The sequence below is a fragment of the Corythoichthys intestinalis genome, chromosome 3 (genome assembly GCF_030265065.1).
Source record: "Corythoichthys intestinalis isolate RoL2023-P3 chromosome 3, ASM3026506v1, whole genome shotgun sequence".
NCBI lineage: Eukaryota > Metazoa > Chordata > Actinopteri > Syngnathiformes > Syngnathidae > Corythoichthys > Corythoichthys intestinalis.
In genome coordinates, this window is record NC_080397.1 from 59,187,447 (window position 1) to 59,409,080 (window position 221,634).

General features: G+C 39.6%; 3 protein-coding genes across 4 annotated transcripts; 1 reads left to right on the forward strand and 2 right to left on the reverse strand.

Moving 5' to 3' along the window:
- Positions 1-445: 445 nt before the first annotated feature.
- pik3ip1 (phosphoinositide-3-kinase interacting protein 1) lies at positions 446-30,302 on the reverse strand. The gene is made up of 6 exons (XM_057832416.1): positions 29,950-30,302; positions 29,693-29,803; positions 23,074-23,190; positions 13,666-13,845; positions 13,515-13,593; positions 446-3,337 (listed from the first exon to the last, which is right to left on the reverse strand). The coding sequence occupies exons 1-6, from the start codon at positions 30,053-30,055 to the stop codon at positions 3,121-3,123; spliced, it is 810 nt and encodes a 269-aa protein (XP_057688399.1). The 5' UTR covers positions 30,056-30,302; the 3' UTR covers positions 446-3,120.
- A 14,260-nt stretch (positions 30,303-44,562) lies between these two features.
- Positions 44,563-134,495, reverse strand: si:ch211-225b11.4 (thyroid adenoma-associated protein homolog). Its single transcript, XM_057831137.1, has 31 exons — positions 134,281-134,495; positions 134,027-134,198; positions 123,434-123,520; positions 123,324-123,351; positions 113,808-113,956; positions 113,610-113,732; positions 107,829-107,949; positions 105,903-106,048; positions 105,742-105,826; positions 105,526-105,665; positions 102,268-102,465; positions 101,487-102,201; positions 95,668-95,820; positions 95,434-95,543; positions 95,205-95,365; positions 91,481-91,647; positions 87,706-87,861; positions 87,476-87,627; positions 87,263-87,400; positions 78,713-78,817; positions 78,394-78,594; positions 78,155-78,305; positions 77,824-78,070; positions 70,896-71,132; positions 70,623-70,827; positions 63,649-63,837; positions 60,231-60,463; positions 59,993-60,157; positions 58,032-58,295; positions 57,755-57,957; positions 44,563-48,399 (listed from the first exon to the last, which is right to left on the reverse strand). The coding sequence occupies exons 1-31, from the start codon at positions 134,400-134,402 to the stop codon at positions 48,140-48,142; spliced, it is 5,583 nt and encodes a 1,860-aa protein (XP_057687120.1). The 5' UTR covers positions 134,403-134,495; the 3' UTR covers positions 44,563-48,139.
- A 7,430-nt stretch (positions 134,496-141,925) lies between these two features.
- LOC130912953 (mitochondrial import receptor subunit TOM70-like) lies at positions 141,926-212,050 on the forward strand. Of its 2 annotated transcripts, XM_057831138.1 has the most exons (13): positions 141,926-142,132; positions 144,537-144,710; positions 150,417-150,543; positions 158,888-158,994; positions 159,069-159,217; positions 164,801-165,020; positions 175,178-175,312; positions 179,905-180,012; positions 180,083-180,205; positions 180,271-180,368; positions 185,772-185,912; positions 206,133-206,270; positions 211,885-212,050. In XM_057831138.1, the coding sequence occupies exons 1-13, from the start codon at positions 142,010-142,012 to the stop codon at positions 211,907-211,909; spliced, it is 1,668 nt and encodes a 555-aa protein (XP_057687121.1). In that variant the 5' UTR covers positions 141,926-142,009; the 3' UTR covers positions 211,910-212,050. The 2 variants fall into 2 exon arrangements, with proteins under 2 accessions (XP_057687121.1, XP_057687122.1); XM_057831139.1 differs by lacking the exons at positions 206,133-206,270; positions 211,885-212,050 and adding an exon at positions 186,976-187,200 and having other exon boundaries at positions 141,931-142,132.
- The last annotated feature ends 9,584 nt before the right edge of the window (positions 212,051-221,634 follow it).

Genomic DNA, 221,634 nt, shown 5'->3' on the forward strand with positions numbered 1-221,634 from the left:
ACTTTCACAAATACAAGCACTTCATTCCAAATGTGACTGCATTTAGAATGTTTTTCGTGAAAACGAAGAGCACACAAAAAGATTCCAGTGACGTACATCCCAAAAATAAAAACTGGAGTGATAAAGCAGGCTGGGTCTGATGATGACTAGTACTTAACACTGTTGATTCATGCAGTCTTGTTTGTGAGGGAACATTAGCAGACGGTGTTTGTGTCACAAATAGTATGCAAGCAAAATGCCAAGCTCTTCCAAAGGCAGGACTTCCTGTTCCGCCTGCAGTGTGTGATGCGGGGGCAGTGTTATGTCATCCAGAAGACCAATTTAAAGGCCTCTCATGCTTCCTGAGAGAAACATTTCCTGTCACTCCTTAACCTGTGGAACTAAAACCCATTCCCAAGTACCATTCTAAGAAGGCATTTGTGGATGAGGGAGTCATTTTTTTCCCCATTTGTCATTTCTCCCTTTATATAAATCTATAAACATATCTATATACACGGTTCTCCCTCGGCACAGCCAGCGGGTCAATGCACATAACATTTTCATCATCCACATCTTATGTACAAAAGGCGTTAATCTTCAGGTCAAAATGCTTCCTGACTTCAAAACGGGCACCAGGGTCATTTTAGACCCGGAGAGGAACATACACTTACCGGCCACTTTATTAGGTACGCCATGCTAGTAACGGGTTGGACCCCCTTTTGCCTTCAGAACTGCTTCTATTCTTGGTGGCATAGATTCAACAAGGTGCTGGAAACATTCCTCAGAGAGTTTGGTCCATATTGCCATGATGGCATCACACAGTCCATGATGCGAATCTCCCGTTCCACCACATCCCAAAGATGCTCTATTGGATTGAGATCTGGTGACTGTGGAGGCCATTTGAGTACAGTGAACTCAATCTCATGTTCAAGAAACCAGTCTGAGATGATTCCATTGTGCATTATCCTGCTGAAAGTAGCCATCAGAAGTTGGGTACATTGTGGTCAAAAAGGGATGGACATGGTCAGCAACAATACTCAGGTAGGCTGTGGCGTTCCAATGATGCTCAATTGGTACCAAGCGGCCCAAAGAGTGCCAAGAAAATATTCCCCACACCATTACACCACCACCACCAGCCTGAACCGTTGATACAAGGCAGGATGGATCCATGCTTTCATGTTGTTGACACCAAATTCTGACCCTACCATCCGAATGTCGCAGCAGAAATCGAGACTCATCAGCAGGGCCGGCCCAGCCTATACGCAGACTATGCAGCTGCTTAGGGCCCCTGACCACTAGGGGGCCCCCAATCTGGCAATTGTTTAATTAAGATACTATTTTGTTTACTACAGTTTGCTTTATTTGACTTTTGTGAGTTTTGATACTTGATTACAAGCTTAAAAAATAAAAGTCCTTCCTTAACTTTCTTTCTTTCCTCTTTTACAAAACGGTTTGGCGCTATCTACTTATGTTCTGACAATCATTTGGAGTGAGAAGTTTGAAGTATGCAGTGCAAAAAAATCTGATTAATATTAGTCAAAATTATCGCGTTAACGGGCGGTAATTAATTTTTTAAATTAATCACGTTAAAATATTTGACGCAATTAACGCACATGTCCCGCTCAGACAGTATTCTCTGCCTTTTGGTAAGTTTTACAGCAAGGCTTTTTGTGCTGTCTAACAGCGAACTCTTGTGGTCGCTTTGCAACATGGTTTATTGTTTTCTTGCCAGTTCAATATGGCTGCACGATGTCTCGGGCTGACGCCTACATTGTAATGTTGTGCTTATATGATCCTTGGACAAGATTTGTCCGTAAGTATGGTTGTTGTAAAGAATGTACATATTATGTTAGTAAGCGAAATGTTATATTTTTGTATGAGACGCTTTTTGTTTATGTTTAGTGAACCTGTATAGTGTGCTAAGCTAACGTTGTTGCTAATGCAATGCTTGTGTACATTGTTTTGTAGTTTTACGACGGTCTAAAGAGGACAATGCTTTGAGGCCATTTTATTAATAAATCAGATGAAAAAGGAAGAAGTCTGATTATTAAGGCGTCGTTCACTAGCTGTCTAGCTTTGGAAAAAGTACACGCTTCGGAGTGAGGACAGCATAGACAGATTTAAATGACAGTAGAGTGAAATGCCCACTACAGTACTTATGTACCGTATGTTGAATGTATATATCCATCTTGTGTCTTATCTTTCCATTCCAACAATTTATTTTACAGAATATATAATATAATTTACAGAAAAATATGGCATATTTTATAGATGGTTTGAATTGCGATTAATTACGATTAATTAATTTTTAAGCTGTAATTAACTTGATTAAAAATTTTAATCGTTTGACAGCCCTAATTACTATACAAAATATGGACGTATGGGTTGGATTGCATGTATGGGTTTCACAGTACACTGTGACGAAATGGTGGGCCAAAAATATGGGCCCCTTTGCATTTTTTTGCTTAGGGCCCCCAAATGGCCTGCTCATCAGACCAGGCAACATTTTTCTAATCTTTTATTGTCCAATTTCGATGAGCTTGTGCAAATTGTAGCCTCAGTTTCCTGTTCTTAGCTGAAAGGAGTGGCACCCGGCGTGGTCTTCTGCTGCTGTAGCCCATCTGCCTCAAAGTTCGACGTACTGTGCGTTCACAGATGCTCTTCTGCCTACCTTGGTTGTAACGGGTGGTTATTTGAGTCACTGTTGCCTTTCTATCAGCTCGAACCAGTCCGGCCATTCTCCTCTGAACTCTGGCATCAACAAGGCATTTCGGCCCACAGAACTGCCGCTCACTGGACATTTTTTCTTTTTCGGACCATTCTCTGTAAACCCTAGAGATGGTTGTGCGTGAAAATCCCAGTAAATCAGCAGTTTCTGGAATAATCAGACCAGCCTTTCTGGCACCAACAACCATGCCACGTTCAAAGTCACTCAAATCACCTTTCTTCCCCGTACTGATGCTCGGTTTGAACTGCAGGAGATTGTCTTAAACCATGTCTACATGCCTAAATGCACTGAGTTGCCGCCATGTGATTGGCTGATTAGAAATTAAGTGTTAACGAGCAGTTGGACAGGTGTACCCTAATAAAGCGGCCAGTGAGTGTATACAGAAGTCCTGACTGAGGCAGAGGGGAAGTCCCTCATGCTCCAGGTGTGCCCGCTTGCTGATCGATGAGTGGGTCCGCGCCCTCCGCCGCCTCCTGGACCGGGGTGGTCTCATGCCGGGCCGTGACAACGATAGTGTTCTCGTCGACCAGCTCGCACGTGGGGTTGGAGAAGGCCGACAGTGGCAGGGTGATCCTCTGCATCTCCCGCTCGTACACCCGCTGCTCATGCTGCTTCTTTAGGTCTCTGCCCCTGAAAACACACACAAAAAGGAATTACAGTGGTGTCTCTACGTAGACTTTTCAGGTTAAGATATGCCTCAAAAGAAAAGTTACTGCCTCTTGTTACGAAAGAACTTTAACTAGGGGTTCAAAATATCCTTTTTTTTTTAAACTGATACCGATATCAATAACTTCCTGCTCCTCTAGCATATAGATAATACGCCCCCCAAATGTCCTCAAATCACCTGATATGACTAGGAGACGTCCCCAAATGACCTGATATGACTAGGACACGCCCCCAAAAGTCCCCAAATGACCTGATATGACCAGGGCATGCCCCCCAAATGTCCCCAAATGACCTGATATGACCAGGGCACGCCCCCCAAATGACCTGGTATTACCAGGACACGCCCCCCAAATGTCCCCAAATGACCTGGTATGACCAGGAAATGTCTCCCAATGTTCCCAAATCAACAGGAAGTGACCTGATATTGTCCCAGAAATGTCCCCACACCAACCTGGATCTGTATATCCACAGAGCAAAGCCCCAGAGTAATTTCTCCAGAAATTGCAGTTTCTAGTTGATATACAGTGGGGCAAATAAGTATTTAGTCAACCACCAATTGTGCAAGTTCTCCTACTTGAAAAGAAAAAAAATTGTCAACATGGGTAAACCTCAACCATGACAGACAGAATGTGGAAAAAAAACAGAAAATCACAATGCTTGATTTTTAAAGAATTTATTTCCAAATTAGAGTGGAAAATAAGTATTTGGTCACCTAAAAACAGGCAAGATTTCTGGCTGTCAAAGAGGTCTAACGAGGTCTAACGAGGCTCCACCTGTATTAATGGCACCTGTTTTAACTCATTATCGGTATAAAAGACACCTGTCCACAAACTCAGTCAGTCACACTCCAAACTCCACTATGGCCAAGACAAAAGAGCTGTCGTAGGACACCAGAGACAAAATTGTAGACCTGCACCAGGCTGGGAAGACTGAATCTGCAATAGGTAAAACGCTTGGTGTAAAGAAATCAACTGTGGGAGCAATTATTAAAAAATGGAAGACATACAAGACCACTGATAATCTCCATCTATCTGGGGCTCCATGCAAGATCTCACCCTGTGGCGTCAAAATGATAACAAGAACGGTGAGCAAAAATCCAGAACCACACGGGGGGACCTTGTGAATGACCTACAGAGAGCTGGGACCACAGTAACAAAGGCTACTAGCAGTAGGGGTGCACGATATCCATTTTTTGAAACCGATAGATAACTTCCTGCTCTTCAAGGCCGATACCGATACGATAACCGATAATATATACATATAACTTTTCAATGTATATTCACCTGAGTTTTTGAACGCCTGTAGGTCAGAAATACTAGTGGTTGATTCAGCTTAGATTTGCCTTTGACCGAACCAGAATTTTCATGATGACATGAACATTATTATAATGAACAAAACAAAGACCGTAACAAAACTTTGCATACTGGAAAAACGGGAGTGGAAACAAACGCACAAATCCCAATCCGACACCGTGCCAAAAATATTATTAATAGGGCCGATAATATATTATGGTATCGGATTTATTGGGATGACGTCATAATTCGTATTATCGGACCGATAATTATCGTGCACCTCTAACTATCAGTAACACAATGCGCCGCCAGGGACTCAAATCCTGCACTGCCAGGCGTGTCCCACTGCTGAAGAAAGTACAAGTCCATGCCCGTCTGTGGTTCGCTAGAGAGCATTTGGATGATCCAGAAGAGGACTGGGAGAATGTGTTATGGTCAGATGAAACCAAAATAGAACTTTTTGGTAGAAATACAGATTCTCGTGTTTGGAGGAGAAAGAATACTGAATTGCATCTGAAGAACACCATACCCACTGTGAAGCATGGAGGTGAAAACATCATGCTTTGGGGCTGTTTTTCTGCAAAGGGACTAGGACGACTGATCTGTGTAAAGGAAAGAACGAATGGGGCCATGGATCGAGAGATTTTGAGTGAAAATCTCCTTCTGTCAGCAAGGGCATTGAAGATGAGACGTGGCTGGGTCTTTCAGCATGACAATTATCCCAAACACGCAGCCAGGGCAACAAAGGAGTGGCTTTGTAAGAAGCATTTCAAGGTCCTGGAGTGGCCTAGCCAGTCTCCAGATCTCAACCCCATAGAAAATCTGTGGCGGCGAGTTGAAAGTCCGTGTTGCCCAACGACAGCCCCAAAACATCACTGCTCTAGAGGAGATCTGCATGGAGGAATGGGCCAAAATACCAGCAACACTGTGTGAAAAGCTTGTGAAGAGTTACAGAAAACGTTTGGCCTCCGTTATTGCCATAAAAGGGTACATAAAAAAGTATTGAGATGAACTTTTGGTATTGACCAAATACTTATTTTCCACCATGACTTGCAAATAAATTCTTTAAAAATCAAACAATGTGATTTTCTGGGTTTTTTCCTCACATTTTGTCTCTCATGGTTGAGGTTTACCAAATTACAGGCCTCTCTAATATTTTCAAGTGGGAGAATTTGCACAATTAGTGGTTGACTAAATACTTATTTGCCCCACTGTACGTAGATATTGCATTAAAACCAGACGTTTCCAACTAGAATAGCCATTTACCACATTAATAATGTGTAGAGTGTTTTTCTGATTAGTTTAATGTTATTTCCATTGGAAAAAAACTGAAATTTCAAAGTGACCCCAAACTTTGAGAACTCTGCATTGTTCCTTCACAGTACATTTTGCCTGACACATAAATCCATGTTTTTGTTTTTAATTGCAAAATCCCCGCAGAAATCCTACGATGCTCACGGCCAACTTGTTACGCACATAAGCCAAAATCTGTGTTGAGTTTTTAAACTGCTTCATTTAAATTATGTACAGCTCGAGGCGGAATCCTGTTTTTATTTGGGAGCCACGGATTAACTGCTGTGACACGCCTTCGGTGGAAACAAGGAGCAGATGGTGAACAGCAGGAGTCTGCATGACTCGTTTATATTGAGGTTGAGCCATATTTGTAAGCCAAACGAGGCAAAAAGAGTAGTTAGACTCAACTCGACTCATTTTCAAACACTCACTTTATGTTTTGAAGAGAAACTTCTATCCCATCTGTCTTTATCTGCATGTTTTTTTTCCCCCAGTCTGTATTATTAAACGGACAAGGAGCCTGCTGTTCTTACGCGTGAAACCCGTGACATAACAAACTCCTCTTCCTAAGTAAGCATTAGCTTAAAATAGAAATTCACAGCTCATCTAGTAACAAAAAAGCAATTGCAGTCTGTTGTATGATTGAGATGTACAGTGATCCCTCGTTAATTCGCGCCCTCTATGCATTGCAGATTTTTTTTTCTCAATTAAAAAATGGATAAATAAATTAGGGCTATCAAAATTATCGCGTTAACGGGCGGTAATTAATTTCTTTAATTAATCACGTTAAAATATTTGACGCAATTAACACACATGCCCCGCTCAGACTGATTTAAATGACAGTACAGTGAAATCCCCACTTGTTAATTGTGTTTTGTGGTGTTTTGCTGCCCTCTGCTGGCGCTTGGGTGCGACTGATTTTATAGCCTTCAGCACCCATGAGCATTATGTAAGTAATTAATGACATCAACAATGGTTTATTAATAACTAGTTTATTTTTTGATTGAACATTTTACAAATTTTATTAAAAAGAAAACATTAAGAGGGGTTTCAAAATAAAATTTCTATAACTTGTACTAACATTTATCTTTTAAAGAGTATGTAGCGGTAAAGGGGGAGTGAGACATCAATAGAACCGTTATGTGCCAAGATAACAAATATTGATAAAGTTAACAAAAAAATCAATCACATTAATGAGCAATTATCGAAAATAGATCGAAAATGACGAACATTTCCGAAAGTGTTCCGGAAACAGCCGAATGGGGCGGAGACGTCACAACAAGTGATTGACAGTCGAGGCGGAGCCAGGTGCCATTGTTTTTTAATGACGAGAGAGTAGCGTTGGGGTTTGTTTACCAAAACATCACAAAAATGGTTCAAAACTGCTGTGCTATGTGGTGGTCAAATAGTTATTTATCGGAATATAGTATCCATGAGTTCCTGAACGCGAAAAAAAAAGCTGGACTACACAGACAATGGGTAAAGTTCGTCCGTGCAAAGAGGGCTAATTTTCTAGACCCAGCCTCCGGCACGGTTTTCTGTTATTTTCCACCTGAAAGCTTCTCGAACTATGGACGAGTGAAATCGGGTTTTGCTGCAAGATTGCTGCTCAAAGCAGATGCGGTGCCCACCATACACCAGCCACCTAAATGTCCCGAGATATCAGGAAAGAGGACGATGACTGGTAAAGGAGGCTAAAGCTAAGCAAAGGAGGGGAGCAGCCAAGCTCGAAATGGCCAGAGTGAGTACTCTTTTATAATAAAAAAATGTCACGCATTGGATACAGGACTGGACACATGTATGAATTATCGTTCGTAAAATATATAGAACAAATCCTCTGATCCCATTCATATTTGTGTCTGTTGGCAGAGCGAAAAGCTATGATAGCGCAATAAATGATAATTATTCTATGCATTCCTTTATTTTGCAGTCACGGTGTATCAGCTTCACGAAAAGAAATGCAAAACAAATCACTGGTGTTTCCCACACGATCTGCTGCCGATGTTTCATCAGTGTCATTGCTCCCCTCAATGACCGTTTCATTACGCTGCATTGGCGTTGGTTTGGGCTCAAATTGGTAACCTAAAACACCGATTAAAGCTTCGTAACTCTCCTCGTCACCATTAGATGAACATTCGTTACGTCCTTCTACGTCGGATTCGTCGCTGAAACTAGAAACGAAATTGTCTGCCATCATCGCCGCCATTCAGTATTAAATTACTGAGCCTTTTTCGTGTTGAAGAAACACCCCTCACTGTCAATTCTGAATTCTCTTTTATTGACAACGAGGGGTGTTTCTTCATGAGGGAACCTGGAATATGTGCAGGACGAACACAATGCATCAGCATAAACAGCTCAAAACACCCCTAATTCTCCCCTCACTAAAAGGAATTATATTGATGCAGACAGTCGCTGCCCCCCTAGTGGCCGGTGGCACTCTCTTCACTTGTCGTGACGTCACGCACACAATCTGCCAGATCTTGGGCGCCGGTCGTTTTAGCTTGACAATCGAGCCAAATTTCTCTCATTTTCTTGTGTGTAATTACACGAAGTGGCATGATATGAATACAAAAGGCATGCGTTTATGGATAAATGATGGAATATTACAATTTTCCCAGGCCACTACATACCCTTTAAGAACTACAAGTCCTTCTATCCATGGATCGCTTTAACAGAATGTTAATAAAGTTAATGCCATCTTGTTGGTTTACTTTTATAATAAACAAATACAGTCCTTATGTACCGCATGTTGAATATATATATCCATCTTGTGTCTTATCTTTCCATTCCAACAATAATTTACAGAAAAATATGGCATATTTTATAGATGGTTTGAATTGCGATTAATTGCGATTAATTACGATTAATTAATTTTTAAGCTGTAATTAACTCGATTAAAATTTTTCATCGTTTGACAGCCCTAAAATAAATATGGATGAGCTGTCCCGATCCAATCACGTAGTCTCACTCTCCCTCCTAGTACCTTTCTTGGTCAGGTAGTGCACTGGAGTTGCTTATTAAAGTTAACTATGATTGACAGATGTTAAGGTTTGCTCTTGCCAGAGATGTCCTGAAGCCGAAACTTCAAAGCGCCGTATGCGTCAATCATCGTTTAGCTAGTTAAACAGTTGCTGTGGCAACTCCTTGTCTGTAAGTGAGCAACTTGAGCGGATTTGAGTGGATTCACTCAACAAAGCATTTAATAAAGACAAGCATTTTTCTACTTTATTCTTGTTTAAAAATGATTAGGTGGGACAGTAATATGTTTAAAACTTATCATAATTAGCTTAGAGCTTAAAGGGCAGCTTAAGACTTTAGTTCATAAGCGTTATACTCTGTTAAATTGGATTGAATGCATCATTCGCTGTCTCAAAACTCGCATTACCCCAAATTTTTTTGAACTGATTGCGTAATTTTTGAGTTACTGCCATAGCAACACCTTAGTAACAAGGGACGCGCCTCGCTACGGGCCGATACCTGATGACATCAATTCCTCAAGACCCCGCCAGCACTTTAATACGAAAGTATAGCACAATGCTATCCTTGCAATACAGTCCCTGACAAAAGTCTTGTCGCTTATCCATTTTGCAGAAACAATTGCTAGTAACCTGACTTTTAATTATTCAATTGGTTTCAGAAATGGCTCATATGAAAGCTAAGACCCTCCCAAATGATGTTGAATGTACAAAAATAAAAAATATTTATCATTTCATGAAGACATCAAGGTCAAATTTTGGCAAGACAAAAGTTTTGGCGCCTACAGAAAGTAGTGTGAAAATCAAACAAAAAATGTACTGTACTTCAAATACAAAAATATGTTACATAACACAAGCGAATTAAGTAGTGGTGCTGTGAGATCCAAATTTAATATTTTGTATGACTTCCATGGGCTTCGGCAAGGACTCATAAAATTTATTGATGAAGTCATCAGGAACATCAAAGAAAGCAGTCTTGCATGCCTCCCAGAGTTCATCAACATTCTTGGGTTTCGTCTTCCATGCTTCCTCTTTCATTCTGTTCAAGTCTGGTGAATCGGCTGGCCAGTCCTGGAGGATTTTGATCTTCTTTGCCTTGAGGAACTTTGAGTTCGAAATTGAAGTATGTGATATGTAATTTGTCCCTTTTTATGGTTAGGAACAGTGTTGTTAATAACGGCGTTACTAACGGCGTTATTTTTTTCAGTAATGAGTAATCTAATTAATTACTTTTCTCATCTTGGCAACGCCGTTACCGTTACTGAGGCGGGAAAGGCGTGCGTTACTAAGTTGGTTAAATAAAAAAAAGTCTGAGAGAAACGGACTCACGGGGACGAGAGCAGAGCAGGAGTGGGGAAGACCCCGTTGCAACCGCGATGCTAGATGGCTCCAATAATACCTGACTGCAGCCATAGCCGACAAACTACGCCCACATGACACGGTAGATATCATATTATAGAACTAGATGCAGATGACAGACACTGCTGCATTGCCAACATGTTTTAAGGACTACGTGCGTTTGTAAACAGCCGCCATCTTAAAGCAGTAGACCTCTCAGGAAGGCCCTGATGTAGAGATCCTTCCTAGCGAACCTAAGTAATTTTTTTTAATCTAAAATGCTCCTAAATCGGCAAAATCTTAACTTAAATCTATCTTTAAATGATGAAACAGTTTTAAAACTTACACATGTTTAAAGTAGACAGAAGGGAACTAATGCAATAACGGGAGAAATTTTAACAACTTTAACGATTGATTCACAACTTTAAATGACTTCCACACATAGCAAAGGTTACTAGCTAGTTATCGCAATACCCTTGTGTCTAGTTAAGTGGAGGGTAAAGAATTGGGCTTGGGCCAATTGTCCCCCAAACCCTTTAAGCTTCACATTGTGTGACCTGTTTTTTTTTTTTTTTTGAGAAAAAAAAAATATCACTAGTTACTTTGCCAAGTAACTAATTACTCTTACATTCAGGTAACTGAGTTACTAACGCAATTACTTTTTGGGAGAAGTAATTTGTAACTGTAATTAATTACTTTTTTAAAGTAAAATTAACAACACTGGTTAGGAATGTAAGAGGCAGCTAAGATTTGTTGATATTTCAGACTATTTATGTTGCCTTCACCCTGCAGATCTCTCGCACACCCCCATACTGGATGTAACCCCAGACCATGATTTTGCCACCACCAAACTTCACTGTTTTCGGAGTGCATCTCGGATCCATGCGGGCTCCAGTAGGTCTCCTGCAATATTTGCGGCGACTGTGGTGTAATTCAATGGAAGATTGATCTGAAAAATCCACCTTTTGCCACAAAACAGTGAAGCCTGATGGTGGCAAAATTATGGTCTGGCGTTACATCCAGTATAGGGCTATGCAAGAGATCTGCAGGGTGGAAGGCAACATAAGTAGTCTGAAATATCAACACATATTAGCTGCCCCTTAAAGTCCTAACCATAAAAAGGGACAAATTCTGCAGCAGGATGGTGCTCCATCGCATACTTCAATCAAGATCCTCCAGGTCTGGCCAGCCCAGTCACCAGACATCAACATCATTGAGCATGTCTGGGGTAGGATGAAAGAGGAAGCAAGGAAGACGAAACCCAAGAATGTTGAGGAACTCTGGGAGGCACGCAAGACTGCTTTCTTTGATGTTCCTGATGACTTCATCAATAAATTGTATAAATCTTTGCCGAAGCCCGTGGAAGTCATACAATATATCAAATTTGGATCTCACAGCACCACTAGTGAAACAAATATATTTTTGTACATTCAACATCATTTGGGAGGGTCTTAGCTTTCATTTGAGCCATTTCTGAAACCAATTGAATATTTAAAAGTCAGGTTATTAGCAATTGTTTCTACAAAATGGATAAGCGACAAGACTATTGTCAGGTACTATATATATATATATATATATATATATATATATATATATATATATATATATCAGTGCTGCAATAATTAATCAATTAACTCGAGTGTTCGATTAGAAAGAAATATTCGAATTAAATTTTGCTGCTTCAAATATTCGTTTAATTAAAGTGGTGTTGTAATGGTTTGTCTTGAAAGTGTTTTCATTAAGCTTTATTGATTCGGGTGGATACACTGCCCTCTAGTCTGCCCCATTTCACATGGCCGAATCCAGCTGTTCCATGTTAAGACCAACATAAGCCAAGCTAATGTTTTTTTAATGCCTTCGTAATTTAGTTTCTAGGTATATTTAGCCTATTTTGTGGGAATATGTGTCTGAACCATGTGTTAAGAGCATTGTGAAAAAAAACGTGAACGTTTTATAGCATTTAAGCTAGTGGACTTTTGCTATTTAAGTTAGCCAATTGTTCCTTTGTTGTACATAGATCCTCAATTATTATTATTTTTTTTTTATACCGTTTGAGGCTCAGCTCAGGTATTTTAATTTTTTATGTTCCTTATCCGATTACTTGATTATTCGAACTAACTTGTTCATCGATTAATCGACTACTAAAATAATCGATAGCTGCAGCCATAGGGCTGTCAAACGTTTAAATTTTTAATCAAGTTAATTACAGCTTAAAAATTAATTAATCATAATTAACCGTAATTAATTGCAATTCAAACCATCCATGAAATATGCCATATTTTTCTGTAAATTATTGTTGGAATGGAAAGATAAGACAAGATGGATATGTATATTCAACATGCGGTACATAAGGACTGTATTTGTTTATTATAACAATAAATCAACAGATGGCATTAACATTATTAACATTCCGTTAAAGCGATCCATGGATAGAAAGACTTGTAGTTCTTAAAAGATCAATGTTAGTACAAGTTATATAAATTTTATATTAAAACCCCTCTTAATGTTTTCGTTTTAATAAAATTTGTAAAATTTTCACTCAAAAAATGAACTAGTAGCCCGCCATTGTTGATATCAATAATTACTTACACAATGCTTATGGGTTGCTGAAGCCTATAAAATCAGTCGCACCCAAGCGCCAGCAGAGGGCGGCAAAACTAGTGAGTGTCTCACTGTACTGTCATTTAAATCTGATATATATACACATATACATATATATACACACACACATATATATATACTGGACTGTCTCAGAAAATTAGAATACACAATATTCTAAATTTTTGAGACAGTCCTGTGTATATATACAGGACTGTCTCAGGAAATTAGAATACACAATATTCTAATTTCCTGAGACAGTCAGGAAATTAGAATATTGTGTATTCTAATTTCCTGAGACAGTCAGGAAATTAGAATATTGTGTATTCTAATTTCCTGAGACAGTCCTGTATATATACACAGGACTGTCTCAAAAAATTAGAATATTGTGTATTCTAATTTTCTGAGACAGTCCAGTATATATGGGGGGGCACTACTTTGCCGTTTTTCACTTATCGCAGCAGGTTCTGGTCCCCATTAACCACGAAAAACGAGGGATCACTCTAATGTCAAATGTCTCCTTCACGTCATCCTCCTTTCCAAGAATCGAAAATGAAAACCCTTCAAAAAACTTTCCTGTCGTCCCCCCATGGCGTGTTATTGTGGCATCGCGCATAACTGTGCAGAGCTTGTTCGGAATCTGACCTTTTGTAGAAGTAGCCAAACGTGATGCCCGCGCCGAGAACGATTATAACGGCCATCATGACGATGCCCAGGGCATAGCCTAAAAAATGACATTCGGCCAACAGTGAGTTACAGTCTATAAATGTCATCAAGTATTTTCAGAAGAACATACCGAGCGTGCCCAGATCTTTTTTCTTTTTGGGTCCGGTTCGCACCCTCTGGCTAATTCCCATCACTGGCTGCCCGGCAACGGCCGCTGCGTCTCCTTGCGTCTTTGGTGGGATATCAGTGTCTGGGGAGGGAGTGGCTGCCGTCGGCTCGGCCGTCTTTGGATCCTCACTGGAAGTGAGCACTGGGAAAACGGAGAGGCAGCGTCAATTTGACAGCTTGGAGCCATTCCAGAGTATCATTACTTCTGCTACAGCAAATACAACCCCAAACAAAAAGTATGGAATCACCAGTCTCAGATGAGCATTCACTCAGACATTTTATTATGTAGAACAAACTTGGATCAAAAGCTTGAAAAAATAATGAATTAGTTCAAAAGTGCAACGCTTTAGCATTCAGAAACACTAAAAGAAATGAATAAAAAACATTGTGCTGGTCAGTAAATGTTACTTTTATAGAGCAAGTGCCGGGAAATAAATATAGAACCACTCCATTCTGAGGTAAAATATATGGAATCATGAGCAACAAAGAAATAACAATCAAAACACATCTTTAGTATTTAGTTGCACCTGCTCTGGCTTTTAAGACAGCCTACAGTCTCTGAGGCATGGACTTGATGAGTATTCTTCATCAATTTGGTGCCAAGTTTCTTTAATTGCAGTTGCCAGATCATCCTTGCAGGTTGGAGCCTTGCTGTGGACCATTTTTTTTCAATTTCCACCACAGGTTTCATTAGGGTTGAGATCTGGGCTATTTTCAGGCCATGACATTGACTGGATGAGCCAATTGTTCTTTTGTTGTACATACAGTGCCTTGCAAAAGTATTCGGCCCCCTTGAACCTTGCAACCTTTCGCCACATTTCAGGCTTTAAACATAAAGATATAAATTTTTAATTTTTTGTCAAGAATCAACAACAAGTGGGACACAATCGTGAAGTGGAACAAAATTTATTGGATAATTTAAACTTTTTTAACAAATAAAAAACTGAAAAGTGGGGCGTGCAATATTATTCGGCCCCCTTGCGTTAATACTTTGTAGCGCCACCTTTTGCTCCTATTACAGCTGCAAGTCGCTTGGGGTATGTTTCTATCAGTTTTGCACATCGAGAGACTGACATTCTTGCCCATTCTTCCTTGCAAAACAGCTCGAGCTCAGTGAGGTTGGATGGAGAGTGTTTGTGAACAGCAGTCTTCAGCTCTTTCCACAGATTCTCCATTGGATTCAGGTCTGGACTTTGACTTGGCCATTCTAACACCTGGATAAGTTTATTTTTGAACCATTCCATTGTAGATTTGGCTTTATGTTTTGGATCATTGTCCTGTTGGAAGATAAATCTCCGTCCCAGTCTCAGGTCTTGTGCAGATACCAACAGGTTTTCTTCCAGAATGTTCCTGTATTTGGCTGCCTCCATCTTCCCGTCAATTTTAACCATCTTCCCTGTCCCTGCTGAAGAAAAGCAGGCCCAAACCATGATGCTGCCACCACCATGTTTGACAGTGGGGATGGTGTGTTCAGGGTGATGAGCTGTGTTGCTTTTACGCCAAACATATCGTTTTGCATTGTGGCCAAAAAGTTCAATTTTGGTTTCATCTGACCAGAGCACCTTCTTCAACATGTTTGGTGTGGCTTGTGGCAAACTTTAAACGAGACTTTTTATGGATATCTTTGAGAAATTGCTTTCTTCTTGCCACTCTTCCATAAAAGCCAGATTTGTGCAGTGTACGACTGATTGTTGTCCTATGGACAGACTCTCCCACCTCAGCTGTAGATCTCTGCAGTTCATCCAGAGTGATCATGGGCCTCTTGGCTGCATCTCTGATCAGTTTTCTCCTTGTTTGAGAAGAAAGTTTGGAAGGACGGCCGGGTCTTGGTAGATTTGCAGTGGTCTGATGCTCCTTCCATTTCAATATGATGGCTTGCACAGTGCTCCTTGAGATGTTTAAAGCTTGGGAAATCTTTTTGTAACCAAATCCGGCTTTAAACTTCTCCACAACCGTATCTCGGACCTGCCTGGTGTGTTCCTTGGTTTTCATAATGCTCTCTGCACTTTAAACAGAACCCTGAGACTATCACAGAGCAGGTGCATTTATACGGAGATTTGATTACACACAGGTGGATTCTATTTATCATCATCGGTCATTTAGGACAACATTGGATCATTCAGAGATCCTCACTGAACTTCTGGAGTGAGTTTGCTGCACTGAAAGTAAAGGGCCGAATAATATTGCACGCCCCACTTTTCAGTTTTTTATTTGTTAAAAAAGTTCAAATTATCCAATAAATGTTGTTCCACTTCACGATTGTGTCCCACTTGTTGTTGATTCTTGACAAAAAAATTAAATTTCATATCTTTATATTTGAAGCCTGAAATGTGGCGAAAGGTTGCAAGATTCAAGGGGGCCGAATACTTTTGCAAGGCACTGTATATCCCTCATTTATTTATTTTTTATATCGTTTAAGGCTCAGGTCAGGTATTTAAATTTTTGTTCCTTATCCGATTACTCGATTATGTGAACTAACAAGTTCATCGATTAATCGACTACTAAAATAATCGATAGCTGCAGCCCTACTTAAAAGGAGCTAGTCATTTTTCCTTTTCAGGTAGAGATGTCCCGATCCGATTTTTGGATCAGATCGGACGCCAATAAGGGCAAAAAAAATGTGCATCGGTATCAGATCGGCCGACACAGAAAATTTCCAATCCAGACTTCCGATCCAGTTTTTTTGAAAATCCTGTCCGGGTTTTCCAGCACACCAATTTACATAATCCATTCCAGTTTTTGCTTCATTTTCCCTAAAATCCGGTCCGCATTTTACGCGCACCTTCAACACACTGCATTACTGTCTCCCAATTTACCGAGAGATTTATCGGTAAAAACGTCAGCTGTATGGGATCATTTCACCTTAAAGGACGACAAAGACGAAGAGGCAGAGTGCAACATATGCCACAATAAAGTCAAGCGTGGTGGTAAAGCTGTAAGAACTTTTAATACAACCAACCTAATCAAGCATTTAGCGAAATACCACCACAAACAATATGAGGAGTATCTTAAGAAAACCGAAGACAAAAAGAAAGGTCCTACGCAACTAACACTGGCAGAAACTTTTGCTATGCATGACAAACTGGCACTCGACAGTCCCAAAGCCCAGGGAATAATAAAAGTCATTGCCGAAGAATTCATTCTGGATGACGAGCCATTATCTCTCGTGAGTAAAGACGCACAGTCCAACACGCAATTCGGCTGTGGAAGATTCGAGAACGATTCACAAACATCCAAATTCCGATTATTGAAATATGTCAAGTAAAGCGGAACTAATACACAGAGCAGTCTTCGGGACGCAATGAGAAACGGACCGCATTGCGTCCCGAGAGTAAACATCATGCTTGTCCCCCGGGTAATGCCAATGCTCGACTCACGGCTTTAGCTCAACTCATGCCGCTGGATAAAAAACACATGAATACCTGACTGCTGCTGACAGCCGCTACAAACTACGTCAACATCGTTGTACTGTAGATAATAGATATCATACGTATAGAGAACTAGATGCAAAACGACAGACTCGACTGCGTTAGCAACATTGAAGTATGGAAAACTAGATGCGTTAGTAAACAGCCGCCATCTTAAAGCAGGAGACTTCCCTAGTAGGCTGTGGTGAACCTTCCAAGCGAACCTAAAATAACTTTTTATCTAAAATACTCCTAAATCGGCAAAATCTTGACTTGAATCCATCTTCAAAACAGTTTTAAAACTTTCACATGTCGAAAGTAGACAGAAGGGAAATTATGGAATAACGGGAGCAATTTTAACAACTTTAACAGTTGATTCGCAAAATTAAATGAATTGAATGTAGTTTAAAGCTGCTGATACAGAATGGGGACTTGAGTATTTTATTTACTGTTTTAAAATGTTAACTTTTCGTTTATTTAAACCTGAGAGGCTTTTTATACAATTATTGTAACTAATGCACGAAACATTAAAAGCATCTAATAGCTTGGGGGGTTTGTGGGATTTTCCGCTAAGGTTGTTTGTTTTGCTTTTTAAGACAGTTTACAATATTATTTGCACGTTTTACTGACTGACTATGCCATTTCTGTTTGTTATTTATAATGTTTTGTGTTTGTCACTGAATAAACAGGTCAGTTTCTTGTTACCAACCGTTGTGTGTTATTCAAACTCACCTAATTCAGCTGGCTAGTTGTTATCAAGAGTACTAAAACCCTTTTCAACATGAGTCTGACAACTAAGTAAGGAGGCTAAATAACTTTAACACATGCTCAGATAGGCCGGTATCGGTAACGGCCAGTATCGGTATCGGATCGGAAGTGCAAAACAATATCGGATCGGATCGGAAGTGCAAAAACCTGGATCGGGGCATCCCTAATTTCAAGAAATCTGAGTAAAATTGACTTTTTAATTGACTTACTTGCTTTAATACATTTAAGTACATAAAGCATAAAACTGCAAATTAAACAAATAATTCATTATTATGGTCTTTCTTATCTCTTATCTTCATATCTGGTCAGTGAGCTTGGAATCTAATCCTCAAAGATAAATGGGGTTGCACTGTATAAATTGACATATGGATTTTGTTGTAAAATGTGTGGGGAGAAGCGATGCACTTTGCGCCAAATTAGATGCGATGGTTATATCATAATGTGTGGTTTCTGGTTACTGTTGCTCCAATAACAAGACCACTGAGGAGGGAGGCCAACCAGCTCCTCCTGTTGAGTTGCACGACTACAAAACATTTTGAAAAGACACGTCTGGAAGGAAGCGGCTGGTCGTAAAAATTCTCCAACAAGCGACAGGAGGGTTGGCCTTCACATCTGCACTTTAAATTTTCCCACATGGCCCATTTCCAAGCACAAGCCGGATGTTTACAAACTCGACTAGAAAGTCTGTGACGTCATTATGAGAAGCAGCCAATAAGGTACTGTTTCTGAGGTGTGAAGGCCAATGAGTGGAGGTGTGAGGCGTGGCAACAAGGGCGGGTGGGGACTGAACTGTGGACACATAACTGTGGTACTTGTCTTATTGTTTGTTGGAATCAGGACGGAAACGAAGGGAACATTAGACTGTAGTATTATCAGGGATTTAACCAAATGACCTACTACTGAGGACGGGCTGTAATCTTGTTTTACTTGCACCTGGATTATTCAGGATGAGAACTACTGATCTATCCAAACTTTAAACCAAGTTGACGATTTTTCCCAACACAAAACGGTCATTGTTTATCCAAGCAGAACCACATTTTAAGCAAAACAACCACTGTACAGTGCTGGCTAAAAGTATTGGCACCCCTGCAATTCTGTCAGATAATGCTCAATTTCTCCCGGAAAATGATTGTTATTACAAATGCTTTGGTAGTAACATCTTCATTTATTTTGCTTGCAATGAAAAAACACAAAAGAGATTTTTTTTTTTTTTTTTTTTAAATCATTATCATTTTACACAAAACTCCAAAAGTATTGGCACCCTCAGCCTAATACTTGGTAGTACAACCTTTAGTAGTGCTGCAACGATTAATCGATTAACTCGAGTATTCGATTAGAAAAAAAAGATTCGAATTAAATGTTGCTGCTTCGAGTATTTGTTCAATTAAAGTGGCGGTAATGGTTTATTTTGAAAGTGTTTGCATTTACTTTTATTGATTTGGGTGGATACACTGCCCTCTACTCTGCCTTATTTGACATGGTTGAATCCAGCTGCTCCCTGTTAAGACCAACATAAGCCAAGTTTTTGTTTGAGCTAATGTTTTTTTTTCATGCATTCATAATTTAGTTTATAGTTATATTCAGCTGTTTTTTGTGGGAAAATGTGTCTGAACTATTTGTTAAGAGCATTGTTTAAAAAAAAAAAAAAAAAAATTTATAGCATTTAAGCTAGCGGAATTTTCATATGCAAGATAGCCAATTTTTCTTTTGTTGATATGTCCTCATTGTTTTATACAGTTTGAGGCTCAGCTCAGGTATTTTAATTTTTCATGTTCCTTATCCGATTACTCGATTATCCGAACTAACTAGTTCATCGAATAATCGACTACTAAAATAATCGAAAGCTGCAGTCCTAAACTTTAGGCAAATTTAACGCGAACAACCGCTTCCGGTATCCATCTCTGAGTCTCCTATAATACCCTGCTGGGTATTATAGGAAATTAATTTTAACTATTTTTAACTAGGGTTGTTCCGATCATGTTTTTTTTTGCTCCCAATCCGATCCCGATCGTTTTAGTTTAGTAGTGCTGCAACGATTAATCGATTAACTCGAGTATTCGATTAGAGAAAAAGATTCTAATTATATGTTGTTGCTTCGTGTATTCGTTTAATTAAAGTGGCGTTGTAATGGTTTATTTTGAAAGTGTATTTACTTTTATTAATTTGGGTGGATACACTGCCCTCTACTCTGCCTCATTTGACATGGTTGAATCCAGCTGCTCTCTGTTAAGGCAAACATAAGCTAAGTTTTTGTTTGAGCTAACATTTTTTTTTAAAGCATATGTAATTTAGTTTATATGTATATTCAGCTGTCTGAACTATTTGTTAAGAGCATTGTAGAAAAAAAAAAGTTAGCATTTTATAGCATTTAAGCTAGCGGATTTTTGCTATGTAAGTTAGCCAATTGTTCTTTTGTTGTTCATAGGTCCTCATTTTTTTTATACCGTTTGAGGCTCAGTTCAGGTATTTTAATTTTTCATGTTCCTTATCCGATTACTCGAACTAACTAGTTCATCGATTAATCGAATACTAAAATAATCGATAGCAGCAGCCCTAACCTTTAGACAAAATAAACGCGAACAACCGCTTCCGGTATCCATCAATGAGTTTCCTATAATGCCTTGCTGGAATTTTAGACCATTCTTCTTGATTCTTCTTGATTTGAAGGGTGCCTTCTCCAAACTGCCATTTTAAGATCTGTCCACAGGTGTTCTATGGGATTCAGGTCTGGACTCATTGCTGGCCGCTTTAGAAGTATCCAGTGCTTTCTCTCAAACCATTTTCTAGTGTGCTTTGGGTCCTGCTGGAAGCCCCATGACCTCTGAGGGAGACCCAGCTTTCTCACACTGGGCCCTACATTTTTCTGCAAAATGTGTTGGTAGTCTTCAGACTTCATAATGCTATGCACACAGTCAAGCAGTCCAGTGCCAGATGCAACAAAGCAACCCCAAAACATCAGGCAAGGGTTAGGTTTTTTCCCCCCTGTAAACTCTATGTTGATAGATTTTACCAAAAAGCTCTACTTTTGTCTTCCAAAACGTTTTTGGCTTTCTCAGGTAAGTTTTGGCAAACTCCAACCTGGATTTTTTTTAGGTCTCTGGATCAGAATTGGGGTCTTCCTGGGAGTCCCTTTTTATTGAGATGCCCAACGGATAGTACGAGTTGACACTGTTGTACTCGGACTGCAGGACAGCTTGAACTTGTTTGGATGTTAGTCGAGGTTCTTTATCCACCATCCACAAAATCTTTCGTTAAAATCTCTTGTCAGTGTTTCTTTTCCGTCCACATCTAGGGAGGTTAGCCACAGTGCCATGGGCTTTACACTTATTGATGACACTGATTAGGTAATTATTAAATGGTTATTAGATATTTCTAGTGCTGCAACGATTAATCGATTAACTCGAGTATTCGATTAGGAAAAAAAGATTTGAATTAAATTTGGTGCCTCGAGTATTCGTTTAATTAAACTGAGGTTGTAATGGTTTAATTTGAAAGTGTTTGCATTGAGTTTTATTGATTTGGGTGGCTACACTGCCCTCTAGTCTGCCTCATTTCACATGGCTGAATCCAGCTGGTCCATGTTAAGACCAACATAAGCTAAGTTTTTGTTTGAGCTAATGTTTTCTAGTGCATTCGTAATTTAGTTTACAGGTATATTTAGTATTATTTAGGTATATTTTATATTTATTTTCTATGGGAATGTTTCCAAATCTTTTGTTAAGAGCATTGTTAAAAAAAAAAAAAAAAAGTTAGCATTTTATAGCATTTAAGCTAGCAGATTTTTGCTGTGTAAATTAGCCAGTTGTTCTTTTGTTGTACATAAATTCTTATTTTACTTTTTTTTATAACGTTTGAGGCTCAGCTCGGGTATTTTAATTTTTTATGATCCTTATCCGATTACTCGATTATTCGAATAACTAGTTCATCAATTAATCGACAACTAAAATAATCAAAAGCTGCAGCCCTAGATATTTGCTTTTACCAAGGAAGGCTCATAATTAAGTACTGCTTGCTATAATAGGATGTTCCATGATTGATTGCAGAAAGTGACATTTTTGTGATTGATAACTATAGACATGTTTAGCTCTTGATATAACTGCCTTGTCATTCCGACCGGTTTCAACCGGCCCAGGTTCCACAGGCCAACTTCAAGGACAAGCCACAGACATTGAGGAACTAAACTGTCTGTGACATTTAAGAAATCATATAGTTGCATTTTATTACTTGCCAAATGATAATGCTTCATAAAATGTATTTGATGAGATAGTTATTAGGATGTTACATAATTGCTCTAATCAACTGAAATGTGCTGACACATGTATATAATTCTACCTACATGCACACACATACAGTAGCCAAACAAAGAGATGGGGTTGCGGCAGCTTGCTTCCCTTTTTCCCTTTTAGGGCAAGACACTCGTCTGTTGCTAGGCCCATCCCAAATAAAAAGCGAGGTGAAAGAGTGGCTTGTTAAAACGATTGCGGAAGCTGAATAGCTTTCCTCCTTCTCCTTGCAAGCTTTTCAACTGAATTGAGTGCCTTCTCTCCTTATTTTGGGTAATATTATAAATGTCTACCTAAGGATTCATATTTGAACTTGACAGACACTGCGCACGGTAGACACAGGAACATTCAGGTCTTTGGAGATGGACATGTAGCCTTGAGATTGCCCATGCCTCCTCACAATTTTGCTTCTCAAGTCCTCAGACAGTTCTTTGGTCTTCTTTCTTTTCTACATGCGCAATGTGGTACACACAAGGACACAGGACAGAGGTTGAGTCAACTATAATCCATTTTAACTGGCTGCAAGTGTGATTTAGTTTTTGCCACCAACCGTTATGTACCACAGGTAAGTAATTGGTGCTGCTAATTACACAAATTAGAGAAGCATCACATGATTTTTCAAAGGGTGCCAATGCTTTTGTCTGGCCCATTTTTGGAGTTTTGTGTAAAATGATAATTTTTTTCCCATTCTCTTCTGTGTTTTTTCATTGCAAACAAAATAAATAAAGATATTACTACCAAAGCATTTGTAATTGCAATCATTTTCTGGGAGAAATTGAGCATTATCTGACACAATTGCAGGGGTGCTAATACATTTGGCCTGCACTGTACTCAAAACTTTGCAGCAAAATATATTTTTTTAAAAAGAACATTTTCCATGAGTTCCATTTTTAGAGGAAGTTCAAAAGTCACCTCGGCATTTCTCGATGGAACAAAACTGCTTCTGGACCATCCCATCGGGGCCTGTAATGTAGCACCAAGGCCTCTCGGAGGAGTCCGGGTTTCGGCAGTAATTGTGATCTCCCACACCTACATCAGGAAGAAGCAAAACAGCATATGTCTCTTACTGATGCCTGGATTCAAACACACAGACACGCACTTGTCCTGCTGCGGCTCCCCAGCAATAGGCTCATTAATCATTCACACAACAATGAGCAAGCCGCCATGGGGACAAAGACACGAAAAAGCAGCTGCTGGCACTGCTGCTGTGCAAAGAAGGCCATTTAAACACAAGCAAGGCTTTGCGTAGGCTGTTTGAGCCTTCAATGGATAACCTAGGATTTAATGTCTTGAAGGCTCTAATAAGCCACAATTGTTCTCACGTACTTACACTACCGTTCAAAAGTTTGGGGGTCAGAGAGACCGCAAACTTATGTACCGTTGTGTTGGTTCCCCAAACTTTTGAACGGTAGTGTAAATATTTTATTATAAACACGTACAGTGGTAGCTGTACATACGAAGTTAATTCGTTCCAGGACCTTGTTTGTAAATCGGAATGGTCGTATGTCGAGCAGGATTTTCCCATAAGAATACATTATAATTCCATTGATTCGTTCCACAGCCCAAGACAACCTACACAAAATCCTTAATAAATACAGTCCCTGACAAAAGTCTTGTCGCTTATCCATTTTTTAGAAACACTTGCTAATAACCGGACTTTTAATTATTCAATTGGTTTCAGAAATGGCTCATATGAAAGCTAAGACCCTCCCAAATGATGTTGAATGTACAAAAATAAATTTGTTTCAATGAAAAAAGATGTATCATTTAATGAAGACATAAAGGTCAAATTTTGGCAAGACAAAAATTTGTCGCCTACAGAAAGTAGAGTGAAAATTGAACAAAAAATGTACTTCAAATTAGGGCTGTCAAAATTATCACGTTAACGGGCGTTAATTCATTTTTTAAATTAATCACGTTAAAATATTTGACGCAATTAACGCATGCACTGAATGAGCCGCTCTCGTATTGCCTCAAACAGATTTCAATGACGCCGTTTATGGACATTAAGAGTGAAGAGAATGCCACCGGCCGCTTGGGGGCAGCGCAGCGCCATTCCATACTAATGGTATTCCTTCTAATAGTGGGAGAATTAGTAGTTGTGAGACGTTTATGCTGTTGCTTTGTGCTCCACACATATTTCGGTAAGTTTGCTTTCTTTTAGTGGCAATTATGTGTCTCTAGTTGTATTTTGGGTAAGATATGCACAGAGATATATCTGTTATAAAGGCGACTGGACACAGGCGTTCTTTGGGCTGTGCCATTTATTGGCATAAGCTTCTGCAACTCCTTCACAACAAACAGAAGTATCATTTAGTGAAAGCACAACAAAAATAATATTGCTATCTCTCAAAAAAAATAATGTTCACCAAAAGAAAAGCACTTCAGTCTGTAGTAATGAGGCCCTATTCTCACACAGCTAAACAACAATGCAAAGTGAACTGGCATTACTCAGAGTTTGGTCACTCAATTCTTATTGTTATTTTTATTCTTATTATTATATTAACTCTACTTTTGATTGAAAATTGTACAAATTTTATTAAAACAAAAATATGAAGAGGGGTTTTAATTTAAAATTAATATAACTTGTAACTATAACATTCATCTTTTATGAACTACAAGTCTTGCTATCCATGGATCACTTAAACAGAAAGAATGTTAATAATGCCAGTTGTGGATTTATTGTTATAATAAACAAATACAGCACTTAAGGACAGTATGTTGTATGTATATATCCGTCTTGTGTCTTATCTTTCCATTGCAACAATAATTTATAGAAAAATATGGCATACTTTAATAATAACTAATTAGTTTTTAAGCTGTGACTAACTCTATTAAAAATTTTAATCGTTTGACAGCCCTACTTCAAATATAAACATATGTTACATAACATAAGCGAATTAAGTAGTGGTGCTGTGATATCCAAAATTGATATTTTGTATGACTTCCATGGGCTTGAAGGACTGCATCCATGCGGTCCGGCAAGGATTCGTACAATTTATTGATGAAGTCATCAGGAACATCAAAGAAAACAGTCTTGCATGCCTCCCAGAGTTCATCAACATTCTTGGGTTTCGTCTTCCATGCTTCCTCTTTCATCCTGTTCATGTCTGGTGACTGGGCTGGCCAGTCCTGGAGGATCTTGATCTTCTTTGCCTTGAGGAACTTTGAGGTAGAGATTGAAGTATGCGATGGAGAACCATCCTGCTGCAGAATTTGTCCCATTTTATGATTAGGAATGTAAGAGGCAGCTAAGATTTGTTGATATTTCAAACTATTTATGTTGCTTTCCACCCTGCAGATCTCTAGCACACCCCCGTACTGGATGTAACCCCAGACCATGATTTTGCCACCACCAAACTTCACTGTTTTCTGAGTGAATCTCGGTTCCATGCAGACTCCAGTAGGTCTCTTGCAATATTTTTGGCGACTGTGGTGTAATTCAGTGGAAGATTAATCTGAAAAATCCACCTTTTGCCACAAAACAGTGAAGTTTGGTGGTGGCAAAATCATGGTCTGGGGGGTGTGCGAGAAATCTGCAGGGTGGAAGGCAACATAAATAGTCTGAATTATCAACAAATCTTAGCTGCCTCTTATATTCCTAATCTTAAAAAGGGACAACGTCTGCAGCAGGATGGTGCTCCATCGCATACTTCAATCTCTACCTCATAGTTCCTCAAGCCAAAGAAGATCAAGATGCCAAAGACGCCACTCGTCTGTGTGGCTGTCGCGTACGTGGTGGGGCTCGCGTGTGGCCGGATGTGATTGGGAGCGCTCGGGTGGGGGGGTCCCAGTGCCGGGAGTGGCGATGGGGCAGCATAGGGTCGGTTGCCAACGGGCTTACACTCACAAGGGATTCACACGATTACTGGGTTCTAGATCACAGAGCTGATTTGTGTACACTCTACCCCTTTCAACCACTTAGCTTACAGACTCCCCTACCCTTTCCTCTTCTTTCCCTGGTCACCCCACATGGTGTCAACCGGAAATACATCTAGCTGACTATAGCACCAACATATTAATCGTCAGTGTAGGCGTTCAATGTATTTCTTGTTGTTGTTTGTGTTTCTTTTCTTTCTTCTCTTGTGTTTCTTTTCTTCACTTTCCCTATAACCCCTTTCGCTGATATTGTCATTATAAACGAGGTATGTTGAACGATCACAATGGGAGTATGTCATACTCTCAATGTGAACCATTAAAACGGTTCAGACCAACCAGACACTTTGACAAGGAGAATGGAAGTCTAACAGCTGAACAGGACAGGTTAATATTAAAAAAAAAAAAAAAAAAAAAAAAAAAAGAAAGAAAGAAAAAAATGTTCTGCTGTCGATCTTATACCGTCGAATCAACATCACTTTTGCACCCTCAATTAATGTTTTTTCAACGATACCAAACATTATATGATTATTAATAATACTGGAAAAACGCTGAATCAATGCAATGTTTTCGACCAAAACGCCCGCTCATTCATAATTCAATGACTATTCAATCGTATTTCCCGGTCAATCATAAATCAACTATTTGTCAACATTAGTTCACCAACTATAAAACAATGTTAACCCAACCATCGCCTGATATACCATAGAACAACGTTGTTTCAACGTCACTTGACGTCGAAAATTTCTATGTCACCCATACTGATGATTTAATGGAAAATAAATGTTTATTCAATGTCTGTCTGCTATCTGGGTTTGATTTTGAAAATATTTGAAGTTTTTGAAAACAGACCCCCGACGAATCGGCCCAGTTTCCCGTGTCATGTCAATAGGTTATGAAGTCTATGGATCCAGTGGCGCCACCGGGGGTGGCCAGGGGTGGCCATGGCCACCCCTATAAATTGGTTGGCCACCCCGCTTGCCAGTATATCGTTAGATTGTTGTAACATCAGTTATGCATTTCATCCCAAATGAATGCATTTATGAATGCATTGTTTTTTGTTAAATGTAGGGCTGTCAAATGTATCGCGTTAACGGGCAGTAATTATTATTTTTTAATTAATCACGTGAAAATATTTATCGCAATTAACGCATTCGCGTTATGACTCATTCACGCATTGCCGCAAACAGCCTACAATGGCACCGTTTTCCTTATATACAGAGATAAGAGGCAGTGTTAAGTGAGTGGAGTAGACAAGCATTCATTGGGGCTGTGCTTTTAATTGGCAAAAGCTTTGTCATCTCCCACAGCAACTATAAATATTGTGGGAAACGACGTGGGGAAGAATGACAGGAGTTGATCTTTTTCTTAACACCCTGTAGTGTACCCAACGCAGAGAAGATATAGCATTTGCAGCCACCACACACAGTCATGGTTGCACAGCTTCCCATCATGCATTTGGGAAGAACAGTTAAGTCGCTACAGTATCATTGACTGAAAGCTCAACAAATACACTAGATGGCAATATTTGGTCACATTATACAAACTCACATTTATCCTTTAAGAATTACAAGTCTTTCTTTCCGTTGATCCCTTTCACAGAAAGAATGTTAATAATGTTAATGCTATCTTGTGGATTTATTGTTATAATAAACAAATACCGTACTTATGTACAGTATGTTGAATGTATATATGTCTTGTCTTATCTTTCCATTCCAACAATCATTTACAGAAAAATATGGCATATTTTAGAGATGGTTAGAATTGCGATTAATTACGATTAATTAATTTTTAAGCTGCGATTGACTCGATTAAAAAATTTGAATCGTTTGACAGCCGTAGTTAAATCTACACCTTATGCCTAATATATACGTAACACAATAAAACCGAATTGTTGTGGAACTCAAAATGTTGACTGGAGAGTTACGGACTATGCACATCAAATCATTAATAACATCAAATATTACACAATACACCAAAGTGTGTCAGTAGCCGTGTCCAGTGCATGTGACACGAAAAAGCATGTTTATTTCATAATACGCGGTATTTTATGCTCCTGAATGATAAGGACCGCTTGGATGTGTGTGGAAGCGATCGCTATATTTATTTAGTTTTTTTTAATCCCGCGCCATGATAATGAGTGACTTCCGGCTTCGGTCTTGCATTGAGGAGGCGGGCGCTGTGACGTGTACGGTAGAAGACGTCCTCTTCACCATACAGTGAGTGTACTGTTGTGTATGAGGACGAAGGATTCAGCTGATTTAGCGGATTAATACATTTATTTTTTGCATCGCGCCAGGCAAACGGCTGCAGAAAAATCATTCTGTATGAGGGAGAGGCGTATGTGCCTTTTTGGAGTTTCAAAAGGTTCCCATTCACCGTGGATATTTACTGTGGGACCATTGGACTTACGAGGAAGTGAGTAAACATCTTGTTTTGTATTATGTCAAATACGAATACAGCGATTACAAAGTAAACACTACAAACTTTCTTTAAATAAAGGACTACTTACGTTTGATCATTGATAGGCATGTAAAAAGCTCTCCTCGTGCACATTAGCTGCACAACAACTGCAGCCACCCTCCTCTGGGGAACGAACTGTAAATTGCTCTCCGCCGGGCGGTTTGCCGATCCACGAAGACAATCGACAACCCAGTCATCATGTCAAATAATCCAGGCTATTTATTTGTGATTTTTCGAAGACTTTGAAACATCACTCGGTTCGGGTTAGCATGTCGGCTAGCTGTCACGCCTTTTGGTTTGTTTACATTCTCCTAAGCCGGGGAAGGGAAATGACATATGTCCGATTTAGGTGTCATAAAATATCGTTCGGGAGGTGCGACAGTAAAGGTGAAGTCGACAGTTTTGACCATTATGGAGTAATTTTGCCATGTCGTCCTGAATAAATGCATTTTTATGATTTCATATTCCATTTAGCACAAGACTGTTATTTGTCATGACCATCCCATTTATTTAGCAATTGGGGGAAATACTTGGATAAAAAGAATATCCTGTAAAAATATTGAAGTAAAGAGACAGAAACAATGACATTTTGCAGCTCTCTTCGTCGCGTTTTCCTCGTTGTGAATAGTTCCCCCTCGACGGACTGACTGGTCCTTCTCAAGCCATTTATATAGCTATTGGGGAAAATACTTGGATAAAAAGAATATCCTGTAAAAATATTGGAGTAGAGAGACTGAAAAAATGACATTTTGCGGCTCTCTTCGTCGCGTTTTCCTCGTTCTGAATAATTCCCCCTCAATGGGCTGAATAGTAAAACCAATGAGCCCAGTCTACCGCTGACGTCATCCACCTGTATAATGGTAGGCGTGGCTAACCGGCAGATTAAAAGACTAATTTCTCGTCATCTGCGCTTTGCTAAATTGTTGTATATCGTCGAATCGTCTCAAAATATGATTCTAATTCACATAATAATGCCATTTAAGACTTTTTTTCTCATGTCGTATTCTCTTTAAGTCTTTGTGATAGTTTTCCCCTGACCTTTTTACTGCAATAATATAATGAAAACCTGAAATTATGACTTTTAGTTTTGGTGTGCCACCCCAAGATTTTAAGTGGGCCCATCTGGCCACCCCTATGAAAAATTTCTGGAGGCGCCACTGTATGGATCAACATAACAAGTAGATGTGTTCACCTGTCAGTGGGTCATATTGAGTGGATGCGTTGGTCCACTTTAGACAAGTGAGGCCTGAAGAGGAACTCTGCTGGACTCCTCTGTATCCCACTCCGTTGGACTCAATGCAGTCTGCAGGAAAAACAACAACGTGTGAAGAGACTGCGGTCAAAGCAGGATAAGAAACGAGCATTGGAATGAAATATTAATATATAAAACGAACAGGCGACAAATACTGAATACGATTTCCACACTCACAAAGTGCGTTGACTATTTACCTTTTTGGTCTGCATTTAACACGCTGCCGTCCACCAAGGCTGCGCTCAGGAAAACGACGTGCAAAGAGAGCAACATCCTACATGGATGACGACGGAGCGACTTCATTCTCTAAATGGCTTTTAGAAAAGAAAAGGGAAAGAGCCTGTGCTGAAGGCATCAGACACACTGCTCCCCTCCTCCTCGATTCAAGTCTCAGCTCTTGTTTTTGTCAAGAAGAGCTCCTCTCCTTGTAAACAGCCTTCGGCTGGAGGAGGAGCTGTGGAACGAAAGGCAATGGTAGCCAATAACAGTTGAAGGAAAACACACCTCCAGGTCCTAAAGCCTAGCCCACCACCACCAACCTCGCATGTGACTTCCTTGTTCTCGTTGGATTGATTTATATTCTTTGCCTAGAAAGCTTTTCACTGCGGCATTTACTGTAATTATAACATTTTGAGAGCTACAAATCATCAAGGCCAGTGGTTCTTAACCTTGCTAAAGGTTAAAGGAACCATAGGCGGAGTTTGACTTTTGGAGCAGGGGGGCACAACATGTTGATGACCCCAAAACGCAGTGTCAGCAATAAAATTAACTTACAAGAATATTTATAATAATAAGTTAAGAATGAGCATTTTTTGGTCTCCCATCATTCTTGAGGGGAATTCTAAATCAGGCTGCTTGGGCAATACTTTTCGCCAAGATCGTCTTCCAATGAATTTGGTACGCCCGCCGGTGTCGTGCCAATGTAGTTACCCCAGTCACAAATTGTATCCCGTGGGCGGAGCCATATGGAGGTAGATTTGAGTCTTTATTATTCAATCAAAAAAAGTTGCTTTAATCAAAAAAAAATGTTGCTTCAATCAAAATGTAGGTTTTCAACCCAAAAAAGTAGCTTCAATAAAAAAAATGTTTTTGAATGCAAAATAAATTTGAAACTAAAACAGATATTTTTCTTTTATTAATTTTTATTTTAATTATTATTGTTTTTTTGTTTTTTTTTAATTCACGTCCAGTTTTTTTTGTTTTTTTTGTTTTTTGTTTTTGATTGAAGCAACTTTCTGATGAAAGTAATGTTGATTTGTGTTTAGGCCACATTTTAGCTAGGAAATTTTTCTCTTTATTATTCAATAAAAAATAAGTTGCTTCAAAAAATATAGATTTTCAAAAAGAAAAATCAGTCAAAAAAAAAAGTTTTTGAAAACAAAAATAAATCTGAAACTCAAAAAACTAAAAAAAATGCATGTGAAAGCTATTTTTCCTTGATTCATTTTTATTAATTTTTTTATTAAAGTCAAGTTTTTTTTTTAATCGAAGCAACTTTTTGATTAAAGTAATGTTGATTTGTGTTTGGGCCACATTTTGGCTGGGACATTTTTCCATTATTCAATCAAACATAAGTTGCTTCAAAAAATATATTTTCAAAAAGAAAAATCACTTCAATAAAAAAAAAAAAAAAGAAAGAAAAATTAGAAATAGAAAAAATAGAAAAATGTTTTTGAATGCAAAAAATATTTGAGATTGAAAAATGTGCATTTGAACACTTAATTTTTTCATTGAAAAAGTTTTCTGTGACTGAAGCAATCCTTTTTGTGTTTGGGCCATATTATTGTACAGTGGGGAGAACAAGTATTTGATACACTAACAATGGGAAAACCCATTGGCAGTGTATCAAATACTTGTTCTCCCCACTGTATACACACACACACACACACACACACATATATATATATATTATATATTTTGGGGTTTTACATAAGTACTGTATTTGTTTATTATAACAATAAATCAACAAGATGGCATTAACATTATTAATATTCTCTTAAAGCGATCCATGGATCTTGAAACTTGTAGTTCTTAAAAGATAAATGTTAGTACAAGTTATAGAAATTTTATATTAAAACCCCTCTTAATGTTTTCATCTTATTAAAATTTGTAAAAATGTTCAACAAATAAACTAGTAGCTCGCCATTGTTGATGTCATTACACCATGCTCACTCCCCAAACCCATAAAATCATTTGGACCCAAGCACCAGCAGAGGGCGCCAAACAACAAAAAAGTAACGAGTAACAAGCGGACATTACACTGCTGTCATTTTAATCTGTTTGAGCGGGGCATGTGCGTTAATTGCGTCAAAGATTTTAACGTGATTAATTAAAAAAAATAATTGCCGCACTTTAACGCGATAATTTTGACAGCCCTAATATATATATATATATATATATATATATGAAAGTGAATTACATGCAATGACACTTTTCGGCCACCGGGGGGGGGATGCCCCCCCCTTAAAATCCGCTTATCTACCAAACCCCACAAGTTTTACATGTGGATTCACTGAACCTTTCAGAATGAGATAATAAAGCTTTTTTTTTTTTTCCCTTAAAATTCAAAACCGATATATTTTAGACCATGCGGCCCACTGGTGTGTTGTATTCCCTCATATCAGGTGCGAATCAACCTTCCACTGAGCAAACCAGTTCCTCCTCCCATCAGATCTGGGACTAGCAGTTAAAAGAAATCCAAACCCAAAACTCACCTGTTCACTCACCTGTTCATAATAATCTCTAATTTGTGTTTTAGTTTTCTGCTACTTATTTTTTATCTACTGGTATTTTTTATTGTTTTTACATCTCTTTAGTATTTTAAGTTTGCCAAAAACGTTCTATACTTCATTATTTTATCTTTAATTTGTTTAAAATGTTTTTTAAAATGATTGCACGGCATCCTTGAGTGCCAGAAAGGCGCCTTCAAATAAAAAGGTTTGTTATTATTATTATTGCAAGATAATTGCACAAGGTTTTCTAATCATCTATTATCCTTCTAAGGCAACTAGTAAGCACAATGTACCATTAGAACACGGGAGTGATGTTTGCTGTAAATGGGCCTCTTTACAAAACTAGGTAGATATTAGAGGTGTGCATCTGTACTGCCCTCACGATTCGATTACGATTCGGAGGGCCACGATTCGATTCAATTCAGAGGGTCACGATTCGATTCGGTTCGATTCGGCAATGCATCGTGATGCCTTAAAGCCTGGGATGCATTAAAATTCTAAAGCAAAGCATATTTTTCGTGAATCATGAGGCAACACGAGCGGTCAGACATTAAACTACTTTTTATTGGCTCTTGTGTCACTCCTGGTTGAAGTCAAATGAAAATACTTTTAGATATATATTAAAAAAAAAAAAAACACCACAGCATTTAATTGGTGCTTTGAATGAGACCAGGGCTTTCTCTTTTTTTACACATAGTAGCAGCCTTTCACACAGTGCAACATCTGAACTCCTGTGCAAAATCAGTAATAACAGTCACTGTATTTTAGTCACAACAACCCATTGAAAAAAATATTCAAGTAAATATTAAAGAAAGCGACAAAGAAAATATTGTAGTGCAGCAGCATCTTTATCGCAATATCAATCCAGCGATCAGTTCAGTTGCAAACAAAACATCCAACTAAATTGCAATGTACAACGAAAGTAAAATGTAGGCCTAGCCCACTATATATGTGCAATCAACTTAGAAATGCAATCAGTAACTACCACATCACAATAAAAAATAATGAATTAAAATGAAGTGCAGCAGCATTTTAGCAGCCATAACAATCTGTTTCAACATGAGGAAATATCATTTTTTTGCAACTGAGAGAGCAGAGAGATAGAAGAAGTTAGATGGGGCCTAAAAAAATCCAGCCCGACCCGACCCGGCCCGCTGGTATTGAAGCCCGACCCGGCTTGGAGTGACGCGGAAAAAAACCCGCAGCAGCAGCAATTTATTTTCATTTCTTCGAGGTGGCAGAAAAAAACGCATGTTTCTTAATGTTTAAATAGTCTACATATTTTTGTGATCATTATAGAAGCATTTACACAACGAAATAACGCTGGGAAAGTTTAATATAAAAAAAAAAAAAAAAACGAGTTTGCAGACACACAGAGGAGAGGATTCAAAAGGATCACATTTGTGTTGCCTTTGTGTGCATAAATAAAAGTGTCTTTCGTAACGAATCACAAGCTCCACAGCGGAGGAGAAGAAGAAAAAGCGGGCGGCGCCACTGCTTCATGTGAGTGCACAAGCAAATGCACAATACAGAGAGCCTGCTCTCGGTTTTATACCATTTTTTAAAAAATAATTTATTAGTCCGGCGCGGGGCGGGGCGGCCCGGCCCGGCCCGGCCCGGCCCGACCCGACCCGACCCGAACGTGAATGCTTAACATTTTGGGCCCGACCCGTTCGGGTTCGGGCACAAGATCTAACCTCTAAGAGATAGGACAAAACATAACAATGGCTGAAGCGGAGAAAGAGGGAGCAAGAAAGATTCTTGATGCACCTAAGACATTGAAAGCTGACATCTGGAGACATTTTGGCTTGTATGAGGTTGGTGGGAAACTTGACCAGAGTTATGCAGTGTGTAAAAAATGAAACATGACAATAATAATACAAATGGGGAAACCAAATCCATTGCATCACCGGAATTGCGCAGGGCAGATTTTTGAACGTACTTGTTTGGTTTTGTGTTGGTTTTTTCCTAGTGTGACTTGTCTCTGTGATTACCCATTGATTTCACCTGTCGTGCCTGCACATAGTGAGTCCTCCTGTATTACCCAGCTGTTCCTCGTTGTCTCGTTACCCCTTGTCTGCATGTGTGTGTATATAAGCACCCAGTTTCTTTTCAGTCCTTGTTGCGTCATTGTCAATGTAAGTGTCTATGTCAACGTCAAAGTCCATGTCAATGTCCATGTCAACTTCTCATCAGCAGTATTCACGCCTATCCAAGCCCTTGTGTTCCAAGAGAGTTTTTGAAAAGCAGTCTTTTGTTAATGACAGTTTTTGTTTGCCTCAGTGTCTTCTTTGGATTATCACAGCCTTTGTTTAGTACTTTGTTTTTCGTTGGCTTTAATTAAATCATTTTTGCACTGTTCATCTGCCTCGCCTACATTTCCCTGCATTTGGGTCCTCACACAACCTGCCTGCCCAGCATTTCGTGACAGTACTTACATATTTTAAAATGCGCTGAATCGATTCGGCTTGTTGCCCGCATCGAATCGAATCGTCCATGCATGCCCCGCATCGGGATGCATCGCCGCATCGATTATTGTTGACACCACTAGTAGATATTGCATTAAAACCAGACATTTCCAGCTAGAATAGTCATTTACCACATTAATAATCTATAGAGTTTTTCTGATTAGTTTATTTCCATTAGAAAAAAAATGCTTTTCTTTCAAAAAGGAGGACATTTCTAAGTGACCCCAAACTTTTGAATGGTAGTGTATATAGAAATTCTTCCGTAGGAACCAATCTGTCGTGAACTGAGGCCTTCCTATACTTGCACACATGCAAAAATGCTACAAACACGCATACAGTGGCACAAAGCATATAGTAAAGAAACATGCCCAGCTCATTCAAACGTGTATGTTTACAATTACAATATAGCTGTTGAATTACTGCTTCCATCTATATATAGATTCTCATCTGATCCACACTGACTCATTGCTTTCCATTTATAATCCAAGTACTCGCGTCTCTGTCCATGTGTTCTTCCTCTCCAACTCACGAGGCCCGTTTTTCCACTCAGCCAGAAACAAGACTCCGCAGAGGCCGATAAATGGCAGCTCCCGTGCTTATTTCCATAGTTTTGTTTTTCCTTTTTCTCCAATGCATTGTTGGCAGTGCGCATAAAGAGAACAGCCAACTCGTCACACGCTCAGCATTCATTGGGTCATACTTTAACACAAGCCAAGCTTGCGCAAACACAGCAGCATCTGTCTGCAGTGCATTTAGCGGGGCAAGGGACCCTTCAACCAGCATGCCGTGAGAAAAACCAACAACAAACCACAACACAAATCCAACTTATCAAGTACTATATCAAATCTGCACCGTTAAACTGAATGATTAGGATTTCTTTCTTTTATGATGCTACCAAAAAAGTGTAAGTGACGACAACAACAGAGGGGCAAATAAGTAATTAGTCAACCACTAATTGTGCAAATTCTCCCACTTGTAAATATTAGAAAGGCCTGTAATTGTCAACATGGGTAAACCTTAACCACAAGATAGAATGTGGGGGGAAAAAAAAAACAAAACAATCATATTGTTTGATTTTTAAAAAATGTATTTGCAAATCATGGTGGAAAATAAGTATTTGGTAAATACCAAAAGTTCATCTCAATACTTTGTTATGTACCCTTTGTTGGTAATAACGGAGGCCAAACGTTTTCTGTAACTCTTCACAAGCTTTTCACATAGTTGTTGGTATTTTGGCCCATTCCTCCATGCAGATCTCCTGTAGAGCAGTGATGTTTTGGGGCTGTCGTTGGGCAACACGGACTTTCAACTCCCTCCACAGATTTTCTATGGGGTTGAGATCTGGAGACTGGCTAGGCCACTCTAGGACCTTGAAATGCTTCTTACGAAGCCACTCCTTTCCTTTGTTGCACTGGCTGTGTGTTTGGGGTCACTGTCATGCTGAAAGACCCAGCCACGTCTCATCTTCAATGCCCTTGCTGATGGAAGGAGATTTTCACTCAAAATCTCTTGATACATGGCCCAATTCATTCTTTCCTTTACACAGATCAGTCGTCCTGGTCCCTTTGGTGAAAAACAGCCCCAAAGCATGATGTTTCCACCCCCATGCTTCACAGTGGGTATGGTGTTCTTCGGATGCAATTCAGTATTCTTTCTCCTCCAAACACGAGAACCTGTGTTTCTACCAAAAAGTTCTATTTTGGTTTCATCTGACCCAGAGGTTGCGCTAGACTTTTTCGTTGTCTGTCATTTTGACTGACAGGGTCATAAAAATCCGGTCATAATCTATTTTTACCCGTCACTTAAATTTTTTAAATGATAATAATGACATATTCAATAGCAGTGTTGGTCAAAAGTGGTGCGTTACTTACTCAACTCTGAATAAATTGAAGAAACTACCAGCCATGTTGTGTCTACTCTCTGCTCTGTTGATTTGTCATCCAAGACTCGGGGTGCGTTCAGGTTTGAGAATAGCGCACGTACTTCTGACTCCAAGCTGTTTGTCCCTGCTCATTCAATTAGGCTACGTTCATGCTATAGGTCTTAATGCACAAATCCGATTTTTTTGTCATATCCGTTTTTTTGGCGTGCCCGTTCAGACTGCCTTTGTCCATTGAGACCATTCAAGTATTACGCATGCGCTCTAATTCGCAGTCCGACACGCGCCGGTGCGCAGAAGCATCAAAACAAATGACAAGTCATCCGTCATTCCAGGGCTATCATATTTTGCTTTTCAAAAGGAGGACACAAATATGAGACATAAATAATCCCTGTTTAGGCTTATATTCACCGTGTATATGGATCGATAACATGCACGTACTGTCCGTGCATGTCACACACACATACGGGCAGTTTGCCCTGACTCTCCAAGACGGGCTGCAGCCAGACCCCTCTCCCGACTCTCGGCCGTGTAGGAAATGTTGAAATATAGCTCACATAGAGCAGAGAGAAAACCGATCATTCTCATGCTTATCCTCAACCCATTTTTATTTTTTTATGACTGTTGTCAAGCCCGGCCCTTCCCCAAAAGCCATGTTCACTGCAAGCTAGGCGCTAATAACGCACAACTGAAATCGGATTTGGGACACTGGACGGTACAGACCACCGCGACAATCTGGAAAAATGTGGCCCAGATCGGATTTGAACCACATAAAAAAATGACCCAGATCGGATTTGAAATGGTCCACTTCTATGCGACTTGTCCCGTTCAGACCGTCAAGTTAATGCCTGACTCGAGTCGGAAAAACACGAAAAAATTTGATTCGTGCATTAAGACCTGTAGAATGAACGTAGCCTTAGACAATGCTCTCCAAAACTTCCTAACGTTTCCGTGTTTGCTACACCTGAATGCTAGTTCGGACATTTTTCCGAGTAAGGCCAGCGACGTCATGCATCAAGAGAGAAAATAGCTTATAATATGCTCACTCGCCATCCTGTGGTCTGGGGTGTGAATTGCAACCTGTCAAAATGACGGATGGACTTGTTTTTTCCGTCACCGTTTTAAAAAAACGGTCAACGACGGAAAATATTCAGTTAACGCGACCCCTGATCTGACCATAACACATTCTCCCAGTCCTCTTCCGGATCATCCAAATGCTTTCTAGCAAACCGCAGACGAGCCTGGACGTGTACTTTCTTCAGCAAGGGGACACGTTTGGCAGTGCAGGATTTGAGTCCCTGGGGGCGCATTGTGTTACTGATAGTAGCCTTTGCTACTGTGGTCCCAGCTCTCTGTAGGTCAATCACTAGGTCCCACCATGTGGTTCTGGGATTTTTGCTCACCATTCTTATCATTTTGAAGCCACGGGGTGAGATCTTGGGGACATTTGGGGGGCGTGCCCTGGTCATATCAGGCCATTTGGGGACATTTGAGGGCGTGTCCTAGTCATATCAGATCATTTGGGCGGCGTGTCCTGGTCATATCAGGTCATTTTGGGGACATTTGGAGGCGTGTCCTGGTCATATCAGGTCATTTGGGCACATTTTGGGGAGGCGTGTCCTAGTCATATCAGCTCATTTGGGAGGGCTTGTCCTGGTGATATCTGGTCATTTCCTTTTGTTTTGGGACATTTGTTTTTTTGCCATTGAAAATGAAAGTGAAATTTGGACATCCATGGCCTTCGATGGCATCGACTTACATTTATGTCAATGGAATCAAAGTACATTGGCATCAATGGAATCTACAAACATGGCTGAAAATGCATGAAAATGAATAGGAAATTTGGATGTCCATGCCCGTATGCGTCAATGGAATCAGGGACATTAGGGGGACACGTCCTATTGATATATGTTCATTTCCTGAACATATATTCTATATACTCTATATATATATTATCTGTTCATTTCCTGAACATTTTTTTAGCCAATGAAAATGAATGGGAAATGTGAACGTCCATGGCTGTCAATGGCATTGACTTACATATGCGTCGTATAGCACTTTATACACTTTAAGCCAGAGGTGATGCTACTAAATAGAGATGTCCCGATCGGGTCCGATCACGTCATTTTCAAAGTATCGGAATCGACAAAAAAATATCGGCCATGCCTTTTTAAAAAAAAAATATATATATATATATACAGTGCCTTGCAAAAGTATTGGGCCCCCTTGAACCTTGCAACCTTTCGCCACATTTCAGACTTCAAACATAAAGATATAACATTTTAATTTTTTGTCAAGAATCAACAACAAGTGGGACACAATCGTGAAGTGGAACAAAATTTATTGGATAATTTAAACTTTTTTAACAAATAAAAAACTGAAAAGTGGGGCGTGCAATATTATTCAGCCCCCTTGCGTTAATACTATGTAGCGCCACCTTTTGCTCCAATTACAGCTGCAAGTCGCTTGGGGTATGTTTCTATCAGTTTTGCACATCGAGAGACTGACATTCTTGCCCATTCTTCCTTGCAAAACACCTCGAGCTCAGTGAGGTTGGATGGAGAGTGTTTGTGAACAGCAGTCTTCAGCTCTTTCCACAGATTCTCGATTGGATTCAGGTCTGGACTTTGACTTTGCCATTCTAACACCTGCATACGTTTATTTTTGAAGCATTCCATTGTAGATTTGGCTTTATGTTTTGGATCATTGTCCTGTTGGAAGATAAATCTCCGTCCCAGTCTCAGGTCTTGTGCAGATACCAACAGGTTTTCTTCCAGAATGTTCCTGTATTTGGCTGCATCCATCTTCCCGTCAATTTTAACCATCTTCCCTGTCCCTGCTGAAGAAAAGCAGGCCCAAACCATGATGCTGCCACCACCATGTTTGACAGTGGGGATGGTGTGTTCAGTGTGATGAGCTGTGTTGCTTTTACGCCAAACATATCATTTTGTATTGTGGCCAAAAAGTTCAATTTTGGTTTCATCTGACCAGAGCACCTTCTTCCACGTTTGGTGTGTCTCCCAGGTGGCTTGTGGCAAACTTTAAACGAGACTTTTTATGGATATCTTTGAGAAATGGCTTTCTTCTTGCCACTCTTCCATAAAGGCCAGATTTGTGCAGTGTACGACTGATTGTTGTCTTATGGACAGACTCTCTCACCTCAGCTGTAGATCTCTGCAGTTCATCCAGAGTGATCATGGGCCTCTTGGCTGCATCTCCGATCAGTTTTCTCCTTGTTTGAGAAGAAAGTTTGGAAGGACGGCCGGGTCTTGGTAGATTTGCAGTGGTCTGATGCTCCTTCCATTTCAATATGATGGCTTGCACAGTGCTCCTTGAGATGTTTAAAGCTTGGGAAATCTTTTTGTATCCAAATCCGGCTTTAAACTTCTCCACAACCGTATCTCGGACCTGCCTGGTGTGTTCCTTGGTTTTCATAATGCTCTCTGCACTTTAAACAGAACCCTGAGACTATCACAGAGCAGGTGCATTTATACGGAGACTTGATTACACACAGGTGGATTCTATTTATCATCATCGGTCATTTAGGACAACATTGGATCATTCAGAGATCCTCACTGAACTTCTGGAGTGAGTTTGCTGCACTGAAAGTAAAGGGCCGAATAATATTGCACGCCCCACTTTTCAGTTTTTTATTTGTTAAAAAAGTTTAAATTATCCAATAAATGTTGTTCCACTTCACGACTGTGTCCCACTTGTTGTCGATTCTTGACAAAAAAATTAAATTTCATATCTTTATGTTTGAAGCCTGAAATGTGGCGAAAGGTTGCAAGATTCAAGGGGGCCGAATACTTTTGCAAGGCACTGTATATATATATGAAAGACATGTCCGATATTTTTTTGCCGATTCCGATACTTTGAAAATGACGTGATGGGACCAGATCGATCGGGATGCCAATCAATCGTGACATCTCTAATATATACCATTTGAGGCTCAGCTCAGGTATTTTTTCATGTTCCTTATCCGATTACTCGACTATTCGAACTAACTAGTCTATCGATTAATTGACTACTAAAATATTCGATAGCTGCAGCCCTTATTGATATATTCATTTCTTTTAATGTTTCTGAATGCGAAAGAGTGGCACTTTTGAACTATTATTTATTCAAGCTTTTTATCCGAGTTGGTTCTACATGATAAAATGTCTGAGTGAGTGCTCGTCCGAGACTGGTGATTCCATACTTTTTTGCTAGAAGTTGTAATTCCTTATGGACTCTTTTGAGAGAAAAGATACACTGATGACACAATGGAAAAACACCCACTCGTGTTCCCACTAGTCCAGATGGTAAACATGCGTTGTGCACACAAACTCGATATAAGCACCTACTTGACTTTGTTCCCCGTGGCCATAGTTGGTCTTAATTAAACAGGAAGTAGACAATTCTGCAGAAAGGTCAGACGTGTGCATTTACCAAAGGCATTGTGTTAGAACACTTTCAGGTTTCACCATATTCCACTGCCATAACTGCATAAAAACAACACACTTGCTAAATAATTAAACAAGTACTGGTTAGCTGTTTTCCTGTCTTTGAAGAACTCTCAACAAATGATCACTTGTTACATTCTCTTAACATAGCTTACTTGTGAAGTTAAAGCAATTCTTTGTTTTTGTTGTTTGAGGAAAAACTGTTTAAAGAGAAAATATCCTACAAATAATGAGGCACTTTGTTTCACTTTCACAAAACATTTATGATTCATCACTGTACGTCATTGTCAAAAATACCATTTTGTTTGGAAAAAAAGAACAGCACATCCTACCCGTGTCTCTGAAGTGAGTCATTTTTCACACCCACCGCAAGAAGAAGCAGAAGGCAACGTGATGATGTAAGACCATTCTAATGTGTGGGTTGTCAACAAGCGGGCGCCCACCCTCTGTCAACTCCGAGCCAGTCCATCATCTTGAGCTCTCATGTGGTTGGGAAAATGGACACTTATGCGGGGAGATGGCCTCTAATGGAGCAAATAACCACCACAGTATTCCCCAGCTTCTCCTGATGCACTGCAGATACCGAGGATGCTCAGACACCACAAACAAAAACTTTACATTTATACACAACTACAATGGCAAATACAGTCATATTAATATACATCAGAACTAGGGTTGTTCCGATCATGTTTTTTTGCTCCCAAACCGATCCCGATCGTTTTAGTTCGAGTATCTGCCGATCCCGATATTTCCCGATCCGATTGCTTTTTTTTGCTCCCGATTCAATTCCAATCATTCCCGATTAATTTTTCTCGATCATATACAAGAAAAAAAAGAATAAAACTCGGACGAATATATACATTAAACATACAGTACTGTATTTGCTTACTATGACAATAAATCCTCAAGATGGCATTTACATAATTAACTCATTCACTCCCAGCCATTTTCACCAGAGCAAGGCCCTTCGCTCCCGGCCGTTTTTTCCGGATTTTGACTGATTTTGCAAGGCCCACAGAAAATTCTGTTCCATTGCTATATAAACATGGCACCCACCAAAAGAAAGATTAGATTCTCTTCTTTCAGCAGAAAAAAAATTCGGTTCATATCTTTTTCCATTCTTTAGAAATCAGCATTAGAAAATAGCTTAATTTGAGCAATTTTCCAATTTCTGATGAAAAAACGGAGAAAATGAGCTTTTTGTAAACGCATACATTTCAAACATAAGTTTGACTTTAACACGGCAATTTTTTGCTTCAGTGACATCCCAAACAACTGAATAATAGAGCAAAGTAGCAATTTATTCACACATGACTACTGAGAGATGACTGTTTGTCGCCGAGATGACGCCGTTGTCACCACGTCAGGCGTGTAAACTTTTCCCTCATCGTTGTCTGTCTCACAAAGATGGATTATTTTTGCGTTTCTGTGGGGTCTGCTTGGCGAGCTGATTTACTAAGGGTCTCACTCGTTTTGCGTAGTCGTCCAACGCCTGGCCTTCCAGGCGTCCTCTCGTTGTTTTGTTTGGTCGGAGTGCCGCCTGGCATCGTGCCGCCAGCGCTCCAACCATGCTGCCCGGCCGTTCACTGCTGGTGAATCGCGTTGCCTGGCCTTGCAAAATGCACTACTGCCCTCCAGTGGCCAGTTTTATTGCTTTAAAATAGGGTTGGAGTGTTTTTCTTTGTTTCTCGGATACAGTGGAAGGTATACAGTGCCTTGCAAAAGTATTCGGCCCCCTTGAATCTTGCAACCTTTCGCCACATTTCAGGCTTCAAACATAAAGATATGAAATTTAATTTTTTTGTCAAGAATCAACAACAAGTGGGACACAATCGTGAAGTGGAACAACATTTATTGGATAATTTAAACTTTTTTAACAAATAAAAAACTGAAAAGTGGGGCGTGCAATATTATTCGGCCCCTTTACTTTCAGTGCAGCAAACTCACTCCAGAAGTTCAGTGAGGATCTATGAATGATCCAATGTTGTCCTAAATGACCGATGATGATAAATAGAATCCACCTGTGTGTAATCAAGTCTCCGTATAAATGCACCTGCTCTGTGATAGTCTCAGGGTTCTGTTTAAAGTGCAGAGAGCATTATGAAAACCAAGGAACACACCAGGCAGGTCCGAGATACTGTTGTGGAGAAGTTTAAAGCCGGATTTGGATACAAAAAGATTTCCCAAGCTTTAAACATCTCAAGGAACACTGTGCAAGCCATCATATTGAAATGTGAGGAGCATCAGACCACTGCAAATCTACCAAGACCCGGCCGTCCTTCCAAACTTTCTTCTCAAACAAGGAGAAAACTGATCAGAGATGCAGCCAAGAGGCCCATGATCACTCTGGATGAACTGCAGAGATCTACAGCTGAGGTGGGAGAGTCTGTCCATAGGACAACAATCAGTCGTACACTGCACAAATCTGGCCTTTATGGAAGAGTGGCAAGAAGAAAGCCATTTCTCAGAGATATCCATAAAAAGTCTCGTTTAAAATTTGCCACAAGCCACCTGGGAGACACACCAAACATGTGGAAGAAGGTGCTCTGGTCAGATGAAACCAAAATTGAACTTTTTGGCCACAATGCAAAACAATATGTTAGGCGTAAAAGCAACACAGCTCATCACCCTGAACACACCATCCCCACTGTCAAACATGGTGGTGGCAGCATCATGCTTTGGGCCTGCTTTTCTTCAGCAGGGACAGGGAAGATGGTTAAAATTGACGGGAAGATGGATGCAGCCAAATACAGGAACATTCTGGAAGAAAACCTGTTGGTATCTGCGCAAGACCTGAGATTGGGACGGAGATTTATCTTCCAACAGGACAATGATCCAAAACATAAAGCCAAATCTACAATGGAATGGTTCAAAAATAAACGTATCCAGGTGTTAGAATGGCCAAGTCAAAGTCCAGACCTGAATCCAATGGAGAATCTGTGGAAAGAGCTGAAGACTGCTGTTCACAAACACTCTCCATCCAACCTCACTGAGCTCGAGCTGTTTTGCAAGGAAGAATGGGCAAGAATGTCAGTCTCTCGATGTGTAAAACTGATAGAAACATACCCCAAGCGACTTGCAGCTGTAATTGGAGCAAAAGGTGGCGCTACAAAGTATTAACGCAAGGGGGCCAAATAATATTGCACGCCCCACTTTTCAGTTTTTTATTTGTTAAAAAAGTTTAAATTATCCAATAAATTTTGTTCCACTTCACGATTGTGTCCCACTTGTTGTTGATTCTTGACAAAAAATTAAAATGTTATATCTTTATGTTTGAAGCCTGAAATGTGGGGAAAGCTTGCAAGATTAAGGGGGCCGAATACTTTTGCAAGGCACTGTATATGCTTTTTATTAAAAAAAACCCCGCAAAAGACGTATAAATACGTTTTTGGGACAGTGAAGCATTTAAAAATAGAACGTATTTATACGTTTCCGGGAGCAAATGAGTTAACATTCTTTCTGTGAGAGGGATCCACGGATAGAAAGACTTGTGACTTTGTATATTGTGACTAAATATTGCAATCTAGTGTATTTGTTGAGCTTTCAGTAAATGATACTGCAGCCATGCCCCAATGCATGATGGGAAGTGGAACCATGACTGTGCATCATGCTATCAATGGATATATCTTCTCTGCTTTGGGAAATAATTTAAGGTGTTAAGACAAAGAACAATTGCCACCTTCCTTCTCCAAATTGCTTCCCATTATATTTCTAATCATAGGGAGAGGGATTGCAAGGCTTTAGCCAATTGAAAAAAAGGCTCCAAAGCCTGTCAAACATCACTCTACTCATTTTGTGCTGCCTTTTATCTCTCTATATAGGTAAAACAGCGTCACTACACTTTGAGCGCGACAATGAGTGAGAGGGTCGTGCAGCGCATACATTAATTGCGTTAAATATTTAACCATGACACATTTTTTCAATAAATTAAATGCCGCCGTGATTGGGATATTTTGATAACCTCATCTTAAGCTTAAAGACTCTGCATGAGTGTAACATATTATGTCTGTAACTTTAAATACAATTAGAAAACGTATTAAAAAAAGGCATGGCCGATATTTTTTTGCCGATTCAGATACTTTGAAAATAACGTGATCGGACCCGATCGATCGGCATCATCTCTAATCAGAAACTTTTGGAATTTCTCACATTTCTTAACAAAATGATCAAATGTGATCTGATCTTTGTCAAAACCACACAAATGAAAAAAACTGTCTGCGTTAACTAAAACCACCCAAACATTTATAGGTTGTCATATTTTAATGAGGATAGCATGCAAACAATGACAGAAGGGGAGAAAATAAGTAATCGAACCCTATTCCTAAATGGACTTAAAGAGCATTTGAAACCATTTTTTACCAAACAATGTAAGTCAGGTGTGTGCCTAATCAATGATGAGTGTTTTAAAGCTGCCCTGCCCACTATAAAACACACACCTGGTAAGAATTGTCTTGATGAGACGCATTGTCTGATGTGCATCATGGTTCAGTCAAAAGAGCTGGATGAAGACCTGCGATCAAGGATTGTTGATTTGTATAAAGCTGGAAAGGATACAATACCATCTCTAAAAGTTTGGATGTTCATCAATTGACAGTCAGAGAAGTTTACAATGGAGAGTTTAGCACTGTTGCTTCTATCCCAAGGAGTGGGCGTCCACCAAAGATTAGGCAAAGAGTTCAGCGCAGAATACACAGACAGGTAAAAAAAAAAAAAAGAACCCTAGAGTGACTGCTGAAGACTCACAGAAATCACTGGCACAGTCCAATATCTATGTGCACACATCAACTTTATGTAAAACTATGGCCAAGAAGGTGTTCATGGGATGACACCACAGAGGAAGCCATTGCTGTCTAAACAAAAAAACAAAAACCCACTGTTGCTCATTCAACGTTTTTGGCAAAATATTTTTGTGGACTAATTAGACCAAAGTCGAACTGTCTGGCAGTAACAAACAACATCATTGGTGGAGGAAAAATGGAACATCTCAGCAACATCAACACATCATCCCCACTGTGAAGTATGGTGGAGAGAGCATCATGATTTGGAGCTGTTTTGCTACCTCAGGGCCTGGACAACTTGCAATCAATAATGGAAAAATGAATTCAAAGGCTTTGCAGGATGTTTTGCAGGAAAACCTAAGGCTGTCTGTCAGGCAGTTGAAGCTAAAATGAGGATGGATACTGCAACAAGACAATGATCCAAAACACAGAAGTAAATCAACTTCAGAATGTTTTCAGAAAAACAAAATACATGTTCTGGAGTGGGCAAGCCAAAGTCCAAACTTGAACACCATTGAGATTCTGTGGCATGACCTAAAGACTGTGATTCATGCCAGACATCCCAGGAATCTGACTGAACTCCAGCAGTTTTGTAGAGAAGAATGGATGTTTTCATCGATTTACCAAACGGATCTGCATCTACAAAGTTATTGCTGCCCCAGGGGGGGGCACAAAATATTAAATGTGATGGTTCACTTAACTATTTCCCCCCCTTCTGTCATTGTTTGCATGCTATCCTCATTAAAATTTGAAAACCTATCAATGTTTGGGTGGTTTTAGTTAAAGCACTGTTTTTTCATCTGTGTGATTTTTGCAAAGATCAGATCAGATTTGATGGTGATTTTATGCAGAAATGTGAGAAATTCCAAATGGTTCAGATACTTTTTCATACGACTGTATGCTGTATAAATTCTAAGTTTTGCATGTTTATGAAAACAACACAATTCTTTGTAGTTCATTGCACTGAAGAATTCAAGAAACGGGGTCGACGTCACTGTAAAGTACCTTTGGTGCCTTCATCAGAATCTCATCATCAAAATTAGCAAATTGATGAAACAATGTCTTATCATATTGGGCCAAACATACCTTTAAAGGGAACCTCAGACTTCAAGACTTGCTCTATTTTCAGAGCACCGCCACGCAGACCTCAACAAAGCATCCAATAGCAGAGGGGCAGGCGTACTTATATCTGTACTATTAGGCTGTTTCGGCAGACGGATACACGCAAATCACGGCCAATGAAACCTTTACAAATGTGCTTTTTTAAAGTTTAGCGAAAAATGACTCTCATACCCCTCTTTGCTAAGCTAAATGGTACTTCGATATGTGTTTGAGTGGAAATGTAGTTCACGAATAACAGCAAAAACTATTCACTTTCTCACCGAAACTATTACAACTCTTTACATGGCTATTATAATGCCTCCTACTCCTTAAAGTAGGAAAAGTTGCCGTTTACTTGTGCAACAACGAAAAATATACACATTGGTGCTTGGGACTATAGCAAAGTGTGTAGTATAGAAAATTAGTGTTATCATTCAACCCATTATATAATTTCAAACTACATATTAATTGAAAATATTTACTTTTATTTGGGGAAATTGGCAATTAGTAAAAGCACATAAAAGTGTACGGACATCCTTGTTTTCTTCATCTGGTGCTCCACTAAGATTTGTGCGAGCTAGCTAAATTTAGCTTACCACCGCATAGACCAAAAGACCCAAAAGACAATACAGTATGTCCAATGTCACTAATAGCCATGGTTTTCCTCAGTAATTAACATTCTGACATATCTTTCTGTGTAAACAGCTTTAAAACGGCACTTATGTTTTTTTTGTGTGTTCTTTGCGACACAATTGTTCGCTAAGGCCTAGCCAAAATAGCCAGGAAATTGGTGCCAAGTAAAGTTTGTTAAAACGTCATGTCTGAGAGGGAAGAAGAACAATTGTTGAGTTAAACATCAGTGGTTTCCTCTGCTTCCATCTTCATATACTGTAGTCCATTCATTGTAAACATGGACGACAGTAGCATTAGTGGGTTCACTGTTCATTCATTTAGGCCAAGGTCAAACATCCAGATGTAATTTCATCAGCTATCTTTGCTTATTATTAAGAGTCCATGTGTAATGTCTCCAGACAAATAAGATGTGAGAGCAGAGTTCACACGGACACCTTGTTGACTTAGATGACTAAAAACATCCTTTAAAGTCACCTGTAGGGCTGAAGGATCACAAAGGTGTTGCACATGCTCACAAGTTTTGCACAAGTGGAGAAGGAAAGTAGCTCTTGTTAGCAGGCCGCAAATGGTGCTGTGAAACTGGGGATCTGTGAGGAGCGTCAGCTTCTTAGCTAGGAAGACAAGATTGAAACACAAAGCTCATTATGGATAACTCTGCTGTACAATATAATATTTAAAGAGCATACGACATGGGAAAAAAAGTCTTAAATGGCATTATTATGTGAATTAGAATTATATTTTGAGACGATTCGACTATATACAACAATTAAGCAAAGCACAGATGACGAGAAAATAGTCTTTTAATCTGCTGGTTAGCCACGCCTACCATTATAGGGCTTTAGCGTCCCCAACAGGTAGATGACGTCAGCGGTAGACTAGGCTCATCGGTTTTACTATTCAGCCCATTAAGGGGGAATTATTCAGAACGAGGAAAACGCGACGAAGAGAGCCGCAAAACGTCATTGTTTCAGTCTCTCTACTCCAATATTTTTACCGGATATTCTTTTTATCCAAGTATTTTTCCCCAATAGCTATATAAATGGCTTGAGAAGGACCAGTCAGATCCGTCGAGGGGGAACTATTCACAACGAGGAAAACGCGACGAAGAGAGCGGCAAAATGTCATTGTTTCTATCTCTTTACTTCAATATTTTTACAAGATATTCTTTTTATCCAAGTATTTTCCCCAATTGCTAAATAAACGGCATGGTCATGACAAATAACAGTCTTATGCTAAATGGAATATGAAATAATAAAAATGCATTTATTCCGGACGACATGGCAAAATTACTCCATAATGGTCAAAACTGTCGACTTCACCTTTACTGTCGACCTCCCGAACGAAATTTTATGACACCTAAATCAGACATGTCATTTCCCTTCCCCGGCTTCGGAGAATGTAAACAAACCAAATGGCGTGACGGCTAGCCGACATGCTAACCCGAACCGAGTGATGTTTCAAAGTCTTCGAAGCGGAAAATCACACATAACTCGCCTGGATTATTAGACATGATGACCGAGTTGTCGATTCTCTTTGCGGATCGGCAAACCGCCCGGCGGAGAGCAATTCACAGTTCGTTCCCCGGAGGAGGGTGGCTGCAGTTGTTGTGCAGCTAACGTGCTGCTAATGTGCATGAGGAGAGCTTTTTACATGCCTATCAATAATCAAACGTAAGTAGTTCTTTATTTAAAGAAAGTTTGTAGTGTTTACTTTGTAATAGCTGTATTAATATTTGACATAATATTAAACAAGATGTTTACTCACTTCCTCCTAAGTCCAATGGTCCCACTGTAGTCAGGTTTGTTTTGGCCAATATCCACGGTGAATGTGAACCTTTTGAAACTCCAAAAAGGGGCATACGCCTCTCCCTCATACAGAATGATTTTTCTGCAGCCGTTTGGCTGGCATGATGCGAAAAAAAAACGTATTAATCCGCAAAATCAGCTGAATCCTTCGTCCTCATACACAACAGTACGCTGAATTGTGAAGAGGACGTCTTCTACCGTACACGTCACAGCGCCCTCCTCCTCAATGCAAGACCGAAGCCGGAAGTCACTCATTTTTATGGCGCGGGATTAAAAAAACCAAATAAATATAGCGATCGCTCCCACACACATCCAAGCGGTCCATATCATTCAGGAGCATAAAATACCACGTGTATTATGAAATAAACATGCTTTTTCGTGTCACATACACTTTAAAGGGAACAATGTACTGAAAAATATGTAGGCTCTAATAAGCCACAATTGTTCTTTTATGATAAAATATGTTATTAGAAACACGTAAAATATTGCCATCGATTTAAAAATCTATAATATTTAGTAGAGGCGTGCGAAATTTCCGATTCTTAGATTATTCGCGATTCGGCCGCGGAAGATTTGAGAACGATTCAAACATCCAAATTCCGATGATTGAATTATACCAGGTAAAGCGGAACTAAAACACAGTCAGCGCGGTCTTCAGGACGCAATGAGGAACGGACCGAAAGTAAAGATCATGTTCAACTCATGCCGCTCGATAAGAAAAGCAGTAATACCTGACTGCGGCTGACAGCCGCAACAAACAACGGCCAGTTACTAGTTGCTACAAACATACGGCCACAATAATGCTATGGTAGATATCACATATAAGTAGAACTAGAAGCGAAATGACAGACGACGGCGGGGTTAGAACATGTATAGAGAACTAGATGCAAAATGACAGACTTTAGCCCACGTTAGTAAAAAGCCGCCATGTTAAAGCAGTGGACTTCTCTGGAAGGCTCTGTTGTAGTAAACCTAATCAACTATCTAAAATACTCCTAAATCGACAAAATCTTGACTTGAATCTATCTTTAAATGATGAGTTGTAAAACTTTCACATGTCAACAGTAGACAGAAGGCAAATTATGCGTGTCAGTAATCGATTTAAAATCTAATCGTAGCCTCTGAATCATAATCGAATCGTTTGGTGCCCAAAGATTTCCACCTCTAATATTTAGTACATGTTTTGACCTCCAGAGTGCGCCATGTTTTACGTGCTTAATGCACGCTGGGGTGATGATGCAGTTGGGCTGTACTGGGAGAATAGCTGGGCTAACTAGCTAGCAAATGAAGCTAGTATGACGACTGGCATGATTTTGTCACATTCTGCTGCTGTTTCAAACTGTTTTGTTACAGAGCTGTGGGATGAGTTCCTGACGTCGTACCTGCATCAAATTCCACCTCATCAGCAGTGTCTTTAAACCGATCCTAGGCGGCTTGCCGAGTTATTGACTTTCTGCCATTTAAGAGTTTGTGGTTGCGTCCTCGCCTTGTTTTTTCGCTCGCCTACCTCTCACCGCGGTTTTACCTCATTTTTCTGTTTTTGGTTTCCCTTTGTGCGATCACTTGTTTTTTTTTTGTGTGTTCAATAAACCCACTCAATGCAATCCCTCTGTTATTGTTGTCTTGGTGCTTCTGCCTTTGCAGACCATAACAGATGTGTTGGTTTTCATCTGAAGACTTGGCACTGATTACAGCTATTAGATCGATAAACAATACACATACTATCGATGTAGAAAAAAATAACATGGTCATTGTAGTGTTAGTTAATAATACTAAATAATAATACTGAATAGTGTGGTCTTGACCGCTACCTGCATGCAGTGACAGTGCGGAGTTTGCAGCTGTCACTGTCAGATCTACCGATACACATGAATGCAGCATATTTCCCGAAAGTGCTTCCTGGAAGTATCCACTCATATGCCTATCACAGCCTAAGATATGAGCATAAATTACCATATTAAGGAGCCATGTGTAGATTGTGTAATGGAGTGAATAGCCTAATATGTAGGGCTGCAGCTACTGATTATTTAAGTAGTCTATCAATCGATGAACTAGTAAGTTTTAAATAATTGAGTAATTGGATAAGGAAAATGAAAAATGCCTGAGCTGTGGATCTAAGGACAACAAAAGAACAACTGGCTAACTTACATGGCAAAAATCCACTTATATAAATGCTATGAAATGCTAACTTTTTTTTTTACAATGCTCTTAACACATGGTTCAATCATATTCCTACAAAAAAAAACAGCTAATTAAACCTATAAACCAAATTACGAATGCATTAAAAAACATTAGCTCAAACAAAAACTTAGTTTATGTTGTTCTTAACAGGGAGCATCTGGCTTCAACCAGGGGATAAAGTTTATTGAATTGAACTGAAATTGAATTGAGTTATGTCATATTTACTGTCGCCACTAGAGGGCAGTATATCCACCCAAATCAATACAACAAAATGAAACCACTTTCAAAACAAACCATTGCAACGCCACTTTAATTAAACGAATACTCCAAGCAGCAAAATTCAATTCAAAATCTTTTTTGTAATGGAATTACTCGAGTTATTCGATTAATCGTTGCAGGCACATTCTGTAGATTGCTATGTAGACTTAAAGTGCATATGACACGAAAAAGCATGTTTATTTCATAATACACGCGGTATTTTATGCTCCTGAATGATATGGACCGCTTGGATGTGTGTGGAAGCGATCGCTATATTTATTCAGTTTTTTGAATCCCGCACCATGAAAATGAGTGACTTCCGCCTTCGGTCTTGCATTGAGGAGGAGGGTGCTGTGACGTGTACGATAGAAGGCGTCCTCTTCACTATACAGCGTACTGTTGTGTATGAGGACGAAGGATTCAGCTGATTTTGCGGATTAATACATTTATTTTTCGCATCACACCAGCCAATCGGCTGCAGAAAACTCATTCTGTATGAGGGAGAGGCGTATAGGCCTTTTTGGAGTTTCAAAAGGTTCTTATTCACCGTGGATATTGGCCAAAACAAGCCCGACGACTACTGTGGGACCATTAGACTTACGAGGAAGTGAGTAAACATCTTGTTTAGTATTATGTCAAATATTAATACAGCTATTACAAATTAAACATTACAAACTTTCTTTAAATAAAGGACTACTTGCGTTTGATCATTGATAGGCATGTAAAAAGCTCTCCTCATGCACATTAGCAGCACGTTAGCTGCACAACAACTGCAGCCACCCTCCTCCGGGGAACGAACTGTAAATTGCTCTCCGCCGGGCGGTTTGCCGATCCGCAAGGACAATCGACAACCCAGTCGTCATGTCATGATTTTCCGCTTCGAAGACTTTGAAAACTCACTCGGTTCGGCTAGCTGTCACGCGTCTTGGTTTGTTTACATTCTCCGAAGCCGGGGAAGGGAAATGACATATGTCCGATTTAGGTGTCATAAAATATCGTTCGGGAGGTGCGACAGTAAAGGTGAACTGGACAGTTTTGACCATTATGGAGTCATTTTGCCATGTCGTCCTGAATAAATGCATTTTTATTATTTCATATTCCATTTAGCACAAGACTGTTATTTGTCATAACCATGCCATTTATTTAGCAATTGGGGAAAATAGTTGGATAAAAAGAATATGCTGTAAAAATATTGAAGTAAAGAGACAGAAACAATGACATTTTGCAGCTCTCTTCCTTGCGTTTTCCTTGTTGTGAATAGTTCCCCCTCGACGGGCTGACTGATCCTTCTCAAGCCATTTATATAGTTATTGGGGAAAAATACTTCGATAAAAAGAATCTCCTGTAAAAATATTGGAGTAGAGAGACTGAAACAATGACATTTTGCGGCTCTCTTCGTCGAGTTTTCCTCGTTCTGAATAATTCCCCCTCAATGGGCTGAATAGTAAAACCGATGAGCCCAGTCTACCGCTGACGTCATCCACCTGTTGGGGAGGCTAAAGCCCTATAATGGTAGGCGTGGCTAACCGGCAGATTAAAAGACTAGTTTCTCGTCATCTGCGCTTTGCTAAATTGTTGTATATAGTCGAATCGTCTCAAAATATGATTCTAATTCACAAAATAATGCCATTTAAGACTTTTTCTCCTGTCGTATGCTCTTTAAAACCAAACTAAATCGAAAGTATTAAAACATTTTTTTTAACCAATGAAATTTATACTGTGGCACTGTAGATCAATATGTCTGCCGACGCCCGTGGTATATTCCAAACTGGTCGCTAACGAATCACAGGGCTAATATAGATCATTCAGTTTAGAAAAGGGTAAGATCAAACTGACTAGCTCTGTTGTTTAATATGGTAAACCAAGCTATTATAGAAAAAGCCCCAAAGATATATCAATTCTTGCCAAGAGCATATCGATAACCTTTTGGAAACAAGTATCACGATTAGGCATGTGCCGGTATAAGATTTTCACGGTACGATAACCGTGAGCAAAAATACCGCGGTTTCACGGTATTGCAATTATAGCTCCAAAATTTTGAGATGTATGGGTTTAAAAAAATAATAAAATTTCCATCGAACAAAATTTTTTTTCAAAACATATTTGCAAATTGGAACATGAATATAATGTGAAAATAAATAAATTAACAAAAAAATAAATATTTTATATAAAATTAAAATAAATAGAACCTAGACTATACCCACAGCCACAGCTCAAGTTGCTCAATATTAGAGTAAGAACAAAATAATTCCTATAAAAAGTAAAACACCTCTAAATAAAATTAAAAATATATACTGTATGACTTTTTTTGAGGGGGGAAGCTCAAGTGAAGTTTCGCCATTTTCAGCCACTGTGTCAACTCTAGTCTACATGATGCCATGCCTTTGTGTTAAAAAGAAGAAGTCATAAGTTAGTACGTTAGTTAAAAATGTATAAGTTAGTTTTATAAATTAGTTAAAATGTAAATATTGTTGAGGAAAGGTTTCATCTAAAAAAAAAAAAATAATAAAGAAAAGTCAGGAGTGAGGCCTCCTCTCTCAATTAGCGATCTTTGACGCGATTCTTTTTCTTTTCCCCCTACATCAGTGCTTCTCAATTATTTTCTGTCACGCCCCCCCAAGGAAGACGTAAATGTTTCGCGCCCCCCCAAACTCTCTGCCGCCACTGTAAATAGTATCATTTGTCTATAAAATTACTATTATAAATACGCATCTGCCTAACATTGTGTCCTTTTTTTCTAATAAAGAAAAAAAGTAACATAGATCAACTTATAATAAAGTATAACTTTATTATAAACATTGTTTTGTTTGTAACAGAGAAGACTTGATGTGCATCAATTTGCCTGAATAAAAAAAAAAAATTCACATCCAAACTAAAAAATACACTCAAAGTACATTTTTGACCAATAAAATGTAATAAAATCAGTAAATAATACCAAATTAAAATTGATTAGAAACATTCACTCATGAGGACAATGTGCCAAAAAATTTGACCGAAAAAACAAATCTGAATAAGGGGGGGGGGGGGGGGTTAGTGTCCTTGGACAGGACAGTTTTTATTTTTGCTGCTCACAGTATTTACCTCCTTTGCAATGATGTGGAGTTATTTTTCAATTAACATGCTAACAATGCTCACTGGCTTACTGATATAACACTGACAAAGCAGGACGATTGTTGGCAATATTCGGCACATTTTCACTGAAAAAATCAAGCGGCTTAACAATGAGATTGGGGTCTAATGTCTTTAAGTGGCGTCTTAATTGATTTGGCTTCTTGCTGTCTGCTATAATTATTTTTAGACACAGTAAACAGTGGTCTTTCATCATCACCCACTGTATTAAAAGTCAAAGCTAAAAGGCAAACGGCACGAAAAAAGCGCATTCACGGCGGCCGAGGTAGAACCGTAGGTGAGGGCAGTCGTCGTGACGATCCCAAGCCGAAAATGGCACTTCTCGGGCGGCGACGTGAGAACCGGACAAGACAGTGGGTCGCTGCGTGAGTGAGTCCGGTCGGAAAACGGCTTTCGAAAACGGCGGTGGCACACTGCTCTTCATATCTGTTGTCTGTGTGTGCTGAGTGCTCTTCCTTAGTTCAAAAATACTGCGCGCATTCTGAAAATGAGAGCGCCACTGCAACCTACTGAGTGGATGTGCAAGTACACTTTATTCCAGTACGGCAAAAAAAAACAAAAAAAACACATAAAACATGTTCCCCGAGGTCACATGCGCCCCCCCAGGGGGGCGCGCCCCACTATTTGAGAAGTACTGCCCTACATTCAAGCTTTTCTCTCACTCAGCGGTTGTGAGACATAAAACGAAGCTGCTCTCCCAGTTTAGCCTAGGCTAACATTCGTCTTTGTAAGTTTTAGTTAGTTTGTATATTGAATTTGAAAGGAAAATGTGTGTTTTGTTTTTGGCGAACTTTTTATTGGTGCTACTGCTATCCTGTTGAACCTAATCACACGTGGAAAAATACAATTGTACAACGTTTTAAATGTATTTATTTGTATATTTGACCACGATTTGAGAGCTCAATAAATTGAAGAAAAGTACGCCTTGTGTTTGGAGGATTTGTTTTTGGGTTTGCTGGCTGTTTAGCAAAATAGCGTCAATGACACTCACGGCAACAAACGGGAAGGGGTGAGCAGTGCCGCTTCGGCTGCATTTTGGCACATGAAAAATAGCGAATACCGTACTAAGGTATGACGGAAAATTTTAGTGGTTTTGAAACCGCGACGTTTTCACACCACGGTAAACCGTGAAACCGGTAACCGGCACATGTCTAATCACGATATAGACCCTACTCACATGACGTCACAACCACGCCTCCGTGCCATATTGTCCATCTACTCGTCGTTTTGACGCATTACCGCTACGTAAATTCCTCCTATTATGGTGTGTTTTTCTGCTCGTTAACATTAATAATCAAAATGGTGAAGGCGTGTGTGGCGGTTGGTTGCAATAACAGAGAAGATAGACAAAGAGACTAAGTTTTACCATATTCCGAGAGACCCGGAGAGGAGAGCGAGATGGACTGCTGCAATTCGACGAGAAAACTGGGCTCCGAACGATTACCACGGATTATGTAGTAGTCATTTTATATCTGGTAAGATGCATTTAATATATATTAAGAGGGTTTTGGGCTGACAACCACAATTAAGATCATTGCGAGGCTAATCGCCGACAACATACAGTTTCAAATTCAAGATGCTTATTTCTTAAACCATCATTACATTTTGAATAATATTTAGCTGGTACCAAGTGAAAGAAGCTGGCCTCGTCTACGGATCATCAGTTAAAGAGGTGTGTCCAAACCTTTTGCAAAGGGGGCCAGATTTGGTGTGGTAAAAATGCAGGGGGCTACCTTGGATGATTTACATAGAACAATATATTTAAACAAATGTTAGCAAGCCCTGCTGTGTGTCACATTTGCTTTATTATTTTTTTTAAATTCATAATTTCAACAGTCTCGTCTTTGAGGCGTTCTCTTGCGAAATACTACTGCTGTAGCTTCAAGTTGCTATAATTTCTCGCTGCGTATCTTCCCTGTAATGTTGTCGCACATGTCAGCGTGTCTTGTTATTATCGCGTCACATCGAACTCTTTGAAAACAGCGAGTGTCTCTTTGCAAATGAGGCAAAGTTGTTGCGTGTTTTATTGAAGAAATAGTCCAATATCCACCTATCCTTGAAGCGTCGGCCATCGCAGTCAACTTTTTTTGTTTTTTGATTGTCGCCATTTTAGAAATCACACAGGGTAATCTTGCTTAGCGTGCTGCTCTTAATGTTTTTCAAAGTTTCGTGAGAATAGGCCGAGTTTCTGTGGAAAAGATAGTTGTAGATATCAAGGTAGCAGATGTCAGGCAGAGAGGGCGAAGGCAGCGGGTCGAAAAATATCGATTTAGGCATCAAATATGGATCTGGCGAATGGATAGACTGAAGCTTTTCCACATAATGCCTTTTATGCAACGCGTCCAATGAGTTTACCGCGTCTGAAAGCACTGGGGCTTCCACGAATTGCTCTATAAACAGAACGACTAATTGAAACGATTGAGAATAGAGCTAAACAGAGACGGATAATATGGCGGCCGGATACAGCGACACGTCATTCTGTGACGTCGGTGAGTAGGGTCTATAGCACCATTTCGATATTTTGTCACACCCCCTTATTAACCAATAAAACTCATTCCAGAAGCAACACTTTCTATACATACAAGTGGACTACCTGGTTGAAGGTCTTTACAGAGTGTAAGGTTGTCCAGCAACAGAGTTACATTCTCTTCCGCCCACGTACTGAGGCTCTGTGCCATCACTGAAGATTCCGCGGACTTTTCAGCCATGAGCAGCAGGTAAGGCAAAACATGTAAACACATCACGGATGGCTCAGCAAACACATTCGCATCGTCTTGCTCATAGAGGCTTCCGCACCTGAAAAAGACACCGTGTAAAGTTTAGCACCCGTGACTCAAGCCCATCCTGAAGATGAATCAGCAGTCACCCACCCGCTGTCCATGACTTCTCTCAGCACAGATCTGAGGTCAGAGTGGGGCACATGACACAGGAGGACTTCCAAAGTTTTCGGTGTGTCCCAACACTCCTCCAGTAACAAATCCAGCAAGAGCGGTACAGCCAGGTTGACCTGCGTGAGGTAGACACTCCTCTGTGCTCTTCCTCTGGCGTGATGAAGCATCGAGATAAAGCTGGCTGCTTTGGTCCTCACCAATTGGCTTTGGTCCTGCAGCAAGTCCAAGCATGTCCTCAGCAACCTGCACAAGACACACTTGCTTTAATAAATCATTAAAGTACGGTGCCTTGCAAAAGTATTCGGCCCCCTTGAACCTTGCAACCTTTCGCCACATTTCAGGCTTCAAACATAAAGATATAACATTTAAATTTTTTGTCAAGAATCAACAACAAGTGGGACACAATCGTGAAGCGGAACAAAATTTATTGGATAATTTAAACTTTTTTAACAAATAAAAAACTGAAAAGTGGGGCGTGCAATATTATTCGGCCCCCTTGCGTTAATACTTTGTAGCGCCACCTTTTGCTCCAATTACAGCTGCAAGTCGCTTGGGGTATGTTTCTATCAGTGTTGCACATCGAGAGACTGACATTCTTGCCCATTCTTCCTTGCAAAACAGCTCGAGCTCAGTGAGGTTGGATGGAGAGTGTTTGTGAACAGCAGTCTTCAGCTCTTTCCACAGATTCTCGATTGGATTCAGGTCTGGACTTTGACTTGGCCATTCTAACACCTGGATACGTTTATTTTTGAACCATTCCATTGTAGATTTGGCTTTATGTTTTGGATCATTGTCCTGTTGGAAGATAAATCTCCGTCCCAGTCTCAGGTCTTGTGCAGATACCAACAGGTTTTCTTCCAGAATGTTCCTGTATTTGGCTGCATCCATCTTCCCGTCAATTTTAACCATCTTCCCTGTCCCTGCTGAAGAAAAGCAGGCCCAAACCATGATGCTGCCACCACCATGTTTGACAGTGGGGATGGTGTGTTCAGGGTGATGAGCTGTGTTGGTTTTACGCCAAACATATCGTTTTGCATTGTGGCCAAAAAGTTCAATTTTGGTTTCATCTGACCAGCGCACCTTCTTCCACATGTTTGGTGTGTCTCCCAGGTGGCTTGTGGCAAACTTTAAACGAGACTTTTTATGGATATCTTTGAGAAATGGCTTTCTTCCTGCCACTCTTCCATAAAGGCCAGATTTGTGCAGTGTACGACTGATTGTTGTCCTATGGCCCACCTCTGCTGTAGATCTCTGCAGTTCATCCAGAGTGATCATGGGCCTCTTGGCTGCATCTCTGATCAGTTTTCTCCTTGTTTGAGAAGAACGTTTGGAAGGACGGCCGGGTCTTGGTAGATTTGCAGTGGTCTGATGCTCCTTCCATTTCAATATGATGGCTTGCACAGTGCTCCTTGAGATGTTTAAAGCTTGGGAAATCTTTTTGTATCCAAATCTGGCTTTAAACTTCTCCACAACAGTATCTCGGACCTGCCTGGTGTGTTCCTTGGTTTTCATACTGCTCTCTGCACTTTAAACAGAACCCTGAGACTATCACAGAGCAGGTGCATTTATACGGAGACTTGATTACACACAGGTGGATTCTATTTATCATCATCGATCATTTAGGACAACATTGGATCATTCAGAGATCCTCACTGAACTTCTGGAGTGAGTTTGCGCCACTGAAAGTAAAGGGGCCGAATAATATTGCACGCCCCACTTTTCAGTTTTTTATTTGTTCAAAAAGTTTAAATTATCCAATAAATGTTGTTCCACTTCACGATTGTGTGCCACTTGTTGTTGATTCTTTACAAAAAAATTAAATTTCATATCTTTATGTTTGAAGCCTGAAATGTGGCGAAAGGTTGCAAGATTCAAGGGGGCCGAATACTTTTGCAAGGCACTGTATTAGTGAAAGAGTGTGTGTACACATCTAACCGTACTTTATCATGACAGCTGGGGGAATAAGGCCATGGCTCATTAGCGGAAGACCAGCCACGCACAGAGCTTCAGCACAAGCTATTCTCACAACTTCAGCAGCATCAGGGGATCGGAAATATTCCAAGACATCACACCAGCGTTGGATTACAGAATTCTGAAGACTTTTGCTTTCAAAGATGAGAAGATAAGAGTTAGACCTAAGTATTAAGTCAATGAAACATGTAAAAAAAGGAGACCAACCATTGGGGAAGCAGGAGGCTTGCACCATGAAGAGCCTGGGACAAGAACTCTGACCCGCCCCTTTTATTTTCTAGGTCCTTCAATAATAAATCCAGACAATCTCGCAGAGCAGACTCCTCAAGTGGGAAGGGTGCAGCAAGAGAATCTCCTCTGGCCATCACTTCTATCAAGGCTGCAAGGTGGGCCCTACGGTACTCCTTAATGGGGCTCAACAGAGCCTTCCTCAGACTACACTGCAAATAAAGAACATCGAAATACACTCTCGATGTTGTTGTCCATGCTGTATTTGAGGCTCAAACTGTACAAAAACAAGCTGTATATGCGTATAAATTAGGGATGTCACGATCACATATTTTTGCACCAGAGTCCGAGTTATCTGATTTTAAGAATCTGCCAATACAGAGTCCCGATCTGATACCGAAAAGCTATAGCTATTGAGAGAGTTGGTACGCTCCATTAGCAGCGGGAGCTAAACTGAGGAAAAGCTACGAGTGACGTCACCACTCGAAATTAATATCTCTATAAAAGCATAATACTGTATCAACAAAACCGTTGCAGCACAAACGATTGACATCATTTTTATATAAATTTGCATCTGATGGGGGGGAGGGGGCAACTTCATGGAGGTCCGTATAGAGCCTACCCACGTGACGTCACAACTCTTGTGGTACCGCCCACTTGTCCGTCAAAACATAGTGTTAACCTGTTACGGCTACGTACATTTCTCCTATTTACGGCGTGTTTTTCTGCTCCCTAACATTAATAATCAAAATGGTGAAGGCGTGTGTGGCAGTTGGTTGCACTAACAGAGAAGATGGAAGGAGAGACTTGAAGTTTTACCGTATTCCGAGGGATCCAAAGAGCAGAGCGAAATGGACGGCTGCAATTCGACGTGAAAACTGGACACCAAAAAAATCACCACAGACTATGTAGTAGTCATTTTATATCCGGTAAGATGCATTTAATATATATTTAGAGAGTTTTGGCCTGACAACCACAATTAAGATCATTGCTAGGCTAATCGCCGACAACATACGACGTAGTACGACATAGTTTCAAATTCAAGATGTTTGTGACTTCCCTTTCTTCCACCATCGTTATTTTTTGAATAATATTTAGCTGGTACCAAGTGAAAGAAACTGGCCTCGTCTACGGGGCTGACAAATAACCACAATTAAGATCATTGCTAGGCTAATCGCCGACAACATACATGTATGTATGTAGTGAGAGTTCTATCGCTAAACCATATAAACATTAAAAGCCTTAACTCCATTGACAAACGACATGAAATACATTAGACTTGACACTGGATGTTAGCAAGAACAAAAGATTTTGAATTGAAAATTTCGTAACTCACCTTCCGAGCACAAGATTCCTGCCGAATTTTCGTGTACGAGGACCTGTTTCACCCAACCAGCAACGTAGCATTTATAAGCCTCCAAGCTCTTAAAGTTTTTCAAACTTTCGTGAGAATAGGCTGATTTTGTGTGGACAAGATAGTTGTAAATATCAGGGTCAGGCAGAGACGGCGAAGGCAGCCGGTCAAAAATCATCGATTTAGGCATCAAATATGGATCTGGCGACTGTATAGAACGAAGCTTTTCCTCATAACGCCTTTTATGCAACAGATCCAGTGAGTTTGCGGCATCAGAAAGCACCGGGTCTTCCATGAAATGCATTTTAAATTGCGCCATCAATTGAAAACAATGCTAATACAGAGTCGTTTTGACGGACAAGTGGGCGGAACCCTACAGCGAACACGTGGTACGTGGGTAGGCTCTATAGACCCTACTCACATGACGTCACAACAACGCCTCCGCGCCATATTGTCCGTCTACTCGTCGTTTTGACGCTTTACCGCTACGTAAATTCCTCCTATTATGGCGTGTTTTTCTGCTCGTTCACATTAATAATCAAAATGGTGAAGGCGTGTGTGGCGGTTAGTTGCAACAACAGAGAAGATAGACGGAGAGACTTGAAGTTCTACCGTATTCCGAGAGACCCGGAGAGGAGAGCGAGATGGACTGCTGCAATTCCACGAGAAAACTGGGCTCCAAACGATTACCACGGATTATGTAGTAGTCATTTTATATCTGGTAAGATGCATTTAGTATATATTTAGAGGGTTTTGGGCTGACAACCACAATTAAGATCATTGCGAGGCTAATCGCCGACAACATACAGTTTCAAATTCAAAATGCTTATTTCTTCCACCATCATTACATTTTGAATAATATCTAGCTGGTACCAAGTGAAAGAAGCTGGCCTCATCTACGGATCATCGGTTAAACAGGTGTGTCCAAACCTTTTGCAAAGGGGGCCAGATTTGGTGAGGTAAAAATGCGGGGGGCTACCTTGGCTGATTTACATAGAACAATATATTTAAACAAATGTTAGCAAGCCCTCCTGTGTGTCAAATTTGCTTTATTATTATTTTTAATTCATAATTTCAACAGTGATTGGCTGGCAACCAGTTCAGGGTGTCCCCTGCCTACTGCCCGTTGTCAGCTGGGATAGGCTCCAGCACCTCCGCGACCCTCGTGAGGAAAAAGCGGCATGGAAAATGAATGAATGAATGAATGAATGAATGAATTTCAACAGTCTCGTCTTTGTGGCGTTCTCTTTCGACACTCGGGCTCTTTCGAAATACTGCTACTGTGAAATTAAACTAGCTTCAAGTTGCTATAATTTCTCGGTGCATATCTTCCCTGTAATGTTGTCGTACATGTCAGCGTGTCTTGTTCGGTAATATCATTATCGTGTCACATCGAACTCTTTGAAAACAGCGACCGTCTCTTTGCAAATGAGACAGACACAGTTGTTGCGTATTCTATTGAAGAAATAGTCCAATATCCACCTATCCTTGAAGCGTCGGCCATCGCAGTCAACTTTTTTTTTTTTGATTGTCGCCATTTTAGAAATCACACAGGGTAATGTTGCTTAGAGTGCTGCTCTTAATGTTTTTCAAAGTTTCGCGAGAATAGGCCGAGTTTCTGTGGAAAAGATAGTTGTAGATATCAGGGTAGCAGATGTCAGGCAGAGAGGGCGAAGACCGTGGGTCGAAAAATATCGATTTAGGCATCAAATATGGATCTGGCGAATGGATAGACTGAAGCTTTTCCACATAACGCCTTTTATGCAATGCATCCAATGAGTTTACAGCATCTGAAAGCACTGGGGCTTCCATGAATTGCTCTATAAACTGAACGACTAATTGAAACCATTGAGAATAGGGCTAAACAGAGACGGACAACATGGCGGCCGGATACAGCGACACGTCATTCTGTGACGTCGGTGAGTAGGGTCTATTGATGGTCACAAAGCACATATAAAGTGTATAAAGGGTCTTTTTTTTTTTTTTTTTTTTTTTAAACTTCCGTGTTGTCCTCTTGCGGTTGTATTGCGTGATTTAACTCACCTGTAGCATACCCTGGATTAATTCTTCCAGGTGTTTGTTCAGTGAAGCATGGTTCTCCACCACCCATGTGACCAATGTCAGCCTCAGATCATAGCTGGCAGCGTTAAAAGTTTCCAAGATGTCAGACGCCCACTTGTGCTCGCCACAGACAAACTGGATGGCTTGTTGATGGAAGGAAGACAAGCCAACCTGAAATGAAGAAAATTTACGTAAATAAATATGCCGCTTTTCTGAAAATAGAAAAAAATTAATGTAATACTATAATTTACAAAGACTCCAAAAGCTGTTATTCTTTCTGTCTCAAAGAGTTTTTAAGCATTTTGGTGGTATTCAGTAGCTGATTATGCAATATGACATATTAGTGTTATCTGTATATAATGATCAGCTCTAGATGAGTAGTACAAAAACACTACAAACACAGCATTATATAGTTTATACTTATACAGCCCCTAGCAAAAAGTATGGAATCACCAGTTTCGGACGAGCACTCACTCCAGGGCCGGCCCAGGCCATTTGGGGGCCCTAAGCAAAATAACGCAAAGGGGCACATATTTTTGGCCCACCATTTGGTCACAGTGTACTGTGAAACCCATACATGCAATCCAACCCATACGTGCATATTTTGTATATTAATCAGATATTGCTGCACTGCATACTTCAAACTTCTCACCCCAAATGATTGTAAGTAGTTACAGTAGATAGCGCCAAACCTTTTTCTAAAAGTGGAAAGAAGTTAAGGAAGAATTTTTATTTTTTTAAGCTTGTAATCAAGTATCAAAACTCACAAAAGTGAAATAAAGCAAACTGTAGTAAACGAAATAGAATAAAAATAAAACAATTGCCAGATTGGGGGCCCCCTAGTGGTCAGGGGCCCTAAGCAGCTGCATAGTCTGTGTATAGGCTGGGCCGGCCCTGACTCACTCAAACATTTTATTATGTAATACAAACTCACATAAAAAGCTTGAAAAAATAATGAATTCGTTCAGAAACACTAAAAGAAATGAATAAAAAACATTGTGGTGGTCAGTGAATGTTACTTCTATATAGCAAGTGCAGGGAAATAAATGTAGAATCCCTCCCTTCTGAGGAAAAATATATGGAATCATGAGAAACAAAGAAATAACAATCAAAACACATCTCTAGTATTTAGTAGCGCCACCTCTGGCTTTTATGACAGCTTGCAGACTTGCAGTCTCGGAGACATGGACTTGATGAGTATTCTTCAACAATTTGGTGCCAACTCTCCAGAGGTTGCGCTAGACATTTTCGTGGTCTGTCATTTTGACTGACAGGGTCATAAAAATCCGGTCATAATCTATTTTTACCCGTCACTTAAATTTTTAAAATGATAATGATGACATATTCAATAGTATTTAGTTTTCATTCATTTTTAATTAATATTGTAAGGCTTGCTTGGCGGCGAAAAATTAGACACGGAAGTCGTGGTATTTTTCTCCCTCTTTTTACTCTGCTTACCGCCAACAACTCCGCCCCCAAAGAAAAAGAGGCAACGATATAGACCCCAATCACCAACGTCACACAATAATCTTAATTGCGGTTGTCAGCCCAAAATCTTCTAAATATATATTAAATGCATCTTACCAGATATAAAATGACTACTACATAGTCTGTGGTGATCGTTTGGTGCCCAGATTTCTTGTCGAATTACAGCAGTCCATCTCGCTCTCATCTTCGGGTCTCTCAGAATACGGTAGAACTTCAAGTCTCTCCGTCTATCTTCTCTGTTACTGCAACCAACCGCCACACACGCCTTCACCATTTTGATTATTAATGTTAACGAGCAGAAAAACACGCTGTAATAGGAGGAATGTACGTAGCGGTAATGTGTAAAGATGACAAGCTGACACACAATATGGCGGCTCCAGTCAGGGGGGGCGGAGTTGTGACGTCATGTGATTGGGGTCTCTACACAGGCGGCAATCTAGTCCACCAATTGGATGACGCGCTGGCACACCGGGTGCACCAATAAGAACCTCGCGTTGATGTGTCAATCACGGCGCCGCCGCCAGACCCCGGTGACGCTACAATATCCTGACAGAAGAGCCAACGACGTCATGCATTAAGAGAGACTATAGCTAATTAATATGCCCAATCGCCACCCTTGTGGTCTGGGGTGTGAATTGCAACCTGTCAAAATGACGGACGGACTTCAGTTTTTTCCGTCACCGTTTTAAAAAAAACGGTCAACGACGGAAAATATCCGGTTAACTCTCTTTGATTGCAGTTGCCAGATCATCCTTGTAGGTGATCACCTTGCTGTGGAGCATTGTTTTCAATTTCCACCACAGGTTTTCAATAAGGGTTGAGATCTGGGCAGGCCATGACATTGCCTGGATGAGTCTTTCTCCAAGGAATGGTTTAACAGTTTTATCTCTGTGTCATGATGCACTGTCATCTTGGAAAATGACAAACATATTTTCAATGAAGGGATAAGAAAGCTGTCTTAAATTTCAATGTAAACTTTTATTGAAGATTTAACCATAGCCATCTCCCCAGTGCCGTTGCCTGACATGCAGCCCCATATCATCAAGAACTGAGGGAATTTGGATGTTTTCTTCAGGTAGTAATCTTTTTAAATCTCACTGGAACGGCACCAAACAAAAGTTCCAGCATCATCACCTTGTCCAATGCAGATTCTTGACTCATCACTGAAAATAACCTTCATCCAGTCATTCACAGTCCATGATTGCCTCTCCTTAGCCCATTGCAGTCTTGCTCTTTTCTGTTTAAGTGTCAATGATGGTTTCCTTTTAGCTTTCCTATATGAAAATCCCATTTCCTTTAGGCAATTTTGCACAGTTCTGTTACATACTTCAACTCCAGCTTCCTCCCATTTTTTCTTCATTTGTCTTGTACATCTTCTGTTGTCAAGATATATGGCCTTTAGTTGTTTGTCATGACGTTTGTATGTCTACCAGTACGCTTACCTTTAACAACCTTGCCATGCTGTTTGTACTTCGTCCAGATTTTTGATACAGCTGGCTGTGAACAGCCGACATCTTTGGCAAACATTCGTGTAGCGTTACCTTCTTCAAGAAGTTTGATAATCCTCTCCTTGGTCTCAAGAGACATCTCTCTTGTTTGGAGCCAGAATACACTTGGTCCAGCAACCCTCCAAGATGTTATAATTGCACTGTTTCTAACTGCTGACTAACGAGCAGATTTAATCTGAGTCAGGGGTCCAATCAAGGAAAGGAAATTGACTGGGTGTGTCTGTATTTTGTACTCAAAATGGAGTGATTCCACATTTTTTCTTCAGAATGGAGTGATTCTATATTTTCCTGCACTAGCTCTACAAAAGTAACATTTACTGCCCATCACAATAATTTTTATTCATTTTTTTTAGTGTTTTCTGAATGCTAAAGAGTTGCATTTTTTAACATTTTTTTTTTTCAAGCTTTTTATCCAAGTTTGTTCTACACAGGGGTCGCGTTAACGGAATATTTCCCGTCGTTGACCTGTTTTTTAAAACGGTGACGGAAAAAACTGAAGTCCATCCGTCATTTTGACAGGTTGCAATTCACAGCCCAGACCACAGGATGGCGAGTGAGCATATTAATTAGCTATTGTCTCTCTTGATGCATGACGTCGTTGGCCTTACTCGGAAAAATGTCCGAACTAGCATTCAGGTGTAGCAAACACTGAACCGTTAGGAAGCTTTGGAGAGCATTGTCTAAGGCTACGTTCATTCTACAGGTCTTAATGCACGAATCCAATTTTTTTGTGTTTTTCCGACTCGAGTCAGGCATTAACTTGACAGTCTGAACGGGGCGAGTCGCATAGAAGTAGACCATTTCAAATCCGATCTGGGTCATTTTTGTATGTGGCTTAAATCCGATCTGGGCCATATTTTTCCAGACTGTCGCGGCGGTCTGTACCGTCCAGTGTCCCAAATCCGATTTCAGCTGTGCGTTATTAGCGCCTAGCTTGCAGTGAACACGGCTTTTGGGGAAGGGCCGGGCTTGACAACAGTCATAAAAAAATAAAAATGGGTTGAGGATAAGCATGAGAATGATCAGTTTTCTCTCTGCTCTATCTGAGCTATATTTCAACATTTCCTACACGGCCGAGAGTCGGGAGAGGGGTCTGGCTGCAGCCCGTCTTGGAGAGTCGGGGCAAACTGCCCGTATGTGTGTGTGACATGCATGGACAGTGCGTGCATGCTGTCATTCCATATAAACTGTGAATATAAGCCTAAACGGGGATTATTTATGTTTGTTATTTGTCTCCTCCTTTTGAAAAGCAAAGATGATATCCCTGGAATGACGGATGACTTGTCATTTGTTTTGATGCTTCTGCGCACCGGCGCGTGTCGGACTGCGAATTAGAGCGCATGCGTAATACTTGAATGGTTTCAATTGACAAAAGCAGTCTGAACGGGCACGCCAAAAAAACGGATATGACAAAAAAATCGGATTTGTGCATTAAGACCTGTAGTATGAACGTAGCCTAATTGAATGAGCAGGGATAAATAGCTTGGAGTCAGAAGTACGTGCGCTATTCTCAAACCTGAACGCACCCAGAGTCTTGGATGACAAATCAACAGAGCAGAGAGTAGACACAACATGGCTGGTAGTTTCTTCAATTTATTCAGAGTTGAGTAAGTAACGCACCGTTTTTGACCAACACTGCTATTGAATATGTCATTATTATCATTTTAAAAATTTAAGTGACGGGTATAAATAGATTATGACCGGATATTTATGATCCTGTCAGTCAAAATGACAGACAACGAAAAAGTCTAGCGCAACCTCTGGTTCTACATAATAAAATGTCTGAGTGAGTGCTCGTCCGAGATGGTGATTCCATACTTTTTTGCTAGTGGTTATTAGGGTTGTTCCGATCATGTTTTTTTGCTCCCGATCCGATCCCGACCGTTTTAGTTTGAGTATCTGCCGATCCCGATATTTCCCGATCCGATTGCTTTTTTTGGCTCCCGATTCAATTCCGATCATTCCCGATAATTTTTCCCGATCATATACATTTTGGCAATGCATTAAGAAAAGAATGAATAAAACTCGGACGAATATACAGTATAGATTCAACATACAGTACATAAGTACTGTATTTGTTTATTATGACAATAAATCCTCAAGATGGCATTTACATTATTAACATTCTTTCTGTGAGAGAGATCCACGGATAGAAAGACTTGGGACTTTGTGTGTTGTGACTAAATACTGCCATCTAGTGTATTTGTTGAGCTTTCAGTTCAGATGCTGCAGCATGCCCAAAGGCATGATGGGAAAGTGGAACCATGATGGGAAGTAAAACCATGACTGTAAGTCATGCTAAGAATGGATATACCATCTCTGCTTTGGAAAATAAGATATGGAGTAATGACAATGATTTTAGCCACCTTGCTTCTCCACATTGTCTCCCATGACATCACTAATCATAGGGAGATCATTTGCGAGGTCTTAATTAAATGAGAGAAATTAATAAGACTATCAAAAATCACTCTACTCAACTATTACTGACTTTTATCTCTGCATGTAGCTAAAATAGCGGTACAACAGATTGAGTGTGGTATTGAGTGAAAGAGCCATACAGTGCAAGTATTAATAACATAAATACTCCAACGTGACTCATTTATCAACCAAGTAGATGCTGCCATATTCGGGATATTTATAATAACCCTATGTTAAGCCTAAACTAAAGACTGGATGAGTATAACATATTGTGTCTGTAACGTTAAAAACAATTAGAAAACGATTTATTAAAATATATATATGGCAGAAAACACTGAGGGGACTTGAAGTTCCGCTCTGAGACCCCCAATTTGGCCAGATTTCAGAATTGTCCGATATGAATCTGTGATACATCATTGGAAAGCTAAAAATCTCAATTTTCTGGGGGAAGAAAAATTTTGAGCAGGAGGGCATTTTTGAAAAAAAAACATTTTTTAAACAGCAAAACCATAACTGGAGGCGAGAGCAGAATTAAAGACGCCACGATTTTAACGACATATTATCGCGAACTTACCTTGTTTCGATCCAAAAACTCCATGTAGCATGTATCACTGAGTGTCAAGACAGAGTTTTGAATGGCCACAGCCAGATTTTTGGGGGATTTTATGGGTGAAACATGGTGATATAACAACGGTAACGATGCAGAAATCGCAGACAACAAGGAGTGGTTGAGATTTTCTTTTTCATATAGTTACCCATTCAAATGTTATTTTTCAAATTTTCTTTGTTTGGATCGATAATTTATCATCTAATATATCGGGGAAAATGCAACAGTAACAAAAAAACATACAATCAAGCGATAGTTATGAGGTAGATATCCGCGACTTTTTTACAGACGCCAAATTTTTAATTGTGACGTAATTCATTTAAAAGTTTAAAATATGCAAGTGAATAATTTTTTAAAGTCGTTTTCTTTTTTTAACTAAATATTAGACATCAATTAATGATTCTAAGCTAAAAATGACAGACATTTTGAATAATAAATATAATTATTTACCTTCTTTTCATGGCTAGGTTGAAACAAAAACGGCTGCGCGACGTCTGTAAACGGGGTTTTCCAGGGTAAAACGGGCAAATTAAAAATAGTTCGGGGGCTTAATGAGCCATGAATCTGCTATGGCAGCATATAAACATATTGTTCTATCAAACACAACAGTTGTTTTGACTTAAAATACAACAGTTTCTCTACAAGAGGAGTGCAAGAGCAGAAACTGCTTTTTCAGTCTTGTCTGTGTTTTCCGCCATATATTAAAAAAAGGCATGGCCGATAAATTTTTGCCGATTCCGATACTTTGAAAAGGACGTGATCGGACCCGATCCGATCGATCGGGACATCTCTAGTGGTTATATATTCTGAATGTGTAGTCCATGACTCTCTGTTCTACAACAGCAAGTTAGCATTAAAGCGTAATCATAACATGTTTTCAGTTCAAATGTGATCCATCAAAGTATGCATAAACAGATCACCACCGTATCACATACCTGAAGCCCATGTTGGGGCTTGTGAAGCTCACATTTAAGAATGTCAAAGAGCTTTGACAGAAAAGTCTCGCAACAAAATCCCCTTAGTGAATCCACCACAGCAACATATGCCGCCCTCACCAGCGGGCAGCGTTGAGCATCTGTGGAAAGCCAAACTGATGCCTCCACAGCACACACTATGGAATCAAGCTCTACTGGAGGCCCACTGTAAAGAAAGTGAAGCCAGAAAGTCAAAGCTGGATGGAATGAATGTGACATAGTATATTGTCTCACCAGTCTTTGCCGAGAGCTCTGTCCAGGAGAGCGTTTATGTGCAGCAGTTGCCCGTGGAGCCCGTTGTGGCAGCAGCTCTGAGGTGTGCGGGGCAACCCGGCCGTCAAATTGATAAGGATGTTCATGTACTCTGAAGGGGGAGTCATGGCGACTAAAGCCTTGGAGGACATCACTCTCACGCAGTAAATAGGACTGGCAGAGAGCTGGAGTAAAGGAGACAGGAAATCTGCCAAAGTGCTGGTGGGGTAAACAGAGAGAAAAACAAAAATGTTGCCTGAAAAAAATGTTTAAGATGAATGATTACCTAATGAATTCAAACACAACTAAGGAGTCAAGCCTAATGTAACCTTAATAACCGACACTTCTGATATCAGTGTTGTTTTTGGCAGCCCTTTTAATTCTTGTCTTAGCCTTTTGGACGATGATACTTATGAGTAGTACTCATATTTTAGTCTAATGCTGCAACGATTAACTCGAGAAATTCGATTGGTAAAAAGCTTTGGTCTTCTTTGGTTCTCTCACCTCCAGATAGGGTTTTGCTGCTTAAATTTTTTTTTTAAACGCCCTCCTGTTCAAAATTTTTCTTCCCCCATAAAATTGAGATTTTAAGCTTTCCAATGATGTATCACACATGCATATCGGACAATTTTGAAAGTTGGCTAAATTGGGGGTCGCAGAGCGGAACTTCAAGTCACCTGAGTGTTTTCCGCCATATATACAGTATATATATATATATATATATATATATATATATATATATGTGTATTAGGGGTGTCAAACGATTAAAAATTTTAATCAAGTTAATTACAGCTTAAAAATTAATTCCTCGTAATTAATCGCAATTAATCGCAATTCAAACAATCTATATAATATGCCATATTTTTCTGTAAATTATTGTTGGAATGGAAAGATAAGACAAGATGGATATATATATTCAACATGCAGTACATAAGGACTGTATTTGTTTATTATAACAATAAATCAACAAGATGGCATTAACATTATTAACATTCTGTTAAAGCGATCCATGGATAGAAAGACGTGCAGTTCTTAAAAGAAAAATGTTAGTACAAGTTATAGAAATTTTATATTAAAACCCCTCTTAATGTTTTCGTTTGAATAAAATTTGTAAAATTTTCAATCAAAAAATAACTTAGTAGCCCGCCATTGTTGATGTCAATAATTACACAATGCTCATGGTGCTGATACCCATAAAATCAGTCGCACCCAAGCGCCAGCAGAGGGCAGCAAAACTCCGCAACACACAATTAACAAGTGGGCCTTTCACTCTACTGTCATTTAAATCTGTCTGAGCTGGGCAAGTGCGTTAATTGCGTCAAATATTTTAACGTGATTAATTTTAAAAAATAATTAACGCCCGTTAACGCGATAATTTTGACAGCCCTAATATATATACAGTACTGTGTAAAGGTTTTAAGCAGAACACCTGCCTAAAACCTTTGCACAGTACTGTATATTTTTATTATGTATATACAGGATATACTGTATGTATATATTTTCCCCAAGTGGAAGCTTCCATGATCATAATAAATTTAATAATTAAAAAAATATATATACAGTACTGTGCAAAGGTTTTAGGCAGGTGTCCTGCCTAAAACCTTTGCACAGTGCTGTATATACAGTATATGACAGAATTATAGATGCCATGACTTTAAAGAGATATCGCATACTTACTTTATGTCAAGACACAGCTGTGAATGGCCACAGCTGGATTTTTGGGGGATTTTATGGGTGAAACATGGTAACATAACAAGGGTTGCGATGCAGAAATTGCAGACATCAAGGAGTGGTCCAGATTTTGTTTTTCACATATTTATCCTATTTAACGTTCATCAACTTTTTTTTCTTTGGATCGATTATTTATCATCTAACATATTGGAGAAAATGCGACAGTAACAAAAATAAATAAATAAATCAAGCCATAGTTATGAGGTAGATATCCGCGACGCCATTTTTTCCATTGTGACATAAATTGTTTCAAAAGTTTAAAATATGTGAGTGAATAATTTTTTTAAGTGTTTGTTTAAACGAAATATGAGACATCAGTTAATGATTCCAAGCTAAAAATGACAGACATTTTGAATAACAAATATTATTATAATAGTTATTATAGTTTTATTGTTGGGTTGAAACAAAAGCTGTTGCGCAACGTCTGCAAACGGGGGTTTTCAGGGTAAAACGGACAAATCAAAAAAAAAAATTCAAAATAAAAAAAAGCTGACACTGCTTTTTTCAGTCTTGCCTGTGTTTTCTGCCATATATAAATGTAAATAAGCTCCGCTTCTACTTCTAAAAGCGAAAAACCAGGGATCACTGTATTTCTAATAACATAGACTTCATAATATATTGACGGGACACAGGGTGGGGGCCAATAAATAGGGGGCCTTCATTGTTGGCATGGCTCTCAAAGCTGACCGAGTAGAATCACAGACAGAGCTTTTTTCATTGAAAATTCTTCTGAATAAATACTTAAATCCTTGAATTCTTTATACGTATGGATGTAAAGCCCTCGATTCTTGGTTAAAAGCAAAAAAACTGCAGTTAGCATTTATTTTACATAAATATGTCAAAGTACGATGCTAGCCTCTTAGTAAATGTAGCGGCCGCCTTATGTAAACAGAGCTTTTCCGGGGAAAATTCTTGTGAACAAATGCTTAAATCCCTGAATTCTTTACAGATATGGATGTTAAACAGTCTCAATTTTTGGTTAGAAGAAAAAAACGGGGAGTGAGCATTTATTTTACGTAAATATGTCGAAGTACGATGCTAGTCTGTTACTAAATGTAGCGACCGCCTTATGTAAACAAAGCTTTTCCAGTGAAAATTCTTGTGAATAAATGCTTAAAGCCCCGCATCCTTTATAGATCTGAATGTAAAACAGTCTCGATTCTTTGTTCAAAGAGCAAAAAAACGGGGAGTTAGCATTTATTTTACAGAAATATGTCAAAGAATGATGCTAGTCTGTTAGACAATGTGGCGGCAGCCTTACAACAGGTACAGCTTTCGTACTTCTTCAACCTAAATCCGGCGTTGGATTGTTGCATGCGTCGCTGCGATCGACTGCGAAAAACTGAAGCGGAGTGTCGGATGGCCCCCTACTTGAAGGTGTAGCGCGGTGAAGGTGGAATCTGACCCGGCAATATTTTTATGACGTTTATGCTATTAGAAACACCTCATTATATAATGCAGTGCACTTGAACAACTAAAAATTACAAACTCAATACTTAAAGTTACGTTTTCTGAAATAATGCCAATCAAAAATTGGGCATTATTACTAGGGTTGTTCAGGTTTTTTTGCTCCCGATTCAATTCCAATCATTCCCGATAATTTTTCCCGATCATATACATTTTGGCCATGCATTAAGAAAAAAATGAATAAAACTCGGACGAATGCATACATTCAACATACAGTACATAAGTACTGTATTTGTTTATTATGACAATAAATCCTCAAGATGGCATTTACATTATTAACATTCTTTCTGTGAGAGGGATCCACGGATAGAAAGACTTGTAATTCTTAAAGGATAAATGTGACTTTGTATATTGTGACTAAATATTGCCATCTAGTGTATTTGTTGAGCTTTCAGCAAATGATACAGCATCCATTTAACTTCTGCCCAAATGCATGACGCGAAGTGCAACCATGACTGTGCGTAGGGGCACCAATCGATATATCTTCTCTGCGTTGGGAAAGAACATAGGGTGTTAAGAAAATGATCAACGACTACCTTTCTTCCCCACATTGCCTCCCACGTTATGATTAATTGCTGAGAGGAATTGAAAGGCTTTAGCCACATAAAAAATGGCTCCAAAGACTGTCAAAATTCTCTCATTATACACTGCCTTTTAGCGCCATCTATAGGTAAAACGGCGCCTTTATAGATTGAACGCGACAATGCGTGAGTGGGTCGTGCAGGGCATGCGTTAATAAAAAATTAATTACCGCCGTTAACACAAAAAATTTGATAGCCCTACTATGAGTCAAAACTACTCTGGATAAGTGTAAGACATTTTGTCTGTAACGCAGGGGTCGCGTTAACCGAATATTTTCCGTCGTTGACCGGTTTTTTTAAAACGGTGACGGAAAAAAAAAGTCCATCCGTCATTTTGACAGGTGGCAATTCACACCCCAGACCACAGGGTGGCGAGCGAGCATATTATTTAGCTATTGTCTCTCTTGATGCATGACGTCGTTGGCCTTACTCGGAAAAATGTCAAGGCAACTGAGTGTCCGAAGTTTATTCAAAAAGACCCAAAACGACGATGGTGTTGATAAAAGAGGTGAAAAAAGGGGGACTGATGCAATGGAGAATGAAGGATGACAACGAATCAAGTGAATCACCGGTTCACTCCTCACTGCGGCGAGCAGTTGAAAACACCGCCAATTACCAAGAAGGGCAAAATTGAAAACACGGTGAAAGCGGCATAAAGCCAAAAAAGCGGACCAGACGAACCAGAGCCTGAAATTATTTCAAGGAAAATATCGAGGGTCCCACCACTGAGTGTACTCTTTTTGCTAAGCTGAGCTCGCAACCATGGTAGCACGTCGGCTATGAACGAACACTTGACGCGCCATCACCCAGGTTTCTTTCGGAAGACAACAGGAAACAACAAGCTAGCGGATTGTAAGTCTATACAACTTTCTAACGACTTTTTTAAAAATTGAAGTTGCTTTTATGTGCTTCGTATCAACGTGCATTTTTATTTAATAATAATAAAAAATATATATATATATATATAATGGAATCATATAATATTTTATTATTAAATGTATTAGGATCATGGAAGGTCCCACTTGGGGGGAAAAAAATATATATATATATATCCTGTATATACATAATAAAAATATATATGGAAACACAGCACTGGCCTGCTTACTGTAATCCATGACTTCACTAACGTTAGTTACTTTATATTATAAAGTATTATTGTGTATATACAGTGCCTTGCAAAAGTATTCGGCCCCCTTGAACCTTGCAACCTTTCGCCACATTTCAGGCTTCAAACAAAGATATAAAATTTTAATTTTTTGTCAAGAATCAACAACAAGTGGGACACAATCGTGGAGTGGAACAAAATTTATTGGATAATTTAAACTTTTTTAACAAATAAAAAACTGAAAAGTGGGGCGTGCAATATTATTCGGCCCCCTTGCGTTAATACTTTGTAGTGCCACCTTTTGCTCCAATTACAGCTGCAAGTCGCTTGGGGTATGTTTCTATCAGTGTTGCACATCGAGAGACTAACATTCTTGCCCATTCTTCCTTGCAAAACAGCTCGAGCTCAGTGAGGTTGGATGGAGAGTGTTTGTGAACAGCAGTCTTCAACTCTTTCCACAGATTCTCGATTGGATTCAGGTCTGGACTTTGACTTGGCCATTCTAACACCTGGATACGTTTATTTTTGAACCATTCCATTGTAGATTTGGCTTTATGTTTTGGATCATTGTCCTGTTGGAAGATAAATCTCCGTTCCAGTCTTAGGTCTTGTGCAGATACCAACAGGCTTTCTTCCAGAATGTTCCTGTATTTGGCTGCATCCATCTTCCCGTCAATTTTAACCATCTCCCCTGTCCCTGCTGAAGAAAAGCAGGCCCAAACCATGATGCTGCCACCACCATGTTTGACAGTGGGGATGGTGTGTTCAGGGTGATGAGCTGTGTTGCTTTTACGCCAAACATTATCGTTTTGCATTGTGGCCAAAAAGTTCAATTTTGGTTTCATCTGACCAGAGTACTTTCTTCCACATGTTTGGTGTGTCTCCCAGGTGGCTTGTGGCAAACTTTAAACGAGACTTTTTATGGATATCTTTGAGAAATGGCTTTCTTCTTGCCACTCTTCCATAAAGGCCAGATTTGTGCAGTGTACGACTGATTGTTGTCCTATGGACAGACTCTCCCACCTCATCTGTAGATCTCTGCAGTTCATCCAGAGTGATCATGGGCCTCTTGGCTGCATCTCTGATCAGTTTTCTCCTTGTTTGAGAAGAAAGTTTGGAAGGACGGCCGGGTCTTGGTAGATTTGCAGTGGTCTGTTGCTCCTTCCATTTCAATATGATGGCTTGCACAGTGCTCCTTGAGATGTTTAAAGCTTGGGACATCTTTTTGTATCCAAATCCGGCTTTAAACTTCTCCACAACAGTATCTCGGACCTGCCTGGTGTGTTCCTTAGTCTTCATAATGCTCTCTGCACTTTAAACAGAACCCTGAGACTTATCACAGAGCAGGTGCATTTATACGGAGACTTGATTACACACAGGTGGATTCTATTTATCATCATCGGTCATTTAGGACAACATTGGATCATTCAGAGATCCTCACTGAATTTCTGGAGTGAGTTTGCTGCACTGGAAGTGAAGGGGCCGAATAACATTGCACGCCCCACTTTTCAGTTTTTTATTTGTTAAAAAAGTTTAAATTATCCAATAAATTTTGTTCCACTTCACGATTGTGTCCCACTTGTTGTTGATTCTTGACATAAAAATTAAATTTCATATCTTTATGTTTGAAGCCTGAAATGTGGCGAAAGGTTGCAAGATTCAAGGGGGCCGAATACTTTTGCAAGGCACTGTACATATAGTGACTGCATCATGATATAGTCATTTTAAAAATTTAAGTGACGGGTAAAAATAGATTATGACCGGATTTTTATGACCCTGTCAGTCAAAATGACAGACAACGAAAAAGTCTAGCTCAACCTCTGCTGTAACGTTAAATACAATTAGAAAACGATTTAAATGAAATATATATCTATATTAAAAAAGGAATGTCCGATATTTTTTTTGCTGATTCCGATACTTTGAAAATGACGTGATCGGGACATCTTTAATTATTACAGTTATTGCAAAGGTTTCTTTTTTTTTTTTTTTTTTGGTAATCTTTATGCCTTTTAAAATATGACCTTACTCTGTTGAGTCCTGGATGCCGGGCTGCAGTTGTGATAAAAGAGTAAGAATGGGGTATAGTGAGGGGTGAAGGGGGAGTCTGGCTTCATGAGGTGGACACTGGAGGTCACAAGCTGCCTCTCGGAGCTCCGTAAGTAGGAAAGGTTGGAGCTTGGAGTAGTGGTGGAAGAAAGCAATGGGGGACATGCCATGTTTAGTCCCACCCACACTGCTAGGCCTCTGACCGAGCATCCGTGAGCAAAGAGAACCTGGTTTAAAAAAGTTTGCACATGCAAAAATAGTCTCACACCAAAGAGGAGTACCATAATATTAAGAATGTGTTTAGATCCTACTATAAAGCTGCAAGGCTGCATTCCTCATCGCCCAGCAGGGAGAACTGAGCAGAGTGAGTGCCAAAATGGTGACAGTGGGTGCAAACTTAAGGATGGCAACACCTAGGCCGGATCCACGCACTAGAGCCTGCAGAGTGTGAACTGCACACACCTGTGATGGGCAAACGGAGCATTATACACATCTGAATACATGGTGTTCTTACAACTGGTTTGTCTTGAACTAAGAAAACTTCCTATACCTGAGGGAGGTCCCGGGTCTGGTCCCAGTTCTCAGCTAGAGGGATTCTCGCAGTGTCCAGTAAAATTTGCATGCTATGTGCTAAGAGTGGCCGTGCTTTACTGGCCTCCTCTGCAGACAAGACACACAGGATGAGCATAGGCAATCCCGCAGCCCGCCGTGTTACTGAGGTACAACTAGGAGAAGTCACAACTAGTAGAGCCTGAGGAAATTACAAATGGAGATTGAAATGGTTAGAAAGACATCCCTTGTTTAAGTTAGTATCGTTTACAGTACATTTATTCAGCCATCTCACATATGAGAATGAAAAAGCAATTTACCTGCTGGAGCATGCGAAATGGAATGTTCCTAATTCCGGGATCATGGTTGCTGAGTAGAGCTGAACAGAACTTGGTGAAGCCCATACAACATCCTTCTACTGCTCCCTGGTGGAAAAAGAATAGATTTTCTACTGTATTTCCATTCATCCAAATCCAGTGAGGGTTTCCCCTAGGATTTTTTGAAGCTGCGGTGGTGGGCTGCATCGAAGTCGGACCGCCTCACCATGTCGTGCCACGGCAAAATTGCGTCATATCATGACGATTTCCCCCCCCCCACATTTTGTTTCCCAAGAAGAACCATAACAAAGATTTATTTGAAATATTTAATTTGCCAGGTACATGTACATAAAATGTGTAGCTGATTACAGCTACATTACCCTACATAATAATACGACTTTTTTTTTTCCCTCGTAGCAATAGTACAACCAGGGGTCATGTTAACCGAATATTTTCGTCGTTGACCGGTTTTTTCAAACGCTGACGGAAAAAACTGAAGTCCGTCATTTTCACAGGTTGCAATTCACACCCCAGACTACAGGGCGGCGAGTGAGCATATTAATTAGCTATTGTCTCTCTTGATGCATGATGTCGTTGGCCTTACTCTGAAAAATTTCAAGGCAACTGAGTGTCCGAAGTTTCTTCAAAAAGCCCCAAAACGACGATGGTGTTGATAAAAGAGGTGAAAAAAGAGGGACTGATGCAGTGGAGGATGAAGGACAGCCTCTGCAGCAATCCCACTTGAGACATTTGATTATGCACAAGCGGGCACGCAATGGCATACCGCACGCAGGCTATTTTTAGACAGTGACGTCGCATCGTAAAGCGAAAGTAAAGCCGAAGTGGGACATTATAGACCCATCCTCGCATACACCCAATGTAAAAAGTTCTACTTTTCTCCGGTAATCTTTCAAAAACGATCATGCCGATCATGCATTGCTTTTTTGGAACTTGTAGAAACGACTCTAGACATTACGACACATGAAGGATGTTTTCTTCATACGTTTACGGAAACCAAAAACTCGGGAGGAAAAAATGTGAAGACCGAATCAACTCGCGTGGACTTTAACACCAACTCGGCGAATCCATTCACGTTTCATATGCAGTAAACATTATGTTGGGTTGGCATGGTCTTTCAGCAGACAAAGAGGTAAGCCATTTTTATATTTTTAACTTCTTTTTTTAGCGTAACGTTGTGGCGTACTGCTTCTGTCTGACAATGAATGACCTGAAAAGAATTACAATGTTATTTGACTGCCACTGTTAACCGTTTCTGTTATATATATAAAAAAAACAACTTTAGTTAGTGGGAAGTGTAAATAAACTATAGGATTAAGATATGTTATCAATGAAAAAATTACAAGTGTTCGTTGGCTGTCACTGAGTAGCACTTGCAATCGCTACACAAAGCTAACTAAATTACCCCCAAGAACGGTAAGAGACATAGGACAACCAGAGGATATATAAGAAAGACAGGGCTGATGGTAAAGGATAGCTTGTTGAAACAGGAGAATGTCATTGTCAGTCGCGTCGATAAAAAAGCTAAAGCTTTGCTTAGGTCGGCTCGTTTTTTTTCGTCTTTTTCAACCTTCGACACTAAAGCCATCTCTTTAACTGAACATTTTTATGTTCTTCCACATCTTTGCCAGTCAATTTGGCACCAGGCACATCATTTTCGGAGAGAATTGGTAGGTTTAGCGCTGTAAACATCTCCTTCGTACACGATTTCCATTCATTTCCTATTAGGGACAAATGGTGGCTTTTCCCTACTTAGCAACAGTAGCTAATGTTATGAATATTAATGAGCGGAAGTGACGTGTTGCTTGCGGTACACCATTCAAGTCCATGCGCACCAGGAGGAAGGTGTGGAGACTGCGTTCAGGCCACAGCAGGTGAACTGTTAATTTCCTTGTTCCATATGTAGCCTACCTACTGGGGCCACAGTCAGCTGTTTTTGTCACTGCGGGGAAAAAGTTAAATTCATCTGCTTGATGTGTGATGGCACGGTGTGGATTCTCTGTTAAGCTTGTTCGGACAGAATATTAATTAAAAATGAATGAAAACTAAATACTAGTGAATATGTCATTATTATCATTTAAAAAATTTAAGTGACGTGTAAAAATAGATTATGACCGGATTTTTATGACCCTGTCAGTCAAAATGACAGACAACAAAAAAGTGTAGCGCAACCTCTGAGTACAACTTACATCTCGTAGTCCTTTTATTTGGCCCTAATGTGTACTACATTAACACAACAGTAATAGTCCTTCTGATTATGGAAGTGTAGGTTTGCATAGGGATGTTAGGGACATAACACTAGGAACTTTTCAGGATGCTCAAATTTTTCCCACCAACTTTTAAGCAACCTTATTTGCATTATACAGTATAAGGAGTTCAGTTATATAGGTCTTTTAGACTGTCTTCACATATTTTGTATGGATAGAATTGACCCTACCATTATTTAGTGAATTACTTTCATTACGTTGAGACTGACACCATTTTCCCCCCCCTCAAACACACGTTTGATTGGCTAATGACTCGTTAAATTCCTATGTTTTCAGTGTAAATCGGTTCCGGACCCCCAAGCCGTCTGGACCGGATCTCATGCTTTCTGGACTAATACACGTTGCAACAACAAAAATCATTTTTTTTCTGCGGGTTTGCAGAGTGGAGGCGGGCAATAAACAAAAACCTTAGTGGTGACGCGCGTGAGCCAGCCAATGGGAGTGAAGCATTTGAAAGTTATTTTTAGAACAGCATGTCTCACACTCGCTTTCCAGACTCCACGGGGTGACAGCCAAAAACTGAGCCGAATGAAGTTGGACGAAGAGGCGAAAAGGTACGGCAAATGGCATGCTCAAAACTACGCAAGATTGATGCAGAAAAGTGTTTAAGGAGGAGTAGACCAACACATTTTTGTTCATTTTACCTGGCGGCAGCACAAAACTGCTAAGCCTCATCTGTTCAGAGACGGTGTTCTGGCAAAATCTGCTACATTGGCGAAACGTCCTACATTAGTCGAAATTGACACCAAAAGTACTACCGTGCAGGAGTCGCGTTAACCGAATATTTTCCGTCGTTGACCGGTTTTTTAAAACGGTGACGGAAAAAACTGAAGTCCGTCCGTCATTTTGACAGGTTGAAATTCACACCCCAAACCACAGGGTGGCGAGTGAGCATATTACCGTAATTAGCTATTGTCTCTCTTAATGCATGACGTCGTTGGCTTTTCTGTCAGAATATTGTAGCGTCACCGGGGTCTGGCGGCGGCACCGTGATTGACACATCAACGCGAGGTTCTTATTGGTGCACCCAGTGTGCCAACGTGTCATCCAATTGGTGGACTAGATTGCCGCCTGTGTATAGACCCCAATCGCATGACAACTCCGCCCCCCTGACTGGAGCCGCCATATTGTGTGTCAGCTCATCGTGTTTACGCATTACCGCTAAATACATGCCTCCTATTACGGCGTATTTTTCTGCTTGTTAACATTAATAATCAAAATGGTGAAGGCGTGTGTGGTGGTTGGTTGCAGTAACAGAGAAGATAGACGGAGAGACTTGAAGTTCTACCGTATTCTGAGAGACCCGAAGAGGAGAGCGAGATGGACTGCTGTAATTCGACAAGAAATCTGGGCACCAAACGATCACCACAGACTATGTAGTAGTCATTTTATATCTGTAAGATGCATTTCATTTATATTTAGAAGATTTTGGGCTGACAACCACAATTAAGATCATTGTGTGACGTTGGTGATTGTTGTTTTGTTGGTGTTGTTGGCGGTAAGCAGAGTAAAAAGAGGGAGAAAAATACCACGACTTCCGTGTCTAATTTTTCGCCGCCAAGCAAGCGTTACAATATTAATTAAAAATGAATGAAAACTAAATACTATTGAATACGTCATCATTATCATTTTAAAAATTTAAGTGACGGGTAAAAATAGATTATGACCGGATTTTTATGACCCTGTCAGTCAAAATGACAGATAACGAAAATGTCTAGCGCAACCTCTGCTACCGTGCGTGCTAAACTTGTTTTTTTTTGGATGCATACAGGCAGAATGTACTAAAAATGCCTTAAAGGGGATGTAGCGCCCTGGGAAAATTTTGATATTCCATCATTTATCCATAAACGCATGCCTTTTGTATTCATATCATGCCACTTCGTGTAATTACACACAAGAAAATGAGAGAAATTTGGCTCGATTGTCAAGCTAAAACGACCCGCGCCCGAGATCTGGCAGATTGTGTGCGTGACGTCACGACAAGTGAAGAGAGTGCCACCGGCCACTAGGGGGGCAGGGCCTGTCTGCATAAATAGAATTCTTTCTAGTGTGGGGAGAATTAGGGGTGTTTTGAGCTGTTTATGCTGATGCATTGTGTTCGTCCTGCACATATTCCAGGTTCCCTCATGAAGAAACACCGCTCGTTGTCAATAAAAGAGAATTCAGAATTGACAGTGAGGGCTGTTTCTTCAACAAGAAAAAGGCTCAGTGCTTTAATACTGAATGGTGGCGATGATGGCAGACAATTTCGTTTCTAGTTTCAGCAATGAATCCGACGTAGAAGGACGTAACGAATGTTCATCTAATGGTGACGAGGAGAGTTACAAAGCTTTAATCGGTGTTTTAGGTTCCCAATTTGAGCCCAAACGAACGCCAATGCAGCGTAATTAAACGGTCATTGAGGGGAGCAATGACACTGATGAAACATCGGCAGCAGATCATGTGGGAAACACCAATGATTTGTTTTGCATTTCTTTTTGTGAAGCTGATACACCGTGACTGCAAAATAAAGGAATGCATAGAATAATTATCATTTATTGCGCTATCATAGCTTTTCGCTCTGCCAACAGACACAAATATGAACGGGATCAGAGGATTTGTTCTATATATTTTACGAACGATAATTTATACATGTGTCGAGTCCTGTATCCAATGCGTGACATTTTTTTTTTATTATAAAAGAGTACTCACTCTGGCCATTTCGAGCTTGGCTGCTCCCTCCTTTGCTTAGCTTTAGCCTCCTTTACCAGTCATGTTCTCTCTCTTGATATCTCGGGACATTTAGGTGGCTGTGCCTGTATGGTCGGCACCGCATCTCCTTTGAGCAGCAATCTTTTAGCAAAACCCGATTTCTCTTGTCCATAGTTCGAGAAGCTTTCAGTTGGAAAATGCGCACCACAGAAAAGCGTGCCGGAGGCTGTGTCTAGAAAATTAGCCCTCTTTGCACGGACGAACTTTACCCATTTTCTGTGTAGTCCAGCTTTTTTTTTCGCGTTCAGGAACTCATGGATACTATATTCCGATAAATAACTATTTGTACACCACATAGCACAGCAGTTTTGAACCATTGTTGTGATGTTTTGGTCAAACAAACCCCAACGCTACTCTCTCTTCGTTAAAAAACAATGGCACCTAGCTCCGCCTCGACTTTCAATCACTTGTCGTGACGTCGCCGCCCCATTCGGCTGTTTCCGGAACACTTTCGGTAATGTTCGTCATTTTCGATCTATTTTCGATAATTGCTCATTAATGTGATTGATTTTTTTGTTAACTTTATCAATATTTGTTATCTTGGCGCATAACGGTTCTATTGATGTCTCACACCCCCTTTGCCGCAACATCCCCTTTAAGCAAATACTTAAATGCAGTTTTACCAAATATGGACGGTTTGAATACACTACGTGATTAATGTGGTCAACTGCTTCAAAGCTAACACAAAAAACAACAATGGTTAAAAGTATGAGAGGGTAATACATGCAAAAAAGTATTTTTGAGGCAATGAAAAAAGGTTCTAAAAAACTAAATAAAAACAAAAATAGTGAGTACTCGCCGCTTCTGACCGATGTGCGCATGCGTGCCGATGCTTGCACAAGCGCGATGAGCGTTGTGTAGACGTTTTGCCGCGTAGTAAGGAATGGCCGAACTGTAGCGCTTATAAAAAACAGCAATTTGAAAAGGCACCATGAGATGAAGCACGCAGCTTTTTCGCAAAGTTTCCCTATGAACTCTGCCATCCGTTCTCTAAAAATAGCGGAAATAAAGGCTCAATATGATCGCTTGATTATCTATTACTACCGTATTTTTCGGACTATAAGTCGCAATTTTTTTCATAGTTTGGCTGGGGGTGCGACTTATACTCAGGAGCGACTTATGTGTGAAATTATTAACACATTATGATATCATTTCACATGTTATTTTAATGTTTTGGAGTGACACTAATGGTTTGGTAAACTTGTTAGCATGTTCTCAATGCTATAGTTATCTGAATAACTCTTAATAGCTATGGCCACGTTCGCGTTCTGCCTTCGGCAATGTGTGTTGAATTGTATTATTGACGTTTTTATATTGAAATGGATGCTTTTAGTTTGTGGCGCTTTTCACGCACAAGTGGGGGCGCACTCGCTCACACGCCAGCTTTGAGTGAGTGGGCGAGTTAGCGAGAGAGAAACACGGTTGCGAACCTACGTTCATTGTTTATGTTTTTTAAAATATCTCTACAGAGGCAACGCCTGTGTGTATCAACTTTTCTGTTGTTGTTGTGTGTTTTCCACCCGCGACCGGACACTTACAGCCAGTTGTGTGGTTGTTTGAACGATGTGCTAATGCTAGCGAACGCATGCTAACCGTGTGTGTCATTGCTGTAAAAGCACATAATTATCATTTATTTACGTTGATGCGATCTGTTTGGTATCGAGGAGGAAATTGATTCAGCAAATTATACGGATGTCTAGCATCGTCATTTGGGAGTTTAGCCCGCTGAATAGCCAGGACCGAGCCGTAGCGTCCTGGTGAGGACAGTGTATTGGCATTTCGTTGTTCATGCACTGTACACTTATTCAGCATGTTGTTCTGTATTGTATTTTTATATTAAATAAATTGCCTTTTAAGATGACATATCTTTCTATGTGTTGGATTTTATCAAATAAATTTCTCCCAAAAATGCGACCTACTGGACTGTCTCAGGAAATTAGAATATTGTGTATTCTAATTTTATGAGACAGTCCTGTATGTTGGTGCTATCGTCAACTGGATGTACAGTATATATATATACTATATATACAGTATATATATATATATATATATATATATATATATACAGGACTGTCTCATAAAATTAGAATACACAATATTCTAATTTTCTGAGACAGTCCAGTATACTCCGGTGCGACTTGTATATGGCAGAAAACACAGACAAGACTGAAAAAGCAGTTTCTGCTCTTGCACCCCTCTTGCAGAGAAACAGTTGTATTTTAAGCCAAAAAAACTTTTGTGTTTGATAGAACAATATGTCTATATGCTGCCATAGCAGATTCATGGCTTACTAAGCCCCCGAATTATTTTTAATTTGCCCGTTTTACCCTGAAAACCCCCGTTTACAGACGTCGCGCAACCGTTTTTGTTTCAACCTAGCCATAAAAAGAAGGTAAGTAATTCTATTTATTATTCAAAATGTCTGTCATTTTTAGCTTAGAATTATTAATTGATGTCTAATATTTAGTTAAAAAAAAAGAAAACGACTTCAAAAAATTATTCACTTGCATGTTTTAAACTTTTAAACAAATTACGTCACAATGAAAAATTTGGCGTCTGTAAAAAAGTCACGGATATCTACCTCATAACTATCGCTTAATTGTATTTTTGTTGTTACTGTTGCATTTTCTTCGATATATTAGATGATAAATAATCGATCCAAACAAAGAAAATTTGAAAAATAACATTTAAATGGGTAACTATATGAAAAAGAAAATCTCAACCACTCCTTGTTGTCTGCGATTTCTGCATCGCGACCCTTGCTATATCAACATGTTTCACCCATAGAATCCCCCAAAAATCTGGCTGTGGCCATTCACAGCTGTGTCTTGACACTCAGTGATACATGCTCAATGGAGTTTTTGGATCGAAACAAGGTAAGTTTGCAATAATATGTTGTTAAAATCATGGCGTCTTTAATTCTGCTGTCGCGTGCTCTCGCCTCCAGATAGGGTTTTGCTGTTTAAAAAAAAAAAATTTTTTCAAAAATGCCCTCCAGTTCAAAATTTTTCTTCCCCCAGAAAATTGAGTTTTTTAAGCATTCCAATGATGTATCACACATGCATATCGGACAATTTTGAAATCTGGCCAAATTGGGGGTCTCAGAGCGGAACTTCAAGTCACTTGAGTGTTTTCCGCCATATGTTTTTTTTCTCTTCGTTGGGCATTTTATGGCTGGTGCGACTTATACTCAGGTGCGACTTGTAGTCCGAAAAATATGGTAATTAATTATTACTAAATATTATTTATTACTTACTATGAATTTATTTTTTTTAATATTTTATTTACATTTTTTAATGTTGTAATTATCATCATGGCCAAGTAAAGATACGTTTGTATTTTTTGGAAAAAAAGAAGCATTAAAAATATTTCCGGACCCGAGATTGTTGTAATTTTTTAATTTTGGACCCAGAGGATTTTTAATTCATGACCCCTGGTATATACAGTACATTGGGTCAAGGTGTAGCCCTGAGAATAACGTGGCATAATGAGTAGTGCACTTAACACTTGAACCTACCCAGTGACGGCATTTCAGAAGAATATTTCGAAAAATATCTGCCGCCATTTCTAGATGTTGTTTCATCAGAAAGCACATGTCAGGCTTGGATTCAGCTAGAATTCGCTCCACAAGAGAACCTAAAAGGATCCCGGTTTCCTTATAAGAAAAAGACAAATACACATGAGAAAAGTAGTAGTAAAATGTCAAATTACCACAAAGATGTGTTGGTACCTTGAGTGACACCCAGCAGCAAGTGAGAACAAGGCTGTGCTCTTGAGACAACAAGACACACTCGTCTTCTCCATCTTCTAGATTTCCTTCAGATGAGTGCGCTATCAGAGAGCTGATGGCATTCCCCATATCACAAAAAGAAGGGGGAGCATCTAAGACAGCAATATTTATAGGGGATTGTAATTTATTCCTAAAATTAAACCCAAACCAACATTTTTAGTGTGAATTACCACTTTCTGTATCCTGGTGTCCGTGCAAAACACCAAGCAGCAACAGTGAGATGTTCTTCAGAAGGCTCAGTAAGTCAATGGTCAGTGCAGGAGCAAGTGAATCAAAGATGTTCCATGTGTCTTCTAGCAAACATTTCTGTAAGGCACTCAGAACACCTGAAACCAAAGTCATGACATACAAAAAAGACACAGAAAAACTGTCGGTCAACTAGTGTAGCAACGATTTACTCGAGTAATTAGATTGAAAAATGGTTTGTTTTGAAAGTTTGCATTTAGTTTGGATTTGAGTGAATACACTGTCCTCTAGTGGTGACAGTGGGTATGACAACTCATTTCACATGGTTGAATCCAGCTGCTCCCTGTTAAGACCAGCATAAGCTAAGTTCTTGTTTGAGCTCATGTTTTTTTAATGCATTTGTAATTTAGTTTATTGGTATATTTAGCCGTTTTTTTTGTTGGAATATGTGTTTGAAGCATTTATTATTATCATTGTTAAAAAAAAAGTTCACATTTTTTTAGCCTTAAAGCTAGCGGACTTTTGCAAAGCAAGTTAGCCAATTGTTCTTTTGTTGTACTTGGATCCTCATTTATTTATTTTTTATACCGTTTAAAGCTCAGCGCAGGTATTATAACTATGATCCTTATCCGATTCCTCGATTAGTGCTGCAACGATTAATCGATTAACTCAAGTAATTCGAGTAGAAAAAAAAGATTCGAATTAAATTTTACTGCTTCGAGTATTCGTTTAAAGTGACATTGTCATGGTTTGTTTTGAAAGTGTATGAATCGAGTTTTATTGATTTGGGTGGATACACTGCCCTCTAGTGGCAAGAGTGAATATGACGTAATTCATTTCACATGGTTGAATCCAGCTGCTCCCTGTTAAGAACAATATAAGCTAAGTTTTTATTTGAGCTAATGTTTTTTTATACATTCATAATTTAGTTGAGAAATATATTTAGCAGTTTTTTTGTGGGAATATGTGTTTGAACAATTTGTTAAGAGCATTGTTTAAAAAAAACAAACTCCCTCTAACTATTTGATTGATTAATCGATTATTTAAATAACGGATAGCTTAAGGCGGAAATGTCCAAAGTCCGGCCCGGGGGCCAAATGCGGCCCGTGGTCAAATTTCATCCGGCCCCCAGCCTCTGTCATAAAATGAGTAACGTCTGACCCGCCTACAGACTTAATAAATTGGTCAGCATATGAAGTAGCTTAATGCTGCTCCTCATTTACCCTCTAAAAGGCAGCAGCACTCTAAGCAACATTACCCTGTGTTACCCTTTGTTCCCAATTTCTAAAATGGCGACAATCAACAAAAAAAAGAAAGTTGAATGTGACGGCTGACGCTTCAAGAATAGGTGGAAATTGAACTATTTCTTCTCTAAAATACGCAACAACTGTGTCTGCGTCATTTGCAAAGAGACAGTCGCTGTTTTCAAAAAGTTCAATGTGAGCCGATATTACCAAACAAGACACGCTGACATGTACGACAAGATTACAGGGAAGATACGTAGCGAGAAATTTAAGAAACTTGAAGTTAGTTTAATTTTACAGCAGCAGTATTTCGCAAGAGTCCGAGGGTCGAAAGCTCACGCCACAAAGGCTAGTTGCAAGATTGTTGAAATAATTAATTTAGGGCTGTCAAACGATTAAAAATTTTAATCGAGTTAATCATAGCTTAAAAATTAATTAATCCTATTTAATCGCAATTCAAATCATCTATAAAATATGCCATATTTTTCTGTAAATTATTGTTGGAATGGAAAGATAAGACCAAAGACGGATATATACATTCAACATACTGTACATAAGTACTGTATTTGTTTATTAGAACAATACATCAACAAGATGGCATTAACATTAACATTCTATTAAAGCGATCCATGGATAGAAAGACTTGTAGTTCTTAAAAGATAAATGTTAGTACAAGTTATAGAAATGTTATATTAAAACCCCTATTAATGTTTTCGTTTTCAATAGAATTAGTAACATTTTCGATCAAAAAATAAACTAGTAGCTTGCCATTGTTGATGTCAATAATTACACAATGCTACTGGTGCTGAAACCCATAAAATCAGTCGCACCCAAGCGCCAGCAGAGGGCGACAAAACACCCCAAAACACAAATAACAAGTGGACATGACACTGTGCTGTCATTTTACGTAATCTGTTTGAGCAGGGCAACTGCGTTAATTGCGTCAAATATTCTGACGTGATAGATTTTTAAAAAAAATTACCGCCCGTTAACGCGATAATTTTGACAGCCCTAAATTAATTAAAAAAAAATAATAATAATAAAGCAAATGTGACACACAGAATGGCTTGCTAAAATTTGCTTAAATATATTGTTCTACGTGAAGGACGTCAGCCAAGGTCGGCCCTCCACATTTTTACCACACCAAATCTGGCCCCCTTTGCAAAAAGTTTGGACACCCCTGGCTTAAGGTGATCGTAACGTCAAAATATCTTACCGATGCACGCCTAGTTAAGAGCATTGCTTAAAGAACAAAAAACAAAACAAAACATCCTTAGCATTTTATAGCATTTAAGCTAGCGGGCTTTTGCTATGCAAGTTAGTCACTTGTTTGGTTGTACTTCGATCCACATTTATGTATTTTTTTATACTCTTTGAGGCGAAGCCCAGGTATTTTAATTTAAATGTAAATACATTTATTGCTCTTGTGAAATGAAAATGTTTGAAAAAACACTCGGGAATTTTATTTTGTATTCGCATTTAATGCTCTTTTGAAGGTTCTTAGCCAGCCTTTGTTTTACATCTCTTTTAAAATGTATTCTGCAACGCATTAAAATTTTTCTAATCCGATTACTCGATTATTCAAACTAACTACAGTGGTACCTCTACATACGATCACTTCGACACACGATCTTTACGACATCCGACGTAAAATTTGAGCCGCCATTTGTTTCTACATCTGACGAGTTGCTCGAAATACGACGACATGACAGCACTGCAAACGAACGCACGGTGGATTTTCTTGTGTGAGAAATCAACACAGTTTTCAAAAAAAGTTGATACAGTTGGAGAAACAAGGAAAAAAGTGATGCTTACCTTTGAAATGAAGATGCAAGTTATAGAAAAATATGAGCTTGGGGTGCGCGTCCCTGAACTGGCTCAACAATACAGCTCCATGGTCCTCTTCCGACCACCGTTCGCCACTATTTATAAGTTAAGGTGACAATTATTATTGTGGTAACATTGCCAAGGAAATCGCCAGCTTCGTCACGTTTTTATCAATTATTTAAGAACTTATCCAACACAAAACGCCCATTGTCTTAAGCAGTTGACTGCTCTCAAGAAAACGAAAGTATTATCTCTACCGCACCGACCTATCTCACTGAGACGTCAGCTTCGCGGTGCGTTCAGGGACAGTAAAAAGTGTCCGCCATATTAGAATCCGATTCGTTACATTATTTACTGGAATAATTATTAATTATTCTTCTTATTATTATATTATTCTGAATTATTTATTTATAACTTATTTGTTTTTCTATGTTTAATTGCCATTTGTAACAGTGCCAGCAGTATTTATTAAGAATTTAGTGTATGTTTTTAGGCTTTGGAACGAATTAATGGAATTATAATGTATTCCTATGGGAAAATCCTGCTCGACATACGACCGTTTCGACTTACAAACAAGGTCCTGGAACGAATTAAATTCGTATGTAGAGGTACCACTGTATTTGATTAATCGATTATTTAAATAATAAATAGCTGCAGCCCTACTATTAACTATGACATCAAGACTCACCATGCATTGGCTTAGTTCTGGCAGCGAGCATCACATCGGTCTTGGCTGTGAGGTAGTGACACTCAAGCTCCTTCACAAGGAAATTTATAAAGCTGGAAGCCTTTTTATCATGAACGCCACTGACACTGATGTCACTATTTGCTCTGCTATCAGGAAGGCCTTGCAGTCTGAAAAACAAACAACTGGTCAGAGGTGGGTAGTAACAAGTTACATTTGCAGTGGTATGAAAGAGTATCTGAACCGCTTGGAATTTCTCACATTTCTGCATAAAATCACCATCAAATGTGATATGATCTTTGTCAAAATCACACAGAAGAAAAAAAAAACAGTGCTTCAACTAAAACCACCCAAACATTTATAGGTTTTCATATTTTAATAAGGTATGCAAACAATGACAGAAGGGGAAATAATAAGTAAATGAACCATCACATTTAATATTTTTTGCCCCCAAGTCCCAAGATCAAGTCTGGACTTTGACTTGGCCACTCCAGAATGTATATTTTGTTCTTCTGAAACCATTCTTAGGTCGATTTACTTCTGTATTTTGGATCATTGTCTTGTTGCAGCATCCATCCTCTTTTTAGCTTCAACCGTCTGACAAACAGCCTAAGGTTTTCCTGCAAAACATCCTGATAAACGTTTGAATTCATTCTTCCATTGATGATTGCAAGTTGTCCAGGCCCTGAGGTAGCATAGCAGCCCCAAATCATGATTCTCCCTCCACCATGCTTCACGGTGGGGATGAGGTGTTGATGTTGGTGAGCTGATCCATTTTTCCTCCACACATGACGTTGTGTGTTACTCCCAAGCAATTCAACTTTGGTTTCATCAGTCCACAAAATATTTTGCCAAAACTTCTGTGGAGTGCCAAGTGCCTTTTTGCGAACATTAACCGAGCAAGGTTTTTTTTTCGAGGGTTAGTTGATGTGCGCACAGAGATATTGGACTGTTCCAGTGATTTCTTTAAGTCTTTAGCAGACACTCTAGGGTCCCTTTTTACCTCTCTGAGCATTCTGCGCCAAACTCTTGGCATCTTTTTGGTGGACGTACATTCATTCCTTGGGAGAGAAGCAACAGTGCCAAACTCTCTCCATTTGTAGACAACTTCTCTGACTGTCTATTGATGAACATCCAGACTTTTAGAGATGGTTTGGTATCCTTTCGCAGCTTTATACAAATTCAACAAGCCTTATTGCAGGTCTTCAGACAGCTCTTTTGACAGAGCCAAGACGCAAATCAGACAGTGCTTCTCATCAAGACATTTCTTACCAGGTGTGTGTTTTATAGTGGGCAGGGCACTTTAAACCACTTACCAGTGATTGGGTACACACCTGACTTAAAATGTTTGGTAAAAATTGGTTTCAATTAGGCCTGAACGATATTGGAAAAAACTATTGCTGCGATTTTTTGGGGGGGTTGCAATATATTGCGATATTATATTGCGATATTAAAAAAAAAAAAATATATATATATATATATATATTTTTTTTTTTTTGCATTGGAAAAAGATACATATTATACATATATTAGACGTTTTTTTTCAAAATTCTCCCCCTAAAATATGCTTTAAAAAATGTATATGGCTAACTTAAAAAAAATGATTCACTCGCATATTTTAAATTTTTAAACAAATTACGTCACAATGAAAAATATGGTGTCTGTAAAAAAGTCACGGATATCTACCTCATAACTTTCGCTAAATTGTATTTTTTTGTCACTGTCGCATTTTCCCTATGTTAGATGATAAATAACTTATCCGAAAAAAGAAGAATTGGTGAAAAAAAAACGTTTAAAAGGGTAAATATATGAAAAAGAAAATCTCAACCACTCCTTGATGTCTGCGATTTCTGCATTGCGACCCCTGTTATAGTACCATGTTTCACCCATAAAATAAAATGAAATAATCCAGCTGCGGCCAGTCACAGCTGTGTCTTGACACTCAGTGATACATGCGACATGGAGTTTTTGGATCTAAAGAAGATAAGTACGCGATAATATCTCGTCAAAGTCATGGTGTCTGTAATTCTGCTCTTGCATGCTCTCACCTCCAGCTAGGGTTTTGCTGTTTAAAAAACATTTCTTTTTTTAAAAAAATGCCCTCCTGTTAAAAATGTTTCTTCGCCCAGAAAGTTGAGATTTTAAGCTTTCCAATCATGTACCACACGTGCAGATCATCGAATCATTTTTAAACAGGAATAATGTACTGTGGTAGAAAAATGCTTTGCTTTATTTAATGCTTCTGTTTATCTACTGTGAGATGTGCTTTAATGCTTTTGCACAATAACAGTATTAACAATATTCACAATAACAGTATTCAATTATGTGTGTTTAAAACTAGGTGTTATGATTATGTTTTCTCATGCAACAGTCTATTCGCTTGTGCTTTAGTGCTTACACAATGAAAAGAGTCATAATGTTACTGTTTTCAGTAGACGTCACCATAATGTTTCCTTTTCCAGTAGACGTCACCATAATGTTACTGTTTTCAGTAGACGTCACCATAATGTTTCTGTTCTCAATAAAAGACTGAGGCTCCTCAGGGGTGAGTTTAGATAAGCTTGTTGCGTCCCCCACGGCACGCATCAATCTCTCTCCTGACGGCCGTCAGTGTTAAAAGCTTTATTTTCGTCTCAAGTCTGATTCTCTCTCCGTCCTCCTCTAGGTCTTTATTATTTTGCTAGATACAAGTAAGTTTAGACCCAACATCTACCTTGGCTGCAGAATCACTTCTAGTGTTAATTTCCAGGACACAACACAACAAGTGTACAAAGCATACCCATTCGTCAGAACACCGGCTGTCACCAATGTTTCCACGCACACACATTCATTCCAGCGCACGCTTCCTTCATGCAACACGTGCTTAACAAGTTAAACGACGACTGAAAGATGCGGTGTGATTGAAGTCCGCCTCTGTGGCAAGATCAAACACAACCAACGTTAACTTTAATAAGCAAGTGCGCAGAGGAACAAAGACCTAGGAGAGGGGGGGAGTGAGGGGGAAAGGGAGAGGGAGGTTGTGTGAGTGTCACTAAAGCATCAGCTCAGGACAGAGAAAGCATGGAGCAACATACATTTGTGGATTAAAAAAAATAAATGTTTTTTAACGATTTATCGTTCAGGTCTAGTTTCAATTGCTCTTGAAATCTCATTAGGCAGATATTTCACTTATTTTCCCCCTTCTGTCATTGCTTGCATGTTATCCTCATTCAAATATAAAAACATATAAATGTTTGGGTGGTTTTAGTTAAAGCAGACACTGTATTCAAGTTTTCATCCGTGTGATTTTGACAAAGATCAGATTATATTTGATGGTGATTTCATGCAGAAATGTGAGAAATTCCAAAAAGTTGAGATACTTTTTCACACTACTGTACGCAGTTACATTTACTTGAGAAACTTTTTGAGAAAAATGTACTTCTCAGTAATTTTGCTAAGACATAATTTTTACTTTTACTAGAATGGATTTGTGAAGAAGAAACGTTACTCTTACTCCGCTACTTTGGGCTACACTAGTTGTTACATTTTACACTCTAAGAAACACTGATAATTTAATACTTTTGGAGAGTCAGAAAGAAAACATAGGCAGGATTTGTTTTACATAGCCGCAAATAAGCGAATAAAAATTAACGGCTGGATTTAAGTTGAATTTTCATACAGGTCCTGTGTCAGGTGTGGTTATACAGAGTAAGTTAACAAAAAAAATGCGGTTAGTGGTTTGACGTACTTGTGATGAAGAACCTTCATCATTAGAGCTGCCATCTGGGCCTGCTGGACCCGAGGACTGCGCAGTAGCTGCTTCGTCCGAATAAGCAGAGCCTCAGCAACATCGACAGGTAGCATGGGAGGGAAAAATCTCACCAACAGTCCTGCTGAAAGTTCCCGAATCTGAAAAAGTGAGCATTTATTTTCATCAGGAGGGGAACACAAAGCAAATCAGGCTTTGGCATATCTACCTCGTTTGTTGAATCTTCTAAACAGCAGATGAGAACCAGCAATTTTTCTTTGGAGAAGAAGTCCCACTGTCCTCTCACCCTGGCATAGTTAACAAGAGATCCCATGTTCACTAGAGAGAAAAAAAAGGATGACACTATCAACTGGTCAATAAAAAGCTGGGTAATGTTTGAAACAATGACTATCATTTAACATTTTGAACCAATTATTTACAAATAAAAGTGGCCCATACTTACCAGGTGGTTGTCCTTTTCTCTTGTCAGGGCTCCACGTGTCTGTGCAAGTCTCTAGCAATGCAGAGAGCAACAATAAAACAGTCTTCTTCCTCTGGTAACTGTGATCTGGAGTCAGATTGCAGCAAACCATCTGACTCAACCAGTCTACAAAATCTATGATAAATACACAAAAAAAAAAGAATGAACACCACTTAAAGACAGGTCAGCAGATGTCGTAAATAAGCCTGTCGCAATATGCAATAATTCCATTAATCGCACGGTAAATAAAAATGAAGGCGATCATTTTTCCGCTGCGATTTATCGCCTCGCGTGCACCTGCGTGCGCGCGTGCGGCTGACGTGCTGTTAAAAGTTCAGCTTCCTTGTTACCAACTACACAAAATGCATTTTAGTTGTTTTTAGTTTAGTGCAGGTGGAGAAAAAAAAAAGAAACGGTGACGCTTACCATTGAAATGAAGATGTGAATGATAGCAAAATATAAGCATGGTGTGTGCATCCATGAATTGGGTCTTAGAATGCCGATCTCGGCCGGCGGTCCGCCTCCGTTCGCCAGTCTTTATAAGTTAGGGTGATAGTCAGGGGCGGACTGGTAATCTGTAGCTTCTGGAGGATCACAGAACGACCGGTGCTCTGGACGGCCGGCGGCCATCATACATACATCACTGTTTTTATCCCCTCTATACTCTGTGATTATCTACAGTTCGCATCCAATCCGACAGGTAGCAGCAATGCGCCTGGCTGAAAGACTTGTTGTGGCCCACGATGGGGCAGGATAGAGCGATAAGAGCTTTGGCGGACTTTCTAGTTGCCACCGGGCTGAGATGGAACAAAGAGGGTTACTTGCTAGGTATATTGGCAATTGTTATCCACTAAGTAGCTACAATTTAAATGAAATAAATGGCAATTAAAGGGCTAGTGCCACCAAAAAACATTTTAGCTGTAAAACAACGTATGCACACGCAGCAGCAATATTAATTCAGAAGAAATATAACAAAATATTAATAAAATGAATGGTTTTACTTTAATGTTTCGGTAGTTAAATTGATATGTTTTTAATCATTTATATATCGTTTTGTTTTCTGGTTAATACTTTCCAATGAAGGTAATGTACAGTGCCTTACAAAAGTATTCGGCCCCCTTGAATCTTGCAACCTTTCGCCACATTTCAGGCTTCAAACAAAGATATGAAATTTAATTTTTTTGTCAAGAATCAACAACAAGTGGGACACAATCGTGAAGTGGAACAACATTTATTGGATGATTAAACTTTTTTAACAAATAAAAAACTGAAAAGTGGGGCGTGCAATATTATTCGGCCCCTTTACTTTCAGTGCAGCAAACTCACTCCAGAAGTTGAGTGAGGATCTCTGAATGATCCAACGTTGTCCTAAATGACCGATGATGATAAACAGAATCCACCTGTGTGTAATCAAGTCTCCGTATAAATGCACCTGCTCTGAGATAGTCTCAGGGTTCTGTTTAAAGTGCAGAGAACATTATGAAAACCAAGGAACACACCAGGCAGGTCCGAGATACTGTTGTGGAGAGGTTTAAAGCCGGATTTGGATACAAAAAGATTTCCCCAGCTTTAAACATCTCAAGGAGCACTGTGCAAGCCATCATATTGAAATGGAAGGAGCATCAGACCACTGCAAATCTACCAAGACCCGGCCGTCCTTCCAAACTTTCTTCTCAAACAAGGAGAAAACTGATCAGAGATGCAGCCAAGAGGCCCATGATCACTCTGGATGAACTGCAGAGATCTACAGCTGAGGTGGGAGAGTGTCCATAGGACAACAATCAGTCGTACACTGCACAAATCTGGCCTTTATGGAAGAGTGGCAAGAAGAAAGCCATTTCTCAAAGATATCCATAAAAAGTCTCGTTTAAAGTTTGCCACAAGCCACCTGGGAGACACACCAAACATGTGGAAGAAGGTGCTCTGGTCAGATGAAACCAAAATTGAACTTTTTGGCCACAATGCAAAACGATGTTTGGCGTAAGCCACACAGCTCATCACCCTGAACACACCATCCCCACTGTCAAACGGTGGTGGCAGCATCATGGTTTGGGCCTGCTTTTCTTCAGCAGGGACAGGGAAGATGGTTAAAATTGACGGGAAGATGGATGCAGCCAAATACAGGAACATTCTGGAAAAAAAACCTGTTGGTATCTGCACAAGACCTGAGACTGGGACGGAGATTTATCTTCCAACAGGACAATGATCTAAAACATAAAGCCAAATCTACAATGGAATGGTTCAAAAATAAACGTATCCAGGTGTTAGAATGGCCAAGTCAAAGTCCAGACCTGAATCCAATGGAGAATCTGTGGAAAGAGCTGAAGACTGCTGTTCACAAACACTCTCCATCCAACCTCACTGAGCTCGAGCTGTTTTGCAAGGAAGAATGGGCAAGAATGTCAGTCTCTCGATGTGCAAAACTGATAGAAACATACCCCAAGCGACTTGCAGCTGTAATTGGAGCAAAAGGTGGCGCTACAAAGTATTAACGCAAGGGGGCCGAATAATATTGCACGCCCCACTTTTCAGTTTTTTTTGTTAAAAAAGTTTAAATCATCCAATAAATTTTGTTCCACTTCACGATTGTGTCCCACTTGTTGTTAATTCTTGACAAAAAATTAAAATTTTATATCTTTATGTTTGAAGCCTGAAATGTGGTGAAAGGTTGCAAGGTTCAAGGGGGCCGAATACTTTTGCAAGGCACTGTATATTGGCAATTGTTATCCACCAGGTAGCTACAATTTAAATGAAATAAATGGCAATTAAAGGGCTAGTGCCAGCAAAAAACATTTTAGCTGTAAAACAACGTATGCACTCGCAGCAGCAGTATTAATTCAGAAGAAATATAACAAAATATTAATAAAATGAATGGTTTTACTTTAATGTTTCGGTAGGTAAATTGATATGTTTTTAATCATTTATATATCGTTTTGTTTTCTGGTTAATACTTTCCAATGAAAGTTATGTATACAGGATTTGTCTTGAAATGTTTATTTTCATTTAAATGTATTATTTGTGTGGCAAGATTAATTATGGCATAAACAATGAAGTCATTTTATAGACACGGGATAGGTGTTGTTATAATCAATTGAATACATAAAACTTGCTTTCAAAAATAAATTCTTTTGTTTGTTTGTTCAGGTTGATTATAGAGCTAGAGCAGAAAGATGAATCGAACTTAAGTTCAGCCTTGCAGTACGTTGAGCGCCCCAAGTCAGACGGTCACAGTCTAGACACATTTTCTTCATTTTTCTCTCAAAGTGAACGAAATTGATGCATTTTACAATAAAATATTTTTTAAATTCTACCCATAGGGTCTGTGTACAGCGATTCTTGTGGGCTGGGTTGAGTCAAAGTCCAGGGCTGTTATTTAGTCCCAGTCCGCCCCTGGTGACAGTTCTTATTGTGGTAACATCGCCTAAGAAATCGCCGGCTTCGTCAGGTTTCAAATCATATCATTTATTCCATCAACTCGCCGAGTGTCCACTGCTGTTGACGCCAGGATCGAAACAGAAAGTAAAATAGTGCTCTCCTGCTCACCGTCAGCCCCGCGGTGCGTTCGGGTACAGCAAAAAAAGTCCGCCACATTAGAAGCAGATTCGTTACATTATTACAGGTACTGTACTGTATTATTGTTAATATTGCTATTATTATATTACTGTTATTCCTGATTTTTATTCATATTTTATTTGTTTTGCTCTTTGTAATTGCTATTTGCAATAGTAAGAGCAGTATTTATTTCGGATGTAGTGTGGGTTTTTGGGCTGTGGAACGAATTATTGGAATTATAATGTATTCTTATGGGAAAATCCTGCTCGACATACGACCATTTCGACTTACAAACAAGCTCCTGGAACGAATTAACTCCGTATGTAGAGGTACCACTGTATTACTCATGGAACGCCATAGCAGAAGCTATGAGGGGAAACGTTTTCATTTGCCTAGATGCTTAAATTATTAAAGAGCATATGACACGAGAAAAAAAGTCTTAAATGGCATTATTATGTGAATTAGAATCATATTTTGAGACGATTCGACTATATACAACAATTTAGCAAAGCACAGATGACGAGAAATTAGTCTTTTAATCTGCCGGTTAGCCACGCCTACCATTATAGGGCTTTAGCGTCCCCAACAGGTGGATGACGTCAGCGGTAGACTATGCTCATCGGTTTTATTATTCAGCCCATTGAGGGGGAATTATTAAGAACGAGGAAAACGTGACGAAGAGAGCCGCAAAATGTCATTGTTTCAGTCTCTCTACTACAATATTTTTCCAGGATATTCTTTTTATCCAAGTATTTTTCCCCAATAGATATATAAATGGCTTGAGAAGGACCAGTCAGCCCGTCGAGGGGGAACTATTCACAACGAGGAAAACGCGACGAAGAGAGCTGCAAAATGTCATTGTTTATGTCTCTTTACTTCAATATTTTTACAGGATATTCTTTTTATCCAAGTATTTTCCCCAATTGCTAAATAAATGGCATGGTCATGACAAATAACAGTCTAGTGCTAAATGGAATATGAAATAATAAAAATGCATTTATTCAGGACGACATGGCAAAATTACTCCATAATGGTCAAAACTGTCGACTTCACCTTTACTGTCGCACCTGCCGAACGATATTTTATGACACCTAAATCGGACATATGTCATTTCCCTTCCCTGGCTTCGGAGAATGTAAACAAACCAAAAGGCGTGACAGCTAGCCGACATGCTAACCCGAACAGAGTGATGTTTCAAAGTCTTCGAAGCGGAAAATCACACATAACGAGCCTGGATTTATTGACATGACGACTGGGTTGTCGATTGTCTTTGCCGGATCGGCAAACTGCCCGGCAGAGAGCAATTTACAGTTCGTTCCCCGGAGGGTGGCTGCAGTTGTTGTGCAGCTAACGTGCTGCTAATGTGCGTGAGTAGAGCTTTTTACATGCCTATCAATGATCAAACGTAAGTAGTCCTTTATTTAAAGAAAGTTTGTAGTGTTTACTTTGTACTTCGCTGTATTCGTATTTGACATAATACAAAACAAGATGTTTACTCACTTCCTCGTAAGTCCAATGGTCCCACAGTAAATATCCACGGTGAATGGGAACCTTTTGAAACTCCAGAAAGGCGCATACGCCTCTCCCTCGTACAAAATGATTTTTCTGCAGCCGTTTGGCTGGCGTGATGCAAAAAATAAACTTATTTATCCGCAAAATCAGCTGAATCCTTCGTCCTCATACACAACAGTACGCTGTATAGTGAAGAGGACGTCTTCTACCGTACACGTCGCAGCGCCCTCCTCCTCAATGCAAGACCGAAGCCGGAAGTCACTCATTTTCCTGGCGCGGGATTCAAAAAACTAAATAAATATAGCGATCGCTTCCACACACATCCAAGCGGTCCATATCATTCAGGAGCATAAAATACCACGTGTACTATGAAATACACATGCTTTTTCGTGTCACAGACACTTTAAATGGAATTTCCTTTTTCTTAACACATTTTATTTATTCTGTGTTCCTGTGCAGTATTAATATTGTTGTCTTTTACTTAAAAGAAGCATGGTCTATTGTTTTCAGTTGTGATTTCCTAAAAAGTATTTTTGAATTTAAGAGTAAACATTTATTTCGTTTAAATGGGTGTACATGATCTATTAATATACACTGTATTCTCACAGTGTTATTGTAATTTTTTTTTTTTAATTGGGGGGGTACAATAATATTGCATATCGCAATAATTTATGAAATTATCGCACACTAAAATTTGTTATCGCGACAGGCCGAGTCGTAAAGCATCAAAATCTTACCTATACCAAGGTCCAGCATTTTCTCAGCGCTTTGCATCTGGCTGGCGTCCCCCTTATCCTTTTGTCTGATGCGTGCCAAGCAGCCATCTCTGATCCGAACCAAAAATCTTCTCACTGCTGTTTGAAAATGTTGTCGAAAAAGTGAAGACTCGGAGTTTAAGTTCTGAGTAATGAAGGTCTTCATTATTCCCAGTTCTTCTGGTGTCGGGGTGTCTTTGGTCTTGGGACTGCAACACAGCAGGTTTACAGAGGCAAGCCGGACTCTGTCATCCGCAGAGCCCAGGGCTAAATGAAGAATTTTCATGGTGGAGCTCCCCTGAAGAGCCCATGGAGAGCCCCCAGTCACAGCCCGGTAGCTGCTCATGATGCACGCCCAGGCGCAGAGGTGGCCTGATGAATAGGGGTCCAGGGAGGCCAGCAATGGCTCCACAGCAAAAGGGAAGACTTGGAAAGTGCTGGGGAGTAAGTGTGTTGAGCTGTTACGTTGAAGAATAACTTCATGTGAGGTTAGCGCCTCAAGAAGGACAGAAAGCCACCATTCTGCCCATCGATTGCTCAGCTCCGACTCTGAAACCGACTTTAGTGTGTCACCACAAAGCTCCCTTCTCTGCTGCTGGATTAGACACTTGTATAGCTCTGAACCACATGGAGCCAGATGATCCTTTGACATGCACTTCAAGAGATGATTTTGTAGTTCAGCATACTGATCCAGTACCTGCTTAATAAAAGGTTTTTGCAATAAACCGTGCAAAATTATCAGCGTAATTACGTTCGTGCTTACCGTGTCTGTTCCCAAATACGGAAGTAGAGCACAAAGGCGATGACATTTGGCTTTGGATTCCCACGGGAGTTTGCGGATTCGTTGCAGTAGAATCAAATAAAGAGACTTCTTAGTATCACCAAACTGCTCACAGTCCATGTCGTAGAGGTCCAACAGCAAGCAAAAGCTAATGCGAGCGCAGTCGGACACACCTTCCACCTGACATTGCGCATTAAAACAAAAAACAACAAAAAATAAATTACATTCCACTAAAGGTAGGTTACAAACGAGTTCCGTTCGTACGCTGGCGACGTAACCAGACGTTCCGAGTACTGTATATTTTTATCATATTATGTATATACAGGATATACTGTATGTATATATTTTCCCCAAGTGGAAGCTTCCATGATCCTAATAAATTCAATAATTAAAAAAAATATATATACAGTACTGTGCAAAGGTTTTAGGCAGGTATCCTGCCTAAAACATTTGCACAGTACTGTACATATCCATCTTGTGTCTTATCTTTCCTTCCAACAATAATTTACAGAAAAATATGGCATATTATATAGATGCTTTGAATTGCGATTAATTGCGATTAATTACGATTAATTAATTTTTAAGCTGTAATTAACCCGATAAAAATTTTTAATCGTTTGGCAGTCCTAATTAAATACCATTAGTGCAGTCAATGATTACAATAAGCAGGCCAGTGCTGTTTCCATATATAATTTTATTATATTATGTATATACAGAATAGAGGTGTGCAAAATTTCCGATTCTTAGATTATTCGCGATTCGGCCGTTAAAGATTCGAGAACGATTCACAAACATCCAAATTCCGATTATTAAAATATACGAAGTAAAGCGGAAGTACACAACACTCAGCGCGGCGCGCGCCGCGCGGTCTTCGGGACGGAACGGAGCGAGAGTAGCTAAACATCATGCTTCCCATTACCCGGCCCCTCGGTTAATGCCAATGCTCAACTCACGGCTCTAGCTCACCTCATGCAACGAGATAAAAAAAACACACCAACATACCTGACTGCTGCCGAAAAGCTGCTTCAAACTACATCCATATAATGTCACGGTGGATATCATTTATATAGGACTAGATGCAATATAGCTTTGGAAGTGTTAGCAGCACATCTAAAAAAAGCTAGATACGGGCGTTATAAACGGCCGCCATCTTAAAGCAGTACACTTCCCTGCAAGGCTGTTGTAGCGAACCTTCCAAGCAAACCTAATTAACTTTTTATCTAAAATACCCCTATATCGGTAAAATATTGACTTGAATCTATCTTTAAAATAGTTTTAAAACTTTCACATGTCGAAAGTAGACAAAAGGGAAATTATGGAATAACGGGAGCAATTTTAACAAATTTAACGGTTGATTCACAACATTAAATTAATTGAATGTAGTTGAAAGCTGCTGATACAGAATGGGGACTGGAGTTTTTTATTTAATGTTATTTTTGTATATTTGTTTACTGCTATATGTCAACTTGATACTGAAATAGTAGTGTGGTTTAGCCTGAGAGTATTTTTGAACAATTTTGGAACTAACGTACAAAACATAAAAAAAAATATAAAAAAAAAAAGAAAAAAAAGGAGGGGGGTGCATCAACAATCGTTTTATAATCGAATCGGAGCCTCTGAATCGTAATCGTAATCGAATCGTTAGGTGCCCAAAGATTCCCAGCTCTAATACAGAATATATGTATATATTTTCCCCAAGTGGGAGCTTCCATGATCCTAATAAATTCAATAATAATTTAAAAATATATATATTTATATTATTTTATTAAATAAAAATGCACGTTGATACGACACACGTAAAGGTACCTTCCATTTAAAAAATCGTTAGAAAGTTGTATGGACTTACAATCCGCTAGCTTGTTGTTTCTTGTTGTCTTCCAAAATTACACTTGGGTGACGGCGCTTCGAGTGTTCGTTCATAGCCGACGTGCAACCGTGGTATGCGAGCTCATCTTAGCAAAGAGTACACAAAGTGGCACCCTCCATATTTTCCTTGAAATAATTCCAGGCTCTGGCTATTCTGGTCCGCTTTTTTGACTTTATGCCGCTTTCACGTGTTACCAACTCTGCCCTTTTTGGAAATCGGCAGTGTTTTCAACTCCTCAACGACGATTCACTTGGCTCGTTGTCATTAATTTGTCTGGGTTCGTCCGATTTCCTCCTCAGGAAGGCGTCGGCGTGCATCAAAACACCGAGAGGTGTCGGATGGCCCTTTGTGGATACTTTTATTGACCAAAACAAAAACGTGGGGGACGAAGCCACACAACTCAGCGCTACCCGCGCACTTTTCCAACTCACCGATCTCGCTCCCTCTTTCTCTCTTGCTCGCTCGCCCACTTTCTTCCTCTTTGCTCAATCTGACAACGCCGGTCACATTGAAATAACAGCGGCCCCCTTGGGGGTGCCAGTAACAACCGCTTGCATCGCGAGCGCCCGCCATTCTAAACTTTATCCGCATGTAATTTTTTTTAACCCGTCATTACCCGTCAACGGTATGTTTTGCCCGTCGACGCATTTACTTCATCGATGACGTCGACTAGTCGGGACAGCTCTAGTGTTGAGTAACTATGTCACAGCAGCCATTAACAATAAGTTGTCTGAACTGTACTGTTCAAGCTGCAAGTCATTTGTGTTACAATGACATGTTTGCACAGTCGTCATATTGATTTATATATTGTTGTACATTGTTCAAGTCATATAAGCTGTTAAAAATGTCCATACTAGAATTCTTATTGTTTGACAAGATATTTTATATACTTAATGTTTAGACTGCATGTACAATTGTTAAATATGTTAAATTAAAAGCAGGTAAATAAATCATCGAGAAACGGTCAATTTGTATTTTTTGCACAGATTTTCAAATTATATAACAGTCTGCTTGGGCGAATTTATCGTCATTTACCGTTATCGAAGTAAATATGCTCAATTTACCGTGATACGTACGTAAGGCCATATCGCCCAGCCCTGGATCGACCCGTTTTGGGAGAATGAGACATTTTAAGACCCTAAATTCAAATTATTAAGACATTTTTTACACTTTTTAAGACCCCACAGATACCCTGCTATAATTCAATCAGTGTCAATACTGAGCATTGAAGCAGTTGATACAATTCATGCATTGCTTGTGATCAATAACAAGATTTTATGTGAATGTGTATCAAATAATTATAAGCAAACTCAAAATGACAATATGAATACAACAAATATTTGGAAATTGTATTACTAAAGCAGGTGACTCACTGGGCTTTCAGCACTGGTCCATATGATAGAAATTAGCTGTTGCTGCAGGGTGCTGCAACTCTCAGGTAAAAGGCGGCCACCCATCATCTTCCAGATATCAGACACACATTCTTTGACTTTCTTCAGCCATAGTGTGAACACTGCGACCAAGTGCCATATTTGAACAGGTGACATTCGCATCGAAGCGCCTGAATAAAATGTCTCGATATGACTCACCCTCAAAGGCAAGGTAGTGACAATTCAACTTCTCCTCACACAAATCACGAAGCATAGGAAACATAACATCAAAAAGCAAGCTGCCCTGCAAAAACAAGACCAGCGAGTGATTTGGTCAATAAAGTGGATATGTATCAAATTATGCTTCTTTATATGTTTACCTTTGCACCCTCCACATGTGAACTGAGCAATATATGAGGACCACAGCATGTGAGGAGGCCTCTAATCATTGCTAGCCAACCCAATTCGCACACCGTTGTGGAGCAGAACTGCACGTGGAGGGCACCCACAGTCAGCAGGCACGACTCTGGCAGAGCGGTACCATGCACATGTAGAATTTCAAGCTGAGATTCATACTAAAAATGAACTTTATACAACCCATAGCAAAAAGTATGGAATCAGCAGTCTCAGACGAGCACTCACTCAGACATATTATCATGTAGAACAAACTCGGATAAAAATCTTGGGGAAAAAATGAATTAATTCAAAAGTACAACTCTTTAGCATTCAGAAACACTGAAAGAAATCAATTAAAAGCATTGTGGTGGTCAGTAAATGTTACTTGCAAGTGCAGGGAAATATATATGGAATCACTCCATTCTGAGGAAAAAAGTATGGAATCATGAGAAACAAACAAAGAAATAACAATCAAAACATCTCTAGTATTTAGTAGCACCACATCTGGCTTTTATGACAGCTTGCAGTCTCTGAGGCATGGACTCGATGAGTATTCTTCATCAATTTGGTGCCAACTCTCTTTGATTGCAGTTGCCAGTGGAGCCTTTCTGTGGACCATCATTTTTTTCAATTTCCACCACAGGTTTTCAATAGGGTTGAGATCTGGGCTATTTGCAGGCCCAGACATTGACTGGATGAGTCTTTCTCCAAGGAACACTTTAACAGTAGCTCTGTGGCATGATGCATTGTCATCTTGGAAAATGACATGGTAAATGGTGTTATACTTATATAGCGCTTTTCCACCTTTCAAGGCGCTCAAGTCGCTTTACACTATCTCGCCATCCACCTACTATTGACATATTGACATAATGACAATTTTTATGTTTTCTTCAAGCAGTCATCTTTTTAAAGCTCACTGGAACAGCACCAAACAATGCAGATTCCAATGCGGATTCTTGATAAGGTGATGATGCTGGAACTTTTTGTTTGGTGCTGTTCCAGTGAGATTTACAAAGATCCATATCATCAGTTCTTGATGATATGGGGCACTGGGGAGATGGCTATGGTTAAATTTTCAATAAATGCACAACTTTACATTGAAATTTTAGACAGCTTACTTATTTATTATTTATTTATTATTTATTATTTTTTAAGAAGTTGTATTTTTTTAATTCACGTGATGACATTTTTCTGTTGTCATTCTTATGTTGAGGCGGCAAAGGGAGAAAAACGGGTAAAAAGTAACTGATTACTTTTAAAGTAACTTAGTTACTTTGATAATGAAGTAATCAGTAAAGTAACTAGATAACTTTTTTTAGGTGTAATCAGTAATCAGTAATTAAATTACTTTTTTCAAGTAATCTGTGACAACACTGGTCATTCCAGCAAATAGCCCAGATCTCAACCCTATTGAAAACCTGTGAAGGAAATTGAAAAAAAAAATGGTCCGACCTGCAAAGATGATCTGACAACCAATCAAAGAGAGTTGGCACCAAATCTATGAAGAATACTCATCAAGTCCATGCCTCAGAGACTGCGGTCATAAAATCCAGAAGTGGTGCTACTGACTACTGGAGATGTGTTTTGATTGTTATTTCTTTGTTTCTCATGATTCCATATTTTTTTGCTCAGAATGGAGTGAGTCCATATATATTTTCTCCTGCCCTTGCTCTATAATAGTAACATTTACTGACCACCACAATGTTTTTATCCATTTCTTTTAGTGTTTCTGAATGCTAAAGAGTTGCACTTTTGAACTCATTAATCATTTTTTAAAGCTTTTTATCAGAGTTTGTTCTACATGATAAAATGTCTGAGTGAGTGCTCGTCCGAGACTGGTGATTCCATACTTTTTGCTCGAGGTTGCAGCAAATCTTTATCATTCCACAGCAGATCCAAGTAGTGTTTACCTGAATGCGAGCTCTGTAAAAGATTCCAGGCTGCGGCTGCTCCTGCGCTGCTCTCGGATGCCGTGTTGATGAGCATGGCCACAGCGGTCCCCGCCAAAAGACAAGTGTCTCTGTTGTTGCTCTGAAGGACAAAAATGACAAGTATGGAACAAACGCATTACATCAACTGGACACTTTTTTCATTTTTAGCTGCATTATGCAGCAACAAGGACAACAAGTGCTATATCAAATCAATTGTTGCTCTTGGAACAATACATTTATTACTGTGGTGAAAGTTTGAATATGTGCAATAATGCATTGCATCTGAGGCTGCAACAACTTATCGATTAAACCTCATCGAAATTGTAATTTAATAAATTAGCTGCCAACTAATTTGATTAGGGCTGCAGCTATTGAATATTTTAGTAGTTGATTAATCGATAGACTAGTTAGTTCGAATAATCGAGTAATCGGATAAGGAACATGAAAAGTTAAAATACCTGAGCTGAGCCTCAAACGGTATATATATATATTTTTTAATGAGGATCTATGTACAACAAAACAATTGCCTAACTTACATAGGAAAAAGTGCTAGCTTAAATGCTATAAAATTTTTAAGTTTTTTTACAATGCTCTTAAATGATTCAGACACATATTCACACTAAATATACCTATAAACTAAATAATGAATGCATTAAAAAACATTAACTCAAACAAAAACTTAGCTTACATTGGTCTTAACAGGGAGCAGTTGGATTCAGCCATGTGAAAAGATGCAGTCCAGAGAGCAGTGTATCCACCCTAATCAATAAAACTAAATGCAAACGCTTTCAAAATTAACCATTACAACACCACTTTAATTGAACGAATACTCGAGGCAACAAAATTTAATTCGAATTTTTTTTTCTAATCGAATACTCTAATCGAATACTCGAGTTAAACGATTAATCGTTGCAGCACTAAATTTGATAATCGATTTTAAATGTTTGGGTCCTTGTTTGTATGTAATGTGAGAATGAGCACGTGCCAGTGATTAAAGCAAGAGAGAGAGAGTTCACTGCTGCAGCACCTGCAGCTGTTGGGTTGCTGAATCAATTATATGTCAAGAGTTAGATTGTCTTTTGTAGTTTTAGATCCAGTGTGCCTCCGTCAGAGAAGAGTATATGAAACCAATTGTATTGTTTATAATTAGGGTTGTTCCGATCATGTTTTTTTTGCTCCCGATCCGATCGTTTTAGTTTGAGTATCTGCCGATCCCGATATTTCCCGATCTGATTGCTTTTTTTTGCTCCCGATTCAATTCCAATCATTCCCGATAATTTTTACCGATCAAATACATTTTGGCAATGCATTAAGAAAAAAATGAATAAAACACGGACGAATATATACATTCAACATATAGTACATAAGTACTGTTTTTGTTTATTATGAAAATAAATCCTCAAGATAGCATTTACATTATTAACATTCTTTCTGTGAGAGGGATCCACGGATACAAAGACTTGTGACTTTGTGTATTGTAACTAAATATTGCCATCTAGTGTATTTGTTGAGCTTTCAGTAAATGATACTGCAAGCATGCCCCAATGCATGATGGGAAGTGAAACCATTATGGATAGAAAACTTATGACTTTGTGTATTGTAACGACATATTGCCATCTAGTGTATTCGTTGAGCTTTCAGTAAATGATACTGCAAGCATGCCCCAATGCATGATGGGAAGTGAAACCATTATGGATAGAAAACTTATGACTTTGTGTATTTAACTAAATATTGCCATCTAGTGTATTCGTTGAGCTTTCAGTAAATGATACTGCAGGCATGCCCCAATGCATGATGGGAGTGGAACCATGATGGGAAGTAAAACCATGACTGTGCTTCGTGCCACCAATGGATATATCTTCTCTGCTTTGGGAAATAAGGTGTTAAGACAAAGATCTATTGCCACCTTGCTTCCCCACATTGCTTTCCATGATATTTCTAATCAGAGGGAGAGGGATTGCAAGGTAATAAGCAATTGAAGAAACGCCTCAAGGCTGCCAAAGTTCTCTCTACTCATGTAGCGCTGTATTTTATCTCTATATAAAGGTAAAACAGAGTCCTTACAGATTGAGCGCGACAATGAGTGAAAGGATCGTGCAGCGGAGATTATAATAGCATTAATTATTTAACGTGACACATTTTTTAATAAATTAATTGCCACCATTAATGGTATATTTTTGATAACCCTACTTTAAGGCTAAACTAAAGACTCTGGATGAGTAATATATTATGTCTGTAACGTTAAATACAATAAGAAAACTATTTAATTAATATATACATATATATATTTAAAAAAGGCATGGCCGATATTGTTTGCCGATTCCGATATTTTGAAAATGACGTGATCGGACCCAATCGATCGGCATCCCGATCGATCTGGACATCTGTATTTATAATCTTTGTTGATGAAACTTTAGTGAGAATGAGCGCATGCCAGTGATTAAAGCAAGAGAGAGAGTTCACTGCTGCAGCACCTGCAGCTGTTGGGTTGCTGAATCAATAATTAAATGTCAAGAGTTAGATTATCTTTTGTAGTTTTAGATCCAGTGTGCCTCCGTCAGAGAAGAGTATATGAAGCCAATTGTAGTCTTTATCATCTTTGTTGATGAAACTTTACTACTTAGCACAAAGCGCTAAGCCAGTTAGCGATTATGCTCAGCAGTGTCTTTAGTGTCCGTTTGTATTGTGTTTTGGAGTAGAATATTAGCACTTGAGTTATTGTTAGCTAGTAAAGTTGTCTCATTGCATTTTATAAAGAAACCACATTCACATAATAGCTTAGAGCAGGGGTCTGCAACCCTGGTCCCCGGGGGCCAATATCCAGCTTGTTTTCCATGTCTCCCTCCTTTAACACAACTGAATCAAATAATCAGGATTGTTATCAGGCTCCTGCAGAGCTTGCTGATGAGCTGATCATTTGCTTGCTGGCGAAGGCTAGGTTCATACTACAGGTCTTAATGCACAAATCTGATTTTTTGTCATATCTGTTTTTTTGGTGTGTCCGTTCAGACTGCCTTTGTCCATTTAGCCCATTCAAGTATCACGCATGCGCAATAATTCGCAGTCCGAGATGCGCTCGGGTATGTGGTCCCGGGCCTCAGGACCATAGGGGCCCCCTGAATGAGCCTTAATTTATTTTACATTCATAGATTTCAATTTAAATCATTGTCTGATTAAATATTATGTTCCACTCGATATATACTTAAAAACTTTAACATATTAAATATTTCCAATATTTTTTTTTCCCCTTTTTTTTTTTGCACAACGCCCCCCACCCCCGTCTTAGCAGAGAATGGTTTGACCCCGCTCTGGTGCACTCAAGTGCTACACATTTACTTGTCTTTGCCCGTGACTGTAGCTCCAGGAGAGCGAGCCTTCAGTAAAATGAAAATAATAAAAAACTACCTTCGCTCTACCATATCAAAAGGCAGGCTTAACAACCTAGCGATTGTTACTAAATGGCACTTTATGGTAAGTTGCGGTGCTCTCAACTCCGCACCGTAGTGTGGCGTGGACGGGTGGACGGCTCGTTTGTCGTCAATTCGTCCGAGTCTTCCTTCAGGAAGGTGGCGATGTGCATAAAAACGCAGACACTTCGGATGGCTTTTCGCTGGACTTTTATTAACAATGGGGGACTCACAGCCACTCAACTCCACGCTACCGCGCACCAACTCTCAACAACTCTTATCTCACCCCCTTACGCTCGCCCACCTCTTCGTCTGCGCCAAATTGGTAAATCTGGTCATATTGTAGGGGACAGCGGCCCCTTGGGGATGCCGGTAACACCATGCTCTCTATTGAGCGTGAGCTTGCTCAAAAACTGGATTTCACTGATGTTATAAATGACTTTGCGGTCAAAAAATCTAGGCGCATCACTGTTTGAGGACTTGGTAACCCCAGGGATGTGAAGGGGGCAGGCACAGGATGTTTAGTTATGCAGGGATAGCACTCTCACTTGTATTGTATTGTATTGTAGCCTACATGGGACAATAAATGGAAATTGGTTTTTTATATTGTCACATCACATTACAGTCTGTTAAATTTAACTGTCCATCTGAAATTCAATGTTTTGAAAATTTACATTGTCGTAGCTTGCAAAGTGGTAAACGTTGTCCTGACAAGCTGGTGGCAGGGGCAGGGAGGGGGGTCCCTATAATGTTGTCTTGTCACCGGACCCCTGCAAGTCTGTTGATAGCCCTGTATTTTAGGGCTGCAGCTATCAATTATTTTAGTAGTCGATTAATCGATAAACTAGTTAGTTCGAATAATCGAGTAATCGGTTAAGGGACAAATAAAAATTAAAATACCTGCGCTGAGCCTCAAACGGTATTTAAAAAAAAAAAAAAAAAAAAAAAAAAAATCGATAAATGAGGATCTAAGTACACCAAAAGAACATTTATCCAAATTTACATAGCAAAAGTCCGCTAGCTTAAATGCTATAAAATGCTAACTTTTTTTTTTTTTTTACAATGCTCTCAACAAATGGTTCAGACATACATTCCCACAAAAAACAGCTAAATATATCTATAAACTAAATTATGCATCCATTAAAAAACATTAGCTCAAACAAAAACTTATGTTGGTCTTAACAGGGAGCAGTTGGATTCAGCCATGTGAAATGTGGCAGACCAGAGGGCAGTGTATCCCTTAGCAATAAAACTAAATGCAAACACTTTCAAAATAAACCATTACAATGCCACTTTAATTAAACGATTACTTGAAGCAATAAATTTTAATTCGAATATTTTTTTCTAATCGAATACTCGAGTTAATCGATTAATCGTTGCAGCACTAATGTATTTATGAACAACTGTTTGATAAAGAAAACTGATTCATTACAGTCTGCCTCCTCCTTATTTGATTTTGTTTAGTTTGTTTAAACCAGGGGTGGCCATTACGTCGATCGCAACGCTAGTGTGGGTAGCTCGCAGCATCCCCCCCCAAAAAAAAAAACAAAAAAAAAAAAAAAAAAAAAAAAATTTTTATTTTTTTTTAAATGTACATAGTTAATTATGTTATGTGAGCAAACATAATTTACCGTCCATTTTTTAATTTATATTTTTTTAAACGTACACAGTTATTTGTGTTTTGTGAGCAACATAACATCATATGTTGCTCTTAAGGTAGATCGCGGGAAGTTGTCTCATTTAAAAGTAGATCTTGGAGCAAAAAACTTTGAGCACCCCTGGTTTAAATAAATGAGTCTTTGACACAATTTAAATCAGAGCTCTGCCCACAAGAAAAAAATGTCATTCAGCAGGACTTTTTTTTGTATTATTTGAATGAACAGGACTTTTGTCTGATTTGTGTACTGAAAATTCATTTTGTTTTATACTCAGAAACTTCATGAACAACTTTAACAAGTATTATGTACAGTTGTAGACTACAGTAAAGTCAGGAAGCTGTAATAAAATATTTTTTAAGGAAATAGTCATCATTTTGTCCTCATTGTTAGTTGAATTATGCCTAAAACAACTTCAAGTTAAATTGTGAAGGTAATTGAAAAAAATGGAAATTTATCCGATTAATCGTTTAATCATCTGATTAATCGATTGTAGAAAAATAAGCGTTAGTTGCAGCCCTAAATCACAAATAGATTGTTTCTAAGTCATTTAAGCCCTCTCATTTTGTTAAACAGCATTGCGCACTTCCACGCCACTGCACAATATTTAGAACTACCCCCCAAAAAATAATAACAGAGTTTCTTCTCATTTTTTTATAGGCTTTAAATATACAAATGAAAAATAATTCATGACAAACCTGTCCAAACATTACTCCTGTGAGAGTTTGCAAGATTATCTGCATAGCTGGGCTCCCCTCCTTCTCATCCCACACTGTAGAAGACACTACTCTTGATAACAGCTGAAATATCTGGAGAGAAACCTGCAAATATTGTGGACAAAATGACAAGATGTAAGGGACAACATAGATTCCGCACATTTCCTAAAGCGCACTTACCTTCACAGCAAGATAACACAACTGCCCATCTCGCAGGTCCTCTTGTTGCAGTATAAAAGGGAAGTACTTGGCTAATTTGTTCAGAAACGAAGGACAGAGTTCCTGCCAAGCATCGCGACCCACAGCATTATCCTCCAGGAACATAGAGGCTAAACAGGTAAAAAAAAAAAAAAAAAGAAAGAAAAAAAACACGCAATATTTTGACCACTTGTTCAACTCGATAAGATGCTAAAATAATTGTATCATATTTCATTTCATTTCATTTATTTCAGGCCGTAATTTTCCTTGTCAAGACGGCAAACATATACAGCTCTTATAAACATATAACAAAAAAGAGCAGCAAAACTAACATAGCGACATCAACTAAATGCCTGAAAAGGAGTGGGAAGAAGAAAACTTATTTAATCCCACCCCTATTCTCATCTAATTAGGAACAAAAAAAATCTTGCTACTTCCTTCCAAAAATGTAGGCAACCAAAAAATCAGTTCAAACAATTATGTACAATTTCATTTTTGTAAAAAATGTTGTCCCTTGACATGAAGTTACCACAGGTAACACCCAAACCAAAAACAATTTCATACCAACATGGTAATGAAAGTAAAACCATACCAACTATGGTAAAGGCCACACACACAGGGCAATCAAATTATAAATGGCAACAATAACTATACCAACAATGGTAAGAAACAACCAGCACTCATACCAAGACAACTTATTGATGTAATTAAGACCTTATATCAGTAAACTGTGACCAGACCATAAGTTTGTATAACCGTTTAAATCTGTAGATAGTTTGGCATTGCTTGTGTTGCATTCCCAGATTATTCCAAAGTCTTACTCCACACACAGACACACAAAAACTTTTACGAGTTGTTCGAAATTTTGGTATTTTAAAGTCTCCATATCCTCTCAAGTTATGTGTTCTCTCTTTCATTGTAAAAAGGTTTTGCAATTTAATTGGTAATAATTTATTGAATGCTTTATAGAGGATTATTGAGGTATTATACTTTACAAGATCGTTAAATTTTAGCAGCTTTGAGTAAATAAACAAATTATGTGTGTGCTCCAGAAACCCGACCTTATGGATGATTCGCACAGCCCGTTTCTGTAAGGTGACTAAAGGATTTATCGTGCTGTGATAGGTGTTTCCCCAGACTTCAACACAATAAGAGAAGTATGGAAGAACCAAGGAGCAGTATAAAGTGCGGAGTGCGTTCTCGTCAAGAAATTGTTTAGCTTTATTTATAATTGAGAGACTCTTGGAAATTTTTGTTTTTATATGTCTGATGTGGGGTTTCCATGTCAGTTTACTATCAATTTTGACACCTAAAAATGTATTCACATCTACGTTTTCAATTTGGAAACCATCAATAATTATATGCAAATCAGAATTAGTTTTAACGGTACCAAACATCATAGCTTTGGTTTTACTCAAATTTAACGACAATTTATTTATATCCATCCATTTTTTTATTGTAATTAGCTCCTTGTTCACGACCTTTATCAACTCATTATAATTATTACTACTACAGAATACATTGGTGTCATCTGCAAAAAGAATGAATTTTAGAGATTGAGATGCATCAAAAATATCATTTATGTATAGATTGAACAGTTTTGGGCCCAACACAGACCCCTGAGGAACACCACAAGCAATACCAAGTTGTTTTGATGTATACTGTCCCATTTTGACATACTGTACCCTTTCGCTTAAATAACTTTTTAACCAATCCCCTGCGACCCCACGGATTCCATATTTATCCAGTTTATGAATTAGAATTTGGTGATTGATTGTATCAAATGCCTTTTTAAGATCACAGAAAATAGCAATTGCATATTTTTTATGATCCAGGGCATTTGTGATTTCTTCAATAGCTTCAATCATAGCCATAGAAGTTGTTCTTCCAATTCTAAAGCCATACTGGCATTCATTTATTATGTTATGTTTCTCAATAAATTTATCTAGACGAGAATTGAAAAAAATATATTCTGCTTTAAAAGATAATCCTCAATTTAAATTCGAGAAAAAGTACAAGTAACACATCAGTATGATGGAATGCAATTTTCAGAAGGGGGACGTGATCAGTGTTGTTAATCTTACTTTAAAAAAATTAATTACAGTTACAAATACGGTTGTTCCGATCATGTTTTTTTGCTCCCGATCCGATCCTGATCGTTTTAGTTTGAGTATCTGCCAATCCCGATATTTCTCATTCCGATTACTTTTTTTTGCTCCGAATTCAATTCCAATCATTCCCGATCATATACATTTTGGCAATGCATTAAGAAAAAAATGAAAAAACTCGGACAAATATATACATTCAACATAAGTACTGTATTTGTTTATTATGACAATAAATCCTCAAGATGGCACTTACATTATTAACATTCTTTCTGTGAGAGGGATCCATGGATAGAAAGACTTGTGACTTTGTATATTGTGACTAAATATTGCCATCTAGAGTATTTGTTGAGCTTTCAGTGAATGATACTGCAGCCATGCCCCAATGCATGATGGAAAGTGGAACCATGATGGGAAGTAAAACCATGACTCTGTGTCATGCTACCAATGGATATATCTTCTCTGCTTTGGGAAATAACTTAAGACAGGGGTCCCCAACCTTTTTTGCGCCACGGACCGGTGTTATTTAGGTCTTTTTTTCACAGACCGGTGTTCTGACAAATTTTGCAACCCATCAAAAATTTCAATGATGCGGTTCTGCGCATGCGCGGAACGTTAAACATAGCCGCAAAATGCGCAAATGCAGCGATTGCAAAGTAAACACTACAAACTTTCTTGAAAGAAAGGAATATTAACTTACGTTTGATCATGGAAGGACTTTTAGAAAATTTCTCCTCACATTCATCCTGCCATGTAAGCTGCACACAACAGCTTCACACCGCGCTCACCATTAACGACTTCGCCTTGTCGTTAAACATTAATTAAAAAGCCCGCTTCACAAAGATATGATGTTGGAAATTGTAGCAGGGTTTTCAATGCTCTTGTCGCGATGTCAGGATATTCCAGAATTACTTTAATCCAGAACCTCGGTAGAGTTGTTGTCTCAAATGTACGTTTACTAAGGTCGCCGTCATTTGCGATCTCTACAAGTTGATTTTCCTGTTGGTGAGACATGCTCGAATCACTCGGTTTATTCACAAACGGGTCACGAATCCACTCCTTCGCAGTTCATGGGTCTTCGAGGTTGTAGGCTCGTCAGGAGCCCTCCACAGGCGTCTGTTTTCCAGTCATCTTCGCTCGTGTGGGGGCTAATTATTTCCGGGAACAAATGTGCTGCGCCCGCGGGCTAGCTGTATGTTATTATCGAGGACAAGCGCACATAGATATATTATATACACAAACAAGATGTACTGCTAGCAGTCCAATCAATGGATTTCTATCACGACATTTGAATCTATCCTGTAGTATTATATCTAGAGTAGACAGGGATATTGGTGTGTTAAGCAGGGGCACAGGGTTAATTCAGCCAGACCAGAATGCGATCGTTATTAAATTATTATTTCTGTGCGGCCCGGTAGCAAATGCGCCACGGACCGGTACCGGTTCGCGGCCCGGCAGATGGGGACCCCTTACTTAAGGTGTTAAGACAATGATCAATTGCCACCTTGCTTCCCATGATATTTCTAATCATAGGGAGAGGGATTGCAAGGTTTTAGCCATTTGAAGAAATGCTCCAAAGGCTGCCAAAATTCACTCTACTCATTTTGCGCTGCCTTTTATCTCTCTATGTAGGTAAGACTGCGTCACTACAGATTGAGCGCGACAATGAGTGAGAGGGTCGCGCAGCGCATATATTAATAGCGTTAAATATTTTAACGTGACACATTTTTTAATAAATTAATTGCCGCCGTTATCGGGATATTTTTGACAACCCTACCTTAAGCATAAACTAAAGACTCTGGATGAGTGTAACATATTATGTCTGTAACGTTAAATACAATTAGAAAACGATTTAATTAAAATATATACTGTATGAAGATTAAAAAAAGGCATGGTTGATATTTTTTTGCCGATTCGTATACTTTGAAAATGACGTGATCGGTCCCGATCGATCGGCATCTCTAGTTACAAATTACTTCTTCCAAAAAGTAATTGCATTAGTAACTCAGTTACCTGAATGTAAAAGTAATTAGTTACTTGGCAAAGTAACTGGTGATAATTTTCTTCTTTTTTTTTTTCCCCCTCAAAAAACCCCCCCCAAAAAAACAGGACACACTGCGAAGTTTAAAAGATTTTTGGGGACAATTGGCCCTAGCCCAATTCTTTACCCTAAACATAACTACACACTGGAGTATTGCAGATATTGCGATAACAAGATAGTAACTTTTGCTATGTGTGGAAGTCATTTAATGTTCTGAATCAACCGTTAAAGTTGTTAAAATTGCTCCTGTTATTGCATTAGTTCCCTTCTATTTTCGACATGTGTAAGTTTTAAAACTTTTTCATCATTTATAGATAGATTTAAGTCAAGATTTTGCCAATTTAGGAGCATTTTAGATAAATTGTAACTTAGGTTCGCTAGGAAGGTTCTCTACAACAGAGCTTTCCTAAGAGGTCTACTGCTTTAAGGTGGCGACTGTTTTAGGGCTGCAGCTATCGAATATTTTAGTAATCGAGTAATCGACTGAAAATTCTATCGATTAATCGGATAAAATAACTAATTTTTTAGGTAAAGAGCAATTATAAATATACAGTGCCTTGCAAAAGTATTCGGCCCCCTTGAACCTTGCAACCTTTCGCCACATTTCAGGCTTCAAACATAAAGCTATAACATTTTAATTTTTTGTCAAGAATCAACAACAAGTGGGAAACAATCGTGAAGTGGAACAAATTTATTGGATAATTTAAACTTTTTTAACAAATAAAAAACTGAAAAGTGGGGCGTGCAATATTATTCGGCCCCCTTGCGTTAATACTTTGTAGCGCCACCTTTTGCTCCAATTACAGCTGCAAGTCGCTTGGGGTATGTTTCTATCAGTTTTGCACATCGAGAGACTGACATTCTTGCCCATTCTTCCTTGCAAAACAACTCGAGCTCAGTGAGGTTGGATGGAGAGTCTTTGTGAACAGCAGTCTTCAGCTCTTTCCACAGATTCTCGATTGGATTCAGGTCTGGACTTTGACTTGGCCATTCTAACACCTAGATACGTTTATTTTTGAACCATTCCATTGTAGATTTGGCTTTATGTTTTGGATCATTATCCTGTTGGAAGATAAATCTCCGTCCCAGTCTCAGGTCTTGTGCAGATACCAACAGGTTTTCTTCCAGAATGTTCCTGTATTTGGCTGCATCCATCTACCCGTCAATTTTAACCATCTTCCCTGTCCCTGCTGAAGAAAAGCAGGCCCAAACCATGATGCTTCCACCACCATGTTTGACAGTGCGGATGGTGTGTTCAGGGTGATGAGCTGTGTTGCTTTTACGCCAAACATATCGTTTTGCATTGTGGCCAAAAAGTTCAATTTTGGTTTCATCTGACCAGAGCACCTTCTTCCACATGTTTGGTGTGTCTCCCAGGTGGCTTATGGCAAACTTTAAACGAGACTTTTTATGGATATCTTTGAGAAATGGCTTTCTTCTTGCCACTCTTCCATAAAGGCCAGATTTGTGCAGTGTACGACTGATTGTTGTCCTATGGACAGACTCTCCCACCTCAGCTGTAGATCTCTGCAGTTCATCCAGAGTGATCATGGGCCTCTTGGCTGCATCTCTGATCAGTTTTCTCCTTGTTTAAGAAGAAAGTTTGGAAGGACGGCCGGGTCTTGGTAGATTTGCAGTGGTCTGATGCTCCTTCCATTTCAATATGATGGCTTGCACAGCGCTCCTTGAGATGTTTAAAGCTTGGGAAATCTTTTTGTATCCAAATCCGGCTTTAAACTTCTCCACAACAGTATCTCGGACCTGCCTGGTGTGTTCCTTGGTTTTCATAATGCTCTCTGCACTTTAAACAGAACCCTGAGACTATCACAGAGCAGGTGCATTTATACCGAGACTTGATTACACACAGGTGGATTCTATTTATCATTATCGGTCATTTAGGACAACTTTGGATCATTCAGAGATCCTCACTGAACTTCTGGAGTGAGTTTGCTGCACTGAAAGTAAAGGGGCCGAATAATATTGCACGCCCCACTTTTCAGTTTTTTATTTGTTAAAAAAGTTTAAATGATCCAATAAATGTTGTTCCACTTCACGATTGTGTCCCACTTGTTGTTGATTCTTGACAAAAAAATTAAATTTCATATCTTCATGTTTGAAGCCTAAAATGTGGCGAAAGGTTGCAAGATTCAAGGGGGCCGAATACTTTTGCAAGGCACTGTACATCAGAAAACAAGACATTTCATCTATTATTGAACCATTTTCAGGCAATCAATGTCCTTATTTTCGATGTACATTGTTGAAAACAGCCAACAATTGCATTTCAGATGTGACTAGAATAAATAAAAAAAGACATTCACTGCTTTCACTCAAAAAAAACTTTTAGATTCATTCATTCATTCATTTTCCATGCCGCTTTTCCTCACGAGGGTCGCGGAGGTGCTGGAGCCTATCCCAGCTAACTACGGGCAGTAGGCAGGGGACACCCTGAACTGGTTGCCAGCCAATCGCAGGGCACAAGGAGACATACAACCATTCACGCACACACTCACACCTACGGACAATTTAGAGTGTTCAATCAGCCTACCATGCATGTTTTTTGGGATGTGGGAGGAAACCGGAGTTCCCGGAGGAAACCCACGCAGGCACGGGGAGAACATGCAAACTCCACACAGGAAGGCCGAAGCCCGGGATTGAACCCTTGATCTCAGAACTGTGAGGCAGACGTGCTAACCACTCAGCCACCGTGCCGCCTAACTTTTAGATCTTATAAAAAATATATTCTTGCCTAAAAATGCCATTATGCTTGATAACACATATCACTTAAAAGTTAGGTGTTTTCCCACGTGTTTCAATTCAATTTCTATTTGTGTCAAGCTATTTTTAAGGTGTAGTTAAGTTTTAAGTTAGTCTAAACTGTAAGTCCTAATAGGATTTTGAGTTTTTGCGGTGTTCAAAATAGATGTATTGTAACATATCAAGTTATAATATGGCCAGGATATTTGCATGCGTTCCGCCACACACGCCTTCACCATTTTGATTATTAATGTTAACGAGCAGAAAAACACGCCATAATAGGAGGAATTTACGTAGCAGTAATGCGTCAACACGACGAGTTGACGGACAATATGGCGCGGAGGCGTGGCTGTGACGTCATGCGAGTAGGGTCTATAGGTAAAACGGCGTCGAAACAGATTGAGTGCGATAATGAGTGAGAGGGTCGTACAGCGAATACATTAATAGCGATAAATATTTTAGCATGACACATTTTTTAATAAATTTATTGCCGCCGATATTGGGATATTTTTGATAATCCTACATTAAGCCTAAACTAAAGACTCTGGATGAGTGTAACACATTATGTCTGTAACATTAAATACAAATAGAAAACAATTTAATTAAAATATATATACATTAATATAAGGGATGGCCGATATTTTTTTGCCGATCCCGATACTTTGAAAATGACGTGATCGGACCCGATCGATCGTCTCTTAACTGTTTTACATACATATCTACCAAGAATTCAGGGATTTTAGCATTTATTCACAAGAACTTTCAACGGAAAAAGCGCTTTGTTTTCATGTGGCGGCCGCTACATTTGCTTACTGACTAGCATCATAATTCCCAATATTTACGTAAAATAAATGCTAACGGCACGTTTTTTTTTTATTTAACCAAGAATCGAGACTGTTTTACGTCCATATCTACAAAGAATTCAGGAGTTTAAGCATTTATTCACAAGAATTTTCAACAGAAAAAGCTCTCTTTCATATGGCGGTCACTACATCTGCTAACTGACTGGCATCATAGTTCATAATATTTACGTAAAACAAATGCTAACTGCACGTTTTTGTTTTTGTTTTTTTTTAACCAAGAATTAAGACTGTTTTACATCTACTGTATACCTACAAAGAATTCAAGGATTTAAGCATTTATTCACAAGAACTTTCAACGGAAAAAGCGCTTTGTTTTCATGTGGCGGCCGCTACATTTGCTTACTGACTAGCATCATAATTCCCAATATTTACGTAAAATAAATGCTAAAGGCACGTTTTTTTTGTTTGTTTTTTTTTTTTATTTAACCAAGAATCGAGACTGTTTTACGTCCATATCTACAAAGAATTCAGGAGTTTAAGCATTTATTCACAAGAATTTTCAACAGAAAAAGCTCTCTTTCATATGGCGGTCACTACATCTGCTAACTGACTGGCATCATAGTTCATAATATTTACGTAAAACGAATGCTAACTGCACGTTTTTTTTTTGTTTTTTTTTAACCAAGAATCAAGACTGTTTTACATCTATACCTACAAAGAATTCAAGGATTTAAGCATTTATTCACAAGAATTTTCAACGGAAAAAGCTCTTTTTTATATGGCTGTCACTACATTTGCCAAATGACTAGCATCATAGTTCACAATATTTATGTAAAACAAATGCTAAATACACGTTTTTTTGGTGTTTTTTTTTTTTTATTTAACAAAGAATCGAGACTGTTTTACATCCATATCTACAAAGAATTCAAGGATTTAAGCATTTATTCATAAGAATTTTCAACGGAAAAAGCTGTTTTTCTTATGGCAGTCACTACATTTGCGAACTGACTAGCATCATAGTTCACAATATTCACGTAAAACAAATGCTAACTGCACGTTTTTTTTTTTTTTTTAATTTAACCAAGAATCGAGACCGTTTTACATCCATATCTACAAAGAGTTCAGGGATTTAAGCATTTATTCACAAGAATTTTCAACGGAAAAAGCTCTTTGTTTTCATATGGCGGCCGCTACATTTGCTTACTAACGTCATAGTTTGCAATATTTATGAAAAATAAATGCTAACTGCACGTCTTTTTTTTTTTTTTTGCTTTTAACCAAGAATCAAGACTGTTTTACGTCCATATCTACAAAGAATTCAGGGATTTTAGCATTTATTCACAAGAACTTTCAACAGAAAAAGCGCTTTGTTTTCATATGGCGGCCGCTACATTTGCTTACTGACTAGCATCATAGTTCGCAATATTTACGAGAATTAATGCCAACTGCACTTTTTTTTTAACTAAGAATCAAGTTTTTTACGTCAATATCTACAAAGAATTCAGGGATTTAAGCATTTATTCACAAGAATTTTCAACAGAAAAAGCTCTTTGTGTTTCCACTCGGTCGGCTTTGACGGCCACGCCAACAATGCTGGCCCCCTTTGAATCGGCAACGCACCCCGTCAATATATTATAAAGTCTATGGGCAATTTTTACACTTTTACTGCAAATGAATTTAGGTGACAAAAATGTGTTTTCCGCGCATCTAACTACTAATAATCGGTATTGTTCCTGAAAAACCTATATCAGTCGATCTCCACTAAAAAGTCAAGAAGACAGGGACAAAGACAAACCTCTCTGAAGGTCTTCTTGAGTAAATATCTGGGGAAAAATATTCAGCACAACATAAATGCAACTTCATTAATTGTAAGCTAGGTTTTGAAATGAGACTGTGTTTACGTACCTGCTCAGCATTAACTATCGAGCTCAAACAGAAGTGGGTCTCTGCAAACACCAGCCGATGGTCCAACTTCGCTAGATGCTGCAACATCTGGAAAGAATCGGGTAGCATTCGTGAAATGACACTTGAACCAAGGGCGTAGGTTTGCATAGGGACGGTAGGGACATAACACTACCAACTTTTCAGGATGCTCAAATTGTCCCCATCCATCTTTACGCAACCTTATTGGCATTATTATAATGACTTCAATTCTATACAGTGCCCTCCATCATTATTGGCACCCCTGGAAAAAATGTGTTTTTTCGCTTCTAATATTTTAAATTCAAATAATATGGGACCTTAATGGAAAAAAAAGAGAAAAATCCAACCTTCAATACAAGTACATTCATTCAGTGGGGGAAAAAATCCCACATAAAAAATTATTTGACATCAAATAATGTGTGTCACAATTATTACCACCCCTGGTGTTAATACTTTGTACAACCCCCTTTTGCCAACAAAACAAGGTCCGGGGACTGAGATTGCCATGGGAGCAGCTTGATTTTGTGTCTGGTGAACCATTCCTGTTTAGATTTGGCCATATGTTTAGGGTCATTGTCTTGCTGAAAGACCAAGTGACGAGCAATCTTCAGCTTTCAGGCAGAGGGCAACAGATTTTGATTTAAAATGTCCTGGTATTTCAAAGCATTCATGATGCCATGCACCCTAACAAGGTTCGTAGGGCCTTTTGGAAGCGAAACAGCCCCAAAGCATCACTGACCCACCCCCATACTTCACAGTGGGTATGAGGTGCTTTTCAGTATGCACATCTTTCTAGCACGCCAGACCCACTTAGAGTGTTTGTTGCCAAAATGCTCAATTTTGGTCTCATCTGACCAAAGCATATGATCGTGTGTATTTTTGTGTGAGCTCAATCTTGGTCTCACACAAAAATACACACAGTCCCAGGGGGGTGGGTCAGTGATGCTGTTTCACTTCCAAAGGCCCTGGGAACCTTGTTAGGGGGCATAGCATCATGAATGCTTTGAAATATCAGGACATTTGAAATCAAAATCTGTTGCCCTCTGCCCGAAACTTGAAGATGGGTCGTCACTGGGTCTTTCAGTGAGACAATGACCCTAAACATATGGCCAAATTTACACAGAAATGGTTCACCAGACACAAAATCAAGCTCCTCCCACGGCCATCTCAGTCCCCAGACCTTGTTTTGTTGGCAAAAGGGGGTTGTACAAAGTATTAACACCAGGGGTGCTAATAATTGTGACACACATTATTTGATGTCAAATAATTTTTTTCATTATGTGGGATTTTTTCCCCACTGAATGAATGCACTTGTATTGAAGGTTGGGTTTTTCTCTTTTTTTCCATTAAGGTCCCATATTATTTGAATTAAAAAATATATATATATTAGAAGATAAAAAACATCTTTTTCAGGGGTGCCAATAATGATGGAGGGCACTTTAGGTAATTTAGATCGTCTTCCCGTGTTGTAAGGATAGTATTAACCCTTCCATTATTAAGTGAATTACAGTAGTTTCAATATGTTCAGACTTACATTGACCCCATTTCACTTCCTGAATGTGCTAGTCCATCACCCCCAAAAGCAATTTTGATTGGCTGATGACTTGACCCCTCCCTTCCCTACACACACAGATGCGTTCACAGCCGGTGTTCTGTCAAATTTTTCACCCTGATAATATTTTGCTCCCGAGGCTTTTTGTGGTGGTGAATAAGCCCTCTTTTACATTCAGTTGGACTCTCAATGTGATCCAAAGGTGCTAAATAAACAAGTTACATCATAAACATGCACGTGCAGCATGGATAAGGCACAAACAAATGCTTAAAGACACTGCGAAGACGTTAACAGTGAGAAAGCGGCGTGCATTTGAGTTGTTTCGATTGTCTTTGTTTTTACGTTCTACTGATTTAATGTGATTTTTATGATCTTCATGTGATGTAAAGCACTTTGAATTGCATTGTGTGGCTTTGTGATATATAAATAAATTTGCCTTGCGTTGCCTTGTGTGTGCGTGTGTGTGTGCGGCAACATGGCAGGATGTATCTGAGGAGAACTTTTCTACATGTCCGTCCATGTTTAAACGTGAGTAAATATTCCTTTCTTTATTGAAAGCTTCTAGTGTTTACTTTGGAACCACTGCATTCACGGCCATTTTTCAATATTACGCGCATGTGCAGAACTGTATATTTTTTGCATTCCTGGGTAGTTAAGAGATGATTACCAAGTTTGTATTTATTGTGTATGTTAATATACTTTGTGTTCAAATTAGGGCTGTCGAAATTATCGCGTTAACGGGCGGCAATTTTTTTTTTTAATGAATCACGTTCAAATATTTGACGCATTTAACGCACATGCCCCGCTCAAACAGATTCAAATTAAGGGTGTAACGGTGCATGTAATAGTATTGAACCGTTTCAGTACGTAGTAGTCGGTTCGGAACGGACGTGTACCGAACGAGTTTCTAACGTAATATAACCCTTACTTTTCGAGGCTGAGAGTCGATCAGGTAACAGTTTCTTTGTGTAGATTATATTTACTCCGTCTTCTCCACTATAATGAGCACCAACACGGTAGGACAGTCCAGAAACGTCAATGGCGCGACAACGTGGCCGCCGCGAGAACGCAGTGAAAGAGTCAATCAGCCAATGCACACCAGTCGCAGTACGGCCGCGTGTTGGATGCTTCCCTGAAGCGGCTCAATGCGATGCACGCGAAAAGAACGGCAGCGTTTATTATTTGACGAGAGATGCGGCCCTCCTGCATCAATACTACTAGCTAGGATCAGGGCGAAAGTCACTCGTGTAATAATATGGTGGAGCCGGTCGATTTTCAAACTAATATGCAATCGTAACCTACTTTTTGAGTCCAGCAGATCTCTTGAGTTGTAGATCAGGGCACAGGTGACTTGTCTTTGTTGATTTACTGCCGTCTTCTCTGCTAATAATAACCAACAAAACCCTCCTACCACAACAAAACAAGTAGGAACTAATATTCACATAGGAACTGAAGTTATACAACGTAAAATATACAATATAAACAGGGGTGCACATAATTTTTTTGCCCAGGTTCTCAGAGGAGGACCTGGAGATGTGACTTGGTCCTCATTGAGCTTGAGAGCCGACCCGCCTGATGCGATAAATTTATGACAAGCTTTACTTAGAGCCAATTAACTTTAATTAATTATATTAACAATTAATGCTTGATTAACATCAACTGGCACAACAAAATTGCCATTACTTTGAAGTGAAATGTAAAGAAATAAACATAAAAGCACCAATTCAAAATAAAGGGCATTATGCAGCTCCCACATTAAATCCAAGCCTTTTTAAAAGTGGGATGTCCTCCTCATAAGACCTCATTGAACGTGCATGTTTAGCTTTGTAAAATGCGAGCAAAAACACGTTTGTCAGTGCATGTCGCTGTTCATTACCTTTATTCCGCCACATGTCCATAGGGCGAGTGGGATCCTGTTTGACATCGATAGTTTGCTTAATTGCCACATGCTCTCTGTTTTTTTCGTGCTTTTCAAAGTTTGGATGGCTGAAATCAGGCCCGGATCTAGGTTGAACCACCAGAGTGGGCACTAAGAAAACTTGAGGGGGCACCCACAATGCAGGCTTTTTTTTTTTTTTTTACCCTCTGCATTTCTCTGGGTTTGGGACCGGCGCAAGTAGGACACTGGCTTGTGTCCCGTTGAGGCTGCATTTTTTTTTTTCCCTTCATCTATCTACTTATCTTCGCAGTCGGCATGATGTTGTGATGACATCATCTCGCATGGCAACGTGTCGCCATTTTGAGATGGGGGAACGCACAGGTAAACAGCCGTAGACAAACGCTGTCTGAAATTTATAATTTTCAGCTGTGTTTTGGGTCTTTTTTCATAAAAACGTCTTTAACATGACTTATTGTTATCACGAGTCACTGCCGACAGACGCGAGGAGGCAATACTACTTAAAATTACCATGTATTGGCCTGCAAATCTGCCCATACAAAGTCGCAGCTGATAGCTGGATAAACAATCCAAAGGAATTGTCTGCAGTGGAGTTCGGAAACATCTACAACTACCTCATAAGGAATTGTGGGATTGCCTGTGAAGATAGCAATGAGAGAGGATGTATCCGCATGTCAGTGGAAATTAAACAAGCCAAGTTTTGGCTAAAAGACAACTTATTCTCCGTCAATTCTTCCTACGAATGCAACGTTGAGCTGCAACCACCTCAACACAAAATATGCCCAATATATGAAATCGCATATGTACTGCACTATCTGTAGCAAAGTGCATATGAAAATATGAATAAACAATTAGCAGAGCGCCCGAGACGCCGTTTTCCCGACCCTCTAACTCGTGGGTAATTACTAGCATATCACAAGTTTCATGCTAAGTGAATCCGTCTCCCTTTTCTTGCACTGAAGTACACACAGTTCACATATTTACGTTTTTAAACACATTTAGACAATAAATACTGGCGATGCAACTTCAAATTCAAGGCAAAGTGGTCACAGAGACGGTGCGAACTGATTGCGGCCTTCGTCGTCTGATTCTCTACTGAAAAATGTCCCTTCCGTGTTGCAGTTTCATTCAAATGAAGTGCGCATGAGATGCAGTAAATTAAGGTGTCCACTAGGTGATGCTAATAAGACGTGAAAGAAACTCAGGTATTCAATCACAAAACCCATCAATCTTTTATGCATAACAGAACACCGTCATTTTGATTGGGTGGGCACGACTCACGTCTGGGTGGGCCGTGCCACCCTGGCCCCCCCATACATCCGGCCCCGAACAAAACCCTCCTACCACAACAGAACAAGTAGGAACTAATATTCACATAGGAACTGAAGTTATACAACACAAAATATACAATATAAATGAATGCTACATCCCATTTGTAAAATATAAACACATAATAAAATAAATAATAGCCCATTTAAATAAATTGAAATGAGCTAAAACACCTGTAATTAAATAATAAGAATAATACACAATGCTCACACAATTAAATTTATTAATTCCTGTGTGGCGCTTTAACTTGAGAAAATCCACCAATAAAGCTTTTGAAAACTGTTCATAAGAATTTTTATAGCAGAGAAGACAGCAGTAAATCAACAAAGACAAGTCAACTGTGACCCGATCTACCACTCAAGAGATCTGATGGACTCAAAAAGTAGGTTACGATTGCACATTAGTTTGAAAATCGACCGGATCCACCATATTAATACACGAGTGACTTCCGCCCTGATACTAGCTAGTAGTATTGATGCAGGAGGGCCGCGTCTTGCGTCAAATAATAAACTCTGGCGTTCTTTTCGCGTGCGTCGCGTTGAGCCGCTTCTGGGACGCATCTAACACGCTGCCGCACTGCGACTGGTGTGCATTGTCTGGTTGACTCTAACGCCCACGTTGCACTGCGTTCTCGCGGCGGCCACGCTGTCGCGCCGTTGACGTTTCTGGGGTATACTGTATGGGGTTATATTGCTGACACTATTCTGAGCGAGCAATAATGGAAATTGAGCAAAACTAATCTAGATTTCGAGCACAAAAAACTATATTGAGCGAGCACTTAAAGATTTTAAGCGAGCAATCGTAGATTTTGAGCACAGAAAATAATATTGAGCAAAAAAAATCTACTCTGTGCCGCTCAATTCCCCTCTCCAGCTCTCGTTACGTATCTCGACTCCGCTCAATTCCCCCCTCCTGCTCTCGCTCCGTATTTCAACTCGTCTGCTCGCCGGTTTCTTTTTTCTGCGCGCTGAGTTGAGCACATGCGTCACCAACGTGTCACGAAGCCAGCCAATCAGAGAGCTGGCGGTATTTCCGCCAACCAATCAGAGAGCTGGCAGTATTTCCGCCAGCTCTGTGATTGGTTGACTTCGAGCAGAGGAGTCGAGATTAGAGATGGGCGATACCAGTGATTTTGGATTCGATCCGATACCAAGTAATACCAAGGCCAAATATTGCGATCCCAACCCGATATTGAAACCGGAAGTTCGTATATTATATATAAAGGCTATTCTCAGCCATTCTGATGATATCTAATGTACAACTACATCAAGCACTGAAAAACTATTTTGTCTCTTTGTGTCAAATATGCTTTGCAAAGGAAAACTGCTGCTTTTAATAACGAGCAAAGCAGTTTCCCTCAAACTCACAAACCAATCCATCAACAACAAACTGATTAGTCAGTCTCACTCTTTAACCATGACCCTTAAATTCATATGCACAGAACATTTCCCTGCTACACGTTGTATTTGATCAAATTTTAATCCACCTAAATTAAATATTTTTGATCTAATTAAATAACAAATTAATAGTAGCATGTTACCGCCCTCAAATGGTAGATCACTAAAAACAAATCCAATAATCAATAGTCACTTTCCGATTTTGAATTTTATTTTACTAACACAATTTTCAAACAGATTTTGAAAGAAAAAAAAAATATAAAAATAAATTTAAAAAATACAGATCTTGAAATAATTGAAACAGACCTTTAACAAAATAAAAATAAGTAGCAACAAAACATAAGAAATCAAGCATTTAATTGTTTGTAACATAAAAAAATAAGGACAAACATTTCATGAAAAAATAAAATTATGAAACATAATTTCACAAGAAATAATAATAAATGAATAAGAAATAATAAAAAGGTTAAGAAAGAAATTAGGCATGAGGGGGCGGAGGAAAAGCATGCCGTTGGACACAGGATAGGGACGTGAATGGGGGCGGGAGCTCACGCCGGTGCACTGCTTATGTGTGTGCACTGATTACGTGCGTGTACAATGCGAAAGGGAAAATTAGTACAAAAAGTGCACAAAAATACACTCAAAAATTGACAAAGAAAATAAAATATATTAATTCCAGATATCGATATTTTTGCTTAGGGATCGATACCTAAAATTTAATACACTGGATCGAAATATCGATATTTTGGTATCGATCCGTCCATCCCTACAACTCAGCGCGGCGAGCGCGCAGAAAAAAGAAACCGGCGAGCAGACGAGTTGAAATACGGAGCGAGAGCAGGAGGGGGGAATTGAGCGGAGTCGAGATACGTAACGAGAGCAGGAGAGAGGAATTGAGCGGCACAGAGTAGATTTTTTTTGCTCAATATTATTTTCTGTGCTCAAAATCTACGATTGCTCGCTTAAAATCTTTAACTGCTCGCTCAATATAGTTTTTTTGTGCTTGAAATCTAGGTTATTTTTGCTCAATTTCCATTATTGGTCGCTCAGAATAGTGTCAGCAATATAACCCCATAATACTGTCCTACCGTGTTGGTCCTCATTATAGTAGAGAAGAATAAATATAATCTACACAAAGAAACTGTAACCCAATCGACTCACAGCCTCGAAAAGTAAGGGTTATATTAAGTCAGAAACTCATTCGGTACGCATCCGTTCCGAACCGAGCACCACGTACCAAAACGGCTCAATACAAATATATGTCCCGTTACACCCTTGCAGTATATATTTTTTCAAAATAATACTTTTTGAAAAAAGTGAAAAAACATGTCTTATATGTACCTCTTTCCAATGCTAAATCTGAATAAATTGTACACACACACACACACACACAAAAAAATTTCAGAAAAAAAATATTTTTTTGGGGGGTTGCACTACTTTGCGGTTTTTCACTTATCGCAGCGGGTTCTGGTGCTCATTAATGTATAGTCGAATCGTCTCAAAATATTCTAATTCACATAATAATGCTATCAAAGACTTTTTTTTATCCTGTTGTACGCAATTTAAAATAAGTGGAAGAATCCGACAAATTAATCTGTTAGCCAGTTGCGCCTCCAGAAATTTTTCATAGGGGTGGCCAGATGGGGCCACTTAAAATCTTGGGGTGGCCAAAACTAAAAGCCATAATTTCAGGTTTTCATTATATTATTGCAGTAAAAAGGTCAGGGGAAAACTATCAGAAAGACTTAAAGACACGGCTACTGATATACTTTGGTGTATTGTGTAATCTTTGATGTTACTAATGATTTAATGTGCATAGTCCATAACTGTTAAGTCAACATTTTCACTTGTCCGTCATTTTGTGTCTGTATTAGCATTGGTTTCAATTGATCGAGGAATTTAAAATGCATTTCATGGAAGACCCGGTGCTTTCTGATGCCGTAAACTCACTGGATGTGTTGCATAAAAGGCGTTATGTGGAAAAGCTTCGTTCTATACAGTCGCCAGATCCATATTTGATGCCTAAATCGATGATTTTTGACCGGCTGCCTTCACCGTCTCTGCCTGACCCTGATATTTACAACTATCTTGTCCACACAAAATCAGCCTATTCTCACAAAAGTTTGAAAAACTTTAAGAGCTTGGAGGCTTATAAATACTTCGTTGCTGGTTGGGTGAAACAGGTCCTCGTACACGAAAATTCGGCAGGAATCTTGTGCTCGGAAGGTGAGTTACGAAATTTTCAATTCAAAATCTTTTGTTCTTGCTAACATCCACTGTCAAGTCTAATGTATTTCATGTCATTTGTCAATGGAGCTAGGGCTTTTAATGTTTATATGGTTTAGCGATAGCACTCACTACATATATACGTGTATGTTGTCGGCGATTAGCCTAGCAATGATCTTAATTGTGGTTGTCAGCCCAAAACCCTCTAAATATATATTAAATGCATCTTACCAGATATAAAATGACTACTACATAATCTGTGGTAATCGTTTGGAGCCCAGTTTTCTCGTCGAATTGCAGCAGCCCATCTCGCTCTCTCCTCTCCGTGTCTCTCGGAATCCGGTAGAACTTCAAGTCTCTCCGTCTATCTTCTCTGTTATTGCAACCGACCGCCACACACGCCTTCACCATTTTGATTATTAATGTTAACGAGCAGAAAAACACGTCGTAAATAGGAGGAATGTACGCAGCCGTAACAGGTCAACACGATGTGTTGCCGGACAAGTGGGCGGCACCAGTCAGGAGAGCGGAGTTGTGACGTCACGTGGGTAGGGTCTATAGTTGCTGTGGGAGAGATGACAAAGCTTTTGCCAATTAAAAGCACGGCCCCAATGAATGCTTGTATCTACTCCACTCTGCCTCTTATCTCTGTATATAAGTAAAACGGCGCCATTGTTGGCTGTTTGCAGCAATGCGTGAATGAGTCGTACCGCGAATGCGTTAATTCCGATAAATATTTTCACGTGATTAGTTTTAAAAATGTAATTACCGCCCGTTAACGTGATAAATTTGACAGCCCTACATTTAACAAAACAAAATTAAGGCATTAATTTGGGATGAAATGCATAACTGATGCTACAACAATCTAACGATATACTGGCAAGCAGTGTTGTTAATAACGGCGTTACAATATAACGGCGTTACTAACGGCATTATTTTTTTCAGTAGTGGGTAATCTAATTAATTACTTTTCTCATCTTGGCAACGCCGTTACCGTTACTGAGGACGGAAAGGCATGCGTTACTATGCGTTACTATATTGGTCGAAAAGTCTGAGGGAGACGGACTCACCGAGACGAAAGAGCAGAGCAGGAGCGGGGAGGAGGCAAGAAAGTTGTGACGCCGAGCAAACGCGATGCTAGGTAGCTCCAATAATACATGTTGTAGCCGATAGCCGACAGACTACGCCCGCATGTTATGGTAGATATGGTAGACATGGTAGATATCACATGTACTGTATATAGATATAACTAGATGCAAAATGACAGTCGCCATCTTAAAGCAGTAGGCTTTTTAGGACAGCTCTGTTGTAGAGAACCTTCCTCGCGAACCTAAGTAACTTTTTATCTAAAATACTTCTAAATCGGCAAAATCTTGATTTGAATCTATCTTTAAATGATGAAACAGTTTTAAAACTTTCATATGTCGAAAGTAGAGAGAAGGGAACTAATGCAATAATGGGAGCAATTTTAACAACTTTTAACAGTTGATTCAGGGTAAAGGGTAAATTAGGGTAAAGAATTGGGCTCGGGCCAATTGTACTAAAAACCTCCACAAAAAACTTCATATAGTATGGCCAATGTTTTTTTGTTTTGAGGAAAAAATTAAAAAAAGTAATTATCACCAATTACTTTGCCAAGTAACTAATTACTCTTACATTCAGGTAATTGAGTTAGTAACGCAATTACTTTTTGGGAGAAGTAATTTGTAACTATAATTAATTACTTTTTTTCAGTAAGATTAACAACACTGCTGGCAAGCGGGGTGGCCAGTGGGGTGGCCAACCAATTTATAGGGGTGGCCGTGGCCACCCCCTGGTGGCGCCACTGCTGTTAACCTTTAACACTCAAAACAAGATGAAGAAAATTAGATTTAGACTAGATTTGAGAAAAATGATCAGATAAAAACGTTATAAATTCGCAGTGTGAAAGTTAGTATTAGTCAATAGAGATCTATTTTGCATTAATTATTTATCCTGTCAATTAATTAGGTTCACATTGCTGAAAAATGTAGCCCTAAGCCCCGTTCACCCAATCTGTTTGGTCTTATTAATGTCCCGTCGCCAGCACAAAGTGTACATGCTGGTTATGCTGTTACATCGTCCCTACCAATATTGAGACCAAAGCTACGCCCTTGACTTGAACAGCAAGCCGACGGCATGTTACGAGAACCAACCTTATCCACTTTTTTGCAGGCTGTGGAGATATGGGCCATCTGCAACTGCAACGAGAGAAGAAGTCTGACGAGAAGCTGGCGGTGATCACGTTCCAGGCTCTGTAGCGTGACCATCCTCAGCAGATGGACCGCCTCTTCCAAACTGCGTTCCTTGCTCCTTTTAACATCACTCCTGATCATAGTTAAGAATGATTCTTTTAAAGGTAATGCCATCTCCAAGATGACGACGAGTGTCTTTACAGAAAAACACAAACCTGGTGCATTCCGATAGTTTATCCAAAAATCTCTCGAGCATTTGGGTTCCATTAACACACGGTTGCTCCTCGGTAACGGTACAGTTTTGCAAACTTGTCAGGAGTTCGTCAAAGGACAACATTTTTGTTTCTCCTGTCGCACTCACGTGTGACACACGCTGTCATTACCCGATCCTGACGGCGACCTCATCGCGACAGATTGCTACTGCGCACGCTCAAATCGACGCCATTTTCTCCCAAGGAACGATGGGAAATGGGAGGGGTAAAAAAAAACAACAACATTTGTTTTTTATTAAATAACCACACAAACATTACAACATAAGTGGCATGGTACATTGTCAGATAACTTTAAACATGACAGACAAGCCTAATGAATTATCCTGAATCCAACATTAGAAATCACAAATAACAGTAAAAAAATAAAGAAAAACAAATTTAAAGAAATGAATTACCGTAATTTTCGGACTATAAGCCGCTACTTTTTTTCCTTCATTTTCATACCTGTGGCTTATAGTCCAGTGCGGCTTATTTGTTAATATTTTTTTAGGTAACACTTTATTTGACAGCGGTGTCATAAGACTTTCATAAGATCATCAAAATTATGACATGACACGATCATGGACATAACTGAATGCTTATGTCATTAAGTGTCATTTGGCAAATTATGTCACCAACTCAATTTTTGTCCAGCTTGGATGTTTTGCATCCATTCACCCGGTGTCCCCTTCCTCCCCCCTTGCCCCCCTCCCCTCTGGGGAGGGGCAATTTTTCAGCTGCAGCCTCCTGACTGTCTGGACCCCTGGCTGGATAGACATCCTCGCTGCTTCCCCCGTCTCATCTGGCTAGATGGACCTCTTCTTGCTCCTTTACTCCACTGCATTTTTTACGGACTGTAACTTCGCTTGCTAACTCCCACTAGCAGTTCTGGGGTTCCTGTCTATCCGTCCTGGGAGTGGATCTCTCCTGACTGTGGTACTCCCCGAGGTTTCTCATTTTTCTCCCAATTGACTATGGAGTTTTTGGAGTTTTCCCTTGCCGGCATGGAGGGTCTTAAGGATAGGGGATACCCAGGACTTGAACTGTATCTATTCATTTTTGTTGCCTCATTTCTGTAAAGCCCTTTGATACATTGTTGTTGTGATTTAGGGCTATACAAATAAAATTGAATTGAATTCAAAAGTGAGATCATTTGCCGGATAACACTTAATGACATCTGTGATAAGCACTCATGAATACTCAGGACAGAGACATGTCATAATTATGATTGTGTAATGACAGTCTTATGGCACCACTGTCAAATAAAGTGTTAGCAAATACCATAACTAGCAATTGATGAAACAACTGGAACAGTAACTGAAGAAATATTTAGCACAGAACATGATTTTTGATAGTTATTTACATCTGTAGCGCTGCAATGCATGCTAAGAGGCATGATGGATGACAACAGTCAACAGCAGGTGGCAGCAGAGGTTGACTGTCTCCCCCAAGGGAGCAGTGATGGCTAAATGAAGCTTCTTGAAGCAATAAAGCTGTGCACTAATTGGTTCAAAGTTTAATGATGGTTCATATGGTCTTATGACAGTCGGTCGTATGATGCCGCTGTCAAATAAGGTTGTACCGGTGAATAACTTTTGGTGTAAATATCCCATGATACAGTGAGGACAGCTGCTGAAAGTAGCCATATAAGTTGGGTACATTGTGGTCATAAAGGGATGGACATGGTCAGCAATAATACTCAGGTAGGCTGTGCCGTTCCAACAATGCTCAATTGGTACCAAGTGGCCCAACGAGTGCCAAGAAAATATTCCCCACACCATTACACCACCACCACCAGCCTGAACCGATGATACAAGGCAGGATGGATCCATGCTTTCATGTTGTTGACGCCAAATTCTGACCCCACCATCCGAGTGTCGCAGCAGACATCGAGACTCATCAGACCGGGCAACGTTTTTCCAATCTTCTTTGTAGGGCTGTCCCAAACGACTAATTTTCTCCTGATTAGTCAGCCAACTATTTTTACGATTAGTCGACTAATCTTATAAAAAAAATTTTTTTTATTATTTTTTACTACTTTAGCAATGACATTTTTTTTTACACTTGTCAATTCACAAAAAAACATTTTGGAACACTTAAATTCTTGATTAAAGTACAAATAAACAGATAAATAACAATAATAAATCACAAATAAACAATGAGTTCAAATGCCGTTAGAATTAACTTGTGGAAAAGAATGGAATGTAAAGAGATTCAGAACACTGACTTCACCTTTCCAAAATGATTCAAAACAATTCTTAAAAAAATACCTAGCATTAATATTATAGTATACTGTTGTACTATATATAATAGTATTATAATAATTATTCATTGCCAATCAGAATTTTCATAAAGGGTGTCATTTTAAAGGTATTCTTAATGTAGAATCTGAAGTATGTGGGATTAACTCCAGAAATCGTTATTTATATGGCGAACATGACATGCTTTTATTTTGAAATGTTCACCGGACGTACCTCGCTAAACCGCTAAAGCTTCACACTCCGCAAAAAAGCAGTTTTTGTCATTGCATGTGTTGTCAGTAATATATTTTTTTTCCTTTTGCAAATGCTGTTAACCAGCGATTTTTCAATTTAACTGCGTGCATTAGTTACAAAAATTGTATAAAAAGCCTCTCAGGTTTAAATAAACGACTATTTCAGTATCAAGTTAACATTTTAAAATAGTAAATAAAATACTCAGGTCCCTATTCTGTATCAGCAGCTTTAAAATACATTCATTTAATTTTGCGAATCAACTGTTAAAGTTGTTCAAATTGCTCCCGTTATTCCATAATTTCCCTTCTGTCTACTTTCGACATGTGAAAGTTTTAAAACTGTTTTGAAGATAGATTCAAGTCAAGGTTTTGCCGATTTAGGAGTATTTTAGATAAAAAGTTAATTAGGTTCGTTTGGAAGGCTCACAACAGCCTAGTAGGGAAGTCTTCTGCTTCAAGATGGCGGCTGTTTACTAACACATTTGGTTTTCAATAGACCCTACTCACCAACGTCACAGAATGACACGTCGCTGTATCCAGCCGCCATATAGTCGGTCTTTGTTTATCCGTATTCTCAATGGTTTCAATTTGTCGTGCAATTTATAGTGCAATTCATGGAAGCCCCGGTGCTTTCAGATGCTGTAAACTCATTGGATGCGTTGCATTAAAGGCGTTATGTGGAAAGCTTCAGTCTATCCATTCGCCAGATCCATATTTGATGCCTAAATCGATATTTTTCGACCCGCTGTCTTCGCCCTCTTTGCCTGACATCTGCTACCCTGATATCTACAACTATCTTGTCCACACAAAATCAGCCTATTCTCACGAAAGTTTGAAAAACTTTTAGAGCAGCACTCTAAGCAACATTACCCCGTGTGACCCTTTACTTCCAATTTTCTAAAATGGAGACAATCAATAAAAAAAAAGTTGACTGCGATGGCCGACGCTTCAAGGATAGGTGGATATTGGACTATTTCTTCAATAAAACACGCAACAACGGTGTCTGCCTCATTTGCAAAGAGACAGTCGCTGTTTTCAAAGAGTTCGGTGTGACGCCATATTACCAAACAAGACACGCTGACATGTACGACAACATTACAGGGAAGATACGCAGCGAGAAATTATAGCAACTTGAAGCTAGTTTAATTTCACAGCAGCAGTATTTCGCAAGAGCCCGACTGTCGAATGAGAACGCCACAAAGACGAGACTTGAAATTATAAATAAAAAAAAATAATAAAGCAAATGTGACACATTGAAGGGCTTGCTAAAATGTGTTTAAATATATTGTTCTATGTAAATCAGCCAAGGTAGCCCCCCGCATTTTTACCACACCAAATCTGGCCCCCTTTGCAAAAGGTTTAGACCAGAGGTGTCCAAACTTTTTGCAAAGGGGGCCAGATTTGGTGTGGTAAAAATGTGGAGGGCCGACCTTGGCCTTTACGTAGAACAATATATTTAAGCAAATTTTAGCAAGCCATTCTGTGTGTCACATTTGCTTCATTATTATTATTATTTTTTTAATTAATTTAGGGCTGTCAAAATTATCGCGTTAACGGATGGTAATTTTTAAAAATTAATCACGTTAAAATATTTACGCAATTAACGCACATGCCCCGCTCAAACAGATTAAAATGACAGCACAGTGTCATGTCCACTTGTTGTGTTTTTGGGTGTTTTGTCGCCCTCTGTTGGCGCTTGGGTGCGCCTGATTTTATGGGTTTCAGCACCATGAGCATTGTGTAATTATTGACATCAACAATGGCGAGCTACTAGTATATTTTTTGATTGAAAATTTTACAAATTTTATTAAAACGAAAACATTGAGGGGATTTAATATAACATTTCTATAACTTGTACTAACATTTATGTTTTAAGAACTACAAGTCTTTCTATCCATGGATCACTTTAACAGATTGTTCATGTTAATGCCATCTTGTTGATTTATTGTTATAATTAACAAATACAGTAGTTATATACATTATATTGAATGTATATATCCGTCTTGTGTCTTATCTTTCCATTCCAACAATAATTTACAGAAAAATATGGCATATTTTATAGATGGTTTGAATTGTGACTAATTACGATGAATTAATTTTTAAGCTGTGATTAACTCGATTACAATTTTTAATCGTTTGACAGCCCCAAATTATTTCAACAATCTCGCAACTAGCCTTTGTGGCGTTCTCTTTTGAGATTTCCAATTAAGTCTGTGTGCGGGCCAGACAGTATTGATTTAATGACAGAGGTTGGGGGCCGGATGAAATTTGACCATGGGCCGCATTTGGCCCCCGGGCCGGACTTTGGACATGTCTGGTTTAGACACACCTGTTTAACTGATGATCCGTAGACGAGGCCAGCTTCTTTCACTTGGTACCAGCTAAATATTATTCAAAATGTAATGATGGTGGACGTAATAAGCATCTTGAATTTGAAACTGTATGTTGTCGGCGATTAGCCCCGCAATAATCTTAATTGTAGTTGTCAGCCCAAAACACTCTAAATGTATATTAAATGCATCTTACCAGATATAAAATGACTACTACATAATCCGTGGTAATCGTTTGGAGCCCAGTTTTCTCATCGAATTGCAGCAGTCCATCTCGCTCTCCTCTCCGGGTCTCTCGGAATACGGTAGAACTTCAAGTCTCTCCGTCTAGCTTCTCTGTTATTGCAACCAACAGCCACAAACGCTTTCACCATTTTGGTTTTTAATGTTAACGAGCAGAAAAACACGCCATATTAGGAGGAATTTACATAGCGGTAATTCAATTCAAGTCAATTCAATTTTATTTGTATAGCCCTAAATCACAACAACAATGTATCAAAGGGCTTTACAGAAATGAAGCAACAAAAATGAATAGATACAGTTCAAGTCCTGGGTATCCCCTATCCTTAAGACCCTCCATGCCGGCAAGGAAAAACTCCAAAAACTCCATAGTCAATTGGGAGAAAAATGAGAAACCTCGGGGAGTACCACAGTCAGGAGAGATCCACTCCCAGGACGGATAGACAGGAACCCCAGAACTGCTAGTGGGAGTTAGCAAGCGAAGTTACAGTCCGTAAAAATGCAGTGGAGTAAAGGAGCAAGAAGAGGTCCATCTAGCCAGATGAGACGGGGGAAGCAGCGAGGACGTCTATCCAGCCAGGGGTCCGGACAGTCAGGAGGCTGCAGCTGAAAAATTGCCCCTCCCCAGAGGGGAGGGGGGAAAGGGGACACCGGGTGACTAGTGATGAAGAGACTAGACAACTAGATATTAACATTGGAAAATAGAAATAAAGTAAGACAAGTGGTAGGTAGAATAAGAAAAGGAAATAGAACTCAGCGGCTGTACTTCCCTCAGCATTATAGCTTCTAGTGCAGCTTAGACTAAACTGTGAGTCTACTCCGACTTCAACTAGCCTCACCATAAGCTTTGTCGAATAGGAACGTTTTAAATCTAATCTTAAATGTGCAGACTGTCTCGGCTTCGTCTCAGTAATGCGTCAACACGACGAATAGATGGACAATATGGCGCGGAGGCATGGTTGTGACGTCATGTGAGTAGGGTCTATACTTCAATGTTGCTAACGCAGTCGAGTCTGTCGTGTAGCATCTGGTTCTATATACATATGCTATCTATTATCTCCAGTAAAACGACGTTGACGTAGTTTGTAGCGGCTATCAGCAGCAGTCAGGTATTCTTGTGTTTTTTATCCAGCGGCATGAGTTGAGCTAAAGCCGTGAGTTGAGCATTGGTATTACCCGGGTCTAAGACAAGTTATGTTTACTTTCGGGACGCAATGCGGTCCGTTTCTCATTGCGTCCCGAAGACCGCGCTGTGTATTAGTCCGGCTTTACTTGACATATTTCAATAATTGGAATTTGGATGTTTGTGAATCGTTCTCCAATCTTCCACGGCCGAATCGCGTGTTGGATGGTGCGTCTTTCCTCACGCGCAATAATGGCTCGTCATCCAGAATGAATTCTTCGGCAATGACTCCTGTTATTCCCTGGGCTTTGGGACTGTCCATAGCAAAAGTTTCTGCCAGTGTTAGTTGTGTAGGACCTTTCTTTTTGTCTTCGGTTTTCTTAACATGCTCCTCATATTGTTTGTGGTGGTATTTTGCTAAATGCTTGGTTAGGTTGGTTGTATTAAAACTTCTTACAGCTTTACCACCACGCTTGAATTTATGGTGGCATATGTTGCACTCTGCCTCTTCGTTTTTGTCGTCCTTTAAGGTGAAATGATCCCACACAGCTGACATTTTTAACGATAACAGTAAATTGGGAGATGGTAATGTAAATGTAGTGTGTTGAAGGTGTGCCGTAAAATACGGACCGGAGTTTAGGGAAACCGAAGCAAAAACTGGAATGGATTATGTAAACCGGTGCGCTGGAAAACCCGACCAGACTTTAAAAAAAAAAAAGACTGGATCGGAAGTCTGGATGGGAATTTTTCCCGTGTTCCGATTCGTTACCGATGCGCATTTTTTTGCCCATATCGGCGTCCGATCCCATCCAAATATCGGATCAGGACATCTCTAATATTGACACTTGATGAGTGATCGAATGATGTACAGTAGACGTGCTGGGGTCCACACTGTCGCTGACGGCTACAAATCCGAGCAGTTCTTGAAAGCGACGTGCAATACCACTACCTACTCCTTTCCTACAATAACCCCGCCTGACAAAGTAAAAACAAAACCAAAAAAATGCGATATTGGATATTTTCTTACGGCACACTTGTGTGCCACGGCTCGCCGGTTGAAAAACACTGCCCTATACAAACATGGCAAACAAGTAGGAATTTATTTATTAAAATATAATGTAGTGTTATTTGTGATTTCCTTAAATGTGTAAGCCCGCTTTTGTTTGTAAAATTGTATGTGTTATTAAAAAAAACAACAACAATATTCGTAGTCGTCGAAAAGAGAGTTGTATTTACATACCCACAAAAGATCTGACGTCAGAATTTTGTGTTTACAGATACAAAGGCCTAATTATGAACACGAATCACGTAAATATGAGTATGAATATTTATATAAGAACACAAATATTTTATATACGAACACGAATGTGTAAATATGACACCAAATCTTTTTGTCCCATATCTACCTCCATCATCTCATATCCCAGAGTTCCTCATGGTGCATGCGATAAAGAAGACGACTGGCCCAGTGTTGCTGACTAGCTAGCCACACCAGGGTTTCTCATCATGGCTGCCTCCAAGCTAATCGAGCCGCTATCAGGCACTGCCGTCCCCCGTTGGCAGCTCGCTCTGCTGGTCGGCGTGCCCATCGTGTTCGGGGTGGGAGCCTTGTATCTATTGGAACGCATGGTAGGACTAATGCTACATGTTTTGTCTGATTTTGCATGCCTTTGATGTTGCCTTTATATTTCAAAAAAAGAGTTGTTCGCAGTGGCATGGTTTGGTTCCTTTTTTCAGGACACCTTGAACTTTGTCCAAACTGTTGTTTTCTTCACTGACCAATTATAAATCAACATTTTGGGACCATAAAGACAAAGAGAAAAAAAAATTCCAAAATTTTTTTGTCAAAATTTGTAATATTTATGTCCTATTGACAACCAAACATGCTCACCGAACCGTTTTGAACCTATTTATTCAACATGTTAGGATGAACATTCAACGCAAAAAAAAAAAAATAGAGAATAGTATAGTATAGAATAGTAATGAGAATAATGCCTTTATTGTCATTACACAAGTGTTATGAAATTCAAAGCTGCCCTATAGAGTGCACAAATACTTACACATAGAATGGAATAATAGTATATACAGTCTCCAATATGCAAAATTTTAAAAAAGTATGTCTATATATCAATATTAGGGCTGTCAAACTATTAAAATTTTTAATCGAGTTAATTACAGCTTAAAAATTAATTAATCGCAATTAATCGCAATTCAAACCATCTCTAAAATATGCCATATTTTAATGTAAATTATTGTTGGAATGGAAAGATAAGACACGACGGATATATACATACAACATACTGTACATCAGTACTGTATTTGTTTATTGTACCAATAAATCCATAAATGGCATTATTAACATTCTTTCGGTTAAAGTGATTCACGGATAGAAAGACTTGTAGTTCTTAAACGATAAATGTTATTGTTACAAGTTATAGGAATTTTATTTTGAAACCCCTCTTCATGTGTTCGTTTTAATAAAATTTGCAAAATTTTCAATCAAAAGTAGAGTTAATATAATAATAAGAATAAAAATAACAATAATGAAAATAGAGTGACCAAAGTCTAAGTTTTACGTGTATTTTGCATAGCTAATTTGATATGGAATGCCAGTTCATTTTGCATTGTTGTTTAACTGTGTGTCAGAATAGGGCCTCATTACTATAGACCAGGGGTGTCCAAACTTTTTGCGAAGGGGGCCAGATTTGGTGTGGTAAAAATGTGGGGGGCCGACCTTGGCTGACGTCTTTTACGTAGAACAATATATTTAAGCAAATTTTAGCAAGCCATTCTGTGTGTTACCTTTGCTTTATTATTTTTTTAAATGAATAATTTCAATAATCTCGCAACTAGCCTTTTTGGCGTTCTCATTTGACTCACGGGCTCTATCGAAATACTGCTGCTGTGAAATTAAATTAGCTTCAAGTTGCTTCAATTTCTGGCTGCGTATCTTCCCTGTAATATTGCCGTACATTTCAGCGTATCTTGTTTGGTAATATCGCCTCACATTGAACTCTTTAACCCTTAAAGACCTGCAACATGAAGCAATTATCAGAGAATCCCAAAATTTGAAAAATAAGGTCCTAATGAAACCTTTTTTTCAAATTTGTAAAAAGAAATGTCAAATGAATATGTGTAATAAGCACTCTAATATCTACGTATAACCGTAGCTAAATCCTGTTTTTTTTTTCTCATGGAATCTGCAGATGCTCGTGTTGCATCCATCTTTTTTTTTTTTTTTTTTCCCAAAAATTAATGTCAAAATTCTGAATTACTCTCAAAATCATGAAATTTTAGGTGTATCAAATGTATTACATTTGGCAATCAAGGGTTAAAAACAGCAAATGAGGCAGATAAAATAGTCCAATTTCCACCTACCCTTGAAGCCAACTTTCTTTTTTTTGTTGTTGATTATCGCCATTTTAGAAAATTAGAAGTAAAGGGTCACACGGGTAATATTTCTTAGAGTGCTGCTGCCTTTAGTGGGTAAATGAGGAGCAGCATTTAGTGTGTAAGCTACTTCATATGCTGGTAGCAGTACTACTGACCAATTTATTAAGTCTGTGTGCGGGCCAGACGTTATATATTTTATGACAGAGGCTGGGGGCCGGATGAAATTTGACCACGGGCCGCATTTGGCCCCCGGGCCTGACTTTGGACATGTCTGCTATAGACCCTACTCACGTGACGTCACAGCCACGCCCCCGCGCCATGTTGTCCGTCTACTCGTCATGTTAACGCATTACCGCTTCATAAATTCCTCCTATTATGGCGTGTTTTTCTGCTCGTTAACATTAATAATCAAAATGGTGAAGGCGTGTGTGGCGGTCGGTTGCAAAAATAGAGAAGATAGACGGAGAGACCTGCCGATACTAGTATCGGTATCGGTGCATCTTTAGTTGCAAGCGTTACGTCACCTGACAAAGACCAATTGGATAATTTCTCACGGCACACCTGGCGATCTCTCACGGCACTGCCGTGGCACACTGGTTGAAAAACACTGGCCTAATAGACATCTTTCTCCCCTTTTTAGAGTCTTGTGGATCATGCCCGAGAGGCACATCAAAAAGGCATCAAATACTTTAATGCCGCCAAGTACCAGAACGCCATCCACTGTTTCACAGAGGCCATTGAAATCTGCCCCACTGAAAAGAAGAGAGACCTGTCGGAGTTCTATCACAACCGGGCGTGGGCGCATGAGCAGCAGGTTGGCACTTACTCTACTAAATTAGCAAAGAGCACTTTAGTGCAGGGGTCCCCAACCTTTTTTGCAACACGGACGGGTGTGATTTGGGTCTTTTTTTCACGGACCGGTGTTCTGTCAAATTTTGCACCCTTATAAAATTTAGCTCCCATCGCTTTTGTGGCGGTGAAAAAAGCCCTCTTTTATATTCAGTTGGACTCTCAATGTTATCCAATGGTGTTAAAAATTCTATTTACATCATAAACATACATGCGCAACACGGAAATGGCGTAAATTATTGCTTAACGACACGGCGAAGTCGTTAAGTGAGAGAGCTGCGTGCAGTTGTTGTGTGAACCTAACATGGCAAACGTAAGTTAATATTGCTTTCTTTACAGAAAGTTTGTAGTATGTACTTTGGAATCGCTGCATTCGCGGTCATTTTTAACGTTACGTGCATGCCAAATTTGTCACAACACCGGCAATGTGCAGCAAAAAAATACAGCAAATATAAAATAACTAGGGCTGTCAAACGATTAAAATTTTTAATCGAGTTGATCACAGCTTAAAAATTAATTGTAATTAATCGCAATTCAAACCATCTCTAAAATATGCCATATTTTTCTGTAAAGTTTTGTTGGAATGGAAAGATAAGAAAAGACAAGAAGGATATATACATTCAACATACTTTACATAAGTACTGTATTTGTTTATTATAACAATAAATGCACAAGACGGCATTAACATTCTTTCTGTGAATGGGGTCCACGGATAGAAAGACTTGTAATTCTTAAAAGATAAATGTGAATACAAGTTATAGTAATTTTAAAAGTTTGTATATTGTGACTAAATATTGCCATCTAGTGTATTTGTTGAGCTAAACTTAATGTTTGAATAGAGTATTATTTTGAATAGCAATTTTGATTGGGAATGCCAGATCTCTTTGCATTGAGCGCTTTTCTTTTTATTTTGTTCTTATTATTTTTTATTTTATTTTACATTTTATTTTTGAGCGACAGGAATATTATTTTTGTTGTGCTTTCACTAAATGATACTGTAGTGACTTAAATATTCTTAACTGCCCAAATGCATGATGGGAATTTGAGCAACCATGAGTCAAAGTGGTGGCTGCAAATGGTATATCTTCTCTGCGTTGAGTACAATACATGGTGTAAAGTAAAAGATCATCTCCAGTCATTCTTCCCAATGTCGGTAGCCACAATAGTTCTAATAGTTCTAGTTCTAATAGTTGTAATTATTGTGATAGACATGCCACAGCTTATACCAATAAATGCCTGCGTTACCAATTCCCCCTTCTTGGTGATTGGCGGCGCTTTCAACTCCTTACCATAATGAGGAGTGGACCGGCGATTCATGTTGGCTCGTTGTGAAGACGAAGATGGCGGCATACATAAGCCTGTTGCTATATGCAATAATTCCATTTATCGCACGATAAATAAAAATGAAGACGGTAATTTTCCCGCTGCGATTTATTGCCTCACGTGCATGTGCGTGCACGCGTGCGGCAGACGTGCTGTTAAAAGTTCGGGTTCCTTGTTACCAACTGCGCAAGCAAAATGCATCTTCGTTCCAGGTCCGGCAAAAAATAGCGCCGGAGCCGATCATTCCCATTCTATCCTATTGTTCAACGTATACCGGTCGCATCAGTGCTCCGGATTGACTGCGGACCATCTCCGGTGTGCCGGTGTTGTCAACGTGTGGGCGCTCCCGTCAGGGGTGACATTTCACGCGGGGTGGCTATTTTTCGGCACAACGCCGGATATTTACAACGAAGTCCGCCAAAACATTGTTACCGACTAGGCTGCTACGAACAACCTCGCTTTGACAACGGACAGCTGAATGGAAATGATGAACATTGAGTGGCAAATTAGGAGCGCTGTGCTTTAAACTCGTCCCGTTTATGAAAATCGATTGTCATGTCCTGGTGTTGTGCAGTAATTTGCAGACGTGACTACAGCGGCGTTTGCTAACTTTTTTAATGCGCACACACACTGGATGTCATGAAATGGCACACTAGATGTGCTACTTCCCGTGCCATTGGCTACGCGAGCCCAAAGTGATTATGGGACACGAAGTCCATATACTACATCGATGAATTATAAACCGCCACGACTAAATGGAAGTTAAGAAGGCCAAATCAATCCATACCAGCAGGGGCGCTGCCAGGGATTTTGGGCCCCATGAAAAGATATCACTTTGGGCCCCACCACCAGTGCCGGGACACACACACACACACACACATATAGAGTATCAACTACGTAATTTCCTGCGTGAAGTTCGCCGTGCTGAATCACATTAAGCAACAAGGCACCGTACTCCGTTGAAATGCTGATGTCACACCCCCGGTACGACCAATTTTCTCTCAGCAGCAGGTGATGGCTTGCGTTTTCTTCCTGATCGTGGCAGTGACAAAACAGTGCCATGCACTTTATACTTACAAACAATTGTTTGCACTGTTGCTCTTGGGACCTGCAGCTGCTTTGAAATGGCTCCAAGTGACTTTCCTGACTTGTTCAAGTCAATGATTCGCTTTTTCAGATCCATGTATGGATATTTTTGACCCAGCAGATTTGATCACTTTTTTCTGTTCACCCATAATAAAGTCATCAAAGAACCAAACTTCATGAATGTTTTTTGTGACAAAGAAGTATCTGTTCCAATCACTATATTGTAGAAAAATCAGAGTTGTAGAAATAACTGGAAACTCAAGAGAGCCATGACATTATGTTCTTCACAAGTGTATGTAAACTTTTGACCACAAATGTATATGTATATGTATATATATGTTAGGGCTGTACAACGATTAAAATTTTTAATCGAGTTAATTACAGCTTAGAAATTAATTAATCGTAATTAATCGCAATTCAAACCATCTGTAAAATATGCCATATTTTTCTGTAAATTATGTATATATTCTGTGAAATAAATTGTTGGAATGGAAAGATAAGACACAAGATTGATATATACATTCAACATACGGTACATAAGGACTGTAGTGGGCATTCCACTACTGTCATTTAAATCTGTCTATGCTGTCCTCACTCCGAAGCGTCTACTTTTTCCAAAGCTAGACAGCTAGTGAACGACGCCTTAATAATCAGACTTCTTCATTTGTCATCTGATTTATTAATTATTTGAGGCCATACATAAAATGGCCTCAAACCATTGTCCTCTTTAGACCGTCGTAAAACTACCCCAAAAAAAAGTACACAAGCATTGCATTAGCAACAACGTTAGCTTAGCACGCTATACAGGTTCACGAAACATAAACAAAAAGCGTCTCATACAAAAAATATAACATTTCGCTTACTAACATAATATGTACATTCTTTACAACAACCATACTTACGGACAAATCTTGTCCAAGGATCATATAAGCACAACATTACAATGTAGGCATCAGCCCGAGACGTCGTGCAGCCATATTGAACTGGCAAGAAAACAATAAACCATGTCGCAAAGCGACCACAAGAGTTCGCTGTTGGACAGCACAAAAAGCCTTGCTGTAAAACTTACCAAAAGGCAGAATACTGTCTGAGCGGGACATGTGCGTTAATTGCATCAAATATTTTAACGTGATTAATTAAAAAAATTAATTACCGCGCGTTAACGCGATAATTTTGACAGCCCTAATATATATACAGTGCCTTGCAAAAGTATTCGGCCCCCTTGAATCTTGCAACCTTTCGCCACATTTCAGGCTTCAAACATAAAAATATGAAATTTAATTTTTTTGTCAAGAATCAACAACAAGTGGGACACAATCGTGAAGTGGAACAACATTTATTGGATAATTTAAACTTTTTTAACAAATAAAAAACTGAAAAGTGGAGCGTGCAATATTATTCGGCCCCTTTACTTGCAGTGCAGCAAACTCACTCCAGAAGTTCAGTGAGGATCTCTGAATGATCCAATGTTGTCCTAAATGACCGATGATGATAAATAGAATCCACCTGTGTGTAATCAAGTCTCCGTATAAATGCACCTGCTCTGTGATAGTCTCAGGGTTCTATTTAAAGTGCATACAGCATTATGAAAACCAAGGAACACACCAGGCAGGTCCGAGATACTGTTGTGGAGAAGTTTAAAGCCGGATTTGGATACAAAAAGATTTCCCAAGCTTTAAACATCTCAAGGAGCACTGTGCAAGCCATCATATTGAAATGGAAGGAGCATCAGACCACTGCAAATCTACCAAGACCCGGCCGTCCTTCCAAACTTTCTTCTCAAACAAGGAGAAAACTGATCAGAGATGCAGCCAGGAGGCCCATGATCACTCTGGATAAACTGCAGAGATCTACAGCTGAGGTGGGAGAGTCTGTCCATAGGACAACAATCAGTCGTACACTGCACAAATCTGGCCTTTATGGAGGAGTGGCAAGAAGAAAGCCATTTCTCAAAGATATCCATAAAAGGTCTCGTTTAAAGTTTGCCACAAGCCACCTGGGAGACACACCAAACATGTGGAAGAAGGTGCTCTGGTCAGATGAAACCAAAATTGAACTTTTTGGCCACAATGCAAAACAATGTTTGGCGTAAAAGCAACACAGCTCATCACCCTGAACACACCATCCCCACTGTCAAACATGGTGGTGGCAGCATCATGGTTTGGGCCAGCTTTTCTTCAGCAGGGACAGGGAAGATGGTTCAAATTGACGGGAAGATGGATGCAGCCAAATATAGGAACATTCTGGAAGAAAACCTGTTGGTATCTGCACAAGACCTGAGACTGGGACGGAACTTTATCTTCCAACAGGACAATGATCCAAAACATAAAAACAAATCTACAATGGAATGGTTCAAAAATAAACGTATCCAGGTGTTAGAATGGCCAAGTCAAAGTCCAGACCTGAATCCAATGGAGAATCTGTGGAAAGAGCTGAAGACTGCTGTTCACAAACACTCTCCATCCAACCTCACTGAGCTCGAGCTGTTTTGCAAGGAAGAATGGGCAAGAATGTCAGTCTCTCAATGTGCAAAACTGAACGAAACATACCCCAAGCGACTTGCAGCTGTAATTGGAGCAAAAGGTGGCGCTACAAAGTATTAACGCAAGGGGGCCGAATAATACTGCACGCCCCACTTTTCAGCTTTTTATTTGTTAAAAAAGTTTAAATTATCCAATAAATTTTGTTCCACTTGTTGTTGATTCTTGACAAAAAATTAAAATTTTATATCTTAATGTTTGAAGCCTGAAATGTGGCGAAAGGTTGCAAGGTTCAAGGGGGCCGAATACTTTTGCAAGGCACTGTATGTGTATTTTTTTTTTACATAGGGTTTTGACAGTTGCCGTCACATTTTTCGGAATCAAAGCACTGTGTACCAGAACAGCATTCCGGCCCTGAATCATATACCGGAACTGCGTTCTGGCCCTGAATCTTATACCGGAACTGCGTTCCTGACCGTTCTGGCCCACTTTCACCTTTGGCTAACAGCCCAATCAATGCATTTCTATGACAACCTCCTATCCTGTAGTTGTACTATATCTAGAGTAAACAGGGATATTGGTGTGTTAAGCGGCACAGGCCAAAGTCAATCGGCCACAATGCAGTCGTTAATAAATTATTTATTATTTCTGCGCGGCCCGGTACAAAATGCGCCACGGACCTGTACTGGTCCGCGGCCCGGTCGCTGGGGACCCCTGCTTTAGTTTTGTCTCTGCTGTATATGGGAGACTTTTCTGTTACCAACGGTTGCCTTTTACCATAGATGAAATGGACTGAGGTGGTGAGAGACTGCACAGAGGCAGTAACGCGCAACCCACATTGCATAAAAGCTTTCCTAAAGAGGGCCAAAGCTCATGAGAAACTGGACAATAAGAAAGAATGCCTGGAGGGTGAGTAAAACTAGTCAAACCTTGATCGGGCCTGACACTAAATTATTGACTTCAAAATGTCTCACCTTTTGGCGAAATTCGCCGTTTTGAAGTAAAAAATGGGTGACCTACGTGAATTGTGTAGATCCGAGGAGAACTTTTTTCGTGTGTGTGTGTGGGGGGGTGTAAATTATTTTTATTATCATGTGATCAACTTAGTGCGTAAACTGACCACTTCAGAAATCATAGGTCCATACCTGTCAAGTTGTAGGGTTTTGGCGTAATTTGTACAAGTGAGCACTGATTTTTAAATGTGTATGCGTACGTTCAAAATCTGGAGGTTTTTCGTGCATTATGTTTTTTTTCTCCGTTCGGATTTTGTCACCGTTTCGGCAACGAGACAATGTGCCTTACTATGCGTTACTACGTTGGTTGGACTACGTGAGAAATGTCAGAGACACGGAGAGAGAAGAGTGTTTGTTGTGACGCTGTAGCAAATGCGATGCTAGGCTAGATGACTCCAATATTTCCTGACTGTAGCCGACAGCCTACAATCTACGCCTACAGTGGGGCAAATAAGTATTTAGTCAACCACTGTCAAGTTCAAAAATAGACCCTTAGGTAGACATTTGTAAAATTACCCAAAAATAAGGAGACACTCAGTTTTCTTGGCCAAGGAGAGCAAAGAGGGACTAGACAGAGGAATGCTAGATTACGCTGTATAGTCACCAAAAATGATCTAAGGAAAAAACCCTCTTTGCTCTTTTTATTAGGGGTTTGTCCTCACACAGAAGGGTGCCGCCCTGAAGGGAGGGGGAAAGCAAGCTGGAGACACCCATGTGATTTTGGTTGGCTATGTGTGAGCATGTAGGTGGAACTAACTAAATACACGTGTGTAAGCAAAGGCACAGGTAAAAAATGGTCAGAATGACCCAGACACTTCAGTTATGCAACGCTGCGGCAACGAGACAATGTGCCTTACTATGCGTTCCTATGTTGGTTGGACTACGTGAGAAATGTCAGAGACACGGAGAGAGAAGAGTGTTTGTTGTGACGCTGTAGCAAATGCGATGGTAGGCTAGATGACTCCAATATTTCCTGACTGTAGCCGACAGCCTACAATCTACGCCTACAGTGGGGCAAATAAGTATTTAGTCAACCACTGTCAAGTTAAAAAATAGACCCAGAGGTAGACATTTGTAAAATTACCCAAAAATAAGGAGAGAAGACACTCAGTTTTCTTGGCCAAGGAGAGCAAAGAGGGACTAGACAGAGGAATGCTAGATTACGATCAAAAATGATCTGAGGAAAAAACCCTCTTTGCTTTTTTTATTAGGGGTTTGTCCTCACACAGAAGGGTGCCGTCCTGAAGGGAGGGGGAAAGCAAGCTGGAGACACCCATGTGATTTTGGTTGGCTATGTGGGAGCATGTAGGTGGAACTAACTGAATACACGTGTGTAAGCAAAGGCACAGGTAAAAAATGGTCAGAATGACCCAGACACTTCAGTTATGCAACGCTGCGGCCATGGAAGATGTCCTCGAATGGAAAATTGTCCTCGAAGGTCTAGACGAAAGTCCAGACGCCAGGTGCTGAAGATGGACCGGAAGGTCTAGTTACGCAATGATGCGGCCATGAAGCAAGGCAGTTGTCATTCCGACCCTCTTTACTCTTTGTAACACTTAAACATTATACTACAACCTAGTATAGCAAGCAATAATCATTTACTGGTTATATCAATAAGGAAAAAATATGGCAATATGTCTTATGTATGGTAAATATGAGCACAAGCAAATATTCAATCAATCAAGCAAATAATCAATCAACCCTCGATAATTACCTCAACAACCACTAACTGTGCAAGTTCTCCCACTTGAAAATATGTCAACATGGGTCAACCTCAACCATGAGAGAGAAAATGTGGAAAAAATAAACAGAAAATCACATTGTTTGATTTTTAAAGAATTTATTTGCAAATCATGGTGGAAAATAAGTATTTGGTCAATACCAAAAGTTCATCTCAATACTTTGTTATGTACCCTTTGTTGGCAATAACAGAGGCCAAATGTTTTCTGTAACTCTTCACTCTTTGCTTGGTGTAAAGATATCAACTGTGGGAGCAATTAGAAAATGGAAGACATACAAGACCACTGATGATCTCCCTCGATCTGGGGCTCCATGCAAGATCTCACCCCGTGGCGTCAAAATCATATCAAGAACGGTGAGCAAAATTTCCAGAACAACACGGGCTGACCTAGTGAATGACCTACAGAGTGCTTGGACCACAGTAACAAAGGCTACTATCAGTAAAACAATTCGCCGCCAGGGACTCAAATCCTGCACTGCCAGGCGTGTCCCCCTGCTGAAGAAAATACACGTCCAGGACCGTCTGCGGTTCGCTAGAGAGCATTTGGATGATCCAGAAGAGGACTGGGAGAATGTGTTATGGCCTAGCCTTTACTAATGTTGACAATATTTTCAAGTGGAAGAACTTGCACATTTAGTGATTGACTACTTATTTGCCCCACTGTATGCCCTTACAAATTGGTGACTAATCCAACAACGTTGTAAATAGCGTGCAATATGAAACTAAAATGAAAATGTTTAAAATAATATGAATTTATTGCTAATATTGTAACATATAACCTGGTACAATCAAAGGACAGTCAATATCTTCAGCTACATCATCATTACTAGTGATGCACGATAATACATTTTTCAACCGATACCGATAACCGATAATTTCCTCCTCATTCCAACCGATAATGTCAAGCCGATAATTCTGTTAAAAGATTTATGTAAAATTTTAAAGTATACACAAAAGAAAATGTTACCGTGCAAAAATATAATTTATTGCTCTTTTTTTTTTTTCAACATAAAATATGAACAAGTCGTCAATTCAAACATCTAAATAATGACAGATTGTCTGACATTGTGTAATGGTAAACCTTTGGCAACACTTACTTACAGAGTAAATACCTAAGTTGCACAAAAATGCCTTTAAAAGTAAGCCATTCCTAACATATATAACATTAATACACTGCAAAACACACCTCCTTAAAGCTAGTCAGTTTTAAGTGTAAATCTATTGGCAATAAGTTAAATTATCTGCCATCGCTTCAAGTGCATTTCTCTCAGATTTCTTGGAAGAAAAATAGCTAGCTGAAAATAATCTTAACAGCCTTGTTTTAAGCAATACATTATTATACTTAACCCTAAAAAAAAAAAAAAAACTTGGAAGAAGGAAAGATTTTGAAAAATATTTGTGGCTACAGATGATTGATTTAAGAATTTGATTATATACTGTGACTGTAATTGAGCAGAGAAATAAGTTAAATAATTTGAAAAGTGATTGCTAATGTTATATGCTTTGTTGCACACTGTGAAAATGAGCGAGATGTCATGTACCCATTCTGCAGCGCTTTGTTTACATTTGCGGCACTCACGACATTCGCTTTATGGCAGCTAAACTGATACACGGCAGTGCTATTTGGATGGAGTTGGAGCTCGCATCTCCGTGCGTGTTGTTTTGTGCCTGAGTTTTGTTAAGCCGAAAATAAAGGCAGCGTAACAAAGTCATCTGACCGCTCGTCATTTTACATACTGAATGCATTTTTGACTGGCTGACTTCGTTTTCTCCATGTTTAAATTATCATCTAACCACTGTGCCGTCACGATAAGCTTGCTTACGGGACATCACTTTTTCATGAAGAATGGTGGTCGTATAAACTGCATTATTTTTTTATCCAGGGCTTTGGTTCTCGGGTCATTTAGGTAAAAAAAAAACATGTCTCGTCTTGGCGGCGGCAGCTACGTTCGTACCGGATAATCCGCCCGCCCCGGCCGGTTCGCCACGGCGTATTCGGGTCCTGGCTCTGCTCGCACGCCGTGGGGGAACGCTCGAGAAACCGGGGTGTTCGCCAGAGGTCCCGAGGCCAGGGAACCGGGCTCGGCCCGCCCCGCCAATGGTGAGGTGGCCTGCCGGACCGGCCAGAGCGGCGGGCTCCGTCGGAAGACGGCTACTTGCCGACTATCGGTCTCCAGTCGTGCCGGTGTTTAGCCTTAGATGCGAATTTACCACCCGCCTTGGGCTGCATTCCCAAACAGCTCGACTCTGTATCGTCACAAGCCCTGTAGTTTAACTTAGCTAGTGTTTACAATAGCTTTAGCATTCCCGCTAGCAGCAGCCTCGTATTCGTTCCAAAAATCTTTGTGATGCAGTTTTAAACGGCTGCTGGGTTAGTGGTTTTCAATGAGGACGCTTTGTTTCTGCCTCGTGGAACTTCTACGGTACATGTTTTGCAGATGGCGAGAGCGTCGTATTTTTAGTAACAGCCGCCATAATATTCAACTACTTCTTGTCGTGTAACTCCGCCTCCTCAACCCCTCCTCCCTCAGGGGCTTCAGAGAGGGGAGGGGTTTAGGAGGCGGCGTGCTGAAATCTTTGGTTGCGCACATTTGGAGGCTAATCAAGTATATAATTATCGGATTGCATTATCGGTTGAATTTTTTTATTATCTGGATTATCTGTGTGACGTCATAATTGCCATTATCGGCCTCATTCTGAAGGCTGAGCTCAAGCTGTGCAGTCGCACACAAGTCAGCTCCTTGAAGGACACGCTCCTATCTTGACTGATAAGCACAGGCCGGGAGAGCAGCCTGGAATACGGCTCGGCTATGGCTCCCAAAGGCGCTCAGGCTCTTGATGAAGTTAAAGCCTCCAACCAGAAAATAGAGGCCTCCCTGACCGCCTTGACCAACCATGTTGAAAAGGAGGTTATGAAAGAACTCCAGCTGCTGCGGGCTGAAAGCCGCGCTGAAATCCAGAAGCTCAAGCAAGAGATTGAGGATAAGGATGCGCGCATTAAAAGGCTGGAAAATTTGGCTGATGAACTCGACCAAGGAAGGCGCGCAAACGATCTCATCGTTTCTGGATTACAACTGGCTCCCCGATCATATGCCGAGGCGGCTAGCCCATCTGTGGCTCAACAAGCAATTGACAAGCTGAAAGAAGCCGGATTAAATGTGGACGAGGAACACATCACCCATTGCTTTCTGCTCCCGGCTGGGGGCAAGGGTCCGGCGGCGGTGGTCGTGAAGTTAACTGACCACAAGAGTAAGGTTGCCCTGCTTGCGCAGCGTCGCCGCCTGAAGGGTACGAAGATCTTTCTGAATGATAACCTGACTCGCCGGAATGCTCAAATAGCGAAAAAAGCGCGTCAGCTCAAAAAAGAGGGGAAAATAACCAGCACCTGGGTCTCTGATTGCAAAATCCTTGTCAAGACACAAGACATGAAGATAAGAGTTGTGCGAAGCTTGGAGGAGCTGACACCATTCGAATAAATAATGATGATGTCAATCACCAATCTTCTGGATGTCCAGACTGATGAAACCCATGATGACCCAATTGACAGTCTAGATCAAATTGCACGGATACAACGTAGCCCAAGTAAATCGGACAGCTAAGGGAGGTGGGGGTGTCGCAATTTTTATCAGAAATGTGATTAAATTTGATGTCCAGCATGACAGGTCAACTGCTATCGAAGAAATTGATGGAATGTGTAACAATTGAGCTAAGTATACCTAACTGTAAAAGCATTACCATTTGTTGTGTCTATCGTGCACCTGACTCTAACGTTCAACTTTTTACTCAACACATGGAAAATATACTGTCTAGAACGAACAACAAGCATGTGATTTGCTGTGGCGACATGAATCTGGACATTCTGAATCCCCCAAAAAATCCTCATATAGATAACTTTGTTGCATCCATGTTACAAACATTTTAGAGCAGACTCATAGTGGCCTGCTAATCTGTGATATTACAGACCATCTGCCTATCTTTACTGAATTCCCTCTGAGCTATTCCTGCGAAAACAAAACCAAGGTTGTATATAGAAGAGTAAGAAGTGAAAAAAATATTGAAAACATGAAAAAAGAACTGCGGAATCATAACTGGGAGGATGTGTACAATGCAACTGATGTGAATGCTGCTTATCGGTACCTTCTGAATACAATCCAACACCTCTATGATAAGCACTGCCCGGAGAAGCAGTTTCCCACGAAAATAATTATAAACAAGCCTTGGATAACGAAGGTCAAAAAAAAGTCAAGCTGTACAGAGAGTTCATCTCAAATCGGACAACTGAAAATGAAAACAAATTCAAAAAGTACCGAAATAAACTCAACTCCATCCGGCGTTCCTGTAAAAAACAATACTATTGCAATCTACTGGAAGACAACAAAAACTATACTTCACCCCTCACCTACTGGGACATGAACTGATCCAATATACTTAAATTACTATATGTGAAATCCCCATGGAAATTAATGACTTTTGAACTAAAGGTGTTAGACTGTCATTGGACTGATCCAGAGCATGCTGCTTGTGCGACCTTGGTGGCAGGGGGACGGGTCCCGATAAGCTTTGGCTTTTTCCGTTCCCTTTGTCATGTCTGTTCTCATCTTCTTTGGATAAACAAATATTCGACGTTGATTTAATGTTGATGATGATGACAATGACAATAAATTCAATTCAATAATTATCGGTGACCGATATTATCGCGTATCTTTACATACAGTGCCTTGCAAAAGTATTCGGCCCCCTTGAATCATGCAACCTTTCGCCACATTTCAGGCTTCAAACATAAATATAAGAAATTTAATTTTTATGTCAAGAATCAACAACAAGTGGGACACAATCGTGAAGTGGAACAACATTTATTGGATAATTTAAACTTTTTTGAACAAATAAAAAACTGAAAAGTGGGGCGTGCAATATTATTCGGCCCCTTTACTTTCAGTGCAGCAAACTCACTCCAGAAGTTCAGTGAGGATCTCTGAATGATCCAATGTTGTCCTAAATGACCGATGATGATAAATAGAATCCACCTGTGTGTAATCAAGTCTCCGTATAAATGCACCTGCTCTGTGATAGTCTCAGGGTTCTGTTTAAAGTGCAGAGAGCATTATGAAAACCAAGGAACACACCAGGCAGGTCCGAGATACTGTTGTGGAGAAGTTTAAAGCCGGATTTGGATACAAAAAGATTTCCCAAGCTTTAAACATCTCAAAGAGCACTGTGCAAGCCATCATATTGAAATGGAAGGAGCATCAGACCACTGCAAGTCTACCAAGACCCGGCCGTCCTTCCAAACTTTCTTCTCAAACAAGGAGAAAACTGATCAGAGATGCAGCCAAGAGGCCCATGATCACTCTGGATGAACTGCAGAGATCTACAGCTGAGGTGGGAGAGTCTGTCCATAGGACAACAATCAGTCGTACACTGCACAAATCTGGCCTTTATGGAAGAGTGGCAAGAAGAAAGCCATTTCTCAAAGATATCCATAAAAAGTCTCGTTTAAAGTTTGAACTTTTTGGCCACAATGCAAAACGATATGTTTGGCGTAAAAGCAACACAGCTCATCACCCTGAACACACCATCCCCACTGTCAAACATGGTGGTGGCATCATCATGGTTTGGGCCTGCTTTTCTTCAGCAGGGACAGGGAAGATGGTTAAAATTGACGGGAAGATGGATGCAGCCAAATACAGGAACATTCTGGAAGAAAACCTGTTGGTATCTGCACAAGACCTGAGACTGGGACGGAGATTTATCTTCCAACAGCACAATGATCCAAAACATAAAGCCAAATCTACAATGGAATGGTTCAAAAATAAACTTATCCAGGTGTTAGAATGGCCAAGTCAAAGTCCAGACCTGAATCCAATCGAAAATCTGTGGAAAGAGCTGAAGACTGCTGTTCACAAACACTCTCCGTCCAACCTCACTGAGCTCGAGCTGTTTTGCAAGGAAGAATGGGCAAGAATGTCAGTCTCTCGATGTGCAAAACTGATAGAAACATATCCCAAGCGACTTGCAGCTGTAATTGGAGCAAAAGGTGGCGCTACAAAGTATTAATGCAAGGGGGCCGAATAATATTGCACGCCCCACTTTTCAGTTTTCTATTTGTTAAAAAAGTTGAAATTATCCAATAAATTTTGTTCCACTTCACGATTGTGTCCCACTTGTTGTTGATTCTTGACAAAAAATTAAAATTTTATATCTTTATGTTTGAAGCCTGAAATGTGGCGAAAGGTTGCAAGGTTCAAGGGGGCCGAATACTTTTGCAAGGCACTGTACATCATTAATATGTATTCATTTTAATAATTTCTCGCGTCGTTCAACCAAGGCGTAACGCATAGTAACCAACATTGTCTCGGCAACGAGACAACGTAATGCAAGAAAAACACAGATTTTGAACGTACGGTGTACACATTTAAAAATAAGTGCTTACTTGTAAAAATTACGCCTAAACCGTACAACTTGACAAGTATGTTAATGGTTGTTGCGTTACTTCTGTCAGATAGCATCGCTGTGTCTATCATGGAGGACTACCGGAACATGGAGATTAGGGATCCATTAAGAAAAATAATCAGACGGATGGGAAATGAGGCCCTAGACGAATATGAGGTGTGTACTTTTGATATTAACGTCCACGTTGTTCTACAAAAAAAAAAAAAGTAAAATCTTTCTTTGGGTTCTAGAACCGAGAGTGGACGATGCCTTCTCCTCAGTACATCAAATCCTACTTTGGTTGTTTCACCGATGACATCATCTCGCAGCCGCTGCAGAAGGGCGAGAAGAAAGATGAAGACGAGGACAATGAGGGCGAGGCCTCCGAGGTCACAGCTAGGTACGAGAAAACATTTTGCCGCCATGGTTAATAGAGGTGGGAATCTTGGGGCACCCAACGATTCGATTACGATTCAGAGGTTTATAAATCGATTATTGATGCCCCCGTCAACAGCCCCCCCACCCCTCAGCTATTACAGGGTACCCGCGGGATATTACAAAAAAGCATTGAATTCAGTTTTCCATTATTAAAGGTATTAAAAGTATTAAATTAGCTGTTTTAAGTCTGGAATTTTTTCACTGTGGTCTTAATTTTCAAGAACAACTCAGTGCAACCTAAATTATATTCATGACAAAGTGTTTTTTTTGTTTTGTTTTGTTGCATTTTGTTCCTGAGGGAGCGTTCCCGATGTCGTAACTGTCTTTTGTAACGAATTCTCAGTTGGCAGAAAAAAAACCCCAAACTTTCTTAATGTTTAAATAGTCTACATACTTTTATGATCATTATAAATGGATTTACATAATGAAATAATGCTGGAAAAGTTTGTTAATGTTGGTCAAATCGTGTTTTTTCCCCTGAAGGAGCATTTTCGACGTCGTATCTGCAGCCAATTTAAGCTCATCAAGACTATAAGATAGAGGTAAAATCAGGCCTAAATATGCATGTGATATGTAGGCGTAGCTTGTAGGCTGTCGGCTACAGTCAGGAAATATTGGAGCCATCTACATGGTACCCGCGGGTTATTAAAAGTATTAAAAAAGCTGTTTTAAGTCTTGAATTTTTTCACTGTGGTCTTAATTTTCAACAACATCTCAGTGCAACCTAAATTATATCCGTGACAAAGTATTTTTTTGTTTTGTTTTGTTGTATTTTGTTCCTGAGGGAGCGTTCCCGATGTCGTAACTGTCTTTTGTAACGAATTCTCAGTTGGCAGAAAAAAGCAAATTTTCTTAATGTTTAAATAGTCTACATCCTTTTATGATCATTATAAATGCATTTACACAATGAAATAACGCTGGAAAAGTTTGTTAATGTTGGTCAAATCTTGTTTTTTTCCCAGAAGGGAGCATTCCCAACGTCGTATCTGCAGCCAATTTAAGCTCATCAAGATTAAGACAGAGGTAAAATCGGGCCTAAATAGGCATGTGATATGTAGGCGTAGATTGTAAGCTGTCGGCTACAGTCAGGAAATATTGGAGCCATCTACATGGTACCCGCGGGTTATTAAAAGTATTTAAAAAAAGCATTGAATTTAGTTTCCATTATAAAAGGTATTAAAAGTATTAAATTTTCTCTTGCAAGTCTGGAATTTTTTCACCGTGGTCTTAATTTTCAAGAACATCTCAGTGCAACCTAAATTATATCCGTGACAAAGTTGTTGTTTTTTTTAAATCCATAACGAAGATGACGCATAGAATTTTTACGATGCACTGCACTACAAATCGAAATGCAACTCGTGCGTGCCAAACCACCACAACCGGTAAAACGGAGAATCCATCCACCTCTGCATTGGGAATGCGTCCGTTTGTCGGTGGAACGAAAACCTTGCAGGCAGAAGTATTGTGGATTCTGAATACCAAAACAGACCACCATTCCTATACTTCAAATGAGTCCATTGGTGATCTGTTTCAGATATCACGTCATTTTCGGTCGGCATCGGCTTTCACAATGTTGGTCATATTGTGTTTTGTTCCAGCGGGAGCGTTCCCGAAGTCGTAACTGTCTTTTGTAACGAATTTTAAGTTGGCTGAAAAAAAACCCCGCACATTTTCTTTATGTTTAAATAGTCTGAATAGTTTTTATGATCATTATAAATGCATTTACACAATGAAATAACGCTGGAAGAGTTTGTTAAACATAATGTTGGTCAAATCGTGTTTTTTTTCTGGAGGGAGCATTCCCGACTTCGTAACTGCAACCAATTTAAGCTCGTCAAGACTCTTAAGATAGAGGTAAAATCGGGCCTAAAAAATCCAGCCCGACTCGAACTGGTCTGCAGGTATTAAAGCCCGACCCGCGTTTTGTGTGATAACAATTGTGAAGGTGTCTGCAAAAAAAGCCTGTCTTTTATAACGAATTCTCAGTTGGCAGAAAAAAAACGCACATTTTCTTAATGTTTAAATAGACTGCATATTTTTATGATCATTATAAATTAGGGCTGTCAAACGATTAAAATTTTTAATCGAGTAAATTCCAGCTTAAAAATTGATTAATCGTAATTAATCGCAATTAATCGCAATTCAAAGCATCTATAAAATATGCCATATTTTTCTGTAAATTATTGTTGGAATGAAAAGATAAGACACAAGTCTGATATATACATTCAACATACGATACATAAGTAACACAGGCTGATTGCCTCCATGCCACGCCGCATTTAAGCAGTCATTTCTTCAAAAGGATTCTTGACCAAGAATTGAGACTGTACTTTTATCCAAACATGCTCAAAAACAACGATAATGGGTCGTGCCAACAGCCAGACGGGTTCACGCTCGTCAAGCTGCCTCAACATGCCCCATTGCGTGCCATTAAAACCCAAAATTAAGTTTCTCCAGAATCAAGTCAACAGGATGATATCATGATACTCTTTCCCAGAGGCAGAGCTGGCGGCATTGGAGAATGAGAGACTGTTGCGGGATATCGAATTTCAAACTACGGAATGCTAAAAGGGCCACAATTTATCGCGCAAAGCGGGGTTGCGTGATGCCGTTAGTAAATAGTTTAACTGAAACCTTCATTAAAAATGTGTATTACGACCGGCCCAAACGTCAGGCCGGCTCACCGGGAACTGTCCCGGTTCTCCCGATTGGCCACTCCGGGCCTGGGTCCAACTGTTTGGACTTGGTTGTCTTGTTGAGGCTTTCGTCGAACATAACAACTAAGGCATCTGAGCAATTCCTTGTGTTAGCACACAGTACTGTGCGATTGCCAGCTGTTGTGATGTTGATGCTAATGATGCTAACGGCGCGCACGCACGAGGCGTAGTGCAGTGCATCGTAAAAATTCTACGCGTCATCTTCGTTATGGATTCCTGCCACTTTTTCCTTCCCACAGACTTCCCACTGAGGTGTCTTGTTAGAGCACTCTGCGAACGGCCTATTCGCTCAGAAATTTCTTTCTGTGTCCTAGCCTCTTGCTTGAGGGGGTCAATGATGGCCTTCTGGACTGCAGTATACCATCGTCACAAGTAGTGTTTGACTCTGGTCTCCGCCCCTTTTATGTGAATGCGAAGTAACTCTGACTGGGTTGACACAGGTTCAACTAATCAACCTCATAATTGGCGTCGTAGCACTGATTGACCACAAACTAGATAACCAGGTTTTGTCAACTCTGGTTACCAGCTGGTAAGCAGGATTACTTCTGGGGAGGTTGAACTCCGTTCGCAGTATAGGCCACAGACTTTTTTATTGTTTTGGAGACCTGTTTAGTGTGTATGTGCTCGACTACATCCAAGAACTGGTGAGTCTGAATTTTTTCCCTCCGTTTTTAGCGGATTAGCCACCATGCTAACTTACACTACCTTATGGGTACATGTAATTTTTCTGTCTGTTGGTGCTTTATTATTGTATTTTGTTACGTTAGCATACGAATGCTAACATGCTAATGCTAACAAGTGAATACTAGGGGTGTCAAACGATTAAAATTTTTAATCGAGTTAATTACAGCTCAAAAATTAATTAATCGTATTAATCGCAATTCACACCATCTATAAAATATGCCATATTTTTCTGTGAATTATTGTTGGAATGGAAAGATAAGACCGAGATGGATATATACATTCAACATACAGTACAAGTACTGTATTTCTTTATTATAACAATAAATCAACAAGATGGCATTACCATTATTAACATTCTGTTAAAGCGATCCATGGATAGAAAGACTTGTAGGTCTTAAAAGATAAATAAAAATAATAAATAAAATATATAAATATATAAATAAATAAGATATATAAATATTTATAAAAAATTATAGAAAATAAATTGTCAAGTTCAAAAATAGATCCTTAGGTAGACATTTGTAAAATTACCCAAAAATAAGGAGAGAAGACACTCAGTTTTCTTGGCCAAGGAGGGACTAGACAGTGAAATGCTAAATTATGCCGCTTAGTCACCAAAATTGATCTAAACCTAAACTACTTGCTCTTTCTTTTATTAGGGGCTTGTCCTAACACAGAAAGGTGCCGCCCTAAAGGGAGGGGGGAAAGCAAGCTGGACACACCCATGTGATTTTGAGTGGCTATGTGTGAGCATGTAGGCGAAACTAACTAAATACACGTGTGTAAGCAAGGGTATTTAGATAAAGCGGTCAGAATGACCCAGACACTTCAGTTATGCAACGCTGCGGCAATGGAAGATGTCCTCAAAAGTCTAGACGTAAGATGCTGAAGATGTCCCAGAAGGTCTAGTTATGCAATGCTGCGGCCATGAAGCAAGGCAGTTGTCACCCCGACCCTCTTTAACACTTTAAACATTATACTACAACCTATTATAGCAAGCAATAATCATTTACTGGTTATATCAATAAGAAAAAATATGTATTAGGTATATATGAGCACAAGTAAATATTCAATCAACCCTCGATAATTAACTCAACATAAAAGATAATAACTAGTACAAGTTATAGAAATTTTATATTAAAACCCCTCTTCATGTTTTCGTTTTGATAAAATTTGTAAAATTTTCAGTCAAAAAATAAACTAGTAGCCCGCCATTGTTGATGTCAATAATTATTTACACAATGCTCATGGATGCTGAAGCCTATAAAATCAGTCGCACCCAAGCGCCAGCAGAGGGCGGCAAAACTCCGAAAAACACAACAAGTACACCTTTCACTTTGCTGTCCTTTTAATATGTTTGAGCGAGGCATTTTTGCGTTAATTGTGTCAAATATTTTAACGGATTAATTAAAAAAATAATAATTACGGCTCGTTAACGCGTTAATTTTGACAGCCCTAGTGAATACTATTGCATTTTCATGTCTTGGTGCTTTGTTATTGTGTATTTATGCTAATATGCTAATGCTAACATGCTAATGCTAACATGTGAATAGTATTGCTTTTTTGTAACTGGGTTGGTTGGTTCAGGCCAGGTGGTCCTGCCCTGCCTTGGGACCACTCCAACATACGGATGGCAAGCTAGAACTTGAGCCAGGAACCTGTCGATCCTTTTTCCTTGTCTTCAACACAAGTCAGGGTCTGGTAGGAGGCTCTGCAGCCTGTTTTTCTCTCCCCACGTCTCAAGTCAAGCACTTCAAATACCCATTCAACTTGTGATGATTCAAGCAGCGCTAATGGACACTCACCATGAATCTCCATAAAACTGAAGGCATTTATTCATGCTCTTGACTGTTACTTACGAATGTCGGGGTGGGGAAAGCAAACTGTTTTTTTTTCCCCCCTCTCCCGGTTGATCAACTTTAAATTGTGTACACAGTCAGCTTTTGTAAATATTCACAATTATTGTCTCTGTATCAGATTTCTTGAATACACTTTTCATTCAATCAAACAAATTTGTCATTATTCATTGCCCCTGCCCTCCAGTAGCCGAACACGATCTTCCTGATATGCCCACTATTTTGTCACCTCAGGGGTGCCCTTAACAACACGGCTCATACTTGTTACAAAAACATTTCTCCCAACAGTCACCACCTGAGTTCGGGCTACCTGAAAGCCAAGCACTACATGGAAGAGGAGGAATACGACAAAATCATCAGCGAATGCACTAAGGAGGTGGACTCGGAGGGCCGCTACTTGGCTGAGGCGCTGCTCCTACGCGGCACTTTTCACCTGTTGACTGCCAACTTCGTGGCCGCTGAGGCCGACTTGGACCGCATCATCAATATGCAGGAAGCCAACGTCAAGGTACATTTTCTAATAGCACCGGATCGCATACTGGACTGTCTCAGAAAATTAGAATATTGTGTATTCTAATTTTATGAGACAGTCCTGTATGTTGGTGCTATCGTCAACTGGATGTACAGTATATATATATATATATATATATATATATATATATATATATATATATATATATATATATATATATATATACGTATATATATACGTATATACGTATATATATATACGTATATATATACGTATATACGTATATATATACGTATATACGTATATATACATATATACGTATATATACGTATATATACGTATACACGTATATATACGTATACATATATATGTATATACGTATACATATATATGTATATACGTATATATGTATACATATATATATATATATACGTATATATGTATACATATATATATACGTATATATATATGTATACATATATATGTATACACATATATGTATACGTATATATATATGTATACACATATATATGTATACACATATATATGTATACACATATATATGTATACATATATATATGTATACACATATATGTATACATATATATATATGTATACACATATATATATGTATACACATATATATGTATACATATATGTATACACATATATATATGTATACACATATATATGTATACATATATATGTATACATATACATATATACATATATATGTATACATATACATATATACATATATATGTATACATATATATGTATACATATACATATATACATATACATATATACATATACATGTATACATATACATATATACATGTATACATATATATATGTATACATATACATATATATGTATACATATACTTATGTATACATATGTATACGTATATATATGTATACATATACATATGTATACATATACATATGTATACATATACATATGTATACATATATATATACATATATATGTATACATATTCATATATATACATATATATATATATATATATATACAGGACTGTCTCATAAAATTAGAATACACAATATTCTAATTTTCTGAGACAGTCCAGTAGATGGATGAATGGTTGTAATTAGGGCTGTCAAAATTATCGCGTTAACAGGCGGTAATTAATTTTTTAAATTAATCACGTTAAAATATTTGACGCAATTAACGCACAAATGCCCCGCTCAAACAGATTAAAATGACAGCACAGTGAAATGTGTTCTTGCTGTGTTTTTCGGAGTTTTGTCGCCCTCTGCTGGCGCTTGGGTGCGACTGATTTTATAGGCTTCAGCACCCATGAGCATTGTGTAAGTAATTATTGACATCAACAATGGCGGGCTACTAGTTCATTTTTTTAATTGAAAATTTTACAAATTTGATTAAAATGAAAACATTAAGAGGGGTTTTAATATAAAATTTCTGTAACTTGTACAAACATTTATCTTTAAAGAACTACAAGTCTTTCTATCCATGGATCGCTTTAACAGAATGTTAATATTGGTAAAGCCATCTTGTTGATTTATTGTTATAATAAACAAATACAGTACTTATGTACCGTATGTCGAATGTATTTATCTATCTTGTGTCTTATCTTTCCATTCCAACAATAATTTACAGAAAAATATGGCATATTTTATAGATGGTTTGAATTGCGATTATTTACGATTAATTAATTTTTAGATTAAAAAAAATAATCGTTTGACACCCCTAGTTGTAATATCAGGATGGCATGTACAGGGTTGGGAATGAGCTGGGTCGCCGTAAGCTTTCGCTATCGATGCCCTGATTACCGTAAATTCGGCACTACAGAGCACACCTAGAGCTTAAATATTCAAAATTTGAGACCGACCGACCGATCAGAAATAGCAACTTTGTGTTAAAAATAGCTGCGAATACAGTGGTTACAAAGTAAACACCACAAACTTTCTTTAAATAAAGGACTACTTACGTTTGATCATTGATAGGCATGTAAAAAGCTCTCCTCATGCACATTAGCTGCACGTTAGCTGCACAACAACTGCAGCCACCGTCCTCCGGGGAACGGAGCTGTAAATTGCTCTCCGCCGGGCGGTTGGCCGATCAGCATTGACAATCGGCAAGCCAGTCGTCATGTCAAATGTTCTGGGCTAGTTATGTGTGATTTTCCATTTCGAAGACTCTGAAACATCACTCGGTTCGGGTTAGCATGTCGGCTAGCTGTCACGCCTCCCATTGTTTACATTCTCCGAAGCTGGGGAAAGGAAAAGACAGAAGCCCGATTTAGGTGTCAAAAATTATCGTTCGGGAGGTGCGACAGTAAAGGTGAAGTCGACAGTTTCGACCATTATGGAGTAATTTTGCCATGTCGTCCTGAATAAGTGCATTTTTATTATTTCATATTCATTTAGTACAAGACTGTTATTTGTCATGGCCATGCCATTTATTTAGCAATTGGGGAAAATACTTGGATAAAAAGAATATCCTGTAAAATATTGAAGTAAAGAGACAGAAACACTGACATTTTGCCGCTCTCTTCGTCGCGTTTTCCTCGTTGTGAATTAGAGCTGGGCAATATATCGAAAAATTATCGTTACCGAAATTCTTCACGATAACCGACGTAATTTTGACCATATCGGTAAATTTGATAATGTTAATAAAACAAGAAAATATAGTCTTTTTAATCCCGCTTTGACTCTGTTTTTCGGTTATGTTCATTCCCCTTTAAGAAAGCAGTCAGCGTGCTTACGTATGAAGTCACATGGTTATCAGGAATTCAAACAAACAGAAGCCCGGTAGGTCAACGCTAGCGGCTACTACTGCAAGCAAACGTGATGGAGTCGGGCTTAAGGGAGCTTCGACAAACTTTCACCCGACATTAAGTAGACTCTTGGCGGCCTCCAAACGGGCTTTCGCCCTCTTTCTCTAGATTTCAGGAGAGGGTGCTTTCACTGCTTTCTACTGGAAGCCAGGCCACAGGCTAACGCTAGCTACAAATGAACGTGATGGAGTCATATAGTGGCTCTAACCTTGTCAAAACGGCTAAACTTAATGAGTGGATTGATTGGACAGGGACTGCATCTAGCAATCAGTGTTACGCATTATTTTGTATGTGTGTGCGTGTGTGTGTGATTTCTTTGATGTCCCTTTTATGATAGTAAAGCATTTATCATAAATTATGATCCAAAACTGAATCTTTTGTATGTGCTTGCTTTATTCTGTGCAAAATCCTAAATGTTTCATTGGCAAAATAGCTTTAATGTGTGTATGTGTCTGTGTGGGAGACACAGACAATACATGCACGTGCATATGCATGTGCATGTATTAAAAAATACCCTGGAATACACTGTTTGCATTTTTTAAAAATATATTTAATGTTTAAAGTGCGTGTACAATTGCTAAATATGTTAAATTGAAAGCTGGTAAATAAATCAACGAGAAACAGTTTACAATTTATCGTCATTTATCGTTATCGAGGTAAATCTGCTCAATTTACTGTGATACGTACTTAAGGCCATATCGCCCAGCTCTATTGTGAATAATTCCCCCTCAATGGGCTGACTGGTTCTTCTCAAGCTATTTATTTAGCTATTGGGGAAAATACTTGGATAAAAAGACTAACCTGTAAAAATATTGAAGTAGAGAGATTGAAACAATGACATTTTGCGGCTCTCTTCGTCGCGTTTTCCTCGTTCTGAATAATTCCCCCTCAATGGGCTGAATAGTAAAACCGATGAGCCCATTCTCCCGATGACGTCATCCACCTGTTGGGGACGCTAGAGCAATATCATGGTAGGCGTGGCTAACCGGCAGATTAAAAGACTAATTTCTCGTCATCTTGTTGTATATAGTCGAATCGTCTCAAAATATGATTCTAATTAACTTAATAATCCTAAGACTTTTGTTCTCGTGTCGTATGCACTTTAAATCAATAGAACGTTAAAAACAAAGACAATCAAAATAGGAAATAAAATTATACATAAAAATCGCATTTAATCACGAATACAATAGAAATAAAACAAAAACTACTACCGTATTTTACATGTTTACATGTCGCACCTGAGTTTAAGTCGCACCAGCCATGAAATGCCCAACGAAGAGGAAAAAAAACATATATAAGTCGCACCGGAGTATAAGTCGCATTTTTGTGGGAAATTTACTTGATAAAATACAACACATAGAACAGATATGTCATCTTGAAAGGCAATTTAATATAAAAATTAGGGCTGTCAAAATTGTCACGTTAACGGGCGGTAATTAATTTTTTAAATCAATCACGTTAAAATATTTGACGCAATTAACGCACATGCCCCGCTCATATTAAAATGACAGCAGTGTAATGTCCGCTTGTTACTTGTTTTTTTGTGTTTGGCGCCCTCTGCTGGTGCTTGGGTCCAACTGCTTTTATAGCTTTCAGCACCATGAGTAAGAGGTGTAACTATTGACATCAACAATGGTGAGCTATTAGTTTACTTTTTCATTAAAAATTTTTCAAATTTTAATAAAACGAAAACATTAAGAGGGGTTTTAATATAAGATTTCTACAACATGTACTAACATTTATCTTTTAAGAACTACAAGTCTTTCTAACCATGGATCGCTTTAAGAGAATGTTAATAATGTTAATGCCATCTTGTTGATTTATTGTTATAATATACTATTACAGTACTTATGTACCGTATGTTGAATGTATATTCCGTCTTGTGTCTTATCTTTCCATTCCAACAATAATTTACAGAAAAATATGGCATATTTTAGAGATGGTTTGAATTGTGATTAATTACGATAATTAATTTTTAAGCTGTAATTAACTCGAATAAAAATTTTAATCATTTGACAGCCCTAATAAAAATACAATAGAGAACAACATGCTGAATAAATGTACAGTGTACAGTGCATGAACAACGAAATGCGAATATACTGTCCTCACCAGGACGCTACGGCTCGGTCCTGACTATATAGCGAACTCCTAAATGACGATGCTGGACGTCCGTATAATTTGCTGAATCAATGTGGTGCTCGATACCAACCAGGTTCGTGTCAACGTAAATAAATGATAATTAGGTGCTCTTACAGCAGTACTTCTCAAATAGTGGGGCGCGCCCCCCTGGGGGGGCGCAGAGCGATGCCAGGGGGGGCGCATGTGTCCTCGGGGAACATGCTTTTTTCTTTTTTTTTGCCGGACTGGAATAAAGTGTACTTGCACATCCACTCAGTGGGTGGCAGTGGCGCTTTCATTTTCAGAGAGCGTGCAGTATTTTTGAACTAAGGAAGAGCACTCAGCACACAGAAAACAGACATGAAGAGCAGTACGCCGCCGCCGTTTTCGAAAGCCGTTTTCCGACCGGACTCACTCACACAGAGACCCACTGTCTTGTCCGGTTCTCACGTCGCCGCCCGAGAAGTGCCATTTTCGGCTTGGGATCGTCACGACGACCGCCCTCACCTACGGTTCTACCTCGGCCGCCGAGAATGCGCTTTTTTCGGGCCGTTTGCCTTTTAGCTTTGACTTTTAATACAGTGGGGTGATGAGGAAAGACTACTGTTTACTGTGTCTGAAAATAATTATAGCGGACTGCCAGAAGCCAAATCATTTAAGACGCCACTTAAAGACATTCGACCCCAATCTCATAGATAAGCCGCTTGATTGTTTTTCAGCGAAAACGTGCCGAATATTGCCAACAATAGTCCTGCTTTGTCAGTGTTATATCAGTAAACCAGTGAGCGTTGTTAGCATGCTCATTGCATAATGACTCCACACCATTGCAAAGGAGGTAATACTGAGTGTGAGCAGCAAAAATAAAAACTGTCCTTCTGTCCAAGGACACTCTTTTTTTTCCTTTATTCATTTTTGTTTTTTCGGTCAAATTTTTTGGCATATTGTCCTCATGAGTAAATGTTTCTAATCAATTTGAATTTGTTATTATTTACGGATTTTATTACATTTTATTTTTCTGTATCAAATGGTCAAAAATACCTTGAGTGTATTTTTACAGTTTGAATGTGACTTTTTTTTTTTTTTTTTTTTTTTTAATTCAGGCAAATTGATGCACGTCAAGTCTTCTCTGTTACAAACAAAACAATGTTAATAAAGTTATACTTTATTATAAGTTGATCTGTTACTTTTTTTCTTTATTAGAAAAAAAGGACACAATGTTAGGCAGATGCGTATTTATAATAGTAATTTTATAGACGAATAATACTATTTACAGTGGCGGCGGAGAGTTTGGGGGGGCGCGAAACATTTACGTCTTGCTTGGGGGGGCGTAACAGAAAATAATTGAGAAGCACTGTCTTACAGCAACGGTTAGCATGCGTTTGCTAGCATTAGCACATCGTTCAAACAACCACACAACTGGCTATAATAGGGTGACCAAACGTCCTCTTTTGGCCGGACAAGTCCTACTTTCACGTAGTGTCCTCGTGGTCCGGGCGGGTTTTATAAAATCATAAAAATGTCCGGTATTTATGATTTTTCACGGGACCAATTTGAAGAGAATCCCTCCGGCCGCTGGATGGCAGCAGTTGACATGGCTCCTACTAGAATGGAGGGAAGTAGTAGTTCTTGTTTTTGTTGGCAGTTTACCCCTATCATGAGGCATTACCGCCATCTACTGGGTTGACGATTTGGCCACAATGCCTGAAGTTTTTTTTATTTTTATGATAAATACGTATATAATGGCAACTGTTGACTTCTGTCGGAGCTTTGACTGTAAAATCCCGTTTGGTTTCGCATCGGCGCGCTGCCGATGATTGTAAACTTTTATAGCAAAGTTTGATTTTTGCCTCTGCTAGCTATCAGTAAGCTAAACCGCGCTAGGCATTATGGGAAACGTAGTTTTGAACTGCTACGTTTGGAAACATGCTGATTGAATAGTTTGTCAGTTTATTTCGGTTTTTGTTTGTGTGCAATCTAGAACATTGAGAACATCAATTGAATGGGAATAACAATTTGTCAAGGACAATTGTCGTGATAGTAATTTATAAAAATGTTTAGTTGGCACATAGCCTACTGTGTGTATGTGTATTGACTGGACTACATTTCTATGGGTCTGCATTTTATATATATGGCGGAAAACACAGAGAAGACTGAAAAAACAGTTTCTGCTCTTGCACCCCTCTGCAAAAGAAACCGCTGTATTTTAAGCCAAAACAACTGTTGCGTTTGATAGAAAAATGTCTTTATGCTGCCATAGCAGATTCATGGCGCATGAAGCCCCCGAACTATTTTAAATTTTTCCATTTTACCCAGAAAACCCCCGTTTACAGACGTCGCGCAACTGCTTTTGTTTAAATCTAGCCACAAAAAGAATGTAAGTAATTATATTATTCAAAATGTCATTTTTAGCTTAGAATCATTAATTGATGTCTAAATTTTAGTTAAAAAAAAAAAAAAAAAAACGACCTTAAAAAATTATTCACTTGCATATTTTAAACTTTAAACGAATTACGTCACAATGAAAAATTTGGCGTCTGTAAAAAAGTCACGGATATCTACCTCATTACTTTTGTTTAATTGTATTTTTTTGTTACTGTTGCATTTCCCAGATATGTTAGATGATAAATAATTGATGCAAGAAAAAAAAAAAAATTGAAAAATAACGTTTAAAAGGGTAACTATATGAAAAAGAAAATCTAAACCACTCCTTGTTGTCTGCGATTTCTGCATCGCGACCCTTGTTATATCACCATGTTTCACCCATTAAATAAAAAAAAAAATCCGGCTTTGGCCATTCTCAGCTGTGTCTTGACACTCAGTGATACATGCTACATGGAGTTTTTGGATCGAAACAAGGTAAGTACGCGATAATATCTCGTTAAAATTGTGGCGTCTTTAATTCTGCTCTCGGGTGTTCTCGCCTCCAATTAGGGTTTTGCTGTTTAAAAAAAATTTTTTTTTTAAATGCCTTCCTGTTCAAAATTTTTGTTCCCCCAGAAAATTGAGATTTTAAGCTTTCCAATGATGTATCACACATGCATTTCGGACAATTTTGAAAGGTGGCCAAATTGAGGGTCTCAGAGCGGAACTTAAAGTCACCTAAGTGTTTTCCGCCATATACATTTTTTTAAAGTCATTATTTTTTTTCAAACTGCATTTTTATATATATACAGTGCCTTGCAAAAGTATTCGGCCCCCTTGAACCTTGCAACCTTTCGCCACATTTCAGGCTTCAAACATAAAGATATAAAATTTTAATTTTTTGTCAAGAATCAACAACATGTGGGACGCAATCGTGAAGTGGAACAAAATTTATTGGATAATTTAAACTTTTTTAACAAATAAAAAACTGAAAAGTGGGGCGTGCAATATTATTCGGCCCCCTTGCGTTAATACTTTGTAGCGCCACCTTTTGCTCCAATTACAGCTGCAAGTCGCTTGGGGTATGTTTCTATCAGTTTTGCACATCGAGAGACTGACATTCTTGCCCATTCTTCCTTGCAAAACAGCTCGAGCTCAGTGAGGTTGGATGGAGAGTGTTTGTGAACAGCAGTCTTCAGCTCTATCCACAGATTCTCGATTGGATTCAGGTCTGGACTTTGATTTGGCCATTCTAACACCTGGATACGTTTATTTTTGAACCATTCCATTGTAGATTTGGCTTTATGTTTTGGATCATTGTCCTGTTGGAAGATAAATCTCCGTCCCAGTCTCAGGTCTTGTGCAGATACCAACAGGTTTTCTTCCAGAATGTTCCTGTATTTGGCTGCATCTATCTTCCCGTCAATTTTAACCATCTTCCCTGTCCCTGCTGAAGAAAAGCAGGCCCAAACCATGATGCTGCCACCACCATGTTTGACAGTGGGGATGGTGTGTTCAGGGTGATGAGCTGTGTTGCTTTTACGCCAAACATATCGTTTTGCATTGTGGCCAAAAACTTCAATTTTGGTTTCATCTGACCAGAGCACCTTCTTCCACATGTTTGGTGTGTCTCCCAGGTGGCTTGTGGCAAACTTTAAACGAGACTTTTTATGGATATCTTTGAGAAATGGCTTTCTTCTTGCCACTCTTCCATAAAGGCCAGATTTGTGCAGTGTACGACTGATTGTTGTCCTATGGACAGACTCTCCCACCTCAGCTGTAGATCTCTGCAGTTCATCCAGAGTGATCATGGGCCTCTTGGCTGCATCTCTGATCAGTTTTCTCCTTGTTTGAGAAGAAAGTTTGGAAGGACGGCCGGGTCTTGGTAGATTTGCAGTGGTCTGATGCTCCTTCCATTTCAATATGATGGCTTGCACAGTGCTCCTTTAGATGTTCAAAGCTTGGGAAATCTTTTTGTATCCAAATCCGGCTTTAAACTTCTCCACAACAGTATCTCGGACCTGCCTGATGTGTTCCTTGGTTTTCATAATGCTCTCTGCACTTTAAACAGAACCCTGAGACTATCACAGAGCAGGTGCATTTATACGGAGACTTGATTACACACAGGTGGATTCTATTTATCATCATCGGTCATTTAGGACAACATTGGATCATTCAGACATCCCCACTGAACTTCTGGAGTGAGTTTGCTGCACTGAAAGTAAAGGGGCCGAATAATATTGCACGCCCCACTTTTCAGTTTTTTATTTGTTAAAAAAGTTTCAATTATCCAATAAATGTTGTTCCACTTCCTGATTGTGTCCCACTTGTTGTTGATTCTTGACAAAAAAATTAAATTTCATATCTTTATGTTTGAAGCCTGAAATGTGGCGAAAGGTTGCAAGATTCAAGGGGGCCGAATACTTTTGCAAGGCACTGTAGGTATCTTTCAGTGAACTTCGAGTAAAATTCAAGTGTCTTGAGTGAGTGAGTGAGTGTCCTCTTTTTTAGAAATCAAAATATGGTCACCCTAGGCTATAAGTGTCCGATCGCGGGTGGAAAACACAACAACAACAACAGAAAAGATGATGAATGAATGAAAGCCTTTACTGGTGATTGTCTCGCCTTCTCACAAACGATGCCGTGGGAATGCTAGCACTATGACGCTTTGACAGCCCACGATAAACGCGGACTGCTACACTTTATAACTCAAGAGTGTTGTTATATAATGGCACACTTCTGCTAGTAGGCAGAGACATTAAATCTACCCAAAGCCCCAAGATTTAAGCATGATGGCCTGCCAGCCTTATAAAGCACTGGGGAAAATCCAATTTAAAATGCTTCCTCATACACCTGCTCATTCATTTTCTTGTCCATGGTTGTCCGCAGCTGCGTGCCAACGCCCTCATCAAGCGTGGGAGCCTGTACAACCAGACTAACGAACGCATCCTTTCCAGACAGCACTTCAACATGGCAGCAGAGATCGACGCATGCAATCCCGATGTGTACCATCACAGGGGGCAGGTAGGAGTGTCCATATTTTGATTTCCAAAAAAGACGACACTCGGCCCGGCCTTGAGATACTTGAATTTTACTCGAAGATCACTCAAAGATGCCTTTATCCCTTTATTATATTTAAAGTGTGCCTCCTCCGTCTGGATAGAAAAATGTAGTTTTATGAAAAAAAATATATGGCAGAAAACACAGACTAGACTGAAAAAGCAGTTTCTGCTCTTGCACTCCTCTTTAAAAGAAACTGTTGTATTTTAAGCCAAAACAACTGTTGTTTGATAAAACAATATGTCTATATGCTACATAGCAGATTCATGGCAGATTAAGCCCCCAAACTATTTTTAATTTGCACGTTTTACCCTGGAAACCCCCGTTTACAGACGTTTTTGTTGCAACCCAGCCATGAAAACACGGTAAGTATATTATTCAAAATGTCATTTTTAGCTTTGAATCATTCATTGATGTCTAATATTTTATTTACTCACATATTTTCAACCTTTAAAGAAATTACATCACAATGAAAAAAATGTCTGTATAAAAGTCACGGATATCGACATCATAACTTTCTCTAAATTGTATTTTATTTTTTTTTGTTACTGTCGCATTTTCCCCGATATGTTAGATGATAAATAATAAATACAAATAAAGAAAAATTGAGGGAAAAAAAGGTTTAAAAGGGTAAATATATGAAAATGAAAATCTCAACCACTCCTTGATGTCTGCGATTTCTGCATCAAGACCCTTGTGATATTACCATGTTTCACCCATAAAATCCAGCTGTGGCCATTCACAGCTGTGTCTTGAAATGGAGCCTCGTTCTGGGGCTCCATGCAAGATCTCACCTGGTGGGGCATCACTGATCATGAGGAAGGTGAGGGATCAGCCCTACATGGCAGGACCTGGTCAATGACCTGAAGAGAGCTGGAACCACAGTCTTGAAGAAAACCATCAGAAACACATTACGCCGTCATGGATTAATATCCTACAGCGCACGCAAGGTCCCGCTGCTGAAGCCAGTGCATGTCCAGACACGTCTGAAGTTTGCCACTGACCATCTGTATCCTCCAGAGGAGCAATGGGAGAAGGTCATGTGGTCGGATGAGACCAAAATTGAACTTTTTCGTCTAAACTCGGCTCGTCGTGTTTGGAGGAAAAAGAGGGATGAGTACAACCAGGGGCGCTGCCAGAGATTTTGGGCCCCATGAAAAGATATCACTTTGGGCCCCACCACCAGTGCCGGGACACACACACACATTTACAGTATAAACTACGTAATTTCCTGCATTCTGGTGAACCTTTACACACTAATTTGTGCATTTTCTGCATTAATTTAAGATGAAAATATATTTATGTAAACATACGGCGTATAGAGCAATAATGAATAGACTGATATCATCTTTAAGAAATGTACTGAAGCCCATCTTTTATAATCTAAATATATTTTTATTAGAAATATTCTCAAATACCACAATGAATGACTTAAGTTAAAACTTTTATTCTAACAATACTACAGCATACATTAACGCCAATCAAAAAAAACAATCTTTAGAATGATATAACAAACAAAGCGAACACCACACACACACACACAAGCAATCACACTCACAATTACAAACAAAGCGAGCAGATTGCAGGTTGCTCAGCCTTAGTCACCAAGAGCCCAGCGCCGAGCCTTCTTGATAGCAAAGTCAGTGATCAAATCATTAAAGTCTAGCTTCCTAGCCAACTGACTTTCAATGGACAACATGGCAAGACTAGAAAGCCTGTCCTGACAGATAGTGGACCTCATATAATTTTTTATGAGTTTTAGCTTACTAAAAGCTCTCTCGCCGCCTGCAACCGTTACGGGGAGTGTGCAAAATATTCGTAAAGCGATGCACACTTCTCCAAAAATGCTTTGCAGCTGCATCTTCAAAATTGCATTCAGGAGACCAAGAGAGGACAAGTTAGGGGGGAATGTAGCAGTATACACAGAGTTCAGGGGCTATTACAACAGGCGAGGGCAGAGACAACTGTTTTGGTGTGGAGAGCTTGCGAAAGGGTTAACCTGCTGTACTAATGGCGTACCGCAAGCAACACGTCACTTCCGCTCATTAATATTCATTACATTAGCTACCGTTGCTAACCAAGGACAAGCCATCGTTTGTCCCTAATAGGAAATGAATGGAAATCGTGTACGAAGGAGACGTTTACAGCGCTAAACCTACCAATTCTCTCCGAAAATGATGTGCCTGGTGCCAAATTGACTGGCATAGATGTGGAAGAACATAAAAATATTCAGTTAAAGAGATGGCTTTAGTGTCGAAGGCTGAAAAAGACGAAAAAAAACGAGCCGACCTAAGCATAGCTTTAGCTTTTTTATCGACGCGACTGACAATGACATTCTCCCGTTTCAACAAGCTATCCTTTACCATCAGCCCTGTCTTTCTTACATATCCTCTGGTTGTCCTACGTCTCTTACCGCTCTTGCGGGTAATTTAGTTAGCTTTGTGTAGCAATCACAAATGCTACTCAGTGACAGCCAGCGAACACTTAATTTTTTCATTGATAACACATCTTAATCCTATAATTTATTTACACTCCCCCCTTACTAAAGTTGTTTTTTATATATATATATATATATATAACAGAAACGGTAACAGTGGCAGTCAGATACCATTATAATTCTTTTCAGGTCATTCATTGTCAGACAGAAGCAGTACGGCACAACGTTACGCTAAAAAAATAAGTTAAAAATATAAAAATGGCTTACCTCTTTGTCCTCTGAAAGACCATGCCAACCCAACATAACGTTTACTGCATATGAAACGTGAATTGATTCGCCGAGCTGGTGTTAAAGTCAGCGCAAGTTGATTCGGTCTTCACATTTTTTCCTCCCAAGTTTTTGGTTTCCGGGAACGTATGAAGAAAACATCCTTCATGGTCGTAATGTCTAGAGTCGTTTCTACAAGTTCCAAAAAAGCAATGCGTGATCGGCATGTTGGTTTTTGAAAGATTACCGGCGAAAAGTAGCACTTTTTACGTTGGGTCTATGCGAGGGCGGGTCTATAATGTCCCACTTTGGCTTTACTTCCGCTTTACGATGCGACGTCACGGTCTAAAAATAGCCTGCGTGCGGTACGCCATTAAATGTAAGCTAAAAGTGGAGCAATACATATGCTCTCTGGATGTTTACTTTTTGCCAAAAACAAAACAAAAAAAAAGAAACCCTTCGTTTTATACCTTTTAAAATTATACTAATTAATATTTACATTTGCAAACGATTACCTAATGCTCTAATTTTCTTTGTGGGCCCCCTCAGGCCATGGGCCCTTAGAATCAGTACCACTTTTCCCCCCTATACGGCGCCCCTGAGTACAACCCCAAGAACACCATCCCAACCGTGAAACATGGAGTAGGAAACATCATTTTCTGGGGCTGCTTCTCTACTAAGGGTACAGGACGACTGCACCATATTGAGGGGAGGATGGATGGGGCTATGTATTGCCAGATCTTGGCTGACAACCTCCTTCCTTCAGTGAGAGCCCTGAAGATGTGTCGTGGCTGGGTCTTCCAGCATGACAACAACCCCAAGCACACAGCCAAGGCAACTAAAGAGTGGCTCCATAAGAAGCATCTTAAGGTCCTGGAGTGGCCTAGCCAGCCACCAGATCTGAACCCGATAGAAAATCTATGGAGGGCGCTGAAAGTCCGTGGTGCCCGGCAGCAGCCCCAAAACCTGAAGGCTCTGGAGAAGATCTGCATGGAGGAGTGGGCCAAAATCCCTGCTGCAGTGTGTGCAAACCTTGTCAAGGACTACAGGAAACGTTTGTTATCTGTAATAACAAAGATTTCTGTACCAAATATTAAGTTTGATTTTTGTGTATTTCATACAATGCAAATTTATTATTTAAAAATCACACAACGTGATTTTCTGTTTTTCTTTGTATTAGATTCCGTCCCTCACAGTTGAAGAGAATTTATGCTACAAATTACAGACCTGTACATGCTTTGCAAGTGGGAAACCCAGCAAAATCGGCAGTGTATCAAATACTTGTTCTCCCCACTGTATATCCGTGTTGTGTCTTAACTTTCCGTTTCAACAATAATTTACAGAAAATATGGCATATTATAGAGATGGTTTGATATGCAATTAATTATGATTCATTTTTAAGCTGTGAGTAACTCGATTAAAAATTTTAATCGTTTGACAGCCCTACTATGAACGTCTCTTAGAACTACTCCTTATTGTGGTCTCTAACTCCCTGATCTCTCGCCAAACCGTCAACCCAGTAGATGGCGGTAATGCCCCATGAGGTAAACTGGCAACAAAAAACATGATGAAGACGTACTCCTTCTCCCGCCTCTACTCGAAGGAGCCACGTCAACGCAGGCAAGTGCTACCCCCCAGCGGCCGGAGGATTCTCTTCAAATTGAGCCAGTGAAAAATCATAAAAACCGGATTTTTTCATGAATTTATAAAACCCGGCCGGACTGTAAAAATAGGATATCAGAAGAGGACTGTCCGAGCAAAAGAGGACGTTTGGTCACCCAAAGCAAGCAGCTTTTCATACTGTTGGAAATCTCTCCAAAAGGTGACATACTGTAGTTCTATTTACTCTCAGCTTAAGATGGTGCTGGACCAGGCGTCAGGAGCTCTAGAAGACTTTGACAAAAGCATCCTGCTCAGATCTGACTTTGCTCTCACCCAGGCGCAGAGGTCCTTCGCTCTGGTGAGTTTCAATGACCATCCATCACGTTTGTTGAATATTTTGGGTTAAAAGCGACAATTGTGGTTTTCAGTTCACACAAGAATTCACCTGGCTCTTCCAATCCAGAAAAGCAATTCAACAAGCCCTGGATGGATTCAAGGACGTTATCAAAAGGTTTCCCACTTGTGCAGAGGGCTACGCACTATACGCTCAGGTAGGAATGTGTATTCATTCTTACTGTGACATCTAAACTTTAACATTCTCAGTTGTCTTTCCCAGGCTTTAACCATGTGTAAACTGTTCGGAGAGGCAGACGAGATGTACGACAAGTGTATTGAACTGGAACCAGACAACGCCACCCATTATGTTTACAAAGGGTAAGGGTGACACTCTTAAGCGGTTGCAAAGGCTTGTATTAAGTACCACACATCATAAGCGGAGTTTAAGGGGGACCACCAGGGGGTGGCTGAAAAGTGTCATTGCATGTAATTGACTTTCCTATAGACCCTACTCACATGACGTCACAACCACGCCTCTGCGCCATGTTGTCCGTCTACTCGTCGGGTTTTAGCATTACCGCTACGTAAATTCCTCCTATTATGGCGTGTTTTTCTGCTCGTTAACATTAATAATCAAAATGGTGAAGGCGTGTGTGGCGGTTGGTTGCAATAACAGAGAAGATAGACGGAGAGACTTGAAGTTCTACCGTATTCCAAGAGACCCGGAGAGTACAGCGCAGGGCCGGCCCAGCCTATACGCAGCCCATGCAGCTGCTTGGGGCCCCTGACCACTAGGGGGCCCCCAATCTGCCAATTGTTTAATTTGTATTGTATTTTGTTTACTACAGTTTGCTTTATTTGACTTTTGTGAGTTTTGATACTTGATTACAAGCTTAAAAAAAATAAAATTTCTTCCTTAACTTTTTTCTTGCCTCTTTTAGAAAAAGGTTTGGTGATATCTACTGTTAGTACTGACAATCATTTGGGGTGAGAAGTTTGAAGTATGCAGTGCAACAAAATCTGATTAATATACAAAATATGGACGTATGGGTTGGATTGCATGAATGGGTTTCACAGTACACTGTGATGAAATGTTGGGCCAAAAATATGGGCCCCTTTGCATTATTTTGCTTAGGGCCCCCAAATGGCCTGGGCCGGCCCTGGGACAGCGAGATGGACTGCTGCAATTCGACGAGAAAACTGGGCTCCTAACGATTACCACGGATTATGTAGTAGTCATTTTATATCTGGTAAGATGCATTTAATATATATTTAGAGGGTTTTGGGCTGACTACCACAATTAAGATCATTGCGAGGCTAATTGCCGACAACATACAGTTTCAAATTCAAGAGGCTTATTTCTTCCACCATCATTACATTTTGAATAATATTTAGCTGGTACCAAGTGAAAGAAGCTGGCCTCGTCTACGGATCATCAGTTAAACAGGTGTTTCCAAACCTTTTGCAAAGGGGGCCAGATTTGGTGTGGTAAAAATGCGGGGCTACCTTGACTGATTTACATAGAACAATATTTTTAAACACATTTTAGCAAGCCCTTCTGTGTGTCACATTTGCTTTATTATTTTTTTTAAATTCATAATTTCAACAGTCTCGTCTTTGTGGCGTTCTCTTTCGACACTCGGGCTCTTGCGAAATACTGATGCTGTGAAATTAAACTAGCTTCAAGTTGCTATAATTTCTCGCTGCGTATGTTGTCGTACATGTCAGCGTGTCTTGTTCGGTAATATCATTAACGCGTCACATTGAAGTCTTTGAAAACAGCGACTGTCTCTTTGCAAATGAGGCAGACACAGTTGTTGTGTGTTTTATTGAAGAAATAGTCCAATATCCACCTATCCTTGAAGCGTCGGCCATCGCAGTCAACTTTTTTTTTTAATTGATTGTCGCCATTTTAGAAAATTGGAAGTGTCACACGGGGTAATGTTGCTTAGAGTGCTGCTGTTAAATTTTTTCAAACTTTCGTGAGAATAGGCTGATTTTGTGTGGACAAGATAGTTGTAGATATCAGGGTAGCAGATGTCAGGCAGAGAGGGCGAAGACAGCGGGTCGAAAAATATTGATTTAGGCATCAAATATGGATCTGGCGAATGGATTGACTGAAGCTATTCCACATAACGCCTTTTATGCAATGCATCCAATGAGTTTACAGCGTCTGAAAGCACCGGGGGCTTCCATGAATTGCTCTATAAATTGCACGACAAATTGAAACCATTGAGAATACGGATAAACAAAGACGGACTCACCAATACGTCATTCTGTGACGTTGGTGAGTAGTGTCTATATATGTACTGTATATATGTGTGTATGTAAATGGCGGAAAACACAGACAAGACTAAAAAAGCAGTTTCTGCTCTTGCACTCCTCTTTAAAAGAAACTGAAGTATTTTAAGACAAAACAACTGTTGTTTGGTAGAACAATATGTCTATATGCTGCCATAGCATATTCATGGCACATTAAGCCCACGAACTGTTTTAAATTTGTCCGTTTTACCCTGAAAACCCCTGTTTACAGACATCAGGCAACCGCTTTTGTTTCAACCTAGCCATAAAAAGAAGGAAGTAATTATTGTTATTATTCAAAATGTCTGTCGTTTTTAGCTGCGAATTAGGAATGGGCACCTCACGATACGATACGATTCGAGATACAAGGCTCACGATAACGATTATGTCCCAATATCACAATACAGCGATTATCGATATACTGGTCAGAAATTGGATACATGATATTCTATGATACAACTGTTGAAACGACAAAAAAAAAAAAAAAAAATCAAAATAGAAAAAAATACTGTTTAAGTCATTTATTGACCAGTGACACCTTTTTGTGCAGCATTGCTGTAAAATATACATGTACTGCAAATAGTGTACCTGCTCATATAGAGGAAACACACCACAACCACTGATATCTCTTGGAGAGATCATGCTGAATGGCACCCTTAATTTCTTTAGTTTTAAATCTTTTAAAAAATAATGAACAGAACTGTAGGTCGCTGTCAGCAGTCGAGCTTGGAGTGGGGCAAATATAGCTGGAACGAATACTCGAGCAACTCGAGTAACTCGAGTTTAAAAACTGATCCGAGTAATTTTATTCACCTCGTGTAATCGTTTATTTTGACCGCTCTAAGCATCACGTTTTGCTCAGACTAATTTTAATGCGGGACAACGCGCTGATGTGACGTGCGTAGAGGAAGAAGCGCAAAAAAAACAACTACAAAACTTACTGCAACCGACAGCCGCTACAAACTGCGACGTTGTTAAATACTAGCTCGCAAGATGCTACATTGATGAGTAGCGTCTCATGAGTCTCAAAGAGATCACATGTATGTTGAACTAGATGCGAAATGACAGACTCGGCCGCATCTGGGCAGCGTTAGTAAACAGCTGCCATCGTAAAGCAGTAGAGGCTAAGCGCTAATAAATAAAGATTAATGTTACTGTCACTAACTCAAGTTACGTTAGCCCTGCGGAGGGCTAGGTTTCTTTTAATTATGACCACTGTCGATGCGTGGCTAACGTGTCTTACATACAGGCTTTAACGTAACAGCGTTGTGGAGTGATGAGGGTGTAAAATAAAAACTCCATAATGCTAACTATCAATTTTAGCTCAGTAATCATTGCTGGATAAAACACCAAGTAGCACTGGTCCCTAATGTGCTCCGATACAGCCTGTATCATACATTTACTTAGAACACTGCAAAACCTCAAAATCCTATCAGGAGTTACAGTTTAGACTAACTTAAAACTTACCTAGAACTTAAAAATGGCTTGACACAAATAGAAATTCAATTGAAACACGTGGGGAAAAATCCTAACTTTTGAGTGACGTGTGTTACCAAGCGTAACTGCATTTTTAGGTATATATTTATATATTTTTTAATAAGATCTAAACGTTTTTTGAGTGAAAGCAGTGAATTAGTCTTTTTTTTTTTTTACTCTAGTTACATCTGAGATGCAATTGTTGGCTGTTTTCAACAATATACATCGCAAAAAAAAGACATTGATTGACTGCAAATGGTTCAAGATTAGATGAAATGTCTTGTTTTCTCATGTATATTTATAATTGCTCTTCACCTAAAAATATATTTGTTTTATCCGATTACTCGATAGAATTTTCTGTCGATTACTCGATTACTAAAATATTCGATAGCTGCAGCCTTAGCAAGTACGTTTTTCATTGTCTTTGCACTTGTTGCTTACTAGGTGTAATACGCGCCACCTTGTGGCCACATCGAGTTATTCATATTCTTGTGATTCAATCTTCATTTCTTGTCAAATGCTGCCATCATGCGGTCATTTCATTTCACTTCAACCTGCAATTCAATGCATATCATTTGTAGCGTTTTTATTGAGAATATATTTGTTGTTTAGAGCGATACAACTACAGTGGTACCTCTACATACGAAGTTAATCCGTTCCAGGACCTTGTTTGTAAGTCGAAATGGTCGTATGTCGAGCAGGATTTTCCCACAGGAATACATTATAATTCCATTAATTCATTCCACAGCCCAAAAACCTTCACTAAATCCTTAAAAAATACTGCTGGTACTATTACAAATGGCAATTACATATAACAAAACAAATAAATTATAAATCAAAATCGGAATAATAATAATAATAATAATAATTCCTGTATTAATGTAACGAATCGGGTTCTAATGTGGCGGACGTTTTTTGCTGACCCTGAACGCACCACGGGCTGACGTGCCAGAGACAGACCGGTGAGCTTGAGTTTCACTTTCACTTTGAATGTTTTCTTGAGAACAACGTCAATTGCGGCAGACAGAAGGTGTTTTTGTTTTGAATAAGTTGTGAAATAAATGATAAAAACGTGGCAAAGTTGGCGATTTCTATGGAGATGTTACCACAATAAGAATTGTCAGCTTAACTTATAAAGACTGGCGAACGATGGTCGGAGGAGGACCGTGGAGATGTATTGTTGAGCCATTTCACGGATGCCCACCCTACGCTCATATTTTTCTGTCATTTGCATTTTCATTTAGAAGGTAAGCGTCAACTTTTTCCTTGTTTCACCACCTGTACCAACCTTTTCTGAAACCAGTGTTGATTTGTCACACAAGAAAATCCGCCGTGCATTCGTCTGCGGTGCTGCATTTCGAGCATGTCGTCGGATGTAGAAACAAATGGCGAGTCAAATTTTACGTCGGATGTCGAAAAGTTCGTGTGTCGAAGCGATCGTATGTAGAGGTACCACTGTACTTGACAGTTGTAATTTAGGAAGATTATCACATCTTTTCTTTATTAAGACAATAATTATTTGTGTATGTATATGAGCATTTATTTCAATTTTTACTGATTATAGAAATGTTTTTGTATTTCTGTCAGTTTCACCATTCCAATTATCATTAAACCTGGAGTCAACTGGTCAAACTGGTCTTCAGGGTCGTGATGAGCGGAAGGTGTTTAGCTTACTGTCTTCGTGTACAGCACGCACATAGAGGGCAGGACAGCTCACTTTCAACTTATTATTATAAATATTCTTGTAAGTTAATTTTTTGCTGACACTGCATTTTGGGGTCATCTACATGTTGTGCCCCCCTTACCCCAAAAGTCAAACTCCGCCTATGCCACATATGCACATAACGGACCTTATGCCAAGCAATATAACCTGAAAGAGGATTTTTTTGCCTTGTCTTTTACTTTGTAACCTGAATGTGTGAAGTGTCAGGTGAAAAGATGTTATGGGACATTTAAAAGGGTGTTAAACGTATGCGCTAATTCTCGATCCCTGTTTTACTGCAGATTATTACAGCTCCGGTGGAAACGAGACCTGGACTGGGCAAGCAAGTCTGAGTTGTGCCTGGACCTCATCAGAAAAGCCATCGAAATCGACAACAAATGCGCCTTTGCTTACGAATCAATGGGATGTGTCGAACTTCTAAGGTGAGGACACAACTGTCTGGATAGATTTTTACCTATGGAAAACATAAGCAGATCTTAAAAGTGCATGTGACACGAAAAAGCATGTTTATTTCATAATACATGCGGTATTTCATGCTCCTGAATGATAATGGACCGCTTGGATGTGTGTGGAAGCGATCGCGATATTTATTTAGTTTTTTGAATCCCGCGCCATGAAAATGAGTGACTTCCGGCTTCGGTCTTGCATTGAGGAGGAAGGCGCTGTGACGTGTACGGTAGAAGACGTCCTCTTCACTATACCGCATACTGTTGTGTATGAGGACGAAGGATTCAGCTAAATTTGGGGATTAATACATTTATTTTTCGCATCACGCCAGTCAAACGGCTGCAGAAAAATCATTCTGTATGAGGGAGAGGCGTATGCGCCTTTTTGGAGTTTCAAATGGTTCCCATTCACCGTGGATATTGGCCAAAACATACAGTGGGACCATTGGACTTATGAGGAAGTGAGTAAACATCTTGTTTAGTATTATGTCAAATATTAATACAGCTATAAACACTACAAACTTTCTTTAAATAAAGGACTACTTACGTTTGATCATTGATAGGCATGTAAAAAGCTCTCCTCATGCACATTGTTGGGAATATTTACCGAATTAGAATTACGCAATAATTACCTGACTCCGTTTTAGTGTTATAGAAGTTTGACCTTCTCACCGAACACTCTTCCAACAATTACGCGTATTCGTTCTGAAAAGAAAGGCGTCGAGAAGCCGGCATTTTCACACACGAGTGGATTTATTCCTAACAAGTAAATCTAATACATCATTTGGGTCTCAGGTCCCTATCAGTACAGCCTCGTACTTCCCTGTGACTAGCAGGAGAAGCACACCCCCCGAGTGGCCCAAGAATGATTTATACTACACAATATGCAAATACATGTTCCTATCGACTATTGATTGGCTATGTGATCTCTGCAATTATTCTTAGCTTTCTCTGATTGGTTTAAATTCCCCTGCAGGATGGCGGGGTCTTCTCTGCAATTATTCTTAGCTTGCTCTGATTGGTTTAAATTCCCCTGCAGGATGGCGGGGTCTTCTCTCTTTATCTCCGGGGGGGGGGGTCCCTCTCAGTATGTGGGACTGCCGGGTTGTTTTCCCGCCTTTTGAGACAAAAGGGAGTGTCTGCCCCCCTTCCTGCAATCGACCGTGGGCCTGCTCCAAAAAGTCCTGTAATTGTGTCTTCACACATATCTGTTATTTCCTGACACTTGTAGGAATGCCTCTGCCATTACATTTGACTGTTGATTAAAGTTATGCATGGTAAAACACTGTTTTCTCTTATTTTGAAATTACTTTACCTTCATTCCCTCTCATGACCTCAGACCACTGAGGTCATCATCACAATTTCCACATTGATTAATGAGTGCATGAATATTTGATCGTAAATCACCACAAAAAAAAGGATATATTGATTGAAAAGATCCATATTGTCTTCTTCAGACACCCATGTCCCGAAGGGGCACATCCACGTTGTCATCCTCCTTTTCCAAGTCCTTCTGTGGAATCAACATATATTGCCCCCCGGATGGGAGTGGACCCATTGTACGCTCTAAGGTCCTAATAGTTAGTTGACGAATGCACGGAACACAACAGCAACCACATAGGACCATAATGGCCACAAACACAGCGATTGAAGTAAATATGGTAGCGACAAAATGCTTGTAACGACCAAACATGTCAAACATATCATCATACCAGGAAGTATTCACACCAGACGCAGCTTTTATTTTATTAGTAAAAGTTTGCAATCCTTCCAATGTTCGGGTCAGGCGGCCATCCGGGGCTGTGTTATTGGGAATTAAAGTGCAACATTGTTCGCCAAATTGTCCACATACTCCGCCATTTTCTGCCAACAACATGTCTAATGCAATACGATTCTGGAAGGCCATAAGCGATGTCGCTGCAAGTTGCTCATGGACGGCTTGAAGGCCAACCAGAGTAAAATTAGCAAGCCTTTGTACATTATAATGTATCCAGTTAATGTTATCTACATTTCTATTTATCGTTATCCATGGAAGTATACTTGCAAATCCTGCACCTACCTGGTTTACCAATTTATATTCCGATGGTACACCTCTAGGGATACCTATCGCATCTATATATGTGGGATCTCCTTCCTTCAGCCATTCCCACATGCTTTTTGGAGAAGCTATTTCTCTCTTATTTCGTTGTAACCCTTGTATATTAACTCCCTGCACCAGTCTGTCCCAATCCGTTTTGGAGGGATCAATTGGCACAACGGTTACTGGCATTAATAAGATAATCAAAGCGCACCTGCCCGAAGCATTGGTTGGAAGCCGATCATACAGCGCACTCATTCCACACCAGATCCATACATCTGCTCGTGCAAGTGGCTGACCTGTTGGCAAAGACACACTGCTGTTACACCATGACCCATTAATTAGGCCAATGTTTGCGCCGGTTCCATTCAACTCAAAACATGTAAAATTTTGTGGGGCTATGGCTGAATCAAAAATAGGTTTATTCTTTACCTTTCCTGTCACTGGAAACGCCTGGTTCAATGTACTACAATTACCTGTGAGTTGGTCCTTGAACAGGAAGTCCAGCAAACAGTCTTGAGAGATGGCGGATGCTGATACGACTCTCAATAGTGGACGTGCTGCTAAGCAAACTAGACAATCGCTGTCTACCTTCTCTGCTGCTTGTTCTACCATAAGCATCCAATTATTTGTCATTTTCGTGATACCTGTGTGTGCTCTAAACCAATCATCTACGTCTGAAATTGTCATTGCCGTGACACCTGCCTTCTGGGTATATTGATTAAGCTTGGGGGTCTCCCCCACCTTCATGTCGCCATTGTCGCATATTATCAGGGGAAAGTACGAGTCCCTCTCCCTTGAGTATGCCCACAATAAAAATCCCCAACATGATGTGTTATGCACTGTGTACCCACCCCCCGGGTAGGCCAGACTGTGATTTCCCATTGATACGGTTACTGTCAATATATTACTGCTTTTAGTTAGCACAATTTTATTAGCATAATAACGGTATACGTCGGTCGACTGTGGCCCCCAATAGTCCCCTGCTTGTGTTGTAATCAGTGTCTCCCAACTTATATCTACTACGTTGCCTGTCATGTACCACCAGTTTTCCAGGTATTTGCTGCCATTCACCTCATATACACCTGGGAATGCAGCTGCTGTAGGTTGGAAACCCTTTAGGGCTGCAATAGGTATCTGTAACAAGGTTGATGTGTTTCGAGCAATCGTAACCTGTAAGGAGAAATTATACGCCCATCGTAATAACCATGGTATGTATTGTGGCTGTTGAGGTACCGAATTCATGGCTGTACTTCTTCTTTTTCTGTGGGATCTATTTGTTTCCTGCCTCTGCAGTTTATGACGATATGTGTCCGTTTTAGCCTGTAGGTCTTCCCATTCCTCCGAGACGTCTAATAATTTTACCAATGCCATTACTTTGTGTGAGTCTGTACAATTTGTTTGCAACATGAACACCTGTGTCTGTGTCAAGATGTCACCTGTGCCTTGCTGAGCTTCATACATCACCGTTCCATTGCATGCATACTGGACCATAAGTCGTTCCTCAATCACTCCTTCCATTCGTTCGCCATTGGGATTAAAAGCCATGGTGGGACTGTGTATCCAGCCCCACCCAAGAAAGCAGACGACACCTATTGTTAGTGCGACAGTGACAGTGTAAGCAACCACACAACATATTCGATCAACTCTTAACATTGTCTGCCACGTCTTCCATCTGTTAGTCCAGGTTCCAATGTCGCTTTGGGGCAACATACTGTTGGTTTCCTTCCACGGCGGCTGCATCATGTTCATCCTCCCTCTCTTGTCCAGCACGTCCGGGCTGACAATCCTCCACTTCGCCATGTTGTGGAGTGTGGGCTGGTCGTACTTGAGAGTAGTGAAACCACTTACGACCTTTGGAGTCCAATTGCAATGCGTGTGAGGTTTTGTCAGAACCTTGTATGGCCCAGTCCAACGGGGCTCTGTCCACTTTCTGGACAGAACACGTAAGTAGACGTATGGCGTGACGACTTCCTCCAAGGCAGGAGTGGCGTCGTCCGGAGTGGTCTTTTCCACAACCTGCGCAGAAACACTGGAAACAAGTGAGTGAAGATATTTCCAATAGGAAGCGTGTGACAGATTAGGTGTAGGCATTTCTGCCGGTGGCATGAGAGTGGAGGAGGGGCCAGGCATCAAGCGACCTGTCAAAAGTTCAAAAGGGGCAAAACCCGTAATCTTATGCACTGTTTGTCTCACTACCAATAGTGCCAAGGGGAGAGCTTGCAACCACGTCATTTTGGTTTGGGCCATGATTTTGGCCAACTTTTCTTTGAGGGTCCGATTAAATCGTTCAACTTTCCCTTGGCTCTGAGGATGGTACACACAGCCAAACCGGTGTTTCAGCCCCAAAAGGGCCTCAACTTTGGCTAAGGCTTTGTTATTGAAATGTGTACCATTATCTGACCTGATCAGAGCTGGGAACCCATGAGTCGGGATGTAGTGGTTGACAAGGGCTTTGACCACTGATGCAGTGTCTTCCCTTGAACATGGATAGGCCTCTGGCCATCTGGAAAAAGAATCGATAATGATTAACAGATAGCGTTTACCATTAATCCTATGATTCATGTCTGTGTAATCAATGACAATTTCTGCCCCCGGCCAGGCTACAGGTGTAAACACACCTGGAGCTGGTTTTAAAGTGGGCCGGGCATTGAAAGTTTGACAAATGTCACAGTTTGCAATAAAATGCCATACCACCTCCTGCAGCCTTGGATGCCACCATTGACGTAAAAGAGGAAGCATTGCCTGAGGTCCCACATGCGCTGGCGTGTGCGCCTCCTGCAATGCTGAGGTCATAAGGTTACCTTCAGGGAGAACCGGCTGACCTCTGGGTCCGACCCAGAGACCATCGCTTCTCCGGACCGCTTTAGCAGTAATCCACACAGACTTTTGTTCTGGTGATGACTTACCTTGTGCCTCCATGATGTCTTCCACTGTGACTGTTGGGGTCACAGGGAGACCAGGGGCTTCGCCGTCCCACACCACAGAGGGAGAGGCCAACATCATCTCCCCGTGTGGAGTGTAACCAGCTGCTTGTTTCGCTAGCGCGTCGGCCTGGTCATTCCCTTTGGCAACCACTGTGTTGGCTTTGGAATGACCTGGCACTTTCACAATGGCAACTTCATGGGGGCCCTTAATGGCCAAATATAGGCGCTCCATGAGTTGTTTGTGGGCAATTTCTTTACCTTTAGCTGTTAGCCAGCCACTTTGAAGCCAGCCTTTTAGATCAATTAGTGCAGCTGACGCTGCATAGGCCGAATCTGTGTAAATCGTTATTCGCTCGTGTGCCCCCGCTTCTAGTGCCAGTATGAGTGCCAACACCTCAGCTGCTTGGGCTGAAGGATTGACGCTCATCTGTTGTACAATCAGAGGGGTGAATGTTCCATCGATGAGTTCAACAACAGCTGCTCCTGCGTGTAGACTTCCATCCTTTGCTCTCCAACAACAACCATCTGTAAAAAATGTCCGTCCTCCATCCAATGGTTCCGCATAGAGGTCTTGTCTCACTCTTTGATCCACCTGGACCCTCAGGGCACACTCGTGCGCCCCTTGGACCAGATGGTTCGCCATGTTAACACCGTTGTGGACATACGTAATGTTTGGAGCTGTTAAAATCCTTAGCAGTCTTGTCTGTCTAAGTGGTGTCAGCGTGAAGGCCGCTGATGCCACAAATGATGAAACTGCGTGGTCTGTCAACACCTGAATTGGATATCCCATAACCACGTGGGCGGTCTTCTGTAACACCTTCGCCAGCCCTGCTGCATACCTGACGCAGTCTGCTTGTTTCTTTTCTACACCGTCTAATGGAACACTACAATACATGAGAACCAACCGATTTAACCCTTGTTTCTGATACAATGCGGCATTGACTGTGTGTTCTGTATTTGCAACATCCAAGTGAAATGGCTTTGTGAAATCTGGAGTTGCGAGGGCCGCTGCAGATGCCAATTCCTGTACCAACCGCACAAACGTTGCATCATCTTCCGGGGTCCATTCAAGTTGCGCCTTGAGGTTGCGGACTCCCTGGTTTTTGATCAAGGCCCGCAAACCTGCAGTTTTATCGGCGTAACAAGGAATATAGGCCCTACTGTACCCGCACAAACCCAGAAATGACAACATTTCCTGTACTGTGTTCGGACGAGGGTGTCGCAAGATGGTACTGCGGTGTTCCGGGGACATAGCCAGACCTGCTGGGGTGATGACTCGTCCCAGGAAGACAACAGACCGTCTGCAACACTGTAATTTCTTACGTGACACTTTGAAGCCCAAGTCTGCGAGTGTCACCAATACCGCACGTGTGGCTTCAAGACACTGTTGAGATGTTTCTGCTGCAATGAGAAGATCATCCACATACTGCAAGAGGACCGATCCGTCTGGCAATTTGCAAGGTGCCAACAGTTCCTTCAGGACTTGGTTGAAAATTCCTGGAGAGTTCTTAAAGCCCTGTGGCAAACGCTTGTACTGCAATTTGACACCTCTGTATGTGAATGCGAATGCGTAGCGAACTTCTTCTGCTAGGGGTAAACAGAAATATGCGTTAGCTAGATCAATGACGGTATACCAAACCTTAAGTGGTCCTATGGAGGATAGGATGCGGTGTGGGTCTGGAACCGGCAAGACTGGCGTGAGAGTGATGTCATTGACTGGCCTCAGATCATGGGCCATCCGCCAGGTCAAGCCGTCGGCCTTCTGTACTGGCCTCAAAGGTGTGTTCCACCGTGACGTGGATGGTTCCAGGACACCCGCATCCCATAGTCCAGCCACTGTGTCTTCCATACCTTTGTCAGCCTCTGTTGGCCAACGGTAATCGAATGGTCCTGATGACCATAAGGACGGAGGCAGTTGATCCAGCATTTCCTGAGCTCGTTCATGATCTGATTGTTCCCTACCATGATATCTATCTAGGAACACTAGTTCCAGGATAGACTGATCTGACATGTTTGCTGTTATACGATAACTTTTATCGGTGGGTGAAAACCAGACGTCTGGAATGTTGGTAGACGTCCAGTCCCCTCTTTGCATGAGGCGCCGTACCATGGGCCCCAATTGACGCGGCTCATGGCCAGGCGACACAGCAAGTGAAACATGAGGGCTACCTTCTTCTCCCATCTTGAACCAAACTTCCTGTTCTGGTGTTAGCTGAATATACGCTGCTACTCCTTCTGACCCTACATAGATGCAAGGAGAAGCTATGGGCCAAACCTCCCCCTCTATTTCTTCAAAAGCATCCCTGTAGACATCATCTGAATTTCTATCATAGTACAGGGTGCAATGCAGTGGGTCCACTGGAGGATGGTACGGGGCCAGGGCCTGAATCCAAGGCTTCCACAGGAGATATGTAGAATAGATGCCTCCCGCAAACGGTGTTTCTGGTTGCAGGTGGGCCCAATAAATGCGTGCTGTTTCTGGTACTGTAGACAGCGGAGCCATGAGCCATTGTCCTTTTGATGATAGTGGGTGATTGCAGTCCACAACTTGACCATTAGGGAATGTCACTGTGAACCCCTTGTTGCCACACAAAATCTGGGCTCTTAATGTGGAGAGCATATCTCTTCCCATCAAGTTGACAGGGGTGTTTGTTGCATGGATATAAGAATGGAAAAACTTCTGTCCGGTTTGAGGAATTTCCGTCTTGAGGGGACGGGTGAAAGGCAGAGACTGAGAGGTTCCCGAGAAGCCGACTAAAGTTGTGACTCGCTTCGATAGTGCGTTGCTAGGCAATGGGAGGTTGAGCGATGAGTGCGTTGCTCCTGTGTCCACTAACATCTGGACTGGTGTTCCTTCCACTGTCAGCTGAAGCATTGGCTCTGCCGGTGCCATGCTTCCCGAGCTTCCCAGGCCTCCCTATTCGTTGCATCCGTACCACGGGTCAACCTGAGCATATTGACCCTGATTGGCAGGCAGTGGCCAGGGGCGGAGCTGTTGGGGTGGCCCCCTTGGGGGCTGCTGCCCTTGTATCGGCTGTCGTTGTTGCGCCCCTGGATGAGGTGGGTTTCCATGACAGTCTCTTGCCCAATGGTCCGGTGAACCGCAATTGAAGCACGTGTTCTGGGGAAACCCTGTCCTAAACTGGGCGGGTCTAAACTGGGGATTTCTAAATTGGCCCTGGGGGGCACCGCGACCACGACCTCTGTATCCACCTCTCCCCTGGCCTCGGCCACGACCTTCCCCAGGTGGAGCCTGAAACATCTGTTTTTGCTTGGCTTTTTCTTGTTTGGCTTCTCCGTGCAACTTGGCTAGTTGTAACTTCACTAAATTCTGTGCTAATGCGTCGGTTTCTTTCTGATCTTTGGTTGCCTTTTCAACATATCTGCGACAATGATGGATCAAGTGCCTCTTAAATCGAGCCTCGTCACAAACTAAAACATCGGGATCCGAGTTTAGGGTTAGCTTTACTTCAACCGGCAAGCCGTTCATAAGCGCTGTCCTAAACATCATTTCCGATTCAGGTGTGCTTGCCGGGTGTCTGCCTGTAATAGTAATCCACGACTCTAGTGCCTCTGCATAGTACTGTTCTGGTGGTGCGTCTTTGCGGAAATTAAATGTAGTTGGCATAACGTCAACTGGTGATGGAAATGCTTCTTTTATTTCGCGAAATAATGCGTCTGCAAATCCAGCAAGCGGAGTCTCTCTACCCATTTGGTTTGTTCCTGCTGCCCTTTCTATGTTTTGTAGTTGGACGAGTGAGCATGAGCCAAGCATGGCTTGTCTTAAGTCCCCAAGAGCCACACCTTGTCCTGACATGGCTGCCAAAAATTTGGTCACCCAGGCGCGGCCTCCTTTGTGCAAGGGAGGGAGTTTCTCCACCAATGCAGCAACATCTCTCAAAGGGAGGGGCTCATATTGCCTTCCTCCTTGCGGTGCGGCAATGAGTGGTGCCATGATGTTATTTTCTCTGTGTGATTTTACCACCATTTGATTTGAGCGCGTGTTATAGTGATGTGTCTTCTTATTACCCTGTTGTTTCTGTGCTAATTTAAGCATAAGCCTTTCGTCCTGTCTCACTTCATCTTCATCTTCTTCTGTGTCTGCCTGTTCCTCCTCTTCACTGTCTCCGCCTTGGTGTCCTCCCCGCTTGTTTGGGTCCGCCTTCAGTGCTTCCCTCTTCTCTATGCCTACCTCTCGGTACTCTCTGCTCCTCCCCCATCACTTCTCTCAACATGGCTTTTTCTTCATTCTGCCCTGTTGCTCCTTCGCTACACTTCCTCAAATCCTTCTTGAGCGTTTTCTCCATTCATAAATGCCTTTCTATGCTTCTCTTTTTCCTTCTTCCCCTTCCGCTTATCAATGCCACTCAAAACCTGTAATTCCAACCTTGCGTAATGTTCCATAATTTCACTCCAAACCTTGCTTCTTTCCACTCTTTCTTCCGACCCGATAACCCTCTCATTCGACTTTCCTGCCATTTGTTTAATCCACTCGTGTGCGTCCCGACAACCAAACTGACCAGAGCGTATCGCTTTTCTCAGTCACACTCACAACAGACACTCTGTTTTACTCACGAATTCATTTATTTTAGGGTGGTGGACAAAATCAAACACCTGCGATAATTTATTTGACACGACGAAGATCGAAACGGCCGTAAGTAAATCCCAGATTTTTAACCTTACGGTGGAGTGAGTAAATCCCAGATTTTATACCTCACTACCTCTTAACGAGTAAATCCCAGATTTTATACCTCGTTATTAGTACGTAACTCCCAGAGATTTTATAACGCACTAGTCCACACAATTACGTTGAATACGCAAATCCCAGATTTTAAATCGTATTTAACGGAGTAAGTAAATCCCAGATTTTATACCTTACTCTTTTATACTTCAACACTTTTCTCCTCAATAAAACAATAAAATGCAGATTTTAAAAGGATTCTGCTTACCTCTATTTCGTGGTGATCACCGAGAGGAGAAAGTGAGAAGTCTGGCTGCCTCGCGCCTCATGCAGGTCGTCACCTGGTGTGGACATCGGGTCCCAGACCCTTTTCCTTACTTTTGGTCGTCGGTTTTCCTTTTTATTCCCTTTCTTTCATCACGTCAGGGTCACCATGAAATTGTTGGGAATATTTACCGAATTAGAATTACGCAATAATTACCTGACTCCGTTTTAGTGTTATAGAAGTTTGACCTTCTCACCGAACACTCTTCCAACAATTACGCGTATTCGTTCTGAAAAGAAAGGCGTCGAGAAGCCGGCATTTTCACACACGAGTGGATTTATTCCTAACAAGTAAATCTAATACATCATTTGGGTCTCAGGTCCCTATCAGTACAGCCTCGTACTTCCCTGTGACTAGCAGGAGAAGCACACCCCCCGAGTGGCCCAAGAATGATTTATACTACACAATATGCAAATACATGTTCCTATCGACTATTGATTGGCTATGTGATCTCTGCAATTATTCTTAGCTTTCTCTGATTGGTTTAAATTCCCCTGCAGGATGGCGGGGTCTTCTCTGCAATTATTCTTAGCTTGCTCTGATTGGTTTAAATTCCCCTGCAGGATGGCGGGGTCTTCTCTCTTTATCTCCGGGGGGGGGGGTCCCTCTCAGTATGTGGGACTGCCGGGTTGTTTTCCCGCCTTTTGAGACAAAAGGGAGTGTCTGCCCCCCTTCCTGCAATCGACCGTGGGCCTGCTCCAAAAAGTCCTGTAATTGTGTCTTCACACATATCTGTTATTTCCTGACACTTGTAGGAATGCCTCTGCCATTACATTTGACTGTTGATTAAAGTTATGCATGGTAAAACACTGTTTTCTCTTATTTTGAAATTACTTTACCTTCAACATTAGCAGCACGTTAGCTGCACAACAACTGCAGCCATCCTCCTCCGGGGAACGAACCCAGTCGTCATGTCAAATAATCCGGGCTTGTTATGTGTGATTTTCCGCTTCGAAGACTTTGAAACATCACTCGGTTCAGGTTAGCATGTCGGCTAGCTGTCACGCCTTTTGGTTTGTTTACATTCTCCGAAGCCGGGGAAGGGAAATGACATGTCCGATTTAGGTGTCATAAAATTTCGTTCGGGAGGTGCGACAGTAAAGTTGAAGTCGGCAGTTTTGACCTTTATGGAGTAATTTTGCCATGTCGTCCTGAATAAATGCATTTTTATTATTTCATATTCCATTAGCACAAGACTGTTATTTGTCATGACCATGCCATTTATTTAGCAATTGGGGAAAATACTTGGATAAAAAGAATATGCTGTAAAGATATTGAAGTAAAAAGACAGAAACAATGACATTTTGCAGCTCTCGTCGTCGCGTTTTCCTCGTTGTGAATAGTTCCCCCTCGACGGGCTGACTGGTCCTTCTCAAGCCATTTATATAGCTATTGGGGAAAAATGCTTGGATAAAAAGAATATCCTGTAAAAATATTGGAGTAGAGAGACTGGAACAATGACGTTTCGCGGCTCTCTTCGTCGCGTTTTCCTCGTTCTGAATAATTCCCCCTCAATGGGCTGAATAGTAAAACCGATGAGCTCAGTCTACCGCTGACGTCATCCACCTGTTGAGGACGCTAAAGCACTATAATGGTAGGCGTAGCTAACCGGCAGATTAAAAGACTAATTTCTCGTCATCTGCGCTTTGCTAAATTGTTGTATATCGTCGAATCGTCTCAAAATGATTCTAATTCACATAATAATGCCATTTAAGACTTTTTTTCCCCCTGTCGTATGCTCTTTAACGGAAATATAAATGAAGAAACGCACTGTTGAGTCAATTAAGTGGCATGCTCGGATGGAGGGGGGCGCCTCACATCGATCCCTTCGTCCGCCTGATGCGTGTTATTTTCGGCTGGGACTTGAGCTGACGGCCGGCCCGACGAGTGGTGGGAATGATTCTTGCTAATTAAAGCTTTTCAGAAATACAGTGATCCCTCGTTTTCCACGGTTTATGGGGACCAGAACCTGCCGCGATAAGCGAAAACCGCGAAGTGCCGCACCCCCCCAATTTTTTTTTGTGCGTGTTCAATTTATTCAGATTAGCATTGGAAAAAAGATACACGTACAGTGGGGCAAATAAGTATTTAGTCAACCGCCAAGTGTGCAAGTTCTCCTACTTGAAAAGATAACAGAGGCCTGTAATTGTCAACCTACAGTGGGGAGAACAAGTATTTGATACACTGCCGATTTTGCTGGTTTTCCCACTTGTAAGCCATGTAGAGGTCTGTAATTTGTATCATAAGTTCTCTTCAACTTTGGGGGACGGAATCCAATACAAAAATCCAGATAATCACATTGTATTATTTTAAAATAATAAATTTGTATTTAACTGCATGAAAAAAGTATTTGATACATTACCAACTAGTAAATATTTCGGCTCTTAGTTCTTTTTTAAGAACCCCTCCTGTTCTCCACTCCTTACCGGAAGTAACTGCACCTGTTTGAACTTGTTATCTGTAGAAAAGACACCTGTTCATATGCTCAAACAAACAAACTCCAACCTCTCCACAATGGCCAAGACCAAAGAGCTGTGTAAGGACATCAGGGATAAAATAATAGACCTGTACAAGGCTGGGATGGGCTACAGGAAAATAAGCAAGCAGCTTGGTGAGAAGGTAACAACTGTTGGAGCGATTATTAGAAAATGGAAGAAGTTCAAGTTGACGGTCAATCTGCCTCGTTTTGGGGCTCCATGCAAGATCTCACCTCGTGGGGCATCACTGATCATGAGGAAGGTGAGGGATCAGCCCAGAACTACACGGCAGGACCTGGTCAATGACCTGAAGAGAGCTGGAACCACAGTCTCGAAGAAAACCATCGGAAACACATTACGCCGTCATGGATTAAAATCCTACAGCGCACTCAAGGTCCCACTGCTGAAGCCAGTGCATGTCCAGACACGTCTGAAGTTTGCCACCGACCATCGCGATGATCCAGAGGAGCAATGGGAGAAGGTCATGTGGTCGGATGAGACTGAAATTGAACTTTTTTGTCTAAACTCGGCTCGTCGAAAGCTCAACAAATACACCAGATGGCAATATTTAGTCACAATATACAAACTCACATTTATCCTTTAAGAATTACAAGTCTTTCTATCAGTGGATCCCTTTCACAGAAAGAATGTTAATAATGTTAATGCCATTTTGTGGATTTATTGTTATGATAAACGAATATGGTACTTATGTACAGTATGTTGAATGTATAAATCCGTCTTCATCTTTCCATTCCAACAATAATTTACAGAAAAATATGGCATATTTTATAGATGGTTTGAATTGCGATTAATTGCAATTAATTACGATTAATTAATTTTAAAGCTGTAATTAACTCGATTAAAAATTTTAATCGTTTGACACCCCTAATATTTTTTAATTAAATCGTTTTCTAATTGTATTTAATGTTACAGACAAAATGTCTTACACTCATCCAGAGTCTTTAGTTTTGGTTTAAAGATTGGTTCATAATAACAACAAACATCCTCCCCTGCCTTTTATTGTCGCACACACAAAGTGTGGCACCGAAAAAAACTTGGAACATTGTCAGCATTGTCATGTTGGACAATAAAAAAAGATACTTGGAGCAATTGAATTGAGTTTTATTCATTTTTTTGTTCTTAATGCATTGCCAAAATGTATATGATCGGGAAAAATTATCGGGAATGATTGGAATTGAATCGGGAGCAAAAAAAAAGCAATCGGATTGGGAAATATCGGGATCGGCAGATACTCCTAAACGACAAATTTTCCGCTGATTAGTCAGCTGACTAGTTTTACGATAGGTCGACTAATCTAATTATTTTCCTTTTTTTACTTATTTAGCAATTTTTTGTTGACGCTTATTAATTCACAAAACCAGTTTGGAACACTTAAATTCTTTATTGAAGTACAAATAATCATGTACAGTACTGTGCAAAAGTTTTAGGCAGGTGTGAAAAAATGATGTAAACTAAGAATGCTTTCAAAAATATAAACAATGATTGTTTATTTTTATCAATTTACAAAATGCAAAGTGAAAGAAAAATCTAAATCAAATCAATATTTGGAATTACTACCCTTTGCCTTCAAACCGGCCTCAATTCTTATAGGTACACTTGCACAGAGTCAGGGATTTTGTAGGATTATAGTCAGGTGACTGAGGACAAGACTGAGCACAGCAACAAGACACAAGGTCTCTCCCAGACAAAGATTTCAAAGCAGACTGGGATGTCAACATGTGCTGTTCAAGCTCTTTTGAAGAAGCACAAAGAACGTTGAGGATCGTAGACGCAGTGGTTGGCCAAGGAAACTTAGTGCAGCAGATGAAAAACACCTCAAGCTTATTTCCCTTCCAAATCGGAAGTTGACCAGCAGTACCGTCAGCTCAGAACTGGCAGAAACCAGTGGGACCCAGGCAGAGGTTGCGCTAGACTTTTTCGTTGTCTGTCATTTTGACTGACAGGGTCATAAAAATCCGGTCATAATCTATTTTTACCCGTCACTTAAAATTTTAAAATGATAATAATGACATATTCAATAGCAGTGTTGGTCAAAAGCGGTGTGTTACTTACTCAACTCTGAATAAATTGAAGAAACTACCAGCCATGTTGTGTCTACTCTCTGCTCTGTTGATTTGTCATCCAAGACTCTGGGTGCGCTCAGATTTGAGAATAGCGCACGTACTTCTGACTCCAAGCTGTTTGTCCCTGCTCATTCAATTAGGCTACGTTCATACTACAGGTCTTAATGCACAAATCCGATTTTTTTTGTCATATCAGTTTTTTTGGCGTGCCCGTTCAGACTGCTTTTGTCCATTGAGACCATTCAAGTATTACGCATGCGCTCTAATTCGCAGTCCGACACACGCCGGTGCACCGAAGCATCAAAACAAATGACAAGTCATCCGTCATTCCAGGGATATCATATGTTGCTTTTCAAAAGGAGGAGACAAATAACAGACATAAATAATCCCCATTTAGGCTTATATTCACAGTTTATATGGATCGATAGCATGCATGCACTGTCCGTCCATGTCACACGGGCAGTTTGCCCCGACTCTCCAAGACGGGCTGCAGCCAGACCCCTCTCCCGACTCTCGGCCGTGTAGGAAATGTTGAAATATAGCTCACATAGAGCAGAGAGAAAACCGATCATTCTCATGCTTATCCTCAACCCATTTTTATGTTTTTTATGACTGTTGTCAAGCCCGGCCCTTCCCCAAAAGCCGTGTTCACTGCAAGCTAGGCGCTAATAACGCACAGCTGAAATCGGATTTGGGACACTGGACGGTACAGACCGCCGCGACAGTCTGGAAAAATGTGGCTCAGATCGGATTTGAACCACATACAAAAATGACACAGATCGGATTTGAAATGGTCCAGTTCTATGCGACTTGTCCCGTTCAGACCGTCAAGTTAATGCCTGACTCGAGTCGGAAAAACACAAAAAAATTGGATTCTTGCATTAAGACCTGTAGAATGAACATAGCCTTAGACAATGCTCTCCAAAGCTTCCTAACGTTTCCGTGTTTACTACACCTGAATGCTAGTTCGGACATTTTTCCGAGTAAGGCCAACGACGTCATGCATCAAGAGAGACAATAGCTAATTAATATGCTCACTCGCCATCCTGTGGTCTGGGGTGTGAATTGCAACCTGTCAAAATGACAGATGGACTTCAGTTTTTTCCGTCACCGTTTTAAAAAAACGGTCAACGACGGAAAATATTCGGTTAACGCGACCCCTGGACCCAGGTACACCAATCTACTGTCCGGAGAAGTCCGGCCAGAAGTGGTCTTCATGGAAGAGTTGCAGCCAAAAAGCCATACCTCCGACATGGAAACAAGGCCAAGCGACTCGGCTATGCACGAAAACATAGGAACTGGGGTGCAGAAAAATGGCAGCAGGTGCTCTGGACTGATGAGTCAAAATTTGAAATATTTGGCTGTAGCAGAAGGCAGTTTGTTCGCCGAAGGGCTGGAGAGCGGTACAATAATGAGTGTCTGCAGGCAACAGTGAAGCATGGTGGAGGTTCCTTGCAAGTTTGGGGCTGCATATCTGCAAATGGAGTTGAACATTTGGTCAGGATTAATGGTGTCCTCAATGCTGAGAAATACAGGTAGATACGTATCCATCATGCAATACCATCAGGGAGGCGTATGATTGGGCCCAAATTTATTCTGCAACATGACAACGACCCCAAACACACAGCCAATGTCATTAAGAACTATCTTCAGCGTAAAGAAGAACAAGAAGTCCTGGAAGTGATGGTATGGCCCCTACAGAGCCCTAATCTCAACATCATCAAGTCTGTCTGGGATTTCATGAAGAGACAGAAGGTTTGAGGAAGCCTACATCCACAGAAAATCTGTGGTTAGTTCTCCAGGATGTTTGGAACAACCTACCAGCCGAGTTCCTTCAAAAACTGTGCAAGTGTACCTTGAAGAATTGATGCTGACTTGAAGGCAAAGGGTGGTCACACCAAATATTGATTTGATTTAGATTTCTCTTCTGTTAATTCATTGCATTTTGTTAATTGATGAAAATACACTATTAACACTTCCATTTCTTCACTTCCAAAGCATTCTTAGTTTATAGCATTTTTTCACACCTGCCTAAAACTTGTGCACAATACCATAAATAACAATAATTAATCACAAATAAACAATGAGGTTAAATGCTGATAGCATTTACTAGTGCAGAAGAATGGAAAGTAAAGAAATTCAGAACACTGACTTTGCCTTTCCAAAATTATTCAAAACAATTCTTAAAAAAAAAATCTAGCATAATTATTATAGTATACTACTATAAATAATAGTAGTATGATAATTATAATTATTCATTGCCAATCATATTTGTCCTAAAGAGTGTCATTTGAAAGCTATTCTTAGTATAGAATCTGTATTCTGTAGTATTTACTCAACATATTATAATATTAATTTTAAAGTATGTGGGATTAACTACGGAAATTGTTATTTATATGACGAACATGACGTGCTTTTATTTTGAAATGTTCACCGGAGGTACGTTCGCTAAACCGCTAACCAGTGTTGTTAACATATAACGGCGTTACTAACGGCGTTATTTTTTTCAGTAGTGAGTAATCCAATTAATTACTTTTATCTTGGCAACGCCGTTACCGTTACTGAGGCGGGAAAGGCGTGCGTTACTATGCGTTACTAAGTTGGTTGAATAAAAAAAGTCACGGAGACGAAAGAGCAGAGCAGGATTGGGGAAGACGCCGTTGCAAACGCGATGCTAGGTGGCTCCAATAATACCTGACTGTAGCCTACAAACTACGTCCACATGATACGGTAGATATCACACATTATAGAACTAGATGCAAATGATAAGACACTGCTGCAATGGCATCATGTTTTAAGGACTACATGCGTTAGTAAACAGCCGCCATCTTAAAACAGTAGACCTCTCAGGAAGGTTGGTTGTACAGATACTTCCTAGCGAACCTACTTTAAAAAAAAATTTTTTTAAATCTAAAATGGTCCTAAATCGTCAAAATCTTGACTTAAATCTATCTTTAAATGATGGAACAGTTTTAAAACTTACACATGTTGAAAGTAGACAGAAGGGAACTAATGCAATAGCAGGAGGAATTTTAACAACTTTAACGGTTGATTCACAACGTTAAATGACTTCCACACATAGCAAAGGTTACTATCTAGTTATTGCAATACCCTTGTGTCTCGTTAAGTGGAGGGTAAAGAATTGGGCTAGGGCCAATTGTCCCAAAAACCCTTTAAACTTCACATTGTGTGACCTTTTTTTTTTTTTTTTTTTTTTTTGTTGTTTTTTTGTGGGAGAAAAAAAAAAACATGAAAACTATCACTAGTTACTTTGCCAAGTAACTAATTACTCTTAAATTCAGGTAACTGAGTTACTAACGCAATTACTTTTTGGGAGAAGTTATTTGTAACTAATTAATTACTTTTTTAAAGTAAAATTAACAACACTGCCGCTAACTGAAAGCTTTACACTCTGTAAAAAAAATTTTTTTTGGTCATTGCTTGTGGTGTCACTAATACATTGAATTTTTTTTTCGTTAGCAAATGCTGTTAACCAGCTGTTGAGTGTTGTGATTGTATGACTGATTGGAACTGTACTGCATTTTTTCGCCATAGAGTGTGCCGTCATGTATTTTATGTTCGGTGTGGAGAAGAAGAAGAAGAAAGCTAAAAGAGGCATTAGCGGCCTGTTCTCAACTTCTCCCTCACTGCACTTTGGCTCTCATGGAGAGTACGTTCGCTCATGTGTTCGAAATAAACGATAGCCGAGGTGCTAAGTAGCAAGTGAGCTGTAAAAATAGCGAGCGTAGTGGCGTGAAAAACGCGGGAGAGGTAAGTGAAGCTAACGAACAGCTAAGCGAAGCTAAGCGAAGCTAAACGGTGCTAAATGAAGCTAAGCGACTGATACTCAGTCCGTCGTCGTGGAACAGTTCATTATAGTGTGTGTGTGGGGGTAGGGTACCCGCGGGTTATTAAAAGTATTAAAAAAGCATTGAATTTAGTTTTCCATTATTAAAGGTATTAGAAGTATTAAATTAGCTGTCGTAAGTCTGGAATTTTTTTCACCATGGTTTTAATTTTGAAGAAAATTATATCCGTGACGAAGGTTTTTTTTTTTTTTTTAATCCATAACGAAGAAGACGCGTAGAATCTTTACGGTGCACTGCACTACAAATCATAATGCACCTCGTGTGTGCGCGTTGTTAGCATCATTAGCATCAACATCACAACAGCAGGCAGTCGCACAGTACTGTGTGCTAACATAAGGAGCTGCTCAGATGCCTTAGTTGTTATGTTCGACGAAAGCCTCAACAAGACAACCAAGTCCAAACAGTTGGACCAGCATGTGAGGTATTGGATCGGCAACCAAGTCGCATCCAGATACTTTGGGTCGCAGTTTATGGGTCATGCGAAGGCAGTGGACCTGCTTAACATTTCAAAGTAAGTTGCCAATTTCCCCAATTAAAATGTGTTATATGCAATAATGTATTTCTGCACGGTTTGCCTTTCGAATGAATGTGAATTTCGTAGTTTTAACTCAAGAGTTAGCCATGTTCAATAGGGTATTGGCAGGTGCACTAGCCTTAGCATGGATAAACCGGAGTCGTAGATCCGACATCACCCTCAGATACACAACATGGTTGACACTATTATTGGAACGAGTGCGGGGTAACGTTGATCTGAATAACATGGCATGGTGATAGGCAAATTATAATGTAGATGATAGTAAAACACCTTGATTAAATAAGAGTATGGATTTTCTCTATCTGATTAAAAGAAATGTCTTCAATCGCTAACAAAGGATTAACATGTGTTTTTTATACTTCTTGTAATGTGATTAGAAAAAAACAATTACCAAGGGAAATGGTCATATGTAGCTTTTTTATTTTGTGGTAATTAATGGTAAACTACTGCCATTTAGTGGCTGTTTTTTAAACTTTCACTGCCAATTGCAAGCACTTTACAGTTAAGGTGGCCAACTTGACAATCACCTACCTACCGCCTTGACTAGGTACTCTTAAAAGGGAAACCTGCTGTATTGCAAATGAAATTTCTGAAGTTGCTTTACAAAAATAGTGTAAAATCCATTTTATCCCGGGAAAAAAAAATCTGAAAGACCTTATATTTAAATGTGTTTTAATTATATCTTCGGTAAATGTGCATTCTTTTGTCAAACACACTTAGTAATTGAGGTTAAATTTGAAGTTCAGTGCTTAATTTTTTTAATATGATTCAATATTATCTAAATAATGGGTGCGAGAAAAGTATTAATTTTCATTTGAAATGGCATTAAAAAAGGTCTTAAAAGTCTTGAATTTAGATGTATCAATCTTGGGAGGACCCTGGGGGGTGATAATATGAATGCAGCATTCAAATGGCTTTCTTTTTTGTTTTATTTGTTTGTTTGGTATGCTGACATAATTATACATGACAAATAGTTGGGAGTGCTGCTGGCTCTGGTGGCCCCAAGCTCTTGCTCGTTGGGGCAAGGGCAGCTGGTTGGGGGCCTAAGGCGATCGCCTACTTCGCCTAAATAGTATAATGATGATACTATGATAACAGGCATGTTCATCCATAAACTGCCCGAACGGGTTGACTGTCTGATCCTAGCACACATAAAATACAAGTTGTCTTATGACCCACGTTATATTGACATGAAAGAACTAAGCATAACTTCCTTTACAGGGGTAATTACGATAAGGCAATCGAAATGTCCACCAAGGCTTTGGACTTGGCTAAAACGCCGAATGACGTGGGCACCCATTACACAAGGTGCGAAGCAGCGTACGCCCACAGAGAGGTATTCAGGAAGTACGGCATCAGGTAACTCCTCCGCCATACTGAGGGATGGTTATTCTCTAATCCTCACTGTGTTAAGCTTTGCATCCATTTGTTCAAGCAAGAAAAAAAAAAAAGTTGTCATTTTAAAAAAATAAGAGCCCTTCTGGAAATACAGTTTATGGCGGAAAACGAAGCTCGCTCCCAAAAATGGATATTAAAGTCTTAATTCACCAAACCTCACCAGATACAGTTCCCTCCATAATTATTGGAACCCCTGGTTAAGATGTATTTTTAAGCTTCTAATATACTGGACTGTCTCAGAAAATTAGAATATTGTGTATTCTAATTTTATGAGACAGTCCTGTATGTTGGTGCTATCGTCAACTGGATGTACAGTATATATATATATATATATATATACATATATATATACAGTATATACATATATATATATATTAGGGCTGTCAAAATTATCGCGTTAACGGGCGTTAATTAATTTTTTTAATTAATCACGTTAAAATATTTGACGCAATTAACGCACTTGCCCAGCTCAGATTTAAATGACAGTAGAGTCAAAGGCCCACTTGTTAATTGTGTTTTGCGGAGTTTTGCTGCCCTCTGCTGGCGCTTGGGTGCGACTGATTTTATAGTGTAAGTAATTATTGACATCAACAATGGCGGCCTACTAGTTTATTTTTTGATTGAACATTTTACAAATTTTATTAAAACGAAAACATTAAGAGGGGTTTTAATATAAAATTTCTATAACTTGTACTAACATTTTTCTTTTGAGAACTACAAGTCCCTCTATCCATGGATCGCTTTAACAGAATGTTAATAATGTTAATGCCATCTTGTTTATTTATTGTTATAATAAATAAATACAGTCCTTATGTACCGTATGTTGAATGTATATATCCATCTTGTGTCTAATCTTTCCATTCCAACAATAATTTACAGAAAAATATGGCATATTTTATAGATGGTTTGAATTGCGATTAATTGCGATTAATTACGATTAATTAATTTTTAAGCTGTAATTAACTCGATTAAAAATTTTAATCGTTTGACAGCCCTAATATATATATATATATATATATATATATACGTATATATATATATATATATATATATATATATATATGTATATATATATATATATACAGGACTCTCATAAAATTAGAATACACAATATTCTAATTTTCTGAGACAGTCCAGTATATATATTTTTTTTCAAATAATAGGGGATCTTAACCCTTTAACACCTAAGCCTTTTTTGGCTGAATTTGCATGCATTTGATGTTGCCTTTATATTTCAAAGAAAAAAATGTTTACAATGGCCAAGTTTGGTCCCTTTTTTCAGGACACCTTGAACTTCATGTCCAAACTGTTGTTTTCTTCACTGACCAATTATAATCCACATTTTGGACCCAAAAAGACAAAAAATCCCAAACTGATTTTTCAAAATTTGTAATGTTGATGTCCCATTGACAACCAAACATGCTCGACCAACCGTTTTGAAGCTTGATAATATTTATTCAACTTGTTAGGATAAACATTCAATAGAAAAAAATAAGATTGAATACTGTAGTTTTATGTTTGACAATTCAACACAAACCGCAGCTATGGTCATAGGCGTTTTTGGCCTTTACACATCAAAACAGGTTATATACAGTGCAAAATAGTGAGAAAAAAGATAATATATATATATATATATCATCTAACACACAAATGGTTTGGAGGATATCTCTTTGTGAAGTTAGGTGTTGTACCCATCACCTTATCAAAATTACAGTGGTGGTCAAAAGTTTACATACACTTGTCAAGAACATAATGTCATGGCTCTCTTGAGTTTCCAGTTATTTCTACAACTCTGATTTTTCTCCGATAGAGTGATTGGAAGGGATACTTCTTTGTCACAAAAAACATTCATGAAGTTTGGTTCTTTTATGACTTTATTATGGGTTAACAGAAAAAGTGATCAAATCTGCTGGGTCAAAAATATACATACAGCAACACATATATTCAGCATGGATCTGAAAAATCGAATCATTGACTTGAACAAGTCAGGAAAGTCACTTGCAGCCATTTCAAAGCAGCTGCAGGTCCAAAGAGCAACAGTGCAAACAGTTGATGGTAAGTATAAAGTGCATGGCACTGTTTTGTCACTGCCACGATCAGGAAGAAAACGCAAGCTATCACCTGCTGCTGAGAGAAAATTGGTCAGGAGGGTGAAGATTCAACCGAGAATCACCAAAAAGCAGATATGCCAAGAATTAGAAGCTGCTAGAACACAGGTGTCAGTGTCCACAGTCAAGCGTGTTTTACATCTCCATGGACTGAGAGGCTGCTGTGCAAGAAGGAAGCCCTTGCTCCAATAGCGGCACCTTAAGGCTCGACTGAAGTTTGCTGCTGATCACATGGACAAAGATAAGACCTTCTGGAGCAAAGTTCTGTGGTCAGGCGAAACAAAAGTTGAGCAGTTTGGCCACAATGCCCAGCAATATGTTTGGAGGAGAAAAGGTGAGGCCTTTAACCCCAAGTACACCATGCCTACCATCAAGCACGGTGGTGGTAGTATTATGCTGTGGGGCTGTTTTGCTGCCAATGGAACTGGTGCTTTACAGAGAGTAAATGGGATAATGAAGGAGGATTACCTTCAAATTCTTCAAGATAACCTAACGTCATCAGCCCGAAGATTGGGTATTTGGCGCAGTTGGGTGTTCCAACAGGACAATGACCCCAAACATACATCAAAAGTGGTAATGGAATGGCAAAATCAGGCTAGAATTAAGGTTTTCGAATGTCCTTTCCAACATCACATTGAGAACTTGTGGACAATGCTGAAGAAACAAGTCCATGTCAGAAAGCCATCAAATGTAACTGAACTACACCAATTCTGTCAAGAGGAGTGGTAAAAGATTCAACCAGAAGCTTGCCAGAAGCTTGTGGATCGCTACCAAAAGCGCCTAATTGAAGTGAAAATGGCCAAGGGACATGTTACCAAATATTAGCGCTGCTGTATGTATATTTTTGACCCAGCAGATTTGATCACTTTTTTCTGTTCACCCATAATAAAGTCATAAAAGAACCAAACTTCATGAATGTTTTTTGTGACAAAGAAGTATCTGAAGTAACCAATGACTCTATCGGAGAAAAATCAGAGTTGTAGAAATAACTGGAAACTCAAGAGAGCCATGACATTATGTTCTTCAAAAGTGTATGTAAACTTTTGACCACAACTGTATCTATCTCCATTTTTCCATCATTTCATGTCCTTTTTCAAAACTGAAAGCAGCACAAAAGACTACACATCCCAAGAGCCGTTGTGATGTCAAGAAGGACGAACTGAATGTGATCATTTTTAATAAATTTTAAAGATATGCGTAAACGCGTCGCTGCCGACACGAAAAATCCAACCTTCAATCCAAGTGCATTTATTCAGTGGGGAAAAAAATCCCACATAAATAAATAATTATTTGACATCATTAATGTGTGTCACAATTATTTATTAGCACCCCTGGTGTTAATACTTTGCACAACCTCCTTTTGCCAACAAAACGGCACCTAATCTTCTCTTATAATGTTTCACAAGATGGGAAAAGACAGAAAAAGGGATCTTCAGCCATTCCTCTTTGCAGAATCTCTCTAAATCCCACACCCATTGACGATCCATCTTCAGCTTTCGGGCAGAGGGCAACAGATTTTGATTTAAAATGTCCCGGTATTTCAAAGCATTCATGATGCCATGCACCCTAACAAGGTTCCCAGGGCCTTTGGAAGCAAAACAGCCCCACAGCATCACTGACCCACCCCCATACTTCACAGTGGGTATGAGGTGCTTTTCAGCATGTGCATCTTTCGTGGCACGCCAGACCCACTTAGAGTGTTTGTTGCCAAAAAGTCTCATTTTACCAAAGCACACGGTCCCAGTTGAAGCCTGGGACCGTGTGTATTTTTGTGTGAGACCAAGATTGAGCTTTTTGGCAACGAACACTCTAAGTGGGTCTGGCGTGCCACGAAAGATGCGCATGCTGAAAAGCACCTCATACCCACTGTGAAGTATGGGGGTGGGTAATAATATAAACCATGGAATTTTTTTTACCCTGCCTCTTTTTTTTTTTGACACTGCCTCTTAAAAGAATCGCAATCGTTCGGAACAGGAATCGAAACATGGAATCAGAATCGGAATCGTTTAATTCCAAACGATGCACAACCCTATTCAAAAAAAAAAAAAAAATTATTAAATATTGAATTAAACTTTTTTTTTCCATTTTTTTTTTTTGTGCAGCATGTAAATTTTTATGGAGTCACAGGAGTGCCAAAATTAAAAATAAATAAATAAATATAAATATATAAATAAATAAATGAATAGGTAAATAAATATAAAAAATATATATATATATAAATAAATAAAAATATAACGGTATACTTTGTCATTGACATTTACTTTTGGTCATTAACAACCACAAACGGAAAAAACAATGACAATTGTAGTTTTTGCCTTTGCTTTTTCTTTTTGGCTTTTACATTGTCATCGTCATTTGTCGATCGCCTTTCCTCTTCGGGAATGTAAATGGCAAATGCGCAGAGAAGCGGTCTGTCAATCAAATGACGTTGGGCGGGGCTTTCCAACCAGGAATAGTAGTCGAAAACTGATTATTGCTAGTTTACCTGAAGGAAAGTGACGTCGGTTATTGAGTTGCACGTGCGTTTTTTTTTGGATAGGATAGACTGGATAGATATGGATATGGACAGACTTTTTGATAGATTCAACGATACATTTTTCTAGACCGGTAAAAAAATATATTATAAAACATATTATTTGCCACACGTGCCAGACCATTCAAAGTATAATTTTCGATGTCCGAATCTTCGTGTTTATAATCATGACGACATTGGAGGAAGTGGCGTAGTGCAGTCACACAAAACAGCCGCGGTCGCGCTTGGGTAGCCGAACGGCGCATGTGCGGAAAGTTAAACCAGGAATAATCAGTTATCGACTACTATTCCTGGTTGGAAAGCCCCTCCCAACGTCATTTGATTGACAGACTTTTTCTCTGTGCATTTGCCTTTTGTATTCCCAAAGAGGAAAGGCGATCAACAAATGACAATGACAATGTGAAAGCTAAACAGAAAAGGCAAAAAATACAATTGTCATTGTTTTTTTCCGTTTGTGGTGTTCAATGACAGAAAGTAAAAGTCAATGAAAAATATTGTCATTGTTTTTTCCGTTTGTGGTTGTTAATGACCAAAAGTAAATGTCAATGACAAAAGTATACCGTTCTATTTTTATTTATTTATATATTTATTTCTCTTTATATTTATTTATTCGTTCATTTATTTACCTATATATATATATATATATATATATATATATATATATATTTATTTCTCCTTATATTTATTTATTCATTCATTTATTTATTTATTTTAAATTTTGGCACTCCTGTGACTCCATACACTTTGTCATGTAAATCCATCGCCTGTGCTGTTTGAATAAGAGAAAACCTTTGCTATCAGGCTGACCCAAACGCCTCCTTTATATAGCTCATACGTGACTAAAATCTCTGGTACATTTCTATTTTTGTTTTTTTGTTTCTAATTTTAAAATCATTCCCTGAGCCTGTTTTTTTCTCTCTCTCTCATTTGACAGACTGGCAGATAGGTTGTCATTTTAAGAATGGAAACGTTTCAAGACAGCCACTTCGAATTTTGACTGACAAATTCCTCTGATATTCTTCATCAATACATATGGTGACCAAAGTAAAATAGAACTTAAATCTGAATAAAGTTATGATTCCTGGAAAGAGATGTGGTGCGTTTCTTTACTGTATCAGGTTGTTTTTCAGTGGAATGTACTTGATATAAAATGTTTTTAAAATACTGTGTGAAACAACTAGTGTGGTGGTTCAAATTACAGTGGTACCTCTACATACGAATTTAATTCGTTCCAGGACCTCGTTTGTAAGTCGAAATGGTCGTATGTCGAGCAGGATTTTCCCATAGGAATACATTATAATTCCATTAATTCGTTCCAAAGCCTAAAAACATACACTAAATTCTTTATAAATACTGCTGGCTCTGATACAAATGGCAATTAAACATAGAAAAACAAATAAGTTATAAATAAATAATTCAGAATAATATAATAATAAGAAGAAGAATTAATAATTATTCCTGTAAATAATGTAACGAATCGGATTCTAATATGGCGGACACTTTTTACTGTCCCTGAACGCACCGCGAAGCTGACGTCTCAGTGAGATAGGTCGGTGCGGTAGAGATAATACTTTCGTTTTCTTGAGAGCAGTCAACTGCTTAAGACAATGGACGTTTTGTGTTGGATAAGTTCTTAAATAAATAATAAAAACGTGACGAAGCTGGCGATTTTCTTGGCAATGTTACCACAATAATAATTGTCACCTTAACTTATAAATAGTGGCGAACGGTGGTCTGAAGAGGACCATGGAGCTGTATTGTTGAGCCAGTTCAGGGACGCGCAACCCAAGCTCATATTTTTCTATAACTTGCATCTTCATTTCAAAGGTAAGCATCACTTTTTTCCTTGTTTCTCCAACTGTATCAACTTTTTTTGAAAACTGTGTTGATTTCTCACACAAGAAAATCCACCGTGCGTTCGTTTGCAGTGCTGTCATGTCGTCGTATTTCGAGCAACTCGTCGGATGTAGAAACAAATGGCGGCTCAAATTTTACGTCGGATGTCGAAAAGATCGTGTGTCGAAGTGATCGTATGTAGAGGTACCACTGTACTAAATAGTGTACTTTATCCCTACCGATTTAGTTCAGTTAAAAAACACCTGTGGCTAAAGATTTAGTAAACACATAAAAAATAGCTAACTTTTTGTCGTATTTAAATAGGAATTCGAAGCAACCAAGGACATTTTGGTATATGGCGGAAAACACAGACAAGACTGAAAAAGCACTTTCTGCTCTTGCACTCCTTTTTAAAAGAAATTGCTGTATTTGAAGCCAAAACAACTGTTGTATTTGATAGAACAACATGTCTATAGACCCTACGTCACAAAATGACGTGTCGCTGTATCCGGCCGCCATATTGTCTGTATTTTTTAGACCTATTCTCATTGTTTTCAATTAGTCGTGCAAGTTATAGAGCAATTCATGGAAGCCCCGGTGTTATCTGACACTGTGAACTCATTGGATGCGTTGCATAAAAGGCGTTAGGTGGAAAAGCTTCAGTTTATCCATTCGCCAGATCCATATTTGATGCCTAAATCGATGTTTTTCGACCCGCTGTATTCGCCGTCTCTGCCTGACATCTGCTACCCTGATATTTACAACTATCTTATCCACACAAAATCAGCCTATTCTCACGAAAATTTGAAAAACTTCAAGAGCTTGGAGGCTTATAAATACTTCGTTGCTGGTTGGATGAAACAGGTCCTCGTCCACGAAAATTCGGCAGGAATCTATCTTGTGCTCGGGAAGGTGAGTTACGAAATTTTCAATTCAAAATCTTTTGTTCTTGCTAACATCCACTGTCAAGTCTAATGTATTTCATGTCATTTGTCAATGGAGCTAGGGCTTTTAATGTTTATTGGTTTAGCGATAGCACTCTCACTACATACATATTAGGGCTGCAGCTATCGAATCTTTTAGTCGTCAATTAATCGATGGACTAGTTAGTTCGAATAATCGAGTAATCGGATAAGGAACATAAAAATTGCAATACCTGAGTTGAGTCTCAAACGCTATATATATATATATATATTTTTTTTTTTTTAATGAGGATCCAACAAAAGAACAATTGGCTAACTTACAAAGAAAAAGTCCGCTAGCTTAAATGCTATAAATTAGGGTTGTTTCGATCCTGTTTTTTTTCTCCCGATCCGATCGTTTTAGTTTGAGTATCTGCCGATCCCGATATTTCCCGATCCGATTGCTTTTTTTGCTCCCGATTCAATTCCAATCATTCCTGATAATTTTTCCCGATCATATACATTTTGGCAATGCATTAATAAAAAAATGAATAAAACACGGACGAATATATACATTCAACATACAGTACATAAGTACTGTATTTGTTTATTATGACAATAAATCCTCAAGATGGCATTTACATTATTAACATTCTTTCTGTGAGAGGGATCCACGGATAGAAAGACTTGTGACTTTGTATATTGTGACTAAATATCTAGTGTATTTGTTGAGCTTTCAGTAAATGATACTGTGGCCATCCCAAATGCATGATGGGAAGTGGAACCATGACTGTGCGTCGTGCTACCAATTGCTATATCTTTTCTGCGTTAGGAAATAACATAAGGTGTTAAGAAAGATCAATTGCCACCTTGCTTCCCCACATTGCTTCCCATGATATTTCTAATTTTAGGGAGAGGGATTGCAAGGCTTTAGCCAATTAAAAAGAGGCTCCAAAGGCTGCCAAAATTCACTCTCCTCATTTTGCGCTGCCTTTTATCTCTCTATATAGGTAAAACGTCGTCATTGCAGATTGAGCGCGACAATGAGTGAGAGGGTCATGCGGCGCATGCATTAATTGCATTAAATATTTTAACGTGACACATTTTTAAAAAAATTAATTGCCGCCGTTATCGGGATAAATTTGATAACCCTACCTTAAGCCGAAACTAAAGACTCTGGATGAGTGTAACATAATATGTTTGTAACGTTAAATACAATTAGAAAACGATTTAATTAAAATATATATATATATTAAAAAAAGGCATGTGCGATATTTTTTTGCCGATTCCGATACTTTGAAAATGACGTGATCGGACCCGATCGACCATCAAAACGCCACTTTAATTAAACGAATACTCCAAGCAACAAAATTTAATTCGAATATTTTTTTTAAATCAAATACTCGAGTTAATCGATTAATCATTGCAGCACTAATACATATATAATATGTAATAAATATGAAGTGCGATAGCACTACTCCAGATTGTCCCTAGTTGAATTTATTTTTTGGCTTTTGACCTCAATAGTGAAATTGTAAATTAATTGTATGACAACTGTCTTATTATCCCCTTATAATTATATATTTTCAGGTAGTTCATTCACAACGTCTGAGTGTATGTTGTCGGCGATTAGCCTCGCAATGATCTTAATTGTGGTTGTCAGCCCAAAACCCTCTAAATATATATTAAATGCATCTTACCAGATATAAAATGACTACTACATAATCTGTAGTAGTCGTTTGGAGCCCAGTTTTCTTGTCGAATTGCAGCAGTCAATCTCGCTCTCCTCTCCGGGTCTCTCGGAATACGGTAAAACTTCAAGTCTCTCCGTCTATCTTCTCTGTTTTTGCAACCGACCGCCACACACGACTTCACCATTTTGATTATTAATGTCAACGAGCAGAAAAACGCCATAATAGGAGTAATTTATGAAGCGCTAATGCATTAACATGACGAGTATACGGACAACATGGCGCGGGGGCGTGGCTGTGACGTCACGTGAGTAGGGTCTATAAAAGTTTACTACCATCAGCAGCGCAAAGATGCAACAACGAACGGGATTTAACAGATTACACTAGTACAAATCTCCGACAGAAGTCCAGTTGCCATTATATACGTATTTATCTTAAAAAAAAAACTCATAAGCAACACAGCTATTTAGCTATACTAGCATTCAACCACTAACGCAGAACAATCACAAGACTCATACAATATACTGCATCTCTGTGAACACATATAACCCTATGTACAACAGAAGACACGTGATCGACATTAACAGGAGAAACTTACAGAAAGGTGTATGGAGCCACGTCTTTTAGAACTTATTGAACTCCTTACTGTAGTCTGAGCTCTCGCCAAACCGTCAGTAGATGGTGGTAATTCCCCATGAAACAAAGGGTGAACTGCCAACAAAAAAGATCTACTTCTCCCGCCCCTACTAGTAGGAGTAACGTCATCGCAGGCAAGCGCTGCCCCCTAGCGGCCGGAGGAATTCTCTTCAAGTTGGTCCCGTAAAAAAAAAAATCATAAAAACCGGACATTTTTATGAATTTATAAAACCCGCCCGGACAACGAGGATACTGCATGAAAGTAGGACTTGTCCGGGCAAAAGAGGACGTTTGGTCACCCTAGGCTATGTGCTAACTAAACATTTTTATAAATTACTATCATGACAATTGTCCTTGACGAATTGTTATTCCCATTCAATTGATATTCTCATTCAATGTTCTAGATTGCACACAAACAATAACCGAAACAAACTGACAAACTATTCAACCAGCATGTTTACAAACGTAGCAGTTAAAAACTAGGTTTCCCATAATGCCTCGCGTGGTTTAGGTTACTGATAGCTAGCTGAGGCAAAAATCAAACTTTGCTATAAAAGTTTACAATCATCGGCAGCGCAATGATGCGACACCAAACGGGATTTTACAGTCAAAGCTCCGACAGAAGTCAACAGTTGCCGTTATATACGTATTTATCGTAAAAAAACTTAACAACTGGGCAGGAGTTATAGCCAAATCGTCAACCCAGTAGGTGGCGGTAATGCCTCATGATAGGGGTAAACTACCAACAAAAACAAGAACTATTCCTTCCCTCCCTACTACTAGGAGCCATGTCATCATAGGCAGGCGCTGCCACCCAGCGGCCGGAGGGATTCTCTTCAAATAGGTCCTGTGAAAAATCATAAAAACCGGACATTTTTATGAATTCATAAAACCCCCCGGACGACAAGGATACTACGTAAAAGGACTTGTCCGGGCAAAAGAGGACGTTTGGTCACCCTACCTAAACCAATTAACTGCCTTGACTTGTTGTAACTAGCTTGTTAGCGTTTGCTAACAGCATTGCAGCATGCTAGCATTTATTCATCCATAAAGATGTTACCTAGAACATTAAATTAGTGTTTAGAATCACCATACACACTGATCAGCCAAACTGATAAGATGCTACAGTGCCTTGCAAAAGTATTCGGCCCCCTTGAATCTTGCAACCTTTCGCCACATTTCAGGCTTCAAACATAAAGATATGAAATTTAATTTTTTTGTCAAGAATCAACAACAAGTGGGACACAATCGTGAAGTGGAACAACATTTATTGGATAATTTAAACTTTTTTAACAAATAAAAAACTGAAAAGTGGGGCGTGCAATATTATTCGGCCCCTTTACTTTCAGTGCAGCAAACTCACTCCAGAAGTTCAGTGAGGATCTCTGAATGATCCATTGTTGTCCTAAATGACCGATGATGATAAATAGAATCCGCCTGTGTGTAATCAAGTCTCCGTATAAATGCACCTGCTCTGTGATAGTCTCAGGGTTCTGTTTAAAGTGCAGAGAGCATTATGAAAACCAAGGAACACACCAGGCAGGTCCGAGATACTGTTGTGGAGAAGTTTAAAGCCGGATTTGGATACAAATAGATTTCCCAAGCTTTAAACATCTCAAGGAGCATTGTGCAAGCAATCATATTGAAATGGAAGGAGCATCAGACCACTGCAAATCTACCAAGACCCGGCCGTCCTTCCAAACTTTCTTCTCAAACAAGGAGAAAACTGATCAGAGATGCAGCCAAGAGGCCCATGATCACTCTGGATGAACTGCAGGGATCTGCAGCTGAGGTGGGAGAGTCTGTCCATAGGAAAACAATCAGTCGCACACAGCACAAATCTGGCCTTTATGGAAGAGTGGCAAGAAGAAAACTATTTCTCAAAGATATCCATAAAAAGTCTCGTTTAAAGTTTGCCAAAAGCCACCTGGGAGACACACCAAACATGTGGAAGAAGGTGCTCTGGTCAGATGAAACCAAAATTGAACTTTTTGGCCACAATGCAAAACGATATGTTTGGCGTAAAAGCAACACAGCTCATCACCCTGAACACACCATCCCCACTGTCAAACATGGTGGTGGGAGCATCATGGTTTGGGCCTGCTTTTCTTCAGCAGGGACAGGGAAGATGGTTAAAATTGACGGGAAGATGGATGCAGCCAAATACAGGAACATTCTGGAAGAAAACCTGTTGGTATCTGCATAGGACCTGAAACTGGGACGGAGATTTATCTTCCAACAGGACAATGATCCAAAACATAAAGCCAAATCTACAATGGAATGGTTAAAAAATAAACGTATCCAGGTGTTAGAATGGCCAAGTCAAAGTCCAGACCTGAATCCAATCGAGAATCTGTGGAAAGAGCTGAAGACTGCTGTTCACAAACACTCTCCATCCAACCTCACTGAGCTCGAGCTGTTTTGCAAGGAAGAATGGGAAAGAATGTCAGTCTCTCGATGTGCAAAACTGATAGAAACATACCCCAAGCGACTTGCAGCTGTAATTGGAGCAAAAGGTGGCGCTACAAAGTATGAACACTAGAGGGCCGAATAATATTGCACGCCCCACTTTTCAGTTTTTTATTTGTTAAAAAAGTTTAAATTATCCAATAAATTTTGTTCCACTTCACGATTGTGTCCCACTTGTTGTTGATTCTTGACAAAAAATTAAAATTTTATATCTTTATGTTTGAAGCCTGAAATGTGGCGAAAGGTTGCAAGGTTCAAGGGGGCCGAATACTTTTGCAAGGCACTGTACATGATTCACTTCTGTGCCAGACTGTTATCCTTATTAAGTAAAAGCAATATAACTTACCAGCTCGTCAGTAGAATACGGTATGTGTAAAGGTATGTGTACTAAGCACAATAATAATAATAATAATGATCTGAAGTACATTTTGTTTATTAAGGCAAATGTGTGCAGAAAATGTTTTAGTTATTAGTTATGTTATTTATCTTTATGTTTGTTGTTGTTACCAGATTACATTTGTACATTTTCTGATGTGCCTTTTACAATAAAACTTTATCTATATGTTTTCATCTGGGAATTTTTCAGAAGGTGTCAGTCTCCACCAGGGCAGCTGTGGTTACAATAGAAAGCTTACATCCACTGAGTGTGGAATGAATGAATAATGCAATGGCGTACCGCAAGCAACACGTCACTTCCGCTCATTAATATTCATGGCATTAGCTACAGTTGCTAAGCTGGGACAAAACTAGGACGAGCCACCGTTTGTCCCTAATAGGAAATGAATGGAAATCGTGTACGAAGGAGATGTTTACAGCGCTAAATCTACCAATTCTCTCAGAAAATTATGTGCCTGGCGCCAAATTGACTGGCATAGATGTGGAAGAACATAAAAATGTTCAGTTAAAGAGATGGCTTTAGTGTCGAAGGCTGAAAAAGACGAAAAAAACGAGCCGACCTAAGCATAGCTTTAGCTTTTTTTTTTTTATCGACGCGACTGACAATGACATTCTCCGGTTTCAACAAGCTATCCTATACCATCAGCCCTGTCTTTCTTATATATCCTCTGGTTGTCCTACGTCTCTTACCGTTCTTGGGGGTAATTTAGTTAACTTTGTGTAGCGATCGCAAATGCTACTCAGTGACAGCCAACGAACACTTTTTAATTTTTTTATTGATAACACATCTTAATCCTATAATTTATTTACACTTCCCCCTTACTAAAGTTGTTTTTATATATATATATATATATACAACAGAAACGGTAACAGTGGCAGTCAGATACCATTGTATTTTTTTTCAGGTCATTCATTGTCAGACAGAAGCAGTACGGCACAACGTTACGCTAAAAAAAATAAGTAAAAATATAAAAATGGCTTACCTCTTTGTCCTCTGAAAGACCATGCCAACCCAACATAATGTTTACTGGATATGAAACGCGAATGGATTCGCCGAGCTGGTGTTAAAGTCCGCGCAAGTTGATTCGGTTTTCACAGTTTTTGGTTTCCGGGAACGTATGAAAAAAACATCCTTCATGGTCGTAATGTCTAGAGTCGTTTCTACAAGTTCCAAAAAAGCAATGCGTGATCGGCATGTTCGCTTTTGAAAGATTACCGGCGAAAAGTAGCACTTTTTACGTTGGGTCTATGCGAGGGCGGGTCTATAATGTCCCACTTCGGCTTTACTTCCGCTTTACGATGCGACGTCACGGTCTAAAAATAGCCTGCGTGCGGTACGCCATTGGGGGGGGGGGGCACTTTGAGTGTCCTAAAAAGCGCTCTATGAGAGCGAGGCGTTATTAGACTTTTATTAAAATACAGTGGTACCTCTACATACGAATTTAATTCGTTCCAGGACCTTGTTTGTAAGTCGAAATGGTCGTATGTCGAGCAGGATTTTCCCATAGGAATACATTATAATTCCATTAATTCGTTCCAAAGCCTAAAAGCATACACTAAATTCTTAATAAATACTGCTGCCACTGTTACAAATGGCAATTAAACATAGAAAAACAAATAAGTTATAAATAAATAATTCAGAATAATATAATAACAAGAAGAATAATTAATAATTATTCCTGTAAATAATGTAACGAATCGGATTCTAATATGGCGGACACTTTTTACTGTCCCTGAACGCACCGCGAAGCTGACGTCTCAGTGAGATAGGTCAGTGCGGTAGAGATAATACTTTCGTTTTCGTGAGAGCAGTCAACTGCTTAAGACAATGGGCGTTTTGTGTTGGATAAGTTCTTAAATAAATGATGAAAACGTGACGAAGCTGGCGATTTCCTTGGCAATGTTACCACAATAATAATTGTCACCTTAACTTATAAATAGTGGCGAACGGTGGTCGGAAGAGGACCATGGAGCTGTATTGTTGAGCCAGTTCAGGGACGCGCACCCCAAGCTCATATTTTTCTATAACTTGCATCTTCATTTCAAAGGTAAGCATCACTTTTTTCCTCGTTTCTCCAACTGTATCAACTTTTTTTGAAAACTGTGTTGATTTCTCACACAAGAAAATCCACCGTGCGTTCGTTTGCAGTGCTGTCATGTCGTCGTATTTCGAGCAACTCGTCGGATGTAGAAACAAATGGCGGCTCAAATTTTACGTCGGATGTCGAAAAGATCGTGTGTCGAAGTGGTCGTATGTAGAGGTACCACTGTATGCTATTGCCCCAAGTCCAACTGTCCCCCTTACTTGCACATGCTCAAAGGGCCCCATGTTGCCTGGGGCCCCTTGCTACGCCTCTGCTAGCTGGCATGACATCTAAGGGACAGTTAGTGGGTTTCATGCCTCTAACTATTTCGGTGAGATATGATAATGAAATGAGATCAAATTGCTTAAACACATTGAGAAGTTCTGGTGGACATTTGTTATCCGATGAGATACCGGAGTTGCAGATTTTGTTTTGAAAGAAAGCGAGAAACTCTTCACAAGTGGCAGCTGACACATCGGTCAAAACAGTGGGGTGTTTAAAACAGAGTCAATAGTGTTAAAAAGTATTCTTGGATGACTGGAGCTGTTATTTATAATAGAAGATAAATAATTAGACCTGGCCTGTTTTAGGGCCTCCTGGCCCAATACTTTTGTCCGGCCCATTTTTGGAGTTTTGTGTAAAATGATAATGATTTCATTTTTTTCACATT

Bases quoted from the DNA above. Each gene is read 5' to 3' on its own strand.
- si:ch211-225b11.4 (XM_057831137.1), bottom strand. From the start codon at position 134,402: ATGTTGTCCTTTGACGAACTCCTGACAAGTTTGCAAAACTGTACCGTT. The intron at 78,818-87,262 runs GTAGGTTCAAGT...TTTTTCCACCAG, and splicing joins TTCTGAAATGCCGTCACTGG to GGAGCAGTAGAAGGATGTTG. The intron at 78,306-78,393 runs GTATAGGAAGTT...TGCCCATCACAG, and splicing joins AGACCCGGGACCTCCCTCAG to GTGTGTGCAGTTCACACTCT.
- pik3ip1 (XM_057832416.1), bottom strand. From the start codon at position 30,055: ATGAAGTCGCTCCGTCGTCATCCATGTAGGATGTTGCTCTCTTTGCAC. The intron at 23,191-29,692 runs GTGAACACATCT...TTCCTGATGTAG, and splicing joins TCAATATGACCCACTGACAG to GTGTGGGAGATCACAATTAC. The intron at 13,594-13,665 runs GTATGTTCTTCT...GTCATTTTTTAG, and splicing joins AAAAGATCTGGGCACGCTCG to GCTATGCCCTGGGCATCGTC.
- LOC130912953 (XM_057831138.1), top strand. From the start codon at position 142,010: ATGGCTGCCTCCAAGCTAATCGAGCCGCTATCAGGCACTGCCGTCCCC. The intron at 158,995-159,068 runs GTGTGTACTTTT...TTTGGGTTCTAG, and splicing joins AGGCCCTAGACGAATATGAG to AACCGAGAGTGGACGATGCC. The intron at 159,218-164,800 runs GTACGAGAAAAC...TTCTCCCAACAG, and splicing joins GCCTCCGAGGTCACAGCTAG to TCACCACCTGAGTTCGGGCT.